At 42.0% G+C, this 237,893-nt stretch overlaps 3 protein-coding genes across 5 annotated transcripts; 2 read left to right on the top strand and 1 right to left on the bottom strand.

Annotated features, from left to right (window-relative positions):
- The first annotated feature begins 15,897 nt into the window (after positions 1–15,897).
- Positions 15,898–93,713, top strand: slc9a2 (solute carrier family 9 member 2). Of its 3 annotated transcripts, none has more exons than XM_041199735.1 (12): positions 15,900–16,384; positions 37,753–38,216; positions 46,733–46,983; positions 63,641–63,858; positions 64,684–64,886; positions 67,545–67,634; positions 72,664–72,734; positions 77,417–77,578; positions 78,500–78,596; positions 82,101–82,220; positions 82,911–82,998; positions 92,103–92,369. In XM_041199735.1, exons 1-12 carry the CDS (start codon positions 16,075–16,077, stop codon positions 92,219–92,221), a joined length of 2,193 nt encoding a protein of 730 aa, XP_041055669.1. In that variant the 5' UTR covers positions 15,900–16,074; the 3' UTR covers positions 92,222–92,369. The 3 variants fall into 3 exon arrangements, with proteins under 3 accessions (XP_041055670.1, XP_041055669.1, XP_041055668.1); XM_041199734.1 differs by having other exon boundaries at positions 15,903–16,384; positions 92,042–93,713; XM_041199736.1 differs by lacking the exon at positions 82,911–82,998 and having other exon boundaries at positions 15,898–16,384; positions 92,042–92,222.
- Positions 93,714–96,585: 2,872 nt separating this feature from the next.
- mfsd9 (major facilitator superfamily domain containing 9) lies at positions 96,586–139,968 on the bottom strand. The gene is made up of 6 exons (XM_041199882.1): positions 139,584–139,968; positions 127,611–127,698; positions 125,696–125,739; positions 112,827–112,956; positions 104,458–104,667; positions 96,586–100,926 (listed from the first exon to the last, which is right to left on the bottom strand). Exons 1-6 carry the CDS (start codon positions 139,791–139,793, stop codon positions 100,112–100,114), a joined length of 1,497 nt encoding a protein of 498 aa, XP_041055816.1. The 5' UTR covers positions 139,794–139,968; the 3' UTR covers positions 96,586–100,111.
- A 27,295-nt stretch (positions 139,969–167,263) lies between these two features.
- LOC121284194 (transmembrane protein 182-like) lies at positions 167,264–236,627 on the top strand. Its single transcript, XM_041199443.1, has 5 exons — positions 167,264–167,711; positions 191,123–191,222; positions 211,198–211,296; positions 215,692–215,829; positions 235,442–236,627. The coding sequence occupies exons 1-5, from the start codon at positions 167,562–167,564 to the stop codon at positions 235,666–235,668; spliced, it is 714 nt and encodes a 237-aa protein (XP_041055377.1). The 5' UTR covers positions 167,264–167,561; the 3' UTR covers positions 235,669–236,627.
- The last annotated feature ends 1,266 nt before the right edge of the window (positions 236,628–237,893 follow it).

The following is a 237,893-nucleotide window of genomic DNA, read 5'->3' as shown; positions in this document are numbered from 1 at the left end:
TTATTCCTGGTGTCCTGAAGATTACCTGGTCAATATCACATTGCTGTTTGTGGGAGCTTGCTGTCCACAATTGGTTGCTGTGTTTTTTACACTTCAAAAGTGCTTCATTAGCTGTAAAATGCTTTGGGACGTCCTGAAGTTGTGAATGGTGCTGTATAAATGCAAATCTTTTTTCTTTTCACAAGTTGAGATACTGTTGTAGCTTTAGCTTAGAATAAGTAACAGAACTTCTGATTATGTTTTTCTTGTAGCAAGAACTCGTCTGATTAAATAGTAATACAAAAAACAAGTAAGTTGGCCCAAAAAAGGACAAAGTCATGGTTGATTCCTTTAGTCCATTCTTTTGAGACAGGAAGTGAGATTGAGCTAAATGAATGTAACTTACTTTGGTTATTTTATATGTTCACTTGATGTCTGTGAAATAAAGCAGCTTAACAATTTGGCCTTATCTCACCAAAAGTTTTGGTTCCGTTTTGAGAAGATGGAAGAAATGCATGTGAGAGCGCATTTGAAAGACTTAGTATTTATTTCAGATCACCAAGAAAGCTCTATAGTTCCATTTCTGGGTTATGCTATTGTACAGTTAGTTATCAGGAAGTAGTGACACACTGAACATAAAATGTTCAGTTTGCTTATGGGAGTAATCAGCATTGTTAATGAGAAAATATGCAAGGAAGGTTTGAATTTGTAAAACTTAAAAAAGCTTCAATTTAATTAAGAGTTATTTTACACTATAGCTATGAGGTTGTACCATTTTTTAAAATAAGATTTCAAAAAAAATTATGGATATATAAAAAGAATTAAATGATAATATTTTGCAAATCAAATTCAAGTTTTACTGTAACGTAGAGCATAAAATGTTCGTTTATCAGTGAGTTCTATTTGAAATGTGAACTTGTTTACTTTAAAGTAATAAATCACAACCTAAATCAATCTGTAGTCCAGCTTCAAGTTGACTGAATTGCCTGGATTATTAAAATGCATTGGGGCCAGGATTTTCACCCTGATAAACAGTGGTTAAAAGGCTATTTCAAGCCATGAATCAGAGGCTGACTTGAATTTCCCAGTTGGCCTATGGGGCTCCCGCACATCAGCAGGATTGCAGTTGCCTGGAGGCAGCCTCCCGGCAGCAGACTCGGGTGGGTGAGGGGGTTGAGGGGAGACAGATGTTGAAGCCAAAGATCAGCTTTGATCGTATTGAATGGCGGAGCAGGCTTGATGGGCCATGTGAGCTACTCCTGCTCCAGTTTCTTGTGTTCTTGTGAGGCCCATCCCCAAAAACTATCTTTCCACAGCTGTGGCCACAGACTGCCCAATGGAGGGGTTCTTCCCCACAATGGTGGACTGGAGGCTGTGGCCATTTTTTATTTCAAATTTTTTAAAGTTACTGAGAGTGCACTTCAAGATGGGGGCACCCTTTCTCTCCAATACTTGCAACAGCAAGCTTCAGCTGCTATCATGCTGAAGGGCCTTTTATTGGCCCCACCAGCCTCAAGAACCAACCCAAGGCAGCCTTGGGCCATTAATTGGGACATAGGTTGGATCCTGATGTCAGGGTTCCAACTCAAGCAAGGTGACCAGTTCTGAGGAGGAAATAAAATAAGGGACATTTTGACAGTGGGGGAAGGGTGGGCAGATGGAGTACTGGTGTGAACATATGAATAGGTGCAGAAGTATGCCATTTGTCCCCTTGAACCTGTTCTGCCATTCAATAAGATCATAGCTGATCTAGTTGTGTTTTGATTTCCACATTCCCATCTACACCTGATAACCTTTGATTCCCTTGCTTAACAAGAATGTATTTACCCTTGCCTTAAAAATATTCAATGACCCTGCCTCCATCACCTTTTGAGGCAGAGTTCCAAAGTCACACAACCATCTGAGAGAAAGAATTTCTCATCTCTGTCCCAAAAGGAAAACCCCTAATTTCAAAACAGTGTCCCTATTTCTGGATTCACCCACAAGAGGAAACAAACTTTCCACATCCAACTTGTCAAGACCATTCAGGATCTTATATAATTCAATCAAGTCACCCTTCACTCTTCTAAACTCCAGTGGAAACAATCCCAGTCTGTTCAACCTATCCTCATAAGTCAACCTGATTATTTTAGGTATCAATCTAGTAAACCTACTTTGAACCACCTCCAATGTGTTTTACAATTTTAGATCATGAACTCTCTCCTCCATCCCCACCCCCTTTCCATTTTCTCCCCCTCCTTTTTGTTTTTTCCAATAATTTATATAGATTTTTCTTTTCTCACCTATTTCCATTATTTTTAAATGTATTTCCACCCATTGTTTTATCTTTACCTTTTAGCCTTTTTAGTATTGCTTCACCCCACCCCACTAGAGCTATCTGTACCTTGTTTGTCCTGCTTTCTACCCTTAATTAGCACATTCCTTTAGATAATATCACCACCTTCAACACCTCTTTGTCCTTTTGTCTGTGACATCTTTTGGTTATCTCCACCTATCACTGGCCCTTTACCTAGCCCTTCTTGTCCCAACAACCCCCCACCCCTTAAACCAGCTTACCATTCACCTCTTTCCTATTTTTACTTAGTTCTGTTTAAGGGTCATAAGGACTTGAAACATCAACTGTGCTCTTCTCCACCGATGCTGCCAGACCTGCTGAGATTTTCCAGGTATTTCTGTTTTTGTTTTTCTTTTCCAGCATCCACAGTTCTTTGCTTTTATCTTTGTGTTTAATTGACTGCCACTTCTCTTCAAGGAATGCCTACCTTGAAGAAGTTTTGTTCTACTCTCCGTCAGGATTTTCGTATCTCTCTTTTGCCTTCTTCATCTTCATTGCTTTCCATTTGTCTCCTGGTGTTTGACAAGGTGTTTACTAAAACCCGCTTTCACGGCCATATCTCCTTTCTCAGTGACTGTCTCCGTCTCCGACTTACCCCATGTGGATTTCAACTGAAATTCCATCCTTCATGTTTCGAACCCACCCAGGATTACAGGTATCTCCGGGGCATGTAACGCTCCTTGGACTGCTGTTCTCGTTGCATTCTGAGATCCACACTCAGGGCCATGCGCCGCCATATGAACACACTCGACCTCTCCCTCCAGCAATATTGCAGCACTCTTTTTGAAAGCTACGCATACCCCCAGTTTCATTTTATTCTTCGTCTCATCCGATGCCTCAACAAGAAACTTTTTCTCTTTCTCTCAAGTGCTAAGGAACGCAAGCTCCAACAACTCATTGACACCAACACCCATCTAGGACCCTCCACCCCTGCCTGTCCCTTTGCCCCATCGTGTCTTCCAATCCCAGCCCTGGCCGTGTATTCACCATACCCCCTGACCTTCCCCTCTCCGACGCTGAACGTTCAGTACTCAGCAAAGGACTTAGTTTCATACCCTTACGCCCTCATCTCAATAAATTTTGGGCTTGGCACGATGTTGAACTCTTCTTCCGCCGCCTTCATCTCCGTGCTCACTTCTTTGGGCAGGAGTCCTCTACCCGTTCAACGGATCCTTTTACCCACCTCCAATATTCTCCCTCCACCTGGACCCCTCCCTCCGGATTCTTACCTTCTCTTGATCTTTTCATTGAGAACCGTCGGTGTGACATTAGTCATCACAATTTCTCTGCTCCTCTCACCAATTCTAGCCCGTGTCTCTCTGAACTTGCTGCACTCCATTCTCTCAGGTCCAACCCCAACATTGTCATCAAACTGACAAGGGTGGTGCTGTTGTTGTCTGGCGCACTGACCTCTACCTCGCAGAGGCTGAGCATCAACTCACAGACACTTCCTCCTACTTCTCCCTGGACCATAACCCCACCACCGAACATCAAGCCATTGTTTCCAGGACTGTCACTGACCTCATCTCCTCTGGAGATCTTCCTTCCACAGCTTACAACCTGATAGTCACCTAACTTCGGACGGCCCACTTCTACCTCCTACCCAAAATCGACAAACAGAACTGTCCCGGCAGACCGATAATGTCAACCTGTTCCTGCCCCACGAATTTCATTTCTCATTATCTTGACTCCCTTCTGTCTCCCTTGTCCAGTCCCTTCCCACCTACATCCATGATTCCTCTGACACCCTACGTCACATCAACAATTTCCAGCCCCTGGCCTCAACTGCCTCCTCTTTACCATGGACGTCCAATCCCTCTACACCTCCATCCCCCATCAGGAAGGTCTGGTGGCTCTCTGCTTCTTCCTCGAACAGAGGCCCGAACAATCCCCATCCACCACTACTCTCCTCCGTCTGGCTGAACTTGTACCCACACTGAACAATTTCTCCTTTAACTCCTCTCACTTCCTCCAAATAAAAGGTGTGGCTATGGGTACCCGCATGGGCCCCAGCTATGCCTGTCTCTTTATGGGGTATGTGGAACATTTCTTGTTCCAGTCCAACTCCGGCCACCTCCTGCAACTCTTTCTTTGGTACATCGATGATTATTTCAGTGCTGCTTCATGCCCTTGTCGGGACCTGGAAAAATTTATTAATTTTGATTCCAATTTCCACCCCTCCATCATTTTCACATGGTTCATCTCTGACACTTCCCTTCCCTTCCTTGACCTCTCTGTCTCAATTTCTGGAGATAGACTGTCCACCAATATCCATTACAAGCCTACCGACTCGCACAGCTACCTCGATTACAGCTCCTCACACCCCGCTTCCTGTAAGGACTCCATCCCATTCTCTCAGTTCCTTCACCTCCGTCGCATCTGTTCTGATGATGCCACTTTCAAAAAAAGTTCCTTCTTCCTTAACCGAGGTTTTCCATCCACGGTCGTTGACAGGGCCCTCAACCATGTCCGGCCCATCTCCCGCGCATCCACCCTCACACCTTCTCCTCCCTCCCAGAAACATGATAGGGTCCCCCTTGTCCTCACTTATCACCCCAGCAGCCTCTGCATTCAAAGGATCATTCTCCGCCATTTCCGCCAACTCTAGCATGATGCCACCACCAAACAAATCTTCCCTTCACCCCCCCCCGGCAGCATTCCGTAGGGATCATTCCCTCTGTGACATCCTGGTCCACTCCTCCATCACCCCCTACTCCTCAACCCCTTCCCACGGCACCTTCCCATGCAACTGCAGAAGATGCAACACTTGCTCCTTCTCCTCCCCTCTCCTCACCGTCCAAGGGCCCAAACACTCCTTTCAAGTGAAGCAGCATTTCACTTGCACTTCCCTCAACTTAGTCTACTGCATTCGTTGCTCCCAATGCGGTATCCTCTACATTGGAGAGACCAAATGCAGACTGGGTGACCGCTTTGCAGAACACCTTCGGTCTGTCCGCAAGCATTACCCGGAACTCCCTGTTGCTTGCCATTTCAACACTCCACCCTGCTCTCGTGCCCACATGTCCGTCCTTGACTTGCTGCATTGTTGCAGTGAATCTCAACGCAAACTGGAGGAACAGCACCTCATCTTCCGACTAGGCATTTTACAGTCTTCCGGACTGAATATTGAGTTCAACAATTTTAGATCATGAACTCTCTCCTCCATCCCCAGCCCCTTTCTGATTTCTCCCCCTCCTTTTTGTTTTTTCCAATAATTTATATAGATTTTTCTTTTCCCACCTATTTCCATTATTTTTAAATGTTTTTCCATCCATTGTTTTATCTCTACTTTTTAGCCTTTTTAGTATTCCTTCACCCCACCCCACCCCCACTAGAGCTATCTGTACCTTACTCGTCCTGCTTTCTACCCTTAATTAGCACATTCCTTTAGATAATATCACCACCTTCAACACCTCTTTGTCCTTTTGTCTGTGACAGCTTTTAGTTATCTCTACCTATCAGTAGCCCTTTACCTAGCCCTTCTTGTCCAAACCGCTGCCCCTCCACCCCCCCCCTCCCCCAACTTAAACCAGCTTATATTTCACCCCTTTCCTATTTTTACTTAGTTATGTTGAAGGTTCATGAGGACTGGAAATGTCAACTGTGCTCTTCTCCACCGATGCTGCCAGACCTGCTGAGTTTTTTCAGGTATTTCTGTTTATATTTTTGTTTCCAATGCATTTACATCCTTCCTTAAATAAGGAGATCAAAACTGCACACAGTATTTGAGATGTGGTTTCACCAACGCCCTGTATAAGCAAAGCAAAACAAATTTACTTTTATGTTCAATTCCTCTTGAAATAAAGGATAGCATTCTATTAGCCTTCTTGATTATGTGCTGTACCTACATACTCACTTTTTATGATGAATGCTCTAGAACACTTAAATTCCTCTGCACCTCAGGATTCTGCAGTTGTTCTCCATTTAAGTAATACTCTGTTTATTGATTATTCTTGCCAAAGTGAATAGCTTTACATTTTCCCACACTATACTTCACCTGCCTGATTTTTGCCCACTCACTCAACCTATCGATAACCATCTGCAAACACTTTATTTTCTTCACAACAGACTTTCCAACCTATCTTTGTGTCATCTACAAATTAAGCCAACATGCCTTTGTTCCCCTCATCTAAGTCATTGATGTCAATTGTAAAAAGTTGAGGTTCCAGCACAGATACACATCACATCCTGCCATTCAGAAAAGGCTCCATTTATGCATACTCTCTGTTTTCTGCCAGAAAGCCAATTTTCAATCCATGCTAATATGTTACCCCCTACACCATGAGTTCTTACTTTCTGCAATAACTTTTGATGTGGCACCTTATCAAATGCCTTCTGGAAATTCAAGTACAGTATGTCTACAGGCTCCCCTTTATCCACAGCGCATGTTACTCCTTCAAAGAACTCTAATAAATTGGTTAAATATGATTTCCCTTTCACAAAACAATGCTGACTCTTCTTGATTACCTTGACATTTTCTAAGTGCCCAGCTATAACCTCTTTAATGATCGATTCTAACACCTTCCCCATGACAGACGTCAAGCTAACTGGTCTATAGTTCCCTGTTGCCTGCTTCCCTCCTTTCTTGAATGGAGGTGTTATATTTACTACTTTCTAGTCTGATAAAACCTTTCCAGAATCTAGGGAATTTTGGAAAATTAACACCAATGCATCTACTACCTCATTAGCCACCTCTTTTAAGACACTAGGATGAATTCTGTCTGGACCCGGAGACTTGTCAGCCCTCAGCTCCATCAGTTTGCTCAGCATTGCTTCCCTAGTGATTGCAATTTCACCAAGTTCCCCTCTCCCTTCCACCTCCTGATTTACAGCTATTACTGGAATGTTTTTTGTATCCTCTATCGTGAAGCCAGAAACAAAATATTTGTTCATTTCATTTGCCATTTCCTTATTATCTACTATTAACTCCCCATTGTCACACCCTAGAGGACTAACATTCACTTATCCTTTTTAAGTACTTGTAGAAACTCTTGCTATCCATTTTCACATTTCTAGCTAGCTTCCTCTCACACTCTAATTCCTTCCTCCTGATTAACCTTTTAGCCAATCTCTCCTGTTCTCTATGTTCTGACCAATCATCTGACCTGCTTTGTGCTTTCAAGATGTCGCTCATCTTAGTGCTTTCCCTAACTTTTTAAGATGGTGGGTCTTCCTCTTAGAATTTTTCTTCATAGTCAGAACATGCTTATTCTGAGTATTCTGAAATATCCCCTTAAATGTCTGCCACTGCTTCACTATTGATCTATCCCCTAGCCTAGTATTCCTGTTCACTTCAGCTAGCTCAGCTTTCATGCCCACATATTTGCCCTTATTTAAGTTTAAAATACCAATCTTATACCCATTCTTCTCCCTTTCAAACTGGATGTAAAATTCAATCATATTGTAGTCACTGCTACCTTGGTGTGTCTTTCCTCTCGGGGTCATTAATCAACCCTGTCACATGACACAATACTAACGGCAGGATTTTCTGCACCCACCTGCCACCGGGATCATCCAGTCCTGCCACAAGTCAATGAACTTCTGGCTGGGGCGCCGCCTGACCCGCGGGGGGTCTCATCTGCGGTAGGTCCCACCCATGACTGGGCAGGAAAATCCTGGCCTATGTCTAACATAACCTGCTCTCTGGTTGGTTCCAGAATGTGCTGCTCTAAAAAACTCCCTCAAAAGCATTCTATAAACTCCTTAACCAGGCTACTACTGCCAACCTGATTTTCCTGTTCATATGTAGATTAAAGTCACCCATGATTATTGCCGTCCCTTTACCACAAGCACCCAATATTTCTTCTTGTATACTTTGTCCAACATTGTGGTTACTGTTAGGGGGCCTGCAGACCAGTGGTAACTTCTTTCCTCTAATATGCCTCATCTCCACTCAAACCAATTCTACATCCTGATGCCCTGAACCAAGATCAACTCTAACCATTCCACAAATGCCATCCTTGATTAACAGTGCTACCACTCCGGCTTTACCTATTCTTCTTGAATGTCATATATCCCTCAATATTCAGGATCCAATCCTTGCCATTGTGCAGCCACATCTCCTTAATGGCTATCAGATCATATTTATTTACTTCAATGTATGCTATCAATTTGTTTACCTTGTTATGAATGCTGCACAACATTCAGATACAGAGCCTTTAGTTTTGTCTATTTGCTATCTTTGTAACATCTAGACTTGATTGTTGATACATTCTTAGGCCTTTTCTCTTTGTCCCTTTGGCCCTCATTTCCCATATTACTATTTTACTCTCTTACCTTGTTTCTACTCATTGATAGTCCACATCTTCCCACTTTTGATTCCTTGCCTCCACTATTTAGTTTCAAATTCTCTCCTCTTCTTTAGTTAAATGGTTCACAAGAACACTGGTCCCAGCATGGTTCAGGTGTGGACAGTCCCAATGCCTACAGCCCCCACTTTCCCCAGTATTGGTGCCAGTGCCCCACAAACTAGAACCCATTTCTCCCACACCAGTCTTTGAGCTTTGTATTCCTCTCTCTAATTTTATGTACCCTATGCCAATTTGCACGCTGCTCAGGTAATAATTCAGAGATTATAACCTTTGAAATTCTGTTTTTTAATTTAGTGTCTAGCTCCTCATACTGTTTATGCAGAACCTCTTTCCTAGTTCTAGCTGTGTTGTTGGTACCTATATAGACCACAACAACTGGATTCTCCCCCTCCCACTGCAAGTTCCTCTCCAGCTCTGAGCAGATGTCCCAAACCCTGGCACTGGGTAGGCAACACAGCCATCTGGATTCTTGCCCTTTGCTACAGAGAACATTGTTCATGCCCCTCACTATAATGTCCCCTACTACCACTACATTCCTTTTTGCTCCCCCCACTTGAATGGTTTCCAGTGGTGCCATGTCTGGATTCTTGCTCTTTGCTACAGAGAACATTGTTAATCCCCTCACTATACTGTCCCCTACTAACACTAGATTCCTTTTTGCTCACCCCACTTGAATGGCTTCCATGGTGTCATGGTCAGTTTGCTTATCCACCCTGCAGTCCCCACTCTCATCCAAACAAGATGAGAGAACCTCAAACCTATTGGACAATTGCAGAGGCTGACACTCCTGCACTATTGCCCTCTGGGCCCCCTTACCTTTTCCACTCGCAGTCACCCCCTTCCTGTCTCTGACTACTGACCAAATCAGACTGGGTTAGATTTTAAGACCAGAATTAACACTTTAAACTCCCTCACTCACCAAACTCTCAGGTTTGTACTCAGTTTCCTCAGCTGCACTCCATTTGCCTTGGCTGCATGAAAGAATCCTGAATTTATAGCCATCTGAACTGGTGAGACCAGAGACCAGGAGAAAGGAGAGTCATTGATAATCATTCACTCACCAAAAGAATTAAGTTCTATGTGTAACTGATGATTGCACCCCCAGAAGGATTTGTAGCTTTTTTACTGCAGTTGTGCAGTTGTAGAGGCTGCATTGTAAATAATAATAATGTACACCATTTCCATGCTCCAAAGTTATGGCAGCAAAGATACCACACTTAAAGAACCGTGTTCCTATCTGGAGGAATTGGAGATCACCTCCTACAAAACTAAGTACCTCACAACATCCAAACATAATATATTTTACCTACAGTCTGCCTCCTCGATGCTCCTCACTGTTTCCAATGCTCCACGCTGCTGCCTTTTGTTTATTGACGCTCCATGCTGCTCCTTGATGCACCACGCATCTCCTTAAGGAATGCCTCACCATTCGAGGATCTCACTGCTTCTCAAGGACCTTGCTGTCCCACAATCTCCAAAAAGTCCTTTCCTTAAAATTTCCAAGATGGCAATGTTGGAAATCCACCAAATGAGGGAGATTTCTCATCCCTGAAGATACATTCATTGGAAATCTTTAGATTCGGTTAAAGTTATTATACATTTGACTGCAATAGTTCTGAAATATCTAGCCCCCGTCTCACTTCTTGAGATACTTTTCTTTTGTTCCTACAGCTTTCAGCAGACTATTAGATTGTGCAAAGGTTATAAATTCACTGCATTACATTTGCTGATTACATTTTACTTGAAGTTCAGCCTTAATGAGATCAAAACTGTACATATTCCTACCACCTCTGTCCCATCAGTGAGAACACTCTCTTGACTTGTGCATTTGATGGGGGAATGCTTAAGGCAAATGACACCAGTGTGTACAGGTTTTCAAATTTGTGCATGATCTGAATATCCAATTACATTTACCTGGAACTGAATTCACCTGATCAACATCCTTTAACAGTGATATAAGAATACAATATTCATCATATAGACCATCAACTGACAGTGTGTCTTGAAGCTGGAAACTTTCCATGCTCTCAACTAGGGAGTCTAATTTGAGATCTTCACCATTCAAGTTCAGACATTGCAGGGAAAACAGCAGATTATTGGTTGTCAGGTCAAACCGCTTCTCAAGATATGAACTTGTTGCCTAGATGCATGTGAAGAAGTTGCTTGTTATTTCTTTTCTTTGGTGATCAGGAAGCTGAACCAGTGTTTGCTGTGTTTGAAGCCAAAAAAATGAACCATTGATCTTTTGCAGAGGTGATGACGTGAGAGCTGAATGACATCATTCAGTCAAGTGCAGATGTTTACATGGACTGTAGCTTTAGGTTGGCTCATTCAAATAGTGATAACAAGTTGGCACAGAACATTTGATAGATGGAGACGTTTGTGCTGGCAGATTCCACCATCATGCTGTTCTTCATCCATCATAAGGAGCTTCAGTAAATGCTTTGAATGTTGCTAAAGTATGAAAACAAAGCAGGCCACACTTTCAAAATGCAATCCACAGCTTCTTCCAATGATGATCAGTGTGTAACTAATATGAAGCTCATATGCTTCAACTGACTCCAGATCAACAAATTCCACAAACTCTTGGAGGTCTTTATGTTGCACTGCCAATGAAGAGAAGTGACCACATATTTTCCTCACCACAGCATCTATGTCATTATCTAACTCATGTAGACATGTTTTAAAAGCATTGTTGACAACATGAGCTAAGCAAGCAGCTTTGGAAATCTTTGGGCTCTTTCCAGAATGTATTGGATGTGCAGTGTATTGAATCCCAAAATTGGCATTGGTATTATCAGCTGAAAAAGCTGCCACTTGTTGGAAGTTCAGTGCTTTTTCCAGTGATGTCAGAACATGATCTATAATTACCCCAGAAGCCTCAAATAGATGTTTAGAAAAGTCTAGCAGTTTGGACACACATCCATATTTGGCAATGTAGTACTATACACAAATAGGTGGAGGTGATGGCGCAGTGGTATTGTTGCTAGACTAGTAATATAGAGACCCAGGGTAATACTCTGGGGACCTGGGTTCAAACCCTGCCATGGTTGATGGTGGAATTTGAATTCAATAAAAATCTGGAATGAAAGGTCTGGTGATGACCATGAAACCATTGTCAATTGTTATAAAAACCCATCTGGTTTGCTAATGTCATTTAGGGAAGGAAACCTACTGCCCTTACCTGGTCTGGTCTACATGTGACTCCAGACCCCCACAGCAATGTGGTTGACCCTTAAATGCCTAGCAAGCCACTCAGTTCAAGGGCAATAAATGCCCATGAATGAATAAAAAAGAGATGTGTCTTCCTAATTCCTTTATTAAAGGTGTTTGTTGCAACTAAAACACTCAGATATGAAGTTTGAAATGCTCAACTTCCTAAGAGCATTTGTTACAATTTTCCCTGTTTTTGTCTGTCCAAATGATAAGATATTTTTAGCAAAGAAGGAATCAGAACAGATGGGTTGCCAATTTCAAGGGTCAGTCCATCGTGTGTTATGAGCCACCATGTTTCACTGTTAGGTATATAGTTTCCACTTCTTTTCTGCCTTTGAAGAATATTTGGTGGTGAAAAAAGCTTGGGTTTCTTGCCCTGAACTAGCAATTGCTCTTTTGTTGTTGTCCCACGGCTTGCTGTTTCACATTGATCAGCCCACCATGATTTATTGAGAAGCCTTTGGACCAGTTTATTTTTTTGCTTCATGCTTATTCCCAGCGTGGAATTTCAGCCAGCAGCTTAGTCCCAATCCTGAAGCCTGGATAGTTTTTTTTTAGGTGAGGTGGGTGGGTGACCATATAGAAGACAGGGGGCCAAATTTTTACTCCAAATTGGGGTGCGCAAAGTTGGGAAAATTCCCAGCTCCCCAAACCCAACTCAGGAGAAACTTAACTAAATGCTTGAATTTTTGTTCCCGGGGGCGGGTGCTAACTGGAGTTAGGCCCGCCAGCCCCGGAAACAGTTGGGAGACAGCCACAGGGGCTGCCGGGTGCTGAGGTGGGCTGTTTAAAAGGCCCTGGGACTTTCTCCCAGTTATAAGCAGTAAGGCCCTCTTGCACTCACCCCTCACACTTCTTATGCCTATCCACACCAAGCCCACCACCCATGTCCCCTCCATGCCAACCTATTCCCCTCTACCTACTCCCATGGTCCCTCATTCACCCCATGCCAACCTACACCAGTCCTGAATTTTTCACATCAATTGTCAACCAAATCTGCTCCACAATGGTGGGAAAGTACTGTAGAGTGGCGCAGTATATTGATTCAAACAGTAGTTCCACAATGCTGGAACATGCTTAGAGATGTGGGTTGTGGCCTCAGGAGGAGAGATAGAGTTACTAACTCTGGTTGGAAATATTCCTTGAGGTTTCATTACATGATCTCCTGTTTTCAACTACCCTACCAAGTCAAACAGCCCTTTTTCCTATCTCTAATGTTTTTATTACCAATAGTATACATATATATGTATACACACACACACAGTATTCATTTAGTGCTTTTTGCAACCAATGAGCTTTTCATTCCACTTTACAGCCAATGAAGTCTTTTGAAATGTAGTCACTCTTGGAACATAGAAAGTTTTCAAAGAAAAGCAAGGATGTGCAGTGTTACAGGGAGAAGGCAGGAGAATGGTACTATGTGAACTGCTCATTCGGAGAGCTTGTGCAGACTCAATGAGCCAAATGGCTTCCTCCTGGGCTGTAACAATTCTGTGTTAAAAAAACCCAACTTTTTATAAACACCTCTTGGATTTTTCTCCCGGGTTAATGATAGCACTGTATAGGAGATTCATCGTTAATCACTGAGGACTCCAGGACAATTGTGGATGGTTGACAACCCAATGGGGAGAGTGTGCACTTCAAAACAGGCAAAGGCAAACTCTACTGGGAGTCTTTCAGTAGATTAACCTGGAGACTCCTGAACAGAAGTATGAATTTCCAGATGTGTCAGATATCCGTACAACCTTGAGAAAAAGGAAAAACACTGTGTGTCCTAATTCACAGTGGTAGGGCATCTAACGGTATCTGCCTTATTTATACTAGCCTCGCAGTTTGGGTTTGCTTAAAAAAGTGTCAAATTGCTGAAAGTCCAAGCTGATAACAGTATAGCACTGAAAATCAAGTGCCTGGCACTAGAATGGATAGGGCAAGCAAATGTGCAATAAAAACAAAAAGTGCTGGAAAAACTCAGCAGGTCTGACAGCACCTTTGGAGACAGAAACAAAGTTAATGTTTGGAGTCCAATATGACTTGTCTTCAAAAATGTGCATCTCTGTAACCAATCAGATAGAAGGATTGTGGAATTAATGGGTCTGAGAAGTGTGAACTAGAATGGGTGAATTCAATCGCAAATCAGGCTCAGAAAATTAAAGGGACAAAGAAATATTGGATTAAAAGAAGACCATAAGACTGTAAGACATAGGAGCAGAAATTAGGCCATTTGGCCCATCGAGTCTGCTCTGCCATTCAGTCATGGCTGATAAGTTTCTCAACCCCATTCTCCCGCCTTCCCCCATAACGTTTGATCCCCTTACCAATCAAGAACCTATCTATCTCGGTCTTAAATGCACTCAATGACCTAGCTTCCACAGCCTTCTGTGGCAATGAATTCCATAGATTCATCACTCTCTGGCTAAAGAAGTTTCTCCTCATCTCTGTTCTAAAAGTTCTTCGCTTTACTCTGAGGCTGTGCCCTCGGGTCCTAGTCTCTCCTACTAATGGAAACATCTTCCCCACGTCCACTCTAACCAGGCCTTTCAGTATTCTGTAAGTTTCAATCAGATCCCCCCTCATCCTTCTAAACTCCATCGAGTATAAACCCAGAGTCCTCAAACGTTCCTCATAAGTTAAGCCTTTCATTTCTGGGATCATTCTCGCGAACCTCCTCTGGACCCTCTCCAGGGCCAGAACATCCTTCCTGAGATACGGGGCCCAAAATTGTTCACAATATTCTAAATGTGATCAGACCAGAGCCTTATAAAGCCTCAGCAGCACATCCCTGCTTTTATATTCTAGTCCTCTCGAAATAAATGCCAACATTACATTTGCCTTCCTAACTACCGACTCAACCTGCAAGTTAACCTTAAGAGAATCCTGGACTAGGACTCCCAAGTCCCTTTGCAGTCCAGATTTCTGAATTCTCTCCCCATTTAGAAAATAGTCTCTGCCTCTATTTTTCCTACCAAAGTGAATGACCTCACATTTCCCCACATTGTATTCTATCTGCCACTTCAAAAGAAACCGAATGAAAGAAACAAAAAATAGTTTTAAATTTTACATTTTTAAACTAAACAATTCAAACGTGAAGGAATGAGGCTCCTCACTTGAAATAATTAATTTTCAGTGCTAGAGAGATTGGCTGGCAGTCACCACATATCGCACCATTAAAAGGGGTAGTTAGACTGACATAGACAAGACAACTTTGATGAGTTTAGTTCGTGTTTACTATGCAAATATAGCATCTGCACATCGTTCAATGGTGAGGAAAGATGGCAAGGTGTTACTTACACAAAACGAAAGTTGGAGCAGCAGTACATTCTGGACAGCAACTTTCGGATTTCTGTGTTTAACCTTGTAGCTGTCCTAGCCTGAAGCTGCTGTAACATTTGCACATTTGTCAACAAATTCTGTATTAGCTTTCGTTTAACTGCTGATAATTAATTATGCATTCATCTTGCCATTTCAAAGCACAATATCACAATTTTCATTTAGATTTCTTGATAGAAGCATGATTTTCATTTTGAATCCTGATCAAAACGACATTACTCCTTCAGTTTTTTTTATAGTCCAGCACGTAACAGACCTTTTTTCCACACAAAGTCCTGTAAAAATCACATTCATAATGTTGCTTTCACTAAACGAGAGTAGTATGAATGATAATGTGATCTAAAACTTCAGTTTGATTCGCAAGTGTAGATCGCCTCAGTAAACTGGTTCTGTGTTTATCAACGTCCCTGCATTCTCCCTTTAGCACCTGCTTTCCGAAATCGGGAGGAGTAACAACCGCCACAGGTTGTTGGGAAATCGCTGAGGGTGAAACTCAGTCAGAGGGGAAACTTGTTAAAGCAATTAGGAAAGTGCTATGCAAGATGGAATCGAGCAGCCATGCACAACAAGGATTGTAATTGGGTATGCATCACCCAGTTAGGTGGAGATTGCTGTGCATTCCTGGGATAATTGTACTTGGCAGAGAGAACTTGATATACCTGGTACAGAAGAGAGAGGGTGGCGTTAAGGTATCAATGGAGCTGTAAAAGTAACCGACGAGCACTATGATTGGACGGTTTAAGTTGTTATACCTGTTCGACTTGTTCAGCTGAGTCTTGCTGCTTCTTAAAACAGCCTGTGTTAGGCCTGGAAGTTTTGATTGTAAAACTAAGAAGTCTTTGTAACCTAACATCTGACTGCTACTTTGTAGTAGAGTAGAGAGGTATTTTTTTGTTACCTGTGACCATGGCCGGTGGCAGAGCCAATGGATCATTCCGGGTCACTCGTGAGTGCTGCCGTTTCCTGCTCCTTATTTATTTCATTTTGGTTATTTTTCTTCTAAACAATGTCGAGGCCACTTTTAGAAACAGTTCGACTCTCAATAATGAAGAAACGAAGGATAGTGACCAGCACCAAGATTCTTCCAAACATCACCTTTCCAGAAACTTTGCAAACCAGGATGAGCGGCTGAGTGTCTTCTCTGTGGATTATTATCATGTGCAGGTTCCCTTTGAGATCACCCTCTGGATTCTGTTGGCTTCTTTAGCGAAAATAGGTAAGTTTGAAAGAATCGGAACCTGGCGCCACGAATGGAAGGCAAATATTTACTGTGTGATTTCATTGAATAGATATTGCTCCTGTTATACTATTGATCCCTTTTAATGTTTGGTAAGAATCCCAGTGTACACAATTTAGATCGCGTTTTAAGAGAAAATTAGTTCATTTGTGCATTCATTTTCCATTAGCCAAGGATAGATTCTTGTTTCGTCTGCCTGTTTAAATACAATTTTCCCTCATCAAACCGGTGAACCAGTGGGTGCTCTTTTTATAATGTAGACCATGATCATCATTCGAATGGATCTTTTGACCTTTTTTAGAACGTAGATCTTGGGAGCGTAATGGGTTCCACCCCTGCCTCCAATCCCCCCAAGAATCCAAATACTGTGGATAAATAAAAGCAAAATATTGCAGATGCTGAAAATCTGAAATAAAAACAGAAAATGTTTTTATAGAAACATAAAAAATAGAAGCAGGAGTAGGTAATTCAGCCCTTCAAGCATGCTCCACCATTCAGTGTGATCGTGGCTGATCCTCTATCTCAACACCATACTCCTGCGCTTTCCCCTCACTCCTTGACACCTTTAGGGTCTAGAAATCTAGGGTCTAGAAATCTATCTATTTCCTTCTTAAATATATTCAGTGACTTGGCCTCCACAGCCCTCTGTGGTAGAGAATTCCACAGGTTCACCACCCTCTGAGTGAAGAAGTTTCTCCTCATCACAGCCCTAAATGGTCTACCCCATATCCTGAGACTGTAATGTTATCCCTGTATCTAGTCTGTCCGTCCTGTCAGAATTTTATATGTTTCAATGAGATCCCCTCCCATTCTTCTAAACTCCAGTGAATATAGGCCTAGTTGGCCGAATCTATCCTCATGTGACAATCATGCCATCCCAGGAATCAGCCTGGTGAACCTTTGCTGCATTCCCTCTATGGCAAGTACCTTCTTAGGTAAGAAGACCAAAATTGCACCCAATACTCCAGGTGTGGTCTCACCAAGGCCCTGTTTAGCTGCAGTAAGACATCCTTGCTCTGTACTCAAGCCCTCTTGCAATGAAGGCCAGCATACAATTTGCTGCCTTAACTGCTTTCTGTACCTGCATGCTTTCAGTGACTGATGTACAAGGACATCCAGGTCCCTTTGTACGCCAACATTTCCCAATCTTTCACCATTTAAATAATACCCCGCCATTCTGTTTTCCCTACCAAAATGGATAATCTCATACTTATCCACATTATATTGCATCTGCCATATATTTGCCCATTTACTCAACTTGTCTAAATTGCCTTGAAGCCTCTTAACATCCTCTTCACTGCTTATATTCCCATTTGATTTTGCTGTTGGCAAACCTGGAAATATTACATTTGGTTCCCTCATCCAAATCGTTGATATATATTGTGAACAGCTGGGGTCCAAGCACTGATCCCTACGGTACCTCACTAGTCACAGCCTGCCAATCCGAAAAAGACCCATTTATTCCAACTCTGTTTCTGTCTGCTAACCAATTCTCAATCCATGCTAATATATTATCCCCAATCCCATATGCTTTAATTTTCACATTAACCTCTTATGTGAGACTTTATCAAAACCTTTCTGAAAATCCAATCCACCACATCCACTGGTTCTCCCTTATCTATTCTGCTAGTTATGCCCTCAAAACAGCTCCAGTGGGTTTGTCAAACATGATTTCCCTTTCATAAATCCATGATGACTTAGTCTAACCCTGTTGATATTTTCTAAGTGTCCTGTTATCACATCCTTTATAATAGACTCTAGCATTTTCCCTACTACTGTTGTTAGGCTAACCAGTCTGTAATTTGTTGTTTTCTCCCTCCCTTTTTTAAAAAGTGGGGTTACAATTTCCACCCCCAATCTGCCTGGACAGTTCTTGAATCTACAGAATTTTGGAAGATGACCACCAACGCATCCACTATTTCCATGGCCATCTCCTTTAGTGCCCTGGGATGTAGATTATCAGGCCCTAGGGATTTTTTGGCTTTCAGTTCCATTAATTCCTCCAGCACTGTTTTTTAGTAATACTCATTTCCTTCAATTCCTTCTTCTCACAAGACCCTCGATTCCCTACTATTTCTGAGAAGTTACCTGTGTATTCATCCATGAAGGCAGAACTAAAGTAGTTGTTTAATTGCTCTGCCATTTCCTTGTTCACTATTATAAATGCTCCTGTTTTGGACTGTAAGGGACTTACCTTTGTCTAATCATTTTCTTCTTACATACTTATAGAAACTTTTACAATCCTCTTTTATGTTCCTTGCAAATTTACTCTCATGCTGTATTTATCCCCTCTTAATCAATCTCTTGATTCTCCTTTGCTGAATTCTAAACTTTTCCCAATCCTTAGGCTTGCTACTTTTTCTAGCAACTTTATATGACTCCTCTTTTTTGACCTAATACTACCCATAATTTCTTTTGTTGGTCATGGTTGGGCCACTTTTCCTGTTGCGTTTTTGCTCCAGAAAGGAATGTATAACTGTTACAATGCATACATTCATTCCTTAAATATTAGCCATTGCCTATCCATTATCATGCCTTATAATGAAGTTCCCTAATGTATCTTAGCCAGCCAATGCCTCATACCTTTGTAGTTTCCTTTGTTTAGATTTAGGACCCTAGTTTCAGATCAGAGTACTTCACTTTCTATCCTAATGAAGAAGTTTATCATGTTATGGTCACTGTTCCCTAAAGGACCCCACACAGCAAGATTATTAATTAATCCCTTCTCATTGCACAAAACCAAATCTAGGATAGCCTGTTCCTTCATTGGTTTCTTGACATACTGGTCTAAAAACCATCTTGTGCACATCTTGAAAAACTCAGCAGCTCTGTCTGTATCTTCCGAAGAGTCATACGGAGTCAAAGTGGAACAAAAACGCATGCCAGCAGCAAGGTACCAACCACGTGTGATGAGTGTTACTGGCTAGGCTAGCATTTGTACTTTACAAGGTATTGATGAGCCATCTTGAACTGCTACAGTCCATCTGGTGTAGGTGCACCCACAGTGCTGTTTGGGAGAGAGTTCCAGGATTTTGATCCAGTGACAGTGAAAGAATGATGATTATAGTTTGAAGCCAGGATGGCATGTCCTGCCCCATGTACATATTCAGGAAGGTGGGCGGACAGGATAATTAAGCCAATTAAAGGCTGGCGAGCAGGCCAGGAACCCCACCGGGCTTCTGAAAAACATGAAACCTCATCCACTGGCAGGATGAGGTTTCATGTGTTTTTAAAAAAAGTTTAATAAAGTTTTTGATATTTATTAACATGTCCCATCTCGTGTGACATTGTCACATGAGGAGGACATGTTAATTTTTTTATTATTGTATTTTTGGCGTTTGAAACACTGTCAGTGATCTCCCTGAGGCAGCACTTAGTCTCAGGGAGATGTGCGCTCTTTCGTGCGCATGTGTGAAAGAGCACACTCTGACAGATGGGGAATCCCCCCCACCCCCCACCCCTGCACAGGAAGCACATAGTGCTTCCCGTCGGGCAGCCCGCTGGGCGGGCCTTAATTGGCCCACCCACTTAAAATGGCAGCGGGGCCCGTTTTGGCAGCGATCGGCTGCCTGCCCACCCATCAAGGGCAAAATTCTGCCCTATTTTTCTCTAGTCTGAAAAACAACGGTTCACCACTGCTCTGTTTCCTGTCGTTGACCAACTTCATATGCATTCTGCCACTTTTTCCTTTTGTTCCATGGGCTTTAACTTTGCTGACAAGCCTATTATGTGCACTTTAACAACTAGCTTTTGGAAGTCCATGTACACCCATGTCAACTGCATCATCCTCATCAGCCCTCTGTTACCTCGCCAAGAGGAGCTGTCAAATTAGTTGATCCTGTTATGCCTTTAATAAATCCATACTGGCTTTTCTTAATTAACCCACACCTGTCCAAGTGACTGTTAATTTTGTCCCAGTTTATCATTTCCAAAAGTGTTTCTGCCATTAAGGTTAATCTAACTGACCTGTCTCTGGATTTATCCTTAACACCCTTTTTTGAATGAAGATGTAACATTTGCCATTTTTTTAGGGATGTTGATCTGCTACACAAAATATGCTGATTTGTACTTTCTTTAAAAAAAACATAATATTGAGCTGCTTAAGAATCTTCATGTCAGCTTGAGAGCAATTAATTTAATCAGTTTGGCAACTTGCATGCACCTGTGGCAATTTGAAGAAGCTGCATATGGGATTGAGCTAGTCAAAAGGAAGTAATAGTCTGGCTAGAAAGAGACTTCCTTCCATTGAGGTGTAGGCAACTATATTAGATTGGAGTGGAATTGCCTTTTGCAGATGTGCTGGTGATAACTTTGTTAACTGAATCCAATAGATCGGGGTGGAACTGGGTTTCGTGATGCCACAAATTACATTTATATAGCACGTTAATTAACCATACCAAAGCACTTCAGGAACTTAATCAGATAAGAAATTTAACAACAAGTCTAAGGACAGGACATTAGGACAGGTGGCCTAAAAACTTGGATGAAGTGGTAGGTTTTTGAGCACCACCTTGAAGCAGGGGAGAGAGAGATTTAGCGAGGGAATTGCAGAGGTTAGGGCTTAGTTCTTGGAACAGACTTTGGCATGTGTCACTATATGAGTATCACACTGACTTAACTGCATGCATTTATTAGGCTGGTGTAAGATGTATCTTACTTGGTACTAGATGTCTTATGCTTCGCTGACTTGATTTCTGTGATTTCAACTCCTTTTCACCATGGACCTACAGTCCATTTATACCTACACTGATAATCTTGAGACATTATACATCTTCCTTGACTAGTGGCTTTGCACATACCATTGCACTTTCTCCCTTAAGCAATTTTTCTTCAGCACCATTTACTTTCTCCAAATAAATATCGTTGCAGTAGGAACTGCATACATCTCAGCTATCTTATCTTTTTGGAGGATTTGTGGAACATTCTTCCAGTTTTACTCATGTGGGGTCTGCTTCCTGCTTCTTTATTATGTTGACTGTTTTGATTTTGCATTCTGATATAGGAAATGAAATTTACAATGCTTCTAATCTCCATTCATTCCCCACCGTTACATGTTTCACCTTTGGCATTTTGCTACCTTTCCCTGCTGGACCTTGTCCTGTTTCTGTGGCAATGGACCTTCCAAAAACACATTACAAGCCCTCAGTCTCTCAATTACTTTGATCACTCTTTTGCTGTAAGGATTTCTTCTTTGATGGCTCTGCTTTTCATGAAGCAGAGATTCTAACATCACTTTTGTTTTTACCTAACTGAGCTTCCCCTTGATTGTGTCAGTTTTGTGGGACATAATCTTCGTGTCTTCACATTTCCAGCCTCGCACTTGTCAGTTAATTTTCTGTCACTTTCACCATCTATAATACATACATCCGCATGGGGTTACGGTGGAATGTTATATCTAGAAAGCCAGGTGGTTCTGGTACCAGAGCCAATCTTTAGATAATTTTTTCAGCTCTTATTCATGGAGTTACATATTAGAGGTGAAGAGGGCATTCTGTGGAGCACAAACCTCTGCCATGATAACACTACATTATTATAATTGTGCAGCTGTTCCATCATGCTTTTCCTGCTCTGTTTGATGCTCTGTAATTACAAAGCTGAAGAAAGAAATCTTTTTTTTATTAAGATCACTCATCTCACTGAGGAGACTTCGGGCCAATCGACATCTAGCAATCTGCTCTGAAAACTCTGCTCATGTTTTCGCAGCTGTGACAATTGCACCAGAGTAGCTGAAACAAAGTACAACATTTAAAAATGGTGATTGGTTTAGATAAAATAACCCACAACAATTTTTAATAAGTTAACTCTTCCTATCTCCCAAGGTTAATGGAACCTTTTAAAGAAAAATTCCAGGAACTTGAATGCATCTTTGTCAAAAACTAATCAGTTCTTCCTTGGGCCACATTCTCTTATCTGTTTACCAAGTGCTTTTGAAATCCGTCCATTGGTTTATGTAATATATTGTTTACAGACAAATAGGTTAATAAACAAAGGCAAGAACATTCCTTTCACCCACCTTCAGTGGCAGAGGTAAACCTATATCTTCAAACCCAATAACCACGTTTCAGTCTGCTCCTAGCTAAAGGAGTACAAGTGAATTCCCTGTTTAATGCCCACCACACACAACTAAATAAAATTAATATACAATTAACAGCTCAGTGGATTAGTAATCCAGAGGTCTGAACTAATGATCCAGGCAGAGTTCAAATCCCACCATGGCAACTGGCAAGTTTCAATTCAGTGAATTAAATAATTCTGGAAATTTAAAAAAAAAAGTTAGTATCAGTAATAGTGACCATGAAACAATTAGATTGCTGTTTATTTTTAAATCCCTCTGGTTCACTAATGTCCTTTTAGGGAATAAAATCTGCTGTTCTTACCCAGTCCGACCTGCACGTGACTCCTGACCCACAACAATGTGGCTGACTCTTAATTACTCTCTGAAATGACCCAGCAAGTCCCTAGCCAAGCTGTTCCAGCACAGCTACAACACTGGCATCTACCTGACAATCTATAAAATTGCCGAGGTATGCCCTGTATATAAAAAAAAAAAGGACAAATTCGACCTGGCTAATTACAGCCCCATAAGTATACTCTTGATCATCTGTAAAGTGATGGAAGGGGGAATCAACAGTGCTATCAAACGGTATTTGCTTAGCAATAACCTGCTCAGTTTAGGTTCCTCCAGGGTCACTCGGCTCCTACCTCATTACAGCTTTGATTCAAACATGGACAAAACAGCTGAACGCTAAAGGTGAGATGAGAGTGACTGCCTTTGACATCAAGGCAGCATTTGACTGAGTGTAGTATCAAGGAGCCCTAACTGGAGTCAATGGGAATCAGGGGGAAAACTCTCCACTGGTTGGAGTCATACCTAGCAGAAAAGAAGATGGTTGTGGTTGTAGGAGCTCAGTCATCTCAGCTCCAGGGCATCACTGCAGGAGTTCCTCAGGGTAGTGTCCTCAGCCCAACCATCTTCAGCTGCTTCATCAATGACCTTCCTTCCATCATAAGGTCAGAAATGGGGATGTTTGCTGATGATTGCACAACGTTCAGCACCATTCGCAACTCCATGTCCAAATGCAGCAGACCTGGACAATATGCAGGCTTGGGCTGACAAGTGACAAATAACATTCACACCACACAAGCGTCAGGCAATGACCATCTCCAAAAGAGAAAATTTAAGCAGTGCCCCTTCACAGTCACTGGCATTACCATCACTGAATGTCCCACTATAAACATCCTGGGGGTTACCATTGACACGAAGCAGAACTGGCAAGCCATATAAATACTGTGGCTACAAGAGCAGGTCAGAGCATAGGAATCCTGCAGGTAGTAATTTACCTCCAGACTCCCCAAAGCCTGTCCACCATCTACAAGCCACAAGTTAAGAATGTGATGAAATACTCTCCGCTTTCCTGGATTAGTGCAGTTCCAACAACACTCAAAGCTTGACAGCATCCAGGACAAAGCAGCCCACTTGATTGGCACCCCTTCCACAAACATTCACTCTCTCCATCAATGATGCACAGTAGCAGCAGTGTGTGCCATCTACAAGATGCACTGCAGAAACTCACGAAGGCACTTTGGACGGCACCTTCCAAACCAACGACCACTACTATCTAGAAGGACAAGGGCAGCAGACACATGGGAACACCACCAACTGGAATTTCCCTCCAAGCCACTCACCATCCTGACTTAGAATAATATTGCTGTGCCTTCACTGTCTCTGGGTCAAAATCTTGGAACTCCCTATCTAACAGCACTGTGGGTGTACTATGCTACATGGACTGCGGCGGTTCAAGAAGATAGCTCAGCACCGCCTCAAGGGCAATTAGAGATGGGCAATAAATGCTGGCCTAGCCAGTGATGCCCACATCCCATGAATGAATAAAAAAATTCAAAAAGGAACCTCAGTACCAGCACCTCAAGCAGTTAGGAATGCGGAATAAATGTTGGCTTTGCCAGTGATGGCCACATTCCATGAATGGACAATTTTTTAATGGAAAACCAAGCACATTTTCCAGTCCATGCCCTTCCCTTCTCCTACTTTCTGACATATTATATTGCAACAGTTGGGGGTTTCAACTGCTTTCCCATGAGGCATTGCAATACAGTTGTAGCAGGTGCAATACCTGTCCATTAAACTCTTCCCACACCTCTGGGGCCTCAGGCACCCCATATGTATCTCACTTTAGTTTCTCATTCTATTTATATTGCCGTACGCTGGGGAGACCAAAAGCAGATTGGGTGGCCACTTTACTGAACATGTTCTGTCCACAAGTGTGATCCTGACTACCTGTGGTTTGCTACACCAGTTCCCTTTCCTGTTGGTGTGTGGCCTGTCTTTCACCTCCTGGGCTGATCTAATTCATCACCACGCAAACATTTAGAGTGGGGTATCCTCTTTCTCCTGGGCATGTTATAGCCTTCTGGCATGAACTCTGCCATCAGCTATGGAACTTACAACCTTTATTCCATCAGAGACAATATAGGGCAGCTGATTAATGGCGCCTTATGTTAAGTTTCATTTGTCAATGAAAGCATTCTCCCAAAGAAGAGGAATTATCTTCGACTTGAAACATTAACTCTTGTTTCTCACTCAACAGATGTTGCCAATCCTGCCGAGTATTTCCGGCACTTTGTTTCTATTTCTGATTCCCTGCATCTGCAGTATTTTGCTTTCATTCTAGCTAATGCCAAATGTTTGATTCCTTTGCTGTCACCTTCAGTGTCTTGAGAGAAGTCAAACTTGTGGCAGTAGGAACTCACATTTTGCACATCATGTGAGTGCCACAGATTCAACTTCTTTAAAAAAAAAATTATCTAGTTAGATATTAAAATTTTTATATAAAATCCAGGGTGTTGTCTCGGTTTCAGTATCACTGCGGCTGATTGCAGCCATAAGCAAACCCATTATTCTCTTAGCTTGGATGTTTATCTTTACTGCCTGATATCTAGCTATGTTATAGCACAACCTGGGAGTCATAGCAATTATTAGATTCTCATTATTTGAGCAAGGTAATCTGCTGTGTGGCTCCATATGCTTATTTCCTGTCTTCGGAAGACAAACTGATGAATATCCATCGAGATGTGAACAATTTTTTAAATAATTTGTAGTACCTACGATGATTTTTAGTTTTTGTAATATTTCTCAAAACATTGAAAATAACAGTACAGTAGCCCTGTTAGTGGGATAAATACATTTTTATGTCTAGTAATTCCTCAAGTTAGTGTCAGCTTCACACATCGTGCTCTCTCTTTTACATGTAACTGTTATTCCAGGTTTCTCAGACTTTCTCGGGAGGACAGGAACTTGAAGGTTTGCATGGGCCTTTCCCACAGCTCTCCTGGTTTAGGGACTGGTTGGTTGAGCTGTCAATAAAACCAGCTACTGCTTTCCAAGTGTTACAATTCCTGTGGAGGCCAATAACTAAGATATGATTTTTCTAGCCACTGACACAATCACATGACAAGATTTCATATTTTGGACTTTTACTCTGACAAGCAAACTAAAATGAACATTAACTAAACATTACTTAGTAGGCAACTAATACGCTACAGAAAAGGATACTTTCTCCATTAACTAATTAACAGCCAAAAATGCTTTAAGCCATGTTTGTATGTTATGCCATGCACTCAGCAGATATATAGCCTTGTAGATTAAATCTCAAACTCCTCCTGATTTTTCAAACATATCCCTTCTCCCCGGTACACCAGGGTGAGTCTTCCAGTATCCTTTGAAGGTCCGTTCACTGAATCTTCTGAGTATCTTTGAACTGACTTCCAGCAGCAAGGCTCCTTGTGGTGGCTCCTTGGTTCTTAAATCCCTACAAGTCCCATCTCTTCAAAAAGAGAATCAATTCTCACCAGCAGCCTGCTTGGTGGCTTGCACAACAGTCATTTTCACTGCTTGGCACAGCAGCAGCTGTTTCTAGTCCCTCTCTCCAGATCTGAGTCTGAATCTGAGTGTCTGTGTTCAGCAAGGTCAGCTGCTTCTCCTGTGTCAAGGTGTGAAAACTGGCACTTGAGTTTTTATGGGTTTCAATCTGAGTCTCTGTTCCCTGACAACCAAATCACATGGACTTGTCTCCAGGCAGAGTTCAATATGTTTTCACCATTTCTAGCTGCAAACCCCACACCCCACCCAACTCTTGGACATTCTGTTTTACCTTGAATTAAGTGTATAAAGTTTTGCATCTGTAACACTAGATGTCAGCTACTGACAATGTGCCTTTTCTGGGGTAACACTACATATTATTTTAGAATAATTTAAATTTTTACCAGGATATCTTAGACTTCATTGTCCTAAATTAAGGCCTTTGGCAGCCATCCATCTTGTGAGACAATAGTTTGTGCCTTTGTAGTCAACTGTGTTCAGTGAAACTGCGAATATCCTCTCCAGGGCACAAGACCAAAATTTATGGTGACCCACTTCCCCAAATGTATCAGGATCCTCTTTTTGACCTCCTGGGCTGGGTCCAAAGAAATGTGGAGTATTACATTTGGCATCAGCTTGGTTGCAGGAGTTACTGAAAAAAATGACAGTGTTAGGCATTCATCTGCCTTTGGGCTCCACTTTAGATTTTTTGTCATGGTTGTTACAGACATGAGGCAGGCAAACTGTACTTCTTTCCTTTCACCAATTTCCCATAAGCAGAAAGTGTTTTGAATTATTTTTAAAATATGCTGTGGTGGGTTTCCCCAAATCCTCAGTTTGTGTGATCCAATTTACAAACTCGCTGCAAACTCGTGTTATGATTAACTCGAGGTTAGTTTATTCACATTCAAAAACCAGGGGAGGTGTGTTCACAATGTCCCACTCCACCGCGCGTGCACACAGGGGGCATAGGAAGAAGAAAGTTTTACAACTATGGATAGTAACAATAGCAGAACCACAAGTGAATATTATTTCAGGTGATTTCCAGAGTCCGAGAAGTCAGTCAGAGGGTATTTCCTTTATGACAAGAGTTCAGCCCTGCTGAGTTTCTGGCTGAAGACAGCAACACAAAATTCCTTAGTGATGTGCAGCACAATGGGCTTTCTGTGCTTAGACCACTTGACAGCCATTGATCAGAGACTTTTTAAAACAAGCTGGCTTTGAGAATTTGAGATATGATAACTGGCAGTGAGCTCAACCAGGCTGCTGGAGTCCTTTTCAGTTGGTGTTAGAACAGCAGTCTGAGGGCTTCTCAGTTCTCAAAGGAATATAGAGATTTCAAAGTGGTCACTGAAGTAATGTGGCCTTCTTTCTCCACAATGATTTCAAAAGGGATGTTTATCTAGTGTCTGGAATTGGCTTTGATTTCAGGATTGATAATAACCCAGTGATTCTCTTTTGAAAGAGTTAACAACCATAGTGGGGGGTCTTATGTCAGGAAGCCAATGTCTAGGCAGACCCTCTGACTCTCCTAGCGGGGATAAGATTATCAAGATGCAAATGATGTCTATTGTCCCCTCAATGGTTCCCTTTTGAAATGGACCTGTACAGTCCCAGGTATGAGATATGTGTTCACAGCTCTGCAGGCATAACTAGTTTCAAAGTGTGAGACCCCTGGTTTCATGATTATAATGTCCTTACAATTGAGTGTGAGATTCCACGATGATGAGAGGAGGATTCTTTTCTTCTTGCAACTCCTGTTGGTGTTGTGACTTGTAACAGCTATCTTTTTTGGTTAAGCAGAAAGACCATTCTAAAAATAGCAAAAGAATACATTGGACTTCTTTTCATGTCACATTGACACAAGTGTTTTGCTCCAGGTGGGAGAAATGAATTATTTTTCTTTTGTGGTCTTGCAAAGAGGTGCACATTCATTCTCTCATTCATATTGGAAAATCAAACATAGCTAGCAGGTGTGAAGTCTTCCCTGCTGCATTTCTGAAGTTGAAACTCTGAACAGGGTATCAGCAATGCCATCGTCCTTTCCCATGCTGTGGATAATGTTTAGGTGACCTAGTTATATTCAGAACCTGTATTTATTGGGGAAAGAATACTTGGGTATTTGAGTTCTGATTTTTTTTTCTCCTTTTGTGTTGGGTGTAAGCAAAGATATTGATTTCAGACCTCATTGCCTCATCAAATCCAGATTATGTATTGTCTGACAGGTCTTGCATTTATATGTGGAGGTTAGTACCCAGGTTGTTCCTGACAGTCAAGCTGCTTTGGGTTACCTGTAGGGGTATTCTGGGTTTCTCCCTCTGTAAATGTAAATTCTTTTGACTGTAGGGCTGAACTGCTCTTGTCAAGCTTAACTCTCCCCTGTCCATCTTTGTTACCTGTGAATTCATTTATTCAAACCTAGACACTTCTGTCAATCTGATTGCCAGGAGATTGGTAGGCTATAATTTGATTTTGGCCTCCTGCAGGGATTCCAGTTTAGCCTCCCAAACTGAGCTTGTGCACAAGCCGGTGTTCCAGTTACTGCTGCAAGACTCTATTAATTGATACTGAAATATATGGTTAGTCTTCTCCTGAATCTGTGCTAGCTTTTCTGTATGCAGATGATGGGGATGTTGCCTTATGGAAGGGGTCTCTCCCACATCCATAGAGCTACGTGGCTTACTTCCTTGGCCTTTATCTCTCCTGAAGTATTCATAAGGCAGTGGAGCTATTTTCTTAAAGATGGGATTTAGTTCATGAGTGCCAGGCTGTGTCCATGTGCTGCTGGGCCTGCACACTGCATGTCTGGGGGCCAAACCTTTTCTGACTTCCTCAGAAATTTTAAGCTGAGTCTGTAGGGGTCTATGTTTCTGTGTGTTGCCACAAAGAGATGCAGCTGGGAACTTGCCAATGGAGAGGCTATATACTGATGGGGAGAGACTTGTGCATTTGGCTCCCCTTTTTACAATGCTACTAGCCAGCAGTGTAGGGCTAAAATTAAGTAGTAACCAGCATACAAAAAGCGAGAAGCCTGACTAACTCTCTGCATCCACACACTAAACATATTACATTGACCTGTTGTTGGAAATGCCATTCTGCACAGACACTTTATATTCACAGAAAATGGCTGTTCTGTAGGTTTAATCCCTTGTGAACTAAGTTTTTTTTTTATTTTTTAATAGCAAGATCTTAATGTAAACTATGCTAATTTCCCCCCAGAACAAATAATCCTGGAACATGATGGGAACAAAGAGGCAGAATACAAAGTTCAATATATTTTGTCATGTTACAGACGCTATTGAGCTTCATGCTTGCAATAACACTATACAATATATACTATCTTGAGTGCTTAAGTATGTTACAGTTTGCTCATGTGGCGATTCACAAGAGCCAACATTTTTTGTTTCAGATCAAGCTGAAATTACTGAATCGTTTATTACTGTATTCATATCAGATTTGTGTACTGTCCTTGATCATGTATTAACTGTGCTTTCATTTGGCTTTAGTCCACTTCACAAAACAAAAGGGGTTGTCTTTTTTTCTAATGCTGTATTCAGTTGAGCAATTAATCGTGACTCCTGGATGTTTTGCAAAATTACTTCATCAAAATTTTTATATGGATATTTCTTGTCAGTTGGGATTTGGGTGTGGTAGGTGTGTGTAAGATAACTCTGCTGTCGCAGCCACTCCAACCATTAGAAGGACTGCAGCTGGGCTTTAGAAACAATTCAGCTAATTAAGCCTGTTTTTGTAATCCTCTTTTATTCTTCCTCTATACTCCATCTCCCACTCTACTCCAATGTTACAGCACAACTTAGACTAAATGCTTAGCAGAGCATTGGAAACGGGTTATTTCTTACCTGCCACCCAACCAATCTATATCAATGATTGGAACTGAGTGTAATATGTACAAGATTACTCTTACAAAGATAAGTGGGAAAGGTCATGGTCAGGAGGGTGCAAAGAAGCTGCAAAGGAATGTAGCCTAGTTCGGTGCTTGGGTAAGAAGGTGGTGGATGCCCCATACAATGCAGAGAAGTAAAAAAAATTATCCACTTTGATAGGCGGAATGTTAAGGTAGGATTTTTTTTTTAATTAGATGAATAAATGTTGGTACTCAGAGGAATTTGGGGGTCCTTGCATACAAATTACAAAGTTAACATACAGTTACAGCAAGCAGTTAAGAAGGTCGATGGTACATTAACCTTGATTTGCAAGGAGGTTGGAATATAAATGCAAGGAAATCCTTGCTGGTGCAATTGTTTAGGGCTTTGGTAAAACTACACCTGGAGTAACTGTTGTTTTGGTCACTTTCAGAGGTGCCTTCTTTGGATGAGATGTTAAACTGAGGGGCCCGGTCTGCTCTCTCAGGTGGGCATAAAATATCCCACAGCGCAGGCTTGAAATAAAGCGCCAAGCTGGAGAAGTTACAACACAGGACCACATGCATGCTAAATAGATGTATTGGTGTTCTCACTATCTGCCGTTGGCCCAGTCTAGCAGATGTGTTCTTCTGGGTGTGGTCAGTAGTGGTGCCTCTGAGTCACTCTTGGTGATGGAAATTGAAGTATCCTGTCCAGGGTACATTCTGTGTCTTTGTTACCTTCTGCTTCTTCCAAGTGGTGTTCAACATGAAGTACTGATTCTTCAACTGAAAGAGGACAGTAGGTGGTAAGCAGTAGGTTTCCTTGCCCATATTTGACCTGATGGTATGTGACCTCTTGGGGTCCAGAGTCAATGTTAAAGAATCCCAGGGCCACTCACCCCTAACTGTGTGCAACAGAATTCCACTGGATTGAGAATATAATTCAAGGTTTAGTCAGTAGCTTTTTGGACAGTAAGAGAATCAAAAAATTTGAGGATTGGATGGCAAGTGGAATTGTTGTAGATGTTATTGAGTGGCAGGATAGGTCCTATTTCTTGATGATACTTGACACTGCTGCAGAGTATCTAGAAGTGTAAATTGTGTGTTTAGTTAATTAAAGTCACCGTTTGCATGTAAAAAAAAAAACTTCTATAGTATTCTAGCTTAATATGACCCAGAGATTCAAGGATTCTATGCTGGAATATACTGTAGAGATATGCAGGTGAGGATGTTTTCCATGAGGATGCAATACTTCAAGTTCTGTTGAGGTCATGCAAAGGTTATTTGGGTTGAACAATCTGTTCAAAATCAACAACATCTTTAGTATTTGTTGCTGGAGGGGGGGAATTTTCATTGTAGTAACTTGTTCCTCAAAGGTTTAAATAGTATTTACAGCACACAAATGGGTCATTCAGTCTATACTGATGTATGGTGTCCTCCCACTTTCACTTCATCTTGCCCAATCAACAAATCCTTCTCTTTCTTTCTCCCTCATATATTGGCTAGCTTTCTCTGAAAATGCATCTATGCTCCTCAAATCTTCAGTACATTGTCAGACCCAGTATCTCTGAGTAGGGAAGTTACTCATGAATTCTTCATTGGATTTATTAGTGACAATCTTATTTTAAACCCCCATTTTTGGATTCTCCTACAATGTTAAACTTTGCTGCATCTACCTTCTTATTTTTTTAAGACCTTTTCAAATCATAGCCTTCCCTTATTTTTCTGGAGAGAAGAGAGTCCAGCCTGTTTCATCTTTCATGGCTGTGTATTCCCTCCTAGTTTTGGTATCGTCCTTGTAAATCTGGGTGGGGAGAATCAATGGTAGTAAAAACTGAGCACAACTGTAAAGAAAGAATTGAGACAAATGTCCTTTTGTCATTTATTTCCTTTCAAATGTGTTGCAACCTTGATTATCAATCCTGGTGGAAATTGGCAGAGAGCCAAGTTTCTTCAATGAAGTTTTAGTTTTGCATTGATGCAATGTATGTACTGCACTGAAGGTCTCAAAGAGAACATTATTCTTTGCTGTACTTCGCTGCTGTGATTCCCTGCAGTGTCATGAGGGGCTCTGACCCTTGGTTCAGGGTGCAGTTATTTTAGAAATATATCATTGGTGTGACTGTTCAGATGGTTAAAAGTGTTGAACTGTTAACTGCTATGACATAGATAATTTGGTGTTTGAGGACCAGGCTAACATGAAATTACTCTGCTCCTAAACTCTGGCAAAAGAGACTGCTTTGGAATGATGGTCATAGAAACATAGAAAAATAGCAGGAGTAGCTCATTCCACCCTTTGAGCCTGCTCCATCATTCAAGATGATCATAGTTGCTCCTCTATCTCAATGCCATACTCCTGCACTCTCCCCATACCCCCGATGCCTTTAGAATCTAGAAATCTACATATTTCCTTCTTAGATATATTCAGTGACTTGTCCTCCACAGTCCTCTGTGGTAGGGAACTTAACAGGTTCACCATCCTCTGAGTGAAGATGTTTCTCTTCCTCTCAGTCCTAAGTGGCCTACCCTGTATCCTGAAACAGTAAACCCTTGTTCTAGAACCCCCAGCCAGAGGAAGTGTCATCCCTGCATCCAGTCTGTCCATCTGTGTCAGAATTTTATACATTTCGATGAGATCCCCTCTGATTCTCCTAACTCCATACAGGCCTAGTCGGCCCAAACTCTCCTCATTTGACAACCCTGCCATCTCAGGAATCAGTCTGGCAAACCTTCACTGCACTCTGCTCCCTCAATGGCAAGTCTATCCTTTCTTTGGTAAGGAGACCAAAACATTACACAATACTCCAGGTGTGGTCTCACCAAGGCCCTGTACAGCTGCAGTAAGACATCCTTGCTCCTGTACTCAAGTCCTCTTGCAATGAAGGCTAGCATACCAGTTCCCTTATTAACTGCTTGCTGCACCTGCATGTTTGCTTTCAGTGATTGGTGTACAAGGGTATCCAGGTCCCTTTGTATCACCATTTAACTAATGCTCTGCCATTCTGTTTTTCCTACCAACATGGATAACTTCACACTTATCCACGTTATACCGCATCTGCCATGTATTTGTCCTCTCACTCAACTTGTCTAAATTGCCTTCAAGCCTCTTAACATCCTCCTCACCACTCACATTCCCACCTAGTTTTGTGTCGTCAGCAAACTTGGAAATATTACATTTGGTTCCCTCATCCAAATTGTTATATATTGTGAATAGCTGGGGCCTAAGCACTGATCCCACTAGTCACTGCCTGCCATTCCGAAAAAGTCCCATTTATTCCTACTGTTTCCTGTCTGCTAACCAATTCTCAATCGTGTCAATATATTACCCCTAATCTCATGTGCTTTAATTTTGCACACTAACCTCTTATGTGGGACTTTATCAAAAGCTTTCTGAAAATCCAAATACACCACATCCACTGGTTTTCTCTTATCTATTCTGCTGGTTGCATCGATTTGGTCTGGTGTCTGTCATCTTACTGGTGATGACAGCATGGTACTGTACATCTTTCAGACTATCTGTCTATAATTGCCTTACAGAGGTGACTATACTTTCCAAACTGCTTCATTTTTGAAGTACTTATAATGTCCTGTGGTTCTGAAAGGTGCTCCATAAATGCAAGTTTTCACTTTCTATCATTGTGTGTAATATATGGAACAATATACTGTGCAGCTAGGCAATATTGCTTTAATTATAATTGCTTTAATTGGAGTAAGTTTGCTTGCAAATTAACATGAGAATTTAATTTGCGATGGATTGCATTTCTCAGCCACTGAGGCTTACATTAGGTATAATTCATTTGCAGCATATTGTGAAATTGCATTAATAATAGAGCCCAGGCCTTCTGGACATTTTATAGAAGCAGTTTACTTAAAGGTGTATCACTTTTCTTAATACTCCTAGCATTGAACTATTAGTTGTCTGCAGCAGGGTGTCCTGTCTGTTTAAAGATTCTTTTGTACTCTTCAATAGACACTGAAAGGTATAACAAGCAGTATAGCTCTGGAATGCTAACTGTCCATCATGGGCTACAGATTCATATCTCAAGAATGAATAATAAAAAGACAGTCACTGGCATTTATTGGGCATTCCTAGTTGCCCATCCTAGAGGATGGTAATAGAGGTGGTAGAGGACCTTAACCACTGCAATCCATTTGGTGAAACCACCCTCAATGCTGTTAGATGAGGAGTTCCAGGATTTTGGCTCAGTAATTATGAAGCAATGATGATGTATGTCTGATCAGGATGGTATGTGACATTAGAAGGGAACTTTAAGATGAAGCTCTTCCCATGTGCCTGCTGCTTTTCTCCTTCTAGGTGGTAGAGGTCACAGGTTTGAGAGATGCTGTCAGAAGAAGCCTTGAAGATTTGCTACAGTGTATCCTACCTCAGAACATCTATCTAATTCCAGTAGAGACTATAGCCATGCCCTTAGCTACATCATCTTACAGACAGATCTCACAAAGTCAAATTGAATACAATCGCTTTACAATTTCAGTTACAAAACCGCTTCACTTTTCACTTCACTGTGTAGCTTGCATTTTGGTAAATTTCCAAAATAACCTTTGAAAGCTAAAATAGCCCTTCTGAGTCTTAAACCGCAGGCCATAAATTTAAAGGAGCTTTTGGGTGATCCCAAACAACTTGTTCTCCTGTCATCTGTTACATTTGTAAATATTTGTTCTTTCAGGACCACTATGCCAGTGCCTCCCCACTTTATTCAGGTATATCATAGCTGCCAATGCATGCAGTATTCCAATTTCTAAATACAAACTTGCATTTATTTAGCACTTTGTCACTTCAAAGCACTTTGAACGATAAACATGGCAGTGCGCACAAGATCTCTCAAACCAAAATGAAGAATGAGCAGGTCTCTTTGGTGGTGTTGCTGCTTGAAAGAGGAACTATGGTCAGGACATCTCTGCCCTATTCTCAACATCTTCATCTGTCAATGGGGCATAAACAAAATTAAATATAATGAGAGCAATTGCATTTAAAAGCCATTGACTGGTGGAAAAATCTGCAGCATATGAAAAATCTAGAGCTAATAGCAAAATACAGATCACAGTGTAGAGGGGAAGCAAAAAAGATCAGAAAGGCTAAGTGAAGAAGAAAGAGATGGAACATGAAGAGAAATGGTAAACAGTTTTATAAGCATAAAAATATTAAGAGTAATAGTGCTAAATAGAAATGAGAAAGGAGATCTGGAGGCTGAAGGAAAGGTAAAGATACTAAACTGCTCTGCCTCCAGTTTTCATACAAGATTGTGATATTGGGAGTGTTGTGTGCAAAATATTTTGGTTTCATAGGCTTAATATCATGGTACATTTAAAACATTTTAAGTACTAAATAAACATTACATAATTTGCTGGTAGTGTTTACATGATCGCATTTAAAAACCTCCCTGTTCTAGAGACCTGTGGAAACAAAGATAATAAAACTGATTTGCAGACCCACCTTCTTCATACAAATCTGACATGAAAACTGTAATGCATCCATGAGATCACATTTCATCAGTGGTTTCATTTGATTTCAGTCCACTTCCAAAGCCAGAGAATCATTAAAGGTTCTCAAGAAACTAGAGATGACTTCTGGAGGACTTGCAAAACTATTTGAATAATGTATTTTGGGGGTGGGGGGGTGGCGGGTGGTGATGTTGAAAGGTACCTGAGTGTAAGAGAAACATGATCCTCAGCAAAACAATTTTCCTGCTGCTAGGCAGTTTGCAATCACAATTCTGCCTAAAAAATACAGATTTTGTTTTGTCCTTCCTGGCAGGTTCTTGGCCTCCACATCGTGCCTCAATTGCTGAAATTGAGTGTTTGGCTAAGTTCTATATCAAAATGGCATTTAGCCCCTGCCTCTTTCCCAATACAATGTGCTCTTGTTGCTGACAAGAATTTAGTTTTATTCCATCTGCTGTAGAATATTTGAGAAATTTGAAAGTTTAGTTCAATTAGCAAACAATGTGTACAGAATTGTATAGTATTCTGCTTTAAAGAAAATCCTTTTTGTCAGGATATCTACAAATGCTCTTTAGGCAATGAAGTATTCTGCAGCATAGTCGTTGTGAAATAAGGCAACCAGTTTACTTATAGCAAATTTCCACAAAGCAAAGAGGTGTATGACCAGATGATCTGATTTATAGGTGTTGATTTAGGAATAAATGTTGATAATGGCAACGGAAGAACTCCCTGCCCACTTGAATATTCCTAAGGGCCTTTTTACATCTACCTGACAAGGCAGACTTTTCATGTAAATAATGTTTTGAGGCCTCTAAGAAATCTTGCTTTGATTTCCTCCTGTGGCTAGCTGGGCCCTAATTTTGGATTAAGCTTAATTTACACTCCTAATTGCAGAATTAGTTTGAAGTACAGCTTTATTGCAGATAAGGCACAGCAATATTCAAGATACAGATATTAATGCTAATAACCTTTAGATCCAAGGAAATTTTGGCATGTAAACACTAACATGTTCATCCTCTGAATTTATTATTATTTATGATTTTTGGTTTGCCATAGAAACATTTTACTGTCATGTGCTACACTATCTGCGCTTCCAAAGTAAGATTAGTGTTTTTGGCCTAAAAATGGATTAATATGTTTATTTTAAAAAATGTCATGAGCAAAGATTGGTGCATTTAAATGTAAATATATATTGATCAAGGAAAGCTCATAGTGCATTTACTGATGTCATGCCTTCTACGTTTGCAGAAAAATTATTTGTGTTGACTGGTAAAGTAGTAATAGGTTTTTTTAATGTCACTTTTCAGTTTCCACAGGAAGTGAGTTTAGTACTTGTTCAGTCAAAAATTCTCAGAACTGCATCAAGTTCTTTTTGTTTTGCCCATTTGTTTTCATTAGAAATTGTGAAGATACAATATTCACTAACTGTAAATATTTATTACTGAAGACAAGTGAGCATCATATACGCATATATAAATAAAATGCTTGAATAAATTCGTCTCCCCACCCCCCACCAGTGCAAACCCTTTTACATGCATTGATCACATTTAGCCATTTTGTTGCTTGATTTTTAAAATGCACCTGCACAAGCTGGATTTGAGTAGAAGCTTGTCAAGACTCCCAAGTGCTGTTAGATTATTTTACGTATAGAATAGACCTTTGTTGTAATTGTCTATGGAATTCATTGCCACAGAAGGCTGTGGAGGCCAGGTCATTGAGTGTATTTAAGACCGAAATAGATAGGTTCTTGATTGGTAAGGGGATCAAAGGTTATGGGGAGAAGGCGGGCGAATGGGGTTGGAAAACTTATCAGCCATGATTGAATGGCGGAGCAGACTTGATGGGCTGAATGGCCTAATTTCTGCTCCTATGTCTTTTGAGCTGATGCTAGACCATTACCCTACATGACTGAAATAAGTTCTGATGAAAGGTCAGCAAACTGAATGTTAACTCTGTTTCTCTATCCACAGACGCTGTCTGACCTGCTTGAGTGTTTCCAGTACTTTGTTTACATTTCAGATTTCCAGAATCAGTATTTTGCTGTGAAATATTGTTCACCAGACAGCTGATTGTCATGTATAACACAACTTTCCTTATTTGCTTTTTTTCATAGTTTAACATTCTATTCTGCCTTTCTTACAGGATTTCATCTCTTTCATAAGCTCTCTGCATTTGTGCCAGCAAGCTGTCTGCTGATTATCATTGGGCTGTTAGTTGGAGGAATCATCTTTGGAGCTAAAGAGAGATCTCCTCCTGTTATGAGCACAGATGTCTTTTTCCTGTATTTACTGCCACCCATAGTGCTTGATGCTGGTTACTTCATGCCTGGCAGGCCATTCTTTGAAAATATTGGGACTATTTTATGGTATGCAGTGGTTGGAACTCTATGGAATATAACTGGCATCAGTATGTCACTATATGGGATTTGCCAAGTTCAGGCTTTTGCCTTGGGTGACATCACACTATTGCAGATTCTGTTGTTTGGAAGCTTGATCTCAGCTGTGGATCCTGTTGCAGTTCTAGCCGTCTTCGAAGAAATCCATGTAAATGACCAACTTCATATCTTGGTGTTTGGAGAGTCGCTGCTGAATGATGCTGTCACTGTGGTAAGTAGTCCCGTTGTATTCCTTTGACATTCAAATTTTTAATATTATAAAAATAAAATAAAAGACTTGTCAAAGACCTTTCATGACCTCAGTAAGTCCCAAAGTGCTTTATAGCCAATTATGTACTTCTGAAGTGTGAACTGTTAGAAGGTAGAAAACGTGACAACCAATTTTCGCACAGCTAACTCCCCACAGACAGCAGTATGATAGGGGAAGGTGATGGTGTAGTGATATTGTCACAGGATTAGTAATCCAGAGACCTAGGGTAATGCTCTGGGGATGTGGGTTTGAATCCCACCATGGCAAATGGTGGGATTAGCACTTAATTTAAAAAAAAAATCTGGAATTAAAAAGTCTAATGTTCACTAATGTCCTATAGGGAAGGAAATCTGCTGTCCTTACCTGGTCTGCCCTCCATGTGACTCCAGTCCCACAAAAGCCCAAAGCCACACAGCCTCAAAAAAAGTGAAATCAGATAGACCATCTGGCATCGACCGAGGCACTGGAAATGACACCGGCAAACACAGCTGACCCTCCTTACTAACATCATCATGGAATCATATAGATAATGTCCCAGACACCACCATTCCTGGGTATGTCTTGGTGTTTGGAGATAATGTCTCAGATACCGCCATCTCTGGGTATGTCCTGTCCAGCGATGGTGGCGCAATGGTATACGGTCAGGAGGGAGAGAGTTGCCCTGGGAGTTCTCAACATAGAGTCTGGCATCCATGAGACGCTGTGGGGCAGCAGAATTGTACTCTAACACACTCTGCAACCTCATGGCCTGGCATATCCCCCACTCTACCATTATCATCAAGCCAGGGAATCAACCCTGGTTCAACGAAGAGTGCAGGAGGGCATGCCAGGAGCAGCACCAGGCATATCTAAAAATGAGGTGTCAACCTGGTGAAGCTGCAACACAGGATTACTTGCGTGCCAAACAGCATATGCAGCAAGTGATAGAATAAGGGGGATGCCCACTTAAAACAGAGATGAGGAGGAGTTTCTTCTCTGAGGGTTGTCAATCTGTGGAATTCTTTATCGCAGAGGGCTACAGAGGCTGGATCATTAAGTAAATTCAAGGCTGAGGTAGACAGATTTTTAATCAGTCAGGGAATCAAGGGTCATGGGGAAAAGGTGAGAATCGAGGTTCATGGGGGAAAAGGCAGGGAAGCGGAGTTGAGAATTTTCAGATCAGCCATGATCTCGTTGAATGGCTGGGTAGACTTGATGAGCCGAATGGCCTACTTCTGCTCCTATGTTCTATGGTCTTCAGAGGAACAGAGGGATTGCATGTCCTTGTTCATACTTCGCTAAAAGCTAGTGGACAGATAGAAAAAGCAATAAAAAAGGCAAATGAAAAGTTGGTCTTTATCTCCAGGTTGCTAGAATATAAAGCTGGGCAAATTGTCCTTCAGTTTTGCAGAGTTTTAGTCAGACCCCATCTGAGCCTTTTTTAGGCATCATATTTAAGACAGGAGTGGATAGAGTGGAGATTCACCAGAATCATAATGGGGACTAAAAGGTTAAATTAAGAGGCGAGGTTGGATAAATTTGGTTTGTATTTCTTGACTTTGGAAGTTTGAGGGTTAATCTAATTATGGTTAAAATGATGAAACAATTTGAGTACAGTTTAGGAATATTAGTAGGTAACATCCACATTGAGTAAACCAGGATCAGATGTCAGAAACCTTTCTCTATAATCATTAGAAACTGTAGGCTATTTCCAGTCTTTTCTTGAGGAAACTGGTTTACTTCAGTTCGAGCCGACCAGACAAAGTGAGCTTTGGAGGTAGCATGTGAATAAAACAGCTGCTAGGCAAAGGTACACAGTGAACCAAGCCCTCAGTAATTAAAAAGGATAATAACACCGTGCTTTTTATGTACCAACTTTTCAGTTTACCGCTATTAATTCAATGTTTTCGCACTAAATTCCTACCTAGTGTTACAGCGATTAATTCAAATATTTAATCTTTAAAAACCTATGTTTGAGTAAATATATCTAATCTAATTGTGTCTTTTGAATGACCAACTGATTTTTTTGGTATTTGTAGTTCTGGTCTTGACTGGAGACATTATCATTTCGTAAAGACCCTTTTAATGTATTGCCTCACTTGCACTGGCCAGTTATAAAATAATATTGTCCCAGTCAGGTTTGTTTACATACGTTTGGTCACACCCTATGTGTTTTCTCAAATTCATAACACAATTGCTCAGGCACCTCCTCCCATGTTGTGCCTTTTTATATGATGTGCAAACAGTGATGCTGAATTTTGGGCAATGAATGCCAGTCATGTTACCTGTCCCCACATACTATGCTGATGTAATGACATTATCTGCTGACCTCATTGTACTTGAGCTGGTTTGAGACTACCTGCGGTATTGTTTATGATATACATTGGATTATAAGGTAGAATAATCATTCCTGGTGCAACCCCACTGTTGGGCCATTGATATGAGGGACAGTCTTCATGAAGTTGTCTTTGTCTTAGATCCTAAATTTAACTATCACATTTGCGTTCATAAATGCAGTACAAAAATAAAAAGAGAACAATGGCACTAAATGCTGGTTGGCTTGAAGTTTCTGTACAATCCTTACATACTTCACATTCCTCTGTCGTCCCTTTGCATATTGTACAAGATCTTTATTACATCATTGGACAAGAATTATCAGCTGCCCTCATGCAAGATCAAAACAACTGTTGTGTACCCTCCTGTGTAAACATTGCAAAACTATTACCACCTCATCTCAATTCACACTTTACTGCAGAACAGGGTATTTAATATAAAACAAAAACAAAAATAGCTGGAAAAACTCAGCAGGTCTGACAGCATCTGCAGATAGGAACACAGTTAACGTTTCGAGTCCGTATGACTCTTTATCAGAACTTCATATTTAATATAATATCTTCCCCTCCTCCTCTTTCCTACTCTGATTTTATTAAAATGCTTGCTGATCTTTCTTTCCTGCTCTTGAGGATGGGCCTGACCTGAAATGTTGAACCCTCTATTCTTTTTTCACTGCTGCGTTTTTCTTTCCCCAGCTTTTTCTTGGTTTTTAGTTTGTTCACCAGAATTGTTGTTACTGTTAATACGCTGGTTAATTTGTGGTGATCACTTTTTCAAGCCTATAATCCCATCTCCTCCATTCATTTGAGTCTCCTAAACAATCATAGGTCTCCACAGTAACCATAGGCCAGTGCTTCTGGTTGCATATGTTCAGAGCACTGCTTTCTTTTCCTTCTTTCCAGCGCAAAGATAAAATTGACATTTAAAATATGCACTAATATCTTAAACCTTAGCATGTTGAAACATTTCAGTGCTTCACATAGTGAATCAGTTTTTAAATTGATCAGACTGTTATGTTGGCAAGCACTACAGTTCTGGTGCTACATCACTGTAGAGATAACCTTTTATGCTGTAGCATTTAATGCATTACAACATCCCTGTAAGCTGTCATTGTTTGGCTTAACTTCATATCTCTCGGACACTACAGCCCTAATTTTTTTTAAACTACGAATATGGACTGAGTCCTTATTCCATCATGGTGCCTTTTGAGTCCTGGGCCATTTTTAATTCCTGGCTCTCATTAGGGCAGGAGTTCTCCTTCCTACTTGATAATCAGGTAGGAGGAATCAGGTGTCTGGTGCACAAATTGTGCATGTTTCCTAAATTGCATCAGCACTTCAAAAACACTTAATCGGCTGTAAAGTTTCTGTAAAGTATCTTCAGATTGTGTAAGGCACTATGTAAGTGCAAATTCATTATTGGTGGCTTTGATGAGGATGATCCCAATAATGCGGAAGTCTAGCTGAAGGGATGTGAATAGAGAGAGAGATACAGATGTGAAGTTGGGTGAAGGTGCTGCATTCAAGGACTTGGAGAAGTGAGGTAAGAAATGGGGTAAGATGTGTATGAATGTGAACTCTAAGTTTTGAAGGCTGACTGTGCGATAACTGAGGAAAGGGGAGAAACTTGTTCTGTCACTTCTCATGTTGATTCCCTGGACACCTGCAGTGTCATGGGCTGCTCCATACACTGCATTTTCATTGATATCATTTGAAGAGTGCTGTGCAGTTAGTGGCCTTTGGAGCTGCTTGACATAATGAATCTGCTTGACATAATGAATCAACATAAGTCTGCACAAAAATGAGTTTCTCCTGGGCGTCTGCCAGCAGTGTCTGAGGAGAGGCTGTCGAGTTATATGTCAAGTGAAGGGGATGCCCTGTCAAGAGGAGTTTGAGGATGGTGGGGGTGGCGGTTAAGAAAAAAGAGAAGATACTGAGCATACTTCCATAGCAGTGTAAGCAAAAAACTAACACTGCTGCAAGGGATGAATTTGACCTTTGGGATGTTTAAGACTAAAATTAGTGATCAGGATGAATATTAATTCTACCAGGTCACTTGGTCAATCTGCTTAATTTTTGCGGGGTAGAGTATAATTGATAAGATGTAGTGTCACGTAAGCATGAGCTGGACAGAGCTGTGTGAATCGCAATTGGAGTGGATGTCAGAAGGACAGACAGATGGCTGAATGTTTTTCTGGATTGCAGGTTCCAGGAGGTGGTCATTTCAGAACCAGATGAAGCTCAGAATATAAGTGGGCAGCCATCCAGGAAGGTTAATAAGAAGCAGAAAGTGCAGGAACCCTCTGGGAGTGTGACAGCCAAACTGATGATCAGAACTCAATACTGGAAGGGTAATAGCATAGAGTGCTGTCCTGAGCCTAGCAATGTGAAGCCAAGTACTGCACAGGCAGATACAGCAAGGTGTAAAAAAAGTGGTAGTAATTGGGGGGGCGAACAGGTAGTTCAGCTATTGTTGATATGAGACCTGTATGATTTGTTGCCTCTCTGGTGCCAGGATAAAGGACATTACAAAGTATTCTGTTTGGGGGGTTGGGGGAAAGAGCCAGAAGTCATGGTCCATGTTGTTATAATGCAGAAAATCAGTTGTGGAGGGACCAAACTGGAACCAATCTTTAAAATTTTATAACCATTTATTTGTAGAACTGCACATTACAAGAGTGCGCCTCCTAACCCAAGATTCATGGTTTCAGCCTACCTATTTAGGGGCGCAAATGAATTCCCAGTTAATTCCAACCACCTGCATAAAATTAAAGTTTATATAAAAATTAACACATATTGGAATGAACAACACACAGAAAGAGGGTTGAGGTTCTGTAGTCATGGTTTAAGGAATTAAGGATGAAGTTAAAAAGCAAGACCTCAAATGTAATAATCTCTGGAGTATTCCCAGTGCCACACACTAAGAGTAGAAACAGGAGGATGTGGCAGGTTAGTGAATGGTTAGAGACATGGTGCAGGAGGGAGGAATTCAGATTCCTATGACATTGGGACTAGTTCTGTAGCAGGAGAAAGCTGCTTGTACCCGAACAGACTGGGACCAATATCCTTATGGGTAGCTTAACTACTATTGTGGGAGAGTGTTTAAATGAGTTTGGAATGAAGATGTAGTATTCAAAAAGCAGACAAGAGGTGCATGGAGGACTAGAAGAAACGGAGTTAGAAATGATACAAAAATAGGTGGGATCATAGAAAATGCAAACAGTTTGAGAAGTTGTGTTTGGACTGCGTGTGTTGTAAATGTACATAACGTTGAGCTGCAGGCACGAACAGCAATTTGGGAAAATGATGTGGTGATAACTGAGATCTGGCTCAAATGCTGATGCTTAATATTGTTGGGCACGAGGTATTTGGGGAGGGAGATAAAGGAATAAAAACTGAATATGCTAGAAGTACTGACCAGAAGAGGCAGCATCTCTTCTGATGGAAGGTCATCGACCTGAAATGTTAACAGTTTCTCTCTCAGAAAATGCTGACTGATTTGAATATTTAAAACATATTTTGTTCTTGCAGCACTTGTTTTTGTTTTAAGGGGAAAAAAAGAGGAGGATGGGGTAGCAGTTTTGATTAAGGAAAATATTAGTGCTACAAAGAAGATGTCCTTCCAGGTTAAAGACAAAATCTATTTGGTTGTAAATAAGAAACAATCAAGGGGTTATTATGCTACTTAGTTTATTTTATAGGTCACCAAACAGTGGCAATGTAGTGGAGGAGCAGATTTGCCTATAAATTAGAGTTGCAAGAAATATTGAGTAGATATAACAAGAACACCAGCATTGAATGGGGCAGTGATTTCTGTCCAGGGCAGGGAAGGGGATAAATTTCTGAAGCGTGTTCAGGGAAATGACCATTATGTTTCCAGCCTAATAAAGGAGGCATCACTGAATCTAGTCCAGGGGAATGAAATGGTCAGCTAGAGTTGGGGAGAACCATAGGAATAATGATCATAGTATCATAAATTTTAGACTAACTATGGAGACAGATGAGGAATAATTGTATTTAATTTATTCCAACCTGGAGGAGGTCTGATTTCATCAAATTTAGGAGGAGCCTGTACCTGATAAATTAGAGGCAAAGATTAGCAGACCAGTGTAACGGAGCAATGGGTAATCTTAAAAGTCTAGAGAACCATGTATAGTCTAGGTACCTCCCAATGGGGAGGAATGGAGAATAACCAAAGTCGGAGTTTCTTGAATGACAAAGGAGTTAGAGAGTAGGATGGTGCAGAAAAAAATGTGTAAATGACAGATGTTAGCTTGATAACACAATGGAGAATCTGGCTGGGTAGACAAAGTGCAGAGGACAAGTGCAAAAGGCAATTAGAGGGACAAAGTGACAGTATGAAAATAGATTGGCAGGAAAAGTAAAAGGGGTTGCAGAGGTCTTCTATGGGCACATTAATAAAACAATGGTTTGTCACAGGAGGGGTGGATTAGGGACAAAAATGAAGATCTATTGGTGGAGGCAGAAATCATGTCTGAGGTACGAAATGAGAACTTTGCATTGATGCTTACCAAGGATTTTGGCAAACCCATGGTAGATGAAAGAGATTACCAGGATATCGGATGTGTTAAAGGTAGATGAAGAGAAAGTACTAGAAAGGCTGGCAGTACTTAAAAGTAGAAAAGTTACTAGGTCCAAGTGGGATGCATCCTCAGTTGTTGAGGGAACTAAAGGTAGAAATTGTGGAAGTTTGACCACAATCTTCCAACCCTCCATATATATATTTTATAGCTTGGATTTTTAAAAAAAGCAAAGTGATAGAAAACATTTGTGATGAATTGCTGGTTTTCGGACTGGACAGGTGTGTACAGTGGCAATCCCAATGTTTGGCATTGAGACCACTGCTACTGTTGATATATATTTGTGACTTGGAGGTACGGGGTGCAATTTTAAAATTTTCAGATGACACAAAACTTAGAAACGTAGTAAACAGTGAGGAAGAGAGTAAGCAACTTAGAGGCTGGTGGAGTGGGTGAACACGTGGTAGCTGAAATGCAAAGCAGTTAAGTGTGAGGTGATGCGTTTTAGTGGGAAGGATAAGGAGAGATAAACCATGCTAAATGGTAAAATTTTAAGGGGGATATAAGAGTGATCTGGAGGCCCTTGTGTAAAAATCTTTCAAGTGGGCAACACAGGTCAACAGGTGATAAAGCATATAGACCCTGGGCTTTATAAATAGAGGCTTAAGGGTACAAAAGAGCAGAAGTTATGTTAAACTAATGTAAAACACTAATGCGGCCTAGTGGAGGATTGTGTCCAGTTCTGAGCATCACTCTTCAGGAAGGATGTGAAGGCTTCAGAGATGGTACAGAAGAGATTTACTAGAATGGTCCCAGGGCTGAGAGGCAGCAGTTACAGGGAAATGCTGTAGTTCTCTTTAGAGTAGAGAAGACTTAAGTGAAGGACTGAATGAGTTTTTGTTTCAAGTTATGGTGGGTTTAGATTGAGCAACTTTGAGAACTGTTTCCAATGGCTGGAATGTTGATAATCAGAGGGGACAGATTTAGTGATTAATGAACGAACTAGAAGTGGAAATATCCTAAAAATTGGTTGGGGTTTGGAATACTTGATGGATATAGATTCAATAGTAACCTTCAAAAGGGAATTGGATAAATATTTGAAGGAGAAAACATTGGAGGGATATAGGGAAAGAGTGGGAGAGTAGGATTAATCAGATTGTTCCTTGAAAAAGCCGGGGAAGGACTAAGTGGCCATTCAGTCCTTGGAATCTGCACCGGCTCTTTCGAAGAGCAATCTGGTTAATTCCGTTCTCCCATTCTTTCCCTATATCCCGTGCTGTATTATTGTGATTATAGGAAGCATAATTGGGGAGGAGAAGGTAAGAATGGTGTGATGAGGAGGCAAGGATGGTGTGGGGATGGCACTATGTGGTCCAATTTAATCTCTTTTGATTCTAGGTATGATTTAATTTTTTTCCAATCAGCAAATTCCAAATTACTTTTTCTGATTAGTTATATGGGCATTAGTCAGTCTTTTAATGTATAATGTTTTCTGTTGATTTGAATTGACCATAGATTTCAAGGGTCTCTATCTAGTGTGCATGCTATTTCTCTATGTTTAAAACAGTCCAATTGTCCAATAACTATTTGATTTATTAATCTGTTTTTCTTTTGTTCCTCTTAGGCTCTGTACCACTTATTCAAGTCCCTCTGCCAGATGCACACTATTCAAACTGTGGATATCTTTGCTGGAATTGGCCAGTTTTTCGTGGTGGGCATTGGTGGAATAATATTGGGGATTATTTATGGATTTGTTGCCGCTTTCACCACTCGCTTCACTCAGAACGTCCGTATAATTGAGCCATTATTTGTCTTCCTGTACAGTTACCTCTGCTACCTGACAGCAGAAATGTTCCGACTGTCAGGCATCATGTCGTGAGTATTCTACAATTTGTCTATTGAATGTATTGAAGATCAGTTTATTTTTAGAGTAATGTCAGCTGGGTGAGGTTTGGGTGGTAGATCAATGAATCAATGTATGGACTTGAAATGTTAACTTTGTTTTTCTCCCTCCACTATGCGTGCGTGTTTGAAGCATTTCCTTTCTATTGCATTTAGCCTCCTGGTCTCTTGCCGCAATATTACTGCATTGTAAATGTAGGTCACTTTTGTACTCCCGTAGATATGAAGGCAGATTTTTCTCTTTGATCCCAGGGAGTGCTTAGTTCCCATAAACAACAAAAAGGATGTAAGAGCTGTAGGACAAACAACAAATCTACTTCACAGGAATAATATAAAACAAAACATGATAACTGAGCCCCAGAAGGAGATATTAGGTTAGATACCAAAAGCTTGTCAAAGCAGCAGGCTTTAAGTGTTGTAAAGGAAAGTGAGATGGAGAGGCAGAGAGGGTTGCAGAGGAAATTTCAGGTTTTGAGACTTAAGGAATTGAAGGCAAGGCCACCAGTATAGGACAATTAATATCTTGGATGTTCAAGAGACCAGAATCACTTGAATGCCGATCTTGCTGGTGATTATGGGTTTGGAGAAATAGGGAGGGGTGAGGTTTTTGAAAGTGTGGTTGAGGATTTTAAAATCAAGGTGTTGCTTGACATGAAACAATGTAGGTCAGTAAGCTCAGTGGTGATAGTGGAACAAGACCTGGTGTGGGTCACAATATGGGCAGCAGAAGAGTTTTGGATGACCTCGAGCTTAGAGGATAGAATATGGGAGACTAGCCAGGAGTAAGTTGGGATAATCAAGTCTAGATGTAACAAAAGCATGGGTGAAGGTTTCAGAAGCAGATCAGTTGAGGCAGGGGAGAAGCTGGTGCAATGTTGTGGAGATAAAAATAGGTAGTCCCAGTGATGGCTCAAATATGTGATCAGGAGCTCTCCTCGGGCAATTATGATACTAAGGTGGTCAACAGTCAGGTTTATTCTCAGACTGTTGCAAGGGCGAGGATAGTCAGCAGCTAGGGAAGAATAAGCTATGTGAAAATAGAGAGCACTACTTCTTACATGTAGGCCAGGTTTGAGACAAAATGGCAAAGCTCCAATGCACCTTAACTTCCCCATCCTGTATGTTTTTATGAAAATGTACACAACTCTATAAATAGGTTAGTAATTCTGCAGTGCCCTAAAAGACCTTTACCATCCAGGTTATCTTGCTTTGATTCTGCACAGCCCATCTTTGAAGATTGTATCTATGCATTGAAATCCAAACCAACCCATTGGTTAGCTGGTCTATAATTGCTGTTGCTTTGCGTATTTTGAAGCTTTAAAGTTTAGTAAAATAACTTCAAAATATTTTTAGCATCACCTGTTCAAGCACCAACAGGTTGAACCCTGTCATGGAAGGATGTTGGCTTTGGGATGTGATTTCTCAGGCAGTGGGTATTTTTTTACCTCTGCCCAAAAGCCAAACGGATGTTTTTCTTCAAGTTGGGAAGGAAAGCTGATTGGTACTGCATCCTGCTCTCACTGCTCTTGCAGCCAGTCTAAGGAGTGTTGATTTCAATCAAATTTGGTGAAACTAATTTCATTTGTTTGCAAATACATGACCATTAGTCTACATGGCAGAATTAATGCATGACTCCTTCCTAAGTAAACAACTCTTGCTGAATGTTTTTTGTGAAGTTAGTATGTCTCCAAGTGGTAGAAATTATTTGTTAATTGTGCAGCATTTTTATTGGGGTGTCACATGAATTCTGAAACGAGTGTGGGGAAAGCTTCCAAGTTTTAAAACAGCGGAAAATTGGATTGTGTTTTGGCTGCTGTTTGGTGCGATTGAGTCTTGTACCTATACCTGAGAAGCAGATGTGCCCCAACGCTTCCCCAGCTAATGCAACTTTCTTCACTGAGACCATTGAAGAACACCTTGTGAGCTGTGCAGGTATCAGCACAGCCATCCCCAAGGAATTGGAATAGTCTAACAGTACTGATTGATTCAAGCAAGTGGATTTCTGCTCAACAATGTTTTGATGACAGAGTTCTTATATTGGCCATGGGCACAGACAGAAATAAATCATTTGGGGGCTAAAATTTGTGCCGAGCTTTAGCACAAGTTGGCTTGAGTACAAAACAGAATTTCCATTTTCAATTTTGGAGTGTGTGTGTGTGTCACTGGTAAAGCTGACATGCAAACATATGAATCTGGAACAGGAATAGGTCACTTGGCCTCTTGAGCTTGCTCTGCTATTCAATAAGATTATGGCTGATCTGATTGTAATCTCCCACCTACCCATTGGTTACCCATCATTAATTGTCTAACGTTTAGGCTGTCTATCTTGGGAATATTATCTATTAAACAAAGGGAAGAGTGTAAAAAATGCAATTGTTAAATACTATAACAATTTTAAGGTGCAGTCTCGAGTAGCACCAGCACGTTACATTATCTAATGCTTCTGAATTTACTCACGTCCTTTTACAGTCAGTCTTGCTTCCAGTTAATCTATGATTCCTGTTAATGTTCTTGCTAATGAGTAATCTTTTGCTTTTCTAATTACTGCCCTATTATCCTATTGAATGTTTCTAAAGATATGCAAACAAATCATCAAAATCTGTGTTAATTTATGTGCACTGTTGTCTCTTTTAAGGAAAAATAGCTTTGAAAATTGCACTCATGTCTCAAGAGTTAAACAATGCAGATAATTTTTTACTTGTGATATAAATAAAATATATGCATACACTTGGAGTTCTCTGCCTGAAGGGCTGGTCTGACCCACAGTGCGCAATCTCCAACATAGGTAGGGCAAGGAAGCAGGTCCCGAATCCACCTTCATCGGAACAGTGTTCAACCCCCGTGCTATTGGCTCTAATCTGATGTCGGAAGGTTTACAAGTTGATACTCAACCTGTTTGGCCGCATTAAGAATGTGTCTTTCTTGGCCATCAAGTCCTGGATTGGGACTTGAATCTGGAAAGGCTTCCCACTGTGCCACAGGCACTCCGCATTGGCCTTTGGCAGTTCCCATTTTTGTTTTTGAACCTGAATCTATTCTTAAAATGTCCATAATTTGTTTAACTTAACCTTTGTTTAACTTTTCATGATAATTGCTTTCTTCCCCTTTTCAGTAGTTCATAACTCTATGTAACATTTAGCATTTACAATTCTCTCTTTTTCACTTCTGCCCTCATACCCCTTTTCTTGATTTTTTTCAATCTTTCTCTAACATTGTGTTTTGGCATAAAAGCTCAACTGAGGCTCTCTCAGAGCATTCAAGGGAATACGAAAGATTTTATTTTGCTATCCAAAGAAGAGGTTCCTAAACATTAATTCTTTAACCAAGATCATTTGAAACAGATTATTTAAATAATCATTTAAGTACAAAATTCTGCGGATGTTGGAAATCTGAAATTAAAACAGAAAAGGCTAGAAATACTCAGCATGCTTGGCGGCATCTGTGGAGGGAAGTGGTTAACTTATCAGGTCCTGACCTTTTCACCAGTTCTTTCTCCACAGTTGCTGCTAGACTCAAGTTCTTCTAGCATTTTCTGTTCTTAATTTATAATTGCTGTTCGTGGGATTTTGCTGTGCACACATTTATTGATAGACTCGACTACATGAACAGTAAGTGAACTTAAAGTAATTCACATGCTGCTATAGAGCTTGAGTCTGGGGTGCGTTGTCATGGCGATCAAAGGAAATGCCACAAGGATACTCCTGAAGGCTTCACTTAAGAGTTTTGATACCAACTTTGAGTCCCAGGAGAAGCTTGTCCAAGATCACTGTACCTGGTACAACCAAAGAAAACACGGTGCGGCCTCCTTCGAAAGCAAGCACGTATCAGAGGCGGAGAGGAAATCCCGAACCAGTAACTCGTCCAAAATTCAATCAGCTACTGTATCCAGTCCTCCTTGCAGCAAAACCTTCTGGGTGCAGATTGGCCTTGGTGGTCACCTATGTACCCACAGGAACCCTACCAAACACTCTAGTTCACGAAGATGGTTGTCCCGAAAGATGACCAACTGGACGTAATAAATTTCAAATTCTGCTTCATCAGGACTTGTCCCTCCTGTGACATCTAATTTTTGATTGGAGATTTGCTTTAATTGTTTTCCTGAATTTTGTGATTAGCCATGTGATGAGCTGCCTCTCTTTCAATGCTACTGTGTGTGAAGCCATCTACAAATTCCCGTATGCTTTGCAAAGTCCTCTTGATTCTTTTCACACCACCTTTCAATGGGTCTACATAGAACTGTGCCAGAAGTAGGGAAAGCAATACACTGAGGAAGTTACAGTGATGTGGCTAAAGGTTCCAAGAAGTAAGCAATGCTCATAAACTGTGCAGCATTTGGTATAATCAGGTGCTGTGATGCTGCTTGCTCTCTCAAAATTCCACTGGAATAAGTTGGAAGATGCAGTCAAAACATCCAGAAGGTTTATAGTGCTAATAAGAGCTGAAGCCTCGTAACTTCATTCCATACAATATTCTGACAGGGTATTGAATCTGATGCTTTGTGCCTTTTTTTTTTTTGCCCATAGGACAGTTTGTAGAACCAGCATATGCACAATTGTTACAGCACAGGAGGAGGCCACTCAGCTCATTGTATCTGAGCTGGCTCTCCAAATGAGCAGTGCAACTGGGGCCACTCCCACTGCTACCCACCCCTCCGCCTCCACCCCCACCACTCCATAACCCTGCAGATTCTTCCTTTTCCAGATAATAATCCAACTCTCTCTTAATTCTTCGGTTCAACCTGCCTTCACCGCTATCTGAGGTAGCGCATTCCAGATTTTAACCACTCGCTGTGTGAAAAGACTTTTTTTCTCGTGCTGCTTTTGCTTCTTTTGTCAATTCCTTAAACCTGTACCCTCTTGTTCTCAATCCTTCCACCAGTGGGAACAGCTTGTCCCCATCCATTCTGTGCAGGCCCCTCATGATCTTGAATACCTCTATCAAATTCCTTCTCGACCTCCTTTTCTCTCAGAAAACAGTCCTAGCTTCTCCAATCTCTGTCTACATAACTGAAGTTCTTCATCCCTGGGACCATTCTTGTGAATCTTTTTTGCACTTTCTCTGATGCCTTCACATCTTTCCTAAAGTGCGGTACCCAGAACTGGATGCAGTACTCCAGCTGAGGTCGAACCAGTACTTATAATAGTTTAGCATAGCCTCCTTTTTGTCTTGTGCTCTATGCCTTTTTTAATACGAAGATACTCACAATAACTCAGGAATTAAGAGCTAGAGTAGACCATTCAGCCCCTTGAGCCTGATTGTGGCCTCAACTCCACTTTCATATTTTCTCCCCAAAGCCCTTGACCTCCTTGTTGATTTAAAATATATTTCACTCGGCTGTTGAATATATTCAACGCTCAGCCTCCACTGCTTTCTGGGAAGAGAATTTCGCAGTCTAATGACTCTGAGAAAAAAAAATTAACCTTTACCTCAGCCTTAAATGGGAGACCCCTAATTTTTTAAACTGTGTCCCCTAGTTCTCCTCCACAGAGAGAAAGATCCTCCTAGCATTCAGCCCATCAAGTTCCCTCAGGATCTTATATGTTTCATTAAGATCACCTCTCATTCTTCTGAACTCCAATGGATATAAGTTCAACCTGTCCTCATAAGATAACCCCTTCGGTCAAATGAACCTTCATTGAACTGCTAATCTCCGTAATTATGGAGACCAAAACTGTATAATGAAGGTTCACTTGCAGTAAATTGCCTTGCATTCCAACATTCCAGTTGCCTTAATAATTGCTCTCTCGACCTATCCTGCAAATTTCAGAACTGACAGAACAAAACACATTGGCCTTCCCAACTGCCCCTGTTCTGTCATGGCGGATGTGTATCCATATTTTCATACTTTTTAAATAGTCTTATCCTTAAATACATCTTATCATTGAAATACAATTTATTTTTATTTCCTAGGATTTTTTTCTTTTTTGTGGCTGGCTTCGACATCATCTTCTCCATCCCTACCACCGGCTCTTTATAACTAGATATTAAGTGGTATATTAGAGTGGACCAGGGTGAATTTTCTTTGTCACCTTTGTTCTAATTGCCTTTGTGATCATATTAGAAATTATAATCTAGAAATTGCTTATTAGCAGCTAACAGCTCTCCTGTTCTCCAGTTTGCATAGTCTTCAGCTCACTGAGTCAGCCATTCCATTCCTACCTATCCAAACAAAATTAGCGTATCTCTTGCAAGTCACTTCATCCTTAACTACATGCTATCCCCTCGGTGATTATCTTCTGCATGCACTAGACCAACTTTTGCATATGTACCTCAGTTCCTTCGCTCCTGAAACCCTTTTCATCCCAATGTTATTTCCAAATTCAAATAATCAAATGATTTTTTTTGGCCTCCCATCTTCCATATGTATCCTGTATTTATGCTATTTTAAAATAACTTGCTCTAGTCCATCACATCTGGCCTTTAATAGTTGCTCTGTTCCCTCCATATATTCAATGTCCTCTTCTTTTTAGTCCCTCCCTGAATCTGCTTCAAACTATTTCTGCAGTCTCCAGCCCAACTGTATTGTAGCCAACTTTGCAGATGATATGAAGAAAGGTAGGAAAGCGAGTTGTAAGGAGGATACAAAGACTCTGCAAAGGGATATAGATAGGTTAAGTAAATGGGCAAAAATGTTGCAGATGGAGTATAATGTGGGAAAATGTGGGGTTGTTCACTTTGGCCGATAGATTAGAAAAGCAGAGCATTATTTAAATGGAGAGACTGCAGAATACTGTAGTACAGAGGGATCTGGGTGTCCTTGTACATGAATCACAAAAATTTAGCATCGAGTTACAGCAAGTAATTAGGAAGGCAAATGGAATGTTGGGCTTTATTGTAAGGGGGAATGGAGTATGAAAGTAGGGTAGTCATACTGCAACTATACAGGACATTGGTGGGACTGCACCTGTGTATGGTTTTGGTCTCCTTACTTAAGGAAGGATTTACTTGCATTGGAAGCACTTCAGAGAAAGCTCACTAGGCTGATTCCTGGCATGAAGGGGTTGTCTTATGAGGAAGGGTGTAGCAGGTTGGGCCTATACTTATTGGGGTTTAGGAGAATGAGAGGTTATTTTATCAAAATATAAAATTCTGAGGGGGCTTAACAGGATAGCTGCTGAGAGGATGTTTCCTCTCATGGAGTAATCTAGAACTAAGGGGTGCAGTTTAAGTATAAGGTGCCTCCCATTTAAGATGGAAGTGAGGAAGAATTTATTCCCTCAAAGGGTCTTTAGTCTTTGGAATTATCTTCCATAGAAAGCAGTGGAGGCTGGGTCATGAATATATTCAAGGCTAAATTGGACAGATTTTTGATTGACAAGGGAGTTGAGAGTTATGGGTGGTAGGTAAGAAATTGCTATCAAGGCTACAATCAGATCAGGCGTGATCTCATTGAATGGTGGAGCAGGCCCAATGGGCTGAATGGCTTACTCCTATTTATTATGATTTAATATCACCAGCTGAACTCTGTTCCTGAATTTGGCCTGCTATGATTTCCACCTATTCCCTTTACCATTATTATTGGCAGAGCCTTTAGCTGCATTTGTCTTGCCATCTCTGGAACTGTATCCATCTTTGTTATTTATAAAAAAAAATTAAAAATCAATCTTTGACCAAAGTTGAGAGTTCAGTCTTGGGTTTTCTCTGCCTGCCTGTGAAGCACTTTTAGGAGTCTCCTTTATGTTAAAGGGACTAGACTACATTATAAAGTATTTTGCCTATTATTCTGTTGTCATTTATTTTGTCAGTCATTCACTGATTTAATATATTTGTCAAAGCCATGGAAAAATTAATATCATGTACCCATACTAAATGTATGTCCACTAATATGGTTACGAGTTTTTATTTGTTTGTGGAAAATATTTGCAATTCATTTAAAATGTAGGTGCTAAATAATGAAATCTGTAACTATAAACTGGTGATTTGTCTTTTAATTCATCTGCTCATGTTCAGTATATTAATGCTTGCTATTTGAGCTGTTGATCACTGGACAATTAGTGAGGCAAATAGTAGGTCAAATGGTTGGAGCTTCCTATTTGTTTCTCTGATGGAGGTTATGGTTTTGGAAAGAAGTCTGTTCAGTTTTAAAGGTTTCTTTTTCAAAGATTTCCTGAAGGACTATCTCTTTTGAGGTCCTCATAGCATTTTTTAAAAAAAAACTTCTCAGAAATGCTCCTTGCAAAAATTAAGCTTGTGCTTATCTCTCATGTCTGGTTAAAAACCACAAACAATTTCCCCGACCCCTCTTACTGGATTACCGACAATTTAATTTCTGTGGTGAAGAAGACAAGGAAGAATGGCTGAGAGGAGGCGTAATATATTTTTAAAAAAGGTCTGCTCTTGATATGTATGGGCATAACATAGAAGTATGACAAAGCATGATTCAGTTAGTAGGTTTTCCTGCTCTTTATCTGCTTATTAACAGGAAACTCTAACCAGCAAGCTCCACAGCATAAGATGATGTCGTTTCCACACACACACATATATCTCAACTATGTGATAGTGGAAATGTTAATTTGATAGAATGCTGCTCGTGGTGAGGGTAGTGAAATGTGAAGGAATATTACTTTGGTTACTGAAATGTGCTTCTTGCGGACAACTTGAAAGCTCTCTTGCATGCTTTTGCATCTCGTATAAAGTTGTGCAGGCAGATTTTTTTTTTTTAGCAAAGTGAAAGGGTGACCAAATATTAACTTACATTAAATTTGGCTACAACTAAATTCCTCTACCAGGCATTCCAAATAGGATTTGTCTACAAACCTATCAGAAACCATTTGTTGCTGGTTGTGCGAAGGATAGTAAAATTCTCTCCTAGAATTATGCACTTTTCTCGGGGTGGGGTGGGGGGTGGTGGGGTGGGGGGTGGTGGGGTGGGGGTGTGGGGGGGGGTGTTGTGGGGGTGTTTGGGGGGGGTGTTGGTGGTGGGGGTGTTTGGGGGGTGGGGGGGGCGGGGGGGGGCGGGGGGTGGGTGGGGGGGGGGGGGGCGCGCTAGCAAGGTCAGCTTTTATTGCCTATGCACTCTAAGGTGATGGTGAGCTGCCATGTTGAACCACTACAATCCATGCAGTGAAGGCACTCTCACAGGTAGGGAGTACTAGGATTTCATTCGTTCATTGTCACTGGGTGGTGATATATTTCCAAATCAGGATGGTAAGTGACCTGTTCCATGCACCTGCTGCCCTTGTTTTTCAAGGTGGTAGAGATTGCATGTTTGGAAGATGCTGCTAATGAAACCTTGGGTTCAGTTGCTGCAGTGCAACATGTAGATGGTAAAGGCTGCAGCCGCAGTGCGCTATTGGTGGAGGGAATGAATGCCTTAAGATGGATGGAGTGCTGACCAATAAGACTGCCTTGTTCTGGTTGGTGTCTAGTTTCTTGTGTGTTGTTGGAGCTATTTTTGTTCAGGCAACTGGTGCCTGTTCTGACTTGTGCCTCCATAGATGCTGGAAAGGCTTTGGGGAGTTGGGAGCTGATTAACTTGCCACAGAAAACTCCGCCTCCAACCTGTTTTTATAGCCACAGTATTTCCGTGATGTGTCTAGTTAAGTTTCTAGCTGTGCATAAATTGGCTGTGTTCATTCTGCTCAACTGTATCTTGATATCACATGGACTGAAAGAATATCCTGAAGACTGGCATCTGTACTAGAGTCCTCATGTTGCCGAGAAGGATCATCCACTCAGCAAGCCCTTCAGCCTTGTCTTTTGTATTTGAGGTGCTGTGCTTTACAATCATTGAGGATGGGAATGCTCATGGAGCCTCCTCCCATTAGTTGCTTAATTGTCCGCCAACACTCAGGATAGGCTGTGGCATTAGACTTCATGGGATTTGGAGTCAATTTTGAGGACTTCCTCCTGTATACTACTGTGCCACCACCCTGGCTGGTCTGCCCTGCCGGTGAGACAGGATGCATCCAGGGATGGTAATGGAGTCTGGAAAATTGGTTGTAAGGTGTGATTTGGTGAGTATGACTGAGGCTATTTCTTCATTTGTCTCTGGATATTAGTGAGGAAGACTGAGTGGGATGTTGTTTCTGGAGCCTAGGGCGATGCCATGTGGTATGTCTGGTTTTACTCTTTTTTGACCTTCCTATAGTGGTTTGATACAACTGGTTGGTTTGCTAAGCCACTTCAGGACAGTTAAGAGTTGACCACATTGCTGTGGGTCTGGATGTTATGTGTAGGCTAGATGAGGTAATGATGGCAGATTTCCTTATATAAAGGACACTAATGAACCCCACAATTTGGTAGTGGCCACCATGACTGAAAAAACTTTTTATTCCAGATGTTTTTTTTAATTGATAGAGCTTAAGTTCCCAATGGTGGGATTTGAGCTCCTATCTCTCGAGTATTTGTCCAGTAACATAACCACTATGCTCCCATTCCATCAACCATGACTCAGTTGGTGACACACACCCTTCTGAGTCACAATGTTCTGAGTTCAAGTCCCAGACTTGCACATGAATATAAAAATCAAGGCAAGCAGTACTGAGGGAGTGCAGCGCTATCAGAGGCACTATATTTCAGACAGATATTAAACCAAGTCTGTCAGCTTGGGTGGAAGTAAAACTCCTGTGATACAAGTTATTCCCAGTGTCCTGGCCAATCTTTATTCCTCATCAACATCACAGATTATCTGATAATTATCACATGTTTGTGGGAGTTTGCTGTGCATAAATTGCTGCCACTTCTACATTACAACAGTGACTATGGGCAGAATTTTGCCCTTGATGGGCGGGCAGGCAGCCAATCGCCGTCGCTGAAATGGGCCCCGCTGCCATTTTGAGGCCCGTCTAGCAGGCCGTCCAACGGGAAGTGCTATGTGCTTTCTGTGCGGGGAGGGGAAGGGGTTCCCCAGCTGTCAGAGTGCGCTCTTTCGCGCATGTGTGCGAAAGAACGCACATCTCCCTGAAACTAAGTGCTGCCTCAGAGAGAGCGCTGACAGTTTTTATAACTTGAAAAATAAAAAAATTATTAACATGTTCCCCTCATGTGACAGTGTCATATGAGATGGGACATGTTAATAAATATCAAATTTTATTAAAGTTTTTTAAAATAGACATGAAACCTCATCCCGCCTGTGGATGAGGTTTCTTGTTTTTTTAATTCCCCGCTGGGTCTCCTGGCCTGCCCACCAACCTTAAGGCTTAATTATCCTGTCAATGTCCTCAATTGGTCATTGACAGGTCAGTGGGCAGACAGCTGATCATGCTGTCTGCCCACCTTCCTGAATATTTAAATGGGGCGGGTTGACGGACCCCCCAACGTCATCCCGCGTCGGTGAGCAGGTCCCGCTCCCAGCTCGCCAACGGAAAAATTCTGCCCTATGCTTCAGAAGTACTTCATTGACAATAAAGTGCTTTGAGATGTCAGGTTGGCATGAAAGGCACAACACTAGCAATACCGATATCTACCTGACAAAAGGCAAAATTACCTGCGTATGTCCTATCAGAAACGTGGACAAAAAAAAGTTGAATTCCAAATGTGAGGTAAGAGTGACTGTCCGTGACATCAAAACAGCATTTGACTGAGTATGGCATCAAGATTCCTGGTAAAATTGAAGTCCATGGGAATGGTGAGGTAGCACATGGGAACACCCCTCCACTGGCTGGAATCATACTTGGCATAAAGGAAGATGGTTATGTTTGTTGGAGGTCAATCGTCTCAGGCCTAGGCATCACTGCAGGAGTTTCTCAGGGTAGTATCCTATGTCCTATCATATTCAGCTACTTCATAAGTTACCTTCTAGGTCAGAAGTGTGCGCTAATAATTACAAAGTGTTCAGTTCCATTTGCAACTCCTCAAATAATGAAGCAGTCCATGCCTACGCATGGCAATATCTGAACAAGATTTGCGTGGGCTCTCAAGTAATTTTTGCATCACAGTGCCAAGCAATGAGCATCTCCAACATGAGAGAATTGAACCATCTCCCCATGACATTCAATGGCATTGCCATCACTGAATTCCACACCATTAATATCCTGAGGGTTACCATTGACCAGAAACTTTACTGGACCTGCCTCAAAAATACTGTGATTTCAAGAGAAGATCAGAGGCTGGGAATTCTGCACGTCTTGACTCTCCAAATCCTGTTCATTATCTACCATACGCAGGTCAGGAGTGTGGTGTAATACTCTCCATTTGCTTGGATGAGAGCAGTTTCAACAACACTTGAAGCTTGACACCATCCAGGACAAAGCAGCCCGTTTTAATTGGCACTCCATCCATCACCTTAAACATTCATTCCCTCCACCAGCGCCACATTAGCAGCAGTGTGTACCATCCACAAGACTCTCTGTAGCAACTTGTCATGGCTCCTTTGACAGCAACTTCCAATTCTGCGACCTATACATCTAGAAGAAAAAAGAGCAATGTGTGCATGTGAACACCACCTCCTGAAAGTTCCCTGCAAGTGACACACCATCCTGACTTGGAAATATATCGCTGTTCCTTTACAGTCACTGGGTTGTAATCCTGTAGCTCCCTCCAAACAACGTTGTTGTGGGTGTACCTACACCACATGGACTCGTTCAAGAAGGCAGCTCACTACCACCTTCTCAAGGGCAATTTGTGATTGGCAATGAGTGCTGGCCTAGCCATTGCTGCCTGCATCCCATGAATGAACTTTTTAGTGTTTAGCACTATGTTCAGATTGTTGTCAGGGTTCATAGCTTTTGCTGTATCTAATTCACTCAACCATTTTTTGATATTACAAGAAATGAATTGAATTGACTGAAAACTGGCACCTGTGCTTCTGGGGACATTGAGAGACTGAGATGGGTCATCCACTTAGCATTTCTGGCTTGAGAAGTTTCAGAATTATCTTTTGCACTGACGTGCTGAGCTGCCCCATTCATTGAGGATGGTATGTTTATAGAACAACCTCCTACTATTAGATGTTTAATTGTCCATCACAACTCATAACTAGATGTAACCAGATTGTAGAGCTTTGATCTGATCCATTGGATGTGAAAGCAGCTTATAGTGTACAGCTTCTGCAATTCAGAACACTGTAGCCTTGTGGTAGCTTCGTGAGGTTGGCACCTCATTTTTCGATATGCCTGCATTGAATATTGTAAGACAAAAACAAAAACAGAATTACCTGGAAAAACTCAGCAGGTCTGGCAGCATCGGCGGAGAAGAAGAGTTGACGTTTCGAGTCCTCATGACCCTTCGACAGAACTTGAGTTCGAGTCCAAGAAAGAGTTGAAACATAAGCTGGTTTAAGGTGTGTGTGTGGGGGGCAGAGAGAGAGAGAGAGAGGTGGAGTGGGGGTGTGGTTGTAGGGACAAACAAGCAGTGATAGAAGCAGATCATCAAAAGATGTCAACAACAATAGTGCAAAAGAACACATACATTAGTTTATCAAGTATTTTTTTAATGGAAAATTTTGACATTTGTATGAGGAAATCTACACACTACACAGCCTACTTAACAATATTTTCTTTCATGTATGTACTTGGAAGATGAAGATGCCATGAGATCCCCTAGTGGTGAAAAACTGCAAAGTTATATCCCAGTTAGTCTGCAGCACATTAGTTTATAATGCAGAGCAAGAGTGTAGAACAAGAAAGGTGTGTGGCTATTAAACCTGCTGTTTCCACAGGTTATGCAAAACTTGTCTCAATGTGACGTTACATTTAGAATTAACGTCTTTTTTAACTTCTTGGTATGAATAGCCACATGTAAAACTTCCAAAAACTCTTTGGGAATTTCTCTGTGCTTTGCCAAGTCAAATTCAAACTTATATTACCCAAGCCTGACCAAATTACATTTTGCCAGCAGTGCACAAACTATTGTTTCATGAAACATTTTGACATCTGGGCCTATGTTTTTTTGCTCATGACTTCAAGTTCATTGTTCAACAGCTTTTCTGTTTCTTCAAAGAAATGATGTAGTGCTAGCTGTTCTTTCTGTGCATGTGGTTGCAGAAGAGATAGAAATTATTATCGGTTCAGTTCTATGCATCATCCTTCTTGTGGAGACCCGTGTCACTCTTTCCTCCTGCTGTCTAGTGCATCAATGTTCCTTTTGAGTCAATCGTAACCCAAACTGCATCCAGTCTTCTAACTGTGCCCTGCCCAATGAGTTTTGTAAGATTTAAATAGGCCCTTGTGTTCTTCTTTTGATATATCACACAAATAAGAGTAACAATCACCAATAAGATATATTTAAAAATTGCAAACATGGATATCCGAAACACAAAAAAAAAGCACTCAGCAAATTGGCAGTATCTGCAGAGTGAAAATACAGGTCACCATTTCAAGAAAGCTCTTGGTATTGACATCTGAAAGATAACTTATTAATGGAATCAGAGAGAGGGACTTGCACTTATATAGTGCCTTTTATGTCCTCAAGGCATTCCATAACACTTTACACCAATGAAGTTCTTTTGAAGTGCAATCCCTGTTGTGAAATAGGAATCATGGCAGCCAATTTGTGCACAGCAGGGTCCCATAAGAGGCAGTTTGACAATGACCAGATAATCTCTGTTAGCTATGTTGGATGAGGGGTAAATATTGGTCAGAACACCAGGGAGAACTTCACTTATCTTCAAAATGCCATGGAATCCTGAGGGTGGATGTTTCCTCTGTTTAACATCTCATCCAAAGGATTGCACTGCAGAGTCAGCCTAGGTTTTATGCACCTTTTAGGGGTGGAGGGTATGGGATAAGGGTAGGGAAAAATATTCAAATATTCTTAAGGGCCTAAGAATTTTGCTCTTAAATTGTGTTACCTCCAAAAGACAATCCTGGAGATTCTTAAAATGTAGAAAATAAAGGCCTTGCTAACCGTATATTTATCTATTTAAAGAAACACTTTTTTACTTTTGAGTCTTGGTTCTGTTTTTACTCCAAACTAGATTTGTTTTCCAGGGCTGTCAGTTGACTGCAACAGGTTTTATTTATTTTGTGCCTTTAACATAATAAAACGTCCCAAAGCACTTCACTGGACCACTATCAAACAAAACTTGGCACTGAGCCACATGTAATTATGGCACATGAGCAAAAGCTTGGACAAAGAAGTTAGTTTTAAGGAGGAAAGAAAGGTTGAGGGAGGGAATTCCAGAGCTCTGAAAACACTGCTGCCAGTGGTGGAATGATTAAAAGCTGGGGGTGCTCAAGGCCAGAATTGGAGGAGCATAGATATATAAGGATTGTGGGGCTAGGTTACAAAGATTGGGAGGGGTGATACCATGGAGGGATTTAAAAATGTGGACAAGAATTTTAGAATGGAGGCATCGCATAACTGGGCACCAATGTAGGTCAGTGAGCAGGAGGGTGATGGGTGAATGAGACCTGCTTTGAGCTGATCCATTGACAGTAGCGTTTTTTTGATAACTTTAAGTTTATAGAAAGTAGATGTTGGTTACCTTCAAGTTACCTTCAAATAAAACCTGTGTGTGTGTGTGTGTGTGTGTGTGTGTGTGTGTGTGTGTGTGTGTGTGTGTGTGTGTGTGTGTGTGTGTGTGTGTGTGTGTGTGTGTGTGTGTGTGTGTGTGTGTGTGTGTGTGTGTGTGTGTGTGTGTGTGTGTGTGTGTGTGTGTGTGTGTGTGTGTGTGTGTGTGTGTGTGTGTGTGTGTGTGTGTGTGTGTGTGTGTGTGTGTGTGTGTGTGTGTGTGTGTGTGTGTGTGTGTGTGTGTGTGTGTGTGTGTGTGTGTGTGTGTGTGTGTGTGTGTGTGTGTGTGTGTGTGTGTGTGTGTGTGTGTGTGTGTGTGTGTGTGTGTGTGTGTGTGTGTGTGTGTGTGTGTGTGTGTGTGTGTGTGTGTGTGTGTGTGTGTGTGTGTGTGTGTGTGTGTGTGTGTGTGTGTGTGTGTGTGTGTGTGTGAGTGTGTGTGTGTGTGTGAGTGTGTGTGTGTGTGTGTGTGTGTGTGTGTGTGTGTGTGTGTGTGTGTGTGTGTGTGTGTGTGTGTGTGTGTGTGTGTGTGTAAGATGCTCTACTATTCTGAACTTTTGATCTTAGAAGAGCTGGTGGGAGGAATAAGAAAACAAGTAGAATTAGGCTGTCCACCATGACCACTTTGATGTACAAGCTGGTGAAAGAGCAGGAGACTTCAACTTCCACTTTGTTTTTTAAAAAAAAATCACATGAGTTTTAATTCCAGGATGCTTGGGAAATGTTTGTTATAGTTATGCTATGACATGAATGAACTCTGTTATTATGTCCCATGTAATTGGTGCTTATTATATAGGCCTATGTGAAGAATGGCCTGAGTCCCACCCAAGTAGACAATGAATGCCACTGGCACTGTACCTTCACAAGGGATCAACATCTGCAAAAAAAAAATGTAAATAGGAAAAGAGAGAGGTTTTTGTAATAAATGAGAGCTTTTACTTTAGGTGAAGATAAACCTTTCCCAAAAATGGGAATTGAATTTAAAAGCTGAATGAAGTCCAGAGAATTTTTTTTCCTATTTCATTTGCTGCACCCTCGGCTGAGATTAGCTAACTTGGCAGAAAGTAGAATATAAACCTTGCATGGATTGATGCAACAGAAAATGTGATATTATCTGCTGAATTTGAAGCTGAAAAAATCTATCATTTAAACAGAGGAGAAAATGCTATCCTTTGTTTCTTCTATGATGCCTGTGTGGTTTTATTTGAAAATGTGTTGATATAAAATACTTTTTCTTCAGATTGATTGCCTGTTCTCTAAGCATGAAGTACTATGTAGAAGAAAACATTTCGATGAAATCTAGCACCACTATTAAATATTTCCTCAAGATGTGGAGCAGCGTCAGTGAAACACTCATATTCATCTTTCTTGGTGTATCAACAATCACAGACACCCACGAATGGAACTGGGCATTCGTTTGCTTCACTCTATTGTTCTGCTTGGTGTGGCGGGCACTAGGTAAAGAATAGTTTATTTGCTAAGCCTTTAAGTTGACTGTCTAACGGAGTTCTTTCTGGTTTTGCACACAAACGGATTAGAATTTTTGGGTGCAGTGAATATAAGAATATTGGGTGCATCTGTAAAGGAATGTGGTTAATTAACTTAAACCAATACAAGGAAAATTGGATGGGTTCCTTTTTAGAGGCATGCACTTTCCCATTTCATTTGGGGTAGCCATAATATTGACTGATCTCTCTTTTTTCCATCTTCTTCTGTCAGTCATCCATTCTTCTTACAATTCAGTTGTGTTAAAGTCTGTTGTCAGTGCATTTTTCCATCTGGTCTTTGGCCTTCCTCTTCTCTTGCTTTCTGCCAGTCCCATCTACATCACTTGTTTCATCATATGTCCTGTTTCTCCCTAACAGATGACCATACCATTCAAACTCTTCTCGGCTACTTTCTTTGCTTCCTCAGTCTTCACTGACCACACCAAACCTTCTCCCCTTTCCCGATGAACTGGTTCCTGATCTTTTCCTTCCTAGTCACTCTACACATCCCATCTCAAATTTGCATTTCATTAGTATCCATCCTCTCTTGCTGTTATATAGTGCAGAAACTTGGTTAACAAGGCTGGTCTCTCAACTGCCTTGTAGATTCTTCTTGAGAGAATGCAATATGAATAACATAGTCAATTTAATTTGGTCTTGTGTAGGCCAGAAAAACCTGTGATTTCATTTGTTCGTTTATTTATAGAAAATATAGAACAATATGCAAATATCATATTGATGGGTTATAATTCACATGGATCCCAGTTTTTAACTTGATAATCTGTTTTACCCTCAGGTGTCATAGTGCTGACTCAGATCATTAACAGATTCCGAAAACTGTTGGTCAGCCGCAAAGATCAGTTTATCATTGCATATGGTGGTCTGCGGGGGGCAATTTGCTTCTCACTTGTGTTTCTACTTCCTTCTCATGTCTTTCCTCGAAAGAATTTGTTCATCACATCAACTATTGTGGTCATATTCTTCACCGTCTTTATTCAGGTTAGAAATATTTCTCTATATATTTTGGTTGTTAAAATGTCTGTTGCAAAACTGTGATTTTTGTATGAAATCATAAATTACTCTAATGATGAGAGTATTGATAACTTACAAGTTTGTCACATAAGTCCTTAATCTGTAACAATTGGACATTTTCACAATGCTGGGTTCCATTTGAATTGCATGCTATTCACAGAATGCATTCATGAAGGCAGTACTAGCTATAAATCTGCTTTTTGCATGTGGAGAGGGCAGAACAAGTTGTAAGTTCTCAATTACACTTAAGTTTGATTTGTCTGTTATTTGGCACTCAAAAAAAACTTTTCACTTAATCTTATTACAACTATTTTAGACAGTCTGTTTTGTATTGTGAAGCTTTTAAAAAGTGAATAGATCAATTAAATCTTTCATTCTAGATAATAAGTATAAATATCTTAGCAAAGTCATAAATAATATGCTTTGTAACTGTGACAAAGGAAAACTATCCCCCCTCATTCTTCCCGACCTGTCTGCAGCCTTTGGCATAGTTGACTACACCATCCTCCAACGTCTCTCCACTGTCATTCAGCTGGGTGGAACTGCTGTTACTGGTTCCCTTCTGCCCTGCCCAAACATAGCCAGAGAATCACAGATAATGACTTCTCTTCCTGCTCCTGCACTGTTAGCTCTGGTGCTCCCCCAGGATCTATCCATGGCCGTCTCCTACCTCTCATCTATGTGCTGTCGCTTCTCATTTCTCTGCTCTAAGGAGAATAGCCCTTATACTTCAGTCTCTCCTCAGCCCTGGTACCATTCTGATAAATCTCCTGTGCATCTCCCCAGTGCCTTCATGTCCTTACTAAAACATGATGCCCAAAAATACACATTCCAGCTAATTTTTGTATAATTGCCAACTTATGCCAAATCTGTGGTGGTGCATTCCCACCAGGAATTAAGCTGAGACTCCCCATTAAGACTCTTGGAGCCAGCAGATCAGTTTGTCACCCAAGCAGGGCCCTTGGGTGAAAGGTGTATTTGCCCGTCTCAATATGCTCGATACCCATGATCCACTTTCTCACTTGCTTAGTTGTTTTGAACATAATTTACCCCTTACGCTGGAGTTTTTTTTTTAAACGCCCTATGGACGATTGCATGTCATAACTGGTATGCATGCTGACATCATTAACAGATAGTGGAAAGTACTGCAGCTCCGATGACCTTTACACTTCTTTTAAAGTGTCAATATTGCTCAAGATGAGAAAACTGCAAAAGTTGTGCAGCAGACCAGCCAGTTCTGTAGAGGAAAAAAAGTGAATATTTGAAATAAAAATTATGCTGAAAATGTGCAAATATTAACTTTGTTTCCTCTTTTCAGAGGAATATTTATATAATAAAAGAGTTCCAGCATATTAAAATTGTCCTGTTTATCCAAATGGACATAACACTAATTTTTGAAAAAAGCAAGATAGATAAACTAAGAAATTAAAGGCCTATTTGTCTAACATCAATTGTGGAGACATTGTTAGAATATGTTACTTGGGTCTGAGTAACTTGAGCACTTGGATAAATGTGGGCCAATCAGAGAAAGCCAAAATGGATTTATAAAGGCTAAATTATGTCTAACGAATCTAGTTGGAATTTTTTTGAGGAGGAAAATAAGAGGCGAATAAGGGAGTTTCTATTGATATTACATATTGACTTCCAGAAAGCATTCAACAAGGTTCCATGTAAGCCTATTAAACAAAATGAAAGCGCTTGAAATTGGATCCAACCTATTGGATTGGGTAGGGAATTGGTCAGACGCTAGGAAGCAAGATAGTTTAATGGGTATGTACTCAGACTGGCGGAATGTGAGTAGTGGTGTCTCCCAAGGATTTGTACTTGGGCCACATTTTATTTAAAAATGGTTTGATGAAGGAATAGACAATGGTATCCAAATTTGCTGATGAAACAAAGGTAGGTGACATAGTAAATAGTGCAGATGAGATCAGAAAGTTGCAATGGGACATTAGATTGTGAGTGGTTAAAATTGGCAGATGAAGTTTCATGTGGCGAAAGTGAGAGGTCATCCACTTTGGACTTGAGAGATATTTCAAAACATTTTCTAAATCGTGAGATACTAGGAATTGTGAATGAGCAAAGGATCCATGTACAGAAACCATTAAAAGCTAGTGGACAGTACAAAAAAATAATCAAAAGGATTCATGGAATGTTGGTCTTTATCTTGAGCAGATCAGAATATTAAGGGGTGAAAGCTATGGTAAAACTGCACAGAGCTCTGGTTAGATCCTATTTGGATTACAGCATTCAGTGCTGGATGCTGCATGGCAGGAAGGATGTATTAGATTTGGGAATTGCTGCACAGATTCATTTGAATGTTATTGTAGCATTTTTTTTTTTAAAGTTAAATTATGAGAACTGTTTGCCTAGAGTAGTCCTGTATTCTCTTGAATGTAGAATACTAAGGGATGATCTAAATTGAAGTGTTTAAGATGACTAAAGGATTTAATATCATAGAGAGAAACTGTTTCTTCTGGTGAGAGTCAAGAGCAAGGGGGAATAATCGTAAAATTAAACTTCAGTTTAATGTTTCATTTATTCCAAAATGCCAAATGAATGTCTGTCTGTTTTGTTAAAAGTGTCTGTTTTGTTAAAAGTAACTGTTGAATGTTGATATTTTAGGGAATGACTATCCGTCCATTGGTTGGCTTTCTGGATGTTAAAAAGTCAAATCAAAAACAGCCAACAGTCAGTGAAGAGATTCATATTCGGGTAAGTGCCCTGGGTGGTACTGTTTAACTGTGTAACAACCTTGCATTTATTAACACTTCTAACATAAGAGTTATCCCAAAAAGAGTCTCAGAAACAGATGTCAATTCAGGAGTGATTAGGAGAGGTAACCAAAAAAATGGGTCAGAAGTGAACACAGGAACATGGGAATTTGGGATTTAGGTGCAGGAGTAGGCCATTTGGCCCTTTTGAGCCTGCTCTGCCATTCAGTAAGATCATGGCTGATCTACTTGTGGTCTCAACTCCACTTTCCTGTCAACTCCCTAACTCTGCTTCGAGTAATTCAATGACCCTGCCTCCACTGCTGTCTGGGGAAGAGAATTCCACATAACTTTACGAGCCTCTGAGAGGAAAAAATGTTTTTCTCATCTCAGTCCTAAAGGGAGACCTCTTGTTCTTGAACTGTGTTCCCTTGCTCTAGTCTCCCCCACAAGTGGAAACATCCTCCTGGTATCCACCCTTTCACGTTTCCTCAGTATCTTGTATGTTTCAATAAGATCACCTCTCGTTCTTCTAAACACCAATGGGTAGAGGCTCAACCTATTCAACCTTTCCTTGTAAGATAAGCCCCTTGTCCCAGGAATGAGTCGAGTGAACCTTCTTTAAACGCTTCTAAAACAATTATATCTTTTTGAGATCAAAACTCTGCACAGTATTCCAGATGTGGTCTCACCAATGCCTTGTACAACAACGGTACAATTCCCTCCCAGAAACATGATCGGGTCCCCCTTGTACTCACTTATCACCCCCACCAGCCTCCGCATTCAAAGGATCATCCTCCGCCATTTCCGCCAACTGCAGTATGATGCCACCACCAAACACATCTTCCCTTCACCCTCCTGGCGGCATTCCGTAGGGATCGTTCCCTCCGGGACACCCTGGTCCACTCCTCCATCACCCCCTACTCCTCAACCCCCACCTATGGCACCTCCCCATGCCCACGCAAAAGATGTAACACCTGCCCCTTCACTTCCTCTCTCCTCACCATCCAAGGGCCCAAACACTCCTTTCAACTGAAGCAGCATTTCACTTGCATTTCCCCCAACTTAGTCTACTGCATTCGTAGCTCCCAATGTGGTCTCCTCTACATTGGAGAGACCAAACATAAACTGGTCGACGCTTTGCAGAACACCTGCGGTCTGTCCGCAAGAATGACCCAAACCTCCCTATCGCTTGCCATTTTAACACTCCATCCTGCTCTTTTCCCCACATGTCTGTCCTTGGCTTGCTGCATTGTTCCAGTGAAGCCCAACGCAAACTGGAGGAACAGCACCTCATCTTCTGACCAAGCACTTTGCAGCCTTCCGGATTGAATATTGAAATCAACAACTTTAGATCTTGAACTCCCTCCTCCATCCCCACCCCCTTTCTGTTTCTTTCCCCTTCCTTATGTGTTTTTTTCCAATAATTTATATAGATTTTTCTTTTCCCACCTATTTCCATTATTTTTAAATCTTTTATGCCCTGCTAGCCTTTCCACCCCACCCCCACTAGAGCTGTACCTTGAGTGCCCTGCCATCCATTCTTAATTAGCACATTTGTTTAGATAATATCACTATCTTCAACACCTGTGTTCTTTTGTCTGTGACATCTTTTGATTATCTGCTCCTATCACTGCTTGCTTGTCCCTACAACCACACCATCCCCCAGCACTTCTCTCCCCCTGCCCACCACCCCCCCACCACACCTTAAACCAGCTTATATTTCACCCCTGTCCTTAGATTCACTCAGTTCTGTTGAAGGGTCATGAGGACTCGAAACATCAACTCTTTTCTTCTCCGCTGATGCTGCCAGACCTGCTGAGCTTTTTCAGGTAATTCTGTTTTTGTTCTGGATTCCCAGCATCTGCAGTTTTTTTGTTTTTAACAGTAAAACATCCCTACTCCTATATTCCATTCCCCTTGCAATAAACACCAACATTCCATTTGCCTTCCGCATCACTTGCTGTACCTGCATATTAACATTTTGTGACTTATATACTGGGATCCTTCTGTACCATCGAGTTCTGCAATCTCTCTTCATTTAAATAGTATACTGCTTTTCCATTCTTCTTACCAAAGTGGACAAGTTCACGTTTTCCCACATTATATTCCATCTGCCAAATTTTTGTCCAGCAACTTTTCCTGTCTATATCTCTTTGCGGACACCCAACCTCCTCTTGACTGCTTATTCTCCTACCTACCTTGGTGCCATCAGCAAATGTAGCTACCATCCATTCAGTCCCTTTACCCAAATCATCGATGTAGATTGTAAACAGTTGGAGCTCCATCACTGATCCCTGTGGTACTCTGCTAGCTACAGCTTGTCAACCCAAAAAAGACCCATTTCTTTCTACTCTCTACTTCCTATTAGCTAACCAATCCTTTATCTATGCTATTATGTTACCCCATACACCATGTTCTTTTATCTTTTGTAATAATCTTTGATGTGGCATCTTATCAGTGCCTTTTGGAAATCAAAGTGCAAAACATCTACAGGTTCCCCTTTAGCCACCTTGCTTGTTACTTTCTTAAAAAATCTTAATAAATTAGTTAAACACTATTTCCCTTTCTCAAAGCCATGTTGATTATGCCTGATCACATTACAATTTTCTAAATATCCTATAACCTCAATATTCTAGAAATTTCCCTATGACAGATGTTAAGCTAACTAGCCTGTTGTTTTCTGCTTTCTGTTTGTCCTTTCTTGAATAAAGTTGTTACATTAGCTATTTTCCAATCCACCAGAACTTTTCTGGAATCTAGTGTGAAGATTTTTAAGGGGCAGAGAAAAGACAAACGAGGATGGGAATTCCAGAATGTAGAAATACGTTTGCTGAAAACTCTACTGGGGTGATAAGAGCAGAGATGCAAAGCCATGCCAGTTAAAGGAGCAGAGGATTTGGGGATATAATGAGCTAGAGGAGCTTGTGAATATATTGAGGGAGGCCGTGGAGCAGTTTTAAAGATGAGGATTTTAAATTTGAGGTTTTGGGAGACATTGGGCCAATCTGGGACAATGAGAAATGGAGGAATGAGCAAGTAGGCCTTAATATGGAAGATGGGTAGGAGAGATTTGGATTAGTTACGGTTCATAGAGAGTGGACAATGGAGATTAGCAAGGAGAGCATTGGAGTAGCTGGGACTGTAATTGACAAAAGCATATACAAGGGTTTCAGTGTTGAAAGAGATGACCTTTGGTTGATGATGGGTGATGTTGCAAAAGTACAAATAATCTTCTTTTATTCATTCATGGGATGTGCATAGAGCTGGCTAGGCCAGCATTTATTGCCCATCGCTAATTGCCCTTGAGAAGGTGGTGGTGAGCTGCCTCGTGAACTATGCAATCCATGTGGTGTAGGTTAAGCCACAGTGCTGTTAGGCAGGGAGGATATGATGGGGAGAATATGGGGAGGTGTAGCCAACATTTAATAGGACACTGAGATAAAAACAAAAAACTGCGGATGCTGGAAATGCAAAACAAAAACAGAATTACCTGGAAAAACTCAGCAGGTCTGGCAGCATCGGCGGAGAAGAAAAGAGTTGACGTTTCGAGTCCTCATGACCCTTCAACAGAACAGACCCTTCTGTTGAAGGGTCATGAGGACTCGAAACGTCAACTCTTTTCTTCGCCGCCGATGCTGCCAGACCTGCTGAGTTTTTCCAGGTAATTCTGTTTTTGTTTTTAATAGGATACCAATGTTGTGAATAATTTGGTTTAGTTAGATGGGGGATAGAATCCGTGGCAATTGAATAGGATTTGCTGCTGGGGCTGAGGGCCTTAACTCTTCTCAGTGTTGAACTGGAGGAAATCACAACTTATCCAAGACAGAACAAATGGGAATGAGACAGTTGAGGAGCTGAGTAATGTTGTGGAAAGAGAGATTTGGGTGCTATCAGCATACATATGGAAACTGAATGTGTCTGCAGAAGATGATGAAGAAGAGGGACAGATTCTTGAGGAACTCCAGAATGACTACTGAACAAGAAGATGAGCCATTGCTGAAATATGTGAGACATATTAGGAGAAGGTGCTGGAGAAGCCGGGGGGGAAGAAGTTAACTTTCCTCATCCTCCTTAACCCCTCTACAGTCTTCAATACTGTTGACTGTACTGCTTTCCCAGAATTTTTCTACTCCAGCATCTCGTTGTGTAGTACTATGCTTGCATACTTTAACTTGTGTATACTGTAACCAAAGCATCTCTATCAGTAACTTTGTTTCCCATTTCTGCACTTTCACTGGGACTTCATCCCAAGTCGCCTCCGCTTCCTCATTTACATACTGCTACTTGGTGACGTTATCTACAGATATGGGAGTATCTCTCAAACCATCCACTGCTTGCTTGACAACCTTGGATGTATCTTGCGTTCCTCCAGCTTGGCATTGGGAATATCAAAATCACTGTCTTTCATCCCAGCACCAACTATTCCGCCTCACCACTGATGATATTCCTCATGCTGGCCATTCTTTGATGGAATCTAACTGTTTCACATTCATTTGATTTTGGAGCTCAACATCTGACCACATAGCCATCACTAAAATCACCTACTTCAATTTCCGTAACATGACCCAACTCCCCGCCTCAGCTCATCTGCCTGTGCAATCTTCATTTATTGTCATCATCTTGAAACTCGATTACTCTTGGCCAGCTTTCTCAACATTTGTCCTGTCCTCACTGACTCCTGAAACAATATAAAGAAGCCTGAATTTCAGCCCTATCTGTAGAAAGCAGTTCCCTAAAAAGTAACATGAAAAGAAGGCCTTAATAAAACCATTACCCTTGCCAGTGGTTGCACAGGGAGTGGAAAGTTTGATCTTTCAGGAGTTCCACGATTCTGGTCCCTTGCTTTGCCATCACTAGAGAAGTGGAAATAATGAAGATGGCTGCTTCACTATGCTCATCAGAGTTAGTTCACAAAATTGCTGCCAATTACATCGGCCACCACTGCATAAGAGCACAGCTCTTCACTTAATATCTTTCCTAAAATATATTAGCTGTTTTTCAATTTAAAATGTCTTTTTTATGTCTAGTTTTTTGACCATCTATTGGCTGGGATTGAAGATATCTGTGGACAGTGGAGTCACTACTATTGGAGAGACAAGTATGAATTCATAGTTTCACATCTAAGTTTTAAGCAATAAATTAAATGCCCCTGATCAATTACCTACTTAGGCAGCCTAGAAATCTAATAAATTAAAAGTTTTTTTTTGTAAAACTAATCTTGATTAAATAATGACTACTATGGAGTGTCACCAAATCCAGCGGCACAATAGTTGCATAATGGTTTTGTGTCTCTGGCAAAGGCCATGAGTCATAATTTACCATGGCCAGGATATTGAGGTTGGCAAGTGGGGGGGGTGGGGCCCACTCACCAATGCATAAAATGACACAGGATGACGTCGGGCGGAACTCCCGATGTCGTCCCGCCTCATTTCATTTTTCAGGTCAGCGGGGAGCAGCCGAATCAGCTGTGCACCTGCCGATCTGTCAACGGCCAATTGAGGCCATTTAAAAAGTAATTCAAGTTGTTAATGGACCTGCCTGTCCAACCTTACGGTTGGCGGGCAGGCCGGGAACCCTGGTGGGCTTCAGAAAAAACATGAAACCCCATCCACGGGCGGGATGAGGTTTCATGAAGGTTTTTAAAAATGTAATAAAAGTTTGAATAAAAGTGATGGATGAGCCCCAACTCATGTGACAGTGTCACATGAGGGAACATGTCAGGCAAATTTTATGTTTGTGCAATGACCATTTTTGAATTTGGCGCTGATCTCCCTGAGGCGGCACCTATCTTCAGGGAGATGAGTGCACTCTTTTGTGCATGTGTGTAAAAGAGTGCACTCTGGCTTAGGGAATCCCCCCGCCCACACAGGGAGTGCATAGCGTTTCCTGGCAGACATCACGCTGGATGGGCCTTAATTGGCCCGCCAATATAAAATGGTGGTGCATCCCCAATCAGGGGCACCGATCGGAGGCATGCCTGCACGCGCCTGGTCCTGCTCTCCCCACCCCCCAAGATGGGGGAAAAATTCTTCCCCATGTTCCACTTTCCAATCACTCAAACACCAGATTAACAGATTTGACTCTAGAAACGCTTTCTACCTTACTGCAGTAAGGGAGAAAGATAAACCCTGCAATGAATAACCCTTCTGCATGTGCAGCAGACCAGAGTTAAGTACATGCTGATGGATGCTCTCCCTGTTTTGCAACTTTGTCATTCAACACCAGCTCTGCCCACTCCTTCCAGTCAGTCAATCCAGTTTGTGCAAACTGCATGATTACTTAATTATAGTGATAAATCTTGCTGGAATAATCTCTTATTGTGCAGTTTTTAAAAAATATATAAATATATTTGGAAAGGTAGTTTTTCCCTGTGCAGTGGTCCAGCACCATTATCTTTCGCTTTCTCAGGTAATGGAGAACGTGGTGAGCAAACCATGTTTCTGCAGTCAGCTATTTAACATAATCAAGATTAATTGCTCAACCTGGGCTACGTTAACCACCCTTCTGCACCTGGTTGAGAATAAAGCTGCAGGAGTCAGTGCATTAGTAACTCTATCTAGAAACTCCAGACTAGTGGTGTATATGAATAGAGAGACCTGACTTGTATACTCCAAAAACAATACTTTTTTTAAAATTTTTTCATGGGATGTGGGCTTCACTGGCTAGGCCAACATTTGTTGCCCATTATTAATTGCACTTGAGAAGGTGGTGGTGAGCCACCTTCTTGAATTGATGCAGTTCATGTGGTCTAGGTACACTCGGTGCTGTTAGGGAGAGAGTTCCACGATTTGACCCAGCAACAGTGAAGCAACGGCAATGTAGTTCCAAGTTAGATTGGTATGTGACTTGGGAGGAAAACTTGCAGGTGGTGTGCCCATGCATCTACTGCCCTTGTCCTTCTAGGTGGTAGAGGTCACGAGTTTATAAGGTGCTGCTGAAGGAGCCTTGATAGTGTATCTTGTAGATGGTACACACTGCTGCCACAGTGTGTTGGTGGTGGAGGGAGTGAATGTTTACTGTGGGGTACAATCAAGAGGGCTGCTTTGTCCTGGATGGTATTAAGCTACTTGAGTGTTGGAGTTGAACTCATCCAGGCAAGTGGAGAGTATTCCCATCACACTCCTGACTTATGCCTTGTTGATGGTGGACTGGCTTTGGGGAGTCGCAAAGTGAATTACTGTTGTTGAAATGCTAACTAAATATTTTTTTCTTACCATAGAGCCAATTGATGTAGGTTTTTTTGGCAAGAACTTAAATTTAAAGTTTAAAAACAGTATTTGGATTTACTGCAGCCAGTGTGTAGCTGAAATGGTGTGAGTCTCCTTAAGAAGATCTTGCTGTTTACTTGAATTTGATGCATAATGGAAATTATGGCTTCAGCCCTTTAGGTGTGCTGTAATATCTACATTGATGCAATGTGCAAACCATAATCAGATCTAAATAACAAACTAATTTTAAGAACTTGGCTGCCTTCGATATTGTATAACTATTGGGAACTAAAGTGCTTTACTGTTTCCTTGGCTGAAATGCTAAATAAAGTAAATTGGGTGAAGAACCATTGCCATCATTATATCATCACTAACTGATGTAAATGGCTAATGGAACAAAGACCTTTTCCATTAGTATTCCAAGGCAAGGCCAAAAACATGAAAATATTTTTTTAAATTGCATTTTAATCCATACATTACATATTGTTTTCTCAACTTAATTTTCAGACTCCCCAGGTGCAAAGTAAGCTTTGTTTTTTGAGTATTATAATATACTCAATCACATCTGAAATGCAGTAAATATTTGTAGACTTTCATCCAGTCCCTTTGCAAAATGTCTTGTGGTGGCACCTGGATTGCCTTGCCCCAGTTCCTGCTGATAAGTCACATCAATTGTTTTCTAAAGTTAATAATTATCCTTGGAGTTAAAGAAATGACTAACAGCAAATGTAAATCTCCAGTGAACTTTGCTCCATTTACAGTACACTTTAGAGGGACTTTGAGGCTAGATTAAAAATATTTTTTTTCACCTGGTTATCAAACTGGATAGACATTTTTAAAGGTCATCAAATGCAAAGACCCCATAAGGCAATCATTTGATTTGATCCACTGTATCTCATAATTTAAACTCAACTTTTGTCCAAACTTCCTTTTCAATTCTTTACATGGTCCATAGGGCTTGTTTATGAAGCTTGTGTCTCAAGACTGAATCTCTCGATTAGCACTGGATATTATAAAAATTTGCATTTTTATTCTTTCATGGGGTGAGAGCACCACTGGCAAGGCCAATGTTTGTTGCCCATCCCTAATTGCCCTTGAGAAGGTAATGGTGAGTTGCCTTTTTGAACCACTACAGTTCATCTGGTGAAGTACTGTTAGGAAGGGAGTTCCAGGATTTTGATCCAGTGACAGTGGACTTGGAAGGGAACTTGGCGGTGTTCCCATCAGTGATAAGTGATGACAGTTGGTGTCTTGATGAGTGAGTTTTCTTGAAGTCAAAATTTAAAATCTAAAAACCAGCAAGTAATACCAATGATTGTACTTTGCCTTGAAGCCAGCTTTGCAAATGTTTAATACTTTTCGAATTACAAAGATAAAGACAATTAATTAGAAATGTTCATTTTAACTTTTCCAGAGAATACCAGATATGTGTTAATGCAAACAATTGAAGGGAATCTTTCTCAAATTAAGTATGTTGACTCTCTTGCACTCTGGATGTGGTACACAGTATTACTATGTTGTTTTAAAAATAAGCAGATAACAGGCGATATTTGCAAAATGTTTCAAATAATTTCTGTTGTATGAAGGGTGGAGGTAGCCCTTTGCTCTGCAAGTGCTGTAAACTTTGCTAGTTATCTTAAACTGGTATTACTTGATAGTGCACCACATGGCCCTGTATAATAAAGTACAACAGGATGATCATTACTGTCATTGGTTCCCTAACCACTTGCTGCAATAATATGAGGACCACACTGAAAATGTTTATATAAGTAGATAAGAATCTTTTGAAATGTAAATGTGCTAAATATCCAACAAAGCATCCCTCAGAGTTTTTAGAACAGGATGTTCCTGAGTGAAAATATCCTGACAACTACTTCTTAGTTACAAGTATTAAGTTGAAACCTTCTGTTTCTCGTCTCTATATCTGTTGTTTTAAAATAGAGCTGTGCAGGAGAAGCCAATGATTTCACATTTATACAGATTATTTAAGAAGGACAGTGTAGCAGTCGATATATTTTGTCTAGGAACATTCTGCTCTTAACACTCCATCACCCTGTATTATTGGTGTGTTGGATCCTGGTCACCAGTTTGTTGTGACTTATGGAACTGGATTGCACGCTTGTTTTAGGATGGCTGAGTTGGTACAATAGACAGAGTTGATCAGCAGACAGTGCTTGGGTGAAACACATTCTGTTTATTTACAAAGGTACTCAACCACTACATTTGTGTGCTTTCAACTCAAACCCTGTTTCCATACTAACTTACTAACTGACTACTGACTACAGAGGTAGTCTGCACTGCTCCCCTATTGGTTACATAAGATCATATGATCTTCCTTTATAACATCCTTTTTTAAATGTATACTACAATGTGTTACAAATTCACTTTGCAAAAAACTTTCTTTAGATGAAAAGGGCAGTTCTGTAGGAACATGAAAGACAAGGATGAGAGATTTTTTGTACAATGATATACTTTACAATCGATCAAACTGGTTTATTCTAGGAAATATTGTAGCTCATTGTACTTCATCATATATGCGCTAAAACAATTTGATCTCTGGCTTTACTTTTAGGGCCAAGAAGTTTGATCGAAAGTATTTGTCAAAGCTTTTGATCAGGGATAAAGAGCCAAAGTCCAGTATTGTTGCTCTTTATAAAAAACTGGAATTAAAACAAGCAATTGAATTGGCTGAATCTGGACAATTTAGTAAGGTGTCATCATCTGCTTCCCTGCTGTAAGTAAAACATTGCTTTCAAAGTATTTTAAATTTTTGATGCAACTTATTAACTAAGCAGTTAGGAACAGGAATCAGAAATGGGCATTGCCTTGTATGTTTTGGATTTGATGTAAGTCTGAAGCTGCATTCATTCACTATATTTGCACAGCAGACACTTACAAACAGTAGATTGCTTTAAAACAGATTTCAGATTAGTACTGTTGAGTTTGTTAGGTTTGAGTTTGAATGCTAGGAATTTTCTTGTCTTCAGAGCAGAAAGAATAATAGTCCTCAATTCCTGAACCTGTTTTCTTTCATTACATCACCCATTTATGCCTCAACTTGCATGTTTTGCTTGCCATTGTTAACTCTAGGCCTGGTTATTCCAAAGGGCATCCTGCATTATACCATCTGCAAAGTTGAGGTCATTTGAAACTCTGTTAACCATTTCTTAATTTTCACCAAGACCTGCTCACCCATCTTCCTGTGCTTGAAGATCTGATTTGGCTCCTGGTGAAGCTGTGTCAAAACTTTAAAATTGTTATGTTTGTTTTCAAATCCCACCATGGTCTTGCCTCTGCCCATCTTTTTCAGCCAAATAACTTTCCTAGATCTCTGCACTCCACTAATTTCTGGCTTCCTAAGCATTCTTGATTTTAATCATTCCACCATTGGGAGCCATGCTTTTAGAAGTCAAGACCTTCCGCTCTGGAATTCGCTCCCTATATCTTTTTTTCCTTTCCTCCTTCGGGATGCTCCTTAAAACCTACCTTTTGGTTAAGCTATTGGCCATCTAGCCTAATATTTCCTTCTGTGGCTCGATGTTGAATGTTACTCCATTAAACCCCTGTAAAGCCCTTTTCTTGCATTTATATAGCAGCTTTTAATGTTAAGTTATTTTTGTTCAGTCTTGATATGCTACTTTATCTGAATTTACAGAAGTAAGAAACCTAGAGAAATAAAGAATCTCTCCTCTGATGAACTGAAGGACATCAAAGAAATCTTAACTAAAAATTTATATCAGATAAGACAGAGGGTAAGATTAACAAACTACTTTGGCTACTACATATTTCATACCCAACACCAAAACAATAAATCTCTTGTATTCCTACTGATTTATTATTTGGTTGCTGACAAAACTCCCTTTTTAACTCTTTTTCATTCATTGGATGTGGATGTCACTGGTTAGGCCAGCATTTACTCCTCATCCCTAATTCCTCTTGAGAAGGTGAGCTGCTTTCTTGAACCACTCTGTAATCCATGTGGTGTAGGTACACCCACAGTGCTGTTAGGAAAGGAGCTCCAGGATTTTGACCAGCAGGGGTGAAGGAACGGCGATATATTTCCAAGTCAGAATGGTGAGTGGCTTGGAGGGAACTTCAGGTGCTGGTGTTCCCGTCTATCCGCTGCCCTTGTCCTTGGGCTGGGTTTTTTGACATGTGTTCTCTTGTAAATTACATATCAAGTTTGCCTGGAAAATCTCTACCATAAAACAGAAGTGTTGGGTTTAATACCCAAGAGGTTAAAAGTAGCTGAAAAATACAATACCGTATTCTTTGAAAAAGTAGTGGCTTCAATTGCAGAAGTCTCTGGGGAGGGGGGTGGTGCAGGAGGTGCATGTGAGACAATGTACTGAAAAAAAACTTTCTGTAAAAAGCAAAGGATTGATTTTGCTATACCAGAAACTAGAACTTTACTGGGACATAAATAGTCTCTTACGATGAATCCAAAGACATTCTTAAAACCAATTACAGATTCCCTCAGGTGTCTTCTGGTATAAGCTGAATAGAAATATGAAGGACAAAGTGGGTTTGAAAGGTGTTGTCTAAGGTGCCTTGGTAAATCCCTGCAGTGCACCTTGTAGATGGTACATGCTGCCAAAATGCTTGGTGGTGGTGGTGGGAGTGAATGTTTGTGGATTTGGTGCCAATCATGTGGGCTTGCTTTGTCCTGGATGGTGTCAAGCTTCTTGAGTGTTATTGGAGCTGCACTCATCCAGGCAAGTGGGGAGCATTCCATCACAATCCTGACTTGTACCTTGTTGATGGTGGACAGACTTTAGAGAGTCAGGAGGTGAGCTACTCACTGCAGGATTCCTAGCTTCTGACCTGCTCTTGCCACCACTGTATTTATATGGCTAGTCCAGTTCAGTTTCTGGTCTATGGTAATCCCCAGGATGTTGCAATTGGACATGGGCTGCTTCAGTATCTGAGGAGTCACGAATGGTGCTGAACATTGTGCAATCATCAGCAAACATCCGCACTTCTGACCTTATAATGGAGGGAAAGTCATTGATGAAGCAGCTGAAGATGGTTGGGCCTAGGATACAGATGTTAAAATTTGGAGGTTTTGGAATTGTTCTTCCAATTGTCTAACAGTGCTTCCTTTAAGTGAATCCCCTATATCCTGGAAGCTGTGCTGTTTCTATATTCTGTTCTTAAGCACATACCCAGTGACATAACAATTATTTTACTTGTTCCCATGATTGATGTTACTGGATTTAACAGAGTCTTGCACTATAACTACCACATTCTTATTAGATGTGCGTGATGCTGGTATTGTTGCATTTGTTGCCCGATCTTATTTGCCCTGAGTAGGTGGTGGGCCTTTTTCCTTGAATTGCTGCACTCCTTGTGCTGATGGTATTTTCTTAATAGTTTTAGGCAAGAGCTTTTGGAATTTTGGCCTGGTATTAATGAAGGAACATTATGCCTAGGTCAAGCTAGTAAGTGACCTGGAGGTGGTGTGGTTCCCATGAACTTGATACTCTTGTCCTTTGGTCTGGAGTTAAAGTAAGTGCTGAGTGCTGAGAGTTAAAGTAAGCTTTGAGTTATTGCAGTAAATCCTAAATTGTATTTCCACATGGACTTGTGGTTTTAAAAACTAAAATAATTAATTGAAACAATTAAAATAACTAAATGATGTTGTTTTACTTGACTTTGTGCTTCATATTACTATTCAGCTTATACCAGAAGACACCTGAGGGAATCTGTAATTGGTTTTAAGAATGTCTTTGGATTCATCGTAAGAGACTATTTACATCCAAATAAAGTTCTAGTTTCTGGTATAGCAAAATCAATCCTTTGTCTTTTTACAGAAAGTTTTATTTCTGCACATCGACTCACATGCACCTCCTGCACCACCCCCCTCCCCGGAGACATCTACAATTCAAGCCACTACTTTTTCAAAGAATACACTACAGTATTTTTCAGCTACTTTTAACCTCTTGGGTTCTGTTTTGTGGTAGAGATTTTCCAGGCAAACTTGATATGTAATTTACAAGAGAACAAATGTCAAAAAATAATATCCAATAACCCACACAATATGAATATTCACAACATAATTGCACACACAGCCTGTGCAATGGAACAACATTTTCTATTTATAAGACAATTTTAAACTAAAAAAAACCCACACAATACTTTTAATCTTGCATATAATGAAGCCAGTTCAAACTTGAAGTGATGGGAATTTTCAAAAACATGGCACATTAATTAGAGAGCATTCAAAATCTTCCCTGTGGCAGCAGGACCTGGCTGATGACTGCATGGCAGAGACTTTAGCCTGATATAGTGGAGTGTGATTGGTTCACTGAGCTTGGAGGGAAAAAATAACTAAAATAAAGCCAGATGTTCAGGGAAGTAGTAAGGAGTGGGAATGACAAGGCGACAGTTAATTCTAGGACTAAGAACAAAATAGAGCAATGACTTGTCCTAATATTTCCTGAAATTTGTTAGTCCAGTTGGTGGAATATATGGCTGGCCTTTATTGCTTCACCTACAGATCTGTTTGCAACTACATTAATTCCACTAGATGAATTGAGCTGCATTTGTACCATAACTTACAAATGATTTAGACCCTATAAAACCATTGAGTATTCAGCATGACTTTATTTTTCCTGCAGTTGAAAATGCACATATAGAAAGTAAACCATCTTCAAGGAAAAAGTGCTTAGCAAAGCTTTTTAAATTTTATAACTGTCTTTACATATATCAGATTGAAACACCTTATCGAATCACTTATATGACATCGCTATGTTGAATAGCACCAGCCTGTTCTTCTAGCTCAAATAGCAAGACTGTTATACGATCCATGAAGGTGCTGCCTCTTTTAAAAGAAACTGCACACCCATTAAACTTTTTTACCAGAGGGTGGTGATGGTCTGGAATGCACTGCCTGGGTGGGTGATGGAGGCGGGTTGCCTCACATCCTTTAAAAAGTAACTGGATGAGCACTTGGCACGTCATAACATTCAAGGATATGGGCCAAGTGCTGGTAAATTGGATTAAATGGGTAGGTCAGATGTTTCTCGTGTCGGTGCAGACTCGATGGGCCGAAGGGCCTCTTCTGCACTCTGTGATTAACATTTCCTGAACACAGCTCATGCAAGATTACAGCACTGCTGATGGTGCGCACCCTGTGTTGAGCAAGCTGCTGGTATACCATACACCGCTCCCTGTACTCATAACATTTAAGACAATCAAATGTTTCCAGTATATAAATATTTGAATTCATGTACCATGAAATGATTTAATCGCAGACACCATCATACAACAGACACAGTCTGCCAAGAGAGGCCAATGAGAATCAGGTCAAGGAAATCCTAATCAGACGACATGGGAGTCTACGGGAAAGTATGCAGAAAACAAGGGCCCAGCAGGTAATTCCCTGAAATTGCCACAGTTTTGTATATATTGCATATAAAACATGAACTTGTGGTGAAACAAGTCAGTCTCATAAATTTAGTATTATTCGTAAACTGCATGAGACTGGAGTACTGATGGGAGTTTTGGTAACTGGGAATCTAAGTATTGAGCACTTAAAATAAACACCAAGTGTATGGTTTCACATATACTTTTGGTGGGGGAAAACTGTACTCGACTAAAATGAGCAATTTTATCAGCGAGTTAATGCCAACCTGTGTAGGGGAGAATGAACGGATATAGTAGGAAGTATGTAGGAGGCAATATCAAAAACCGTTCTTGATCACTAAAAGGCAATCATCTGACTCATCTTCCTTGTATAAATTTTGATAATTTTCTATTTTAACTTCTTCTGTAAGGGGTAGGCCCTTTTACCTTACAGTCACTGGTAGTTTTGGTTTGAGGGACTTAAGGGTGGAATTTAAAATTTTTAAGTAGTTCACCTTCCCCCTACCAGCAGGTAGGATTGAAAATGAGTGAAAGGGGAAAATTATGGTCTTAACCAATCTACACACAAAACTTTGATTCCTTTTGTAAAGTAACTTCAGAATTTGATGCTTTAGACCTGTTACAAAACAAATTTGTTTGGCGAGTATACACAGGTTCTCTGAGGATGTCTGGTTGTGATTATTTGTTTTCTTCCACAGTCTGGTGCTGTAAAGTATCGTCCATTTTCACAATCTCAAAATGCCAGGATTCCTTCCAGGCCCAAAAAAAGGAATGTTGCTTTCACAGGTAACGTGTGGTGTGCTGCAGAAGTTATTTTTAGCCTAATTTTTACTTTTTAGTGGAGAAACCAAATCTATAGAGAAGTGACAGCATAGAAGTAGATTTTGTTTTCATTGGAAGTTAAACACATTACAATGGGGAAATCTTGGCCTTTTAAATTATATCTGCAAGCAATGTTAGCCACCAGGTATACATTGGTGTCCCTAGTGCCCAACATTGTTAAGGGCACTGCTTGGGAATTGTTTTCTGATGTAATTCCTACATTTGTGGGTGGTTATACTGAGGTTGCCCCCAAAAGGACCAGAAACGACAGGCAGTAGTGGCCATGGCCCCATTCCATTCCATCTTCTTCCCCTTGTTGTTATGACGGCAATATGTATCACCCTCTCAAGGGAAAATAGGGCTGGGCAACAAATGCTGGCCTTACCAGAGACACTGGCATCCCATGAAAGAACATTTAAAAAAAAAAGGAAATGGAGTACTGAAACGAATCCAAGTGGTTATTAATCAATACCAAACTTGGATTCCAAGCTCAAGGGAATTGAATGAGGGAAATAATGCTGAAGCAAATGAGGACTTTCCATTTTGAGCTCCTGCAAATAATGGCCAGAATTTTTTCTTTGGCAAGTTGGGGGCGAGGCCCGCTCGCCAACGCTGGATGATGTCGGTGGGAGCCCCCTATGTCATCCTAACCCATTTAAATATTCAGGAAGGTGGGCGGACATCACGATCAGCTGTCTGCCTGCCGACCCATCAATGGCCAATTGAGGCCATTGACAGGGCAGTTAACCCAATTAAAGGCCCCGCCCATCCAACCTTAAGGTTGGTGGGCAGGCCAGGAGCCCCGGCGGGAACAAGACAAAACATGAAACCTCATCCACCGGCGGGATGAGGTTTCATGTCTGTTTTTAAAAAGTTTAATAAAGTTTCTGTCCTTTTTATTAATTTCTCATCTCGTGTGACATTGTCACATGAGGGGGACATGTTAATAATTTTTTTATTTTGATGTTTACAAAGCTTTCAGTGCTCTCCCTGAGGCAGCACTTAGTCTCAGGGAGATGTGCGCTCTTTCATGAGCATGCGCAAAAGAGTGCACTTTGACAGTTGGGGAATCCCTCCCCCTGCCCCCCCACCACTCTCCAAAAGAAGCTTTCCGTCGAGCAGCCTGCTGGCTCAAAATGGCGGCAGGGCCCGTTTTGGCGGCGGCGATTGGCTGCCCGCCCGCCGCCGAGCCAGTCGGGCCTGCCTGCCCATCAAGGGCAAAATTCTGCCCAATGTCTTTCCTCAACAAAGTGAGGTTATGGGGGAGGGGACAGGGCCTTAACCTGTTTCTACGGACTTCAAAAGAAATTGGCCCGGATTTCGCGGTTAGTTGTTAACATCATGTTGACCTTTCACAATCCTCATGGCGATAATTTCAGTCTGGAGGGAGGATTCCCTCCCAGCATTTGCTTTAGTGAGATCCAGCAGTGCTGTGTAGTGTAGGTGAAAATGATAAGCAGTTAATGACGTGGACTTCTAATCAGTGCACCCCAAAAACTATTTTAACTATCCTCCTTACTAACATCTGGGGGGTGCGTGCACCAAAATTGGGAGAGCTGTCTCTCAAACTTGTCAAGCAACAGCCTGACAGTCATACTCACGGAATCATACCTTGCAGAATCATGTCTCACACACCACCATCACCATTCCTGGGTATGTCCTGTCCCACTGGCAGGACAGACCCAGCAGAGGTGGTGGCACAGTGGTATACAGTCAGGAAGGAGTTCCCCTGGGAGTCCTCAACATAGACTCTGGCCCCCATGAAGTTTCATGGCATCAAGTAAAATGTGGGCAAGGAAACCTCCTATTGATTACCATATACTGTCCCCCCCTCTGCTGATGAATCACTGCTCCTCCATGTTGAACACTATTTGGAGGAAGCACTGAGGGTGGCAAGTGCACAGAATATGCTCTGGGTGGTGGACTTTGATGTCCATCATCAACAGTGGCTTGGTAGTATCACCATAGACCAAGCTCACCAAGTCCTCCAGGACATAGCTGTTAGACTCGGTCTGCAGCAGATGGTGAGGGAACCAACAGGGAAAATCATACTTGACCTCATTGTCACCTACCTGCTGACCGCAGATGAATCCGTCCATGACAGTATTGGTGCGAGTGACCACTGCACAGTCATTGTGGAGACGAAGTCTTGCCTTCACATTGGGGCTACCCTCCATTGTGTTGTGTGGCACTACCACCATGCTAAATGGGATAGATTTTGATCAGATCTAGAAACTCAAGACTGGGCAAACATGAGGTGCTGTGAGCCATTAGCAGTAGCAGCAGAATTGTACCCAACCATAATCTGTAACCTGGTATATCCCCCACTCCACCATTACCACCAAGCCAGGGGATCAACCCTGGTTCAATGAAGAGTGTAACAGGGCATGCCAGGAGCAGCACCAGACATACCTAAAAATGAGGTGTCAACCTGGTGAAGCTACAACACAGGACTACATGTGTGCCAAATAATAAGCAGCAGGTGAAAGACTGAGCTAAGTGATTCCACAACCAATGGATCAGATTTAAGCTATGTAGTCCTGCCACATCCAGTCATGAATGGTGGTGGACAATTAAGCAACTCACGGGAGGAGGAGTCTTCACAAATATCCCCATCCTCAATGATGGGGGAGCTCAGCACATCAGTCTGAAGCATTCACAACAATCTTCAGCCAGAAATGCCAAGTGGATATGATCCACGTCTGCCTCTTCCATAGGTCCCCTGCATCACAGATGCCAGTCTTCAGCCAATTTGATTCATTCCACATGATATCAAGAAACGGCTGAAGGCACTAGATACTACAAAGGCTATGGGCCCTGACAATATTCCAGCAATAGTACTAAAGACTCGTGCCCCAAATCTTGCCGCGCGCTCTAGCCAAGCTGTTCCAGTACAGCTCCGACACTGGCATCTACCCGGCTATGTGGAAAGTTGCCCAGGTAAGTCCTGTACACATAAAAAGCAGTACAAATCCAACCTGGCCAATTACTGCCCCATCAGTCTACTCTCCATCAGTAAAATGATGGAAGGGGTCATGAACAGTGCTATCAAGTGGCACTTGCTTAGCAATAATCTGCTCACTGATGCTCAATTTGAGCTCCACCAGCTTCTGCCAGTCAGCTTCTCATTACAGCCTTGGTTCAAAGATGGACAAAAGAGCTGAACTCCCGAGGTGAGGTGAGAGTGACTGCCCTTGACATCAAGGCAGCATTTGACCGAGTGTGGCATCAAGGAGCTCTAGTAAAACTGGAGTCCATGGGAATTTGGGGGTCGGGGTGGAAACTTTTCACTGGTTGGAGTCATACCCAATACAAAGAAAGATAGTTGTAGTTGTCGGAGGTCAATCAGCTCAGTTCTAGGACATCACAGCAGGAGTTCCTTAGGATAATGTCCTGGGCCCAAACATCTTCAGCTGCTTCATCAATGACCTTCCTTCCATCATAAGGTCAGAAGTGGGGATGTTCGCTGATGATTGAATGATATTAAACACCATTTGTGACTCTTCATACTGAAGCAGTTTGTCTATATACGCAGCAAGACCTGGACAACATTCGGACTTGGACTAACAAGTGGCAAGTAACATTCGTGCCACACAAGTGCAGGCAATGACCATCTCCAACAAGAGAATCTAACATCGCCCCTTGATGTTCAATGGCATTAGCTTCACTGATTCCCCCACTATCAACATCCTGGGGGTTACCATTAACCAGAAACTAAACTGGACTAGCCATATAAATACTGTGGCTACAAAAGCAGGTCACAAGCTAGGAATCCTGTGACAAGTAACTCATCTCCCAATTCCCCAAAGCCTGTCCTTCATCTACAAGGCAAGTTGGGAGTGTGATGGAATACTCTCCACTTGCCTGGATGAGTGCAGCTCCAACAACACAAGAAGCCTGACATCATGCAGGACAAAGCAGCCCACTTGATTGGTACCACATCCAAAAACATTCACTCCTTCCACCACTGTGGCAGCAGTGTACAAGTTGTACACCTACAAGATGCACTGCAGAAATTCACCAAAGCTCCTTAGGCAGTACCTTCCAAACCCACAATCACTACCATTTAGAAGGACAAGGACAGCAGATATATGGGAACGCCACCACCTCTAAGTTCTCTTCCAAGTCACTCACCATCCTGACTTGGAAATATATTTCCATTCCTTCACTGTCATTGGGTCAAAATCCTGGAACTGCCTCCCTAACAGCACTGTGGGTGTACCTACACCATATGGACTGCAGAGTTCAAGAAGACAGCTCACCACCATGTTAAGGGCAAATAAGAATGGGCAATAAATCCTCACCTAGCCAGTGACACCCACATCCCATAAATTAATAAAAAAATGTTAAACCAGGCTGGTTCAGTGAAAAGGCATTGGTTCAATGGACTAAATCAGATTTACTTGACATTATTCAGAGTGCAACTGACAAACTTCATGAAGACTTGGAATTTGGTGAGAGGGGAGTTTTAAATGTTAATTTTTTTAAATTTTGCTCTTAAAATCAAATCTCGTCTGTAATTAGCAACAACTGGAAAGTACTGTGTAAGCAGGCTAAGTTCTTTCTTGCAGCTTAGAATAAACTCACTCTCAGCTGTATGAGCCGAGCAGTTAATTGGTTAATTGGTTGAATCTGGTTCCTGTAGCCCCAGTTCAGTTTGCAATAAGTTCAGATTTCTTTAGCGCAGCCTTGGCAAACTGAGCGTGACTGACAAACTGAGTGAGGACTTGGACTCGATGACAGGGGAGTTCAGTGAAGGTGGGGGGAGGAGTTGTTCATTTCCTCTTTCTATCTTTCTCACCCCATAGAAATTGGTTCTTGCTCTAATACAGGGAAAGCAGCTAGCTGCTTGGAGAGTATCTGGCAAGTGGGTAAGTTCTATTCTATCCCTAAGGTCTAAAATAGCACAATTTTGCTGGTAAAGTTAATCAAATATATAAGAAAGCAACATTAAGTAAACGATTAATATAATTAAATAATTATTTAAAACACATTAAGGATGGCAGAACATGTGATGTGTCAAAGCTGTAGCATGTGGAAGCTCCTAGATAACATTGTGATGTTTAGGAAGGGCAGGAAGTTAGGAAAAGGTGGAGGGGTGGCTCTGTTAATTAATGATGGTATTAGCACATTAGAGAGGGATGACTGAAGTTCAGGAAGCCAGGATGTAGAAGTAGCTTGGGCTAAGATGAGCAATGATAAAGGCAAGACTTGGGAGTGGTGTACAGGCCTCCTAATTGGAACAGTAGGACAGAGTATAAAAGAAGAGACAATGGGAGCTTGCCAGGAAGGTATAGCAATAACCATGGCAGATTTTAATGCATAGAGACTGAAAAATTAAATTGGCAAAGGTAGCATAGAAGAGGAGTTCATAGCATGTTTTTGGGATAGTTTCTTAGAACACGTTCTGGAGCCAACCAGGGAGCAGGCTATACTAGACCTGGTATTGAGCAATGAGATAGGATTAATTAACAACCTCCTAGTGAAGGCACCCCTAGGTAGCAGCAATCATAATATGATTGAATTTTACATTCTTTTTGAGGGGAAATTAAGTGTGTCCAAGACTAGTATTTTAAACTTAAATAAGGGCAAATATGAGGGCATGAAGGCAGAGTTAGCTAAAGTGAACTGGCAAATGAGGTTAAGGGATCTGTCAATAGAAGTTCAGTGGCAGACATTTAAAGGGATATTTCCGAATACCTACATCCCAATGAGAGAGAAATTCCAAGGGGAGAGCCCACCATCTGTGGTTAACTTAAAAAAAAAAGTTAAACTCAGTATCAAACTTAAAGAAAAGGCATATAATTACGCAAAGGGTGGCAGGTCAGAAGATTGGAAAGAATATAAAAAACAGCAAAGAATCACAAAAAGATTAATAAGGAGGGAAAAATTAGAATGAGGGGAAGCTATCTAGTGATAGATGCATAGTAAGAGTTTCTGTAAATATTTAAATAAGGAGTTAACAAAATGAATATTGGTCCTATAGAGAAGGCGTCTGGGCAATTGATAATAGAAAGTAGGGAGATGGTGGATAAATTAAACAGGTATTTTGCTTTGTTCCTGACTATAGAGGACACAAGTAACATCATGGATATAGCTGTAAATCAGGAAATGCAAGGGAGGAAACTCAGAAAATCACAGGAAAGTGGTATTGAGCAAATTGTTGGGGCTGTGGCTAACAAATCCCCAGGTCCAGCTGGACTGCACCCTAAGGTCTTGAAAGAAGTGGCTATGAGACAGTTGATGTGCGGGTTTTAATGTTCCAAAGTTCTCTAGATTCAGGGCAGGTTCCATTAGATTGGAAAATAACAAATAACTCCTTTATTCAAAAAGGGAGGGAGACAGAAAGCAGGAAATCATAGGCCAATCAGCCTAGCATCTGACATAGGGAAAATGTTAGAAGCTATTATTAAAGATGTGATAGCAGGGCACTTTAAAAAAAAAAACAAGGCAATCAGGTAGAATCAGCATGGTTTTATAAAAGGGAAATCATGTTTAACCAATTTATTGGAGTTCTTTGAAGGAGTCACATGTGCTGTGGATAAAGGGGAATTAGTGGATGTACTGTACATAGATTTCCAGGAGGCACTCGATAAAGTGCCACATCAAAGGTTATTGCAGAAAATAAAAGCTCATGGTGTAGGGGGTAACATATTGGCTTCGATAGAAGATTGGCTGGCTAACAGGAAGCAGAATTTGGCATAAATAGGTCTCTTTCTAGTTGGCAGGATGTGACGAGTGGTGTGCCACAGGGATCAGAGCTGGGGCCTCAACTTTTTACAATTTATATAAGTGACTTGGGTGAAGGGACCAAAGGAATGGTGGCTAAATTTGCTAACGACATAAAGATAGGTAGGAAAGTAAATTGTGAGGAGGACATGAGGCTACAAAGTGACATAGATAGGTTAAGTGAGTGGGCAGAGATCTGGCAACTGGAGTATAATGTGAGCAAATGTGGTTGGCAGTAAGAATAAAATAAAAAAAGCTTATTATCTAAATGGTGAGAGAGAGATTCAGAGGGATCTGGGTGTCCTATTGCATGAATCACAAAATTAGTATGCAGGTACAGCAGGTAATTAAGAAAGCTAATAGAATGTTAACATTTATTGTGATGGGAATTGATTACAAAAGTAGGGAGGTTATGCTTCAGTTGTACAGGGCATTCATGAGACCACATCTGGAGTCCTGTATACAGCACTGGTTTCCTTATTTAAAGGAATATCTAAATGCATTAGAAGCAATTCAGAGAAGGTTTACTGGATTAATATCAGGAATGGGTGGATTGTTTTATGAGGAAAGGCTGAACAGGTTAGGCTTGTATCCACTGGAATTTCAAAGAGTAAGAGGTGACCTTAATTGAAACCTTTCAAATCCTGAGAGGTCTTGATAGGTGGTTATGGAGAGGATGTTTCCTCTTGTGGGAGAACCTAGAACTTGGGGTCACTGTTTAAAAATAAGGGGTCGCTCATTTAAGACGGAGCTGAGGGGAAATATTTCTGAGGGTTGTGGGTCCTTGGAACTCTCTTCCTCGTGGAGGCAGTCTTAGAATATTTTTAAGGCACAGCTAGATAGATTCTTGATTAACAATGGGGTGAAAGGTTATCGGGGTAAGCAGGAATGTGGGGTTGAGGTTACTATCAGATCAACTATAATCTTATTGAATGGCAGACAGGCTTGAGGGCTGAGTGGCCTACTCCTGCTTCTAATTTGTATGTACGTATACATTTTACAAAATTAAAAATGTAACTTTAAAAGCGCAGTAATTTTGATCAAAACCAATTTGAAGATGCTAGATAATTCATTTAACTAAATGATGTACATTGAAACATTTTAGCATGATTTATATTTTCTAGAAGCCATAGATTTTACTGTTTAAAAAGATTTATCTGACATATAAGATTTCGATTTATTTAAAATGTGATTATTAAAACAAAATGTCTGAAATCTTAAAACATTAAAGTCAGTAATATTCTAATATCTGTTATGAATCCATTTTAACATTTAAAGATCTTTTAAGGTATGGGCCTTCATAAAATGAGAGGAGGCCTTGCAACACCTGAAAATACCAGGTCTAAAATTTTTAGTGCAAATAGTTCATAATTCGTGGGAAATTAGCCCAAATTCACACTGTTTAGATTTAAAACTCAGTGAAAGAAGTAGTGAACCCTAGATAGTAGCATTGGTTAGCCCAATACAACTTTTGGATTTACAAATTATAGGGCAGAATTTTGAGTTGGGGAGCAGGGGTGCGGCCTGCTCACCAACGTGTAAAATGACGCGCAGTGACGTCGGGTGGAACTCCCGACGTCACCACGCCACATTTAAATTTTCAGGAAGGCGGGGGCACAGCAAAATCAGCTGTGCACCCGCCGACCCGTCAATGGTCAATTGAGACTGTTGACAGATCAATTAAAGTAATTAGTGGACCTGCCCGTCCGACCTTAAGGTTGGCAGGCAGGCCCAGAGCCCTGGTGGGAAGGAAAACAAACATGAAACTTCATCCACATGAGGGGACATGTAAGGGAATTTTTTTTCTATTTTTAATATTTTTGAACGTAGAGGCGATCTCCCTGAGGCTCGGAGATGAGTGCGCTCTTTCAGGCACATGTGTGAAAGAGCACACTCTCGATTTTAGGCATTTCCCCCCCGCCTGCACAAGGAGCGCATAGTGTTTCCCTGTGGACGTCGTGCTGGGTGGGCCTTAATTGGCTCGCCCACGTAAAATGGCACCGTGACTCCAATCGGGGGTGCTGATCGGAAGCATGCCCGCCCATCAGCTTCCCCCTACGACAGGGGAAAATTTCAGCCCATAATGTGGACGTATTCCAGAAGTTGCTGGACTGGTCCATCCAATAACAGCAAACACTGAAGGCAGCAGTTATTGATCAAATAGAATTAGTTTGTAAAGGATACTTCAGTCTAAGTTGCCACTCTATTCTAATAATTTTAAGCATAAATTCTCCTTAATGATTCAGTTACAACTCTATATTGTGCTCTTGTTCTTCAGTGGGAGAAGGCAGCAATTTGGAAACAGATTCATTGCAATTAGAAAATCTTTCGCAATCCAGAACAGGTCCATCATCTCATCACCAAGATGAATGCAGAATGGAGTGGAGGAATGAAGTTCAAAGGGAGAACAATAGAAGTCAAAGGCCTAACTCTGTTGGCTACAACAACGATGGTGTAGGCAGTGGAACTGACAGAGGAAGAAGACCTGCATTGATGCCAAGGACCAGATTTGGTACTCTGGGTCAACAGGACCCTCACTATTATGCAAGCGGAAGAAGCCGTCAAGGATTTGTGGAAACTCAGCCAATTAGTTGGAGAGCAGAAGATACACATGGAGACACTGAAAACAGTGATCCTTTGATAAGAAAACCAAAGTAAGTCCAATTGATAGGCTGCACTGTTTAGATCCTTTTAACTGGACTCAAGTTGTGACTTTCAGAAACCAGATCAGTTTTTTATATTGAGTAATTTAACATTGGTTATAAAAATGGGTTCAGAAATTAAGTGACCATTGATTTTTGGGTCCTAGGTTAACCCAAACAGCTTCCTACTTTCAAGTTGGCTTCAGCCTTTGATAACTGGACACTACCAATTATTCATGTACCGTAAAACGCTTTACAAGAACCACTGAAAATGTGGTCTAAGTTGTGGTTTTTAACTGCGGTTTTGTTTTAATGTATAAAGAAATATTTGCATTTATATAGCAACTTTAATGACCTCAGGACATTCCAAAATACTTTACAGCGAAAACACTTTACACTGTAGTCACTATTGTCATGTAGGAAGTACAGCAGTCAACTTTGCTCACAGCAAGCTCCTGCAAACAGCAATATGATCATTATTATGTCATCTGTTTTTAGTGATGCTAATTGAAGGATAAATATTGGCCAGTACATTAGGAATAACCCGCCGCCTTCAAAAACTATTCTAGCGTTTTTATGCCTGAGAGATTTGGCAGGGCTGTAATTTAACATCTCAGCAAAAAGACAGCAAGACAGCACCTCCAACAATACAGCAATCCCTCAGCACTGTACTGGAGAGACAGCCTAGACTTTTGTGCTCCAGTCTTTGGAGTGGGACTTGAACCTACAACCTTCTAACTCAAAAGGAAGTGCTTCCAACTGAGCCATTATTGACTCATAAGACCTTAGGCAGGGGAGGATAATCTGAGCACCTTTTAATGCAAACACATTGATTTGGCATTCTCCAGGCAACGTTATGGCTTTTGCTTCCTCACCCACTCGTGTCTCTCTACATTGCTGAAATGTTTTTTTTCCCTCCCCTCAATTTAAATCTCCTCCCTGCATAATACAGTACTTGCAACCTTATAGGTTCTACTCAACGTGTTGGTCTCTCTGCTCCCTGCTTCCGTTTAATTGACAAAGCTTGACCAGCCCTTTCCTCTTCATCCATCTCCTTTTCCCCGACTAAGACTTCTTTGCTTCCCTCTGCTGCATGGTTCCAATTAGTTCCTGCCCTCTAACCTTGCTTGACTTGGATGCATCTCCAAGTGCAACAACATGAGGTTACTAGTGACCAACATTTTTAATTCAGTTATGAATTACCAGTATAGCTAAAGCTGCAAACTGCATATTTCAATTGTTGGTTCTTTGTCCTTGCCATGTGATAATTGTGAATGTATTTAATAAAAATAAAATCAGTTTAAAGCACTTTTTTCTTCAACCAGTTTTTTTGTACTGAAATTCCCAGCATAATACTGGAACTATTTGTTTTTCTGATTTTCTAGCCTGCACCTAACAGTATTTAACTGGGGATAAATACTTTTGTAGATAGTAAGACTTGTACCTTAGGTAATGGTCATTGGGGCCATTAATATGGTTCCATTAAACCAAAGTCTCTAAAGGTGCAGTAGTTTCTGCTGAGCAGTAGCCATCAAGTCACCACTTGACAATCAAAAGTTAGCTCTTCAAGCAGGAAATCAACCTCTTAAATCTCTTTTAAAAGCCAATTGTTTGGTTGGAAAGCTTTGCCAAGGTTTTTTGAAAATGAGACAAAAGGTGTGCTTTATAGTCAGGAAAATGTTCATTAGTTAGGAACATTGCAGTTTGTCATGGGAGTATATTCTTACCTCAATTGTGGACTTGGAATAAGAGTACAATTGTCATTAATTTAAGCCAATAAAATTGAGAAATTAAAAGTTTCCTTTAATTTAAATGTTAAAGGTCCTCGTGTAATTAAGTTTCAAGTGTTACAACACTGGTGTTTTCCCAGATGATTATTCTTTGTAAACCCTATACAATGCAGTTAAAAATAGTGATGGTTAATCAGGCAACTAATGAAAGGATACTTCATGAACATCCCCATCTTCGAATATGGCACAGCCCACATAGTACAAGAGATAAGACTGAAGTGTTGGAAAGTCTTCAGACAAAAGTGGCAAATGAACAGTCTTATGCTGGCTGCTCTTGACCTGCCCCAGCATCACAGACGTGACAAGTAGCTGAGTACACTGAACAGCAGAGGCCTCTTACATCATCATGGTACAAATGTGTAAAACCTCCATGCCTAGACCTGCCAGTCAAACTATACTAGTGCAACTATGATGGTGACAGTTACCTAACAATGTGGAAAATTGCCCAGGTATTAAGTAAAATTTAATCTGGCTAATTACTGCACTATTGGCCTGCTCAAGTCATCAATGTGATGGAAAGAGTCATCAAGAGTACTAGCAAGTACCATTTCTCATCAATAACCATCTGACATCCTCATATAAAGTTCCACTAGAACCAATTAGCATTTGACCTAGTCACAATCGTGGTCCAAAAATGGGCACAAGGCTTGACTGCAAGGTGACAACCTTACCTATGATAGAAGGCAGCAATTGGTTGAAAATAGCACCTTGGACCCCTAAAAAAGCTGAAATCAATGGGAACACCCTGCAGTGACTAGGATCCTACCTACCATACAGGAAAACAGCTGATGTTGTCAGAGGCTGATCATTGCTCCTCCAGGAAAGCACAGTGGGTATTCTTCACAGTTGCATTCTTGGACCAACTATTTTCAGTTGCATTATTATTATACAAACATATGAATTAGGAGGAGTAGGCCACTTGACCCCTTTGAGTCTCCTCCACCATTCAATAAGTTAATGGCTAATCTAATTTCTCCACATTCCCACCTACCCTGATAACCTTTCACCCCTTATCAAAAATCTATCTAGGTCTGCCTTAGAATATTCAAAGACTTTGCTTCTACCAGCTTTTGAGGAAAAGAGTTCCAGAGGCTCACGACCCTCTGAGAAAAAAATTCTCCTCATTTTTGTCTTAAATGGGCGATCCCTTATTTTTAAACAGTGACCCATGGTTCTAGATTCTCCTCCAAGAGGAAGCATGCTTTCCACATCCACCCCTCGGGATCTTATGTTTCAATTAAGTCACCTCTTCTAAACTCCAGTGGATACAAGCCCAGCCTGTCCAATCTTCCCTTGTAAGACAACCTGCCCATTCAGGTATTAGGCTAGGGAACCTTCCCTGAACTGCTTCCAAGGCATTTACATCCTTTCTTAAATAAAGATGTGTTTTCACCAATGCCCTATAAAACTGAAGCATAATCTCCCTGCCTTTGTATTCAATTCCCCATGCAATAAATGATAATATTCTATTAACCTTAATTACTTGTTATACCTGCATGCTAACCTTTTGCAATTTACACATTAAAACACCCAGATACCTCTGCATCTCAGTGCTCTGCATTTTCTCACTATTTTGATAATATGCTTCTTTATTCTTCCTGCCAAAATGGACAATTTCACATTTTCCCACATTATACTCCATTTGTCAGATCTTTGCCCACTCACTTGTTACACACTCATTGAGTAAGGATGTTCACAATTCCACAATATTTGATTCCATTCATAACTTCTTTGGTAATGCAGCAGCCTATGTCGGTCTGCAACTGGACCGAGTCCATATCCAGACTTGAGTAGACAAATGGCAACTAACGTGTGCCACAAGTGTCAAGCAATGACCATCTCCAATAAATTATTGCCCAACTACCTCCATATTCTGGGGTCACTATCAACCAGAAGCTTAACTAAACCAGCTGTGGAAATATCTAGTATTATGAGCTACCAACATTAGGGAGAGGTGAGGTGATGTTTTCTGGAATAAGTGGTTCCCCTCCTGACCTCTCACTACGTTACCATTTACATGGTTCAACTCAGGTGGAGTGATGGACCACTTATAATCTACCCACTTGGCTGCAGCCACAACAAAACCCAGGGAACTTGGCGCAATTCCAGATAATGCCAATGGCTTGATCAATGCCACATCTATCAAATTCAATGTCCACTCCTGCCACTGGCAGTGTTGTTGTAGTATGTACTAACAGGATGCAATACAGCAATTCACCAAACTTCCTGCTGATCATTCATTGTCCCTGGTTCAAAATGCTGGAATTTGCTATCTAATAGCATTGTGGGAACATCACCTCTACAAGAACTAAACCAATTCAAGAAAGCACTCTACTTTTTCACAACAACTAGGAATGGAAAATAAACTTCGTCTTGCAGAGTCATCCACATCCTGAAAACAAAATAAGTTTATTAGGATAGCCACTTTATTAGCCCCCCTGCACAGATCAGTAATTTACATAGGTTTCAAAATAGTCTTAAAATGTTTTGTGTAAACATTTAACATTTAAAAAACATTATCACAGAACCTTCTGTATAATATTGTCAAACTGAATTCAAATTACTAGTACCTTCCAAATTATTTTTGTAAACTCATACAGTTCTGGCACAGAAATATTGAGCAATATGACCCATACAAAGATATACACATAGCTAAGCTAAAACCTGCCATCAATCAAGTATTTCTGGGAAAACAGTGAAGTGACAATAAATGCATTTTTCCCCCCAAGTTAAATAATTCTATAACGTTTCTGCTATTGAAAATTTATATAAGTAAGTATGACATTGGAGCAGGAGTAGACAAAATGGCCCCAATGAGACCATTCTACCATTCAATAAGATGGCTGATTATCTGCCTCAACTTCAGTTTCCCGCCCACTACCCATATGCCTTGACTTGCTGAGAGATCAAAAATCTTTCTATCTCAGCCTTGAATATATCGAATAATGAAGCATTCACAACCTTCTGGGATGGATAATTCCAAAGATTCACAACCCTGAGTGAAAAATTTCTCCATCTCAGTCCTAAATGATCGACCTTCTTATTTTGAATTTGTGTCCATGTTCTAGATTCCCCATATAAGGGAAACAAGCTCTCACTATCTACCCTGTCAAGCCCCTTCAGAATCTTGTATGTTTCAATGAGATCAACTCTCATTCTTTTGAACTCAGAAGTATTGGCCCAATTTACTCAGCCTCTCATTAGAGGTCAACTATTTCACCTCAGAGACCAATGAAGTGAACCTTTGCTGTACTGCTTCCAAGTCAAGTATTTCCTCCCTTAAATCTGAAGACCAAAACTACACATAGTACTCCAGGTGTGGTCTCACCAAAGCCCTGTATACTTGTAGCAAGACTTCCTTATTTTCGTACTCCAGTCCCTTGCCATAAAGGCCAAGATGCCACATGCTTTCCCAATTGTTTTTGTACCTGCGTGCTAACCTCCTGTGTTCCTTGTGCAAGTACACCCAAGTCTCTTTGATCATCAACATTTAGAAGTTTCACATCTTTTTTAAAAAAAATCTACTTTTCTATTCTTATTAATAGATTTGTTTGTCAATTTGTTAGAGACGTGATGAATATAAAAAGATTTGTATTTATACAGTGTTTTTCACAAGCACTAGACATTTCAAAAAGCGCTTCACAGGCTATGAATTACTTTTGAAGTATAGTCACTATTGTGTAATGTAGGAAATCTTCTTCAGTTCTCTCCCTATAGGCAGGTTCTTGGCGATTATTTGTCGAACCACAGCAAAATACCATGCTTTTCACTGTGGGTAGGAGGAGGAAGGCTGGCCCTAAATCTATCGCAGCTGGAATAGGGATTGAAACTTGTGCTGTGGGTGCTAAATTGATCCATGTTCTAGCTGTCTTCACAACTGAACCAACTGGCCCTCCAATTTAGGAAAATACAGCAGCCAATTTGCACACAGCAAACTCCCATAAACAGCAGGGTGATAATGACCAGAAAATCTGATTTTGTGATGTTGATTGAGGGATAAATATTGGCCAGGACAAATGTCACATTACCTGATCATTAATTAGAGGGATCTGATGGATGATACAATGGGTGAGGGGAAAGAAAGGGATGAGATAATTTACAGAGACAAGAGACAGGAGTCAGAAACACAGTCAGTATAGAAGCATTGAGCAGGGTGTAGTTATCTGGGAGAGTAAGGGGTGAAGGCAGGATATTATGTGATGAGAATATGGGTGCAGAAAGGAGAGGGTTGTTAGGCACAGAAGGTTTGGCTGGACTGTGTAAGGTAGTAAGTTGTGGGACCACTGGGGAGAAAGTTACTGGGCATGACAGGACAGGGAAAGAAAGAGGTGAAGAGCTGCTGACAAAAACTTACCATTTGGGTTTTTTCAGGGCTTTGCAGGGTGGAAGAGAGTGAGTGGTAAAAGCTAGTTGGAATGAGTAGTTTCAGTGAGAGTAGGCACAGCATTGATATCTCAGGAAAGGTGAGGGTGAGGGGGTAGGTGGCTGGGAAGCAATGTCTTAGGCCTAATATGGCAGGGTTGGGGAACATGCAATGGCAAGGCCAGAATGGGTACAGATGAAGACAGCTAACTGAGATCCCATGTGGTTGAAGAGGTAGCAGGTTAGGAAATCAAGAACAGGCAAATGTTTACATTGGAGAATGGGCAAGATAGAGCAAGGCTTGGAATATACTGCCAAAGAGCCACCTTGTTTATCTATACAACAGTGACTGCACTTCACAGAAAGACTAATCCAGTGGTTGACAAGTGCTTTTTGATGTGATATCATATAAATGCAAGTTTGTTCTTAGCTTAGTTTAGAAAGACTGTAATGTAAGCACAATAAGTATATCTCTCATACATATGTCACAACTTAAAACAATCTCACAGTTGTGACAGAAATAGGATGGTATGACCATTTTATAAGTGTAGGAAGACATACTATACATAAAATTTCTATCATAGGATAATAAATAAATATGCATTGTGCAAATTTCTGTCTTCAGTGAATGACTCTTATGGGTTACAGTTTTGCAGGCAGTGGGTGATCTCAAGTACCTTCCTCACATGCATGTTCTTAATCTGCGAATCTAGATGCCGACTGTCAGCAGGCTCTTTGAATGTCTTTATCTGTCATCCACATGCAATTAGTGGCAAACAGAAGTGACTGGAGCATGATCTAGAACAGGAAATATGATTTTAAATTCCCTGTCTCTATACCATTCCAACTACTGTCTTGGCTAAGGCTAGGAAAGTCAGCGCAGACTAAATTTCAAATTCCTGAGATCTATTTTGTGCTTCACAAGATGCAGCAAATTTTGGGTTACTTCATCTGATGTTGGCGTTAAATTTTAATCTTGAGGCTGAAATCTTCTTTCTTTTTATTACATACATACTATGTTTCCTGGAACTAGTCATTGCACAACATTCTTGTTGATGGCACATTTAAATCATGAACCACAGTGGCTGAGGAAATTTATATGGCGAGCAACTTAGCCTTAATTGCCATGAAATTGACAGTTTGTATCCCAGGTCTCTGCTAAGTTTTCTGATTAATCAAGGCAATGGTTAAGATATTAAAACTAGCCTCAGAACTTGCAGCTTAAGGAGGGAAAATCAGCAAGCATTCCCATTTCTGATCTTTTTCCATCGGGATGGTGGGGGGAAACGCAAATGTGTGGATGGCAGTTGAGGCCAGGGTTGGGATGAGCTGCGGTTTCCATCATGGGTGCACACTCATTGTTAAGACTCTGACATTGCAGGTATGAGAGGGGAATCAGCACCCACAAAACTGTAGTCCAACAAAGAGAAGCGTAGGGAGAAATAAAGAATATATACAGCAACTGGCATTAGATATTAATGACACATTATTACACCTTTGCCCATATTCTTTTTCAAAAAGGTCACAACACTTAGCAATGCTTTCTGCAATCTCTTAATGCAACTTGACTTTAGCCTCTGTGGTTTTATTCAGTTTTGAATGCATAGACGTCATAAGGAAGATGGCCATTAAAGCTATGGCTGCTCCAAGTCTCGGTGGACCGCACACGCTGAATTCCTGAACAATCCCAGAAAGCAAGGGGGCAAGTAAACGTGCAACAGCAGTCACTGACTGACCAGCTCCTATCAACGTACCTCTGGCTTGCCCCCCACCTTGGCTCAGTCCCATGTCAATGATGCACATGCGACCAATAGTGGTTGAAAACCTCAAAACAGTTGAGCACAATACAACTACCTGTATGGATGTTGCAACAGAGTACATTGCCATCATGCAGCACGTGAGGATGCTCGAATGTAACAGCAGTAAGATCATTTTGTTATTATAAAGTCTGGTTACAGGGCCAGCTATAAAACTTGATAGAACTCCAATTACTCCACTGTAACTGATGAGATATCCTATTAGTCTGGGTGTCACCTTAAATCTTTCTTCAACGGCAAGAACAAAATTGCTGTAATACAGGAGACTAGCTAAGGCCATCAGAAACCTTACCAGGAAGACATCCCACAGATTAGAATGAATCAGTACTTTTATATTTTCTCTCACTGACAAGCACTGACTCCAGACAGAATTTAATGTTTTGTGCCTTGCCATTCCATTGGTTGCTGTAACCGCTGGGTCAGTGGTGCTATTCCTAATTTTTTCTTTCCATAAAGTAGTGTATTTGGTCTCACAATTCATCTCTGTTGTTAAGTGCAGTTTTTTTGTTGGAATATACAACCACTCTTTGTGAGGCAATCTCCAGGCAACACCTATAACAGTAAAATATAGTTAAACAGTAAATCTACACACAATGCAATATAATCTCTGATATTGGTATTTAACTACAACAATGTATATATCCACAGCAATCCTTATGTGCAGCGTGATGTCTGAGAGCTGGTGGTCAAGGAGCAAGCACAGCAGGAAAGGCAGGCCAAGGCAGGTGACATTTCAGAGGTTCAAAGAATTAAGTTTTTTTTTAAACAGATTAACTGTGGAAGAGGCAGGTTTAGGGTCAAGCAGTAAACAAACATTCTGCATCTTTAGGCGTAACCCGAGTTAGAGATTGATGGAGTCAAAGCAAATGGCTGTGGGAGTTGAGGGTGGGTTCAGTTTGTCAAAATTTGGCTTGAGAATGTTTTGGCTCATATCCTAATTTTGAGTAGATAGACTGAAACATTGCCTGGGGGGATCAATGTAGGAGGCTGAGATATAAATCTGAGTGTATTAAATAGAGGTGATGGCACAGTGGTATTGTCACTGGACCAGTAACCAAGAGACCCAGGGTACTACTCTGGGGACCCGGGTTCGAGGGTTTGAATCCCTCCACAGCAGATGGTGGAATTTGAATTCAATAAAAATCTGGAATTAAAAGTCTAACAATGATCTGGTTCCCTAATGTCCTTTAGAGAAGGAAATCTGCTGTCCTTACCTGGTCCGGCCTACATATGACTCCAGACCTACAGCAATGTGGATGGCTCATAAAAATGCCGTCTGAACAAAGGAAATTAGGGATGGGCAATGTTGCCCACATCCCAGGCATGAATAAAAAAATTATTAAAAAGGATGGTTTATTCACTTCAAATCTGATGTTTTCTTTTCTTTTAAGGCTTCCCTGGTGGCTACTGTAAAACTGAAACCCTTGTATCTTGTCTGTATTGATATAATTATTATAGGAAATGAGCCAGAGTTAAACATGAAGCAGCTAGTGAATGTAGTAAAAATGTTTATATACATTATATCTGTAATTATCTGTATTCATGAGCCATGACCTGACTGAAGTATGGAAAGTTATCACAGTGTCTTTAATTCATATTCTAAAGCATTATTCGCAAATGATTTACCATTTGCAGTTATTCCAAACGGATTAGGAGCAGTTTATAGATGTGAAATACAATTCACTGGGACCTGGACTCTGATCAACACAAAGAACAGAATGCACTGGGCTCCTTCAAAAGTGACATGTTCTATGTCACAAGCCCTATTTTAGTAGGAACCTCTTTTGCAGAGTTATGAATCACATTAGACGAGGAAAAGAAAGAGGTCTCCAAAAGTGGCCTTATGAGAGTACAGGACTGATGGGCTTCACTTGAACAGAAATAGGACCTATGTCAGTCTCGTAAGTGCTAGCAAGGGGAAAAAGGAATGGGTGGCAGAATTAACAAAGGATTCTCTCACAGCACTAAAGAAAAATAATGAGTAATTTTTAAAATTCATTCATGGGATGTGGGCATCGCTGGCTAGGCCGTTGCCCATCCCTAATTGCCCTTGTTCAGGGGACATTTTAAGAGTCAATCACATTGCCGTGGGTCTGGAGTCATATGTAGGCCAGACCAGGTAAGGACAGCAGCTTTCCTTCTCTAAAGGACATTAGTGAACCAAATGGGTTTTTATGACAATCGGCAATGGTTTCATTGTCATCATCAGACTTCTAACTCCAGATTTTTATTGACTTCAAATTTCACCATCTACCGTGATGGGATTCGAACCCGGGTCGCCAGAGCAATACCTGCTGTCTCTGGAATACTAGTCCAGTGACAATACCACTATGCCACCACCTCTCAAGGAGGCAGTTCACCACCATCTTCTCAAGGGCAATTAGGGATGGGCAATAAATGCTGGCCTAACCACCAACGCCCACATCCCGTAAATGAATAAAAAAATTAGGTAGGGAAATGATACAACTCTTCCTATTGTAACAGGCCACCAAAATAATGGGCTCAAATAATGGGAGATTTGCAAGAAAGTTTAACTCAAAATAGACTGGAATAAATGTAATGCATGTGTTAAACTGGGAAACACCTTTCAAATCCATCCAAGACTGCTTCTTGGATCAATATGTTTCTGGACCAAGAAAAAGGAAGCATTGCTGGATTTAGTTCTGGAAATGAAGTGGGACGTGAAAGTAGGAGAAAAAATATGCATTAGTGGCCACACACAATAAAAATAGAAAAGGATAATGAAGAGTTAAAGATAAGGGACCAAGGGACCATTTGGGTCCAAGGACCCAAACACTCCTTTCAAGTGAAGCAGCATTTCACTTGCATTTCCCCCAACTTAGTCTACTGCATTCGTTGCTCCCAATGTGGTCTCCTCTACATTGGAGAGACCAAACGTAAACTGGGCGACCGCTTTGCAGAACACCTGCGGTCTGTCCGCAAGAATGACCCAAACCTCCCTGTCGCTTGCCATTTTAACACTCCACCCTGCTCTCTTGCCCACATGTCTGTCCTTGGCTTGCTGCATTGTTCCAGTGAAGCCCAACGCAAACTGGAGGAACAACACCTCATCTTCCGACTAGGGACTTTACAGCCTTCCGGACTGAATATTGAATTCAACAACTTTAGGTCGTGAGTCCCCTCCCCCATCCCCACCCCCTTTCTGTTTCCCCCTTCTTTTTTTTTTCCCAATAAATTATAAAGATTTTCCTTTTCCCACCTATTTCCATTATATAAAAAAAAAACCCACTAGAGCTATACCTTGAGTGCCCTACCATCCATTCTTAATTAGCACATTCGTTTAGATAATATCACCAACTTTAACTTTAACACCTATGTGTTCTATTGTACTATTGTTGTTGACATCTTTTGATGATCTGCTTCTATCACTGCTTGTTTGTCGCTACAACCACACCAACCCCCTCCACCTCTCTGTCTCTCTATCTCTCCGCCCCCCACACACACACCTTAAACCAGCTTATATTTCAGCTCTTTCCTGGACTCGAACTCAAGTTCTGTCGAAGGGTCATGAGGACTCGAAACGTCAACTCTTTTCTTCTCCGCCGATGCTGCCAGACCTGCTGAGTTTTTCCAGGTAATTCTGTTTTTGTTAAAGATAAGGGTGTTGGGAAAAGAAGTCCACTGAGATAAAAGGGGGTACAGCTCAAATTAACTAGACAGAAGATTATAGCAAGATGACAAAAACATAGTCAGATGGTCAGGGGAGGCAGTAACCGGGGGGCTCCAGTGGGGAGTCAGTATAGCTACCAGGAGTTAGAACTGGTTTTAATCCTTCTGACTTATCCTGGGTAACTACTTTGCAAAGTAAGTCAAAACTATCTGAGGTCTCCAGCTCTAAATCAGAACTTCAGAAGGCTCCGTACACAGGGTAATTGCTGAATGGAAGTTGAAATGTCCCGGACAATTCCCATGCAGTCAGTGTGTGGGAACTTCCAAAGGCTCCCCAGCCACCTGGGATCTTTCTGGCACAAGTAACTGCAAAGTAGAGGAGGTAAAAAATGAATATTTTAACTGGAAAAGTACTCAATGAAGGTACCCATATTCTGTGCAAAGGAAACGTACCTGCATTCACAAGGAAAATTAAACTGCACATAAAGGAAGCTGTGTGGTAACCTCCATCCAGCTCAACAAGATATCCACTAAGTACAGGGCCCAGGATGAATCCCACACTAGAAGCTGCACTAAGCCTTCCCATCACCTGGGGACGTTCATGCTCAGGAATCAGGTCTGACAGAAGAGCTTTCAAAATAGATTGAGTATGTTTGAAGATACCTGTAGGTACAGAATAAATAAATATACCAATTAAAGAGGATACAGAGATATTAAACGAGGAGATATTAATATAAGGAGACAATTTTATTTGATCATTTTAATTATATGAATATTTGCTAGATAGGATATACAATCGTGCACATCACTGCAGCACTGCAGGGTGGATCTCAGGCAAATCAACAAAGTAGAGAGTGAAATTCAGAGGGAATCTTAACTCCCTGTTTCTTTTGCCTGCCACCAAAGTACATTTGGGAGCTCAGTTGGTTAGAAGGCTAGCGTGTGGATCAGATTAACCTGAACAACATGATTTCGATCCCCATTCTAGCTGAGGCAGATTCAGGGTTTGCCTCCTTGCCTTAGCCATGGTATATAAATCACAGTACTTTGCCGTGGTTCAGCAAATAATCACCAAGGAACTACCTTCAGGCAGAGAACTCAAGAAGAAGAAACCACTTTTATTTTACCATGCCAATGCTGATGCGGCCTTGTTATTAGCAGCACTATCTCCTTGAAGAGAGAGCCAAACTATTACGACATGAGTTTGATTGATACCTCTATGACTAACACTTTCCTAAGCAATAACAAGAACTTGAGTATTGCTTAAGAAAAGGAAACATTATGCTGTATGAGAAAAGAGTGCTGATTGGTTGGCAACTGGACATTGATTGGTAGAAGCATTGCCGTGGAGAATGCACCAGTTCAAGAGGATTAACTGCCAAGCATTGTTTGAAATTTAAACCAGGCAACATGACTCTGGTCAAATCATTGCCCTGAGGAATGAACCAGCGAATGGCTAACACCTATTTTGTTTAGCTAAAACAGGCGCAATGTTTGGACATGTTCTTTCCGTCTGCTCCCCCTGACAGTGGTGTTCTTGCAATTGTCCTGGTGAGTGCAAGATGAAAAGCTTCGACAAAATGTCTTCTTTCAGCAATACTCAAATTCTGCACTACCAAACAACAAAAAATTAATTGGAATTGTTGGCAATGTGGAGGTGCAAAGGTTTTCTGACTGCTGGCAGGTCAAGTGCTTCAGCTCAGCCTTACAGGTCAGTGAAAGGGATTTCCACTCAGAGCATCAGTGGCAGCCTGACAACAGAGCATCCACCTAGCATGATCACAGTTGGAGTGTGGCTTGGGAACATAAATAAAATAGCACAATGATGCACAGAAAACAGTAAATATTCTTATAATGACTAAACACTTTCATTATTCTTTTCTTTAATGCATTTTGAACACGAGAATCACAGAATCACATAGTGCAGAAGAGGCTTTTCAGCCCATCGAGTCTGCACCAACACGTGAGAAACACCTGACCTATCTACCTAATCCCATTTACCAGCACTTGGCCCAGAGCTTTGAATGTTATGACGTGCCAAGTGCTCATCCAGGTTCTTTTTAAAGGACGGAAGGCAACACACCTCCACCACCCTCCCAGGCAGTGCATTCCAGCCCGTCACCACCCACCGGGCAAAAAGGTTTTTCCTCACATCCCCCCTAAACCTCCTGCCCCTCACCTTGAACTTATGTCTCCTTGTGACTGATCCTTCAACTAAGGGGAACAGCTGCTCCCTATCCACCCTGTCCATGCCCTTCATAATCTTGTACACCTTGATCAGGTCACCCCTCAGTCTTCTCTGCTCCAATGAAAACAACCCAAGTCTATTCAACCTCTCTTTGTAACTTAAATGTTTCATCCCAGGCAACATCCTGGTGAATCTCCTCTGCACCCCCTCCAGTGCAATCACGTCCTTCCTATAATGTGGCGACCAGAACTGCACACAGTACTCCAGCTGTGGCCTCACCAAGGTTCTATACAACTCCAACATGACCTCCCTATTTTTGTAATCTATGCCTCGATTGATAAAGGCAATTGATAATGCCTTTTTCACCACCCTTCTAACATGCCCCTCCGCCTTCAGAGATCTATGGACACACACGCCAAGGTCCCTCTGTTCCTCAATTCCTAGTGTCATGCCGTTCATTGAATACTTCCTTGTCAAGTTGCTCCTACCAAAGTGTATCACCTCACACTTTTCAGGGTTAAATTCCATCTGTCACTTATCTGTCCATTTGACCATCCTGTCTATATCTTCCCTGTAGCCCAAGACACTCAACCTCACTGTTAACCACCCGGCCAATCTTTGTGTCATCTGCAAACTTACTAATCCTATTTCCCACATAGCCATCTATGTCATTTATATAAATGACAAATAATAGGGGACCGAGCACAGATCCCTCTCGTATGCCACTGGACACCGGCTTCCAGTCACTAAAGCAGCCTTCTGTCATCACCCTCTGTCTCCTACTACTAAGCCAATTTTGAATCCACCTTATCAAATCACCCTGTATCCCATGTGAATTTGCCTTCTTTATAGGTCTCCCATGTGGGACCTTGTCAAAGGCTTTGCTGAAATCCGTATAAACTACATCAACTGCACTACCCTCATCTACACACCTGGTCACCTCCTCAAAAAATTCAATCAAATTTGTAAGGCATGATCTCCCGCTGACAAAGCCATGCTGACTATCCCTAATCAAACCTTGCCTCTCCAAGTGGAGATAGATTCTCTCCTTCAAAATTAGATTCTCTCCTTCAGAAGCAAAGTTAAACGCAAAAGCCCTAAGAGCTAAAGAAGGCGAGAACAACAAATTAAGTAGAAGTTTTCAAAATTACACATGACCTTTCATACATCTAATAGTTGGATATTGTGACTTTAATAAGTTCTGATGACATAATCAATTCAGTTTTCTGAAACAATGGCCTGAATTTTACAAAGGGGCCATACTGCTCACCCTGCCAGGAAGAAATGTCGATCCCAAAGTGATCCATGCTAAAGAAGGTTGTCTCACAGCAATAACAGGCTCCTGGAGGCCTTAAAGAGATGAGAGTGGGGCCTCTGTCTCTCAGTGGGAGGAAGTCCAGCCCCCGAGAGCTGCTGGCCACTCGAGCAGTACCAGCAGCACCTGAGCTCAGTAGTGGGAGCTGTGGGGACTGCAAGTAGGCCTGGGATGAAGACAGGATGGCCTCCGAAGTGCAGCAAGTCCAGGGTTCTGGATGGGGAGGGATTGGGAAGCCTATGGGGAAGTTGGGGGGTGGGGGAGCGGTGGAGGTGGGGGTGGGGGGGGGAGTGCAAGGGGATGGGATTTGGTGGCCAGGTGGGAACTGACAAAGGTAAAAGTAACTTCTTAGAGGTGGGCGTGCCCCCAGTGCACACACAGCATCCCCAAAGGATGTACCCCCAACTTTCAACCTGCCTTTCAACCAGTTGGGTTAAAAAAGGGCATTTCCCACTCCTGCCTGCCTGCCTGCCCCTACCAACTGAATTATGATGTGAGCAGCACAATTCAGGTCAATTGGCTTGCTACAAGCTCAATTACTCGTTATTTACCCTTTTTAAAAGTGGCAGGCAGCTTGCTGAACTCAGCGCCCACCTGCCTACTGTTTTTCAGGGACAGGGTCGGGGTGGGCGGGAAGCTGATGGGCTAGCCAGCTGTCATAATTTACCTGCCTCCTCTACCGAAAACATGTCCAGCAAGGGGTGTCTGTAAAATCCAGCCCAATACAGTATGCTCCAGAATCAACAAGAGGACAGGCATTAATAGATTTAATAATGAGTAATGAGTCAGACTTGGTTAATAATCTAACAGTAAGGAACATTTATCTAACAGAAATCATAATTTGAGTAAATTTACCATTAAGTTTAAAAATGAAAAACATAACACGCTTAATGAGATTCTGGATTTTGGGAAGAGTTACCTTAGCGGGATATGGGATGAGGCAGAGACTGACAAACTGCAAACTGTTGAAAACTATTATGGGGGAAACTACATAAGAACAATGGGAGCAGGGGAAAGGTGGCTGTCTAAGGCCTTTCAGCCATAGTATACCAAGGGGCTGAGGAATTTGTAGAACCCCTCAGGCTGTATGCCTAACATTGAATAAGAATACATTGAAATTACATTGAAGCACCTCAGAGAGGAAGGCGTTGTATGATGAAAATAGGATTCTATTGTACTTTTTGTAATTTTACAATTTGAAATGTTTTTCCCCCAGGCATTATGCCTGACATGGAAGGTACATTGAAAATATCAGAAGAATTATAATCGGATAGAGGCACCTAAGAGTGGATCACAGTGTATGGAGTCAGGTCAAGTTTTATGGCACTTTGTAATTTTCATGTTGAAATGTTTTGTAATGTACTTTTATAAATGTTATGAGTAAAGTATCTTTTTGGGAAAAAAATAGTTTATTACAGGATCTATACATAACACTAAGGGGAGAGAGCTCTACTTTCAAAACAAAGCAGCCATGGTCCACAAGGGAGGTGAAATATAACTTTAAACTAAAAGAAAGAGCATATAAATGTGCAAGAATAGATTAAATTTAAGGGACTGGAGAGATATAAATGAACGAAGAGGAAAACAAAAAAAGGTAATAAGAGCTGCAAAAAGGGATTATGAAAAGAAACGTGAAATGGATATCAAGATTACCACTGAAGGCTAAAAGTCTCTTCTGTAGCACCACTATGTATTAATATAATTGAGGAAAGCAGCTAACAGTCCACAGCACTGTCTGGCCCAGGGAATTAAAAGTAGTCTGCAGAACAGTGGCGCTATGTGGACAGATTTTCAGCACCAAAAGATATACAAATAGCATCACTGATAAACATCGTGGGAGAGCACCATTCACCAGCAGCTTAATTGGACCAACCACATAAATATTGTGGCTACAAGAGTAGGTCAGAGGTTAGGAATTCTGCAGTGACCAGCTCACCGCCTGACTCCCCAAAGCCTTTCAGCAGTGTGACTGAATACCTTCCACTTGCCTGGATGAGTGCAGCTTCAACATCACTCAAGAAGCTTGACACCATCCAGGACAAAGCAGCTGCTTGACTGGTATCCTATGCATCATTTAAACATTCACTGCCTCCCCCATCGGTACAGCATGGTTGAAATGTGCATTCACCTATAAGATGCACTGCAGCAACTCACCAAGGCTACTTCGACAACATCTTACAAACACATGACCTCTAATCCCTAGAAGGACAAGAGCAGCCAATATATGGGAACACCAACACCTGCAAGTTCCCCTCTAAGTCCCATGCAATTCTGACCTGGAAATGTGTCATCATTACTTTAATGTTATTGGATCAACCACATGCACTGGAATGGTTCAAAAAAGTGACTCTCCACCACTTTCTGGAGAGCAATTAGGGATGGGCAGTAATGCTGGCCCTGTTTTCTCCCCATTTATTCATGTGACGTAAGTGTCACTGGCAAGGCCATTATTTATTGTCCATTCCTATCTGCTCAAGAAGGTGGTGTTGAACTGCCTTCTTGAGCCACTGCAGTCCATGCTGTATGGGGAATTGCTGTCAGGCAAGGAGTTCTAGGATTTTGACCCAATGACATTGAAGCAATGGCAACATATTATCAACCAGAATTGTGAGAGACTTGGAGGGGAACTTGCAGGTGCCGGTTTACCATGCATCTGCTGCCCTTATCCTTCCAGGTGTGGAGCATTTGCAACTATCTTTAGCCATAAGTGCTGAATGGCTGATCCAGCTCGGCCTCCTCTTGAGGTCCCCAGCACACCAGCCTTCAGCCAACTCCATTCACTCCACATGATATCAAGAAACAGCTGAAGGCACTGGATATAATAAAGGCTTTGTCACCGAACAACATCCTGGTGGTTATGCTCCAGAACTAGACATGCCCTAGCCAAGCTGTTCCAGTACATCTGCAACACTGGCATCTACCAGACAATGTGGAATATTACCCAGGTATGCCTTGTCCACAAAAGGCAAGACTAATCCAATCTATTCAATTACCTGCATACAAGAGCAAGTCAGAGGCTGGGAATTTTACAGCAAGTAACTCAACTCCTGTCCACCTCTACATGGCACAAGTCAGGGGTTTGATGCAAAGATCCAAGCATTAGTTTAACAATGAAAAGTTAGGAACAATGGAGGTGCCAGAGATGCCAGGGTCCATGTAAACAGATCACTAAAATCTAGTAATCAGCAACAAAAAATAATTAAATAGGCTAATGGAATGTTAGCTTTTATAGAGCCAGAATATAGAGGAGCAATTTTTGCTGTAGCTATACAAAGCATTAGTGAGACCACATCTGGAGTACCGTATATAGCTCTGGGCATCACAGCTTAGATAGTATATATCGACCTTTGGTTAAGTGCAGTGAAGATTCCCCAGAATCTAACCAGGGTTCTAAGGGTTAGATTAGGAGGAGCGATTGTGTGAACTGAGTTTATATTCCCTGTAATATTGAAAGTTAAGTGATTTGATCGAAGGTTTTATAACTTAGAAAGGAGCTTTTTTCGGGTAGATCAGGACAAACTTTTTCTGCTGGTGATGGAATCTAGGAAAAGGGAAAATAACCTTAAAATCAGAAACAGGCCATCCAAGAGAGAAAATCGTGCTTCTCGCAAAGGGCGGTTGATGTGTGGAGCACTCTCTGACACAAAACATTGGATGCTAGTTCAAATAATAATTTTAAATCTGAGATCAACAGATTGTTGCTGGACAAGAAAGACAAAATAATTTATATTGCATTTATATAGCACCTTTCATGGCCATGAGACGTTCTCAAAGCTCTTTATAGCCAATGAAGTATTTTTGAAGAGTAGTGTTACTGTTGTAACATAGGAAACATGACATGCAATTTGCACTATTACTAAAATGAGCTGGGGAAATTATCCTGATATATATGCTGGCCAACATTTATCCCTCAATCAATGTGACTGAAACTGGTTATCTGGTCATTATCATGCTAATGTTTCTGACAGCTTGCTGTGAGACATGTTTCTGTAAATTACAAATGACTACACCTCAGAAATACTTCATTGACTATAAAGTGCTTTGAGACAATTTGAAGTTGACAAGTAGCAAGTAACATTCGCACCACACAAGTGCCAGAAAATGACCATCTCCAACAAGAGAGAATCTAACCATCGCCCCTTGACATTCAATGGCATTACCATTGCTGAATTCCTCGCTATCAACATCCTGGGGGGTTACCATTGACCAGAAACTGAACTGGGCTAGCCATGTAAATACTCTGGCTACAAGGGCAGGTCAGAGGCCAGGAATTCTGCGATGATTAACTCACCTCCTGACTCCCCAAAGCCTGTCCACCATCTACAAGGCAGATGACAGGTGTGTGATGGAACACTCTCCACTGGCCTGGATGAGTGCAGCTCCCACAACAGTCAAGGAGCTTGACACCATCCTGGACAAAGCAGCCCGCTTAGTTGGCACCACATCCTCAAACATTCACTCCCTTCACCACTGATGCATAGTAGCAGCAGTGTGTACCACCTACAAGATGCACTGCAGGAATTCACCAAGGCTCCTTAGACAGCGCTGTCCAAACCCACGACCACAACCATCTAGAAGGACAAGGGCCGCAGATAGATGGGAACACCACCACCTGGAAGTTTCCCTCCAAGTCACTCACCATCTTGACTAGGAACTATAATCGCTGTTCCTTCATGGTCACAATCCTGGAACACCCTCCCTAACAACACTGTGGATGTACCTATACCACATGGACTGCAGCAGTTCAAGAAGGCAACTCACCACCATCTTCTCAAGGGCAACTAGGGATGGGCAATAAATGCTGGCCCAGCCAGCGATGAATGAAATGAACTTTTTTTTTTTAAAAGTTATGAAAGGTGTTATATTAAGGCAAGTTGTCTGTCTGACCCCCATCCCCCAGGATATGACAGTTTAAGAATTATTATCCCAATAGTATTGGTAGTTTCCAGTTTAAAACCAAAAACAAGAATACCTAATTTCAGCTCACAGGTTGTAGATGAATTAACTTCACATCAGCAGAAAATACAAAGAAATCTGAGGGCTTGAAATGTACAGTGAATAAAATTAATTTATAAAATGAATTCCAACTGAAACCACATCACATTCTTAGCGTGGTGTGCCACACATTTGACATCAAAAGTTTAAAATATTTACAGAAACAGGCAGTTTAAAAACATTTTTTTCTGGTCGTGGGACTCACTGCCAGTAACATGCAGGTTATAAAATCCCTTAAAGTGTTATTTTCAAATCTGTCAAATAGTGCAAACAATTAGGATACCGAAGATAGAGGGGTTTTGTGTGTTCAGGTTACATACTTACCTGTGGGAATCCTAGCCAGTATTAGCAAAGGGATGCTACCAGAGATGCCTAGTAGACTGTAGCTAAATCCACTAAGTATCAAAGTGATCAGTAATGTGTTTCGTCTTCCAACAACATCACTCCAGGAACCCTAGGCAAAAGAAAAAAAAAGTTTAACTGCTTGTAATTTTAGTTACCAGCTTACACTTTAATCACAATGATATCCACATTTTGAATGTGGCTCTAAGCATTCAGGAATGCTAACTCTTGTCGCCAAAACCACTATGTGGTTCTTTCACTAACAGGAATTCTGACCACTATCAAGGGGAAAAAAGATGGATTGATGACAGCATTTTATTGCAGCTCCACATTAGAGAATTAGAAATAACAAGATTAATTTACATTGAATTTTCTCATCTTGTAATGTTTAACAAATGGGATCCCAAATACTTCTTTCAGCAATTTGGCATTGTTTTCCACTCACGAAGTTCATGGTTCCATGAGGCTGGAGACAGCAGCATGCCAAGCCTAGATAATGGGGGACCTCTGCTGGCCAGCTGAGAGTTTACATTATCTAGGTGTAGCAAGCTATGCTAAGAACACTGAAACAGAACAGTAAAGAAGCTAGGTCTCCAAGAAAAATCATCAAAAGCAGCAGCTGGTAATTTTACCATAACCTTAATATTTAGTACAGAAGTTTTGTCAGCTCTATTTTGATTGAATTTTTAGTATTAAATAGCTACACCAATGACAAATTCTAATTCATATCTAGAGGGTATCAGATTGTACATCAGGTTGCACTCAAACTCAGACACAGGTTATAGTACTTCTTAAAAAAACTTACCTGGTGTCTGTTGCCCTGCCCATCACAACATCCAAAATAGGGTTTATAAAGAAGTAATTGATGCCTACTTCATATAGTCATAAAAGAGTTATATAGCACAGAAACAGGCCCTTCGGCCCATCGTGTCTGTGCCGGCCATCAAGCACCTGTCTATTCTAATGGCATTATCCAGCACTTCGCCCTTAGCCCTGTGTGGTATGGTGTTTCAAGTGCTCATCTAAATACTTCTTAAATGTTATGAAGGTTCCTGCCTCTACCACCCCCTCAGGCAATGTGTTCCAGATTCCAACCACCCTCTGGGTGAAAAAAAATTCCTCAAATCCCCTCTAAACCTCCTGCCCCTTACCTTAAATCTATGGCCCTTGTTTACTGACACTCTGTTAAGGGGAAAAGTTTCTTCCTATCTACCTTATCGATGCCCCTTATAATTTTCTATACCTCTATCAGGTCCCCCGTCAGCCTTCTCTGCTCTAAGGAAAACAACCCTAGCCTATCTAGTCTCTCTTCGTAGCTAAAACGCTCCAGCCCAGGCAATATCCTGGTGAATCTCTTCCGTACCCTCTCCAGTGCAGAAAAAATACCATTGTCAAGTGGGTTAAATCTTACCCAAAAACAAGACAGAAGTATTGATACATTTATCAATGATCTGTATAAACTTGCAGACAACAGTGAATATTGTGGATGAACGAATCAGGAACAGAATTGTTGTCGGAGTCTTGGCTGAAGCATTGCTGATCACTTGGAGTCGAGAGATGATTTAACCTTAACAAAGACAATTCAACTGCGCAGACAAGCACAGGAAGCAAAATTGATCAGTGATTTGGGGTGACAGGGAGAATCATATCCCAAAAATGACTGACTCAGTGGGGTATGTTAAACTTAAAAGCAGAGAGGTGGCTGTAAAAGAGGTTAGGTAGGGAAAGCATCCATCAACCGCTCCAGCTAACTGGAATCAGTGTGGCAGGAAAAAACACAGGCGCAAAAAATTGTCCTGCCGAAGAGGAAGAGTGCCATTTTTGCAGAAAAGTACTTCCAAGCTGTGTGCCATAGTAAGAAGCTAGTACAGAATAAGCAAAAAGAAAAGCCTTTGAAAGGTAGCAAGATCCATGAAGTAGAAGACATCAATAATATTGAGATGGCTTTCCTTTGAGAGGTCCAGGAACCAAGCCCAATCTGCTGGAGTGCTGATATCCTAGTAGGGGAAACAAGACACGCTTTAAGTTAGACACAGGTGCAGCAGCTTCAGTTCTTTCTGGTGCTGAATTTTGGTTAGAGCTATCATGCATAAAACTACATGGAACAAGTGGTATAGAACTCAAAGTCATAGGGCAACTTCAGTTATGTAGATAGACTGGAGAAGTTGGGGCTGTTCTGCTCGGAGAAGTGAAGATTGAGAGTAGCTTTAATATCCAAAATGTTTTGTATTCAAAACAGTGAGAACCACTGTTCTCGGACTAGATAAGGATATCTGTGGTAGAAGGATCGAGAACCAGAGGGCACAGATTTAAAGTAATTGGCAAAAGTAGTAATGGTGACATGAAAAAGAAAAACTTTTTCATGCAATGAGCGGTTAGGATCCGGAATACACCACCCGAGAGTGTGGTGCAGGCAGGTTCAAATGAGGTGATCAAGATGTAATTGGATTATTATCTGAAAAGAAAGAATATGCAAGGCTACAGGGAGAAGGCAGAACAATGACACTAGGTGAATTGCTCCTTCAGAAAGCCAGCACAGACATGATGGGCCGAATGGCCTATTCCTGTGCTATAACCATTCTATGGTTCTATGATTCTAAAACTGAAGCTTACTTTCTTAGTTCAGTGTAGAAAACTTAACATAAATGTGATATTTATTATAGGGTTTATCAGTCATATTTTTTAACTGTGTAAAATTGTTTGCTCATGAGGGTGATCATTCCTGATTTCAGAAATTTAATGCAGTGCTCAAATTTACAATAATCAGACAAGGATGGGAAGTGAAATTGGAGAATGCAGCTCACAAATTATAGAAAGAGTTGGACAAAATACCCACTTTTAATGTGATCTGTACAAGTGCTGCTCCCAAGTTCAATGCCTTATACAAAGGACAGCACCTGAGTCAACAACACGCTGGAAAGAAATGGAAAACTCATCTGGCTTGTTGCATAAAGCCATTATATATGGTATTCAGCACAGAAACTGGCCATTTGACACAATCACTCCATGCCATTGTTTATGCTTCACTTGTGTCTCCTCCCATTCTTCCTCATTTAACTTTATCAATATAACCCTCTTTTCTTTCTCCCTCAAATGGCTCTGCTTAATGCATCTATACTATTCGCCTCTGACAACTTGTGGTAAAAGTTTCACTGTCCGGGTAAAAATGTTTCTTCTGAATTCCTTATTCAATTTCTTGTTGACTATCTTATATTGATGACCCCTGGTTTTTCTCCTGTTTGTACGTATCTGTAATTCTCATAGAGTGGAAGGTTGCAGTTTGATTTTTGATCTGTGCTGTGAGCTGTTGACTAGGAGGGCATCACAAACACAAACACAGCTACTCATTAACTTGATGTCCTAGAGACTGGGGGAAGGATTTTCCCTGTTGGTTTCTGAACACCGTCATCAGGCTCAAACATGCATCAGAAACCCGTACTGTGTGGGAAACCGTCACACATTGTGATTTTCCCTGAATTGGTCCATTCAGAGCCAGGGAGCAGGCTCACTATCCAATTAAGGATGGTGGGCAGGCTCTTGAAGCTGGAAGGCCAATTAGAGGTTTTCCACCTTGAAAGCAACAGCAGAATATCTTGGCAGGTAAGTGAGGGAGAGGGTGCTTCAAAATGGGAGGCACACATTCTCCTTTGTTTTTAAATTTAAAATAAAAAGTGACCTTTGTAGCCAGGCCACTACAGTGGGGATTGGGGACTGGGGGACAGCATGGGGAGAGCCCCTCAACAGAGCCCATTGCAGCTGCTTTTGCACCCAGGCAAGGGCTGAAAATCAAGCCCAAGGAGAGGGAATCTTGGATGACTTTCTCCTCTAACTCACTGGCCTGGATTTTGCAATGGGAACAATGATGAAACTGTCAGTAATCACCAACGTTCACCAAAACTGACAGCAGCTTCTGGAGTCTAAGCATGCATAAAATAAAATGAAAATCTAGAAATTTCTGTCAGTTATTCTTCACTTCTGCAGATGGTGCACTCTTGAGTGACAGTCCCAGACTGTAAGAGTGTCAAATTTCTCCATAATGATAAACAAATTCTACAAATTTTAAAATATGTATACTGTTGTAGGGTGGCCGAGTTGTAATATTAATGATAGAGTTGATCAGCAAGCACTTGTTGGGTGGAAACTTAAAAGTTTATTTACATATACTCAGCAGCAACTACACATGCTTTCAACTCAAACTCTATCTCTGCACTGCCTCCTGAGATAGTCCACACTATTCTCCTATTACTTACTACAGATCATGTGATCTCTTAACAAGTATTATTCTTAAAAGTACATTACACACTAAATAAAACCATAATTACTACATTCCTCCCCCTTTAACTCAGCTCTACATATTATATTTACAAGTACATATTTTTCAAGACAACATAACATTTACATTAGGTAAGGAGTTTACAAGTTCAGAATTTCAGGAGCTTTCCTGGTATGTGTGGAGTGTCACAGCTCCACAACTTCAGATTCTTTGTCAGGAACCTCCTTTTCTGGAATTGTCTGGTTCTTCAGTGGGCACTTGCAGTTCTGTATCCTCAAATCTTACAGGAACATCAAACATGTCAGTCCTGGGTTGAGTATCCTCAACTGGAAACACAGACCTGGTCATGGTCACTGGTGGAACCATATCTTGATGATTTGTCTCTCTCTTCCTCAAATGGTCCACATGTTTACAGATGATCCACCTCCACGTGGTAAGTTGGAGCCCAGTCACCTCATTTATTTAATGTGGTAATCACTTTGGTCCTACCCCGAAGTTTTTCACGTATACCGGCTCTCCTACGGTAAATTTCCTCTTGTGACTGCCAGTTGTGTCTAGTTTTCTGGCTTCCACCTTCCCCTCTAAATTTGGCATTATTAAGCTCAATCTTATCCTGAGATGGCGCTTCAGCAATAACTCCGCAGGTGTGACACCTGTTGTTGTGTGAGGGGTAGCCCTGTCATAAAAAAGAATGCTAGCATGGTTGCCAAGGATTCACCAGTTAGCTTTTTTACGCCTGCCTTGAACGTTTGAATTGCCCTTTCGGCCAGTCTGTTTGAGGAAAGGTGGTATGGTGCCGTTTTCATGAGTGATGCCGTTGAGGCTGATAAACTGTTGAAACTCAGCACTCGTAAATGCCATGCTGTTATTGGAAACGGCTACTTCTGGTAGTCCGTAAATGGCAAAACTTTGACATAGTTTCTCAATTGTGGCATTTGACGATGGTGACTTCACCTCATACGTCCAACCATTTTGAATGGGCATAGGCAATGAGCAAAAACATTGACTACATTGGACCTTTCCTGGGAACAAGGTGTAACCGCATCTAGGGTCTACCTGGCCACTCCTATGGGTGCAACGGAGCTGTTAATTGGCAACTTTTGCAGTTGCTGACATTGCACACAGTGCTTTACTAAACTCTGTATTTCGCCATCCATCCCAGGCCACCATAGGTAGCTGCATGCTATGGTCTTCATTCAGGAAATTCCTGGATGGCCACTGTGTAGTTGAATTAAAAGTGGCTCCCTTCCATTTGGGGGAATTATCATTCATGCTCCCCACAATAAGATGCCATCCTGGCTAGTTATTTCATGTCTTCTATTGAAGTACGGTTTCATTTCATCAGATACGGGCTCCTGTGACCAACCATGTAGCACATGTTCTTGTACCTGAGAACTCAGTCTTGACTTGTCCAGTTTCTGATCTGTTGAGCACATACCGGCGAGAAACCTAAGAAATTTAATAGTAAAACAAGTTCCTGTGTAACTGGGAAATGCTCAACATTTTCTTGTGAAGGCAAACGACAAAGGGCTATTTGATTACCCGGCCTACGTATGAAAGTGTATTCGTATGCTGCCAGAATTAAGGTCCATTGTTGTATTCTTGCTGAGGCTATGAGTGGTATAGCCTTGTCTTCACTAAACAATCCTAGCAATGGTTTGTGGTCTGAAATGATTGTAAAACGGCAGCAGTGAATGTACTTGTGAAATTTCTTGACACCAAAGATGATGGACAGGCCTTCTCTTTCTATCTGTAAGTATCCCTTTTCCGCTGTGAGGAACATTCTTGACAGGTAATCAATTAGCCGTTCCGTGCAGTCGCCCATCTGATGAGAGCAATGCTCCCACTCTGAAAGGAGATGCATCACATGTCAGCACCAATTCTTTCATCTGGTCATAATGCACTTATAGATTGTTTCACCTTTATGAAAGCTTCTTTCTGGGGCGCCTCCCAAGACCAACAATGGTTCTTTGAGTAGTGAATGTAAGGGGGCCAGCACTGTGGGCAAATTAGATAAGAACTGCCCATAATAGTTGATCATTCCCAGGAATGATTTGAATTCTGAGGTGTTCTTTGGCGCAGGTGCCTCTCTTATGGCTCTCATTTTCTCCTCAACCGGGTGCAGGCCCCATGAATCTAACTAGTGGCCAAAATAGGTTACCTCCCTCACTTGGAACATGCACTATTCTTTCTAGCACAGATTTTAATCTCGACCTTCTTTTTGACGTCACTGTTAGCCAGATTTCTCTCAGATGCAAGCTCAACATGTCTGAGCTCAGTGGCTGAGTCTCCCAAAATTTCATTATCTGTTTGCTTCTTGGGAAATTCTGCGACTTTTGTTTCCAAAGCTTCTTTGGCTTCATTTAGCTGATTCTTCAGCTCTTCTGTCTCTTTTGTATTTATTTGCTGCCTCCTGGAAAATTGAGCATTGTTGAGTCTTCTCTGTCAACTTATTCTTCAGTTTGTTCAGAGAAGTGCTGAATTCTCAGCTTCCCTTCTTACTTTTCCAGTGGTACAAACTTTGACCTGAGGGAATCTTGTAGTGTGTGGAGATCTTTCAACAGGTTTTATTTTTCCCTGCGAAGACTGTTCATCTTGTCTTGAACTCTGTCATCAAGCAGGGTCCCGGAGTTCCTACCACTGGTCTTCCGGTCTGCATTTCTTCAGGTTGTTGAGTCCACACACACTCCTTTTTCAAAACAGGAATGCTTCCAGCTTCGTTTAGGAATCCCAGTGGCCAATCAAGGTTGATTTCCCTTAGCCAATTTCATCCTAGAAGGCTTGGTCCTCTGCCTCTCAATACTAACACTGGTAGCTTTGCCGATTGGCTTCCATAATGGACGGTTGCTCTGCTTATGCCTTTTACTTGAGTGTCTTCACCCACATGTGTTTTTAGCTTGGCAGCTGTTTCTTCTAAACTTAATTGTGTTCATCGTTATTCAGATATCTGAAGGGATGCTCCCCAGTTACTGTAGTGGAAGTTCCCGTATCTACTTCCATTCTAACAGGTTTCCCATTTGCTTTCACTGTGCCAAATATTGTTTCTGTCTTTCCAACTTTCAGATTAAACAACGAGTAAATGTCAGAATTTGTTGTTTCAGGCTCTTCTACATTGTAGATTTCACTGGGCTGCTTCTTTTGTTTACAAGGCTGCTTGAATCTTTCCTTGCATTGCCTTATCACATGTCTGTTTCTGTAACAATAGTAGCATTTGATTTTTTTAAACTGTCAATCGCTAAAAGACTGATCGTTTCCACCTCTATTAAAATTATTCTTCGATTTCGCTGCTAAGTTATTTTTCTTTATTTTTCAGCTAGTGGGGGCTGTTTCTCGCTTCTTGGCAGAGTCTCACTTTTTCGTGCCTCTTTCAACTGAGGCTTCCCGCCCGCAGTGGCGGACGGCGTCATTTTGCGCACCCTGTATCGCTTTTGAATTTCTTACTGCACTTTCCATGACCAGCGATATCACTAGCGCCTTCTTGAAATCCAGATTCATTTCAAACAATAATGTTTTTTGAATAGTGTCTTCTTTCGCACCACACACTAACAATCAGAGCATGTCGTTTAGGGATGTACTGAACTCAATGTTCCGTTAGCTGCTTAAAATTTGCCACGTAGCATGCAATTGTCTCACGTGAGGCTCTATTTTATGAATTAAACTTGAGCCCCTGCATCATGACTTGGGCTTGGATTGAAAGCGACCCTTTGAGGTCCACCAATTCATTGAAATTTTTCAAATCTGGGGCACTGGGTCAAACTTTGAATCAAGCTGTAGGTTTTGCTCCCACAAGTAGTCATGAGGATCGCTCGCCTCTTCTCTTCTCTTCCCCCATAATCTTGTTCGCTGGAAAAAAGAACATGAGGAATTCTATATATCAAGACCAATCATCTGTGGCTGGTTCAAAAGGATCAATTCTCCCAAAGTGTGGAATTTTGGGAGGGGATAACTTCTTCAATTCTAATGGAGCTTGCTACTTACAATCACTGGGCGAGGTACAGTGCCGATTTCTTTTTAACTTGATTTCTTCTGTTCAATCATGTTTTATCCTCACTGCCAGTTTGTTGTAGGGTGGTTGAGTTGTATTATTAGTGATAGAGTTGATCAGCAGACACTTCTTGGTTGGAAACAAAGTTTATTTACAATATACTCAGCAGCAGCTACATGTGTGCTTTGAACTCCAACTCTACACTGACTGAGGTAGCCTGGGCTACTCTCCTATTGGTTACTACAGATCATGTGATCTCTCTTATCAAGTATTATTCTTAAATGGTACATTACACACTAAATAAAACCACAATTACTACATATACTTTTTTTAAAGGAGTTTGTTTACCTTTAGTTTAAATTCTATCCTAACCCAATCATAATCATTTATTACACTACCTGAAAATTTAAACTTAAACTGTAGGATAGCAAGTGCTTTTAACTTCCTAGTTTGCTGTGTGTGAATGCTTTGATGGTACCTCCCTGCTTGATGACATCATTCAGTTGTCAGTGGACATAAACCGCTGTTGGAAAACGGGAAAACCATGTCACAGGGATCATTAGATTATCGAGAGCAGTTTTCTTTGCGATCAGGGATGAGCACCCTTACTTCATGACTGACTAAAAAATCTGGGCCACTGGATTTTGGGCCAGTTGTACCATGACTGTTTTCTCAATTAACATCTCTAACTCAAACAGAGTGGATATCCAACTGGGACTTTTGGATTTATGTATTTAGTTCTCATCAGCTAATGTCTTATAGACTGTAAATCCAAAATTAACAGAAAACATTACGTGAAGATGAGATTTACTCCAGAAAATGAGAATTAGGAGTGACTGGTTAGAGTAAAATGTCCTCCACATAGTATTCATACTTTAGTAGAAGTTTCAATCAACAGATAATTCAATTAAGTACCTGATATTTTCAAAGTAATTCTTTAAAAGTTCAACCATAGTTAGAGTTATTTTAGCTGTAAGCATAGCACCAACTTCAATCCCACTTCAGATTGGAAACCAATTCTGTTCTATTTAAAGACGTGTCATGTTGAATCAAATGATTTATTTCAGTGAGACAAATTTCAAACATTGCTTCAAACAGCTGCCTGCTGACATGCCAAGAAGAGATAGAACATGTGGTGCAGTGGATTCCTGTGGAATTAATATGCTCATTGCAAGCATTTCTTCCTAAAAGAATTCAGAGACGGTAGTTTTGCTTTGTTAAACACAGTTGCAGTTACGAGAAACTTAATGAAAAATGTGACTGCATAAAGTATTGGATAAAAACATGCTAACTGAAAAATGTCTGTAATATAACCAAAGCAAGATTCCCATTCACTTTATTGTGATAGGACTGAAGTTCCAGCACTAACTTGTGAAAAATTGGTGTGCTAATTGTCATTCCACAATCCAAACTGTGATTGTTCTCATTTGCTCACATTGATTATACTGTTTATGTTTCTCATTAATATCATTCTCAAAGAGCAAGTAAAGTAACAATTGCAGCAGGGGCTTTGATGCATACCACGAAATGTGGATCTCATACAAAGCTTATATTAATTCATTTGCAAATATCTAATGCCAGTTATAATAAAATATCTTGCTGATCAGTATTAGTTGTGGCTCAGTTGGTAACACTCTTGCCTCAGACTCAGAAGAGTCTGGGCTCAAGTCCCACGCCAGTGTTTGAGCATAAAAATCAAGGGCAGAATATTGGCTTGGGCGGGCTCGGCGGGGTGGCTGGGAAGTTGACCGTCGCCCGCGATTGGCACCGCACTGCGATTTCACGCTGGCAGATCAATTAAGGCATGCCCGGCGTAAAAAGTGAGCAACAGTGCTGAGAGCTGCCTATACTGTTGGGTGGGGGGGAGTGCAAGCGGGCCAAGTGCGAACTTTGCACATGCACACAAGTGAGTGCTGCGTAATCTCCCTGAGGCATGGAGCTGCCTTAGGGAGATGAAGAAATATTTAAAAAAAATAAAGAAAATAAAAATGTAATAGAGCATGTCCCCTCATGTCATTGTCACATGATCAGGGACATGTTATTAATGAAAACTTAAAGTTCTTGTTTTATTTTTATTTGCTTTTAGAAATCTCATCCTGTCTGTGGATGAGCTTCCAAAAAATGCAAAGGCTGCTTGGCCTTGTCACCTGCCCGCCAACCGTTAGGTTGGACAGGCAGCAACAAATTTACACTCATCGATTACTTAATGGTCTTAACAGGCCTTTAAAATGTCGGCCAGCTCCGGCCCGCGTTCGGCCAACATCAATGCACGTCATTTCACGCTTAAGCAGATCGGGTGTATGCGTGCGAAAATTTATGCCTCAAGAATGACACACTAGCACAGTCCTGAGGGAGTGCTGCACAGCCAGAAGTGCCATCTTTCAGATGACACATTAAACCTGCCCTCTCAGGCGGAAGTAAAAGATCCCTGGCACTATTATGAAGAAGAGCGAGAGAGTTATCCCTGCTATCCAGGTTAACATTTATTCCTTAATCAACATCACAAAAACAGATTTTCTGGTCATTATCGCATTGCTGTTTGTGGGAGTTTGCCGTGCTCAAATTGGCTGCTGTGTTTTCTACATGTCAAAAGTACTTCATTGGCTGTAAAGTGCTTTGAGACATCTGGTAGTTGTGAAAGGTGCTGTATAAATGCAAGTGTTTCTTTTAATCTGATTTAAGATTCGCCCACCAATCAGGCAACTGCACTAAGAACTACTGCCCAGGCTCATGAAATTCAAACAGCATGGCCTGATCAGTGAGAAAGGCACAAATTGAAATACTTTGCCTTGGCTTCGTGGGCACGATCTTCAGGGCTCAAAGATGGGAAATGGTTTATCAGTCATAGCTTAGACTTCATTTAAATCATGGATGTCCAGCAACATAATGGATTAAAAGCAAAATACTACAGATGCTGAAAATATGAAATAAAAACAGAAAATGCTGGAAAAACTCAGCAGGTCTGGCAGAATCTGTGCAGAGAGAATCAGGGTTAATGTTTCTAGTCCCTATTTCTATTTTATATTATATAATATAATAGATCATGCAGCTGGAACTACAAAAGAAGGCATGCAGTGAAGGAATTCCACAGCATGCCTGGTCATTGGCCTGTATCATTTCATTTCCAGGGGAAGATTTCTGCAACATAGCTCCCAGATCCCCAAAATAATTTATTAAAAGCCCAGAATATTTATCTGGTTTTACATAAATTACTCAGTTTAGATCATTGCTTTACACTGAGGCCACTTTTGTGCTCCCAGCGACAAATGAACCATTGTGTCCTATAGAGTTATTAAAACGTGCAGCTGCTGTTGTAGTGAAACAGTTTTAGCCTAAATGAAGGAGACCAGCAGCTTCCAACATTTACACTGTTTCTAATTCTAGGCAACCAGCTTGGAAGCTGATGAGAAACTGGGTCTATGAGTATGTCGCTGGGATGTGCAGTGCAAAAACCATGATCACTCACCATCCTGACTTGGAAATATAATCTCCGTTCCTTCACTGTCGCTGGGTCAAAATCCTGGAACTCCCTTCCTAACAGCACTGTGTACCTACACCATATGGACTGCAGCAGTTCAAGAAAGCAGCTCACCACCACCTTCTCAAGGGCAACTAGGGATGGGCAATAAATGCTGGCCCAGCCAGCGAAGCCCACATCCCATAAATGAATTTAAAAAAGTAACCAGCAATCAGAACTGAAACAGATTTTACTTCAAATTTCCACAAGGGTTCATACAATTATAGTGGGCAACTGGGAAAACTCCCAAGAAAATTTTCCACTTTATTTCTATACTCATGCTTCATTCCCCCCACCCATACCCACATATTTATTTAGCTACTTTTTAAAGAGTTATTGACACGGCATCTCCTGCTTCAAATTCACATTACTAGCAGGATGGTGCCAAGGTCTTATAAAACTCAGACAGTGACTATGGTCAAGTAAAATCAGTAACACAGCCCTTGTCTATTTAGACTAGCATTTTAACAATACTGTGACATGCTTTGAGCAATGTTTTGCTACATGCAAATGAAAATATTTAAAATCAAAATGAGATAAGTGCTGAAAACAGGATATCATTTAAAGTTCTATGCAGAGATTCCTCAAAGCCTCAGTAAATGCACTATGTGATGTGGGACAGAACAATGCTGAGCATTAATGTCTCAGGTTCAGTCCCTGGTCTGTGCTGGGTTATCTGTCAATGGCCAGGAAAGCATTCGACCTGCTACAATTTGTTTCTATGTCCATGGGTTAAGGAAGGTAGAAACATTCAGCCAAGGTTTCACTTCTGATCACTATCCACTTATTTCTACATATCGAAATTAGGTCATGAGTATTCAATAGGCTACTGATAATTCCACGTGGATAATGGTCATTTGGTGAAGTACTGAAGGGCTTTCAACACTCGTCACAATCTCCAGGAGAAGGGGATGTAGCCAAGAAAAATACATTCGCCTTGGATGAATAATAAAATTTACTTTGTATCATAAATTTCATTTGACTGAGGGATTAAAAACGACAAGATCACTTAAATTTCTAAAATGGTCATCACAATTTTAACAATTATTACAATACGACTGAGTTATGATACTTACAATTACTGTACTGGAAAATAGTTGCAGCAATCCATACACAGAACCTGAAATAAAGATGCATTAACTTAGTATCAATGCAACATGCTATTACTTGTATAAATCTGTCACCCCGCTAACAACTGCAAAGTAGGAAGAGAGCTGGGAGCAAAGGGTGCGGTGGGTTGAGATCCTGCTGCATTTAGTGGCGAGATCTGACTTAATTTTCTCAGATTGGTTCCCCAGCATAGCCAGCCAAATTGAGAGGTTGGGAGATGAGTGGAATATTCAAGGTAGAATATTCAAGATCAGGTGGGGTCATGGAGGTTAGATATCAGTCAGAACATGGAGGGATCGTGGCTGACTGATCCAGGGAAGATTGGATTGCAGGGTGGTTCACAGGGTAGCTTCAGGGCCTGGTGACGTACTCGTGCTCCTCCTGGCCCACAAGCACTTACCTGTTCCATTCAGGCATTCTCGCCTCTCTTCAGATGCTGCGTTTTCGGGGCCCCATGAAACCTAAGCTAGAGATGTTTAATTTAAAAGGTCAGTGAAATTCTATTTAAAAAGACCTCATTAACATATCCCAAGGACATTAATTGCTGTGATGACCAAGCTTCTTCCTGCACTAATTAAGTCCCAATTTTGGCGAGTAGGTTACCCACAATCATTCAAATGCAACTCCCATGTGATAGCTGCAAAAATCTATTATTTTAAGTGCCCGTTCTGGGGGTTATAATTCATCCCTCTTTCTTCCCACCAACATCACAGCAGTCAACGGTACCTTAAAAGTAACCAATTCCATGATTATATCTTAAAATTTAGAAAGCTAAATAGACAAAAAAAGTCATCTGAAAAAAGACAGATGTTCTTTATTTTAGAAGGGATGGGAGAAATTAGGACCAAATATTATATGGCTTACTCTAGTCTTCTGTTTGGACATCCATCAATGACTAAACAAATGAAGTATGTTACAAATTTCTTCATAAAAGGAAATCCAAAAGGAGGAAGGATTTTCCATGCCATAGCAATGGGCCCGAGTTTAACTCACTCAAAACCTATTCACTTACACAGAAAACTGAAAAAGTGAGTCCTATCAATACAGGATCAATACAGTGGCATCTGGGTCAGTGGTAAAGTGAGAACTGTTCAGAAGAATAAAGAAAATAATCAGACAATTGGAATCTTGCCTCACTGAGGATAAGAAATTGAGATGCTCTTTCCCCAAAGAGATAAAAATTACAAGTTCCCAGCTTAAAGCTGCACTCACCATCGTTGCAGAACTAACATCATAAAGTTGGTAGAAGAGGGCAATTACAGCTGTGTACAGCTCAATTGCCATAGAACGCTCAAAAGCACTAAAATGGGAAGTCACTAAAAAAAGACTATTTGAACTTAGGCCTATTAAGACAATCTGAAGAGAGGGCAATAATCAAGTTATTAATCTATAAATTTATCCTTCTCCAAAAATTTAAACATACAAACAAGGGACTCAAAATAGTGACTGAATTAAATATACTTCAAAGCCAGTTGATCTGTTCGGTTAAATTTTTAATATCTTTCTTTCCAAATTTTCCCTTCGTATCTCTTTTTCTGATGGTAGTGCTGTATAACTCCACAATTGATCACAGTTCCCTTGTTGCCCACAAATGTTTATGCTTAAGCCTCAGAAATGAGTGTTGGCAGTCCATTTGAATTTGAAGGATGTCACAATTAAGCTTAACTGCTGTTCTGATAAGGAATCCACTCACACATACAAAGTCACTGATGGCCAATTTCTGTTCCCTTTTATGTGGTATTCTGAGATAACTACACTGCCCTCTTCCCCAGTGCTAGGGCTAATCAGTTAAAGCAGTAAGACGGGCAGTTCAAGATAATAATTACCTAGCAAACACTTTACATCTGCGTGCCCTCATGGAATGGAATGGAACATACTAACCTACTAGTCCTGCTACTGTTGAGCTTCCTCCAAGAAGCTTGATGTGTCGACTTAATAAAGGAACTACCATACTCACGCCAAACAAGTCCTAATAAAAACACACAAAGTAAATTAAATTAATGACAGTTATCTTGATAAATACAAACATAGTCAACATGTATTGTATAGAATGGGGCTTCAATATCACGTTACCCAGTTATCAGGCAATGCAGTTAAGGTGGACAGGATTTGCTTCCTAGCCCATACGTAAAAATCTTACTTCAGTCAAAAATCACTGAAAAGCATTTAACCAAAGCCAACAAATCTGTATAGGAATCATATGGAGTTTCTTACGTACTACAATTCAGCACATCCAACAACATACAGGAAAAGGCAATTAGGCTAAGCAAACTTCTCTTAAGTCTTCCTTGCTCATCATCTAGTTATCCCTTGAACCTACTTATAATCGGAAATGTGAACATGGAGCAGCATGTGAGCCTAGATGTGGAAGGGGGGTGGTTAAGGTGGGTTTAACTTGGGTGTGTTCCACAGCTTGCTTGCAACCCTGTCTGCAAAGACAGAATACCAACTTAAATATGTCAGTCATTTCACTGTAGTGATACTTCAACTTACATTCAAGTTTAAAAGTATATCTATAGATCTCCCAGGCTTCTTAAAACTTCCCATTAAAACCAAAATGGGCATTCTACAGCAATTAAAGTGGCTCTCAAAAGTCAGGCAAATACAGCAATAAATACTCAGCACCCAGCTGCTTCTTTTTTACCTTCCACTGGGAAAGGGTTTGTTCAGAGGATTTGTGGTGAGAGATTATATTCTACATAAAAAGAGTTGTGAGACTTAGATCTGATTGGAGGGTACCTTGTCTGCCATAGATGGACCTCAGGCAAGGAGCAACCTGACTATCAGCTGCAGCTATAGCCTGTGTGGAGAGACCTGCAAGTGGTAAATGGAGAGGGAAGTAGCAGAGAGTGGTTGAGCTCACAGGAGTCTATATCCATGCAACAGGGTACAGAGGCAGAGGTTCAGCTTATTTTTGATTTCTCAGAAGTGCAGTCTCTCCAGACGCTTAGGTTGTGCATCAGGTGATGGCAGCAGACATCTGCAGCCTCCCAGAAGACCTGCCACCCTCTAGACCTATTGGCCACACATTGCCAGTGGTTGTGAAAGTGAACGCCACCCTCAAATGTTTCCCTCTGAATCATTCTGGGCACTGCTGGACACATATTCAGAGTCTCCCAGTTGTCTGCTCACAGATCAGACAAGCCACTGATGGCTTAATTACCAGCTCTGGCAAACATGCTAACTTCATCTGTGATACTGCCAGTCAGAATGAACAGACACTAAGTCAGGATGGTTCCTCACAGGTACGTGGCAATCCACGTTATCCCAGATCAATAATGAACATTCATCAGCCACAGAAGCTTCCTTGCCATCATGTGCAGCTGGTGTGCAACCACAAGAAAAGGTCTACGCAGGTGTGCACCACATTCCCTGGGAGCTGCCATGATGATTTTATCTTGAGGGAGTCTAAGTTTCCTGCTTTCTTTGGACTGGGCAGTATCCTTAAGGGATGGTTGTTAGGAGAGAAAGCATATCCTTTCAATTGGCGATGACAAATATGAGAACTAATGAAACCCAAGAGTGGTACAACAAATGCAATATGACACAATATGACATTCTTTTACAGAAGAAATTAGAGATAGTATTAGATCCAAAGAGGAGACATATAAAATTGCCAGAAAAAGCAGCAAGCCTGAGGATTGGGAGCAGTTTAGAATTCAGCAAAAGTGGACAAAAAGATTGATCAAGAAGGAGAAAATGGAGTACAAGAGTAAACTTGTAAGGAGCATCAGAACTGACTGTAAAAGCTTCTATAAATATGTGAAGAGAAAAAGGTTAGCGAAGACAAATGTAGGGCCCTTACAGTCAGAAACAGGGGAAATTATAATGGGGAACAAAGAAATGGCAGAAGAATTGAACACATATTTTGGTTCTGTCATCACAAAAGAGGACACAAATAATTTCCCAGAAATGTTAGGGAACCAAGGGTTTAGTGAGAGGGAGGAATTGAAGAAAATCAGTATTAGTAAAAAAAAATGATACTAGAGAAATTAATGGGGTTAAAGACTGAAAAATCTCCAGGGCTTCATAATCTACACCCCAGAGTACTAAAAGAAGTGGCCCCGGAAATATTGGATGCATTGGTGGTCATCTTCCAAAATTCTATAGACCCTGGAGCAGTTCCTACAAATTGGAGGGTGGCAAATGTAACTCCACCATTTGAAAAAGGAGGGAGAGAAAAACAGAGAATTACAGACCAGTTAGCCTAACAACCATAGGGGAAAATGCCAGAGTCTATTATAAAAGACATGGTAACAGAATACTTGGAAAACATTAATGGGATTAGACAAAGTGAGCATGGGTTTATGAAAGGGAAATCATGCTTAACTTATGTACTGGAGCTTTTTGAGGATGTAACTAGTAGAATATATAAGGGGGAACCAGAGGATGTGGTGTATTTGGAATTCAAGAAAGCTTTTGATAAAGTCCTACATAAGAGGCTAGTGGGCAGAATTAAAGCACATGAGATTGGGGGTAATATCCAGGCATGGATTGAGAATTGGCGGACAGACTGGAAACAGAGAGTGGGAATAAATGAGTGTTTTTCCGGATTGCAGTTAGTGACTAGTGGTGTACCGCAGGGATCAGCGTTTGGACCCAGCTAGTCATGAAATGACTTGGATGAGGAAACCAAATGCAATATATCCATATATATTTCATTTTATTTCAATATTTCATTTTATTCATCATCTCATCCGATGCCCCAACAAGAAACCTTTTCTCTTCCTCTCAAGTGCTAAGGAATGCAAGCTCCAACAACTCATCGACACCAACTTTGCAGAACACCTTCAGTCTATCCGCAAGCATTACCCAGACCTCCCTGTCGCTTGCTATTTTAACACTCCACCCTGCTCTCATGCTCACATGTCCGTCCTTGGCCTGCTGCATTGTTTCAGTGAAGCTCAATGCAAACTGGAGGAACAGCACCTCATCTTCCGACTAGGCACTTTACAGCCTTCCGGACTGAATATTGAGTTCAACAATTTTAGATCATCAACTCTCTCCTCCATCCCCAACCCCGTTCCGTTTTATCCCCCTCCTTTTTGTTTTTTCCAATAATTTATATAGATTTTTCTTTTCTCACCTATTTCCATTATTTTTAAATGTATTTCCATCCATTGTTTTATCTCTACCTTTTAGCCTTTTTAGGTTCCTTCACCCCACCCCACCCCCACTAGGGCTATCTGTACCTTGTTTATCCTGCTTTCTACCCTTAATTGACCCATTGCTTTAGATAATATCACCACCTTCAACAGCTCTTTGTCCTTTTGTCTGTGACATCTTTTGGTTAACTCCACCTATCACTGGTCCTTTACCTAGCTCTTCTTGTCCCAAACCACCCTCCCCCTTAAACCAGTTTATATTTCACCCCTTTCCTATTTTTACTTAGTTCTGTTGAAAGGTCATGAGGACTCGAAATGTCAACTGTGCTCTTCTCCGCCGATGCTGCCAGACCTCCTGAGTTTTTCCAGGCATTTCTGTTTTTGTTTTTGCAATATTTCCAAGTTTGCTGATGAGACAAAACTGGGCGGAGTTGTGAGTAGGATGCAAGGAGTCTTCAGGTCAATTTAGACAAGTTATGTGTGTGGCAAACACATAACAGATGCAGTGTACTGTGGGTAAATGTGAGGTTATACGCTTCAATATGAAAAACAGAAAGGCAGAATATTACTTAAATGGTGGAATTGGGAAATGTGGATGTGCAAAGGGATCTGGGTGTCCTTGTACACCAGTCAATGAGCAGGCAGGTGCAGCAAAGCAATTAGGAAGGTAAATGGTATGTTGACCTTAATTTCAAGAGGACGTGAGTTCAGAAGTAGGGGATGTCATACTGCAGTTATGTAAGGCCTTGGTGAGACCACACCTGCAGTATTGGTCTCCCTACCTAAGAAAGGATAATACTTGCCAGAGAGGGAGTGCAGCAAAGGTTCACTAGGCTGATAATGGGGGTTGCAGGAATATTGTATACGGAGAGATTGGTTTAACTGAGCCTGTATTCACCAGAGTTTAAAAGAATAAGAGGGGATCTGATTGAAACATATAAAATTCTAACAGGGCTAGACAGACTAGATGCAGGGACGATGCTTCCCCTGGTTGGGAGTCTAGAACTAGGGGCCACAGTCTCAGGATACGGGGCAGCCCATTTAGGACTGAGATGACAAAAAATTTCTTCACTCAGAGGGTGGTCAACCTGTGGAATTCTCTACCATAGAAGGCTGTGGAGGCCAGGTCACTGAGTATATTCAAGAACGCAATTGATTTTTTTTTGGATATTAGGGGCATCAAGGGGTATGGAAAGAAAGCAGGAATATGGCGTTGAGAAAGAGGATCAGCCATGATCCATATTGAATGGTGGAGCAGGCTCATAGGGCTGAATAGTCTACTTCTGCTCCTAGTTTCTATGTTTCTAACCAGATGTGTCATGGAGTAGGTGATCTGCTCAAGATGTTGGTTCCTGGACAGATCGGGAGGTGCCCTTCAGTACTCACCATTGAAGGTCTCTAAAATGATTGTGCTATGCTGCACTCTGTACATTGCATAGCTGTGAGGATTGAGGCTGCAGGAGGAACAAGGCACTGATCGCACATTGTCTGTGCATGGTTCCAAGGAAGAGAAAATTAACAGAGAGAAGGATGGCAACCCCATTATTGCTTTGAATGCCAGATATTTCCTTACAGCTGTGTGGTTCAGTTAGTTATGCTCGTGGACCAATGTAAAAATCAAATCCAATGTCCACTTTCATTTCCACTATAGTACCACCTCCCTCCCATCTCACTGAATAAAGTTCTACTAAAGAATGGAACATTAACAATATTGCAATTTTTCAAACACCCACATGCATTTCACTGTGCAACTACAAAGCTTTACAGTTCCTTTTTCTACCTCTCCTACAAGGTGGCTTCAGCAGAGATAGAAGCAGGCTGCTCAGATCCCCACTCTGACGCCGAGATGTTCTTGACTGTCAAGCTCTGAGATTTGGAGCCTGTCAAAGACTTCTCCACCTGCAGCCCTGCAGGGGAAGACTCAGCCATCAAAATAGGAGGGAGCAGGCCAGGCACTGGCTGAAGGAGATAACCGGCAAGGAGTGGGATTGCTTTGATTTGTGTCCCCAATTTCACATCACCCCTCATCATCATCCCATTCCTGGACCAGTTACTACCACTCTGCAGAGCAGTTTCACGCAGACAATTAAAGCAAGGTGCTGGCCTTTGAATGCCCAAAGTCAATGTTCTGTGATTGCTGTCAACGTGTCAAGCCTCCCAACTCCTCTAAATTCCATCTTTGGATTAGGCCTGGAATTGAGATTGCGTTATATGGATCTGCATAATGCCCACTGCCGTGGAAAGACCTCTAAATGCAGAAGGAAAACTATAATAAGGTGCCTGGATTAAAATGCCACAGATAGATGAGCTGAAATTACTTCCAGGTTTCCTGTGTTATATTGGACACACTGCTCACAACAAGTCTTGAAGTTAACACTAGGCCAGGATTTTCAGCCCTGCTGTGGTGGGACCCACCATGGAGCATGCGGCGGGCCAGCCAAAAGTCCACAGACTTTCGGCAGTACTGGAAGTATTAGGCTTTACTACGGGCAGGGCCGGAAAATCCCATCCATAATGTCCAATCACTTTTCTTTGTAACCTATTTTTATCCTTCAGATGAAGAAGTTTTCTGACTTTGTTCCTTAGTTCAAACTTCCTAAATTTTTTGAACATCTGCCCCTACTATTTCAATTTTTGTTACAGTGAACAAAGTACGAACAGATTTAACTTCAGAACTTCAAAAGTTGGCATAAGCAATGCTAAAATAAAAGACAATATTAATCAGCGAATCACTCTGTACCAACACATTAGCTTATAATTAATGGGTAGTAAAGTATAATACACTATTACCTTACTGTTGCTGTTAGCCTGAATTGTGTACCTACCTCATGTTAAAAATCAATGCATATATTATATCTGTGGCTCAGATGTGGCTGAGACAGGTTATTCAGAGTGAGTATGTGAAAGTCACTTACATAGCCTTCTCTAGCACAAATACCAATGTAAAATATCCTGTAGCTACAGTTAACAACAAATGCCACTGTTGTTACTTGATGCCACCAGATTCTTACTACAAACCTACGCAGTTGACTTGCCAAAGTAGGCTATGTGAATTTTGTTGATAACAAATTGATACCTAGCCATTAATGGGGCTGTTGTAGTAGAGGACTCACATGTGTCACTTTGAATAATGCAAATGGATTACTTCAATGCCACATGAATGTAAGAGAATAAAGCAAATAGGAAGAAAAGGTTGAACAAAAAGTTAAATACTGCTGATGATGGAAATCTGAAACACAAAACAGCATCTGTGGAGGTGCTAACATTGGTTCAGTGGCAATGCTCACATTTTAGCCAGAAAACAGAGTACATAATCTACGCTGACACTTTTGCACAATACTGACTGAATGCTGCAATGTCAGAGGCATCATCTTTCAGATTAGACTTTAAAGCAAGGTCTGACCTGCAGTTCCAAGTGGATATTAAAGATCCCACAGCACCATTCAAATTAAGGCAGAAAGTTCTCCCAGTGTCCAGATCAACATTTACCATTTAACCACCGACAAAACATTGATAATTTCATTAATTATCTCATTGCTGATTGTGGGAACTTGATTGTGCAAATTATCTGCTTCATTTTTCTACATTACATCAGCAACTACGTTTCAAATATTACTTAACTAGCTGTGAAACACCTAAGATGTCCTCAATAAAAACAGAAAATGCTGCAAAAACTCAACAGATCTGACAGCATCTGTGGAGAGAGAAACAGAGTTAAGCTGATTCAGAGCTGATGAAGAAGGGTATACAGACTCAAAACGTTAACTCTGTTTCTCTCTCCACAGATGCAGTCGGACCTGCTGAGTTTTTCCAGCATTTTATGTTTTTATTTCGGCTTCCAGCATCCACAGTATTTTGCTTTTATCTAAGATGTCCTCAAGTTGCGCGAAGCTGGTAAAAAATTAAGATTGAGGAATAGTAAATAACATTAATTCTATTCTTATATTTCAATTTGGATTAGTTAAGTAGTTAAAAAAAGCTACAATTAAAGGAATGCAAGAACAACTAAGAGTACAATGGGGAGCAGATTTTAAAACCCCCATGGTAGGCAAATATGCAAAATCAGACTATAACTCAACATGAATGCACTTACTTCCACTTTAAACACAGTGGATTTGGGAGCATCCAAGTAACCTGCTCTGGAGAAGTGGGGCCACGGTCATAATATGTTAATGAGGCTCCCTTCTTCAGATTTTGGCAGCTATTTGGATTTAACATTAGTTGACCAGATTTTCCAGGGTTCAGGAACCAGCAGCTTGGGGGAGGTGGAAGTAGTTAGGTCAAGCAGGTGTAACAGAAACACTTCCCCACGGCACCTCAAACAATTTTTCTGGCATGATAGGCCAACCCACGCCACCTAACTAGAATCTCACCTGGATCCCCCCTCCATCTGAATGCCAATCCATGCCCTTCCACCACCACCAACCCACAATGCTTCCGCATTGCGAGGAACTGTCTCAATGTTCTTCTACCATTGGCAAGCATCTGGTTATACTCTCAATCAGGCCAGCTGTCCTGCAGGAGACACAGTCATAGCCTCATTCTGGTACTGATGAAGGCCATTTGGCCCATCGAGACAATACGGCTTACTGTAGAGAAAATTGAGTAAAAAAAAAAGAGATCCTACTGTTAAGTTCAACAGGGCTTCTGTGTTCCTGGCACTTACAGGCTTCCCATCACCCCACTCTGCAATCACATGCTCCCACACCCTCCCCACAAATTATCGGGCTTATATGTCGCAACACAGCATTCTATCTGGTATGCTGGTATTTGCTTACATTTGGATTCACTTTGCCACTTTAAATTGGAGAATTGGAGGCTTATATCAGTTCATGCCTTATTAACTCTAGACACCAATAGTTTTTTCATAGTATTGGGACAATAAGACATCAGACTGGAGATTGTGACTATGAGAAGGATGGATACCGAGGACCACAGGCTTGGCACAGCTACAAACAGCATAAATGGAGTGAGAACATGGCCATAGGTGGGAAGAAATCAGAAAAGAAGGGAAGTTGGAAAGAGAAATGTTTGAGCTCAACTGTTTTCTGTGACCACAGGTTATGCAATCTTGATGTTGGATGAGAGGCTGATAATTGCACAATGTTCAGCACCATTCACGACTCCTCAGATACTGAAGCAATTCATGTCCAAATGCAGCAAGACCTGGGCAATATCCAGGCTTAGGCTGACAAGTGGCAAGTAACATTCACACCACACAAGTACCAGGCAATGACCATCTCCAACAAGAGGTAATCTAACCATTGCTCCTTGGCATTCAATGGCATTACCATCACTGAATCTCCGCTATCAACATCCTGGGGGGTTACCATTGACCAGAAACTGAACTGGACTAACCATATAAATACTACGGCTACAAGAGCAAATCAGAAGCTGGAAATCCAGCAACGAGTAACTCATTTCCTGACACACCAAAGCCTGTCCACCATCTACAAGGCACAAGTCAGGAGTGTGACAGAATACTCTACACTTGCCTGGGAGAAGGCAGCTTCCACAATACTCAAGAAGCTTGACACCATCCAGGATAAAGCACCCCAATTGATTGGCATCCCATTCACAAACATTCACTCCCTCGACCACGAATGAACAGTGGCAACAGTGTCTACCATCTACAAGATGCACTGCAGGAACTCACCAAGGCTCCTTAGACAGCACCTTCCAAACCCATAACCACTACCATCTAGAAGGGCAGGAGCAGCAGACACATGGAAATACTACCAACCCAAAATTTCCCTCCAAGTCATTCACCATTCTGACTTGAAAATATTTCACCATTTCTTCACTGTCACTGGGTCAAAATCCTGGAACTCCCTCTCTGACAGTAATGTGGGTGTACCTACTCCACATAGACTGCAGTGGTTCAAGATGGCAGTTCATCACCACCTGTTAAAAGGCAATTAGGGATAGGAAATAAATGCTAGCCTAGCCAGCAATGCCCACCTTCCATAAATCAATAAACCAAAAGTAGCCTACTCCTGCTCCTATTTTTAAGTCCTTATGTTGAGTATGTTGGCTCATTTAACTTTTGATAAACCTTTAAGGGCGGAATTCTCCCCCCGTCGGGAGGGAAGTTAATGGGTAGGCATGTGCGGGTGCTCTTCCGATCGGCGCTCCCGATTGGAGGCGCGGCACTATTTTATGTGGGTGGACCAATGAAAGCCCACCCAGTGTGACGTCCACAGGGAAGTACTATGTGCTCCCTGTGCGGGCGGGGGGAATACCTGAAATCGCAAGTGCGCTCTTTCACGCACGCACACGAAAGAGCGCACTCATCTCCCTGAGCCTAAGTGCTGCCTTAGGGAGATTGCCTCTACTTTCAACAATATTAAAAATAGAAAAAAAATGCCCTTACATGTTCCTTCATGTGACAATATCACATGAGTTGGGACATGTTCACAATTTTCATAACAACTTTATTAAAATTTTGAAAACCCTACATGAAATATCATCCCACCAGTGGATGAGGTTTCATGTTTTTTCTAGTTGCCGCCGGGGCTCCTGGCCTGCCTGGGTTGGACGGGCTGGTCCTTTAATTGATCCTGTCAATGGCCTCAATTGGCCATTGACAGGTTGGTGGGCACGCAGCTGACTTTGCTGCGCTCCTGCCTTTCTGAAAATTTAAATTGGACACGGTGACGTTGGGAGATCCCCCCGTCACCGTGTGTTATTTTATGCATTGGCGAGCTGGCCCTGCCCCAGCTCGCCGACGGTAAAATCCTGCCCCAAGTGTTGACTGCACATTGAATTTATTCGTCTCATGCAGGTGCAGGGCTGCAGCCTTTTTTAAATACTAAAATTAAAATTTTCCTTACAAGACACAATATAAACCTATGTTTTTTTAAAGACTGTTCTTCAGATCAACAGCATTTAAAAAGTAACAGAATAAGGGAAAGAAGTATGGGGTAAATACAAATACCACACGTGCAGGAACAGAAATATGTTGACTTGTAAAATGCTGAGATGATTAAATGACAGAAGACATACCCATGTGTATGAATCCTATTATAAGAGAAATCAAAGAAATGAAAGGCCAATGCAAGACACAGAGGCAGTGTGAATAGCTAAAGGTGGCTAAGTAGGTAAAAAGAGAAGCGTGAAGAAACTGCCAAAGAGAAGCCAGGTTCCAATGGCCCAGGAGTCTGATGGAAGAACAGCACAGTTTGATGCCAAGAATGCAATGCATTCTGCCAGCAGTGTATTGATGGGTGAAAGGTGGCAGGAAGGGTTGGAGTTGGGGGTAGGAAATGAGAAGGCCCCCACTGCTTAACTGTTCCTGATCATAAGGACAGAGGAGCAGGGGCCTTTAAAGTCTGTTGGGTAATCAAGATTTCACACAAAGGCCCAAGTGAAGCATCATTACTTCAGAAACATAGAATCATCTTCAAGTGTGGGAGATTACTAAAGGTGCATCTATAATTTAAACATTTCTAGGGAAGGCAGTTTAGAAGTTAATATAAATCTTGTTTGTCCTTCAAAGACCTGGGCTGTTTGGTAGGGCCCCAGTGGGCACATAGGTGACTGCTAAGGCTGATTTATACCTGTCAAGTTCTGCTGCAATAGAACAGGTTACCGCAGACGATTGAGTTTTGGATGAGTTGCTGGCTTGGGATTTCTTCTGCCTCTCACATGCGCTTGCTTGCAAAAGAGGCTGCAACATTTTTTATTTGGTTGCACCAAGTGCAGCAATCCCAGTAAAGCTTCTCCCAGGACTCTCAGTCTATATCAAAACTCCTAAGTGAAGCCTTCAGAGTATCCTTTTTGCATTTCCTTTGGCTGCCATGAGAGCACAGCCCAGACTCAAGCTCTCCATAAAAGATGTGTTTTGGTAAGCGAGTGTCAGGCATTCTGGCTACATGACCATGCAAATGGAATGTGACAGAGGGACAGGAATTTCTGAATGCTGTATAGGCATCAGAAATGTCACAAATTAGTAGCAGCAGGTGTCCAAACCCCTGTCCATCCAATGGAGATTTAACAAATAGTCAACTTGTGAAATTGAAACTTACATGAAAATCCAGGCTTTTAACTCTTGGAATTCTACTTGTAAATTTATCTAAAAGCTCACTCAGTCCAAATCGGTATCAAGGTGTTCCAGTTTTATTTACTTTATCCAGCTCCTCTAGGGAAAGCTCTTTTTATTTAACTCGTTAGAATTTAAGCCTTCTCGTGCTGTTACATGTAATCATAGCTGGAACAGCTGTGTAAACAATACTTAAGATACTTCAAAATCATGAAGTATATTTTGTCCATTTTTGGTGTAACTCATTAAGTTGGTGGTCCATAGAAAAATTGTAATTCTGTTTTTGTTTTGGATTTCCAGCATCCGCAGTTTTTTGTTTTTATAGAAAAATTGAATTCATTACACCGGGACGTATTTTACGCCAGTCAGGATCCTTACGGCAATGTGATTATACCTCAGTGTTTAAAAAAAATCGGCTAGTAGCTGAAAGGATATTAATGTTCGGGGCTCAAGGTCGGGAGTGTGTTGGGGGGGGGGGGGTGAAATTCACTAAATTTTGGCAGCAGTACAGGGAATTTACAGGCAGAAAATATGAACGATACTGTTCTCTCCGACCAGTGCTTGGACACTATTTTAAAATGGGGGGGATTATAACGTCGCTATTTATACCCCCAATTCCCGTTCGCAGAGCGCAACAGGCTTAGACTCAAATATGCTACTTCCTCAGCCAATGAACAGTCAGTCACATGACCCCACAATGTCACTTACCAGGAATCCCACCAGATACAGGCGAAGCATGAGAGCCCGGCGGCCGGGGTCATGCGAGCTGTGCGAGCTGACGAACCTCATTGTCTGAAAGGCAGCCGCGTGCCGGCTCGCGTTAGCAGCGCTGGACCGCGGGGGGGAGGCGCGCAATCCTCTCGTGCCAACCAAATAGAATTCGGTGTCCGCCCATTCTCCGCAAGTGGAACTGCACATGCGCACACCGCGCAATAGTTCCACTCCCGGAGATTCGGACAAAATTCTGCAGTGGGGGCAAAGGGATGGATCAAATTGACACTTTTGTTCAATCGCCTTTTGCAAGGAAGGTGGCCAGATTTTCAAAAGTCAAAATGGGAACCACTTGAAAAGCATCGCGAAGCCTGGGCTTTACATGTTGGGCAACCAATGGCAGGAGTTTGGGGGAGGGACAGTTGCAGGTCAGAGGTCCTGTGATCTTATTTCCTGGAATATGAAACAAAAACAAAAAATGCTGGAAAAATTCAGCAGGTCTGACGGCACCTGTGGGGAGAAAGACAGAGCTAACGTTACCAGTCCATATGACTCTTCTTCGGAATCTTCTTCCTGGAATATGCAGACACTAGTGTTCCCAACTCAGCAGATCCAAAGCAAATACCTGGAAAAACTCAGCAGGTCTGGCAGCATCGGTGGAGAAGAGCACAGTTGACCTTTCGATCCTCATGACCCTTCAACAGAACTAAGTAAAAATAGGAAAGGGGTGAAATATAAGCTGGTTTAAGAGGAGGGGGGGTTGTTGGGACAAGAAGCCAGTAATAGTTGCAGATAACCAAAAGGTGTCACAGACAAAAGGACAAAGAGCTGTTGAAGGTGGTGATATTATCTAAAGGAATGTGCTAATTAAGGGTAGAAAGCAGGACGAGCAAGGTACGGATAGCTCTAGTTGGGGTGGGGTGAAGCAATACTAAAAAGGCTAAAAGGTAGAGATAAAACAATGGGTGGAAATACATTTAAAAATAATGGAAATAGGTGGGAAAAGAAAAATCTGTATAAATTATTGGAAAAAACAAAAAGGAGGGGGAAGAAACGAAAGGGGGTGGGGATGGAGGAGAGTTGATGATCTAAAATTGTTGAACTCAATATTCAGTCCGGAAGGCTGTAAATGCCGAGTCGGAAGATGAGGTGCTGTTCCTCCAGTTTGGGTTGAGCTTCACTGGAACAATGCAGCAAGCCAAGGACAGACATGTGGGCATGAGAGCAGGGTGGAGTGTTGAAATGGCAAGCGACAGGGAGGTCTGGGTAATGCTTGTGGACAGACCGAAGGTGTTCTGCAAAGCAGTCACCCAGTCTGCGTTTGGTCTCTCCAGTGTAGAGGAAACTGCATTGGGAGCAACAAATGCAGTAAACTAAGTTGAAGGAAGTGCAAATGAAATGCTGCTTCACTTGAAAGGAGTGTTTGGGCCCTTGGACGGTGAGGAGAGAGGAAGTGAAGGGGCAGGTGTTGCATCTTCTGCAGTTGCATGGAAAGGTGCCGTGGGAGGGGGTTGAGGAGTAGGGGGTGATGGAGGAGAGAACCAGGGTGTCACGGAGGGAACGATCCCTGTGGAATGCCACCGGAGGGGGGGTGAAGGGAAGATGTGTTTGGTGGTGGCATCATTCTGGAGTTGGCAGAACTAGCAGAGGATGATCCTTTGAATGCGGAGGCTGGTGGGGTGATAAGTGGGGACAAGGGGGACCCTATCATAATTCTGGGAGGGAGGAGAAGGCGTGAGGGCGGATGCATGGGAGATGGGTCGGACACGTTTGAGGGCCCTGTCAACCACCGTGGGTGGAAAACCTCGGGCATATTTCCTTTCTCAGTGACTGTCTCGGTCTCCGACTTACCCCACTTGGATTTCAACTGAAATTCCATCCCTCATGTTTCGAACCCTCCCAGGATTACAGGTATCTCCGGGACATACAGTGCTCCTCGGACAGCTGTTCCCGTCGTATTCTGAGATCCACACTCAGTGCCATGCGCCGCCATATGAACACACTCGACCTCTCCCTCCAGCAGCACCGCTGCACCCTTTTTCAAAGCTGCGTGTGCCCCCAGTTTCATTTTATTCTTCGTCTCATCCGACGCCTCAACAAGAAACTTTGTCTCTTTCTCTCAAGTGCTAAGGAACGCAAGCTCCAACAACTCATTGACACCACCACCAATCCAGGACCCTCCACCCCTGCCTGTGCCTCTGTCCCCATCCCGTCTTCCAATCCCAGCCCCGGCCGTGTATACACTATACCCCCTAACGTTCCCCTCTCCGACGCTGAACGTTCAGTACTCAGCAAAGGACTTAGTTTCATACCCTTACGCCCTCATCTCAATGAATTTCGGGCTTGGCACGATGATGAACTCTTCTTCCGCCGCCTTCGTCTCTGTGCTAACTTCTTTGGGCAGGAGTCCTCTCCCCTTTTACCCACCTCCAATATTCTCCCTCCACCTGGACCCCTCCCTCTGGATTCTTACCTTCTCTAGATCTTTTCATTGAGAACTGTCGGCGTGATATTAGTCATCTCAATTTCTTTGCTCCTCTTATCCATTCTAACCTGTCTCTCTCTGAACTTGCTGCACTCCGTTCTCTCAGGTCCAACCCTAACATTGTCATCAAACCCGCTGACAAGGGTGGTGCTGTTGTTGTCTGGTGCACTGACCTCTACCTCGCGGAGGCTGAGTGTCAACTCACAGACACTTGCTCCTACCTCTCCCTGGACCATGACCCCATCACTGAACATCAAGCCATTGTTTCCAGGATTGTCACTGACCTCATCTCCTCTGGAGATCTTCCTTCCACAGCTTACAACCTGATAGTTGCCCAACCTCAGACTGCCCGCTTCTACCTCCTACCCAAAATCCACAAACAGGACTGTCCCGGCAGACCGATCGTGTCAGCCTGTTCCTGCCCTACGGAACTCATTTCTCGCTATCTTGACTCCCTTCTCTCTCCCCTTGTCCAGTCCCTTCCCACCTACATCCGTGATTCCTCTGACACCTTACGTCACATCAACAATTTCCAGTTCCATGTCCCCAACCGCCTCCTCTTCACCATGGACGTCCAATCCCTCTACACCTCCATCCCCCACTGGTATGGTCTGGTGGCTCTCCGCTTCTTCCTCGAACAGAGGCCTGAAGAATCCCCATCCACCACTACTCTCCTCCGTCTGGCTGAACTTGTTCTCACACTGAACAATTTCTCCTTAAACTCCTCGCACTTCCTCCAAATAAAAGGTGTGGCTATGGGTACCCGCATGGGCCCCGGCTATTCCTGTCTCTTTATGGGGTATGTGGAACATTCCTTGTTCCAGTCCTACTCCGGCCCCCTTCCACAACTCTTTCTCCGGTCCATCGATGATTACTTTGGTGCTGCTTCATGCTCTTGTCGGGACCTGGAAAAATTTATTAATTTTGCTTCCAATTTCCACCCCTCCATCATTTTCACGTGGTCCATCTCTGACACTTCCCTTCCTTGACCTTTCTGTCTCAATTTCTAGTGATAGACTGTCCACCAATATCCATTACAAGCTTACCGACTCCCACAGCTACCTCGACTACAGCTCCTCACACCCCGCTTCCTATAAGGACTCCATTCCATTCTCTCAGTTCCTTCGCCTCGGTCGCATCTGTTCCGATGATGCTACATTCAAAAACAATTCCTCTGACATGTCCTCCTTCTTCCTTAACCGAGGTTTTCCACCCACGGTGGTTGACAGGGCCCTCAAACGTGGCCGGCCCATATCCCGTATATCCGCCCTCACGCCTCCTCCTCTCTCCCAGAAACATGATAGGGTCCCCCTTGTCCCCACTTATCACCCCACCAGACTGCACGTTCAAGGGATCATCCTCTGCCATTTCTGCCAACTCCAGCATGATGCCACCACCAAACACATCTTCCTTTCACCCCCCTGGTGGCATTCCATTGGGATCATTCCCTCCGTGACACCCTGGTCCACTCCTCCATCACCCCCTACTCCTCAACCCCCTCCCACGGCATCTTCCCATGCAACTGCAGAAACTGCAACACCTGCCCCTCACTTCCTCTCTCCTCACCATCCAAGGGCCCAAACACTCCTTTCAAGTGAAGCAGAATTTCACTTGCACTTCCCTCAACTTAGTCTACTGCATTTGTTGCTCCCAATGCGGTTTCCTCTACATTGGAGAGACCAAACGCAGACTGGGTGACCGCTTTGCAGAACACCTTCGGTCTGTCCACAAGCATTACCCAGACCTCCCTGTCGCTTGCCATTTCAACACTCCATCCTGCTCTCATGCCCACATGTCTGTCCGTGGCTTGCTGCATTGTTCCAGTGAAGCTCAACGCAAACTAGAGGAACAGCACCTCATCTTCCGACTAAGCACTTTACAGCCTTCCGGACTGAATATTGAGTTCAACAATTTTAGATCATGAACTCTCCTCCATCCCCACGCCCTTTCTGTTTCTTCCCTCTCCTTTTTGTTTTTTCCAATAATTTATATAGATTTTTCTTTTCCCACCTATTTCCATTTTATGTATTAAAATGTATTTTAAATGTATCTCCACCCATTGTTTTATCTCTACCTTTTAAGTATTCCTTCATCCCACCCCACCCCCAGTAGAGCTATCTGTACCTTGTTTGTCCTGCTTTCTACCCTTAATTAGCACATTCCTTTAGATAATATCACCACCTTCAACACCTGTTTGTCCTTTTGTCTGTGACATCTTTTGGTTATCTGCACCTATTACTGGCTTCTTGTCCCAACAACCCCACCCCGCCTTAAACTAGCTTATATTTCACCCCTTTCCTATTTTTACTTAGTTCTGTTGAAGGGTCATGAGGACTCAAAATGTCAACTGTGCTCTTCTCCGCCGATGCTGCCAGACCTGCTGAGTTTTTCCAGGTATTTCTGTTTCTGTTTTTGTTTTGGATTTCCAGCATCCGCAGTTCTTTGCTTTTATGTTTCAGGAGATGTTGGCAGAAGTGAAATCATGGTGTGGCGCAAGCAGATTCTAAGGAAAGTTGCCAACTGCGATTAAATGTATTCTTGGTGGATTCATCACATAACTTGCCCTCACACTCCAGCCATTAGTCAGCCAACACAAACATACTTTGGACACACTGCCTTCCTACACCAACTGGAAAGCAAGAACATTCATTACCCAATTGGATGATAAAAACAAAAAAACTGCTTTTTTTTCCCAATAAATTATATAGATTTTCCTTTTCCCACCTATTTCCATTATTTAAAAAAAAATTTTTTTTAAATCTTTTATGCTCTCCCCACCCCCACTAGAGCTATACCTTGAGTGCCCTGCCATCCATTCTTAATTAGCACATTCGTTTAGATAATATCACCAACTTTAACTTTAACACCTATGTGTTCTTTTGTTCTATTGTTGTTGACATCTTTTGATGATCTGCTTCTATCACTGCTTGTTTGTCCCTACAACCACACCCCCACTCCACTTCTCTCTCTCTCTCTCTCTCTCTCCGCCCCCCCACACACACACCTTAAACCAGCTTATATTTCAACTCTTTCTTGGACTCGAACTCAAGTTCTGTCGAAGGGTCATGAGGACTCGAAACGTCAACTCTTTTCTTCTCCGCCGATGCTGCCAGACCAATTGGATGATGCTTGACTCAGCCCAACAGCCTTCCCCACTCCCCCCACCCACATTTTTAATATTTTTACATGTGGAGAATAGAAATGTTCAAAGAAAATGACAAAAAACAATATTTTTTAATGTCCGAGTGAGTTTTTTTTCCAGGATTGCACACAGCAGTGTTCTTCAATTCCTGGAGACTCCAGGCCAATCCTGGAGGGTTGGCAACCCTAGTTCTAAGGGAATGCAAAAGAGGAAAATCAGTCCCTGGGGAAAGTTTCCTATTGTGAATGTCTCTGTTTGTACAGAAGTGGAAAATATATCCCTTTTATACAGATCAGACTTGAGAATTCAACATTATCCAATCACTGCAGTAGTGTAAACCAGCAATAAAACAGGATTTCAATGAACAGTCTTGAGGTTCAACTTGTCCTAAAGTGGAAACCTGAAAAACAAATAAATGCTTCCAAATCCTGCCTGAATTAAAATTTCATGAAGATTGATACTTTCCTCACCCCAAAATGAAATCCCATTAGGGTCAGCTTCCACCAAAAAGATAAAGAGGGAGAAATTCGTTCTGTCGGCTCTGCAGATTTACATTGATTCCCTGGGGACAGACATTTATTGAAGACACCCTGCGGTGCTGTCTGTTTCTGCTCCAAATTCCCATTAAAATTAGACTCTTTCCCCCCAATCCAAAACAATCCCACTAGGATCATCTTTCATCCCATCTCCATCCTGGATCTCACCTGCATTAACTCAGAGCCCCAGCCCTGAAAGGCTGATCTGCTGTGAGTAGCGGGCAATGAGCGAGAAGGGGGAAATGCCCCTGAATTAGCACCAATTCTCCAGCACTGTCCGTGGTTCAGTAGCACCCAGCTCTGGTCTGTGGAGATTGCATGGGGCAGAGACTGAGGAGACCCCACACAGAGCTAAAAACAAACAAAAACCAGTGACGAGTGCTGTAAACTTTCTTCATCAGTGAATCCAGTTAAACTTCTTGGTTATTTTCTCACATGGTTAAAACCAGGACACCCGATAGAGAAATCAATCAGATTCATGCCAACCCAGCAGGAACAGGAAAATGAGGAGAAAGATCCAGGTCTGATCTGACAAAGCACCCCAGATCATCTCAAGTGGCTTATCTGGACATTAGGGAGGGTACTTTATTCTCTTCCCAATGCCATTAATCAGAATAAGTCATTTCATAATCCAGGGCAATGCACTCCTGATAAATCAAAATCACTTTATATGCTAAAAAGAACCCTAATTGCTTTCAATAGTCATTGCAAGATAATGACTGATAGATTCATGGCCAATCTAGGAGGGTTGACAATCCTATAAGACACCCAGTAATTGAAGGCAACAGAACCACAGGCTCTTGTCTCTATGATAATTTCTGCCTTATTTTCTTAAAAAAATACTGAACAAAGGCTTCATTTGTTACAAGGTTCCAGAATCCTCTATTCTGCTCTAACTTCTTGAGCAATCCACACTGAGTTCTAACAATAAATGTTTTCAGCCAGAAGCTGGATTTTGAACTAGCGAACGTAACATTGAGTGTGGGAGATTTTGTTTGGACCCAGGGCTGCAAGCAGCAAAGCATGCAATCTTTCAATGAGATGTTTCGTTGAATGACCCAAGGCTCAACCGAACTTGTTTGTTGCATTCTTAAACATTGATTGGTGGTTTTCCAATGGCCGCCATGCCACTGACTAGCTACCCATGAGGGCATTACAGCATCCAGCTTATTTTATGGGCCCTTCCTACCCCCACCAGATATCCCTCAAACCAGTCAAATATTCTTCTCAACACCCACTATCACATGTTCAAGGGCAGAATTTTCTCCACATCAGGGGGTAAGTTCAGGAGCGGGCGCGTGGAGGTGCACCTCTGATTGGCGCTCCGGCATGCGTGCAAAAGAGTGCACTCATCTCCCTGAGGCTAAGTGCTGCCTCAGGGATATCGGCTCCAAATATAAATATGCTAAGAATCGAAAAATAAAATTTCCCTGACATGTTCCCTCATGTGACAGTCACATGAGTTGGGACATGTCCATCGCCTTTAGTTAAACTTTTATTAAATTTTTAAAAACCTGCATGAAACCTCATCCCGCCCATGGATGTGGTTTCACGCTTTCTCTGAAGCCCGCCAGGGCTCCTGGCCTGCCTGCCAACCTTAAGATTGGATGGGCAGGTCCATTAATGATGTTAATGAGTTTGTCAATAGCCTCAGTAGGCCGACGGGCACACAGCTGACCTGAAAATTGAAATGACGCGGGGTGACGTTAGGAGTTCCGCCCATTTTACACGTCGGTGAGTCCCGCGCCCCTGCTCGCCAACCGGGAAATCCTGCCCCATGTGTAAAGTGCATGCGTGGGGAGGAACAGGCTGAGCCAGTGGGATTGCGCAACCAGATATGGCTATGCCAGCAGAAGGGCAGGGCAGACTTGCAGTCAGTAGAAAACTGGGAAGGGAGATTACTACAAACAGTTAGCAAATTCCTATTCTGGGAAGGAATTGGTCATGAGATGAAACATGCCATGTGGAAGGGAATATTCCCAGAATTGAGGAATTGTTTGTATTGAAACTCAACAGGCAGAATTCAGTATAGTCAGTTGGTTGGTGCATGTTTGGGGTTTCTTTGCTAGTCCTGCTGTGGAGTTTAAACTGACACCTATCTAAAAATAAAGTCCTGCTGATTTCCCAGTATAAAACACAATTCCTTTCCACTGAATGCCATAACTCATTGCAACCAGGAAATAATAATTAGCACTCCACTGAGACCTGCCGATGACAAGTGAGTGGGACTTTCATCCCACTCATTGAAATTCCCTAAACTGTTCAAGCTATCCCATTTTGTTTTTGTAAACTATTTCTGATACTATTTTCTGGTTGCACTCGGTGAAAAGGAATTGTGTTTTATATCGGGAAATCAACAGGGCTTTATTTTTGGCTTGGTGTCAGCTTACATGTCACAGCAGGACTACCTATTCAAGAGGTAGAACAGTATCAGCTTAAACAGGCCAAGATGAAAGAAGAATGACATTTTGAGGTGAGGAGTGTAGTATATGGATCTGGCACATAAAGGGTTAATGTGGGATTGAGTACAGTACCACCCACACAGCGATGTATGAGAACATGTGACCTACACCTAGGGGTCAGTGTAGTGTTGGACAGACCTGTGTGTAGAAGCAAGCATGGAGACAGCTCCTAGCTCGTTCCTTCACTATACCTATGTATAGTTTCTAGTAGTTAATAAATACTTGCTATTGAACTATCCAAGACTAAAAATACTTTAACAAGACCCACTGAACCATGCCCTACACCTTACAACAAGGGCAATTTTTTTTTATTAGGCAGAGGGTTGTGAGGACATGGAGCATCCTTTCAGAAACATTGGTGGAAACAGATTCTTCAACAAAGGAGAAATGGATAAATATATAAAAAAACAAATTTTAAAAGGGTATGGCAAAGAAACAAGGAAATGAGTCAAAATGGAGAGTTCTTTTAGAAAGCTGCCACAGAAACAGTAGGATGAATGAATACTTTGTGTTGTAAACTTCCATCATTCTATGGGCAGGATTTTACACGTCGGCGAGCTGGGGTGGGGCCCGCACGCTAATGCGTAAAATGACGAGCGGTGACGTAGGGAGGAACTCCTGACGTCGCTATGCCCCATTTAAATTTTCAGGAAGACAGGGCGCATTGAAATCAGCTGCACGCCCGCCGACCTGTCAATGGCCATTTGAGGCCATTGACAGAGCCAATTATGTAATTAAAGGACCTGCCCGTTCGACCTTAAGATTGGCTTCAGGCCAGGAGCCCCAGTGTGAACTAGAAAAAGCATAAAACCTCATCCACAGGCAGGATGAGGTTTCATGTAGGACTTAAAAAATTTTAATAAAATTTTTGTGAAAATTATAGACATGTCCCAACTCATGTGACATTGTCACATGAGGGGACATGTTAGGAAATTTAACTTTTCTATTTTAAGGTTTTGTACATTTTGAGCCAATCTCCTTGAGGCAGCACTTAGCCTCGGGGAGATGAGTGCGCTCTTTCGTGCTCGTTTGCGAAAGAGTGCACTCTTGATTTTGGGAATCCCCCCGCCCGCACAAGGAGGGCAAAGCGCTTCTGTGCAGTGTCACGCTGGGCGGGCCTTAATTGGCCCGTCCACATAAAATGGGACGCACCTCCAATCGGGGGCACCAATTGGAAGCGCCATGTGCGCACCCGCCATTCAACTTCCCCCCCCCCCCCCACATTAATAGGAGGGTTAATAGAAAACTCCCTAGTCCGGAATGCTTGGAACCAAGCCATTTCTGGATTTTGGAGTTTTCTGGATCATAGAATGCCATTAGACTGCCTAACCGCAATTGTATGAACTGGAAATCATCATTTTATATTTAGATATATATATTTACCAGAAGCATAAACAGTGGTAAAACATTATAATGTGTTAATTTTTTAACTCTGTTAATTTTTTTAAAAAGCTGCATTTCCCAAGCAACCAATGGAAATAATCAAAGGACAAGATTTCATGTTTTAAGACTTTTACCAGAACAAACTATAATCAACACAAATCAAACATTACTTAACAGGCAACTAATACATCAAACAGAAGGAAAGATACTTTCACATTAACTAACTAACTCAATCGAGATATTTCTCACAATCCCTTTCGCTGTGCACTGCACTTCTAGCAGATATGTATAAGAACAAGTCCAGTGTTACTCCCAGCTCTCCAGCAGGCTCACTTCTCCCTACCGTGTTAAATTGCAACTTCCGGTGCCCTTTGAAAGTTGTTCCATTTAGTCTGAATCTTCGAAATCTGACTTCCACCAGCAAGACCCACCTCAACAACTCCTTGTTCCTTAAACTCTGCTCTGTTCCCTTCCTTTTGAAAAGAAAACAATTCCTTACAAGCGTCCTGCTTACCCACAGCATTACCTACCTTGTTCCTCCGCACAGCAGTATCTGCCTTTTCTGTTTCTGCCTGTGTCTCACAAAAGCAGCTATCCCTTTACTGGGAGTTACTGTTTACAGGTTTACAAGTGTGTAAACTGCCACTTCATTACCTCAACTACTGAAAGTGGGTGGAGGTAATATTTTCTCTCTTGTTATTTTGTTTGTCTGTAAACCATATATCTCAGAAACCAATGGACGAATCTCAATGAAACTTGGTATATGGAGAAGAATATGACATATGGATAAACTGATTAGTTTTTGCCAAAGATGCGGATCCCAATCCTGGAATTTTTAAAGGGTCCATGAACATTGGGAGATAGAGTGAATTGACTTTTTTTTTTAGAATGTGTGGATTGTTTTATTTAGAATGCTGTTAAATGTTTTGGAATGCATGGCTTGTCTCAGTTGCGTTGGTACAATTTTTCACAGCTGTTAACATGCGAGCAGAGTTTCCAGAGCAGGTTGTTGGATGTGTAATGGTCTGAAGCCATCTCAGTGAGATGGAAACTCTTAATTAAAATATTTCTTTTTTCAACTTTGTAGTTACAGAGCATCAACTCAAGCAGGGAAGAGTCTCAAGGAAGAGATATGTAATTGTAATAATGTTGATTGTAAAAATGTGCATAGCATTGTGGAGGTATGCACTGTACTATGTGCCATTTTCACCTGATTCAATAGGTTTCTGTTTGAGTGTTAAGCACCCCGCCCAACCCCCCACCAGATTACAATTCTCAATTTTACCTTAAGTAAAAGGGAATATTTTAAAACTTTACTGTCTTGCAAAGTCTTGCCTTATAAAGTCTGGCTTCATAACAAAAGCAGTAATAAAAATTATTTCACTTATTCAAATATTCTATCTTTTATGTTTCCGCCCCCAAAGCACTGCATTAAAAAATATAGTGAGTTACTTTGTTCTGTTCAAAAAACGTCCATACAGCTGGTATTTCCGAACAATAGATTTCTGGACTGGAGAAGTTACACATATATACTTGGCTAACAATCAAAATGATGAGCAACTGAAAGCACTTAAATTTATAGATCATTAACTTCTGTAACTGAACAAATAATTGTTAAATTGGCTTGTGGCATTTTATATATCAAAGGCACCATATATCGTTGTTGTTGCTGCTTAAATGTTTTAGATCTAATAGTGCACATTGTATCTACACCCAATGATCTTCACTTACTAATATTAAGAGCAACATTTCATTGTCAATTACAGTTGGAATTCCAGAAGTGGAAACTAGAGACTGAGGAATTCCTAACTATCTTAATGTTAACAGGAATAAAGGCTGGAATTTCCCAGCCCCTCATGCTGACGGGATCTTCTGGTCCTGCCAATGTAAATGGAGATTTCAATGGCTCGCCAGCAAAGCCGTGGTGGAACCTGCCATTGGGGGGGGGGGCTGGAAAATTCTGACCAAAAAATCCATATTTTGGTTAAAGGTACTTATTGCTATCATTGCAAACACTGAATTTTGTTAATTAAAACACATGTATGTTAATTGTTCCTATTGTAAGATCACCTTCAATCATAGGGACGTATCAGAATTCATTGTGGTAATAATACTTTTATAGTTGACAGTAAAGGCAATCACATTCACAATGGAACTGGATATATTGGCATTCACATGTGTCTCTTTGGAGAGTCCACAAGTTCACAAGGGACGGTTAATGAAGGAGATTCAAACATCTTCCTGCTAATTGCAGTATCACTGTTAATTTATTAAGATGTATTGTGGCTATCATGTGTAAAATGTGCCATATTTGTGACAAATATCTTTGAAAATTATGGAATTCTGAGAACTTTAATCATTGATTTTATTACATATTCTTGATTTTCAAATAAAAGGGTATATTCCATTATTAATGGAACTTAAAAGGGATGAGTAATTAGAACTCTCAGTGTATTTATTGCCTATGCAAACAGAAAGTTGGCAGCATACATAAATGTTTCAAGCAGTATGGAAGAAACAACACAGCTGTTACACAAAGGAATTGTCTGGTAAAGTGATATGCCAGATAGTTTACTGGGTTTGGGTTAATAATGTAATCAATGACATAACATGATCATATCATGTCTTTCATTGCCAAATTAAGAAAAAGGAATGCATTATAAATAAAACAGCAAGTGCTGGAAACTCATTGGTTCAGGCATTGGTTCAGCAGCCATTGAGAAAACATGAGTCAGAACTGAAAGATATTGCAAATGAACAGCAGTTAAGAAGGGGAAGAAAGCACTCAATGGCCACAAGCACAGAAAAAGACAGAGTGAAGCGTAAAGGTGCAGTCAGGAAATGGTAAAAGGGACAGAAGCAGTAAGTGCAAAATGAGAGGAATCAAAGAAAGAAAAAAAATATATAAGATGCTGAAGGATGAATTTTCGGTCCCAGATGGGAAGCTTCCAGAAGCTTCTGTAGTGGGTGATATGGTCCATTTTAATGGTCAGCTGCCTGCCCAAAACAGGTATCCATAGACAGTTTCTTGGTTTCGGGCCTACAAATATTAGCAGCAAGAGGCCACCAGACCAGTAATCACTTAAATCTGTGGTGGGAGTGGGGGTGGGTCAGTGGTGGTGGGGATTGAACAGATTTTCATACTTAGGAAAATTGGGAAAAGAGGAGTCTGGGAGGGCAGCTACCATGGAGTCTGAAGGAGTAGAGTGGTGCTCCCAATTTACATTGACAATTTGAATTCAGAAACTCAATGCAAACTAGGAGGGGGTAGCTGCTTAGAAATTACAAAAGGAGTTAGACTAAACTTGTGAGTGGATGACATTTAACATGACCAATTAAAACTACTGTGCATTGGAAGGCTGTAGTGGGGATAAGGAATGGTCGTGCCATAGCTGTGAAAGGGAACAAGAAATCTTAGTAGCCTCATTGCACAACATATCCAAATGATGCAAAGTCAGTTTAGAAACAATTGGATAACACAAGGAAGGCATTTTCGGATCAAAGTACAGTAGATGAGTTACAGTAAACCAACTGCCCTTCCTACATCATGACAAATTATGAAGATGAGTTGAAAAATAACTTTACAACAGAAGGCAGCCATTAACACACGTACAGGGATTTTTTTTTGTATCGTCCATTTCTCATAAGTTATATGGAGGAGGGTCTGACAAAACAGAAACTCGTGTGTTTTATGTTGTAAAATTTTGCATAGGGAGGATAAAACAGATTTTTTAATGTGGCTTAAGCCAACTGTACTTCTAAGAGAATTCCATTGTTTCTATGACATTGATGACCAATACATGACCTAGCACAAAGAAAGATGGTTGTGGTTGTTGGAGGTCAATCATCTAAGTTCCAGGACATCACTGCCGGAGTTCCTCATGGTAGTGTCCTCAGCCCAACCATCTTCAGCTGCTTCATCAATGATCTTCCTTCCATCATAAGGTCAGAACTGGGGATGTTTGCTGATGATTGCACAATGTTCAGCACCATTTGCAACTCCTCAGAGACTGAAGGAATCCATGTCCAAATGCAGCAAGAACTAGACAATATCCAGGCTTGTGCTGACAAGTGGCAAGTAACATTCATGCCACACAATTGCCAGGCAATGAACATCTCCAACAAGAGGAAATACAACCATCACTCCTTGACATTCAATGGCATTACCATCGCTGAATCCCCCACTATCAACATCCTGGCAGATTCCATTGACCAGAAACTGAACTGGACTAGCCATATAAATAATTTGGTTACAAGAACAGGTCAGAGGATAGGAATCCTGTGGGGAATAACTCACCTCCTGATTCTCCAAAGCTTGTCCACCATTTACAAGGCACAAGTCAGGAGTGTGATGGAAGACTCTCTATTTTCTTGGATGAGTGCAGCTCCAACAACACTCAAGAAGCTTGACATCATCCAGCCCACTTGACTGGCAGCCCTTCCACAAACATTCACTCCCTCCGCCACCGATGAACAGTGGCAGCAGTGTGTACCATCAACAAGATGCACTGCAGGAACTCACCAAGGCTCCTGAGACAGCACCTTCCAAACCCACGACTGCCATCATCCAGAAGGACAAGAACAGCAGACAGATGGGAACCGCCACCACCTTGAAGTTCCCCTTCAAGGCACTCACCCTCCTGACTTGGAAATATATCGCCATTCCTTCACTGTTGTTGGGTCAAAATTCTGGAACTCCCCCCCCCACCCCATCCTTCCCTAAGAGCACTGTGGGTGTACTTCCATCACATGGACTGCAGCAGTTCAAGAAGACAGCTCACCACCACCTTCTTAAGGGCATTTAGAGATGGGCAATAAAAGTTGGCCTAGCCGGCGATGCCCACACCCCATAAATGAATAAAAAATGCAACTTGTCAAATCTGTCGACTCATTTAATGAAGAACATCTATTCTGGAGGGGTTTACTTTGTGTCTATGCATTCATTCAGAAATTAAGTCAATAAATGTTAACTTGCAGATTTACAGACTGTAGAACTGACAAGCTTAATGTCTCCTATTGCTGAAGCATTAAGGGAAATGTTTGACAAAGCCAATAATATCCAGACATCTAACCTTGCATGGTGTGAGATCTGCTGGTTTGTAGTTTGATGGTTGACTTCAAAGTAAGTGTTGTAACATAAAAGAATTCCCACAGCGTCATTGACAGCTCAGGTTGCTCATTTCCAGCATTGGTTGGCAATTTTAACACCAAATGTATTGGAAATTCATATCACTGCTTTATGAAGGTCTATGAAAGATTTTTTCATCCAACTTCTGTTAATAATCACTGCTGTATATTTAGTGGGTTCATATCTTCCCACAGCAGCATCACCTCAACTTCCAACCCCCTCAGCCTCTGCCCACCTCATTAACACAGTATCATCCATCTGGGTGATGACATGAACCGGAAGAAATTCAAAGGTCTCTTGTCCTTTTCTCCCCTTCTTCTCCTTCAAGCATTATCCCAATATTTCTGAATAACGATCTGCCTGAAAGGGTGATATAAGCAGATTTAATAGTAATTTTCAAAAAATAATTTGATATATTTTTGAAAAGAAAACCTTTTTAGGGCATGAGGAAAGAGTAAAGTAATGGAAATATATTAGATAGCTCTTTCAAGGAACTATGTGATAACCATGTGCTGGAAAAAGCCTGTATTTTCTTTTGCACAATGTCCCTTTAAGACTAAAGTGGACTAAGAAGTATTCTGAAAGAGGGTTAATTGATTTCCTGATTATGACATCATTAGCTTCTAAGAAATGCCCATGTGACCTGGGATAAACAACTTAGAAGAAAAGAGTAAGTAGAAAGCTAATTGCTGTAGGGTTGGGCTTCAGCACGTGTTTGCTATATGGCAGTTCAAAACACAGAATTCATGTAAAGAGGTAAAAAAACATGGTTCTCTCTGAATAGAACAGTTTTCTGATCTGTTGTTGGTGGTCGTTGAACAGATCATGGTATAAAAACAGGTCTCTGAGAATAAAACAGAAACTATGTTTTTGTGCATGTTATACAGTTGGAAAGAGCAGAGAACTGAAGACAGGAAGGGCAAAGGATTGTGGATTGGCTAAGACCAATTGTTGCTGTTTAGTGCTGCTAGAGCCGACCAGACTGTTTACAGGGGCCAAAGAAGGGAGTCTCTGCAGATTCTGTGCCATCTAGACTGTTGTGACCTGAGTGAGAGAGGATTCATAGATGTGGCCTTGTCAGTGGCAGCCATAATGGGGGACTTCAGATGGAATAAAGCTGCTGGTGAATGTGGCTTAAAGACCAAAATAATTGAGTGGGAAGTGAGAAATCCTACATAGTGAGTTGGAAAGACTGTCAGATTGCACATGTGCCCCATATGTGTGGGATGCAATGCAAATGCTTGTACCTTTGGGGGAGACAGTAACATAGTGGTAATGTCACTGGACCTGTAATCCAGAAGCCTAGGCTAATGCCTGGGGACAAGGACTCAAATCCCATCATAGTAGCTGGTGGAATTTAAATTCAATTAATAATCTGGAATTTTATAGCTAGTCTCAGTAGTGGTAACCATGAAACCATTATCGATTGTAAAGAAATTCATAATATTCACTATTGTCCTTTAGGGAAGAAAACCTGTTGTGTTTACCTGGTCTGGTCTATTTGTGACTCCAGACCCACAGCAATGTGGTTGACTTTTAATGCCCCTCTGAAGTAGTGGCCAAGCCACTTGATTCAAGAGCAACTAGGGAAAGGCAACAAATGCTGGCCTTGCCAGCGATGCCCACATCCCATGAAAAATTAAATTTAAATAAAGAAAACCATGAGGTGTATTTTTGTTGTATCAACTATTTAAAGTGATATTTACTTCCTTGTTTGAAAATACCCTTTGCCTGCTATTACTGTTTGAATTATGTTGATTTCAGTTGATTTATTCAAATAAAGGTTTTTAAAACTGACATCTTGTCCAGCGGTTTGCTTCCCATTGGTGGCATGGGGATTCCTTTCTTTTTTAAAATGTTATCGGTCTCTACGGGGATCTTAACAACTAATAAGATGGATTGAATGGCTGCAAGATGTTATGATTCCAGGAATGAAACTGTGTCAGAAATAGACTCAGCCTTTGTGGATTGATTCTATTTTTTTGGCTTTTTTTAAGTATTCTGATTATCTTGAAATGACTCACAGCTTCTGTGTATTATTTAAGCAGTAAATGAATCAAATAGTTTCAACCTGTGCACATTGGGTCGATAGTGTGTTTTTAAAGCTGTAGAATATGGAGAACATCCCATATAATCTCCAGTGATTAGTATAACAATTGGGGGAAATAGTTAATTCTTAGTTCGCTTTCTTGGGCTTGGTAGTAAAATATGGACTTTGATTATTGTCTTGGAATTTCACTTTCCTCTGATAATTAAATAAGTTAGGGAGTGTTCAGAACAGTGCTTAACATGGTATGTTGTCAGATGTAGGCTCAATGGGCCAAAATACCTGTTTATGCTGCATACTGTATATTAATCTTATCATCTTTTTGTTATGATGATCTTCCCACCTCATATTCATGTCATCACTAAGAATGCCCATTTTCATCTCCATAACATCGCCTGACTTCACCCCTGTTTCATGTCATCTGCTGAGAAAACCCTCATTCATGTCTTTGTTACCTCTAGACATGACTATTCCAACTCACCCCTTCCTGGTCTCCCACATCTTACCTTCCATAAACTTGAGATCATCCAAAACACCGCAGCCTTGTCTTAACTTGCAGCAAGTCCCTTTCCCCTATTACCTTGGTACTCACTAACCTACATTGGCACCTGATTCAGCAACACCTTAATTTTAAAATTCTTGTACTTCCTTTCAAATCCCTCTATGGCCTCTCCCCTATCTATTTCTGTAATCTCCTCCAGCTTTACATCACTTTGAGATTTCTGCAGTCCTTTGATTCTAGCCTCTTGTGCTTACCCTAATTTGTCTTATCAACACTGTGGCTAAAAAAGCAAGTCAGAGGCTGGAAATTCTGCGGTGAGTAACCCATCTCCTGGCTCCCCCAAGCCTGCCCACCGAGTCAGGAATGTGATGGAATACTCTCCACTTGCCTGGATGAGTGCAGCTCCAACAACACTCAAGAAGCTCGATGCCATCCAGGACAAAGCAGTAAAATACATTTTACAATTTTTCAATATATCTAGTTATTTACACAGATTAATAATTTACAAAGTCAGTCTCCCTGGGTGTTTCCTTATGCATATAGGACATCTCAGCTCTACTGCTTCTGAAGTTTGATTTGGAACCTCCTTTACTGTAGTAATCTGAGCATCTGGTTCTTCAGTAGGTACCTGTAAATTTGTTTCTTTGACTCTTTCAGGTACAGTTAGCCCTTCAAACACATTTGTACTTAGTTGAGATCTTTCAACATGAGACGTTGATTCAGTCTCAAACACTGGTGGAATAATTTATGGGCACTTGGTTTTTCCTTTTCCTATATGATCTACATGTCTCTTTATTACTTGATCTTCGATTTTCATGTGGTAGGAAAGAGGTCCCATTACAGCACTTATTTCAATGAACAACCATGCTGTTCCTTGTCTAAAATTTTTCACAAATACTTTCTCTCCTACATTAAATGCTCTGTCCCGACTGTGACAACCATGTCCAATTTTCTGACTTTCCTGCCTTCTTTATACCTTCCCCCAGCAAATTTGACATTATTAGGCTCAGTCTCGATCAGAGACAGTGCTTGATCAACAATTCCCCAGGTGTGACACCTGTTGTCGTATGAGGTGGCTCTATAATAGGAAAGAAATTCCACTAATTTAGTAGCCATAGAATCTCTAGACAATTTCTTCATACCAGATTTGGCGAGTCTGTTTGAAGAAGGCTGGTAAGGAGATGTTGTAACGTGAACAATGCTGTTGTAATTTGTAAATCGGTAAAATTCAGCACTTGTGAATACTGTTCCATTGTCTGATACTAGCACATCAGGTACTCCATTTATAGCAAAACTTTGCCGTAGCTTGTCTCTTGTAGTGGAAAATGTAGGCAGTCTCACTTCATATATGTCCATTCATTTTGAATGAGCGTCAATGATAAGTAGAAACATTGTTCCCATGAAAAGTCCCATATAGTCAATCTGTACTCGTTCCCATGGCCTTCCTGGCCAATCCCAGGGGTGTAACAGACATGTTGCAGGTAACTTTTTGTACTTGTTGACACTGCATACAACTTCTCACTAAGCTTTCAATTTCTCCATCCATTCCCGGCCATCACGTATAGCTGTGTGCTATTGCCTTCATTTTGGAAATTCCAGGATGTGCACTTTGAAGTTCAGATAACAATGGCTTTCGTCCTTTTGCAGGAACAATCACTTGTGCCTCCCACAATAAAATACCTTCTTGGCTGGTTATCTTGTATCTTCTCTGGTAATTCGGTTTCATTTAATCAGATTCTTGTTTTTGTGATCAACCATGAAGAACTTGATTTCTCACTTCATATGAGACTGGGTCTTGGTTTGTCCAATCTTTAATTTGTCTAACACATATCAGTGATGAGTCCAGGAAGTTCAATAACAAAACAAATTCCTGAGGAATTGGAATATCCTCATCTATTACCTGCAAGGGTAAACGATTGAGTGCACCTGCATTTGCAATTTGACTTCTGGGTCTATGAAATAAAAGTATACTTATCTGCTGCCAAGATCAATGCCCATCTTTGTACTCTTGCTGAAGCTATAGTGGGTATAGCCGGTCTTCGCCGAATAGTCCTAATAATGGCTTGTGGTTCATCATGATAGTAAAATGACAGCCATGTATATATTGATTAAATTTCTTAACACTGAAAATGATTGCCAGGCCTTCTTTTTAAATTTGAGAGAACTTTTTCTCTGCAGTACTGAGGGTTCTTTACACACATCCTATAGGTCATTCTGATCTATCATCCATTCGATGAGAAAGCATTGCTCTCACTCCATAGGACAATGCATCACACGTTAATATCAACTCTTTTTTGGTCAAAATGTACTAGAAGTGCAGATAATTTTAACAATTGTTTCACTTTTGTGGAAACTTCTTGTGGTGTTTGCCATGACCATCTCTGGTTCTTCTTGAGCAAGTAATACAGTGGTGCCAACTAAATTAGGCAAGGAGTGTCCATAATGATCATCCCTAAGAATGATTTCAATTCAGATGTATCCTTTGATGTTGGGGCTTCTTTAATAGCTTTCACTTTTTCTTCAACTGGATGTAGGCCTTGTGAATCTACTTTGTGACCTAGGTAAGATACCTCTTTCACCTGGAATGTGCACTTTTCCTTTTTCAATCTCACTCCAACCTGCGAAAAATGTTTCAAAACTTTTTCCAAGTTCATTAAATGTTCCTTTACAGTGAGTCTAGTCACGAGAATGTCATGAAAATAAACTACAACATGGCACAATCCCCGTAGTAAACTTTCCATGGTTCTTTGGAATATGATGCAAGCAATAGATATGCCAAAAGGTAAACGGGTATATTGGTACAATCCCTTATGTGTATTTATGGTGACAAACCTTCAGAATGCCTGCTCTAATTCCAATTGCTGGTAGGCATGACTCAAATCTAGCTACGTGTAAGCCTTTCCAACTGCCAGCTTAGGGTATAAATCTTCAATTTTAGGTATGGGGTGTCTATCCAAGTTTTCCACTTTATTAACTGTTAATTTGTAGTCCCCGCCTATTCGAATGCTTCGGTCAGGTTTGAGAACAGTTACAATTAGAGCTGCCCACTCTAAAAATTGCACTGGTTGTATCAGTCCCAGTTATTCTAATCTGTCCAGTTCAGCGTCTACCTTATCTCACATTACATAAGGTACTGGTCTTGCCTTCATGAATCTTGGTGTTGCCTCTGGATCTACATTAATTTTTGTTTGTAGTCCCTCAATTTTTCCAAGGTCTTCCTTGAAAACTGAGGCATATTTTTGTAGTAGCTCTGATGGCCCATTAGTTTTCAGTTGGAAAATTTCAGTCCATTCCAATTTAATGTCTTTCAGCCAGTTTCGTCTGAGGAGACTAGGTCCCCTGCCTGCTACTACCATCAAGGCTAATCTCACTGGTTGAGCTCTGTAGTGTACTGTGACTTTACATATGCCCTTGACTTGTATGTCTTCTCCTGTGTAAGTTTTTAATTTGGCATCAGTTTCTTCTAAATTCACTTTACGTTCCCCAGGATTCAGGTATTTAAAAGTATGCTCACCAATCACCATAATGGCTGCACCTGTATCCACCTCCATTTTGATAGACTTCTTATTCACTCTCATGGTTACAAAGGCTCTGTTCTTCCTACCTTTAAATTATATAATGAATAGAGTCAGGCTTTTCAACACTGTTAATCTCATTGAGTTTTTGCTTTTGTCTGAAAGTCTGTCTGATTTTATCTTTACAATGTCTCGAGGTATCCATTTCAATGACAGAAGAAACATTCAGTCTTTTTAAACTGTGATTCATTACAAGGTTGACTGCTTCCACCTCTGTTACTATTATGCCATGTTTTTGCTGCCATGTTATCCCTCTTAATTTGTCTGCTAGCGGTGGCTGCTTCCTGCTTTGAAACAAAGCTCTGCACTTTCACGCACTTTTGGTTGAGGTCTGTGCAATTTTGTGTTCTTTGTATGGCTTCCACATCTCGCACTGCACCCTCCATTGCCAGAGCGATTTCCAATGCCTTCTGAAAATCTAAATTTGCTTCAGCCAGTAATCTCTTCTGAATCACATTTTCCTTTACACCACACACCAAACGATCTCTAAACATAGCATTGATAGATGTACCAAACTCATGATATTCAGTTAATTGCCTCAGACTTCCAAATAACAAGTAACTGTATCCCCCACAGCTCTATTTTTTGAGTTAAATTTAAACTGTTGCATTGTCACCGATGGCTTGGGTTGGTAATGATTCTTTATGAGGTTCACTAAGTCATCAAAACTTTTTGAGTCTGGGGCACTGGGCAGCAACAGATTTTGAATTAATGCTTACTCCCACATGTGGACAAAAGGATTGCACGCCTCTTCTCCTTTCCCACAATGTCATGTGAGGCGTTTAATGTAGTGAGACCAGTCGCCCGAGGTCAGATCGAAAGGCTCCACTCTTCATAATTGTGAGATGCTCTGAGGGGATTACTTCGACAATCGAGAAGGAAATTATCTTTTACTTACAACTACTGTGCAAGGTAAGGCCAAATTTTGGCTCTTCTGATTTATTTTGTTCTTCCTTGGTTTTTACCTAGTTTTTTCCATGTTTTTTTGTGCTTTTACTCTCATCACCAGTTTGTTGGATTCAGTGCCCTTGATTTGTTGGGGCTAAAACATCCGGGTTACATGCGTATTCCAGGGTGACTAAGTTGGTACAGAGACAGAGAACATCAGTAGATCGTTGTTAGAATAAACACATGCTGTTTATTTACAAACTAAACTCAGCAGCTACACTCGTGTGCTCACAACTCAAAGCTCTGTCTTTCCTCTTTAGTGTTTAACTCAAGACTCTTTTACAGGGGTACTCTGCTATTGGGTATTAAGATCATGTGATTTTACATTACAACACTTGTCTTTAAGGCATACTATACATCAGATTACTGCAACAAGTTAGGAGTGTCAAATACTTGTAGTTAAAAGTGTGGCTGAATGACCATTTTATAGGGCTGTACAAAAACAGTTTCTTTTAAAGAAAATTATAAATGAATCTTATGAAAGTTACGAAGCTTTTCCACACATGCCATTGTTACTATAGGGTTCATTGGTTCTGTAGAGACTGCTACTGGGTGAATGGGCATGGAAGTGCCATAGTTTGGCTTGGTGGGTGCATGGAGGGGCAGAGGTTGGCATGGGTAAGACCTTTAGCACTTGCCTTTCACATGGTTCTCTCATCCAGGCTATGGTTCATGCCACCTGTAGGGGATCCTGATCCATAAGTCCTTGAAAAGCTGGTTCGACTCCATGAAAAGTGTGGGACACTAGGGGCAGGATTTTATGTCCCATGGCTGGACGTGCGCCCGACCTGATCTGGCATAAAATTGCACATGATGATGGTGGGTGAGCATCACGATGTCATCGTGCACTTATGTGATATTTCGCTCAGCGGGTGCGTTCAGGTGCCAGAGTTGTGCCTGCCATTAATTAACAGGCCACTTAAGGGCGTTAACAGCCCAATTGATGCCGACTTTTCCTTGCCCGTGTGATTTTGCGCTTGTTGCATGGGTAAAACAGGCAGGCAGCCAGCCAACATTTTCAGAAGCCTCATCCATGGAATTAAAAGGGTCAACAGCATTGCCAACGTGAGTAGTGAGGAGTTTTCGAGAGAGTTTGCTGCTGGTTGCTTATTGATCCTTGGCAGCTTCATCTCTGTTCAGGGCTTCATCCTGCGCATTTCCAAGCTTTGTTTCTGGAATTATCGGTGCCTGCAAAGCCCCCAGAGGATTCAAACTGTGTGGACCCTTTCAGGTATCAGACAGCTTTCCTTTACCCTGGTCTCCGCTGAAGGTACCTCCTCTGAGAGGGAAGAGAGGGGCAGAAGGGAGAAAAGGCCAGGTGTCCCAATGCAGCCTCCAGAGGAGGGACCTGTGGGAGGAGAGGTGCAGGCACAAGAGGCGCAGGTCCAACAGGAAGTCCAAGGTGGAAGGGGCCACAGAAGATGCCACTATCCTTCTGCCAGGGTTTACAGGTAGTGAAGCCACTACCTCAATATGTCTGAGATACAATGCTAAAGGAGGCTCCAACTCTCAAGGGAGACTGTGACCTCCATTTGCCAGATGATTAGGCCTGAGATCAGCTCCCACTGTGTGGGTAGACACCCCATGTCAGTGGTTCTCAAAGTCACAGTTGCCCTCAACTTCTATGCCTCTGGCTCTTTCCAGGGGTCAGTGTAGAGTCTCCCAATCGGCTGCCCACAGTTGCGTCAAGCTGGTGACAGAAGCTATGTTCAGGAAGGTTTATTCTTTACTGAATGGACAAGGCCAGCTATGCTAAGCGAGTCAGAGACTTTGCAGTGATTGCTGGGCTCCCCCGCATCCAGGGCGCAATTGACTGCACACGTGACCACCAACGGGTCAACCGAGTGCCTTCGTCAGTGGGAAGGATTCCATTCCATGAACGTGCAGATAGTGTGTGACAACAGGATGCAAATTCTGCAAGTCTGTGCAAGGTACCCTGGCAGCCCCCATGACGCTTACATCCTGAGATACTCCCAGGTGCAGAGGCTCTTCAGTGTTCCAGCCCAACTGGATGGATGGCTGCTGGGTGATGAAGGTGATCCATTGAAAAGGTGGCTCATGATGCCTCTCTGCCACCCAAGAACAAAGGCAGAAAAGAATTACAATATGAGTCATGCCTCCACAAGGGCGGTGGTAGAAAGGATCATAGGTCTTCTCAAGGTGTGCTTCTGAGTCCTGGACCATTTATGGGGAGAACTACGATATCCCCCAGAGCGGGTGTCATGAATAGTGGTTGCTCTGTGCTCTCCACAATCTGGCACTGGCAAGGGGGGACCCACTGGAGGAAGAGGATCTTGACACAGCTACACAGGCCACAGATGATGAGTCCAGTAGTGAGTCAGAACAGGAGCACAGTGGGGAGAACACTGAGGGTGTGGAGGCAGACCTCAGTAACCTGCAGGGAGGCAGGGACACAAGGGATGCCATGATCCAATGCTCATTCAGCTAAGCTACCAAAGATAAGTTTCAACCGCATGCCGGGCTGCCAGCCCAACTCAGATATCTGGAAGGACCCTTTCATATGAACCCAAAGAACGTGCAGTGCCTGTGCAATAAAGTTCAGAGCCACCTCCGTCCAGCATCACATAATGGTATTCCCCGCACCAATGAAATAGAAAGGTGAAGCATACTCAGGCCATGACGACAAAAACACAATTTATCTCATTCTAACAGTTCAATAATATTTACATAAACATTCCTGGTCTTCAATCCCAAACCTCTATACAAGAAGTAAACATAAATGAACATAAAATCACTCATGACTGTCCCTCTTGTGCTCATGGTGCCTTTAACTTAAGTTTGCGAGTGCTATGTCTTGGTCCTCCCCCTTCACTGGCACCAACATTGGAGATAGCCTGCTGATTGTGCTGTCTTGATGGCCTTGATGACCTTGGCGATCATCCCCTGGCCAGTGGAGCCTGTGCTGGCCCTGCACTGGGAGGGAGCAGCCAGTGCCAAGGCTGGCATCTCCCCAGTCACCGCAGTCTCATATGCCACGGTCATTGACAGAAGGGTGAAGGAGCTGCTGTCAACATCCAGAGCATCCTGAGAGGACCCCACAGAGATGACAGGCAGCTCATGCGCCAAAGTGAGGTCGATCTGAACCTCCCTGCTCACCACTGATGTATAGGCACCTAGCTGGGATACTGGGTGCCTCATCCATCTCCCACACAGACACTGGCCACCTGAGGTCAGTGCCTGTGTGAGGCCTTGCAGGTCTGAAAGCAACCCCAGGAACCCCTCATTCTGTCCCTGGAGCTGCCTCTCCATGAGAGTCGCCACTCTTTCAATGAAGGAGGCAGTGCGCTCGGCCATGATGGTCAACGCAGTGCTGATGCTTCACATGGACTCCTCCATTATGAGACCATGGCACACGGACCCTCATGGATCTCATTCAGATCCTCCGCACATCTCGCTGGACATCCAACATCTGCCACCTAATGGATGACTCCAGAGGCTCATCATCATCCTTCGACTGAGCATCATCCTGGTCTCCAGCAATCCTCTGACTGCCGGCACCCTGGGGTCTCAGCCTGCACCTCAAGTGCATGCGAAGTGCTATCACCAACGAGCACCGAGATACTAGTTGCCAATCTAATGCCCACCGAGGTGCTGGTATCTGCGCTGGTGCTTGCTTCAGAAAGCAGGTGTGACCCAGGTACAACAGAAGCTCAGTGGTCCTCTGGTGTCAGGGGTGGCCCCTCAGGGTCCGCAGAGCGCACGCCTGCTGGCGAACATAAAAGGGGGTCCAAGGACATGCCATTAGTTAAGGTCATCATGCTGCCACTGTGCATGCCAGGCATTCTGCTGAGACCATGGAGATCTGCATCACAGTGCCATCATCTTTCAATGATCAATGAGGATTCCAGGTTCAAGGCCCACATCAATGAAGAAACTACACTAGAATGGTTGCACAATCCAAAACTCTCGCCTCTGTGCACTGCACTCTTACTTTCATCTGGCACCCCTGCCTCTCCATGCTTGTGGATGCACAGGGCATTTGCTGGCTCTCAAGCTCCAGGGCATCTTGCTCATTTCTGGAAATGATTAGGAAGCTAGCAAGGCCTCTGTAATCTTTCTACATTGTTGTAGGCCGTCTTCTCCTGAAACAAGAGAGGAGCATTGATTAGTCCACTCTGTACCTGCAGCGCCATTGCAACCTGGCCAACCCCAGCTGAGGAGCACCTTGCAGGGAACATCCAAAATGTGGCCCTCAAACCGCAAGGCGCTCAGCCCAAGCAGCCAGGGCTGATGCCCTTGGCCAGCTCTAATGTGATTGACAGTTGGCACTCAGACTCTAGCACCCCTGAAGTCCACGGGGATGGGGGCAGCCAGACCTTAACACTTCTGCACACAGACCCATGCCAACACGGTATTCACCCTTGCTGAGCACAGCAGGTCATTGAAGCGCTTCTGGCACTGGACCCAGGTACACCGCACCACATCACGGCTGCTCACCATTGCTGCCACCTCCTCCTATGCCCTCTTGGTGAAGTGTAGTGGCCTCCTCCACCCATCCCCTGGGGCCAAGGCTGACTCTCCTGGCAGCCCCCTCCCCCAGGAGGGCAGTGAGACACTTGTCTGAAAAGCAGGGAGGTGGCCGAGTGCCCATCTGACTTGCCCTCCCGCTTGCAGTGTCCAGCCGCAGCCGACTCCATTGTGAAAGTACAAGGAGATGTCCTTCCGTGGCAGCCTTCTAGGGGCTGCCTGGGCTGCTTTTAAACCAGCCGTCAGGTTGCCATTAGACCCAGTGGCCAGCAGGCCCCCCACCCTGCTCGCCCCTTCCTAGCCAGCGTGGAGCCATGTTTCATGCTGGGTGGGCTGTAATTGGCCAGCCAGCATGAAATTGCAGTTGGGGCCCGATCGTAGGGGCGGACTGTTTCCCGGCTGCTCCCGAGCCTGCTCACCACGTCCGCCCGACGACTGGAAAATCCGTCTTATCCTCGTGATATAGCTAGCCAGGTCGGGAGTGCAGGTTGTGGGCTCACAATGCGCACCAGCACACTCACTTACCCCACGCTGACGAAAATTGAGGAGGTTGGAAATGGGGCTGGGAATCTGGATTGGGTCCCTCTGCCATTCTTAAATGTCCGTGGCATTTTGCCAACACCATGAAAATCCAGCCCTTTGTCTTCCATTCAAGCATTTGATCATCTGACCTAATATTGCCTCAGGTGGCTCCAGGTCACACTTTGTTTTATAATGCACCTGCCGAGTGACTTGGAATGTTTCATTATGTTGAAGGCACTATATAAATATAAATTGTTGTTGTTGCTACTCTCCATATCGCGAGCATCTTAGAGAAACATTCAGAAACTGCGGGAAAGGCAAGCGGAGTAAGAAGATCACATATAAGGCTTCCCCGAAATTATTGTGCCACATTTTGGCACAGAGCTCGTCGCAAATGTCCTACGCTGTCCGTAAATAGCTGTTTGCAGAGGTACGATGTAATTTCTCAGCGAATTGCATTCTCCACTATGCCAATACTTCTGAGATCAAAACGAAAAGGGGAGAGGTCAGTAAGTCCTTTCTAAACCCTGCTCTGATATGCACATGGGAATTACAATATATCCCATACACTCGTGGTCACAAGAAGGTCGGTTATTTTTGAATCGCCGCACCCGTGTGCAAAGAGGAGGGAAGCAAGATCAGATTCCAAAAAGAAGGCAAAGACGGAGAGTGAGAGCGAAAGAGGGATCTTCCTGAGGAACTGCCTTCAGTCAATTAGACAGCGGTTAACAATACAGAATAAACTAAGTGGATCACTATGAAGCTCAGTGTGGCCCTCTTCTTCGCCGGGGTATTTGGAGCTCTCGGAGTTCTACTCTTTTTACTGGCTTTCGGCACAGATTACTGGCTGCTGGCCACTGAAACATGTCCCTCCGTCCGAAATAGAACGGCTTCAATCTCTGCAGAGGTCAGTGTCAATCTCCGTAATTTTGCAGACTTCTGCAACCAGAACTAGTGCAGGAGCAGAGAAGAAAATCGTTCAAATAGCTAAGTATACTATAACCTGGATGCATTGATTGCAGTGCATGAAAATTAAAACATGTCGTGGTTTCATTCATTTATGCATTATCTATTCACACAGCCTGAAAGCATGCATTGAATTTTGTTCAGGGAATCTCCAAACCGGTTCTGGCGTATAAAAGTGATCAATTTGAAGAGTGTAACATGTATTCTAGCTTTAAACTCCACGATATGCCGTTCAGAGATCCTAGAGATACTGATAAATGTCGTTCTATGATTTAACGATAATAAATGTTCTTTGTGAAACATTATTAAATGCTGTCAGTTTATAGCAAGTCACCATTATAACTAGCAGTTTTTTTAATAAAATGCATGATGTTACTAGTTATGAATTAGACTTATAGTGTGAATTATTGTACTGGAAGAACAAAAGTAAGTAATACAGTTGTTTTAAAATAAGTTAATATGTTGGGAAAGTAACCCCGTTTTCTTAGCCAGCATCTAATTAGTACATGCCGTTATCAACCATTAAGATTGCAGAATAAAAATTGCAGGTACTCCAGTGCTTCAGCCAGTAGCAATCAAAATTCCATTAAATACTTTCCTGCATTGTGGAAATGGCTTTATTTTCTTTAAAATTGCTGAATAAAACTCATTTGACCACATTTTTGATAGATATAATGAAAAATAATTAAATGAAGAGAGAAGTGTATTACGGCCACCATAATAAAATAGTTTCAAGGCTTAAAGGCTTGAGAATGTCAAAAGCGTAGGTGATCTTTGGAGTGAATGTGAAGTAGGAAGTTTAGTTCAGGTTCTATTGTGACACTGAGATTGCAAACAGCCTGGCTCAGGCAGAAATAAAGGCTGCACAGGGTGATGAAATTTGCCAAAAGACAATAGAGTGTGCATGGAACCAAAGACTTTGGTCTTCCCACTGTTTAACTGGAGGAAATTGCAGCTCATCCAATACTGGCTGTTGGACAAGCAGTCTGACAACATAGAGATAGTGGAAGATTTGAGAGGGGTGGTGGAGCTGGGTGTTGTCAGCATACATATGGGGCAGAATTTTACAGCTCCTCCCACCAATGGAATTTTCTGGTCCCACCTAAGTCAGCGGACTTTTGAATGACTCACTGCATTTTCTGGCCCTATCCCTGCTGTGACGGGGCTGTAAAATTTCAGAATCTCGCCCCATGTTAGTGGATGATGTCAGAAATTTGGTATGTAGACGAGGAAGGGGCCAGAAGTAGACTCATGGCAGACTCCAAAGTTAATGATGCAGGGTTAGAAAGAGAAACCATTTTTGAAGATGCTTTGGCTACAATCAGATCGGTTAAGAGTGGAACCGAGTAAAGGCAGTGCGACTGAGCTGTACAAATGGAGAAGAAGTTTTGGAGGAAGATGATGTGGCAAACATTGCAAAAGGATGCAGAGAAGCCAAGAAAGTTTGATGAACCACTGAGGTACAATGCAAAGAAGTTTCTCAAAGGTCCTCCAAAGTGGTCAGCAGAAGATTGGCAGATACCCAAGAAACCCCCGAGCAAATAACTGGTGTAATAATTGTATGTCACTATAGGAAAAATATAAAAGCAATGAAAAAGGTGCAGCATTGATTCACTAGGATGTTACTAGGGATGAAGCGTTACAATTATAAAGAGATGCTTGAGAAGGATTACTCCTGTTGGTCTGGAATGGGTGTTGGAAGCTTTGACGAAGTAGGAGCTTCGTTACCTTATTATAAAGGGAACATGAGAACTGCTTTAAAAGCACAGTTAGGAAAGCTAGCATCCAGGGTTGCTAGCGGACAAGAGGCCATTTAAAAATAAAGATTTTGAAGATAAAAGTTTTTAGGGTGTTTCTGTGTCTTCATTGTGGATGATTGCATTGACATTGTGACTTTGATGAAAACTTACCTTATGGATAGTGACACTTCGTTCTGTTACTGAGACCACCCTGGCTTGCTGTCCACCATTGGCCCCACTCAGATGGAGATGATGTGGCCTTCTATCACTAATTCACACGTTAATTTCTCCTACTACCCCTCTAACATCTTTTTTTTCTTTAATCACCTCACCTTGTTCCAACCTTCTTGTTTACTTTAACATTCTCATTCTCTATTGCCCACCAAGCCCCATCATGCTGCCTAACATGGCCACTTTAATTCCTTCAACTTCATCAAGGCCAAGGCCATGTTATACCACTTGTATTACTCACCATCTACATCACTCTACATCTTTCCAATCACAGTTCCTTCTGTGTCTATCCCTGGAAAAATAACAATTGTCCCAAGTCACCTACTGAACTTTCAAGGTTGCATCTGGCTCCTTTTTGTGTAACCATCTAAGATGGTTTTTACCCTCCACCGCACAGCCCCATCACCACCATCCTTTCTGCACTCCCCGGCCCCCACAAGCTCTCTCTGCTTACAGACAGATGATTAAACAGGGCCTTGTGATGGCATAGAACTGTTTCTTCTTCTCATGTTTCTAGATATTTTGACAATTGTTTCAAGCATCAACCAAATCATTTAGAAATGTGTTACTAAATTGGTGTTTGGTTTTAAAGCGGTTATTTCTTGAGGTCAGTTCCCATATGAGATGTAAGTCAGAAACCTCATGAAGCTAGATGGTCTTAGACAATAGGTACCCATTAAATACTTTTCAGCATACATTCATACCTTAGAGGTTTGAATGTTTCATTCTTTCAAATTTTGCATGGAGCTAATTTTGAGATAGGTGTCTTGTTTCTTTTTTTAAATGATGCACACAGGCGTCGACATTGTAGCTGAACTATCTTTATTGATAACACATTTTCCTAACATGAACACATATCTGCAATGTCTGAAAGCTATCAAGACAGGTTCCAACATGCGCTATATGACCTTCAACCCCCAGGTCAGGTGACCCCATATATAGTATAGAGCACCGTATAGTATCTAATACTGGAATCCACAACCAAAATCAGCTATTGTCATGACATTTCCCTTTTAAAAAAAAGATACTTTTCTACAACTCAAGCACAAAAAGTCTCTTCTCTATTCTATCTCACTCTGTTTTGATTAGTCTGTTTTGTCTTTTACTCATCTCTGTAACTCTGTGGTATTTTTTCACAATTCTTCTACTGGATGTTCTGAATGGTGACAGAATTGATTTTGAAGGACAAGGGGCTTTCTCCAGCTTTGTGTCACCATCACCCCTTGGATAGTTTTCAGGACTGTTTTGGCACAGCCCATGGTAAATGCTAAGTTGCTCAAATCCTGGAGGGAAACTTGAAACAACTTTTTAAAAATTCATTCACAGGATGTAGGCTTCACTGGCTGGGCCAGCATTTATTGCCCATTCCTAGTTACCCTTGAAAAGGTGGTGGTGAGTGAGCTGCCTTCTTGAACTGCTGCAGTCCATGTGGTGTAGGTATACCCACAGTACTGTTAGACAGGTAGTTCCAGGATTTTGATCCACAATTGTTTTGCAATTTGCATTTTTATTTCCAGATGTGTGCCTTGAATTCAGTAGTAATAAGTCCACCAAGTCTTAGAGGTTTTTAGAAAAAACTAAATTAAACATTTATTAATAAAAATAATTTTAAGCACATACACAGGTCTACAAATTTCTACTATGATAACTCCTAGCTCCCCTAATTAATCTAACCCCCATTAAGGCAACAGTAAAAACAAAATAGATTTTAACAGTCCCAGGCAAAGCACACAATATCCTGGACAGGGAAATTCACAGTGAATTCTCTTAGCTTTGGTTCCTATAGGCAGCAGCTTGGTACATAGAGGGTGGAGGCTTTTCACACTTGTTAGTTCTTAGAATTCCTTCCTCTTATGCATAGCCTTCCCTCCTTTATTAATATATTCCCCTTTGAATACAAATTTCATTGTTTCAATATGTCTTTGGACTTTACCTTTCTAATAATAATAATCTTTCATAGTACCAATTTTATTAGTAAACTTTCGGGAAAAATAAACACACTGTTTGGCTTCTTCTGGCTAAGTGTAACATTTCACCCTCTCTTTTGAAATTCAAACTACTCTGGCTTATCTAAAAATGCAAATTTTCCTTTACACTTCACATTCTAAAAGTTCAGCCATGTTTACCTATTTAGCACTTCAAACCTAACTTCTCTTTTGATACATCAAAGCCTTCAGACCAGCTGTCTTTAATTCAATTAAGTCCCACACACATACAGACACAGACTATCCAGACTCCACTACTTTATAATAAATCCCAATAACTCATTAAAAATTATTATATTTTCATGATACTCTCCTCCTTATTGAAAAATGATCCCTCATAATTTAAAAAGATGACTTCATTTTCTTAACCAATCTTACATTATCTCATATACTTATAACATTATTACAGTACTGAATGCATGCATTAACATAACAATATATGTAAAAATCCTTCATATGAACAGCAATCTTTCCAGTCCAGTGTTCAGGTTTTAAATGTCCAATTTTCCCTTTAGGTTTCAGACTCTTGACAATGCACCTGCAATTAGATTTTCTTGTCCAGCCACATGTATAACCTATAAATTAAATGTTTGCAGTAATAAACTCCATTTAGATAGCCTTGCACTTTTGTGTCAAAATTTGTCCAGAAACTTTAAAGGATTGTGGTCTGTATAAACAATTGCTTTTGACAAATTATTTGCCACATAGATTTCAAAATGCTGCAATGCTAACACCAGACCCATGGTCTCCTTTTCAATCACTGAATATCTTCTCTGTTGTACATTCAATTTCTGTGAAAAGTACCTTATCAGTTTCTTAATTCCAGTCTCATCTTCTCGTAACAATATGGCCCCAATCCCTATATTGCTTATGTCAACAGCCAACTTAAATTGCTTGGCATAATTGGGTACTGCCAAATCTGGTGTTGTAGTCAATACAGTTTTCAAACTGTCAAATGCCTTCTGACACTTCTGTGCCCATCTTGTTCTTTTTTAATAGTTCAGTCAGTGGAGCAACCACACGGCTAAAATTTGGTACAAATTTCCAATAGAACCCACTCATGGCCAGAAATCTCAAAACTTTTCATTTTGTTGTAGACAGTGGGAAATCCACGATAGCCTTGACTTTCACAAGTCTTGGAGCCACCTCACCATGTCCAATGGTCTGGCCTAGATATGCAAGTGGCGCTTTTGCAAATTCACTTTTAGCCAAGTTTATCACCAAGTTAGCTTCTGGTAATCGAGAAAACAATTCTTCCAGATGTTGTAAATACTCCTCCCATATCTGACTGAAAACTATCAAGTCATCAATATAAGCAGCACAATTGCTCAGTCCTGCAATTACTTTATTTGTCAGACTTTGAAATGTTGCAGGTGCATTTTTCAGACCAAACAACATGACTTTAAATGGATATGGTCTATCTGGCATCACAAAAGCCAACATCTCCTTTGCTCTCTCTGATAGCGGAACTTGGCAATATCCTCTTAGCAATTCAACCTGTGATAAATTTTGATTATCCCACTTTCTCAATGCAATCTTACAGCCGTGGTCTAGGATATGAATGCACCTTTGTCACCGCATTCACTTTTCGATAATCCACACGTAGGCCAGAATTTTCAGGTCGTCATGCGGGGGTGGGGTCCACTCGCCAATACCTAACATGACGCGCGGTGACGTCGTGTGTGCATCCCGATATCACCGCATGTCATTCAGATCTTGAGTTTGGCGTGTGTGCACCGGAGTCGGCTGTGGGCCCGCCGAACTGTCAAAGGCCTATTAAGGCCATCTAAACACCAATTAAGCTAATTAATTGGGCTGCCCACCCAACCTTAAGGTTGGTGGGCAGGCGAAGAGCCCAGGCGGCCTCAGCATTTATCATGAAACCTCATCCATGGACGGGATGAGGTTTCATGAAGGCTTTTAAAGTTTAATAAAATTTTTAAATAAAATTTGCTGACATGTCCCAGCTCATGTGACAATGAGGGGACATGTCTTAAAAATGCTTTTTCTTTCTTAAAATTTTCAAATATCAAACTAATCTCCCTGAGGCAGCTCTGTGCCTCAGGGAGATTTCTGTGCTCTTTTGTGCGCATGCGCGAAAGAGCGCAGGCCCCGACTCGGCCTCCTCCCCCTGCCCACACAGGGAGCACACAATGTTTCCGGGTGCGCGTCATGTTGGGCGGGCCTTAATTGGCCCGCCCACATAAAATGGTGGCGCGCAGCTGCTCGCGAGCTGTGATTGGCTATGCGCCCGCACCTGCTCCCGTCCAACCCCCTTGATGGGGAGAAAATTCTCCCCATAGTCTTTGGGTTCCATCTGGTTTCAGTAACAGCCCAGTAGGCGAACTTCAGCTACTGAAACTAGACTCAGTGATGTCAGTTTGAAACATGAATTCAACTTCTTCCTATACTTGTGATGTCTTTACCAGATTTAATCTATAAGGATGTTGGCTTATCAAAGATGAAACTACTACACATATACAATGTGTAGCTAAATTTGTCCTCCCCAGCTTATTCCCACAAATAGCTTTGTGTGACTGTAATAACTTCTCCAAATTGGTTTGATACTTGTCTGGACGGTACCTCAATATTACATTTACATTTTCAAGTACCCCCTCATTATCCAATTTGATTAGAGGAAAATCAATTTCAGAATCCTTCATTTCTATCTCTTCCTCTTTATCTACCACCACTATACCTCCTTTTGGGCCTCTTCCCTGTCAAAGTACTTTTTAAGCATATTTACATGACACACCAATTGCTCATTTCTTCTATCTGGAGTATTTATTAAATAATTTACTTCACTCAATTTCCTTTCAGTCCTGTAAGGCTCACTAAAGCTTGCCTTTAATGAATTACCCAGTACTAGTAACAGGACTAGCACTTCTTCCCCAGCACCAAAACCTATTTTCACCTGTGTCTTTCTAATTCCTAAATGTCTTCCTCGGACCCCTGCCCCCCCCCCCCCCCCCCCAATTGGAATTTCATGAGCAATTCTCAGAATCTCATTTCTTTATCCAAATGGTATAACAATCTGTCTGCCTTCACTTTCATCACTTGCTGTGATATCTTTAAATGCTCCCTAGCTAACTCTCATGCTATATCCAATCTCTCTTTGAAGTTTGATACGTAACTAGGAGAGTAATTTCTGAATTTTGACCCACCAATTTCTCATGAATCAATTTCAGTGGTCCTCTTACCTCATGACTAGAAATTGTTCAAAAGGACTAAAACCAGTCAATGCATTAGGAACATCCCTAATAGTAAATAACAAGAATGAAATTCCCCATCCCGATCCACTAGATAATCCTGACTATACACCCTCATCGTGGTTTTTAAAGTTTGATTCTATCTTTTCAGAGCCCCTTGTGACTCCAGATGATAAACTGTTTTATCCTCAAACTGTTCATTACGTCCTTAAACAGCTGTGACATGAAATTTGAATGCTAATCTGATTGTATTTCTTTTGGTAAACCATATCTTGTAAAAAATGTAGTCAACTCTTCCACAATTCTTTTTGTTGTGATATTTCTCCAAAGTATCGCTTCAAGAAACCTTGTAGACACATCCATTATTGTCAGTAAGTACTGATTTCCACTTTTATTCTTAGGGAGTGGACCTACACAATCAATCATGACCCTAGCAAAAGGTTCTTTAAATGTTGGAATTGGAATTAAAGGTGCCGGCTTAATCACTGCTTGTAGTTTCCCTATCACCTGACATGTGTGACATGTAGAATTTGATGACATCTCTATGCAATCCAGGCTATCAAAAATGTTTTTGTATTTTCACCTGTGTCTTTCTAATTCCTAAATGTCCTCCTCGGACCCCCGCTCCCCCCCAGTTGGAATTTCATGAGCAATTCTCAGAATCTTATTTCTTTATCCAAATGGTATAACAATCTGATGCACTTCCCTCCAGCTTTCATTTGCTGAAACATGATAAAGCTGTCATTTTTTATTAAAATATTACCCTTAAGGTAATTACATTCTGGCTCTGTTTCTGAGTAAGCTGTCTGATATAACTGCCTTATTTGTGTATCACTTTTCTATAACTCCACTAACTGCCTTGAGCTAAACACCTCATTTGCATTGTCCTCCAGTCTTCCTGAGCAATCTTATCAAACACAATGTCAGCTAATTGAACTTCCAGACCTTCTCTCTACCTTTTAACTTCCAGTTCTTCTTGTTTCAATCTATGAGCCTGTGATCTTGTTATCAGACAATCTGGAAACAATCCAGGATGCTCTCTTTGCAACACTTCTGTGGAAAGAACTTCTACAGGCTGCTCAATGACCATAGGCATCACCCACAAAAAGGACCCAATTATATTATTACCTAAAATGATTGAAACCCTGCAATGGACAATTTGTCCACTACTCCAACAATCAACTTGTTTTTCACTGACTCTTTAAATTTACCTTCCACAATGGAATATGTTTAACATCTCCAAGAACCCCATTTATTATCACCTGTTGCTGCAATACTCCATCTGAACAAGAAATGTCATTATCCCACAACATTAAGGATTGCCTAGCCCCTGTGTCTCTTAAAATTTTAATATCTTTACGTACTCCATCATGGAAAGACTTCCCCTTCACATACAATATCTTTAAACATTTCTACAACCTACTCCTGAGAACTCTTGAGTAAATTGTGAACACATTCCCACTTCTTTACCAATCACTGCTTCTTCCTGTTTTACCTGTGCACAAACTACTGTTTTTTTCCTGTGCCTGAACCTCAGAACCCACAGTACTTTTACTTGCAGAACTTTTCTACACCCCAATAATCCCAACAGATTTTCCCTGCAATTTCCAACACACTGACTTTGTGTGTCCAACTTTACTACAATGAAAATACCTCAATTTTTGAGTGTCACCTCTACCCTCAGTATTTTCCTTTTTATTCTGAGAAAAAAATTCCTGGGAATTTCCACATATTCCTTCTCTTCCCTGACTACCCACCCCCCTTTCACCTTCCCATTTTATATCTTTGTCTGATTTAAAAGGATGACAGAAAAATAGGTTTAGGTCTATGAACTAGCTCATAGTCATCAGCTATCTCTGCTGCTTGTCTTACCATTTCAATCATCTGTTTCTCTGCATGAGTTCTCACTACCAAAGGAATTGAATCTTTGGATTCTTCCAAAATAATTACTTCTCTAAGAGCTGCATATGTCATCTCTATTTTTAATGCCCATATCCACCGGACAAAATTATTTTGTTTTGCTGTCTCAAACTCAATATAAATTTGCCCAGGCTGCTTTCTCATATTCCTAAATTTCTAGCTGTATGCCTCAGGAACCAACTCATATGCATTCATAGGAGCCTTTTTTTTAAACACATCATAGTTCACTGACATTTCTTCTGACAATGAGGCATAAACCTCGTGTGCTCAAACCACCAACCTGGATTGTAACAGCAATGTTCAGTTTTCTTGTGGCCATTTCATCTGCTTAGCTATCTTCTCAAATGAAACAAAGAATGTTTTAACATCTCTTTCTTCAAACTTCAGAAGAGCGTGTACAAATTTATATATCTCCCCACTGGGTTCTGATCTGGAACCTTCTGGTGTGTATTTTTAACTGTCAGTATTTCAAGTTGGAATTCCCTCTCTCTCTCCCTCTTTCTGTCTTTCTCTTTCCTGCTTTTCTAACCTGCCATTTTTAATTTTCTTTCCTGTTTTTTTTTTCTCTTTCTCCTGCCTTTCTTCCTATTCCCTTTGGAATGCCTTTCTTTTTCTTTTTCTACCGCCTCTAGTTCCATTTTATCATTTGCAACTGAATTTGAGCCCATTCCAATGGCCCACCCCTTGGAGAACTCGGTCACTTGGGCATTCCTTCGAATTTTAAAGATTGTGATATATCTTCAATTATGTCCGATTTCCTTACCCCTGCAGGTAATCTTAATTGTAACTTCTCTGCCAATTCCATTAACTTAGCTTTATTTAACTATTGTAAACCAACCAAAGTTTTAACTTCCAACTCACAGACAAGTCTTAGAAAATGCCAAAGTCATATTGCAGTCTCACCGCTTTTTAAAAACAAACCTCACACCAACTTCTGAATTCAAAGTGCTTCTCGTACTCGCAGCCTTAAGATTCACCAACTCCAAACCATTCAAGGAATTTCAAATATATCCTGGACGAGTCGCCAATTTTGTAATGGCAGAGTGGATGGTAAATGCTAAGCTGCTCAAATCCCAGAAGGAAGCTTGAAACAACTGCCATAATGGTTTTGCAATTTGTATTTTTATTTCGTGATGCATGCCTTGAATTTAGTAATAACAAGCCCACTAAGTCTTAGAGGTTTTTAGAAAAAACTATATTACACATGTATTAATGAAGGAAATAATTTTAAGCACACATATAGGTCTACAAATTACCACTACGATAACTCCTAGCTCCCCTAATTAATCTAACTCCCAGTTACACCCCCATTATGGCAACAGTAAAAACAAAATAGATTTTAGCAGACCCAGGCAAAGCACACAATGCCTTGGACAGGGATATTCACAGTGAATTCTCTTAGCTTTAGTTCCTATAGGCAGCAGCTTGGTACATAGAGGGTGGAGGCTTTTCACACTTGTTAGATCTTAGAATTCCTCCCTCTTACACATAACCTTCTCTCCTTTATACATATGTTCCCCTTTGAATGCAAATTTCATTGTTCCAATATGTCTTTGGACTTTACCTTTCTAATAATAAAAAAATTTCATTATACCAATTTTATTAGTAAGCTTTGGCAAAATAAACACAGTTTGGCTTCTTCTGGCTAGGCGTAATGTTTCACCTCTTTTGAAATTCAAACTACTCTGGCTTATCTAAAAATGCAAATTTTCCTTTACATCTCACATTCTAAAACTTCAGCCATGTTTACCTATTTAGCACTTCAAACCTAACTTCTCTCTTGATACATCAAAGCCTTCAGACCAGCTATCTTTAATGCAGTTAAGTCCCACAAGCATGCACGCACACGCACACACACACACACACACACACACAAACACGCACAGACTATCCAGACCCACTATTTTTACTTTACAATAAATCCCAATAACGTTATGAAAATTACTATATTTCATGACAGGACTTTCAGGATTTGCCTGGTTATCTGTTGCTCCGCTAATGCATTCTGGTTTTCAATCTTCAGCTACACTTTCTGGTTCAGAACAGGCTTGTGTTTCATTTGTTTTCCATAAGAATTTCCAGCTTCTCCTGTACTGTTGTCCGTTTGGAGTCTGCAGTATGTTAGACTTGGTTCTCTTGTGATTCCTGGGACAACAGCAGGATTCCAGATCCTTTCATGCTGAATCTTCACTGTCTGTCCCATGTTCACGTCAGGCAGAGGTCGGGCATCTCGATCACAGTACTGTTTCTGTTTCTGCTGTCTCAGTTTGAGCAGATCCTGCACACTGTAGCTCACTGGCTGTGGAAATAACAGCTGGGACGCAGTTGGAAGCTTAGTTCTTAGTCTTTGCCCCATCAGGAGCTGTGCTGGAGATGATCCAATGCCCTCTAATGGAGTATTCGTGAAATTCAGCAGAGCCAGGTAGGGGTCTCTTCCATCCGCCTTTGTCTTCTTAAGCAGGTGCTTAAAGGTCTGCACAATATGTTCCACCATTCCGCTGGATTGTGGATATTTGGGACTTGATATAGTGTGGCAAAACTCCCAACCCTGTACAAATTTGCGAAACTAAATGCCTGAGAATTGTGGACTATTAACTGAGATGAGCACTTCAGGTATGCCATGGGGAGCAAAAATTGATTTTAAATGATTTATTACAGTGATGCTCTTACTATCATTTCTCAGCAGCACAGACTGAAAAAAAAACATTGAGTAATAATCTACTGCTAGTAGGTACTCATTGTTGTCAAATGTGAACAAGTCCACTCCAATTTTCTGCCAGGGCCTCTCTGGAACACTGTGTGGCTGAAGTGGTTCTTTTAGTTGTGATTTACTCTACTTTTGGCATTCTACACACGCATTCACCATTTCACCGATTTGTGTTCCCATTCCAGGCCAACACATTACATCTCAAGCTTTTCTCCTGTATGTTTCTATGCCGAGGTGACTTTCATGTGTGCGCTGCAGCATTTTTTTCCTCAGTGTTGCAGGAATTATGATTTTTTCTCCCTTGAAAAGTATTCCTTCTGCTACATGAAGTTCCTCATAAAAGTTCCAGTATTTTTGTACAGCAGAAGGGGCTCCGCTGCGATGTGCAAACTGGCTGGCCCACACAATCTGCTGCTGGTTTCTCAGGGTGACATCATTCTTGGTCTCTTCTCTGATCTCATCCAGCTTAGTTACAGCCACAGGTAAGTTCTTTGTCAGCATTTGAATCTGTACTTCCGTTTCTTTATCCTCTTCCTCCGTGTTGGGTAGATATGCACGTGACAGCGTGTCTGCGATGCACATTTCCTTGCCTGGTTTGTATTTAACTCTGACCTGGTACTTCTGCAGATGTATTAGTAATCTTTGGATTCTTGGTCATGCACAGTTCAGGGGCTTTTTAAGTATAGCTTAAAATTATGATCAGACTCTACTTCCATGTTTTTGCCATAGTGGTGGAAGCATTCTGGGCCAAACACAATTGCTATCATTTCTTTCTCTATTTGGGCATACTGCCACTGTGATTTAGTCATTGTGACTGCTCCCGTTTCATAACTGCTCCCGGGCCCGGCTGTCGCACCCACCCAACAAGGTAAAAATCCTGCCCTTGTCTTTCTTCCATTCTGGGGGTGGCATGTTCACGACTGCTTCGATTTTACTTGGGTCCAGCTTCAGCCTCTCACTTGTCAGCACATGTCCCAAGCACTTGATTTCATGCAGACCTATTTTGCACTTTTCCTTCTTCAACTTGAGGTTCCCTTCTCTTGCTCTGGCCAGCACCTGCCTCAGTCCATGGTTGTGTTCTTCTCGTGAGGCTCCCCAGACCAGCACATAGTCATTATAAGCTTCCACACCCTCCAAACAGCTGCTTCACTGTTCTGTGGAACACCTCCAGAGCTGAATTAATACCAAAAGATGAGTGTAAAAACCTGTATCACCCATATGGTGTGTTGAAAACACAGAGATGGGAGCTGCGTTCATCCAGCTCGACCTGCCAGAAGCCTGAACTCGCATCCAAGACTGAATAGTATTTAGCATCAGCTAGCTTACACGTGATCTCTTCTACTGTGGGCAGCTGGTAAAGCCGTCTTTGTGTTGCCTGCTTTAGGTCTCTGGGATCCAGACAGACTCTCAGATTCCCATCTGATTTTTCACAATTACAATTGGGTTAACCCACTTTGTCAGTTCTTCAATTTTCTTGATGATTTGAAGTTTCTCCATTCTGTACAACTCTGCTTTCAGTCGATCTCTCAGCATTACTGGTATTTTCCTGGGCAGGTATTTTTTGGGTGTCACAGTTTTGTCAATCTTGATGGTGTGTTCTCCTTTTAGGCAGTCAATCCCCTGGATGTCATCAGTGGTGACAGTCATTATTCTCTTAATTAGAAAAAAGCAAAAAACTGCGGATGCTGGACATCCAAAATAAAAATACCTGGAAAAACTCAGCAGGTCTGGCAGCACCTGCGGAGAGGAACACAGTTAAGTCATATGGACTTAAAACGTTAACTGTGTTCCTCTCCACAGATTTTGCCAGACCTGCTGAGTTTTTCCAGGTATTTTTATTTTTATTCTCTTAATTAGCTTCAGATTTTCACAAGCTTTGATTCCAAGAATGTGTTTTGCATCAGTTTTCGTCACTACAAATGGAAGTGCTTGAGACTGTTTTTTGTAGTTCACTTTTAAGTGTGCACGTGCCTTCTACTGCAATTTTTTCACCTTCAGTGAAAGACAGCTTCACTTTTGTTTTAGTTAACTGTTTCTCTTTGCTTATCTTACTATGTAGGCTTATGAGACATTTGCTTGTGCACCTGTGTCAAGCTTGAAATTCACCATCATGTTGGTAATTTTTAAATTAACCTTCCATTCATCTTCTTTGGAATTTGCTGTTACTGCACCAATGAAAAGTTCAGTTTCAGTGTCTGTGTCATCATCTGCAATCGTGTGCACTTTCTTTGATTTAAACGTCTTAGTGAAGTGACTTATTTTATCACAGTTCTTGTACTGATTTCCGCAGGCTGGACAACTACCTGGTAAATGCTCTGTTCCGCATCGGCTGCATTTAAATGTTTTAATAGCAGTTTTGTTCTTTTTACCTTCAGGCTGTCTATTTGTTCTTTCCCAGTGATGTTTCTGTTTAACTGCATATAACTACTTGACCATGTGCGGCTTATCATCTTAAATCATCTGTTCAATCTGATATTTCATTGTCTGTGCTGCTCTAAGATATTTATTGCTTTCTCTAGTGTGAGATCAACTTCTTTCAAAAGCTGTTCTCTCAGAGTGTCATTTGCAATCCTGCAAATTATTCTGTCTTGGATGAGTGATTCTTCATGCTCGCCAAGTTCACATGATTAGCTTGTTTTCTCAGCTCAGTTACATATTGACTAATGTTGTCACTGCCTTGCATGCACGTAAAAAATCGTCTGTCATACATGATATTTTTCTTAGGTCTGCAGTAGGTTTTGAATTTTTCCATTATTTCTTTCAAGTAATTTTGTTTCTCATCACTTTCAAATGTGAATGCGTTGTAGACTTTGAGGGCTTCTTCCCCTGTTATGTGAAGAAAGAAGGAAGACCTTACCTCAGGGTCTTTTTATCACTAACCGTCGCTGTGAGGTATAGCCCGAATCGCTGCCGGAACCTCCTCCAGTTTTTGGCGAGATTGCCCACCAAATTGAGCTCCATTATTTCATTGAGTTTACCCAATCGGGGCTGCGCTGCCATTTTGCGTGGGCAGGCCAATTAAGGCACGCCCATTGTGACGCTTGCCTGGAAGCGCTGAGCAGTCCCTGTGCGGACAGGGGAGTTTCCCTGAGTTGTTTCCTGTGCTCTTTCGAGCATGCACGCGGAAGAGTGCAGAAATCTCCTTAAGGCACGGAGGTGCCTCAGGGAGATTAGTTTGAAAAGTGCAAATTTAAATTAAGGAGAAAAAAAGCTTTTAAAACATGTACCCACATGTGACACTGCCACATGAGCTGGGACATGTCAAAGAATTAATGTAAAAATTTTTATTAGGTTTTAAAACACTTCATGAAACCTCATCCCACCCATGGATGAGGTTTCCTAAAAAATGTGAAGGCCACCTGGGCTCTTTGCCTGCTCACTGATCTTAAGGTTGGACGGGCAGCTCATTTAATTGAGTTAATTAGTTTTTAACAGTCATTGACACTCTGTGCCTGCTGAACTGACAATCTAAATGACATGCGGTGACATTGGGATGCCCGCCCGATGTCAACGTGCGCCATTTTACCCGTCGGTGAGTGGGTCCCACCCCCGCTCACCGCCTGGAGAATTCAGCCCCATGTCTTGTTTCTTTTTTTAATGATGCACATCGACATTGTAACTGAGCTAATTTTATTGATAACACATTTTCCTAACATGAACACATCTCTGGTGTGTGATTCTCGCAAGACAGGCTCCAACATGTGCTATGTGACCTTCAACCCCCAGGTCAGGTGATCCCATGTATAGTATAGAGTACTGTATAATATCTAATACTGGAGTCTGCAACCACAATCAGTTATTATCATTAAAATAGGCAGAATTGATTGATAATTTCACTGGTCATCCTATGGTCCTGAAAGTGTCTGGGAAAAAACAAACTAACTCCCTGTCCAGGACAGCTTTTGAAACAGCAAGGCAACAAGGGCACACAGTTTTTTGTTAAAGAAAAAGGGCCTTCGATGAGCTACATTGATTACAGATATGGGAAGGTTAAGTAGGCTAGGTAAGAGCACCCACCCAAATAGATGGCATGTCTGGTCTTTATTTTCCTTATTTCAGAATTACCGATTGAAGTGTGTGACTTTGATTACATCCAATACTTTTCACCCTACTGTCGGGTAAAGAAACTTATGATTCAAACCAAACTTTGCCTCACCTCCTGTTGGTTAACTTTCAGAGAGATTGAAGAAACACATGGGCAAGACATATGAGCATCCACTTCAAGTTGCATGGACATGCTAATATATTCTTAGGTTATGTCATTCTACGAGTAGATATAGGGCAGTATGAGCCAATTCCCATAAATGTTGATAGGATGAATAAGGAAAAAACTATTTCTTATGGTTGGAGAACCAGTGAAAGCAGCTCCAAGGAAATTCAAGCCAAACTATTAAATACATGTGCACAATCAGTCTGCATGGACATGTTGACATATAGAATATTGTTATATACTTATTGCTCTGTGTACCTTTGCTCATCTCCAACTTCATAAGAACAAAAGAACACAAGAAGTGAGAGCAAGAGTAGACCATATGATCCATCAAGCCCTCTCCACCATGCAGTACAATCATGGTTCTTCTTGGGCTTCAAATCCACTTTCCCACTTGCTCCCAAAAATCAAAATAGACCAAAGATCTATCTATCCCAGCCTTAAATGTATTCAACAACCCTCTGGGGCATTGGATTCCAAAGATTCATAAGCCTTTGAGTGAAGTATTCCCTCTTCATCTCAGTCCTAAATGATCACCCCTTATCGTAAGACTGTGCCCTCATGTTTTAAATCCCTAGACCAGTGGAAACAATTTCTCAGCATCCATCCTGTCAAGCCCCTTCAAAATCTTGTGTGTTTCAATAATATGTCTCATTCTTCTAAGCACTAAAAAAAAAGGCCTAATTTACACAGTCTCTCATCACAGGACAACCAATCTAGTGAATCCTTGCTGTGCTGCCTCCAAGGCAACTCTATCCTTCATTGAATATGGAAACCCCACAGTACCCCAGGTGTGCTCTCACCAAATAAGACGTTGTTATTCCTGTACTCCAATCCCCTTGCAATAAAGGCAAACCTGTTTTCTGACTTCCTAACTGGTTGCTGTGCCTGCAGGCTAAGTTTCTATAAGTCATTAACATAGATTGTAAATAGCTCAGTACCAGCACTGATCCTTGCGGCACTCCACCAGTCACCACCTGCCAACTTAAAAATGCCCCTTTTATGCCTACTCTTTGCTTCTTAAGTGTTAAACAACCCCCTTATCTATGCTAATGTGTTACCTCCAACTCCACTAGCTCTTACCTTACTTGTTAACCTTTTGTGTGGCATTTATTGAGTACCTTTTGGAAATTAAGGTTGACTACATATACTGGTTCCCCTTTATCTACCCAACTAGTTACATTTTCAAAAACTAATAAATTTGTCAAACATAATTTCCCTTTCATAAGCTTTGTTTGGTCATACTATAATTTTCCGAATGAATTATTAAGACTTCCTTAATTATAGATTCCAGCACTTTCCTGTTGACTGATGAAAAGATAACTGGCCTGTAACTCCTTTTCTTTCTTGAACAGCGGTGTTGCATTTGCTAACTTCCAATCTGCTGGAACCGATCAAGAAACTAGGGAATTTTGAAGAATCATAGCCTGCGTATCTACTATCTCTGCAGCTATCTCTTTTAGAACTCAAGGGTGTAGACCATCAGGTCCTGGGGTTTGTTGGATTTTATTCCCTTAAGTTTCATGAGTACTTTTTCTCTGTGGATATTAATTACCTTAGTTTCCCCACTCTTTTTAGCACCCAGGTTACTCTCTATTTCTGGCACGTTACATCAGCTACATTCAGGTGATGTCCTTCCTATCATCGAAACAAGGCTCTTCTCTAAATTCTTTCCCTGGGAGCCTCCACCAGGTGTCGCGGTCCTTAATATCCCACTGTATGCAACTTTGGCTGATAAAAATAGCAACTGTATGGCTTAAGGCATTGTAAATTGGTACTTGGAACCTCATTAATTTTTAAGACTCAGTAACAATTCATTAGTTTCACACCCACAATGTCTGTAATGTTCCCTCATGGCCTTTTTTGATAATATATTAAAGTACTTGTAACAAATGAGTTCAGAGACATCACATGTGTTTATCAAATTGAATGAGTGCTCATTTCCCATTCACCCTTACTGTATTTGCTAACTATACCTATAGAGGTAGAGGTGGAGTTCTCTGTTTGGTTCCTGATCGCTTGTTGCATGGGATTTAATGGTTGCACGCGGGCTCTCGCCCACTGGCTCGAGAACTGGTGGGAGCCCTGTGTCGCCTCTGCTGGGGAGAGCCCTCTGGAATTAAATCAGGCACTTAAGCATCAGGCTTTCCCTAAGGTTAGATACCCTTAGAGGGTGGAAATCCTGCCCCCCAAGAGTTGCTGGCCAATCAGAGGCCAGCAACTTTCCATTGCATTCAGTGCTGCCTGGGGTAGTTGCTGGCAATTCATCCACTCGTGTCCCAGGATCAATGAGGAATCCCAGGCCAAAGGTGAGTAAGGGCAGGATTGAGGCCATGGGATAGGGGTTGCAGGAGTGTGGTGGGGTGAAGAGGGTCTGCAGAAAGAGCAAAGGGCTGGCTCTCAGCAGGCACTCCCCATTCCCGATGCTGGGCCCCTTGATCACCCACCCACCCCAGGGAAGGCTGCAGGCAAACCCGACAGGGTTTTGCACTTTGGGCTCTCCACGTGGTGACTTCCCCTGCCATTGCCACTTAACTGTCCACTTAAGGGCCCCAACTATTCCGGGCAAGAACGCTGCCCATGAGCATTACCATCCTGGACTTAATTGGGCAAAGAAGGGAAGGCGGCGGGGTCCTGACCCCGAATCCTCCCGCCGGATCAAATGGCCCCATCTGCCTTCACACTTATCACTGGAGAAGGATTAAATTCCACTGATTTTGTTTACTTTCAGATTTATAATGCTGGTGAGTCTCCCCAACTCCTTTTTTGTGAATAAAAAAGGCCTACAGCTCAGCACCATGACAGACACAGGTCAAGTTGTAATTTCTAAACATACCTCTGATGTGATGAGGATTTGCTCTGTGTTTAGCTGCTGTTCATTGACCTATATTCACTATATTTGAATATAAATTATATAAATTAATTACAGCAAATCTACAGGAAATATAGTATCATTATTGCCTTATCTCTGTGATCTTTTTCATAGGATGAAACTATTTGTCCATTTCTTACCAGATTCTGCAAGGAGAATCATAGAATGTAACAGCACAGAAAGGTGCTAATTGGCTCAGTGTGCCTATACCAATCTTTGAAAGACCTATCCAGTTAGTCCCATTCTCCTCCTGTTTAGTATTTCCCTGTTCTCCCCATCAAACATTTATTCAATTATCATTTGAGAGTTACTATTGAATGTTTCCATCACCCTTTCAATCAATGCATTCCAGATCATAATAATATGCTGCATAAAAATAATCCTCCTCATCTCAAGTCTGGCTCTTTGCCAAGTACATTAAATCTATATTCTCTGGTTACCCACCATTCTGCTAGTGGAAATATTTGCACCTTCTTATCTCCATCAAAATGCATTTGAATGCCTCTATTATATCTCCCCTTAACCTTCTCTGCTCTAAGGAGAACAATCCCAGCTTCTCTAATCTCTTTGCATAACTTCAACCCTGGTTTAATTGCAGTCAATCTCCTCTGTGCCTTCACCAAGGGCTTGACATGCTCCCAAATGTATGTAGGATCCTTGCGTGTGTTCTCCGTGGATTGTCACCTTGACATGGTGGAGAGGCCTGTGCATTCTGGCAATCCTTTGAGTGATGCCTTCAGAAGCTACTTGCTCCTGGTAGTCCCATCCACAGCAGCAAAGTCAGGGGAAGGCCTATCCATGGCAGCAAGGTCAGTGGGGAACCAGACAAAGTGTGGTCCAAAAAGTCCCCAAGGGTAAAACAGGTGAAGGAAGAATGTGTATCTCAGCAGAAAAAAGCTGCAGTGGGAATGTGGTCCTGAGCGTCATGGTTTGATACATAACTGAGATCTGATCACCAACCTGTCAAGATTGTGCAGACAATGACAGTGCCACAAGGTCCTCATTTTAAACAAAATCACATGCAGTCTTTTACCAGGGTCTAGCAAACAAGTCCTGTGGCAGCATCATACGATGGCGGATTGATGATGGGGACAGGGCTGTGAATGAGTGAGTCCCTAGTCAAGAATCTGCATGCAGGTGACAGATGGATGAAGGTCATTGGACGTCTTTGTTAGGACATAGGTATCTTTGGACTGTAGCACCTGTGATTGACAGTGGGATCTGAGTTCAGCTGGTCCACACTTGTCTTTCCTCAATATTGGTTAGCAGCCATGTAATACCAAAAAGATTGCTCTTTCCTGCTATACCAATAAAATGTAAAACTGAATTTTTGAATTTAGCAGCCACCAATAAAGTTGTACAGAGTTTATATTGATTGATGTTAGATAGTTGAGAAAACTATTTTGGATAAATCTTGATTGTCAGTTTTCTGCCAGTCCTACTATAAAACTGATATTTCACCAAATATGTTATTTTGTCCATGATTAGGCCAAAGGTGAATGGTGTCTGGAGCCAAGTGGCCCTGGCAGAGCCCAAACTGAGCATTGGTGAGCAGGGTACTGGTGAGACATAACAAAAACAGAAAATGCTGGAAAAACTCAGCAAGTCCAACATCATCTGTGAAGAGAAAAACAGAGTTAATGTTTCGAGTCCGTGTGACTCTTCTTCAGAGCCGTGAGATGTGCCGCTTGATATCACTGTCGACAGCCCCTTCCATCACTTTGCTGTTGATTGCCAATAGATTGATTGGACTGTAATTCATCGATTGGATCTGTTCTACTTTGTGTGGACAGGAAATACCTGGGCAATATCCCACATTGTCAGATATATGCCAGTGTTGTAGCTGTACTGGAATAGCTTGGCTAAAGGTACGGCTAGTTCTGGAACATAAGTCCTCAGCACTACATCTGGGATGCTGTTGTGGCCCACAGCCTTTGCTGTACCTCTGCACTGAGCCATTTCTTGATATGAGGCGGAGTGAATCAAATTGGCGTCTGTGATGATGGACACCTCAGGAGGATGCACTTGGCACCTCTGGATGAAGATGGTTGTAAACACTTCAGCCTTGTTTTTTGCATTCATGCTGGTTTATACCCTCATTAGGGATGAGGATATTCATGAAGTCTCTTTTCCCATTAGCTGTCTATCACCATTCACGACTGGATGTGGCAGGACTGCAAAACTTTGATCTGATTCTTTGGATATAGGATTACATAGCTCGGCCTACAGCATGTCATTCCCACTGTTTAATGTAGGATAATGTAAATAATGTATCTAATAGTCTCAGAGTCTTGGGGGGACTTGTAGTGTAAACGGTTAACATTAAATATGTAAATAGTCTACATCATCAGTGGTGTAAGATCACAAACAGAGATAGTTCTATGTAAAGCCTTGTACTGTACATAGTTAGAAGAATGTTTAATAAAAGTTAAAATTTACCAACAGTGTTGTCTCCAGCAGTCTCTGTTGATCCTGACCAAAGAAAACCTAAGCCCACAATGATTATAACAGATGGTGGCAGCAATAAAGACAACAGAAAAAAAACTCTGAGGAAAAAGCCCAGCAACTGAAAAAGCAGTAAGCAAAATGACTCCAAAGAAAAGACAGTGTGGGAAAAACACCAACAGAACTGGAAGAAAGGCTAGAGTGAAGAAAAGCAAAGGAGAAAATCTTACTCTTCCCAGAGTGCTTTGAATATGTGGAAGACCTGAATCAAGCCAAGAAGTGGCAGAACTGGCATCGTAGGTTTACCAGGTACAGAACCACTTTGGGACTAGCAGAGAAACCTAGTAAGGGACAAGGTCAGGATCCATCTCTACACCATAGGCAATAGTGCAGATGATGTACTGGTCAGACAGGCATAAATGAAGAAACAGCAACATACATAAACATTCTAAAAGCTTTTGATACATAGTTCAGCCTCAGAAGAAACAGAATTAGAAAAGGTGAAGTTCAATAGATGTACCCAAAGACCTTCATTAACGATTTATATATCAACTATCTGGGAATTGCAAATATGGAGCCCTGAAAAATGAATTACTTCAAGATCACATTGTTGTAGGAGTTTTAGTAGTGTAAGTCCCTGGCCTGATTATTATGGTAGAGTGAGGTATATGAAAGGCCATGAGGTTTACAGATTTGGTGGAAAACAGTTCTGTTGTTGTTGGCTCCTGGAGGCCCAGTTTAGAACTGCTAGATCTGTTCTAAATCTATCCCATTTAGCATGGTGGCAGTATCATGCAACATAATGGAGGTGTCTTTAATGGAAAGACCAGACTCTGTCTCTATGCAGTCACAGAAAGATGCATTTGCAATAGGTAGATTGTTGAGGATGAGCTTCGATAATTTTTTTCTCTCATATTGGTTCTCTCAACACCAGCTACAAATCCAGCCTAGCAGCTTTGTCTTTCAGAACTTAGCCAGCTTGGTCAGTGGTAGTGCTACTGAACAGCTGTTGGTGATGAGCATTGAAGTTCCCTGCCCAGAGTTCATTTTGTTCCTGTGCTACCCTCAGTACTTCTTCTAAGTTCTGTCCAACATGGAGGAATATTCATTCATTAGCTGAAGAACGATGGTAGGCGGTAATCAGTAGGGGGTTTCCTTGCCCATGTTTGACCTGAAACAATCAAACATCATGTGATCCAGAGTCAATGTTAAGGACTCCCAGGGCCACTCCCTCCCAATGTGTCAGCACGTCTGCGGAGTCCTCCGGTGGGATAGTCCTAACCAGAGAAAATGAAGGAGAAGCCTGGGATGTGAGATTCAGTTTCAAATTTTTGTCTGTTAATCATTCCTGTGAAGTGCTTTGGGGTGTTGAACTGCATTAAAGGTACTATATAAACGCAAGTTGTCATTGTTTGTCAATGAGGGAAATAGATGCCATTCACAACAGACTCCAAAAGAGCTAAGTATGCAACAAAATCATTTTCATTCTATCTCACTCACGTTTCCATCATTGAGCTGGCAATGATTTCTGCAGATTTGTTCCTGAAATAAGGCATTATGGTGGCACTAACACTAGCAAAGCTTAACTTTGAAAACCGTGATAATTTCACCAGTTATATGTATCATATGTATATATGGTATTGGAGGTAAATGTGAATGTTTCCATAGGCACTGGTTGATATAAGAGTTCACATCGCATTTTAAAATGGAATGTTTTGAGCACTAGTTAATCTTAAAATATAATTGATGCTTTAATACAATTCATTAATTCAAACATAATTTAATTCTAAAATTTTACATGAAATTTTCCACTTTAATAGAAAGTGGTGCAGAAATGTATTTGAAAAGTTTTTGCAATGGTAAAATTGATTTTGTCAGTTTTGTATTCAGTCAACTTTATTGGAAAATCAACCAAAATTGGAGTGTGTAAAATCTTAAAACAATAAAAATGATATTATAAATAATATATTTTTGCATATTATAAGAATATTGCAGATTATGGAATACTTAAACATTTCCTTTCACGTTTAAAAGGGAGATAAAGTTGGTGCCACATTTCATCATGAGGGCTTTTTCTGGAGATGCTGGTTTAATGAAGCAGTAGCCGATAACAACATCTGGAAGTTCTGGTTCAGTGAGTAAAATAATATTTTAATTTAGAAAATAAGAAAAACAGATATATCAAGCCTTCTAAATTTTAGTTGCTGTCTTAGTAATTTTCAAAACTAATGCTAACAGACTAGTTAGCCTAACATCAGTAGTAGGGGAAATGTGAGGGTCTTTATTGACGACATGACAACAAGGGATTTGGAAAATCACAATATGATTAGGCAGAGGTAAAATTGTTTTGTGAGGGGGAAATTGTGTTTTATAAATCAATTAGAGATTTTGAGAGTGTAACTAGCAAGGTAGATAAGGGGGATCCAGTGGATATAGTGTATTTGGATTTTCAAAAAGCATTCAATAAGGTGATTTATGCACGGAGACAAGGGTCATGGCTGAGGTACTGAATGAGTACTTTGCATCTGTCACTCATTATGTCTGCCTTTACTTCCGTTTTTAGCAGGGAAGGAGATGTTGCACAAGTCATAATGATGGAGGAGGTAGTTGAGACACATGATGGGCTAAAAATTGATACAGAGAAGCTATTAGAAAGGCTGGTTATACTTAAAATTGGTAAGTCACCAGAACAGGTTGAGATGCATCCAAGGATACTGAAGGAAGTAAGTGTGGAAATTGCAGAGGCATTGGCCATAGTTTTCCAAACTACCTTCTATACAGGGGTAATGCCAGAACTGCAAATGTTATACCCTTGTTCAAAAAAGGGTGTAAGGATAAGCCCAGAACAAAAGGAAAGGTCAGGGATAGGTTAGCGGAAGGGAGAGATTAAATAACAAAGATGTTATGGAACAAAAGGCAAGGGAGTGATAATGGTTGTAGTAAAGAAACAAAGCATGGATCCAGAGTCGGTGTTAATGGTAGAATAAAAGACAGCTCCGACAGAAAGCAAAAATATGAAACGAGATACAGACTGGCACTTGGCAAAAAATAAAATCCAAACGGAGGACATTGGAGAAGCTGGGGCTGTTCTCCTTAGAAGAGAGAATGGTGATAAAGGTGTTGAAATCATGATAGTAGATAGGGAGAAACTGTTTCCATTGCTGGAAGGATCTAGAACCAGAGGACACCGATTTAACGTGATTGGCAAAAGAAGCAAAAGTGACATGAGGAAATCCTTTTTATACAGCAAGTGATTAGGGCCTGGAATGCACTGCCTGAGAGTGTGGTGGAGCAGATTCTATCGTGGTTTTCAAAACAGAATTGGTTAAGTAGCTGAAGAGAAAAAAATTCAGAGCTATATGGAAAAGGCAGGGTCATGGGACCCTCTTTTTTTGTTTGTGTGCTCGGGAACTTGCAGTTCTGTCTGATTAATGACAGTGGTTGTCTTGATATCTTCTGCCATTTTGAGAAAATTCAGGGCTACGTAGGCATCGCTGCTCAAGAGAGACAGAGGCTGATTATGAATGATTTACATCAGCTTGAATACTTGTTTGCCGCCATACCTTATTTGAAGATAAGACTATACACAGATACAGTTAACTAGGAGACTGTGCATTGTACTTCTAGGGCAGGATTTTCCCATTAGCAAGCGGGGGGCAGAGCCCGCTCACTAACGCGTAAAATGACACGTGGTGACATCGGGTGGAACTCCTGACGTCACCGCGCCCCATTTAAATTTTCCGGTAGGCAGGGGTGCAGCAAAATCAGCTGCGGGCCCGCCAACCCATCAATGGCCAATTGAGGCCATTGACAGAGTACTTAAACTAATTAATGGACCTGCCCGTCCAATCTTAAGGTTGGCGGGCAGGCCAGGAGCCCCAGCGGGGAATAGAAAAAGCATGAAACCTCATCCACGGGCGGGATGAGGTTTCATGTAGGTTTTAAAAAATTTTATTAAAGCTTTTGTAAAAGTTATGGACATGTCCCAACTCATATGACAGTGTCACATGAAGGTACATGCCAGGAATTTTTTTTTCTATTTTTCATATTTGTGACAGAACAGCCGATCCCCCTCAGGCTGCACTCAGCCTCACTGAGATGAGTGTGCACTTTTGTGCGCATGCATGAAAGAGCACACTCTCGATTTTTGGATTCCCCCCACCCACACAGGGAGCGCATAGCACTTCCATGCAGACGGCGCGCTGGGCGGGCCTTAATTGGCCTGTCCACGTAAAATGGCGCCACGCCCCCATTCGGGGGCTCCAATCGGAAGCGCACCTGTGAGCACCCACCCTTCAACTTCGCCCCGGATGGCGGGAAAATCTTGCCCCTAATCTCTGCTCCAGCTGCTTGCAGACTTCAAGTCATGAGATTTTTACATCCAATCCTGTTGATTGATGTAATGATTGACAGCAGTGTAAGGTGTTGTAGACTGTTGCATACATTTCAGTAGGTCTGAAGAAGTCTTCATGGTGACATGTAGGTTAAGTGTAAGTCCTTATTGACTCTTAGAACTATTTACAAATATACGGCAAAGGGTACAAGTTAGGAGCTCTCTCCATACTGTGGGTATACACGGTTCTGTCCAACCCTAGACTGCCCCTGGGTGCTGATCATGTGCCTCTTACAAAACTGTGTGGGTGGTCCTGTACTCAGCCCCGCATTAACCCTATATTCTACACCTCTCCCCAAGTCTTTATCGATGTATTTTAAGTGATTTTGGTTAACCGTATGTCTTACATTGTAATTTCTATCCTACATTTGCATTGTAATTATCACATTATTACTACGCCATCTCCTCCCTTCAAGTCCTTGAATTCAAAGGTTCAGGTGGTTTGGCCACCTTATAACCCTTCCATATTTTGTTCACACAATTGTGGGAGGATTGTTAGGCTCTTTAATTGCTGGTTCTTCCTGTAGATTTGGAGGTTGTTATGGCATCTGGGTATGTTTTCATCCTTTTCTTGCATTCTTTCATATTGAACCGCTCTTGGTCAGTTCGGCTGTTGCGCTGTTCAATGGTTGCAACCCTAACTCGTGTCTTGTGGGGAGGATGAAGATTGTGCTCATCTCCTTGTCATTTATTTTGCTTCTTCCATCGTCATGTGAGTTGTCATGATGTCCTCTGTGGCAGAGGATGAGCATTCCTGTGACTAAAATGAGATTTAGTGGTACGCTCGGCCCTGTGCTTTACTGTCGGCAATGGATGCTGCTACCAGGTTCCAGCATCTCTTGTGACTTTGGCATGCTAGCTGGGAGCTGCAGCATATGTTCAGTGGTTGCAGTGTTGACCTGCTATACTGTTGTCACAGCTGAAGGTTTAGGCTCATTGGATTGCTGGTTGCTCTCTTTTACATCCTGCACTTGAGGCATTGTGGTTATCTCCAGGTCTGACTGGCTGGTCTGAATATAGAAGGTCTTCCAGCACCTCTAACGAGAATGGAGAAACCTGTTCTGCAAAGTGAGAAGACAGTTCAGAGATGAAGTGCCAGTCAGGATATTCTTTTCCTGTTTAAGTACTCAGGAACTAGTCGTTCTGTATGATTAACAACGGTGGTTGTCTTGACATCTTCTGCCATTTTGAGGAGGTCCAGGGCTACACGGCACCCCTGCTCAAGGGAGAGAAAAGCTGGTTATGGATGATGTACATCAGCTTGAAGATTTGTTTGCTGCCACATCTTAATTGTTCCAGAATCATGTCTATGACTGGAAGTCTGGTTCCTCCGGGCCCTAGGACTGGCATTTCTGTTGTTCATACCCAGAGGTGTCTCAGCCACGATTTTTTGCCTGACAGGACTGTTACGCTGGCTCCTGTATCTATTTGTCTTGCACAGTTTGTTGCAGTGTCCAACCCTGTTGCACTGAAAGCATTGGGCTACAATTGCAGGACACTGATCTTGCCTATGGGAGTGCTTTGCTCCACAGCGTTGGCATGGTTGCTCTGCTGGCCAGTTCGGGTATTGCTTTCCTTTGCCTGGAATTTGGCGCCTTTGTTGCTTAATTAGCTGAACTGGGGGTTGGCCTGTGCATCACGGTATATTCTCTCCCCGTAAAATGGCTCTGTGCAGCTCATGGAGTCGCGACTGCCTAACTATCTGGATTGCTTTTTCCTTTGCTTGCATGAGGTCCGAGAGTGCGTCATCTGCTACACCTACCAATATTCTGTCTCTGATGTGTTCAGATTTTAAGTCTCTGTATTTGCAACCTTCAGCCGTTCTATACAGGTCATGAATGAACAATTCAACATGTTCTCCTGGCTGCTGGACTTACCTGTTAAATTTAGCTCTTTCAAGTGTTTTATTGCTTCAAAACATCAGATGATTTTAGTACTTCTTCAAATTTAGCAGATGATTCATTGATTCACAAATGGGCCTAGCGAGGGAAGCAGTGTGTTAACCTGCTTCGCTTCTGACTTTTTGTCTGAACCCAAAGTGATGCTGTATCTTATGAATCTTTTCCTCCAAAGTACCCAATTACGTGGTTGACCCGGGCCTAGGATTAGTCCGAATTGATTTGGAAATGTGGAATCCTGATCCACAGGTAAATTTTTAAAAGTGTAGGATTTCAGGATTTCAAGATGTGTTGCCATTCACTTGGAGACAGAGGGGTTTCCCGCACTTGCCGGTTCTGGTGGACTCTGCTACAAAGACGATCATGCTCAGCTTGAAGGAATTTGAAATAGTGGCTGCTTGATCGACCAGCTGCAGACTTCTTAGTTTCAGTGTTATGCTTTAGGGTCACTAAAATGTCGAATCCTGACCTTTGCTGGTCTTTAAAGCTGATTCTTTTGTCGCAATCCTTCTGCATTAATTTTTTTTCTTTTCAGAGCAAGCATGGATGCAAACTTGGGGACCTGGCTTTTCTGATGGAGTTTTTAAATAGCAATTTCTGACTGCTGAGAGAGGAATGAGTGCTGTTGCACGGTGTGTTGACCTGAGGAATGTTGTGCAAGAGAATGCTGGGAAAGTCTGAGTGTGGGACTTGTACCTGCAAGTGTTTTGTCACTCACACTTCCTACCCGTCCGAGGTCCTGGATTCCCTTGGGCCACTGTTTACGGTTGAAGGGACCACACTTCTGCTGCTGACTTCCTTGGTCACGTGCATTATACCTGCTTGGTTGGATAGGCTGGCCTCACCTGTTCCTCCTGTGCAAACTTCACCTCATTTCAGTCCCTTAGGAGAATTCCCAGTTAAAAGTCAAAGACTGATGTTAACCTTTCCATGTCTTATTTCCATTCCTGTTAAAGCCACAGGAATCAGTGTCCAGTCTGCCATTCTGACCCCAAGGTTCCTCTAACTAGAAACCCTTCCTTTGACAGATTCATCATACCTGTCATGATAATAGTTGATTGTGGAATGGTGGAACATATCGTGCAGACCTTAAAACACCTGTTGAAGAAGACAAATGTGGACGGAAGAGACCCCTACCTGGCACTGCTGAATTTCACGAATACTCCATTAGAGGGCATTGGATCATCTCCAGCACAACTCCTGATGGGGAGAAGATTAAGAACTAAGCTTCCAGCTGCACCCCAACTGTTATTTCCACAGCCAGTGAGCTACAGTGTGCAGGACCTGCTCAAACTGAGACAGCAGAAGCAGAAACAGTACTTTGGTTGAGGTGCCCGACCTTTGCCTGACCTAAACATGGGAGAGACAGTGAAGATTTAGCATGAAGAGACCTGGAATCCTGCTGTTGTCACAGGAATCATAGGAGAACCGAAGTCTTACATAGTGCAGACTCCAAACGGATAACAGTACAGGAGAAACTGGAAATTCTTATGGAAAACAAATGAAACGCAACCCTGCTCTGAACCAGAAAATGTAGCTGAAGATCAAAAACCAGAATGCACCAGTGAAGCAACAGATAACCAGACAAAGCCTGAGAATCCTGAAAATTATCCAAGGGGTGACAGTGACACTGAGCTGGAGAAAGCCTCTTGTCCTTCGAAATCACCTCTGTCACCATTCAGAACATCCAGTGGAAGAATTGTGAAAAAAACCACAGAGATACAGAGATGAGTGAAAGATAAAACTGACTGATCAAACGAATGAGAAAGAACAGATAAGATAACAGCTACAATGTTGATAGCAAAGATCCATTCAAGTGAGAAAGAAAGACTCTAGGGGATGGATGCACCATCATGGCTAACTAAGGAAGTTAAACACAGTTTCAAATTGAAAGGAAATGTATACAATTCGATGGAGATTAGTGGAAGGTGAGAAGATTGGACAGAATATTAAAAAAAACAAAGAATGATGAAAAGAATAATAAAGAGGAAGAAATTAGAGTACAACTGAAATCCAGCTAGAAATAGTAAGAGTTTCTACAGGTATTTAAAAAAGAAAAGAGTAACCAAAGTGAGTGTTGGTCTTCTCGAGAGTGAGCCTGGGGAATTGATAGAAAATAAGCAAATGGCGGAAGAACTGAACAGATATTTTGCACCTGTCTCCCGTGTAAAGAATGCACTTAACTTCCCAGAAATAATTGTGAATCAAGAGTTAAGCAGGAGGGAGGAACATAAAACAATTATGATCATTAGGGAAAGGCCAGGAATTGTGCAACAAGATGAGAATTGTTTTCTCTCAGAGGTTTATGAGTCTTTGGAACTCTCTTCCCCAGAGACTGTAGAGGCAGGGTCATTGAATATTTTTAAGGCAGTGGTAGATACATCCTTGACTGACAAGGGAGTCAAAGGGTATCGGGTGTAAGCAGGAACGTGCCTTTGAGGGTTCAATGTGTTCATCCATGATCCCTGACTTGCCCTTGTAGCCATAGTATTTATATGGCTAGTCCAGTTCAGATTGTGGTCAATGGTAACCCCCAGGTTGTTGATAGTGGAGGATTCAGTGATGGTAATGCCATTGAACATCAAGGGACGATGGTTAGATTCTCTCTTGTTGGAGATGGTCATTGCCTAACACTTGTGGTGCAAATGTTACTTGCCACTTGTCAGCCCAAGCCTGGATTTGTCCATGTCTTGCTGCATTTTGACATGGACTGCTTCAGTACCTGAAGAGTCATGAATGGTGTTGAACAGTGTGCAATCATTAGCGAGCATCCCCACTTCTGACCTTATGATGGAAGGAAGGTCATTGATGAAGTTGCTGAAGATGGTTGGGCTGAGGACACTACCCTGAGGAACCCCTGCAGTGATGTCCTGGAGCTGAGATGACTGACCTCCAACAACCACAACCATCTTCCTTTGTGCTAGGTATGACTCCAACCAGCAGAGAGTTTTCCCCCTGATTCCAGTTTCGCTTGGGCTCCTTGATGCCACACTCGGTCAAATGAAGCCTTGATGTCAAGGACAACCACTCTCATGTCACCTCGGAAGCTCAGCTCTTTTGTCCATATTTGAACCAGGGTTGTAATGAAATCAGGAGCTGAGTGGCCCTGGCGGAGCCCAAACTGGGTGTCAGTGAGCAGGTTATTGTTAAGCAAGTGCCACTTGATAGCACTGTTGCTGATCCCTTCATCAATCTACTGATGATGAAGAGTAGACTTATGGGATGGTAATTGGCCGGGTTGGGTTTGTCCTGCTTTTTGTGTACAAGACATACTTGGGTAATTTTCCACATAGCTGGGTATATGCCAGTGTGGTAGCTGTACAGGATCAGCTTGGCTAGGGGCATGACAAGTTCTGGGGCACAAGTCTTCAGTACTATTGCTGGAATATTGTCAGACCCCATAGCCTTTGCAGTATCCAGTGCCTTCGGCTGTTTCTTGATATCATGTGGCGTGAATCAAATTGGCTGAAGGTTGGCATCTGTGATGCTGGGGACCTCCAGAGGAGGCCAAGATGGATCATCCACTTGGCACTTCTGGCTGAAAATTGTAGCAAATGCTTCAACCTTATCTTTTGCACTGATGTGCTGGGCTCCTCCATCATTGATGATGGGAATGTTTGTGGATGCTTCTCCTCCAGTTCTTTAATTGTCCAGCACTATTCACGACTGGATGTAGCAGGACTGCAGAGCTTAGATCTGATCCATTGGTTGTGGGATTGCTTAGCTATGTCTATAGCTTACTGTTTATGCTGTTTGGCATGCATTAGTGAATGAGATGGGTTTTTACAACAATCAACAGTGGTTTCATGGTCATCATTAGACTTCAGATATTTAGAATTTCAGATATTTTTATTGAATTCAAATCCCACCATCTGCCATGTGTCTCTGGATTACTAGTCCGGCGACAATGCCACTATGCCATTGTCATTGTCAGCCTAAATCTGGATGTTGTCCAGGTCCTGCTGAAAGTATGTAATGACATGGGTTATCTCATTATCGGAGAAGTTGCGAATGGAGTCAAACATTGTAGAATCATTAGCAAACAGTCCACCCAGTATCTTATAATGGAGTGACAGTCATTGATGAAACAGCTGAAGATGGTTTGGCTGAGAACTTTTCTCTAAGGAGTTACTACAGTGTTTTCCTGAGGTTTGTTGACTGGCCTCCAATTACCAGAATCATTTTCCTTTACAGTCATTAGGGAGTTTTCCCTTTGATGCCCTTTGACTATAGTTTTGCTTGGATTCTTTGGTTTCATACCTGGTTGAATGTTGCCTTGATGTCAAGAGCAGCAACTTTCACCTCTCCTCATGTCTTCAGCTTGTGTCCTTGTCTGTATAAAAGCATAGGTGTTCTGATTGGCACAGCTGAGAACTGAAATTGTGTTTGTATGTTGATTCTTGAGTGTACTTGGAAATCCAGGGAAACGTAATCTTGGAAGGTGAGATTGAAACCCTGGGAGGTGGGCCATCATTGAAGCTGTCCGAGTTGGAGTGACTTTTGGAGAGAATTTCAAGATGAGATCTTCAAAGATGAAGATTGGAAAACCTTGAGAGAGGCAGAGTTTCAGTGAGATTGGTTGACTCACAGTGTGACTAACATCTCATTGGGTTGTTGAGAAATTCATGGAATCTGTTTTGATTGCATTTGGCATTTATTGCGTAGTGTGGTATGTTCAACCTCAGTGGGCTTGTTAATTCACATGTACCTCATACTTACCCTGAATATTTTACGTTAAGATAGATATTGTGAATTGTTTTATCTTCCTGAACTCATAAAATTTATTTTTGTTTGTTCAAAATCTGTGGAAACGTGTGACTTTCTTCACTTAGTAAGTTTCTTGGTTATCCAACTTTGTCTAGCTTAAACAAAACGTTATTGATCTCTACTCAGATCTTGCCAACAACTTGGGGTCTGGCCAATGATTGTAACACTATAGTGAACAGATGTATCAAGCTGGTATCTGACTAATTGTTTTCTAAAGTTAGGAAGATTACTTTTACCATTGCCAACACCAGCAACAGCATGAAAAGGCACAAATTATGATATTTTACAAGTTGCAACTACAGGCTTCATCATAAAACACACTATGGGCTGAATTTTGAGGTCGTTGGCTGGGCACAGCGGGGAGGCCCAGGAGCAGCCGGGAAAAGGTCTGCCATCTGTGATCGGCCCCCGACTGCTGGCTGGCAAATTAATGGCCAGCCAGCGTGAAAGACGCGCTGAAATGCTCAGCATTGCTAGGGTCAGGGCGGGATGAGGGCGAGCGCGGTAGTTTGCACATGTGCATGGGAGCATGTGCTGACAGCTTCCTGAGGGCACAGAGCTGTGTCAGGGAGCTGAAGAATTGGAGAAACAAAAATAAAGATTTAAAAGATGATATGAACAAGTCCCCGCATGAGACTCAGTCACATGAAGAGGGATATGTTTAAAATGAAGTTGAAAAATTTTTTCTGGTTTCTATTTACCATCCACAGGTGAGGTCTCATAAAAATTGCAAAGGCCGCCTGGCCTATTCGCCCGCCCGCTAACCAAAAAGTTGAACGGGCAGCGAAAAATACAAGTTAATTATTTGCTTAAGGGACTTATAGGCCTCTTAATTGTCGGCTCTTGCGCGTGCCCACCCACTGAAAGATCACGAGGGAGCACTCACCTGACATCATCGCATGTGATTTAATGCCTGATTGGGTTGGACACTTGCCCACCCAATGAATGTAAAACTCAACCCGGTAGATAAGTTAAACAGACATCCAGATGGATCAACGATGCCCTACAGCACAATCAAAGTCTCCCACATCTTCTTAGCCTGCTAAATGCTATGTAACTTTTACATCTAATGAATTATCAATATGGAGGTGAAAGCTAATAAGAAGCAGCAAAGTGATTATCTAAAGCAGAAGAAAGAGGCTGAAGCTGCAGCTACAAAAGCACTTTTGTGATAGCTGTTTGCCAGACTGCCCCTGATGTGTCCCTGATGAGTCCTGCTGTTAACTAGCCATTCACCAATTGCATAAAAAGTTGTCCCTACATCTTCACCTCACCCTCAACAAAGATGCTTTTACTTAAATTGCCTTTACACACTATTCCAATCACAATATGCAGCACCATAACCAGAACATTCTCTCGTCTCAGTACAACTGTGATGTGCATGTGGCGGAATACTGTTCCACATGCTGCTATTTTCCACTGCTAATAGTGTGCGTCTGATATTTTCCAAGACTTAATCTACTGCTTCTTTTATATGCTGCTTAGTGTTGAGTGTATGTGAGGTAGTTGGCTGCTCTTTGTCCATGGAATAACTCTTGGGACTGTCTCTTGACTGCGATGAGCAAAGGTCTAAGATGGCTTAGCTTAAAAGGGTATGTCACTTTCACTGTTAAATGGTAATCTAGTCTGATCCATTTCCTTGCACTGGTGCATTCGCCAAGGAGGGTGGAAGGGTCTAAATGTGTTGACATCTTGAGATACAGCATCATTTTCTGTTCAGATTTTATTTATGGTCCTACTATTGGACGCGTTTTAACACTTCCACTGATATACATGAAGCAAATCTGATGAATACAATGACATTCGTGAAGTTCTCTCATGGTGAAGTTAGATAGGGATTTCCAGGATTTTGACCTGGCGATGATGAAGGAATGGTGATATAGTTCCAAGTTAGGATGGTGTATGACTTAGAGCGAAACTTTCAGGTGGTGGTGTTCCAAAGTGACTGCTGCCTTTGTCCTTCAATCTAGGTGGTTGATGCCACAGGTTTGGAAGGTACTGTCAAAGAAGCCTTGGAATAATGCTGCAGTGCATCTTGTAGATGGTACACAGTGCAGCTATGGTGTACTTTCCAGTCCAGCCGGAAAATTGCCCCCATAGATTTATGTGGCTGATCCAGTTAAGCTTCTGGTCAAAGGTAACCTTCAGGATGTTGATGGTGGAGCATTTAATGTTGTTGAATATCAAACGGAGTTGGTTAGACTCTCTCTCGGAGACAGTCTTTACTTAGTTCTCATGTAGCACTAAAGTTACTTGCCGCTTCTCAACCCAAGATTGAATATTGTCCAGGTCTTGCTGCATGTGGCTTGGACTGTTTCATTATTTGAGCAGCTACAAATGGATCAGAACACTGCAATTATCACTGCACATGCCCACTTCTGACCTTATAATCTTCTTTTGTGCTGTCTCCAACTTTAGCCAATGGAAATTTTTCCCCCGATCCCCATTGACTTCAATTTTACAAGCTCAAACCTTGATGCCACACTAGCCAAATCTTGCCTTGATGTCAAGGGCAGTCACACTCATTATACCTCTGGATTCAGCTCTTTTGTCTATGATTGAAGTAAGCCTGGAATGAGGTTTGAAGCTGAGTGGCACCGGCGGAACCTAAACTGAGCATTGGTGAGTCGGTTATTGCTGAGTAACTGCTGCTTACTATCACTGTTGATGACCCGTTCCATCACTTTGCTGATGATCGAGAGCAGACTGATGGGACGGTAATTGGCTAGGTTCGATTTGTCTTGCCTTTTGTGTAAAAAATACCTGGACAATTTTCCACTTAAATGGGTAAATGTCAATGTTTTAACATTTGGCTAGAGTCAGGCTGGAGAACAAGTCTTCAATACTACAGCGGGGATATTGGCAGGGCCCAAAGTCTTTACTGTAATCAGTGCACATAGCCATTTCTCGATATCATGTAGAGTGAAATGAATTGGCTGAAGACTGGCTTTTGTGATGCTGGGGACCTCAGGAGGAGGCAGAGATGGAGCAGCTGATCAGCACTTCTGGCTGAAGATAGTTGAAAATGTTCCAAGCTTGTCTTTTGCACTCACATACTGGGCTTAGCCATTATTGAGGATGGGGATGTTCATGGAGCCTACTGCTCCCCAGTTCATTGTTTAGTTGTCCACCATCATTCACGACTGGATGGAGTAGGTCTGCAGAGCTTTAATCTTACCTATTGGTTATGGGATTGTCTAGCTGTGTCTGTAACATGCTGCTTCTGCTGTTTAGCATGCCTGTAGTCCTGTGTTGCAGCTTTACTAGGTTGGCACCTCATTATTAGATACACCAGGTGCTGTTCCTATCATGCTCTCCTACACTCCTCTTTGAATGAATGTTGATCCCCTGACTTGTTGGGAATGATAGGGTGTGGCGTATGCTGGGATATGAGGTTGCAGATTGTGGTGGAATATAATTCAGCTGCTAATGATGTCTCATAGTGCCTCAAGGATGCCCAGTTTTGAGACGGTAGATCTGTTATAGAACTACCAAACTTAGCATGGATGTAGTGCTATGCAACACAATGGAGAGTGTCCTCAGTGTGAAGATGAGACTTTGTCTCCACAAGATCTGTGCAGTGGTCACTCCTTCCAATACTGACATGGACTGATGTACCTGTGACAAATTGGTGAGAATGAGGTCAAGAAGATTTCTCCTTCCTTTTGGTTCTCACACCATCTGCTGCAAAACTCACTCTGCAGCAATGTCCTTCAGGACTTAGTCAACATTGGTGCTTCTGAGTCAGTCTTGGTGGTGGAAACTGAAGATGTCCATCTGTTCTGTGCCCCTGCTACTCTTAGTGATCATTCCAAGTGTGGAGAAGTACTGATTCCGCTGAAGGAAGGCAGTAGGCTGTAATCAACGGGAAGTTTTCTCGCCAGTGTTTGAGCTGATACCATAAGACTTCATATGGTCTGGCTCCAATGTTGAGAACTCCCAGGGTTACTTCCCTGGCTCCAATGTTGAGAACTCCCAGGGTCACTTCCTCCCAGCTCTACACAACCATGTCACCACCTCTGGTAGGTCTGTCCTATAGGTGGGACAGGACATACCCAGGGAAGGCGATGGAGCAGCCTGGGATATTGGCTAAAAGTTATCATTTTGTGAGTATGACTAGGTCAGTCTGTTACTGGACTAGTTGTGGGGCAGTTCTCCCAGTTTTGGCACAAGTCCTCAGATTTTGGCGAATAAGATTTTGCGGGATTTTTTGAGCAAGGTGTTTGCTTTGTCATTGTGTTTTATTCATTCACGGGATGCAAACTTCGCTGGCTGGGCCAGCATTTATTGCCCATCCCTAGTTGCCCTTGAGAAGGTGGTGGTGAGCTGCCTTCCTGAACCGCTGCAGTCCATGTGGTGTAGGTACACCCACAGTGCTGTTAGGAAGGGAGTTCCAGAATTTTGACCCAGTGACAGTGAAGGAACAACGATATATTTCCAAGTCAGGACGTTGAGTGACTTGGAGGGGAACTTCCAGGTGGTGGTGTTCCCATCGATCTATTGCCCTTGTCATGTCTGAATCCATTGCCTAAATTGAGCCATATGGTCTATCTGCTTTTATTCTTATTGTACTCTGTGGTAGCTGTTTGGTACACCTGAGTGGCTTGCTAGGCCTTTTCAAGGGACAGTTAAAGACCACTCAAATTGTTCTGGGTCAAGCATTACTGGTAAGTCACACTTTTACACACGGTTATGAACTTTTGTCCCAAAAGAACCTCAGTGAACCAGATTTTGTGACCTCCAGCTGTTGTGGTGGAATTTGCACTTAGTATCTGGATTATTGGTACAAGCCTCTGGTACTCATTGGTACAGGTACTAATCCAGTAACATTACCGCTAAACTACTTTAGGTCTTTTGAGATCCAAATCTATCATCTCATCAGCCAGGAAAGGATATGAACTGGCTTTCTGGATAGCAGGTTCCTGTTACCATCTGTTACCATCACTTTTGTTGTTCATTCATGCTCTGTGTATCAACTAGAACACCTTCCTCTATCTAAGTACTGAAACCTCATTGAATAGAGGTACCTAGATTAACATAGTTCATTGAAGTTCATAACATACTGTGAGGTCCTGCTTTGCTCAGTATCATTAGGTACATATTGTTCTTATTCTGGTACAAGAGAAGAGAAAGAGAATCAAAAACAAAAATAGCTGGAAAAACTCAGCAGCTCTGACAGCGTCTGCATAGAGGGATACAGTTAACGTTTTGAGTCCATATGACTTTTCATCAGAACTAAGGAATATAGAAATGAGGTGAAGTATAAGCTGGTTGAGGAGGTTGGGACAGGTAGAGCTGGATAGAGGGCCAGTGATAGGTGGTGGCAAAGAAGAGATTGCCAAAGATGTCATAGACAAAATGACAAAGGGGTGTTGATGTTGGTGATATTAGCTAAGGAATGTGCTAATGATGACATTAAAGGTAGAAAGCAGGACGAGCAAGTGACAGATAGCCCTAGTGGGGGTGGGGTGGGGGGAAGGGATCGAGATAAGTGAAAAGGTAGAGATAAAACAATGCATGGAATTACATTTAAAAATAATGGAAATAGGTGGGAAAAGAAAAATATATTTAAAAATATAAATAATTATAAATTATTGGAAAAAGGGGGATTGGAAAGGGGGTGGGGATGGAGGAGAGAGCTCATGATCTGAAGTTGTTGAACTCAATGTTAAATCCGGAAGGCTGCAAAGTGCCTATTCGGAAGATGAGGTGCTGTTCCTCCAGTTTGCGTTGAGCTTCACTGGAACATTGCAGCAGGCCAAGGACGGACATGTGGGCATGAGAGCAGGGTGGTATGTTGAAATGGCAAGCGACAGGAAGGTCTGGGTCATGCTTGCAGACAGACCGAAGGTGTTTCATAAAGCCCAGTCTGCGTTTGGTTTCTCCAATGTAGAGGAGACTGCATTGGGAGCAACGAATGCAGTAGACTAAGTTGCAGGAAGTGCAAGTGAAATGCTGCTTCACTTGAAAGGAGTGTTTGGGCCCTTGGACAGTGAGGAGAGGGGAAGTAAAGGGGCAGGCGTTGCACCTTCTGTGGTTGCATGGGAAGGTGCCATGGGAGGGGGTTGAAGTGTAGGGGGTGATGGAGGAGTGAACCAGGGTGTCCCGGATGGAACGATCCCTGCGGAATGCCGCCGGGGGTGAAAGGAAGATGTGTTTGGTGGTGGCATCATGCTGGAGTTGGCAGAAATGGCGGAGGATGATCCTTTGAATGCGGAGGCTGTTGGGGTGATAAGTGAGGACAAGGGAGACCCTATCATGGTTCTGGGAGGGAGAGAAAGATGTAAGGGCAGATGCGCGGGAGATGGGCCGGACACAGTTGAGGGCCCTATCAACCACTATGGTTAGAAAACCTCGGTTAAGGAAGAAGGAAGACATGTCAGAGGAACTGTTTTGGAAAATGGCATCATCAGAACAGATGCGATGGAGGCGAAGGAACTGAGAGAATGGGATGGAGTCCTTATAGGAGGCGGGGTGTGAGCAACTGTAGTCGAGGTAGCTGTGGGGGTCGGTAGGCTTGTAATAAATATTGGTGGAGAGTATCACCAGAAATTGAGACAGAGAGGTCAAGGAAGGGATGAACTATGTGAAAATGACGGAGGGGTGGAAATTGGAAGCAAAATTAATAAATTTTTCCAGGAACAGACAAGAGCATGAAGCGGTCATCGATGTACTGGAGAAAGAGTTGTGGGAGGGGGCCTGAGTAGGACTGGAACAAGGAATGCTCCACATACCTAACTGACAGACAGACATAACTGGGGCCCATGCGGGCACCCATGGCCGCACCTTTTATTTGGAGGAAGTGAGACGAATTTAAGAAGAAATTGTTCAGTGAGAGAACAAGTTCAGCCAGACGGAGGACAGTGGATGGGGATGGGGATTGTTCGGGCTTCTGTTCGAGGAAGAAGCAAAGAGCCCTCAGACCATCCCGGTGGGGGATGGAGGTGTAGGGGGATTGGATGTCCATGGTGAAGAGGAGGTGGTTAGGGCCAGGGAACTGGAAATTGTTGATATGATGTGGAGCGTCAGAGGAATTGAGGATGTAGGTGGGAAGAGACTGGACAAGGGGAGAGAGAACAGAGTCAAGATAGCAAGAAATGAGTTCTGTGGGGCAGGAACAGGCAGACATGATCGGTCTGCCGGGACAGTCCTGTTTGTGGATTTTGGGTAGGAGGTAGAAGCGGGCCGTCCGAGTTGGGAGACTATGAGGTTGGAAGCTGTGGAAGGAAGATCTCCAGAGGAGATGAGGTCAGTGACAGTCCTGGAAACAATGGCTTGATGTTCAGTGGTGCGGTCATGGTCCAGGGGGAGGTAGGAGGAAGTGTCTGCGAATTGATGCTCAGCCTCCGCGAGGTAGAGGTCAGTGTGCCAGACAACAACAGCACCACCCTTGTCAGCGGGTTTGATGACAAAGTCAGGATTGGACCTGAGAGAATGGAATGCGGCAAGTTCAGAAAGAGACAGGTTAGAATGGGTGAGAGTAGCAGAGAAATTGAGATGACTAATGGTCACGCCAACAGTTCTCAATGAAAAGATCAAGAGAAGGTAAGAACCCAGAGGGAGGGGTCCAGGTGGAGGGAGAATAGTGGAGGTGGGTAAAAGGATCCTTTGAACAGGGAGAGGACTCCTGCCCAAAGAAGTGAGCACGGAGACGAAGGCGGCGGAAGAAGAGTTCAGCATCGTGCCGAGACCGAAATTCATTGAGATGAGGGCGTAAAGGTGTGAAACTGAGTCCTTTGCTGAGCACTGAACGTTCAGCGTCAGAGAGGGGAAGGTTAGGGAGTATGGTGAATACATGGCTGGGGCTGGGATTGGAAGTTGGGATGGGGTCAGAGGGATGGGCAGGGGTAGAGGGCCCTGGATGGGCGTTGGTGTCGATGAGTTGTTGAAGCTTGCGTTCCTTTGCGCCTGAAAGAAAGAGATACAATTTCTTGTTGAGGCGTCGGATGAGATGAAGAATAAAATGAAACTGGGGACAAGGACAGCTTAGAGATAGGGTGAGTCGGTGCTGCTGGAGGGAGAGGTTGAGTGTGTTCATATGGCGGTGCATGGCACTGACTGTGGATCTCAGGATGCGACTAGAACAGCAGTCCAAGGAGCGTTGTATGTCCCGGAGATACCTGTAATCCTGTGTGGATTCGAAACATGAGGGGTGGAACTTGTGTTGGAATCAATGTGGGGTAAGGCAGAGACGGAGACATTCACTGAGGAAGGAAATATAGCTGTGAAAGTGAATTTTAGTAAACACTTGTCAAACACCAGGAGTGAAATGGAAAGCAATGAAGGTGAACAGGGCAAAAGAGACAAGCGGAAATCCTGTTGGAGAGAAGAGCAGTACTTCTTCAAAGTAGGCATTTGTGGAAGAGAAGTGGCAGTCAATTAAACACTAAGATAAAAGCAAAATACTGTGGATGTTGGAAATCTGAAACAAAAACAAAAACAGCTGGAAAAAGTCAGCAGGTCTGACAGCATCTGTGGAGAGGGATACAATTAACGTTTCGAGTTTGTATGACTCTTCATCAGAACTATGGAATATAGAAATGAGGTGAAATATAAGCTGGTAGAGGGGGTGGGACAGGTAGAGCTGGAAAGAGGGCCAGTGATAGGTGGAGGCAAAGAAGAGATTGCCAAAGATGTCATAGACAAAAGGACAAAGGGGTGTTGACGGTGGTGATATTAGCTAAGGAATGTGCTAATAATGATATTAAGGGTAGAAAGCAGGACGAGCAAGTGACAAGAGAAAAAGAATATTGTCCTTATAACAACCCTTCAGTTTTGGCTTTCAGAAGAATGAGTGACATGTTTTGGGTTTCAGTATCAGTGAGGGTGAATGGGCTTAGAATCAAGGCAGGAGAAGACTACTGTAACTATGAACTGTGGCCATTCCTCCTACTTCTTAGTTACTGCTCCTTTGTCCAGTATTTACCTAAACTACCTCCTCGAATGGAATAAGAAGAGATACAATGGGACTGCTCTCTGGTGTCATTTCTCTCAGAACTAAGTGCTATCTTCTGCAAGCAGAGTAAAATTGTTGAAAGATTTAAAATGTCAGTAAGATATATGTGTAACACCATGTACCCTATATTGGGTGTGATAACACGTACACTGATCACACAGCTACGTTACATAGGACAGTTTGTATGGGAAAAATGTAGTCGCAGTTATGAATGAAAGAGCAGTTACTGCAACGATTGCCACAATGCAACGTGCCTTGCTGCATAATTGACGCTCATAATTATCATTTAAAATAATGTCAGACTATGGGAGGGGAAATCAATTCTTGATGCCGTGCAGCTTAGTGAACAGTATTATTATAAGGTTAGAGTGGGGATCTATTTACTTGGTGAACCTGAGAAGATGTTTTAACTATTTTTGACTTTAGGTACAATGCATTTTGTGTTTTTCCACAATCAAGTGCAATAGCCTCTTAATAAATTAAATGTATGATTAACATAATTAACGTTAGCCTGGATCTTTCGAGCAGTGGCAACAATGATTGGATTGCTGCTGTACTTGTAAGCTCCCCAATTCGATGCTGCTGTGCATTTCTGCTGGGACGTTCTCATCCTGGCTTTCACCGAAAGGTAGTGCAGCCTCCCTTGGGGAACTCCGTCGGAACAGAGTAGACTCAGAGGAGATAGGACATGCCCCCTTTTTACGACACTAGCTGCTGTATGGTAAGCTTAAAGGTCCAGTCTTTGAATTTTAGTGAATGGGTAAGTGTATGGGTAAGTAAATGGACAGGTGGGTAGCTGGGGATGGTGGGTGAGGTGGGTAAGTGGGTAAATGGGTAGGTAAGTAAGTGGGTAGGTGGATAAAGGGTAAGTTGGTAAGGTTGGTAGGTGGGTAGAGTGCATAGGTGGGTGAAGTTGTTAGGTAGGTGAGTTGGGTAAATGGGTAGGGTGAGTGAGGTATGTAGGTGGGTAAGTGGGTAGGTGCACAGGATAGGGAGGTGGGTAGAGTTAGGTGGGTGAGGTGGATAGAATGTGTAGGTAGATGAGGTGGTAGGTGGGTTTGGGTGAGGAGGGTAGTTGGGCCGAGGGATGATCAAATTTGGTCTGGCGGGGTAGCCAGGTTTTTGGTGGGGGGGGGGGGGGGGGGCAATAAGGTCTGGTTGCGGGAGTAGTCAGGTTGTCAGGAGGATTAGTTGGGTCGGGTGGTAGTCGGGTTGGGTCAGGGGTGTAAATGTATGGTGGGACGGTGTGGTTGTGTCGGATTGGGGGTTAGATGGGTGGTCGAGGGGTAGTTTGTGGTCTGAGACAGTTGGATCAAGAGGTGTAGTCAGGTTGGGGGTAGTTGGATGGTCGGGGAGTTACTTGGATAGTCGGGCATAGTTGGTTGTGTCTGGGGGATTGTTAGGGGAGGTAGTCGGATCAGGTGGAGGGGGATAGTCAGGGGTAGTTGAGTAGTTGGGGTATCAGGAGGGGGAGGGTTGATGGGGGTGTCAGTTGTGTAGTTCCCAATGTGTCAGACTAGGTTTTTATTTGTCTAACACATCCTGGGTAACTGTACAGATAAGTACTGTGGAACTGTCCAAAATCTTCAACTCTAGCTCAGAATCAGAGACATTCGTGGAAGATCATGGGGAGCAGGAGAATTGCCCATTAAAGGTTGAAACTTCCCGGGCAATTCCTACATATTTCCACATGTCAGGGCTTCCACAGTGTCCTGAGGCACATCTTTAGCCATAGGTCCAATCTCCGACAATCCAGAGACCGGAAGGTTTGGCCCATTATGTTTAATGAATGGAGCCTTTGGATTATCGGCAAGAAGGAACAGGCCTTGAATTATACTGTGGGATATAAATTTACAAATATTTCACCTGTTCTTATGAGGCATATATTAAATGGGTTAGAGCCTCTACTAAAATAACACAAGAGAAATTTGATATATGTGTAAAATGTTCATGTGTTAGTATTTTATAGCATAATTCTATGTCCATAAATCATAAACATGTAGACCTGTTTATCAACAATAGTTACAGAGTTTTTGTGTGGGAGTTTTATGATTACCAAATGCTGATCACAATATTTACTTTCTTTATTACTCAGCTAATCAGCCTCCTTCAAAGTACTGTATGCACACCTACCTCCTCCCTTTCCCTCTGACAACAGAATCATTCAACTCCACTGCTTATGAGACTGCAATTAGTAAGTAAACAATTGTCATTACATATTCCTTCGATGAATGGAGAATATTGGCAACTTGACAGTGGTTATAGAGGATGCAGGGGTTGGGCAATTATAAGCCTCAATAGTAATGTACTTGCTTATCTCTGTCTCTAAAATTTATAATGGGATTACAACCCTGAGGTCATTCCAGGATATTTTAAATTTTCATGAGTTGGTTTTATGCCATCGCTTTTATTAGTTGTTATTGTAGACTCAGATCTTTGATGTATTTATTCTGCTTTCCACATTACAAGTTATTTACAAGTAACCAACAAGTGTATACTAGGAACTAATTTGATCAAAATAACTTTTATAGTATCATCAGTAGGACCATAAGTAAACTTTTTAAAACAAACATTTATGTATTTGGTAAACGTTGCTAATTTTGGCTACTTGTGTTTGTTTACGTAAATTATTGGGAATAAATTGCTGCAGAAACTGCTCATTATGTAATTCTAATGCTAAGAATATGTATTTGAAACTATTTTTACAAAGACTAAAAGATAGAGATGCTGATATTAATATTGGGCTGTAACCTTCGACTCACGCCAGAAAGTGCTGGCCTGCAGAAATTCGGGGAAATAAATACTTACTTACCTGGTCTTGAAAAATTGCGTGGCCACTTCCGTTTGCCAGAGCTGCTTGGGGCCTGCAGTGAAAGACTCCTCGCAGGCCCAAGCGAGGTCTAGATTCAGCGAATTCAAGGAGGCCATGTTCCATCTTTTACAGCGCTTGCTGCTATGAAGCAGGTAAATTTAAAGGGCCAGGGAAATTGACAGGGAGAAAGTACGTGTCTAAAGTAAGTGGGTTGATTTGTGGGTTGGGGGGTGTGTACGGGGCTGGTCCAGGGGTTCGAGGGTGGGGGGAGTTTGGAGGGTCTGGGGGTCCCGAGGTCGGGGGGGTTCTGAGGTCAGGTGGGGGGGGTTTGGGGCAGTCCGAGGGGGTTGTGGTCTGAGGGGAGTGTGGTCTCTGGGGGTTGGAGGTCGAGGGGGGTCAGAGGTCAGGGGGGTTTGGAGGTCGGGGGGGGTTGGAAGTCGGGACAGGGTTGGAGTTTGGGGGGCTGCAGGTCGGGGGGGGGTGGGTGTGGTCCGAAGTTGGGGTGTCCGAGGTCAGGGGTTACAAGGTTGGCTATGGGGGGAGCGGGGTTGGGCGTTCAGAGGTCGGGGGGTTATGTGAAGTCGGGGGCAGGTCTAAGGTCGAGGTCTGGGGGTGGGGTCAGGACGGTCCGAGGTTGGGAGTTCTGAGTTTGGTGGGGAGGGGTGATTGGGGGAAGGAGTTCTGAGGTCGGGGTGGGTTCGAGGTCGGGGGTGTCTGGGTTCGGTGAGGGGGTGCTGGGCGTGTGGGGGAGTCCCTTGAAGTAGGCCTGGTCCTTTACAATAGTTATTCAGTAGTTAGAAGTGGGTTTAATTCTTCTAACCTTTTCTGGGTTACTATTGGTATAACCCCAGCAGAACCATCCGAAGTTTGCAATTTAAACTGAATTTTTGGATGGTTCCCAGAGCAGTGCAACTGTCCAAAGGAAGTTTGCACTTCTGGGCAATTGCCGTGCAGACCTTTACTTGGGAACTTGCCAGAGAGATTCCCCAGCACATCTTTGGGGAACCCCCCAAATTCGATACTGGGGAGCGTGGAAGCTATTGGTCATTATTTTGCTTGGTTAAATCCTGCAGATCTGTGTTACAAATGTTTCAAAATATCTTAACCAGCCTCAATGAAAATAGAGATAAAAACAAAAAAACTGCGGATGCTGGAAATCCAAAACAAAAACAGAATTACCTGGAAAAACTCAGCGGGTCTGGCACAACTCTTTTCTTCTCCGCCGATGCTGCCAGACCCGCTGAGTTTTTCCAGGTAATTCTGTTTTTGTTCAATGAAAATAGGTTGTTTGAAAGCTCATTGTTGCCACAAGTAATCGTGTGTACTTCAGTCAGACACCACAGCTTCTACTGCTTACATTTTCATCCCTTCAGTTTTAAAAAAAATCTCATTTGACTTATTAAGGTAAATTAGTAATATATTCACAACTTATGGAGTCCTTCTATTGTTTAATAGAAATGCATATCCCTTTCAGTAGTAATATTCTCTTTTGGTGGAAATGCCCAGTGTTCGTTTGGCACCTACACGTTGGGAATTAAGCACGTGGAAGATTACCAGCATGCATTTATGCATCACATCTACATGCTGCAGGGCTGCATCATGTTACACCACCTCACAATTCTGTATACTCCTCGATCACTGGCACCCTTTTTAAAACCACACTGAATGCTGGACAAATGAGTACCCAGCAATAAGAATAGTTTAAAAAGATATATTAAAAGGTGCTTAAATCAACTACCAGCTGACAGCAAAATAATATATTTTATGTCATTTTAACATTTTTTTAAAAAAAGCTTTTCACCTGTTTCTTTGCAACAAAATAGGAAATATCGTTGTTTTCTTAATGTGACCTATCTCAATTGCAAGACCTTCTTAGGCTGTTGAAGTAACTCTATCTTTGTGAATTGTTACCTCTTGCTAAATGTTTATGAGCCTATTTCCCTGTATAACATTCATAGTCACATGGATATTTCAGTTTTTTTTTGTCCCTGTGTTTAATGAGACATCACTGATGTTATCTCTGGAAAAAAGTTGTGATTAAATAAAGGGAAAATGCTCCCTACACTGCATATTCCCCGCCTTCCTCAGACTAACACTTTGTTCCCTCCAATTTCCTGCTCTCCTCTCATGAAGACTATTTGTGGAGGGATAGCTTCAGCTACCTTTGTACTGGTTACCTGGAGTCATTACAAAACAGAAGGAGGTCATTTTGTCCATTGAGTCAATGCTGGCTCTCTGGAGAGGAATCCAGCCAGTCCCACTCCCCTGTTCTATCTCCTTGGCCCAGCAAGTTTAATTCCCTAAAGTGCTTATCCAATATCCTTTTGAAATCATTGATTGTCTCTGCTTCCACCACCCTCATAGGCAGTGAGTTCCAGGTCAAGTTCTTCCTCCCATTCCTCCTGCATCTCTTCTCCCAAACCTTAGACTTGTGTCCTCCAGTCCTTGTACCTTTATCCTTGACCAATAGCCAGAAGCCTAGGCTCTTCATCATGGTTATTCAATCATGGAGTATGGGGGGGGTGCCATAGATAAGTGCGAACCTGCCTCATCCAATGGACACATGCAATTTACAGAAGGAGTTACTGAATATTGATTATAAATGGCACTATTGCTGATTTTTCCCCTCCCTAGCTAGGTAAGTTCTCACCAATTATAACATCCCTATCATCAAAATGACAAAGATTAGTTAACCCAGTATAGATCAACAATTAAACTTGGTCTGCATAGATCAATTCCACAGCCAGCTGTGTTATAGCAGGTAACCTTCATGTTACATAATTGCCAGCCAATACTATGTCCAACAAGAGAGTGTCTAACTACCTCCTCCTTATATTCAATGGCATTATCATCATTGAATATCCCACCATCAACATATTGGGTGTCACCTCTGGCCAGAAACTTAATTAGATCAGCCACATAAATACAGTGGCTACATGAACAAGTCAGAGGTTGGGTATTTTGCAACGAGTGACTGACCTCCTTACTCCCCTAAGCTTTTCCACATCTACAAGGCACAAGCCAGGAGTGTAATAGAATATTCTTCCCTTACCTGGGTGGATGCATCCACAAGAAAACTCAAGAATCTCGACACCAATCCAGGACAAAACAACCCGTTTGATTGACATCCAATCTACCACATTAAACACTCACGCCCTCCACTTTTGGCACAACATGGCTGTACCATGTTTCCAGAGGGCTTCTTCAACAGCCCCTCCCAAACGGGGGACCTTTATCACCTCAAAAGACAAGGACAAGTAGTGAATGGGAGCACCACCAACTTTAAGCTCCCTTCCATGTCACACACCATTCTGAATTGGAAATATATTGCTGTTCTTTCGCTGATGCTGGGTCAGAACCCTGTAACTCCCAATCTATCGGCACTGTGGGAGTTCCTCCGCCACACAGATTGCAGCAGCTCAAGACAGCAGCTCACCTCAACCCTCTCAAGGGCAATTCGGGCTGGATAATAAATCCTGACCTACTGTGATCTCTATATCCTGTGAATAAATAATAAAAAAAACAGAAAGGAGAAAATGAAAGTCATTCATGTGTATACTAATGTCTCCCTTGAAAATATTCATCATATGGCGATTCCAGTGCCATCATAGGATGCGGTGCCCATAGCTCATTTTCTCCATTAAAGAAATAAATACATAGGATTCTCAGATTGTGACATTTACAACAATATAGACTCACATAATTCCACTTCTAAACAAACAATATTGGTCTTTACAATCAGATACTGAATTTAACTTTTATTATTTCTATTTTCAGTTTACCGTGGTTTCTGGTCAGTATTCATGATGTTAGGCGTTATTGCTGTCACAGTAGGAGGCTTCGTCATCATCTGTGCAGCTCCATTTTCTAATCATAAGCTCTACAAAGCGGGTGGTGGACTATTCCTGACTGCCGGTAAGTGGAATATTCTGACTGTGAATACTTTGCAGCAGCTAACTGCTTCACGTTTGTAGCAGAATGAACTATCCACTAATGAGGTGGATATTGATTCAGTTGATTGATTCAAAATTAATTGGTTCACTGCCTGGTTTCCTAATGAGTTGAGATATGAGTTCTGGCAAAATAATGACTGATGATGAGATCAGGTCCTGGGTGGGATAATGGGCATTATAATTTTTATATTCATATGTTTATTTTATTGTTTCATGGGATGCGAGTGTCGCTGGATAGGCCAGCATTTATTGCCCACCCCGATTGCTCTCGAGAAGGTGCTGGCTCACCACCTCCTTGAACCACTGCAGCCCATCTGGTGTACTTGCACCCACAGGGCTGATAGGAAGGGAGTTCCAGGATTTTGACTCAGTGACAGTGCAGGAACAACTATATAGTTTCAAGTCAGGATGGTGTGTGGATTGGAGGGAACTTGCAGCTGATGGTGCTCCCAAGCATCTGCTATCCTTGCCTTTTGAGGTGGTAGGGTCGCGGGTTTGGAAGATGCTGTCTAAGGAGCCTTGTGAGTTGCTACAGTACATCTTGTAGATGTTACACACTGCTGCCACTGTGCATTGGTGGTGGAGGGAGTGAATGTGGAAGGTGGTTGGTGGGATACCAGTCAAGGAGGCTGCTTTGTCCCGAATAGTGTTGGGTTTCTTGAGTATTGTTGGAGCTGCATTCATCTAGGCAAGTGGAGAATATTCCATCACATTCCTGACTTGTGCTTTGTAGATGATGGACAGGCTTTGGGGAGTCAGGAGGTGAGTTACTCACCGCAGAATTCTGAGCCTCTGACCTGCTCTTGTAGCTACAGTATTTATATGGCTAGTCCAGTTCAGTTTCTGGTCAATGGTAACCCCCAGATATGATAGTGGGGGATTCAGCGATAGTAATGCCATTGAATGTCATATAATCTTAATGCACCAATATACCCAGATACCTTTGAATAATAAAAAACAAAAACAGAATTACCTGGAAAAACTCAGCAGGTCTGGCAGCATCGGCGGAGAAGAAAAGAGTTGACGTTTCGAGTCCTCATGACCCTTCGACAGAACTTGAGTTCGAGTCCAAGAAAGAGTTGAAATATAAGCTGGTTTAAGGTGTGTGTGTGTGTGTGTGGGGGGTGGGGGGGGGGGGGGGAGAGAGAGAGTGAGAGAGAGAGAGACAAGTGGAGGGGGGGGTGTGGTTGTAGGGACAAACAAGCAGTGATGGAAGCAGATCATCAAAAGATGTCAGCAACAATAGAACAAAAGAACACATAGGTGTTAAAGTTGGTGATATTATCTAAACGAATGTGCTAATTAAGAATGGATGGTAGAGCACTCAAGGTATAGCTCTAGTGGGGGTGGGGAGAGCATAAAAGATTTTAAGATATTTAAAAATAATGGAAATAGGTGGGAAAAGAAAAATCTATATAATTTATTGGAAAAAAAAGGAAGGGGGAAACAGAAAGGGGGTGGGGATGGGGGAGGGAGCTCACGACCTAAAGTTGTTGAATTCAATATTCAGTCCGGAAGGCTGTAAAGTGCCTAGTCGGAAGATGAGGTGTTGTTCCTCCAATTTGCGTTGAGCTTCACTGGAACAATGCAGCAAGCCAAGGACAGACATGTGGGCAAGAGAGCAGGGTGGAGTGTTAAAATGTCAAGCGACAGGGAGGTTTGGGTCATTCTTGCGGACAGACTGCAGGTGTTCTGCAAAGCGGTCGCCCAGTTTACGTTTGGTCTCTAATGTAGAGGAGACCACTACATTGGAGAGACCAAACGTAAACTGGGTGACCGCTTTGCAGAACACCTGCGGTCTGTCCGCAAGAATGACCCAAACCTCCCTGTCGCTTGACATTTTAACACTCCACCCTGCTCTCTTGCCCACATGTCTCTCCTTGGCTTGCTGCATTGTTACAGTGAAGCCCAACACAAACTGGAGGAACAGCACCTCATCTTCCGACTAGGCACTTTACAGCCTTCCGGACTGAATATTGAATTCAACAACTTTAGGTCGTGAGCTCCCTCCCGCATCCCCACCCCCTTTCTGTTTCCCCCTTCCTGTTTTTTCCAATAAATTATATAGATTTTTCTTTTCCCACCTATTTCCATTATTTTTAAATATCTTAAAATCTTTTATGCTCTCCCCACCCCCACTAGAGCTATACCTTGAGTGCTCTACCATCCATTCTTAATTAGCACATTCGTTTAGATAATATCACCAACTTTAACACCTATGTGTTCTTTTGTTCTATTGTTGTTGACATCTTTTGATGATATGCTTCTATCACTGCTTGTTTGTCCCTACAACCACACCCCCCCTCCACTTCTCTCTCTCTCTCTCTCTCTCCGCCCCCCGCACACACCTTAAACCAGCTTATATTTCAACTCTTTCTTGGACTCGAACTCAAGTTCTGTCGAAGGGTCACGAGGACTCGAAACGTCAACTCTTTTCTTCTCCGCCGATGCTGCCAGACCTGCTGAGTTTTTCCAGGTAATTCTGTTTTTGTTTTAGATTTCCAGCATCCGCAGTTTTTTTGTTTTTACCTTTGAATAATAGGTGCTCACATTGCTATCTAGAATGGATAGGAAAACTGAAGAAAAATCCATCTTAATAGTCATCCCCTTTACAATGCATTGCTAAAGTGGAGAATACTCAGTGCTCAGGCATAAAGCAGAAGAAAAGGAGATGGAGAGTTGGTGCCCAGAATTATGGGGAAACTGTACAGAGGAGGCAGCATGCCTTGGTCCTTTCAGGGTTTTCCAGCTTGGTTTCCATCAGGTACATAGGACAGATGCCCAAGGGTGCTCAAAAGAAACCGTTATAAAACCATTTATATTGAAAATGACTTGATTTACTGAGTGGGCTGGAAACACAGGATAAGTTTAAAAAGACTGAGTAACAGCATTTTAAGTGACTTAAACAACAGCTCCTAAGATGGCTGAACATTGACATAGCTGCACCCTGCAAATTACAAAATGATCAGGAAGGAACCGAGCTGTCTAGAAGTAGCTTATCAGAGACAATCAATTTAAATGAGTGCAAATGATCCATCTCCTGAACCATTCGAAGAAGACCAGACATAACCTGTATATTCAGGTGGGCGTGGACCAAGCCATTAGACACAATCACTTTGGACAATGGACCCTGGCTGAGAAGGAGGACTCCACCACCATGTAATCAGCTCACTTTAAACAATGAACCTGGCTTGAGAGTTGCCCCGCATAATGAGCCTATACTTGGTAACTGGTGAGGTTGTGAATAGAGGCCATGTGATGAGCAAGCTAACCTTTGTGCTTAAAGAAGCTGCTTTTCCAGAGAGTTAGACCAGAAAGACCTTGAGTGGGTAATAGCAAGAAGACAACTTGTGATGCCTTTCTCTCCCTCTCCAGCTATTCTGCAAGCTTGTTCCCTGCCTGTGTTCTGATCAGTCAAACCCTGCAGGCAGCATTTTCAACATCAGCTAAGCAGCTGCTGACTCGAGAAGAAAATGACAGGGACCATCCATCAATGTTTTAAATCATCTCAATGTAGAATCCAGCGAGATCAATAAACCTAGCCTGAAATTGTCGAAGTCATCAATCTACAGGATCTGTATATCATTGACTTTATTTTGGGACTCTTAAACCATTTAGCATACCCTCCCTCTTTGTAACTTACTTCAGTATGTGTGTGTTGTGTGAATTCTTGAATGCATGTGTGAGAAATGGAGAATTTTTGTTATTTGTATCAGATTGAGTGTTATGTACAATAAATACTATTTCCTTTTCTTTTAAAACATATAAGAAAAGCTGTCTGTGTGTGTCTTTTACAGTCACAGCGCTTAAACAGTTAAACACTTTCTGAATTGGTAAGCAAATTCCTTTAAAAACACCTTTTGTGATCAACCTAGAGATGGAAAGAGCCATTCTACCGCTCCTTACCTGGCTATAACAGTTCCTTGCAGTTGGCCTAGGTCATGTCTCATCAGTTTATGTACCACATTTTGTGTCATACTTCACAATCACACGTGCATATAAACATTTCTTGCAACTAATTGGGTCAAGTTTTGTTTATGCATAGACACACACAATTTCCCCTTCAGTGGGAGTCTGGTGCCAATCAAGATGTCCAGGCATCCAGCAACAGAGCATGTCATCAAGCAGGATGAGCAGCCAATCACAATGAAGTTTTCTCACAGACAGCAAACATGGAAGTAAGATGTGCTGCATTTTTCATTTTTAATTATAATTTTAGAGAGCTTGAAGTAAATAATTGGAACATACACATGGGATACATGAACTGAAATATAATAAACATTCCTTTTAAAAGTTATTTTAAAAATGTCATTTTTTTATAATGTTGCAGAAATTTGGCATTCCACAAACATAAAATGAGTTTTTCAGGGACAGCGTGACTGCTCAGCATTGGTTATGAATTTATTACACTATTATAGTTATTTACACCTCATTCAACAAGTTATAACCTTTTCAAGAATTCATGGAGTGAAATTAATAACGTAAAAGGCAAGTTTCCAACTGTTCAGTAATTTCTAATTGATTGCAGTCTGACCATTTGCTCAAAATAGCTTAAGTATCCTGGTTTGCAACTTTTCCCTCTTAAATGAGCCAAATCAGAGATTTTCATCAGCACTTCACCCTTTCGCACAGTATCAGCATCTCTTCTCTTCATTTCCACTCCCCGCCTCTACCTCGCATTCCATTTACTGTTGGCAAAACCAAAATAACCCCTCTTGGGATGCTTTGTGCTTCACCCTGGGAATTGGAATGCCACTCACTTGCTGACTGTTAAGCGGCTGTACTGGGATGCCCCCACATGCGGAGGAAACCTTCTCGCTAGCATCCAGAGGCAGGAGTGAACTTTTTTTCCCCAAAATGATCTTCAATGGGACAGCTCTAATTGTGAAACTTTTGTGTTCTTCTCTCTGTTTTCTGGCACTATCTTCAGCTGCATTAACTTTATGTACACCCCGCCTCTTATGTCTTCACCCACACAAAAGAATAGTTTCTCAAGTTGCTTTTTCTCACTGATAAACACTACTCCCAACAACCATCAACCAACCCACGAAGTGAATACCCAGTTCTGATTGGTTAGTTGGAATCTGCGTTCATGTTCTGTGTAGCCCTATGACCTGTCAATCACTCGCTGGGAGTAATGATCACGATTAAACCTGTTAATCAAAGCAGGTCCAGTTTGGTCTCTGAGAATTCAAGTTCTTCTAGCACTTCCATTGTCATCCAATTTAATAGGCAGTGTTGATAGATCTGGCTTGTTCTTAAGATAAACACCTTTTTCAGTGCTTTAATTATTCAAGGCTGTGTTGTCTCTCTGAGGAAACAGGTGGATGTAAGGGTGATTGACAGTGGTAAGGGCCAATCACAAAGGCCCAAGTGGAGCACAGCACCATGACAGACAGCTCAGCAACTTATGAGATCCAAGAATCAAGGGGCACACTCAAGCAATGTCTTAATAGGGTTCCCAATTTTGGCTGGACATATTCCAGGAGCTGCCAGCACATGACCTACTACCTTCAACTGCCCCTCACCCCGCCTCCTGCCATTTGTTGTCCAACATGTGCATCATCATGGAGCCCTGTCTTCTCAAGGTTTTTCAATGTGTCCCAGTTTTGACTTTTGAAAATCTGGTCACCCCAAGTCTGGGGAGACTTCAGCAGCGGACCCTATAGGGCATTGTATGTTCACTGATAGAAACTTATGGATTTCTGCATTTAACCATGCACCTGTCTGTTACTGTGGGTTTTGTCTTGGGATTCCTTGGTTTCTTACTCTAGAAGAGATCTTGTTGGAGGCAATAGTCTTTTGTTCAAAATACATAAATTATGTAATTATTTACATAATTATTTACAAGGTTACAGGAGATAAGGACATAGCTACAGCTCCTCTCTTAGGTGCTTCTCACTCATCATCCCTCAGTAAATGCCATCACTATGATACAGCTCCTTATGCACATGCTCAGTAGCTATTATTAGAATTAACCCTTTACTACACAATACACTGGCTGCATAAGTTGCTGTCATTTTCAGAGGAGAAAAGTTTTGTCATCATTATAATTACAAAATCTGGGCCAAATAAATTGTATATGTAAATAATACACTTATTAATGTAACTCATTTTCTTTACCACTAAAGATGAATGATAACCATTGTAAAGTTACGCATATTCCTTATTAGATATTTTTTTCTAAATGTGTGCTCTCATTATGGAGGCTTTGGGCATGCACATATGTAAATTGCAGGAATCTTCACCATGATTAAAATAAAAGAAAGAGGAATTAAGGGGAGAGGCCTGCATTTGTGCATACGGATTCCTTACAGGTGGGGCTCCAAGTCAGGTGTATATTTGGAAAACAGAGTTAATCATTAATTGGTAAAATATAAGAGGAGTTCTTACTTGCCAATTCAGGAAATTTAGGATTCTCCCACACATTGTGGAGTTGTAATTCTACTGTTTGTCTGTGATGTCAGACAGGAAATTGGTCAATGAAGTCTTCAAGAACAAGAGGTCCATGCCAGAGTTTGGGAGTGCGGCTGGTACCCACACCCCAATTGGTGGTGGTGTGGGGTGGAATCAATCAGGGGGTGGTCGACTGGAGATGGGGGAGGGGTGGTCAATCAGGGCAGGGAAGGAGGACGCTGATAGAGGGAGTATTGCATTGTTTCTGGCCTCAGTTAAAACTGGCAATGGGTCTGTTGGAGGCGGGTTTGGGACAGGAAATAGATTTCGCAGACTTTAACCCCTCATCTAACCTAATCCGCTTGTTGTTTTGGGTTAAATATTCTTCACAGTTGTGGTTGTGTGCATGATATTAATTGATTAGAGTACCTTACAACTACAAAATTCATAGTTATTGAAGAGGAACAATGGCGTAGTGTTAATGTCACTGGACTAGCAATCCCAAGGCCCAGGCTGATGCTTTGGGGTCACAGGTTCAGATCCCACCATGGCAGCTTGTGGAATTTAAGTTCAATTAATTAATCTGGAATTGGAAGCTAGTCTAATGATGACCATGAAACAATTGTTTTTAAAAACCCATCTGGTTCACTAATGCCCTTTAGGGAAGAAAATCTGCCATTTTTCCTTGTTCTGGCCTACATGTGACTCCAGACCGGTTGACTCTTAACTGCCCTGCGAAATGGTGTAGCAAACTACTGAGTTCGATCAAACCGCTACGAAGTCTAAAAGGAAGGAAACTGGACGGACCACCTAGTAACAACCTAGGCACCAGAAATGACAATGGCACACCCAGCCCATGAATGGAGTTTGCAAAGTCATCCTTGCTTGCACCATAATTGGGAGAGCTGTCTCACAGACTAGTCAAGCAACAGCCTGACATAGTCATATTTCGGGAATCATACCTTCCAGACAATGTCCCAGATACCACCATCACCATCCCTGAGGTGGGAGCAGAGTGCTATACATTTGGGAGAATGTTGCCCTCGAGTCCATAAAGTCTCATAGCATCGGGTCAATCATGGGCAGGGAAACCTCCTGCTGATTACCACCTACCACCCTCTGTCCAGCTGATGAATCAGTGCTCCTCCATTGAGCATCATTTGGAAGAAGCACTGAAGGTGGCAAGGGCACAAAATGCACTCAAGGTGGGGGACCTCAATGTCTATCACCAAGAGTGGCTTGTTAGCATCACTACTGACTGAACTGGCCGAGTCCTAAAGGACATAGCTGCCAGACTGGGTCTACAGCAGGTAGTGAAAGAACCAACAAGAGGGAAAAACCTACGATACTCGTCCTCACCAGTCTACCTGTCGCAAATGCAACTGTACATGACAGTATTGTTGGGTGTGACAATCACACTGATCTTCTGGAGACAAAGTCTGGTCTTCATATTGAGGAAACCCTCCATTGTGTTGTGTGTGGTACTACCACTGTGCAAAAGGGGATAGATTTTGAACAGATCTAGCAGCTCAAAACCATGGGCATCCATGAGGTGCTGTGGGTCATCAGCAGCAGAATTGTATACAACCACAACTCTACCATTACCAGCAAGCCAGGGGATCGACCCTGGTTCAATGAAGAGTGCAGGAGGACATGCCAGGAGCAGCACCAGACATACCAAAAAATGGGGTGTCAATCTGGTGAAGTTACAACACAGGACTGCTTGCATGTCAAACAGCAAATGCAATATGTGATAGAGCTAAGCAATTGCACAATCAATGGATCAGATCTAAGCTCTGCAATGCTGCCACATACAGTCGTGAATGGTGGTAGGCAATTAAGGTAGATTCCTTCACAAATAGCACTGTGGGCGTACCTACACCACATGGCCTGCAGTGGTTCAAGAAGGCAGTCACCACCTCCTTTCCAAAGGTAATTAGGGATGGGCAATAAATGCGGGCCTAGCCAGTGACACCCACATTCCATGAATGAATTAAAAAAAAGTCTTTGATTATAAATGCTTCCAAAATGATGGAAGCTGCAGTTACAGTACAAGAAATGTTTGACACACATCCAAGCCACATATTGCCAAGTGCCCATGCCAAATTTACGTCAAAATGCTGCAGCTGCTCAAACATGCTGATGACTAGGACAAGGATTCTTTTTTGATCTAGCTGTAAGACAAAGATTGAATTGCACTGGAGATGAGTGGCATATTGAAAGCCTTCAGTAAATTCTCCAACAACTTCATGGACATGAACCAGAAATAATTGATTAAAGTCAACTGCCTCCCACATACACTGACAAAGTTTAAAGTTCAATAAAGACAAAAGCCTGGGGGGTAAAAGTGCCATTGGCATTGAAGTTTGAATTGATTATTGTAATTTAAGTCTCAGTGCTGATTGTTTTTCACATCATGTGGTCTCATTTGGGATAAACCCAATTCAGTTTTGAATCATACTGCCAGATGGAAGACTTCACGGAGTTATTGGGTGAAATTTAGTGTCCTCACCCAACACCCTCCCGACCGGAGGCAGGTTCAGAAGCAGGGGGTTGTGTGATTTGGCAGGAAGGTGCACTGGGAGATCCTGCCACATTCTCACCTCCCTCTAATTAAGCCCTGGGCAGAAAGGCTTGAGGACAGCCTTCCCAACTGGAGGCCAATTAAAGCCCTATGTGTCCACTTAAGGGCCTCATCCCGCTGCCGCTGGTATATAACCAGTGGTGGGCAGGGGCCAAGCTAGGCAGGCTACCGCCAGGGAAACCCTGGCAGGTAGGCCTAGGGCCTGGTGGGGGGGAGTTGTACCTCCTTGGCAGACACTCAGTGCCTGATAGAAACGCTCACAGGTGGGAACAGAGCGACCTGGAGTAAGAACCCCCTCTGCCCTTTAAATCAACCCTTCCCACTCCACCCCTCACCAGGGTCTTCTTATTTGTCCCTGGTGAACCCAAACCACTCACCAGTTTCCTTGGGCTCCTGTGTTGATCAATGGTTTTGGCCGCATTGCAGTTCTGGCAGAGGCCACCACTCTGGAGAATTGTTGGTCACTGATTGGCTGGCAGCTCTCAGAGATGTGACATCTGCCCCACACCAGGATTTCCAGGGGAAAATTCCCCTCACAGGAGCTAGGAAATCCAATGGAAAGTGCCCAAGTGGAACTGAACCCCATCGGGCTTCCCGAAATGGCCATGGTGGGGTTGTCCCCGATTTTCCAGCTGGTGGATGGTGTCATGGTAATGGTTGATTGTGATAGTGGACTCCAGTATTAGATACTATACGGTACTCTCTTCTAGAGATGGGGTCACCTGACATGGGGATTGGAGGTCAGATAGCACATATTGGAACCAGGCTTGATAGAATTCAGTTAGTGCAGATAGGTGTTTATGTTAGGAAAATGTGTTATCAATAAAGTTAGCTCAGCTACAATGTTGACAGCTTGTGTGCATCATTGAAACAAAAAAACAAGACATGGTGTCAGAAGTAAACTAAATACAACAGAGGTTTTGAAACCACCAGCAAAGCTCAGTTTGGAGGGAAATCTCACCGAAAACTGGAGGAGGTTCCAGCGGCTATTCGAGCTGTACATCATAGCGATGGGCAGTGATAAAAAAGACCCTTGGGGCAGTCTTCCATCTTTCTGCACGTAGCAGGGGAAGCAGTCCTAGAAATCTATAGCACATTCATGTTTCAAAGTGATGAGAAACAAAATGACTTGAAAGACATAATGGAAAAATTTGAAATCTGCAGCCCTAAGAAAAACATCACGTATGGTTTTTTATGCGCATGCAAGGCAGTGACAACATTAGTCAGTATGTAACTGAGCTGAGAAAATGAGCTAAATCATATGAATTTGGAGAGATTGAAGAATCACTCATCCGAGATAGAATAATTTGCGGAATCGCAAACGGCTGTCTGAGGGAAGTTGATCTCACGCTGGAAAAAGCAATAAATATCTGCAGAGTAGCAGAGACAATGAAATGCAAGATTAAACAGATGGCAGAAGATGATAAGCCACATATAGGCAGTTAGATACAGTTAAATAGAAACAGCCCTGGGGAAGAACAAATAGACAAAGTGAAGGTAAAAAGAACAAAACTGCCATAAAAACATTTAAATGCAGCCGATACAGGACAGAGCATTTACCACGTAGTTATCCAGCCCATGGTAATCAGTGTAAGAAAAATGATAAACTAAACCACTTCGCTAAGATGTGTAAATTGAAGAAAGTGCACGTGATTGCAGATGACACAGACAGTGAAACTGAACTTTTCATTAGTGCAGTAACAACAAATTCTAAAGAAGATGAATGGAAGGTTAATTTAAAAATTGCCAACATGATGGTGAATTTCAATCTTGACACAGGTGCACAAGCAAATGTCATTCTCATAAGCCTGTATCGTAAGATAAGCAAAGAAAAACAGTTAACTAAAACAAAACTGAAGCTGTCCACTAATACAGGTAAAAAAATTGCAGTAGAAAGCAAGTGCACACTTATAGTGAACTACAAAAAACAGTCTCAAGCACTTCCATTTACAGTGGTGAAAACTGATGCAAAACCCATATTTGAAATCAAAGCTTGTGAAAGTCTGAAGCTAATTAAGAGAATAATGACTCTCACCGCTGATGACATCCAGGGGATTGGCTGCCTAAAAGGAGAACACACCATCAAGATTGACAAAACCGTGACACCCATAATACACCTGCCCAGGAAATTACCGGTAATGCTGAGAGATCAACTGAAAGCAGAGTTGAACAGAATGGAGAAACTTCACATCATCAAGAAAATTGAAGAACTGACAAAGTGATCCAATTGTAATTGTAGAAAAGTCAGATGGGAACCTGCAAGTCTGTCTGGATCCCAGTGACCTAAACCAGTACAAAGAGGGCTTTACCAGCTGCCCACAGTAGAAGAGATCACATGTAAGCTAGCCGATGCTAAATACTATTCAGCCTTGGATGCGAGTTCAGGCTTCTGGCAGGTTGAGCTGGATGAACGCAGCTCCCATCTTTGTACCTTCAACACACCATATGGGTGATACAAGTTTTTAGGCTTACCTTTTGGTATTAATTCAGCTCTGGAGGTGTTCCACAGGACAGTGAAGCAGCTGTTTGAAGGGTTAGAGGGCGTGGAAACCTATATCAATTATGTGCTCACAAGAAGAACATGACCACAGACTGAGGCAGGTGCTGGTCAGAGCAAGAGAAAGGGACCTCAAGTTGAAGAAGGAAAAGTGCAAAATAGGTCTTCATGAAATCAAGTACTTGGGACATGTGCTGACAAGTGAGGGACTGAAGCTGGACCTGAGTAAAATCAAAGAAGTCGTGAACATGCCACCCCCCAGAATGGAAGAGAGACTGGGAGAGGTTTTTGAGAGTAGTGACCTAAATTGGGAAATTCATTCCAAACATGTCAGACCTGATAGCACCTCTCAGAGAACTTCTACAACATAATGTGGAATGGCAGCAAAGTCACCAGGAAGCTTTGACCAGTCTGAACGGAACACTGACCCAGGCGCCACTGTTAAAGTATTACAGTGTCAGTCAGCCAGTCAAGATCTCAGTGGACGCTTCAAATACTGGCCTGGGAGCTGTCCTTTTTCAAAATGAGGCACCAGTCGTATACTTTTCAAAGGCAGTGACTGAATCACAGCAGTGGTATGCCCAAATAGAGAAAGAATGCTAGCAATTGTGTTTGGCCTAGAACACTTCCATCAGTTTGTCTATGGCAAAGACGTAGTGGCAGAGTCTGATCATAAGTCTTTGGGAGCCATACTTAAAAAGCCCCTGAACTATGGACCACCAAGAACCCAAAGGTTACTAATGTGTCTGCAGAAGTACCAGGTCAGAGTTAAATACAAATCGGGCAAGGAAATGTCCATCGCAGATACTCTGTCACAAGCATACCTACCCATCACGGAGGTAGAGGATAAAGAAACAGAAGCACAGGTTCACATGCTGACAAATAACTTACCTGCGGCTGTAACCAAACTGGATGAGATCAGGGAAGCGACCAAGATCGACGCCACCCTGAGAAAACAGCAGCAGATTGTGCAAACTGGCTGGCCCACACATCGGAGCGGAGCCCCTTCTGCTGTACAAGAATACTGGAACTTTCGTGAGGAATGTCATGTAGCAGAAGGAATACTTTTCAAGGGAGAAAAGATCATAATTCGTGTAACACCACTGAGGAAAGGAATGCTGCTGCACATACATGAAAGTCACCTTGGCATAGAAACTTGCAGGAGAAGAGCTCGAGATGTAATGTATTGGCCTGGAATGGGAGCACAAATCAGTGAAATGGTGAATGCGTGTGCAGTGTACCAAAAGTACAGTAAATCACGACAAAAATAACCACTTCAAACACATAGGGCTGAATTTTGCCATCGGTGAGCAGGGGCCGGGGCCCTTTCCCCATCGCGCAAAATGACACAGGATTACATCGGGGGGAACCCCCGACATCATCCCACCCCATTTAAATCTTCAGGAAGGTGGGAGAGCAGCAAAATGAGCTGCGGACCTGCCAACCTGTCAGTGGTCAATTGAGGCCATTGACAGGATAATTAAAACAATTAAAGGACCTGCCCGTCCAACCTTAAGACTGGCGAGAAGGCCAGGAGCCCTGGTGGGCTTCTGAAAAAACATGAAACCTCATTCACCGGCGGGATGAGGTTTCATGTAGGGTTTAAAAAAGTTTATTAAAGTTTCAGCAAAATTTATTAACATGTCCCATCTCATGTGACATTGTCACATGAGGGGGACATGTTAAGGAGTTTTTTTTTATTTTTAAAGTTTATAAAGCTGTTAGTGATCTCCCTGAGGCTGCACTTAGCCTCAGGGAGATGTGCACTCTTTCTTGCACATGTGTGAAAGAGCGCACTCTCGCAGTTGGGGAATCCGCCCCCCGCCAGCATAGCGCTTCCCGCCGGATGTCACACTGGGCGGGCCTTAATTGGCCCGCCCACTTAAAATGGCGGCGGGGCCAGCTTCTCCGGCAGGGATTGGCTCCCCGGAGATTGGGTCAGGCCCGCCCACCCGACAAGCAGAAAATTCTGCCCATAGTATTCCAGAGAGGCCCTGGCAGAAAATTGGAATGGAGTAAGAGCATCATTGTAATAAAGCATTTAAGATCAATATTTTCTCGCCACAGCTTACCTGAAGTGCTCATTTCAGATAACGGTCCACAATTCTCAGGCACTGAGTTTCACAAATTTGCACAGGACTGGGAGTTTTGCCACACTATGTCATGTCTCAAATATCCACAATTAAACGGGATGGTGGAATTTACTGTGCAGACCTTAAAACACCTATTGAAGAAGGCAAAGGCAGATGGAAGAGATCCATTAGAGGGCATTGGATCATCTCCAGCACAGCTGATGGAGAGAAGGCTAAGAACTAAGCTTCCAAATGTGCCCTGTTATTTCCACAGCCAGTGAGCTACAATGTGCAGGACCTGCTCAAACTGAGACAGAAGAAGCAGAAACAGTACTTTGATCGAGTGCCTGACCCCTGCCTGACCTGAACAAGGGAGAGACGGTGAGGATTCAGCATGAAGGGATCTGGAATCCTGCTGTTGTCACAGGAATCACAGGAGAACTAAGGTTTTACATAGTGCAGACTCCAAGCGGACAACTCTACAGGAGAAATGGGAAATTGTTACAGAAAACAAATGAAATGCAACCCCGCTCTGAACCAGAAAGAGTAGCTGAAGACCAAAAACCAGAATGCACCAGTGAAGCAACAGATAACCAGACAAAGCCTGAGAGTCCTGAAAACTATCCAAGGGGTGATATTGACACAGAGCTGGAGAAGGCCCCTTGTCCTTCAAAATCAGCTCTGTCACCATTCAGAACATCCAGGGGAAGAATTGTGAAAAAGCCAGAGATACAGAGATGAGTAAAAGACAAAACAGATGGATCAAAACAGAGTGAGAAAGAATAGACTTGAGACTTTGTGTGCTTGAGTTGTATAAAAGTTTGTTTTTTGAACAAAAGGGAAATATCATGATAGTTGATTATGGTAGTGGACTCCATATTAGAATCTATATGGTATTCTCTACTAAAGATGAGGTCACCTGACCTGGGGATTGAAAGTCAGATAGCACATGTTGGAACCTGTCTTTCTACAATTCAGTTGGTGCAGATATGTGTTTATGTTAGAAAAATTGTAGCTTAGCTACAATGTCGACAGCCTGTGTGCATCATTGAAACAAAAAAACAAGACAGATGGGCCCCCCGCCATGACCATTAAATTCTGCCCTGTGTATCTTACATGAAAAAAAATCCATGTAAGGCGAAACATGATGATCATCCTCTCCAATATGGCTGAGAATGATCAGTTCAAATGCACAATAGAGGAAGAGTCAGGCAAGGTCTGAGAGACCAAGAGGGTAAACTGCCTTTTCAAGTCACCTGCTTCACCTGATTTTACTTTCCATGGGGGGAGTGGAGGAGAGGGCTAAATTCTGCTTTGTAGAAATTGTTTGTACACATGAGTGGTTTACTAAGCCACTAGAGAGGGTATGAAGAGTCAGACATACAGGAATCAATTATGTCCCTCCTTACCCAGCATGAATGCAGTGAGGGAGGAGTTAAGATCAGGCTGAGCCCACTTGCTGACCAGAGGCTACACAATTTATGCCTGATGACATCACCAATTAAGCAACTTTGAAGTCAGCCGAGGTTCCTGCTGCATGCAAGAAAAGGCCTAATTTAAATCCAAAAGTTACGACCTCATTACATCAGCAAGACCTCTCCAGAATCATCACCCGTTACAGGACTTGTGTCCTGCATGGTATAATAATCTTCCTGCTTTGAAATCAGAGCCCCAGGATTGAATTGACTGCAGGTGGCCATAACTCTGACTGAGTCAGAAAGCCAGGGGTAACTCCACATTGGCCCTTTCCAAGAGACTTACTTGATTCTGTGTCCATCAGGCAATTAACTGCCTGGCATTAGGGCTCCCATTCCTTTAAAGGACAAAAACCTGCCTCCTTGAGATGCCAGCCAATTGGAGGGCCGGCAGCTCTTTAGTTCCAGGAGTGCCACAGGGAGTGGTGGCTAATGCTGAGACTGCACCCAACCGGGAACAACCTCATGGTCGCTGCCCTGGAACCCAGGCGGGTGGATTCAGGGTCAGCAGGGTAAGTCAGGCAGGTCTTGGCAAGGTAGGCGAGGGCATTTCCAAGGGGGTTCCTTGCAGCAGGGAGGCTCTCCAAGGGTTTGGGGGTGCCAACAGAACTGCCCTCCAACATTCTTGCCCCAAACCCTTACCACCCAGTGACAGCAGGAAGTAGATTGTAAATGGCCCTTAGTTGATCACTTAAGGGTCTCAGTTGGCCCCTGGGTGGGGAAGCCACCTTCCAGCTTCTCAGTTGCTGAGATAACTGCATGGCATCGGGCAGGTTAAGGGCACTTCACCCCCTGCCTTCCCTCGTGATCCTATGGTCCCCTCCCCTCCTGCACCCCACTCCTGTGGATCACCTTAAATTCCGCCCTCAGTGTGGAAACAGTGTGGACCCCAGATAGGATTCCCTAAAGGACGTTAGTGGACCAGTTGTCATATATAACATTCTAGCTGCTTTCATAGTTAACTTTTCTGATAGAGCAGACATGGCAATTGAACTCAGTTACACCATTTGTTATGGTAAAATTTGAAGTCATCGCTATTGGGTTCCTACTCCCGCCCCAAAACCGAGTCAAATGTTCTGAGAGGAAAAGAGCGAGCGGCTACTGAGTGATAGACCACAACAAAGTCACGAATGGCCTGCAGTGACATAACTGCTGATAAGTGTCACCATCTCTGATGAGGCGCCTCACTCACTCACTCTTTATGAAGATTGGAAACTGGCCGTAACCCACATCCTGTTACTATCTGACCATCTCTAAGACTGAACTTGCCAAAGCTTGAGCAGAAGAGATAAGATCATTGCAAATATTTCAAATGCCTGAGGTAGTTTATTATTTGAAGGCTTGAGATTGCTGGTTGTGGGGGGCGGGGGGGGTGGGGGGGTCATCAGGAGAATGAGCAGGTTGCTCAGCATTCCAGGTAGAGGGGTTGTGGGTTTGGCAGTTTGAGGGGTCAATGAGAAGAAGCCTCAATTGGCAGAAAGTTTGCTTGAGGGAGGTAGGAGAGCACTCCTACTCCTCCTAGCTCACAATCAAGAGCAAAGAACCTTCTGCAGTCAGCAGCTTCTTTCGCTTTTTAGCTACCAGACTTCCTGAACCTTGAGAAACTCAGCCGGTAACTGTTAAGCTTATATCAGGCTCCAAACGGTATCGTGAGAGCCTAATTTAAATATAATAATGATGTGTCGCGCACCTTGAGAGCAGGACAGAGAATGCCATGCAACCTGTAACTGTAAACATGTTGTCAGAATCATATGCGGTGGTGTAAGGTGACATTTTGCAATCTTAATTTTTAATCGCCTCTATGACCATCAGTGTATGATTAATATCCATCCTCTGGTGGCCACTGATTCACATCGTTTACCAAAAACTGATTTAATGTGAATTTATTTAAGGGTTTAATATTGCCATCTACAGACCATATAGTTCACTGCACATATAAATAATGTGTAGAAGTTCCCCAACAACAGTGAAAGAACAAGATTATATTCTGTTGCCTGAACGTTTCCCGCGTGGGGCGTGCTTGGTGGGAACGGGCAGGGGTGGTCCGATTGGCTCCGCAGCACCATTTTACGCGGGTAGGCCAATTAAGGCCTGCCCAGCATAATATGTGAGCGGTAACGCTCAGCGCTACCTGTGCAGGTTGGGGGAGAAGAGAGAGTCAGGGCCAACACATTTTCATGCATGTACGCGAAAGAGCGTTTCAATCCCCCTGAGGCACAGAGCTGCCTGAGGGAGATTGAAGCGCTTTTGAAAATAATAAGTAAAATCACTAAAAATTTAAAGAAACATGTCCCGTCATGTGACTGTGTCACATGAGATGGGACATGTTTTTATTTTTTATGAAACCTTCTTATTTAATTCGTAAAAGCTTTAGGAAACCTCACCCCGCTCATGGATGAGGTTTCCTAAAAAACACAAAGGCTACTTGGCCTTTTTGCCTGCCCGCCAACTGTAAGGTTGGACAGGCAGTGTAAACTTGACATTAGTTAATTCGTTAATGGCCTTAATAGGCCTATAAATTATCGGCTTGCGTACAGCCGACTTTGGCACACACCCACTGAACGAAACATCGCGATGACGTTTGGATGCACGCCCAATGTCATCGCGCGTCATTTTACATGACGGCATGTTGGGCCCGCCCCTGCATGCCAAATGTAAAATCCTGGCCTATGTCTTTATTTTAGCAAAAACTGCTGAAGTAAACTCATTTGACTTAAAGACTTTAGGTAATAGTAAATAAAATCAGTCATTATTAAATTACTCTCAATTTCCTCCTTCTTCAATATCCAAGCTTTATTCCAATGCTCTCCTGGCCAACATTCCCCTACAAACCTCCATAAACTTGAGCTCATCCAAATTACTGCTGCCCATATCCTAACTTACACCATCCCATTTGCCCATTACCACTGTGCTCGCTGACCAAAAAGCATAGGAACATAGGAGCAAGAGTAGGCCATTCGGTCCCTCGAGCCTGCTCCACCATTCAATTCGGTCATGACTGATCTATTACTTTAATGCCTTTTTCCCACACTATGCCTTTGGCCATTGAGATCTTTAATATCTAGAAATCTATCAATCTCTGTCTTGAACAAACTCAATGACTAAGCCTGCACAGCCCGCTGGGGTAGAGAATTCCAAAGTTTCACCAACATCTGATCAAAGAAATTCTACTTCGTCTCAGTTCTAAATGGCCTATCTCTTATTCTGAGACTGTGGTCCTAGTTCTAGACTCCCCAAACACAGATACATCCTTCCTGCATCTGTCAAGCCCTGTAAGAATTGTGTACACTTCAATGAGATCACCCCTCATTTTTCTAGAGAAAACAGGCCATCCCAGGAATCAATCTGGTGAACCTTTGTTGCACTCTCTCTATGGTAAGTATATCCTTCCTTATGTAAGGTGACCAAACTGTACACAATACTCCAGATGTGGTCTCACCAAGGCTCTATACAACTGCAGCAAGATTTCCTTACTCCTGTACTCAAATCCTTTTGCAGTAAAGGCTAACATATCATTTGCCTTCTTACTTGCTTGTTGAAGCTGCACGTTCACTTTCAGGGAATTATGAACAAGGACACTCGGGTCCCTTTTGTCACCAACACTTCCCAGCCCCTCACCATTTAAGAAATACTCTCATTTCCATTTTTACTATCAAAGTAGATAACTTCACATTTGTCCACATTATATTCCATTAAATTAGCCACTGGTCTGGCAACACCTCAAATTTAAAATTCTCTTCCTTGTTTTCAAATCCCTCCATGGCCTCACCCCTTTCACCTCTGTAACTCCCCTTCAGCCCTACAAATCTCCAAGATACCTGTTCTCCTTCAGCACTGACCTCCTGCACATTCCTGCTTTCCATCATGTCACTATTGGTGGACATACCTTAAGTTTTGGAATTCCCTCTGCAAATATCTCTACCACTCCATCTCCCTTTAAGATACTAATTGAAACCACCTCCGATCAAGCTTTAGGCTACCTGCCTTAACATCATTATATGATTCTATCTCAAATTCAGGCATGTCTGATCTTTTGCAATTGCTGGGAAGTATCCCCAATGGCCCCTGGCTGCAGCCTTCTATTAATGGTATTCCCTGGTTAGCCTTGCAATCTGTTTGGCTGCTGGGCAGGAAACAGCATTAAGAAATAATAATATGGTCCTGTCATTTGAATCACAACCCTGGAATTTCCAAGTTCATCCCCCACTCCCTCACTGTCTCTCATAAATATTGGGACCTAGGTGTTTTCCTTTTAAAAGTAGTAATAATAACATCACATTGCCCATTTCCTACAATTTTACGCTGTATTCACTGTTTCCCTCCGGGGTAAAATAGTTTAGTCCAATCTGAAATATAACATCAACTAATTTTCATTAAAATCTTCAGCTCTCTTGGAAATGGAGGAGAATGCAGAGCAATCAATTATTCTGAGCTGGTGGTGGTAACAGGGTAGAGTGAACACAGAGCAAATAATGTTTTAAAATATAACATTAGAAAATAAATGAATAAAATGTTGTTTTAATTGATCTTTTTCTTTTTTGCCTTCCCAGGTATTATATTTACAGTACTTGTTGTTATGTATGTCATCTGGATCGAAACAGTTATTGATATTCAAGCGTACATTCAGAAGCAAAGAATCCAGCTCTGTCCTGATTTTGCACTAAACGTTCAGTATGGATGGTCTTTCATAGTTGCACCTATTGGGATATTCTTCTCGTTGTTCTCAGGCTTGCTGTTCCTCCTCGCAGGCCACACCATTCACATTCATTATGATTAAAAGACAACTTTTGGTTTGCTTTAAATAAGTAGAAATCAATGCTTTTGATGTAAACAGTTTGACAAATATGCACATTGGAAATGAAAGTTCATTCATCTAATGTTTATATTTCCAAACAGTATTTTGGTTATTTTCTTCATATAGTATATAGCTTTTGTCCTGTAATTATTTGGAAGTATGCCTAAAAGTGAAATTGTTGTTTGATGATAAATCAAAAATAACCACAAACCAAATGTTTTAAAGTCTTGCAGTGTTAGGTTTTAACTTGTAATAATTATCCCATCCAACTTGATGCATAAAGAGACAGCATTGTTTTGCTTAGCAATTTTTAATGTATGTACTGCTGCTACCCTAAGGAATTAATTTTTCTTGATTTCTCCTAACACAAATATAATGCAATAACTGCAATAGTTTAAAGAGTTCAGGAAATTTAGGGGTGAGATTCAGAGTGTTGATATTGTCTTTAATGTCTAATGATACCAGGAGCAATGTTGGTGTGCAGATTGAACCAGTTACCCATTGGTTGTGGAGTTTACCAATAATCTATATTGGTTTGTGATGTTGGTAATTAAATTATGAATCAGCCATGAAAGCACCAATTAAACTCATTGACTGATGCCAGATGAAATTAAATGGGCGGTGTTTCACATTTTGATCACTTAATCCTTTTATGTAGGTGTTACCTACATGTAAACCCAAAACTGGTGTTTGTGGAATAAACCAATTGCTAAATTTAGCAAGATGATAGAGCAATGAACTTTTTGCTTTATTGTTTGGTTGACTTGGAGGTTCGAATGGGTGATTGCCACATTTCAAAACAAAGGGAATTTCCTGTGCCAACGCAAGAAATATCAAAGTACAGATCATACATGCAAGCGATCATACAAGCTTGCAGTCACAGAAAGCACGACACAGTTTTGTACATGATGATTGTTGGATACAATAAATGTGTCACAGGACAAGTTTGCTGTTTCCTTTTGTTACATTGGCATACATTCTTATTGCTGGAACTTGCTGTTTCCTAGTTAGAAGTTAATATGGAAGAAGAAGGAAAGTGGAGATGGTGAGCAGGATTTTACGGGTGGCTAGATTTCCTTTCCCGCTGCCAAAGATATCACCGTAAATCTTGCCCCTGCTCCAGCGGTCTGTGCTGTGTTAATGGTCTGCAGAATGTTAATTGGTTTGAGACGAGCCTACTGGCCCATCTGGGGAGGAAGGCCTGCCTCCGAGAGCTGCCGGGCAATCAGATCGGCTGGCAGTTCTCTCCCAGCAGCATCACTGGGAGTGCTGTCCACAGCTGGGACTGCATCAAATCCACAAAGACGAGCCAGGAGCTGGATGACAGGTAAGTTGGGGCGGCAGGGTAACGATAGGAGGCCCCTGGGTAGGGCGTAGTGGGAGGGCCGGGATGCACAGGCCAGGGGGCAATAGAAACCCAGGGAAGGGGACAGACATTTGTATGGAGCCTCTGATTGGAAAATGGTGCTGAGAAAGAGGCATCTCTCCCTCTTCTCTACCCGAGATCCAAGCAGGCTTCCCACCCATCCCTGATGTCCTGCTGGTCAAAAAATTGCAGCCGGGTGGGAGGGGCTGTTTAAGTAGGCATTAACTAGCTATTTAATTGGCCACAAGGACCTCGGTAGGTATGAGGGCAGGAGGCCCGAGGTCTTGCCTGCTGCCCGTTAAATTGCGACCAGACTGGGGGTGGGTGGGGCAGCGGCAGGAAAGGCACCCACGGAATTTTACGGGCTCCCCGCCTCACAGTGGACCATGAAATTCAAAGTGATTGTGACTTTTCCATGACCATGTAATTTGTGAACTTGTGGAACCCATTACTCTGTAGGTCCTTTGTAGGTTCATTCCGGACACAGATTCTGATGAGACCGGGGGCCAGACCTCAAAATTGCTGAGAGCACGCACAAAGAATGACAGAACTTTGTGCTGCCGGCCCAGGACATTCTGGCAACAATGATAAACCCCATCGAGGTGCAGGCATTGCCGATGTGTCCAGTGTCAGTGTGCTGGGAAGGCTGCATGAAGCACAGGGAAGAGACCCTGGACTGAGACAGCTGCCTTTATCTTGTGCAAGAGCCAAGGTTTCACATCTGATTGACATGAACACTGCTCATCATAACAAGGAGCCATAGGCAAGGAGACATTCTTGGGCGTTTATTTACAATAATGAACATTATGTACAAATGATTAACACCCATACCCAGGCTGTG

The sequence above is a fragment of the Carcharodon carcharias genome, chromosome 11 (genome assembly GCF_017639515.1).
Source record: "Carcharodon carcharias isolate sCarCar2 chromosome 11, sCarCar2.pri, whole genome shotgun sequence".
NCBI classification, from domain to species: domain Eukaryota; kingdom Metazoa; phylum Chordata; class Chondrichthyes; order Lamniformes; family Lamnidae; genus Carcharodon; species Carcharodon carcharias.
The sequence above is the reverse complement of the archived record's forward strand: the minus strand, read 5'-3'. Positions and strand labels throughout refer to the sequence as shown.

Coding starts and splice junctions, on each gene's coding strand:
- mfsd9 (XM_041199882.1), bottom strand. CDS start 139,793: ATGTGCAGTTCCACTTGCGGAGAATGGGCGGACACCGAATTCTATTTG. Junction 125,740..127,610: donor AACAGTAGCAGGACTAGTAG/GTTAGTATGTTC, acceptor TCTTTATTTCAG/GTTCTGTGTATGGATTGCTG. Junction 104,668..112,826: donor ACTGGCTAGGATTCCCACAG/GTAAGTATGTAA, acceptor CTGTACCTACAG/GTATCTTCAAACATACTCAA.
- LOC121284194 (XM_041199443.1), top strand. CDS start 167,562: ATGAAGCTCAGTGTGGCCCTCTTCTTCGCCGGGGTATTTGGAGCTCTC. Junction 167,712..191,122: donor CGGCTTCAATCTCTGCAGAG/GTCAGTGTCAAT, acceptor CACGTTTAAAAG/GGAGATAAAGTTGGTGCCAC. Junction 215,830..235,441: donor TGGACTATTCCTGACTGCCG/GTAAGTGGAATA, acceptor TTGCCTTCCCAG/GTATTATATTTACAGTACTT.
- slc9a2 (XM_041199734.1), top strand. CDS start 16,075: ATGGCCGGTGGCAGAGCCAATGGATCATTCCGGGTCACTCGTGAGTGC. Junction 78,597..82,100: donor TATATCAGATAAGACAGAGG/GTAAGATTAACA, acceptor ATTTAATCGCAG/ACACCATCATACAACAGACA. Junction 82,221..82,910: donor AGAAAACAAGGGCCCAGCAG/GTAATTCCCTGA, acceptor TTTCTTCCACAG/TCTGGTGCTGTAAAGTATCG.